At 41.4% G+C, this 278,954-nt stretch overlaps 32 protein-coding genes across 54 annotated transcripts in view; 9 read left to right on the forward strand and 23 right to left on the reverse strand.

Annotated features, from left to right (window-relative positions):
- Positions 1-21,335: 21,335 nt before the first annotated feature.
- On the reverse strand, positions 21,336-21,797 carry LOC27206215 (period clock protein). The gene has a single exon (XM_039293758.2). It carries the CDS (start codon positions 21,720-21,722, stop codon positions 21,426-21,428), a length of 297 nt encoding a protein of 98 aa, XP_039149692.1. The 5' UTR covers positions 21,723-21,797; the 3' UTR covers positions 21,336-21,425.
- A 2,102-nt stretch (positions 21,798-23,899) lies between these two features.
- Positions 23,900-29,581, reverse strand: LOC6738508 (phospholipid-transporting ATPase ABCA3). Of its 6 annotated transcripts, XM_039293604.2 has the most exons (12): positions 29,258-29,581; positions 28,963-29,191; positions 28,702-28,893; positions 27,426-28,640; positions 26,706-27,335; positions 25,813-26,647; positions 25,488-25,745; positions 25,142-25,430; positions 24,769-25,078; positions 24,382-24,707; positions 24,245-24,326; positions 23,900-24,196 (listed from the first exon to the last, which is right to left on the reverse strand). In XM_039293604.2, the coding sequence occupies exons 1-12, from the start codon at positions 29,476-29,478 to the stop codon at positions 23,981-23,983; spliced, it is 4,803 nt and encodes a 1,600-aa protein (XP_039149538.1). In that variant the 5' UTR covers positions 29,479-29,581; the 3' UTR covers positions 23,900-23,980. The 6 variants fall into 6 exon arrangements, with proteins under 6 accessions (XP_039149538.1, XP_039149536.1, XP_044778854.1 ...); XM_039293602.2 differs by having other exon boundaries at positions 28,702-29,191; positions 29,258-29,580; XM_044922919.1 differs by lacking the exon at positions 29,258-29,581 and having other exon boundaries at positions 28,702-28,904; positions 28,963-29,089.
- Positions 29,582-29,591: 10 nt separating this feature from the next.
- LOC120284776 (nucleobindin-2-like) lies at positions 29,592-32,188 on the reverse strand. Its single transcript, XM_039293613.2, is given in 3 exon segments — positions 29,592-31,262; positions 31,265-31,349; positions 31,778-32,188. Coding segments are annotated over 3 exon segments (1,674 nt in total). The 5' UTR covers positions 32,021-32,188; the 3' UTR covers positions 29,592-29,916.
- Positions 32,189-32,344: 156 nt separating this feature from the next.
- Positions 32,345-51,955, reverse strand: LOC120284775 (probable ATP-dependent RNA helicase DDX52). Of its 5 annotated transcripts, XM_039293607.2 has the most exons (11): positions 51,735-51,955; positions 51,179-51,668; positions 49,903-51,117; positions 49,192-49,812; positions 48,299-49,133; positions 47,974-48,231; positions 47,628-47,916; positions 47,255-47,564; positions 46,868-47,193; positions 46,747-46,812; positions 46,383-46,664 (listed from the first exon to the last, which is right to left on the reverse strand). In XM_039293607.2, the coding sequence occupies exons 1-11, from the start codon at positions 51,953-51,955 to the stop codon at positions 46,463-46,465; spliced, it is 4,833 nt and encodes a 1,610-aa protein (XP_039149541.1). In that variant the 3' UTR covers positions 46,383-46,462. The 5 variants fall into 5 exon arrangements, with proteins under 5 accessions (XP_039149542.1, XP_039149544.1, XP_039149543.1 ...); XM_039293608.2 differs by lacking the exons at positions 46,383-46,664; positions 46,747-46,812; positions 46,868-47,193; ... (2 more) ...; positions 47,974-48,231; positions 48,299-49,133 and adding exons at positions 32,345-32,991; positions 33,052-34,586 and having other exon boundaries at positions 49,486-49,812; XM_044922920.1 differs by lacking the exons at positions 46,383-46,664; positions 46,747-46,812; positions 46,868-47,193; ... (2 more) ...; positions 47,974-48,231; positions 48,299-49,133 and adding an exon at positions 34,419-34,586 and having other exon boundaries at positions 49,486-49,489; positions 49,669-49,812.
- LOC120284777 (period clock protein-like) lies at positions 43,823-44,280 on the reverse strand. Its single transcript, XM_039293615.2, has one exon. It carries the CDS (start codon positions 44,201-44,203, stop codon positions 43,913-43,915), a length of 291 nt encoding a protein of 96 aa, XP_039149549.1. The 5' UTR covers positions 44,204-44,280; the 3' UTR covers positions 43,823-43,912.
- Positions 51,956-52,068: 113 nt separating the features above from the next.
- LOC6738509 (nucleobindin-2-like) lies at positions 52,069-54,665 on the reverse strand. The gene is made up of 2 exons (XM_039293612.2): positions 54,257-54,665; positions 52,069-53,830 (listed from the first exon to the last, which is right to left on the reverse strand). Exons 1-2 carry the CDS (start codon positions 54,497-54,499, stop codon positions 52,394-52,396), a joined length of 1,680 nt encoding a protein of 559 aa, XP_039149546.1. The 5' UTR covers positions 54,500-54,665; the 3' UTR covers positions 52,069-52,393.
- A 158-nt stretch (positions 54,666-54,823) lies between these two features.
- LOC6738510 (probable ATP-dependent RNA helicase DDX52) lies at positions 54,824-57,111 on the reverse strand. Its single transcript, XM_002085280.4, has 3 exons — positions 56,960-57,111; positions 55,531-56,906; positions 54,824-55,470 (listed from the first exon to the last, which is right to left on the reverse strand). The coding sequence occupies exons 1-3, from the start codon at positions 57,020-57,022 to the stop codon at positions 55,131-55,133; spliced, it is 1,779 nt and encodes a 592-aa protein (XP_002085316.3). The 5' UTR covers positions 57,023-57,111; the 3' UTR covers positions 54,824-55,130.
- Positions 57,112-57,259: 148 nt separating this feature from the next.
- On the reverse strand, positions 57,260-58,896 carry LOC6738511. 2 transcript variants are annotated; one of them, XM_039293614.2, is made up of 2 exons: positions 58,303-58,896; positions 57,260-58,173 (listed from the first exon to the last, which is right to left on the reverse strand). In XM_039293614.2, exons 1-2 carry the CDS (start codon positions 58,630-58,632, stop codon positions 57,283-57,285), a joined length of 1,221 nt encoding a protein of 406 aa, XP_039149548.1. In that variant the 5' UTR covers positions 58,633-58,896; the 3' UTR covers positions 57,260-57,282. The 2 variants fall into 2 exon arrangements, with proteins under 2 accessions (XP_039149548.1, XP_002085317.2); XM_002085281.4 differs by having other exon boundaries at positions 57,260-58,182.
- Positions 58,897-59,001: 105 nt separating this feature from the next.
- On the reverse strand, positions 59,002-61,464 carry LOC6738512 (arylsulfatase B). Its single transcript, XM_016169316.3, has 5 exons — positions 61,019-61,464; positions 60,802-60,961; positions 60,216-60,704; positions 59,251-60,147; positions 59,002-59,193 (listed from the first exon to the last, which is right to left on the reverse strand). The coding sequence occupies exons 1-5, from the start codon at positions 61,127-61,129 to the stop codon at positions 59,156-59,158; spliced, it is 1,695 nt and encodes a 564-aa protein (XP_016032356.1). The 5' UTR covers positions 61,130-61,464; the 3' UTR covers positions 59,002-59,155.
- A 140-nt stretch (positions 61,465-61,604) lies between these two features.
- Positions 61,605-66,506, reverse strand: LOC27208984 (battenin). 2 transcript variants are annotated; one of them, XM_016184521.3, is made up of 6 exons: positions 66,425-66,506; positions 63,150-63,363; positions 62,949-63,079; positions 62,712-62,870; positions 62,309-62,648; positions 61,605-62,249 (listed from the first exon to the last, which is right to left on the reverse strand). In XM_016184521.3, the coding sequence occupies exons 2-6, from the start codon at positions 63,351-63,353 to the stop codon at positions 61,815-61,817; spliced, it is 1,269 nt and encodes a 422-aa protein (XP_016032358.1). In that variant the 5' UTR covers positions 63,354-63,363; positions 66,425-66,506; the 3' UTR covers positions 61,605-61,814. The 2 variants fall into 2 exon arrangements, with proteins under 2 accessions (XP_016032358.1, XP_016032357.1); XM_016184520.3 differs by lacking the exon at positions 66,425-66,506 and adding an exon at positions 65,123-65,269.
- Positions 66,507-67,943: 1,437 nt separating this feature from the next.
- LOC6738513 (ionotropic receptor 75a) lies at positions 67,944-72,149 on the reverse strand. 2 transcript variants are annotated; one of them, XM_002085283.4, is made up of 7 exons: positions 70,162-70,273; positions 69,920-70,104; positions 69,524-69,863; positions 69,325-69,472; positions 68,662-69,274; positions 68,324-68,604; positions 67,944-68,248 (listed from the first exon to the last, which is right to left on the reverse strand). In XM_002085283.4, the coding sequence occupies exons 1-7, from the start codon at positions 70,256-70,258 to the stop codon at positions 68,023-68,025; spliced, it is 1,890 nt and encodes a 629-aa protein (XP_002085319.1). In that variant the 5' UTR covers positions 70,259-70,273; the 3' UTR covers positions 67,944-68,022. The 2 variants fall into 2 exon arrangements, with proteins under 2 accessions (XP_002085319.1, XP_016032359.2); XM_016183449.2 differs by lacking the exons at positions 67,944-68,248; positions 68,324-68,604; positions 68,662-69,274; ... (1 more) ...; positions 69,920-70,104; positions 70,162-70,273 and adding exons at positions 70,409-70,620; positions 70,674-71,555; positions 71,610-71,746; positions 71,799-72,149 and having other exon boundaries at positions 69,780-69,863.
- Positions 72,150-72,763: 614 nt separating this feature from the next.
- On the reverse strand, positions 72,764-75,178 carry LOC6738514 (ionotropic receptor 75a). Its single transcript, XM_016169315.3, has 6 exons — positions 75,085-75,178; positions 74,858-75,033; positions 74,370-74,708; positions 74,167-74,303; positions 73,489-74,095; positions 72,764-73,312 (listed from the first exon to the last, which is right to left on the reverse strand). The coding sequence occupies exons 1-6, from the start codon at positions 75,176-75,178 to the stop codon at positions 72,794-72,796; spliced, it is 1,872 nt and encodes a 623-aa protein (XP_016032360.2). The 3' UTR covers positions 72,764-72,793.
- A 467-nt stretch (positions 75,179-75,645) lies between these two features.
- Positions 75,646-91,305, forward strand: LOC6738515 (gamma-aminobutyric acid receptor alpha-like). Of its 3 annotated transcripts, none has more exons than XM_016171683.3 (6): positions 75,646-76,178; positions 80,807-81,967; positions 83,355-83,422; positions 83,783-84,086; positions 88,898-89,263; positions 89,358-91,305. In XM_016171683.3, exons 2-6 carry the CDS (start codon positions 81,568-81,570, stop codon positions 90,290-90,292), a joined length of 2,073 nt encoding a protein of 690 aa, XP_016032361.1. In that variant the 5' UTR covers positions 75,646-76,178; positions 80,807-81,567; the 3' UTR covers positions 90,293-91,305. The 3 variants fall into 3 exon arrangements, with proteins under 3 accessions (XP_016032361.1, XP_016032362.1, XP_039149545.1); XM_016171684.3 differs by having other exon boundaries at positions 75,646-75,845; XM_039293611.2 differs by having other exon boundaries at positions 75,646-75,835.
- Positions 91,141-93,011, reverse strand: LOC6738517 (glycerol-3-phosphate phosphatase). Its single transcript, XM_002085287.4, has 3 exons — positions 92,880-93,011; positions 91,631-92,318; positions 91,141-91,577 (listed from the first exon to the last, which is right to left on the reverse strand). Exons 1-3 carry the CDS (start codon positions 92,974-92,976, stop codon positions 91,415-91,417), a joined length of 948 nt encoding a protein of 315 aa, XP_002085323.1. The 5' UTR covers positions 92,977-93,011; the 3' UTR covers positions 91,141-91,414.
- Positions 93,012-93,123: 112 nt separating this feature from the next.
- Positions 93,124-95,024, reverse strand: LOC6738518 (glycerol-3-phosphate phosphatase). The gene is made up of 2 exons (XM_002085288.4): positions 94,760-95,024; positions 93,124-94,147 (listed from the first exon to the last, which is right to left on the reverse strand). The coding sequence occupies exons 1-2, from the start codon at positions 94,899-94,901 to the stop codon at positions 93,297-93,299; spliced, it is 993 nt and encodes a 330-aa protein (XP_002085324.2). The 5' UTR covers positions 94,902-95,024; the 3' UTR covers positions 93,124-93,296.
- Positions 95,025-95,612: 588 nt separating this feature from the next.
- On the reverse strand, positions 95,613-98,111 carry LOC6738519 (mediator of RNA polymerase II transcription subunit 19). The gene is made up of 3 exons (XM_002085289.4): positions 97,338-98,111; positions 96,250-96,364; positions 95,613-96,184 (listed from the first exon to the last, which is right to left on the reverse strand). The coding sequence occupies exons 1-3, from the start codon at positions 97,773-97,775 to the stop codon at positions 95,730-95,732; spliced, it is 1,008 nt and encodes a 335-aa protein (XP_002085325.3). The 5' UTR covers positions 97,776-98,111; the 3' UTR covers positions 95,613-95,729.
- A 369-nt stretch (positions 98,112-98,480) lies between these two features.
- On the forward strand, positions 98,481-100,932 carry LOC6738520 (dihydrolipoyl dehydrogenase, mitochondrial). Its single transcript, XM_002085290.4, has 4 exons — positions 98,481-98,788; positions 99,098-99,625; positions 99,689-100,567; positions 100,629-100,932. The coding sequence occupies exons 1-4, from the start codon at positions 98,747-98,749 to the stop codon at positions 100,692-100,694; spliced, it is 1,515 nt and encodes a 504-aa protein (XP_002085326.2). The 5' UTR covers positions 98,481-98,746; the 3' UTR covers positions 100,695-100,932.
- A 373-nt stretch (positions 100,933-101,305) lies between these two features.
- Positions 101,306-104,047, forward strand: LOC6738521 (tryptophan--tRNA ligase). The gene is made up of 3 exons (XM_016171685.3): positions 101,306-101,685; positions 101,748-102,175; positions 102,343-104,047. The coding sequence occupies exons 1-3, from the start codon at positions 101,467-101,469 to the stop codon at positions 103,688-103,690; spliced, it is 1,995 nt and encodes a 664-aa protein (XP_016032364.1). The 5' UTR covers positions 101,306-101,466; the 3' UTR covers positions 103,691-104,047.
- LOC6738522 (cationic amino acid transporter 2) lies at positions 104,035-108,420 on the reverse strand. Of its 2 annotated transcripts, none has more exons than XM_002085292.4 (5): positions 108,259-108,420; positions 105,923-106,290; positions 105,592-105,852; positions 104,752-105,537; positions 104,035-104,687 (listed from the first exon to the last, which is right to left on the reverse strand). In XM_002085292.4, exons 1-5 carry the CDS (start codon positions 108,291-108,293, stop codon positions 104,236-104,238), a joined length of 1,902 nt encoding a protein of 633 aa, XP_002085328.2. In that variant the 5' UTR covers positions 108,294-108,420; the 3' UTR covers positions 104,035-104,235. The 2 variants fall into 2 exon arrangements, with proteins under 2 accessions (XP_002085328.2, XP_016032365.1); XM_016169313.3 differs by lacking the exon at positions 108,259-108,420 and adding an exon at positions 106,972-107,248.
- Positions 108,421-110,047: 1,627 nt separating this feature from the next.
- LOC6738524 (antigen 5 like allergen Cul n 1-like) lies at positions 110,048-111,798 on the forward strand. The gene is made up of 3 exons (XM_039293229.2): positions 110,048-110,213; positions 110,759-111,150; positions 111,215-111,798. Exons 1-3 carry the CDS (start codon positions 110,070-110,072, stop codon positions 111,726-111,728), a joined length of 1,050 nt encoding a protein of 349 aa, XP_039149163.1. The 5' UTR covers positions 110,048-110,069; the 3' UTR covers positions 111,729-111,798.
- A 1,435-nt stretch (positions 111,799-113,233) lies between these two features.
- LOC120284728 (antigen 5 like allergen Cul n 1-like) lies at positions 113,234-115,175 on the forward strand. Its single transcript, XM_039293231.2, has 3 exons — positions 113,234-113,407; positions 114,239-114,630; positions 114,695-115,175. Exons 1-3 carry the CDS (start codon positions 113,264-113,266, stop codon positions 115,092-115,094), a joined length of 936 nt encoding a protein of 311 aa, XP_039149165.1. The 5' UTR covers positions 113,234-113,263; the 3' UTR covers positions 115,095-115,175.
- Positions 115,176-117,177: 2,002 nt separating this feature from the next.
- LOC120284727 (antigen 5 like allergen Cul n 1-like) lies at positions 117,178-119,110 on the forward strand. The gene is made up of 3 exons (XM_039293230.2): positions 117,178-117,342; positions 118,174-118,565; positions 118,630-119,110. The coding sequence occupies exons 1-3, from the start codon at positions 117,199-117,201 to the stop codon at positions 119,027-119,029; spliced, it is 936 nt and encodes a 311-aa protein (XP_039149164.1). The 5' UTR covers positions 117,178-117,198; the 3' UTR covers positions 119,030-119,110.
- A 2,654-nt stretch (positions 119,111-121,764) lies between these two features.
- LOC6738525 (arylsulfatase B) lies at positions 121,765-125,315 on the forward strand. 2 transcript variants are annotated; one of them, XM_016171689.3, is made up of 7 exons: positions 121,766-121,956; positions 122,610-122,788; positions 122,850-123,017; positions 123,076-123,235; positions 123,307-123,533; positions 123,808-124,230; positions 124,413-125,315. In XM_016171689.3, the coding sequence occupies exons 3-7, from the start codon at positions 122,883-122,885 to the stop codon at positions 125,223-125,225; spliced, it is 1,758 nt and encodes a 585-aa protein (XP_016032369.1). In that variant the 5' UTR covers positions 121,766-121,956; positions 122,610-122,788; positions 122,850-122,882; the 3' UTR covers positions 125,226-125,315. The 2 variants fall into 2 exon arrangements, with proteins under 2 accessions (XP_016032367.1, XP_016032369.1); XM_016171687.3 differs by lacking the exon at positions 122,610-122,788 and having other exon boundaries at positions 121,765-121,956.
- Positions 125,316-126,155: 840 nt separating this feature from the next.
- On the reverse strand, positions 126,156-126,897 carry LOC6738526. Its single transcript, XM_002085296.4, has 2 exons — positions 126,779-126,897; positions 126,156-126,719 (listed from the first exon to the last, which is right to left on the reverse strand). The coding sequence occupies exons 1-2, from the start codon at positions 126,843-126,845 to the stop codon at positions 126,244-126,246; spliced, it is 543 nt and encodes a 180-aa protein (XP_002085332.1). The 5' UTR covers positions 126,846-126,897; the 3' UTR covers positions 126,156-126,243.
- Positions 126,898-127,562: 665 nt separating this feature from the next.
- LOC6738527 lies at positions 127,563-128,248 on the reverse strand. Its single transcript, XM_002085297.4, has one exon. The coding sequence runs from the start codon at positions 128,169-128,171 to the stop codon at positions 127,611-127,613; it is 561 nt and encodes a 186-aa protein (XP_002085333.1). The 5' UTR covers positions 128,172-128,248; the 3' UTR covers positions 127,563-127,610.
- Positions 128,249-129,122: 874 nt separating this feature from the next.
- Positions 129,123-129,780, reverse strand: LOC27206422. Its single transcript, XM_016174486.3, has one exon. It carries the CDS (start codon positions 129,733-129,735, stop codon positions 129,160-129,162), a length of 576 nt encoding a protein of 191 aa, XP_016032370.1. The 5' UTR covers positions 129,736-129,780; the 3' UTR covers positions 129,123-129,159.
- Positions 129,781-130,784: 1,004 nt separating this feature from the next.
- On the forward strand, positions 130,785-134,507 carry LOC6738529 (arylsulfatase B). Of its 2 annotated transcripts, none has more exons than XM_016171691.2 (6): positions 130,785-130,962; positions 132,426-132,572; positions 132,637-132,796; positions 132,856-133,341; positions 133,410-133,567; positions 133,635-134,507. In XM_016171691.2, the coding sequence occupies exons 2-6, from the start codon at positions 132,459-132,461 to the stop codon at positions 134,454-134,456; spliced, it is 1,740 nt and encodes a 579-aa protein (XP_016032372.1). In that variant the 5' UTR covers positions 130,785-130,962; positions 132,426-132,458; the 3' UTR covers positions 134,457-134,507. The 2 variants fall into 2 exon arrangements, with proteins under 2 accessions (XP_016032372.1, XP_016032371.1); XM_016171690.2 differs by having other exon boundaries at positions 130,785-130,887.
- A 376-nt stretch (positions 134,508-134,883) lies between these two features.
- Positions 134,884-138,956, reverse strand: LOC6738530 (CD151 antigen). Of its 2 annotated transcripts, XM_016169312.3 has the most exons (8): positions 138,839-138,956; positions 138,022-138,204; positions 136,491-136,595; positions 136,339-136,425; positions 136,070-136,261; positions 135,756-135,851; positions 135,396-135,692; positions 134,884-135,322 (listed from the first exon to the last, which is right to left on the reverse strand). In XM_016169312.3, exons 4-8 carry the CDS (start codon positions 136,414-136,416, stop codon positions 135,275-135,277), a joined length of 711 nt encoding a protein of 236 aa, XP_016032374.1. In that variant the 5' UTR covers positions 136,417-136,425; positions 136,491-136,595; positions 138,022-138,204; positions 138,839-138,956; the 3' UTR covers positions 134,884-135,274. The 2 variants fall into 2 exon arrangements, with proteins under 2 accessions (XP_016032374.1, XP_016032373.1); XM_016169311.3 differs by lacking the exon at positions 136,491-136,595.
- Positions 138,957-141,918: 2,962 nt separating this feature from the next.
- Positions 141,919-145,149, reverse strand: LOC6738531 (sulfate anion transporter 1). Its single transcript, XM_016169310.3, has 5 exons — positions 144,761-145,149; positions 143,994-144,696; positions 143,194-143,937; positions 142,979-143,127; positions 141,919-142,908 (listed from the first exon to the last, which is right to left on the reverse strand). The coding sequence occupies exons 1-5, from the start codon at positions 144,784-144,786 to the stop codon at positions 142,305-142,307; spliced, it is 2,226 nt and encodes a 741-aa protein (XP_016032375.1). The 5' UTR covers positions 144,787-145,149; the 3' UTR covers positions 141,919-142,304.
- Positions 145,150-151,282: 6,133 nt separating this feature from the next.
- LOC6738532 (dynein axonemal assembly factor 10) lies at positions 151,283-152,863 on the forward strand. Its single transcript, XM_002085302.4, has 2 exons — positions 151,283-151,694; positions 151,751-152,863. Exons 1-2 carry the CDS (start codon positions 151,420-151,422, stop codon positions 152,601-152,603), a joined length of 1,128 nt encoding a protein of 375 aa, XP_002085338.1. The 5' UTR covers positions 151,283-151,419; the 3' UTR covers positions 152,604-152,863.
- LOC6738533 (tetratricopeptide repeat protein 27) lies at positions 152,852-155,779 on the reverse strand. Its single transcript, XM_002085303.3, has 4 exons — positions 155,447-155,779; positions 155,017-155,387; positions 154,460-154,962; positions 152,852-154,398 (listed from the first exon to the last, which is right to left on the reverse strand). The coding sequence occupies exons 1-4, from the start codon at positions 155,508-155,510 to the stop codon at positions 152,940-152,942; spliced, it is 2,397 nt and encodes a 798-aa protein (XP_002085339.1). The 5' UTR covers positions 155,511-155,779; the 3' UTR covers positions 152,852-152,939.
- A 35,770-nt stretch (positions 155,780-191,549) lies between these two features.
- The window catches only part of LOC6738535 (ecdysone-induced protein 75B, isoforms C/D), a 111,165-nt gene continuing 23,760 nt past the window's right edge, over positions 191,550-278,954 (reverse strand). The window contains exons 1-6 of one of the 5 annotated variants that reach the window (XM_039293942.2): positions 275,110-275,209; positions 241,810-241,898; positions 209,686-209,830; positions 199,846-200,084; positions 195,733-196,741; positions 191,550-195,568 (exon numbers count right to left, since the gene is read on the reverse strand). In XM_039293942.2, the coding sequence (XP_039149876.1) occupies positions 194,160-195,568; positions 195,733-196,741; positions 199,846-200,084; positions 209,686-209,830; positions 241,810-241,898; positions 275,110-275,194 (2,976 nt within the window). In that variant the 5' untranslated portion in view covers positions 275,195-275,209 and the 3' untranslated portion in view covers positions 191,550-194,159. Of the gene's footprint in view, positions 195,569-195,732; positions 196,742-199,845; positions 200,085-201,490; positions 202,316-209,685; positions 209,831-209,979; positions 211,560-241,809; positions 241,899-247,329; positions 248,446-275,109; positions 275,210-278,954 lie in introns of those variants that run through there. The other 4 variants (XM_039293941.2, XM_039293940.2, XM_016169308.3 and 1 more) reach the window with 4 other exon arrangements.

The following is a 278,954-nucleotide window of genomic DNA, read 5'->3' on the forward strand; positions in this document are numbered from 1 at the left end:
AGCCAAAGTAGTGTTAATAATCCGACATGTCAGTAATGTCTTTAATTAAGCTGGCTCCTTTTCAACGACTACACACAACCATGTAATCGCATGGATTAATTAACCATAAATGAGCTCCACATTTTCATTTCCCTTCGAAGCCAAGGGAACGGGAAAAATAGGTGCAACATATGCCCCCGCGCATTGGAGTGTGAATAAAAGTAATTTGATGCTAATTAAATGCCCGCAGCAAACACTGGGATCCGAAAGTCCCTCGGCGACCAGGATTAGCCGGTATATATATGCATTTTTCGCTAATGACACTTAATTGTGCAACACTTGAACGCGCTGAATAGTTATTTGTAATAATTATTTCAATGGCCGGGGAGCCCAGACCAGACAACGGCTTGGGGGACTGACTTCATAAGCCAATTAAGTCAGATGAGAACAGCGGAAAGCCGGCAACAAAATGTTTACCTCACAGCTGGCCACACCTAAAAGTCCTGCCAGCGCAGTTGTTGCAAATTAAGTTAGGAAAACCCTCGACAGCCGTCAAGGGTCGAGTGGCAGACAGTCGGACTGGGCCGCGTTTGCAGCTGCTCTTGGCCATAGCCGCCCCTTTGGCGGCGTGGCCGTGTCTGGGCCATAAAACCCGCCGCTGGCAAGAGTCATAAAAAGCCAGTCAAGAGACGGCACACGACAAGACAATTGGCAATGAAACAAATTACATCGCGAACAAATGCACTTGCTGCGGCAGACTGTCCTTGGCGCAACTAAATGGAAGAACATTTCGTGTTCTTGCTCGTTGCTGAATTCGCAATGATGGCTCCAATGTGATGTCACAATTGTCATGCAATTACACTGGAGAAACCAAGACAGGTTACTCTTGAAATTGATTTCATTGCTGGATAAAACTGCTTTTTGATAAATATAAAAATTATAAAAGAATATATTTATCAATAAATATATTAAGTTAGGAAATGACCACCATATAATAATTTCTTTTCTACTTTACTATAATTAAAAAAATGTCTTTGTCATTTGTAACATATACGCATATTCAGAATATCATAAGGTGCAACTTGCTCCTTATCTATGTAACAATCTTAGACATCGACGTGATTTAGAAACTACTTAACCCAATTCTATTACCTGTTTGACGAATAATAATATTTCAAAAATGATTCGTAACTGCTACTAAATGTCGAATTTCTGTATTGTCCATCTAATAAGACAGATTAGCATGGTACAGTTTGTTTTCGAAATAAGATTGTCAATGAAAACATGGCCACCGCTTTTCAACGGCAACTAATCCCGCGTATTACATGCCACCTATATTCCCTCCTCGCTCCCTCGAAAACAATAAACAAATAGAAGCAGCCGCAACATGATAATAAGAAAGACAAAAGTAATTTTTTGCCGGCGAAAAGAAAGTTTGTCTTTTATTACAATGTTCTGGGGTGCCGCCCCCTTTCCAATTCTACCATGTTGTATGGCGGAGGCGTGTCCGAACGAGCCATAAGCAGTTAAAATATGCAAAGTACAGCGCCGGCAACAATGGCGAACAACACTATTTAATGAAAATGCACAAGGAACAAAACTTGTAAGGAATCAGCAGCGAAATGGGGGGTGGGCAACTTGAGAAAGTGTTGCATACTTTTAGGTGGCCAAGCGATGGCGACGACCATTGTGATGCCTTTGGCCTTCACGCCCCCATCGCCAAACGCCCTATTTATTTAAGCTGCAGCCCAGCGAAAAGTTTTCCAGACTCCTCTATTTTCTTTGCGCTTTCGGGATTGCCGAAAATATTTGCACAGGCTACAACAACGGGGAATTGCAGCCACAAGCATTTGATGAAGTTGTTTATTGTGTTTCGCTCATTTTTCGACCCTAACTGGCGAGTTGTACAACTTACCGGGCAGATTTGCTACACAAGGATTATTATAATAATTATACATTTAAAGAATATGAACTTTTCTGTATTTGTATTTTCAAGCGAATAAATGGGCACAAAAAGGGTGTAACATTGATGTATGTTTCATTTGTTTCACATTTGGTTTCGCTTTTATTATATTCATTTCAAAAGTATAATGCAAACATTCAAAACATGCATACTTTCATTCATTCATTTTTAAAAGGTATTTATTATTATTGCACTAAAATTACATTTACATCAATTTGCTTAGAAAGGGTATATCAAGTTTTGGTGCCAAGCTATTTTCAAGCTCCACGTCGCCCTGCACTTTTTTGCGGGCCAAAAAGTTTTTGATGCCGCTTTTGGTTTTTCTCGGTGTTAAGTTGCGTATGGAGCAAATGAATTTAGAAGTCTTATTTAACAAGTTTCGCCCACTTTTGGCCTGACTGCAGGACAAGACAGGGATCTACATCTTTATCGACAGCTTGGCACAGTGAAAGTTCCCATCGTGCAGTTTGGCTTCTTCAGTGTTGTTGTCCGTTTGTGCAATGTTATACCGTTTTATTCGAAAACTTACAGCCAAGAGATGGGAAATTTATAAGAATTTTGCAAAAACACATTTCCTGCTTCTAACTCTTTGTAAGTTTATTGAGCTTTAAACTTGAACTCCGTAAACAGGCGCAAACGATATTCGTAATAGTTTTATACAGTTTATTTGTTAGTTTGTTATTAAATGCATAGACCTTAGTTTAGTAAGCATTGTCTATTGATAAAGCTTTTACAAACAAAACAAATGACACTGGCTCAGAGCGTTAGTCCTATGCATTAGACTCGCTTTACCTAAGACATTTGCTGCTAACACTTTAATCAAACAAAGAGCAAGGCCACTACAACCTCAGGACATTACCGAAAGATGTTACCCAAACGTAATGCTGCCCACTGATATATAATTAACCAAATCGAAATAGACAAAGGAGCTCGGCTTGCCAACAAACATAGAGCCCAAGGACCTGCCAGACGGTTGCCATATCTCATGCCATGCCTTCGTTGTTTGGGCACGTGTTGGTGCGGTTTCCTGCCAAAACTGTGGCACTCTGTGGCTGCCAAACCAAACCAGTCAAAAGCAAACCGGAGCAGGCCAACACAGACACGCAACCTGGAAAGTGGTGACTTTTGGCAGTTACTTTGCCTTGCCAACGGCCCCAAATGAACCACTCATTAAATGTCGCGCACGTAAAAAAAAAATTGTATAAAAAATTAAATGTAAATGAATTTTATTCTATGAGTGAAATTTTATGAATATTTTAAGGTATCTAAAATATATTTTTCTTTTTAATTTAGATATATATTTTACTAAATATATATTTATTTTTTCACGTGGAAGATTACAAGTCAGGAGGCGAGACACGAATGAAATTTAAACCCGAAACTGAGCGGTAATTACATCATACATGGCTCGATAGTTTTGCAAGTGGCGTCAGCTCCACCTCATTATCCTTGTGGGCAACCGCCAAGGATGTGGTGATCCCAGTGGTCGCATCTCCACATATCAGCTTACCAATGCGATGACTCCTGCCCTTGTTTCGGGTGTCAAGTGGCATTATCGCCAGAACAGTTGTCATCCCCTTCGACAACAATTATTATGCCACTTCTTGCCATTTAATTACAATTTTCTAGGCAATTCCAGTTTGATTGGTGATCGAGGCACAGCTGCGTGAAATGAAATTGAACGGGAGCCAGCTCGAATTGGGGCATGCCTTGGAAAAACCAGCCATGGAAAACCCGACGAGCCCAACCTCTGAACTTTTGTGGTCAGCAAAATTGTTGTTCGCTTTTAATTTCCAATGTACGTGACTCGTTTTTAATTAGACAGACAGCGAAATGCTGGGAAATAAATATAGCTTTATTTATGCATGTTCAAATATATGACGGTATTATTACGTTGAAAGAGGGACTTTAATACGTATTTGTTATTTAACTAGTGGTCTTAACAATATAACATTTTCATTTGTTCGTGTACAATTCTGATATCAAAATATGCGTTATTGATTACACAACGTGCACATAACAATGGGCTCAACTAACTTCATAATAGATATAGATTTCAAAGTGAAATGACTTTGGAATTGAACACAAAGCACAAAGGAAAGGCAAATGATTTTTATTGACCAAGAAGAGCATTTTGAACTTTGAACGCCTCATGGAAATTCATTGGCTTGAAAGCACTTTCTGCTTCAGACACATGTGTGGCAGAGGGTAAAGTTTGGCGCTCTCAGTATTCATAATGGTGCAAAAGTTTAAGTCAATTAGAAAATTTCCTTTTTCCTGACTTTTCAACTTTATCAATTTTTTTCCTGTCTGCTCGAGCTTCCTTAGCCAGTCTCACTTTGTGCCCAAGTACGAAGGACAAACAAAAGCTTTGGCAACTATCTTTTATTTATTCATTGAATTCTGTACTTCAATTAAAAAGCCATTAGAAATGGCACAGAGAACACAGAAAGGCTAAGAAGGCAGACGAAGGTCGCCATGCCAATTCGTTGTCCTGGGAAAGTCGAGGCAAACAGACTGTAAACACAAAGCTCCGATATCCTTACACCGATCCCACAATCAATATGGTTATCCTTTGCTTGTCAAAAGCAACATTTGCATGCAAGGATATCGTACTTGGCTTTTGTTCTCGCCTTGTCTTTGACCTACAACCTTCACAGAAGGCACTCCCTCGTCGAACCGACCTGCCCTAATTTATATTTAATGATTGAAGGCACCAGCACTTCCTCGGGCAAAATGGATTGCAAAAATTCCCACAAAGAAAAACAGCGTGGAATCTCATAAACGTGTTTGAATTTAATAAAGTTATTCCATCTTGATTTTAGAAGTATATACAGACTAGACAATTAAGGTACACGCAGCATTAATGGAGTTAATAATAATAATATATATAAAAGCATATATATAATGCTCCTTTTTTGTATCAGTGTGGCCCAGTTTGACACTCGTAGGTGCCAGACGGGTCAATATGCTGTTATTTATATTTAATTTTCAACTCCCTCTATTCACCTTGTGCGGCAAGGACACTCTGTGCTGGCAGGACGAGCAAAATGGATTGGAAAAATCTTTCATAACTTTAATCTATATCATGTTACGCAAATCGCACTGAACAACCTGCTCACTTGGACGACAAGATTACACAACATTACGTTTAATTAGATTTTGGCTGGGCTCCGGACGCTGCTGCTCTTCTAAAGTGTTTTCAATTCAATTGGGGTTAACATGCGAAATTGAGTTTTGAAAAGTTGCTTTTTGTTTAAGGGTAATGGCTGGGATTTGCCCTGAAGGACAGAGTGAATTGAACATCTTTATTTAATTGCTGTCCGGAAATAGCAGTTAAAAATGCCATGAGAATTCGAATTATTTCGAAATGCAATTACAGTGTTCAGTGGCCACTGTCCATAGTCAAGGTTCCTAAATTGAACCCACTTTGGACAGCTGGTCTTACAAATTATTCACTGCATAATTACACACCAAGGCTTCTGGATAGTCGGCTAAAATTGAACAATTATAATGCTAGTTCTGCTGGCCAACCAAACTATTTATGGAGGTCACAGGCGGTCGCAATGGGACATGTGGCCTCAATGTCAATGACAAATACGATGGGCAGACCATATTGACCTTGCTTTATTATGTGACACGCAACCCCAATGTCCGTGTATCCCAGCCGAAAAATAGTGACAAGAAATTTACAAATTACCTTTCTTGTTAAACAGGAATTTCATTTTTAATTTTTGTGTCCTTAAATGAAATTAAATAGTCATAAGAATTACGTATGCGCCGTGTGTTCTTCATGCATCATGGGAATCGACAGCTTGCCACTTGTTGGTCGCTGCAATTTTCCCAATTGATGGACATATTTCATTTGCAAATTTTCCATGACTGCAAATGTGCATATTTATGAGTGAGGGCAGTCAAAAATTCATAAGCAGGCAATACGCCAAAAATCATTTGCAAAATCCAAATGATGCTGTGCCCCAATTGAAAGAATAAATTTAAGCAGCTCAAATCGGATTCGCACTGCCATACTATATATAAATGTGCGTTTCCTGACAAATAAATGTGCAAAAGAATGTCAAAACACATAGTTAGTATTAAAATATATAGTGCCAGAAAAATTGCGGGCTGGAAAACAAAAGATATGTGAATGAATTCGGATATTTTTTATTCATAAAGATTTGAAGGATTTGGATTAATCTAAGCGTTGAAATCTTTTAAGCATGGTTATTATTTGATATTAACAGTTGGAAAATATTTTAAAACTTATTCAGAAATATTTTATACCATTTTAAGTGTACTACTACTGTACCGGCCAAAGAAGAAGGAAAACTAATTTCCCTTCGGCCAAATCATCGTCGAACTCTCGAGTAAACTTGCCGAAAAAGTTTCTTATTAATTAAGGAAATGGCGTTAAGTAAATATAATGCGTATTTAAAATTATATCTGGGCAATAACCAAAAATTGCCAAGAGTAGTAGCTGGATGAGTTGGTGGCAGTCATGTGCGCCCAAAGCCAAGACTACAAACTGTGGAAAAAAGTTTGGCCTTAGACGTCGGTTGTTGTTGGCTGTGCCATGTTTATGTCCGTTCATTATGCAAAGAGCCAACAACTGGAGCACCGACTATACCTATATATACGTGGTTATGAGCCCCATAAAGTAAAGCGCACGCCACTTTATTCCGGGTCCCTTCCGCTTTCCGCTTTGCCTCCTCTTTTCCTTTGCCACGGCCCACAGGTCTAGGACTCTGGATGGGCCTGTGGCTGCTTCATTACCCTAATGAACTTGAAAAAAGTATCGGGTGTACGGCGAGTCAAAGGCAACTTGAAGACAATCACCAGGTGACCACCAGCACCCTGGGCCACCCAAATTTTTCCCGCCTCTCCTCACACATTTGCCTGTAATGAGGTCATAGTCACGAGTGTTGACTTTAATTAGTGAGTTTTTGAGAGGCAAGTCTGCACCTCGCCCACTTCCTTTGAATGCCAGCGAAATGAGCTTGGCCATGTGACGCCGTTGGCCGGGCCACAAATTATCCGTTAATTATGGCCAATGCCGAAGTTTTTAGCCCTGGTAATCAATATCAACTGGGAAACAAGAAACAAATTAGGGAAAATTACAATATTTCGGCCCTTACATTTACGGCTCTCTAATACTCTTTAATCAGGAAGTACTTTTTGGATATAATAATAAAGAACTAAAATTTGAATGCCATATATTTTTAGGGGAATTAAAATGTTAATTAAATGTAAATACTGAAAAACTCTCGACATAAGTGAATAATTTTGACTACAAACGAAATAATAATGTGAAATACACTTTTCTGGTTTTAACAGGAATACGAAATGAATACATTTTAATGATGTTCTGTTAATAAGCCAATGATAAAAGTAAATCAATATACCAGATTACCGCTTTAAGCGGATAAAGTACTATAATTATTTGTTAAAGAGACCGTTTTATATTTGATTAATGCAGAGGGAGTAAACGGAGATGACCAAGTAAATATCTTCGGTACTCTTAGGCAGGTAAGTAACCTCAGTGAAATGATAATTTTAAATACGACGTTGGCAAGATCTCAAACGACTTACCTGTGGATTATTGAAGGATAGAGTCAGCAGTCATGGCAGCCAGCCAAAGGGCCAAGACTTCTTCCTTTCCGGTCGCCAGTTGAAATAACAATCGAGGAAGCCCGGGAAAATGCTTATTTACATGCGGGGAAAACTCAGGGCAGGAAACAGGAAGTTGGTGGCAAGGACAGACAGCCGGGCCAAGAAGATACCAATAAACCGGCAGCGACATTTGTTGATTTTATTGACATGTTTCGCTGGCAAGGCAGCTTTCCTCTGCATTTTCTGTTTTCTGTTTTCTGCTGTTGCTGGCAGTCAAATTTCCTCCATCGCATGTCCTTTTTATTCCTGCCCAACGGCACTGCCTTGCCCTCCATTTTCTTGGCCCGTGCGTGGTCTTAAAATGCGCCATAAAATTGATAAAATCAGTTGATTGTAAAAATTGATAAATTGAAATTGATTGAGGCAGTCGGAAAATGGAGGAAAAGTCTGGGGCGCCGTGGAAAAGCCAATGAAACGTCTTTGATGCCCTGCACACACAAGCACTTGGCCCTTTGCATGCGCAATAGGTACACTGTTAAAAAAAAGGTCATTTGACTATAAATTATAAAAAGTTAAGTTAAAAATTAAAAGTGGTATGTTTATAATTTGTTAGCAGAATTATTTTTTGAGTAAATAATTTTCGTTTTGAAAAACCTTTATATTTTTGTCAGTGTCTTGGAGTGAAGCACATGTTGCCAAGTGAGTTTTGTGGTCCACAAACAACATTAGCGGCCCAAACGCAGTGGCTGCTTTTTATTCTCATTCTCGAAAATTGGCAAGGACTTTGCCTTGGAGGAAAAGAAATCGGGCAAAGAAGGCAGCATTTAATTAACAAGTTGGGTAGAAATTCTAGTCGAATTGATTTCAACCGACACTCGGAAATTGGTGAATGTTAAGAAGGAGATTAAGGGTCGGTCTCATCCATTAAATATAAATGTTTAATTCCAACACTAATTATATGCAGGATTTGGGATCGAAAATGTTATTGAATATGCAAATAAATTGAAGTCGAAGGGGGTGCTAATCTTATAGAACAGAATTATTTTAAAACGAATGTTTTTTTTTTATATTAACTTTTCTTTTCCTTATATTATTTATAAAAGCTGTATGCTTGTTATATTAAATTAACAGCAGCCCATATTGTTTTAAGAATATTTTATAAATGAAAAATACAACAATTCAAATGAAATGTAAAACTTTGACAGATTCGCAGATTATGAGATCCTTAGTTGCACTGCGGAGTCCAGATGACCTGGTGGCCTTCCATTTAAGCTGCTCGAGTATCTGTACTCTTGTTTTCTGTTCGTGTTTGAGCACTTCCTGCTGCCAATACATAGTTAATTTGAAAATACTTATTTCGGATAGCTCTTGCGCCATGTCGAACTTTCCGGGTATTTGCGAGTATCCTGCGCAATAACCATAAACCTGGTGATAATTGCAATTGCATAATTAACGTTCTTTTTACGACTGCTTTAAAGTGTTCGCTTTAAGTACTCACCTGCACTCGTGTTCCGTTGCCTTCCGCTGGTTTTTAATGCGAGATGAAATTACTTTTTATTGACGCCTGGCAAACACGATTGACATGCACTTACACGCTCGTTGAGTGTCATTTTGCCACTTGCGGTGGCAATGGCCGCCACTACGTGTCAGTGTGCGTGTGTGTGTATCCTGTCAGAATGCGTATGTGTGCGATACATGCACACATCCGAAATTGATATGTATCACATCCATTGATTTTGCATTATAGGAAGGTGTTTCACTCCGACTTTATTATTGTCCTGAATTGTAGATACTTTCACACATTTTTTGAATTATTTTGTTATGTTATCGACTTATGACAATTAACCAATAAAAAAAAGTTTACAATATTATATTCTCAAATAAAGTATCGAGTGAAAAGCCTCATTAAGAGCACCCTTTTTCTCCAGATCTACCATTTTCGGTACATCAAGGCTCTTTAAATATTGCCAACGATTATCGGTGACAGCTTACAAGTCAATCGCTGCAAGCAGGACATGGGTATACATATATATGTATATCCTATATGGTATATACCCCATTAAAAATACACATAATGATATCGTGTGCGACATTATCTTAATGCTCATTAAAAGCCCTTTTGTGTTCAAGCAATGCTTAATTGCGATTATCGGAGCTGGAGCTATTGGCTTGTGTGGCCACGGGAAAGTTTTTAATTGCTAAAGTTTGCAGCAAAGTGAAAATGGCAGTTGCAACACTTCAATATTTGCCCGATAAATTGATAGATGTGCAGCCAGCTTCTTCTGACTGCACACCAAAGGCGCTGCCCTAAGCGGCGAGCGTTAATATGTCAGGTTGAGCGACTAAACTTCAACGCCTCGTCCTCATCCTCGAACTCTGCCCCACTGCCACTGCAAATGCCTGATGCAGCATTTTGGGGCACAAATGAGCAAAAGTTAACAAGACAGAGCCGGGGCAGACGAGCTGTCTTATTACAGCTGCTGCAGCTCCTTCTTCTTAGCACTTGATGCGCCTCCATTGCCACGCCCAGCGCCCACTCTCCGCTCTCGGTTACGCCCCCACTGCGGTTCTTTTTGCCAAGCCAGGCGCCTCAAGCGCGGAGCATGTGGCTGTGGCAGTTGCACTTAAAATTAAATCCGAAAGTACCACTTTCTTTCCAGTTATAATGTGATTTAAGCCTTATGTATATTTATTGGATATAAATCTAGAAGGGGTGAAATAAATATGGTATTGAATACATTTCTACAATATATATGCTGCTAATACCATAGAATCATAATAAATTTGGAATTAGTCTCTAAGCACATGTTTAATTATTTAAATTATTTTCCTGCAATATTTCGTTGTTGCATTTCTCAGAGTGTGCTGGAATTTTAAGTGCCTGCAACGCAACTCATCTCATCTCCATCTCGTGTACGAGTGTGTGCTTAACCGCGAGTGCAATTATTACTTGCAAGTTGCAACAAACGGCAGCAGCCTGGGCAAACTTTCAAGAATGCCCTAATGGCTGCTGTTGAGAGCAAGGATTTGTGGCCCGGGCAGCCGGAAACCTGTAATGAAGATGCTTACATATTATAAACATCGGCCCATTGTTATGCCAACAGCAGCTGGGCAGCTGCACAATCCGGACGGGGAATCGCAACCGGAGTCGCAGCAAACGTTTGACCAGCAGGTTAACAATGACATTTTCAAAGGAGGCAAACACGAGTCACAATGCCCACAAAGGAGCCGAGCAAATCGAGTGCTCTTATAAATAATGAAATTTTGGTGTAGGGGAAAGTGGTGCCAGATAACTTTTATACTTTTGATTGAGCCTATCAACAACATAACACTTTTAGGTTATATATTCCATTTACACTTTTAATGGGATAACATTCATCCAATTCTTTGCTTTATAAAATAGCAATACAATAGAAGATACCATTTCTTGAAATAAACCCAATATCCATATATATTTAGAGTCCTAATTTTTTTAAATGCATTTCCGACAAAGCAGAGGACAAGTTCCGTTTCCGCTGCCAAGTCAGTTGCAACCCTGCTTCGTTTCTACGCAACTGTACCTCAATCATAATGCTGTTGGTAAACGCTCCTGGGGGAAAATCATTGCATACCTATGTACCTGTGTGAGCTGCCGGAAAAGTCGGTAGAAAGCGGAGAACAATAAAGTTTCTTGCCGCGTATCGCACTTATCAAATTACATAGCAGACTTTTCTTCGTTTTTCGCATTTGCATTTGCCCGTATTTCGACATTGCACATTGTCAACAGCGGAAAAGTTTTACCCTGTGCCTGGCAGAAAGGAACAGCGGTAAGAACAACCATAACAGCGGTATTATTAACAAAAACAATAACTTATTACCCATTGCTTTTAGTAGTTTTTATAACTTTTACGACTTTTTAATAAAGTTGCAATGCATTTGCTTGTTGCACAAGGCAAGGTAATGGGGATTTGGGGCTTCACGAACGCTGCCAACGTCAACTTCAACTCTCAAGACAAAGTTTCAGCTCCAAGGCCTGGGGGCTGGCGGTGCTCGCCCAAGTTGTAATTCACCCACTCAACCCCCTTTAGCCAGCCACTGCCATCCCTTCGGCAAAGTGAGTTATGCAATGTCACGCATCCGCCATGTGGTCGGACTGGCTTCGTTTTAAGGCTTTAAGCTGCAGCTCGCTGACAGCCTAAGCCTCGTCTTGAATGCACGGCAAACATTATTTTGAATGCATAGTATACAATAAATAAAATAAAATAAATGTTCATTTGAATTTCATATATAATATATATTCCCATATTTACAATTATTTCGTAGTTCGGTATCGGTTGCTCTTATTTCAATTAGTATGCTATTGAACCTGAATATAAACAGCCCAATATAAAATATAGAACATTTTTAAAAGTTCCATGCATCTATAGGCCAATTCAACACGAACTTTATTCAAGTACTAAACGTACGAAGTACATATTATAATTGAAATATTCTTTTCTCAGCGCACAGCATCACGTCTTCAAAGACAAACAACAAGCGATACCAGACAGTGGAGACAGTGAAGCATGCAACACAAACAACACACACGCACCCGAATTTCTGGTGGCAAGCATGCTAATTTGGCCAACACACACTCACACACACGTGTCAATGAGAGCATCTGCCATGATAGTGTTTCGGATGGGGATCCTTATGGGATGGTGGTTCCGGGGGCTCTCCGCCCAAAGTTTCCACTGTGGCAACCAGCAGCGGCATAATGCATTTAGCCATCTTGCTGTTCCGGGTCCGGCGTAACTTCTCATTCACTTTGCCACATATTAAAATCTAACCACAAAATGTCAAACCGAAAACCAAAAGTTATGCATTCGAGTCTGTGTAAATATGTGCACGGTGCTTGTGCATGTGTGTGCGATTCCGGTGAGTGTGTGCTTGACAGGTGAAACTCAAAAGAATTGTTGCATAAACTTTGATGTTTATTAGCTTCAATGCGCTCAGTAGCTGTGGGGCATTTTGGATGTTAAACATCTTAGGGTTTCTTAGCTCCAAATGGTTAGGTTGCTTTACAAAATCTTTTCTCTAAACTTTCCTTTAATATCCAAATATTTAAGTTATTTTTAAAAATTATATTTCTTTAAAGATTCGTTTTTAATAACACATTATTTGCATATCATAAAAACCCAAACAACAGAAAGTCGAACACAAACTTCCTACCAATATTTCTAAATTATAAACAAATAGAATTAAAGAGTTTACAGCCACGCACGATTAAATGCAGTGCATGCAAATCGCATTTGTACAAATCATTGGATTTTGTTGACGCAGCTAAATGAGCAAAATGCACTCATGTTCACACCACCCTTCAAGTGTTGACAGATTAATTAAGCCAAAAATAGCAAAAATCAAATTCACAAAAAATAGCAAAAAACCACAAACAACAACATGGGAGTATTGTTTATGACAGTGACGAAGCACAAAATGCAAATATGCATTATGCAAACCTAATTGCAGTCTTTGTAGTTGTTGGCGCTACAGTTGCGTAATTGTAATTGCGTTTATTGTGTGCATGTTAGCCAATAATTAGCATTGAATTAATTTTCAAACAGCAAACCAATTAGCCGCACACCTTATCCTCGACTCTTGACCAAGGCGGCGAAGATGAGCCCACACCCTTAACCCTTACAATCCCCAGAAGTGACCGCACAACATCATAATCACCTTCGACCAACGGTTGCTGCACTATAATTTCATTGAAATTCGATTACCATCTGGGCCAATCTCTCAATCAAACACTTCACATGCTCGTTGTAATTACGTGTTTCGCGTTGCCATTTGGGCCAAATGAGCTTGAGGCTCATTTACATGGAATCCTTGACTTAAGGCGGCTTAAGGCGAATTAAATTTACATCGAAAGGAAATCGGAAGATAACCATCATCCCATCTTCAAAATATATTTTAAATAAAAATGTATTGGATGGCCACTTAAATGAATATGTATACCTTGTTAATCTGAGCTTGTAGCTTGTTTAATTGTGAACTTGATATATATGAAGATAGATAAAAAGATTTACGACCTGAGAGTCAGGCCAATGGCCTTGTTGAAATTGCAGCATAGCATGCGTTTGCGAGAGGCGTTTAAAAGAGTTCCCAAAGTGCAAACGCAGCGCCCCTAGATGCGTATTTCTCAGAACCTCACACTCACAAACATTGGGGATTTTGGTAACACAAACACAACACACTGGACATAAAGCACGACACTCACACACAGCCAGATGAGTACAATGGATTGCATTTGAAATACACAGACGACGTGCCCAGATAAATTTTACCCAGTCTCGTCCTTAGTCCCATTCCCATTACGAACCACTTTTCCTGCACAACTAAAAAAATGTTAAGTTAGAAAGGTTCATTTTAAAATGTAAAGTATGAGCAATTGTATTTGTAGGGAATATTAAAATTCTTAATTTAAAAAAATATCTTAAAATTTAAATTTGAAAATATTTTAAATGATATTAATCTTATTTATTTCTTATGTGTATGAGCATTTCGTAGCAAAAGACGACGACGCTGCAAAAGTTGCAAGACAGTCGAACTGAGAGTCGGACCTTCCATGCTGACTTTGAAACTTATGCGCCAGCCGTTAAGCTCAGCTCAATGTGTTGTTTTTCCCCGCTTTCCTCGCTTTTCCTATGTGCTTGAGCATGTGTGCGTGGAAAAGCAGCTTAAGCATGCACATTCGCATAAGGAAACCGGATGAAGAAGTTGCAGAATAACTAAGCTGCAGCAGCTCATAAGACTTTCATACATGTACATACATAAACACGAAGTGCGATAAAAGTAGCGACCAACTAATTACCAATTATTACTAAAATTATTTGTCTGCCTTTTAGTGATAATACACACCCTTTTAAGATTTTATGCATATTTATTGTTTTGTATCTCAAATTAAATTGAAAGGAGGCCAATGCTTTAATTTATTACGTTTTCCAACCAATTTTCATAAATTTAAATGTGAAATTCTACCAAAATATTTTCTCCAACGTTGGCGCACCTGAGAATACCCCAGAAAAAACTGTCAAAGTCCAGGGTACGTATAAATGCTCATAAATATTCCTTTCCATAATAATAAAAAACCAAGAATAAGAAAGGAAAGCAGAATGGCTGCTGTGGTGGTAAGCAATTTTTGAGTACCGCCTGCAAATATGCAGTTCTTTTTCTGAATGATTGCAACGTGAACGTGTGTTTTCAGGCTCCAACGACAACAGAATGGAACAAATTTTGCAGCCCCTAATATGTTATATGTACGACTTGAATAATATAACTAAAAATCGATACAAAATATATTAGATCACCAAAGCTGTATAGAAAATGAGCCCTAATTTCTGAATTTTATTAAATGAAAAAATCACTAATCGCAAAATATTTGAACTTTATTTGCCCTCATTGTGTTGCGATACAAAAATTCTCTTGGTTTCGGGCTTAAATGACCAAAACATTTTTATAACTTAATTAAACACTGATTTTCCTCCACATTTTACGGACATTTTCACAAAGCCAGCGACAACACAAAACCGAACACGTCGTCCAAAAACCCAATCTCCCACCCAAAAAATGAAGAAAAGCGAGCAAAAAATTGTTGGAGAAAATGAAGTTCTATTCGATTTGTTTTATTGTCCATCGGTTTGGTTCGGCGAATGGATTGGGTGGCTGGGCGGTTGGATGTTTGGTAGGATGGCTGGTCTGTGGTCAGCTGCCAACTGGGAGTATTAGTTATATATGCTGTGTCGGCTATTTTGGGCCACTGGCAGCGGCAACAAAGTTATTTTGCGAAACTGCCAATTGTCGGACTTACTTTTTGTCCATGCCAGTGTCGCTGCCACATGGCACATGGCAATGTTCTCGTTCTGTTTCAGTTCAGTCTATATAGTACAGCAGCCCGATTTCCGCCCGATACTGACAGGCAGCCAGCTCAATAGAAAGTTGCATTTTTTTTCACGGCTTATATCGTTGGCTGTCGAGTTATGATGGAATCCTTTCGGCTTGGGCCACTTTAATTACAGCCTCGAGGTGTCAATGGCTGAGATTAATCAGTTTAATGGCTCTCTGTGTTCTGGCATATTTCAGCGGAATAAAGTCATTAAAATGCAATTAAAAATCGCGGGTATACCGCCTGGCTTCGTCCTCACTAAAACGTGTTTGTGAATTTTCTTAGCTTAATTTAATTAATTTAGCACAAAGCAATGGCAAAGGATGTGGGCCAGGGGCTCTTGTGGCCATAATACTAACTTTGTTTGGCTTAAAGTAATTAACATACATCGCTTTCCAAAGGATGCTATTTCCCGTTGCTGGTTTTTGAATCACAGGGGTAAAAGGAAACTAATTGTGTATTGGATAAACATTTATTCTCTCAGAGGTAAATTAATTCTCTATTGCTGAATTTCAATTCAAATACCAATCTGGTAATGAATTTGTTTCGCAGTGCAGCTGCGTAAACTTCAATTAAGTGGTAAGTAGAATGAATGTTATTTACAATGTAGGACTTAGTCTTGTATAACAGTTTATTAAGATAATGTATACATAGTTAGAAACTGCAGACCTCTAATAGATAATCGAACACCAAAACCTTTCGTAACCCTTGGTAACAAAGTGTTAAACGTCAAACTTTTTGGATCTAAGTATGCCCTCCGGATATTCGAAATGCATCCGATGCTCAGCTAAAAAGATGGCTTTATCCAATATAGCACTTCATTGCCACATCCAATCTTAGCAATCCAAATCCATGACAAATGTTTCGCAAGTAACGACCTTCAAGGTGATGCGGTAACGTGGCGTATGGGTGATGGCAGAGAAAGAGTCAACTCAACCAACGGAAAGACACATAAAATATGCTGCAAACATTGTCGCGCGCACTTGCACCTGCTAAAGGAAAAAGTAACAGGTAGAAAAAGAAAGCGGACAAATGACTCGCATAACGGAAGTGACACTTTCTTTTATAGGATATTTGTGCAGGGTTAATGTCTGTCCTTACGTTCAGACTGCAAATTTACATCCAAGAAATATTTATATTCTTATTGTTTCCAAATTGAAGAATAACTAACGCTAGCTCAGAAAGCCAAAAGTTAAATACCCGTCCAGTAATTATATATTAAAATAAATATCAGTAAATATGTAATTAATAATTTATAGATTAATTTACCATGTTTTATGCATTTGCAAATGCTATCAACTTTATTATATATTAAATTGTATGAACGTGCTAAGTGCAATCAATTAAAAGCTGTTTCTTAAATGAACTAAGAACAGAAGAAGCATTGCTATCGGTGGCATCAAAATGAACCTAGAGTATACCAGCAGAAAACAAACCAATTGCACCTCAATCTAAATTAAGCCCGTCGCAGGAATACCGTCGAGAATCCAAGGTATTCTACCAATCATGCCCACAATTTCTCATGCTTCTGCGAACATCGGGGAACAGTTTGCCACATTCCCATTGAGCCGGAAATGTGCAGGAAATGCGAGTAAACACAAAAGCGATTCGAGGCGAAAGTGGACATCCACAGGACAGCAGCATCAATGGCGCTGGAGGATGTCCAAGGAGAAGCCACTGGGTCAGGTCATTCGCATTCAATAATCCCCCGCAAACAGCAACAAGGAATCACAATGCAATAACAAGGCGAGGAGTACATGGCAAAAAAAAAAGGAACGAACTATTGTTACCAACATTAAAATAGGTTGTGCAATATTTTTATACTAGATGATAATTATTATTATGGTTTGATTATACAAATATAATTTGGAAAAATTATTTAGGACAGTACAACTTACAATTTGTTCCTCCAGAGCCAAAACTTTTTACATCAATCCATGTGTATTTTGGTACAATAAAACAATTTAGTTTTATGAAATACCGAAGGACTCTTAAAATTTTTGCCAGTTTAAGAAAAAACCAAGAAACATTGGAAAAATGAAGAAAACCAGAGGAAAGCACAAGTCTCGATGGCAGCTTGACTTGCTTGATGGTATTTCCCTTCACTGACATCAATTGCTCTCCGCTGTCAATACAGAAATATTGATAAAATGTTACGGTCAGTGCCATTTTTTACTGGTTATAAAGATCTCTGTGATGCACCAAAAGAGAAGATAATATTTATTTGTAGTGCACGGCTATGGACTGCATTAAAATTGTTTATTTCACCATACAATTTTTCACAGAGTACATTTTTTTTGCTTTTTGCTAATGGGATTTAAATCTGTAAATTATGAAAGGCAAAATCATTTAAGCTAACAATACATCATGAAAGCACACTGTATTTTCCCTTTTTTGTATTCCCTTGCGTTTTTCAATGAAATCCTTATCTTTTTCATTTTCATTCAACTTTGACCCGATGATTTACATATATATGTATGCTTATGAGGGTTCAGCGAAGTCAAAAATGACAAAAACTGCAGCGGACCGTCATAAATTCGTCATGCATGCGATTTCTGATCACAATGTAACTCCGTCACTAGTCCTGCATGTAGGGTATGCACTGCGAGAAACAAGGTATTCAATTTGCTTCTATATTTCTTATTATTACAAAAATATTGAAAAGGGATCTGTGTCAGCTAAGACATTTCTTAAGCTCTTAGAATATATATATATATAATTTAATATTTAGTTACCCTGACATGTCGAGGGCATATGAATTCGTTTCTGCCTAGTCTTCGTTCAACATTTGCCAAGACCAATGTGCAGTTCAGAATCGGGGGCACAAAATAGTAATCTATTTAATAAACCACGTGATCCACTCGGGGCGAGAATGTCAGCACGGTGAAACGCCGGAGGATGAGCTATGTACCCCGGGAATACCCACCTATGAACTCTTCGCAACCAAACATCACTCCACTAAAATAAATTATTCTGGGCCCTGTGAACGCTTGAATGGATAGGTATTCACAAATATCAAATGGAGGGGCCACGGATAGACTGACAAAATACCATCAACCATTCATACACCTTTCAAATATGTTTGCCGTTGGCACAAGAATTCGTTTACATTTTTGGAGTCACAGAGGTTACTACACAGTTGTTTAAATATTTAAATTTTAAAATCGATTGCATTACTAGTTTAGTTATGAAACTAGCGAATTGATAATAGAATTTTAAACAGAGTTCCCACATGATAAGAGTTTGTAATTGAATTAAAATATTTTAATACTAGAGATTACCCAAACCCAGAACAGAGATACTTTTGAATGGTTTGGTGCTGTGCGAATGTTGATTATAGAAATCACACTAACTCAATTATACGCACTCGTAAGCACACATAGTTTGGGGTTCGGAGAGTGACAAAGGAAAGGGGCGGTGGGGTAAAAGGACACGCGTAGCCGCAGGACATGATGGCATATGTGCAACCTCCCGATGATGGGCAACGCTAAGCGGTTAACCGCAGATGGCAGTCGATTGTGCCCTGTGTAGCGAGCAAGGACCCCGAAACAGGAACTAAACCCATTTCGGGGCAGAATCCTAACATTATTTTAATGAAAATGACGCTTGATTCGGGGGGCGGCACCCCCCCAAACCATATGCCCATGATTAAGCCCATAAAACGGGTGCAACTGATGCGGTCAACTTGCGATACAATTGTGAGCGTCGGAACAAGGCTTACGAAATAATAATAATGCAAACAACGGAGGGAGGAAGTTGGAGCGGCGAAGTGTATGGATGCGGAGCTCAACCCTTTGGACGCAGCTGCTCCGAGGGCATCCAAAATGTAAACAGCAGTGCCAGGAACACAAAGTGCCCTAGGTGCAAACACGTACTGCAATTCAAATAAAGAAAACAATAATAGAAAATGGAGTCGAAGCCAGAGACATGGAAGGGAAAAAGCCAGAGAAAAACGCAAACATCTACCAGCGCAGAGGACTTACAAATGGACCCATGTGGCTAACACAAAATACACTTCTCAAAAAGTACAATCACAAATATTTGTAATACACATATTATAACACTAGGTTATGTAACTAGCAGATATGTATTATGCCACTTGTTGAACATAAAAACAATTACTTATCTTGAATAAGAGATACAAATGATTAAAAGCAAGCAAGTTTGCTCTATGATTTCCGTGCAGAGCAAATGTTAAATTTTGAAAAAATATTCTTCATTACAGAGATTTAGATTTAAATCCGAAGGCAATAGGTTTTTTACATATATGTACCCTTCCGCCAATTAGAGTATTTGTGGTGTCTGCTTCACTTTCTTGGAAAGCCGTAGTGAAACGTTTGCTTTTCGCTGTTGGCTCTCAGGATAACCTTTTTCCTTCCGACCTTCCCGATTTTTTGTCCTCCCATCAACCTGCCATTCCCATCAGTAAACCGTTCTCACGTTGCACACTTTATTGTGCTTTTCAATTGTTTTTCTTGCTGTTTTTGCTCCTGCGAGTGCACTTTTCAATATTGATGATGGGGCGCCACAAAAGATATATGTGTGTAACTATATTTAACGCTTCATTGATTAAGAGCCAATCGAAAATTGAATGCATTTGCTTAATCAATGAATTGAAATAAACGTGAAGCCAGCAACAAAGAATGGGCTGGCTGTTTGTGAAATGCGCTGACAACCGACCAGTAAAAATATTTGTTAAAAAAAAAACAACTTAAATCTTAAATTTGATTAAAATTTGTATAAGAAGGATTTTGACTCCAATAAGTACATATATTTAAAAAGTATAAAGATTTTAAATGTCGTACATTTTTTTAGTAAAGAATACTTTTAGCGATGTCAAGTTGTAGTACCAAGTTGGTTAAGAGATGGATAAAATGGTATTGTTTCATATAATGTTCTGGGCTGCCCATGCAAAACTGCCCCCACATGGCCGAAGAATTTTTGGGAACAAGAATTTAACTCAACCGAATTGTTCTGGCAGGAGGATGCCAACACTTGAAACTCTTCCCGACTACGTGGGTTTTCGATTATGGCTAGTTGTTAGCCCTGGAGGAGACTAAGCTACAGCCAACATGTTATCCTCGGCAGGAGTATGAAAAGCCACCAAAGCGACTGACAGAATCGATTTGAGAGAGGGCACCTTTGTAAATCAAATTGCCAAGGCCTTCCGCTGGAGCTAAAACTCGAAAATTCTGGAATGACTGTGTACCCATGTTGCCTTCGTAATGGGTCATCGTCAAGCGAAAGTCGACGCGCCTTGTGAATATTCCCAGTCCTTTTGGGTTAGGGTCTCATGGTTTTAGGTTAGGGTTAGGTATTCATGCCTGGTCAAACGTGCGGCGGAAGCGCTACTTGACCATGTAGTGCAACTCATCATCGGCTTGCTCTGTGCACCGCATCTGCTCTGAAAAAGCATAAAAAAAGGATTACATTCGACTTTACCTCTTTCTGTTTGATAGATTAGATGTTCAAACTTTCTGAAGACATCAAGAATCCCAACAATAGCTTTATTCCGTCTTCTATAGACAATTTCTTGATCGCACTTCTTAATTTTGCAAGATTACATATAATAAAAAGGCCAAAAAGGGCGCCTTACCACATTAACCAATTGAGGATTTTCCCTTTAAGATACTTTTCCAAAGAACAAAACTAGATACATTGAATTAATTTGGGTGTTAAATAAGATGTTAGTTAATAAAGTACTCCAAGGTTTTTTAAATTTCGAATACATTTTTTTAATATTGGCAAAGTATATATGTATATATGGTGTGGTTTACTTTTATAGACTTATTTCATTACTTTTTATAGCTTTCGGCCAAAAATGCAAAGTTAATATTATATTTCTTTGTCCCTCCTTTAGTGATGGGACAATTCTTTGTATTTTTTTTTCGAAGAAACTTTATTTCGAAAAAGCGTGACTTTACATATCTGCAGAATATGAAAAATAAAGTAAAGTAAACTTTTTAGCGACTAGCCCCGTCGGCGTCTTCGCTCGGCCTCTGCGCGCCTGTGTCGGAGTCTCCTGAGGATGCGACGCCTGCGTCGATGTATCCTTCTGTGGTGCACGGGCGCTTCTGTGGTCGTGGTAGAGGTGGTTGTCGGAGCAACAGTTGTCGATGTGGCTGTGCCGGTGCCGGTGCCGGTGCCGGTGCCAGTACCAGTTCCAGTTCCAGTTGCGGTTCCTGTGTCGTCCGACGAGGCGCAATCAATAAAGGACATGCAGCTAAAGGCAATCACTGCCAAAGTCAAAGGAAGAAGTAGCCTCATCTTGAAAGACGTTAGACGTGTGAAACGTTAAGATTTGTGTGCCATTTAAAGGTGTTGTGAGGCAATTTATAGCCCTGCTGGTATAAATACTCTGGCTTTTTGCGTCGACGGTATGGAAAACTACAAGAATTGTTATTCGAACGCAAAATGTGTAAAAATAACGATTGATGTTTACTTCTTTAGTTGAAGAAAACTGTTCTGTTAAATTAAGCAAATAGTTTTCAGACTGTTTGTCTGGTACAAATTAAAGCAAATATGTACTTTTATACACGCTTTATAGAATTCAAGTCTAGTTTGGTACTTCTTTACCTTAATACTAAATCAAATCTTTGGATTATTAACATCTCAACTAAAGTTGCCAACAAAAGTTCGAACCTAATATATCAGTATGTAACAATAGTGACCTGAGCGGAAATACAGTATACACTGTGTTCAAAAAAATAGCAGTGCTTGGGACCTGCGAGTTTAAGTTAAAAAATTCCTATGATTTACAATTTTAATGGTCAAATTTTTTTATAGTATCGTTAGGTATTTAATTTCAAACAATTTAGCAAATGTTTCACTTTTATTTCTTCAATAGTTTCGAAAATATAGATTAAAACAACATAATAGGCAGAAATTCAGGTGTTCACTAAAATAGCAGAGCTATGAAAAAATAGTAAAAAAAATCAACTTGACTTAGAACGTACTTAGTTTTTCTTTTTAATATGTTAATTAGGGCCTAATACTTGGTTGGATAGCCTTTTGTTGCCAGCACAGCCTTACACCCACGCGACATGAAGTCCACCAGGTCCTGGCAACGCTTAGGGGGTATTTTTGACCATGTATCCTGCACAACTTGCCAAATCTGAGCCTTAGACGTCGGGGAGTTTTTCGACACATATTGTTTAATGTCCCCCCACAGGTTTTCAATCGGGTTTAAATCGGAAGATGATGCTGGCCACGACATTACATCTATTCTATTTTGGGTGAACCTATTCTTAGCCGATTTGCTTCTGCGTTTCGTATCATTATCCTGTTGGAATGTCTATTTTAAGGGCATATTATATTCAGAATATGACAGTAAGACATCACTAAGTATATTTGCATATGCGTTTTGGTCTATAATACCATAAATCATATGGTATGAACTCATACCATTGTAGAAAAAACAAGCCCATACCAGGATTTTAGGTCCACCATGATTGAAAGTCATCTGTGGGTGTTTTGGGTGGTACTCCGTGTTTGGAGGTCATCAGATATACTATAGTGAACCAGTTCTACCAAATAGCACTATTTTTGACCCATCAATCCAAAGGATATTATGCCATTTGGAGACTGGCCAGATTAGGTAGGTTTTAGGGAAGCTTAACCTTGGCTTAATATGCCTAGGGCTAAGTAGAGGATCCTTTTGTGGACTCCTCTCACATAAATTTTGATTCAGTAGTCATCTCTGAATAGTAACGTCGCTTATTCCCAAGTTCAGCTCAGACTTTATGTCCCCAAAGGATACAAAAGGATAGACTTTGCTGTAACGAACTATGCGCCGATCCTCTATATCTGTGGTTTTACGTATGGCACCACGGTTTTCGGGCTTCCATTCAAATTTAATGGCATTGGATACCATTTTGGCAGATTATTCAAGGGTTTTTTGAATGTCCTTATATGTTTTTCCTTCTTAAAGCTTAAAAATTAACATTCTTTTCTCCTGGGAGCAGTAGTGTCCTCTACCCACTAAAATAAAATTTTTTTTAATTTATTGCCCTTTAAAATATACGAATTAACTTAACCAAACTCACTTTTTAGAAAATATTGATCATTTCGAGACTTTACGATGGACAAAACCAGAGACTATTCTGCTATTCTTATGAACAGCCTAAAAGTGGTGAATTTGCTCAAGAATGTAAATAAAAAAAGGATAACATGAAAAACTGACCGGATTTTCTTTTTTCTATATCTATACATTCCATTTTACAAAAATAAGTGGAATAAAAAGTGGATTCCAAAAAGGGACATGGAGAAATACATTTGTGTTTCTTAGTTTCCATCGCACTGCTATTTTTTTGAACACAGCGTATATACTCTATATTTAACAACCTCGTTTTTATGACCATGCGCAAATAAAGTAAAAAAAAAAAAAAAAACTAAAAAGCTATACAGTTCCAGTTTTTCTGAAAACCACTTTCATGTTTCAAGGCTTTTTTCTCTTTCATTGCATGCATTTTTTTAATTAAATAAAACATATAACAAATTATATTTTTCAAATTTTGCAAATCTTATCAGTGGCTCTCTCTCTCTCTCTTTTTCCTTTTCTCCTCTGCGATCTCCTCAAATGTATCTTCCAAGGATGGCTGTGATAGGGAATAGTCGTCCAGCTGCCAGGAACTGCGATGGCCCTCGACAAATTCAAAAATCCCCGACCAAGTAGTGTCTACTTCGGAAATTTGAAATGTTAACCTGCCACTGAACTCGTACTTCTCTCTAAGGAAAATAATCTATGAGAATCGCGTGTAAAAATGATGATATTCTTATATTCTTTGCACTTTTTTGGACATGTACTTTAGTTCTGCGTTGGGAAAGGCCACATTGATGTCATCCTCAATCTTTGTCAGCATTGCCACCATTCTGAAAGGGGTAATACAGGCTAAAATACGCCGATCAAGTCCTAAATATAACTTACTTATCTTGCTGTACATTTACAACCAACTTGAGCATCATTCCCTTGGCTATTTTGTTTTTAACGTGCTGATTCGATCCCATGGCGTATATGCTGCCATCCACCAGGATAACGCATTTCGAGCAAAGGGCGTTTATCTCGTCCATATTGTGGGAGGTGAGCAGGACGGCCTTTCCCTGTTGGGCCATCTCGTTGATAATGGTCCAAACGTGACGTCGCGATGCGGGATCAACTCCTGCACTGGGCTCGTCCAAGCAAATAAGTGATTTTGCCCCACAGGCAACTGCAGCATTGATTTTCCGCTTCGTTCCTCCACTGTAGTAAATAATCTGAGGTGGCCATAAACACGTTGATCTATACTATTGTTAACCAAGTTGCTAGTTCACATACCTTTTTATCCAAGTGTCTCCTGAAACCGAAGTGATCGGCCAGTTCTTCACATCGCTTATTCAAGTTTTTCCTTGGATAGCCCCATAACTGAAGGAAGACTTTTAGCAACTGGCGGCCAGTGAGAAACTCGAAAAAGGCGTCATATTGAGGGCAGTAGCCGAGTTCCTTCATCGCCCTATTCCGTTTCATCCTCATGCTGTGGCCTGAGATATATATGTTTCCTTTGTCGATCGAATGCTCGCCAACAATCATTTTGAACGTGCTGGTTTTTCCAGCTCCATTGGGCCCGAGAAGTCCCACGCAATGACTCCTGTTTCAGTTTTTAAGGCCAAGAGCATGACATTGTAATCTATACTCGAATAAGTATACTCACGGTTTCAGAGCAAAGGATATGTTTTTGACGGCTAGGGGACCGCAGCCATACTTCTTTGAAACCCCATCGACGACCAATGCCCGAGATCCTATTTGATCAGCATTCATAGCTCTTATTTTCTCAGCCTCCCTGGACACTTTGGGATCCTCAATTGAGCCACTTGAGCTGTATGTACAACACTCTTTACATCTGTACCAAATACAGCTGCCGTACTCAAAAAACATTATCAACAGAAAGAATGTGATGGCAGCCGCAAGCATGACCAGCATCTCAGGCCAGGTCATGGGATCTGTTATAAATAATTTAAATTATCGTGTAAAGTAATACTAAGTTATTCTAGACTCACTTTCGCACACACATCTTGGTGTTAAGAAGGATAAGGGGTTGATGCACAACATTTTATCAGAAGTTGGATCATCAGACGTTGGCCTTTTGGTTTCCGGAATGTAGGACCCGCAACGACTCTTGTAGTTAAAGCATTTTTGTAGGCACTGATAGCCAGATACCACTGGAAGCATGTTGGCAACAAATATAGCTATATATACCAATTTATAATCCAGCGCCGCTGCTCCAAGAATCATTAAAGTGAACGATACCATAAGAGCTAAAAGGAGGTTAGAGGTTTGAATTAAGAATGGAATAATTGAATTGAGGGCGTAGACATCTCATACCAGATAGCAGGGTCAAGGACACGGCTAGAAATGAGGCCGAAAGCATCAATATCATGAAGTAGGTAAATATCAGACCCGCTAATCCGGTGAAGAAGAGCACGAACAGCAGAAGGTACCAGGGCGCATATGTGTACAGGGGAAGCAGCAGGGCCAGCACCAATATAAAATAGACCATCATGTCGAAGGCGAGGTGACTCAGCCAGTAGGTGATCATCTCCAGCCCGGATACCTCCTGCTGCATCTTCATGTGCGAGACCCTCTCTTGGATTACGCCATTCGAGAATATAATCAGGACGATGCACACATAGATTATGGTGAATAGGGTCAGATGTGTCGTATCAACAGTTACCAAGTTGTTATTATTTCTCGGCGTAAATGGAAAGCTGGTAACCTCTATGCTGATTTCCGGTCCAATGAGCTCCTGGGCGAAGACATTATAGACAAGATTAAGAATCATCGGCGCCGCATGAACGTAGTGTCTGGGTCCGACCCAACCGATCAGACCCGGCCGATCAGCAGTGTCCATAGCCATTGACACAAAGTTAATCTCACGCCTGCCCTCTCTCGACTTCCATTTCTCATCCACGTAGTCCTTAATTTGTTCCGATACGACTATTAACTGAAACCTTCCCTTGACCAATGACTCGATAGAGTCTATACGACGTTCTTCCATATATGACTTGTTTTCCGGCACTGAAAGCAAAATTGTGGACTTATCTACCCCGTAATCGATGACGTTGAACGTGCGCCTGCCCGAACGATGAGTATTCGTGGACATCATAAGCGTCGTTAGATAGTAAACAATGGGAATCAACAGCAAAATCAGGAAGTAAGCCTTTTCACAAAATTTAAGATACATTAAAGTCACAATTCATATTATATGGTCATATTACCTTGTTGTCATACAGACCCATAATCTTCTTGGTCATCATTGCTCTCCATTGCTTTGCACAGCTGCGCACATTTCCATGCTGACCCTCGCCTTCCTCATCATTCTCATGGTCATCATCTCGTTTCTCAGCACCTCCCGAGTGGCGAGTATTGAGGTCCTCCGCCCCAAAGCTCATGAAAATCTCTTCCAGACTCGCTGAGCTTAAACTGAATCCCCGAACACCTAAAGTGTTCATTTGGCTCTCCAAGTCACGAAAGAGCGAGGAAAAGGAATGTGACTTGCTAAGTGGCAGCTTGTAGCAGACATCTCTGCCCTTGATACTGAACGGTTCGATTCTACCCACATGGCGAGATATCAGGGAAGTTAGCATGTCCAGGTCACATCGCTTCCTTGCTTCGCAGGTCAGAAAGCAGCTGGCATCCACCTTTTTCTTGAGAAATGGCAGCGATCCAATGCATCGCAATTGCCCATCGCTCATGATGACCACCCGATCGCTCAGGACTTCTCCGTCATCCAACTGGTGCGTGGTCAGAAGTACGGTGCAGCCCTCCTTCGCCTCCAGTATTAGTCTCCACAGCTCCCGCCGGGCGCTGGGATCCAATCCGCTACTGGGTTCGTCGCAGATGAGAACCTACTGGACGAGTAAGAAATCTAAGATATTTATGAACCTTTTTGGACAAAAGAAGTGTTAAACTAGCAATGAATCAAATGAGTACATCACCTTGACTCCCCCACAAAGAGCACAGGCGACACTTAGACGCCGCTGGGTACCACCGGAGAGATTTCGAGCAGCCAATCTCTTCTTCTCCTGCAGATTAAGCTTCTTCAGGTAATTTTGCACCTCCGCCTTAACCTCCGCGCCCCGGACTCCTCGAAGGCGGCTAAAGAGCTTAATGTGACTAACCGAGCTAAGGTGCTTAAAGAGGACATTCTGCTGCGGGCACAGGCCAATGCATCTCTGGGCCTGTCTTCGTTCCTGCCGGATGTCAAAGCCATTTATCAGAGCCGTCCCCGAAGTGGGCGAAATGAATCCAGCCAGCATACTGATCAGTGTGGTCTTGCCCGCTCCATTGTGTCCCATTAGCACCGTGACCTGTCCCTCGAACATGTCGAAGCTAACGTTCTTCACGACCTCCATCTTGCCGAATGTCTTGCAGAGACCTCTGATCTGAACGCCGGCGATCTTGTCCACGGGATCTGGTTCGATTAATTGAAGGTCGGGACGTTCCTCATCTGGTGCCGCCCTATATATGCCGAAAAGTCTGTTAAAGAGCCGGCTATAGGGCACGAGACTTTCTGTGGAGCAGCAGTGGGTGCAGGGGAAGTGCCAGGGTCGAGAATCCCCGTAAGGACCGGGCCGGATTTGCTCGAGGTACAGGCATAGAAGAAGGGAAAGAAAGCTGACCAATATCATGACCAGAAGGATATAGCCAGCGCTCAGCGAGCTTCCCGGCCATGAGGTTTCGAATAGATTACCCCACTGTAGACCTTCACCGTAGTCCTCCCACGTGCAAATGCTGTTGGCCAACATTTTCAGTCCAGAAAACAAGAAAAAGCTAAGGAAAACGTTCAATCCTGCCGAACATCCATCGGAATACAAGACCAAAAAGGGAATTTGGGTGGCAAACAAGACTAGGAAAGTAACCAGCGAGATGCGATTTGTTCTAGAGATTAGACTGCTCACCAAGAAGCTAAAGCAGATCGCGCAGTGACTGAGCACTAGCAGAACGAACAGTGCCATCGACCAGTGGGTGAAGGGCATAAAGGATATCTCAGAATTTGGTGGAACGAGTTTCCAGAACAACGTAATTATCGATGATCCGATCAAGAAAATTATGAAGGTCTCGATGTACCACGCCGCCCACTGCAGACAGGAGCCCACACCCATCAGGTTTAGTGTCACCTTAAGCTGGAGCTCCTTTTCCTCGACGATCGACTGCAACATAGAGTATGAGAATCATTAGATAATATAACCTTCACGGCTATAATTTCGTTACCGTTGTCAATCTGATAACCACAAAAGCGAAAATGATGAAAATAATCAGCTCGGCCACAGCTCGTAAATGTCCTGAGTGGGAGTTCATAAAAATGGGCGGGGAAGGAAGGTCCTTGATTGGTGGAAACTTGATATCCCCCTGGGTCTTATTGAATTCCTTACACTTGTGCTTGATATGGACCTGGCTCAATGCCTGCTGTACGGCTAAGAAGCCGGTTTTATAAAACTTATACGATCCGACTGCTTGGTACATAATATTCACCTTTATATTAGGTATCGCGGCAGAATGAAGGGTGAAAGACAGTTTATCAGGCCATTCCGTCCAGGGGTCGGAAAATTCGATACCAATCACAAAACTTTCTTGTTGTGAAAAACTAACCAGCGCTTCATTAAGTTTGTGCGAGCTTTCAAATCCTGTGGTTTTTTTTACGTTTAGCTCTGCCACAATCGACTCGATCAACTTCGTTTGCGGAGCGAAGTAAATATATGAACTTTAAGGATAGTAACATAAAGTTATATCTCTAGAAATAGGGGAAGTACCAGCATATAGGACTTACGGTAAATTATAAAGAAACGCCGCAGTGGGTATCGGATCCGGAATTTTTGGTTTGGTTCTCAAGACCGATATAAGCCTAAAGCACATACAAAGTAAAGGCAGGAGGGCAAAGAAAATGAAAAGGGTGATCACGTAACATTTGCGGCCTTTGAGCATTAAGAAATTTTTCCACAACAGCAACAACAACTTCATAATCCAGCTTGGAGCTTTGTGGTCAGCCATAATGCCTTTTTAAAATCGCCTTTACACAAAAAATTTGTATGTGTAGAAAATATTTTGTCACTTAACTGTGGGCAACTTTGTTTAATTTTTGACTCAATAGAAACCCAGCACTGTTTCGTTTCATTTCATTTATTTTGTTTTTGATGTTCAGGTATAAACTCATATGTACACAAAATTCGTTAGAGAAATGCATCACGCAAAAGCAGAGCTACTGGAATAGCGAAAAAAAGAGTATAAAAAGAATGAAGTATAAACTGTAAAAGACAATGCGTTAGCCGTTGCGACAATCAGTTACTTCATCGTAAATTTGCTACATAACTATAGTGAGATATTGACTTTAGTGAGCTATTTCAGTCCAATCACATTGTGTTCTCGTTAACAGAAGTGTGTAATGCTTTGCTTACATGACCCAAAAGAAATGCGTTAGCAAGGGAATGCTTAGTGTTGCTGATTTAATGATTCTTGATGCTGTTTCTGTTGCTGCTGCACTGGCACCTGTTGATTCTGAACGGGCGGAGGACTCTGATTGTGGACTTGTTGTGCTACGGGTTGCTGTTGGGCAGTTTGCTGCTGCTGCTGCTGCTGCTGCACAGTTTGCTGCTGCTGCTGAACTGGTTGCTGCTGCTGTTGCACAGGCTGCTGCTGCTGTTGCACAGGCTGCTGATGCTGTTGCACAGGTTGTTGCTGCTGTTGCACCGGCTGTTGCTGCTGCTGCACTGGCTGTTGCTGCTGATAGACAGGCTGCTGTTGCTGATAAACAGGCTGATTTTGGTACACCGGTTGTTGTTGCTGCGGGATCTGTCCAGCGTGCTGGTAAACCTGGTTGGGTTGCAGCTGCACAGGCTCCTGTCCGTTTCCGTACTGCTGCTGTTGGTATTGCTGGGCATATTGCTGTTGCTGCTGTGCATATTGCTGTTGCTGCTGGGCGTGTACTTGGTCAGGATGCTGGTAGTGCAGTTGGGCGCCCTGTGGTGCCTGTTGGTAGGCCACGCCTCCTGGTGGTGGAGCAGCATAGTATCCCTGTGGCATATTCGGGTGCGGCGGCAACTGGCCCTGAGCAATCAAGCGCTGCACTTCCTCCTGCCGCCGGCGTTCGTACTCCAGATACTCCTCGTGTGTATACTGCTGCTGTCGGTCGATGGTCTCCCATTCAGGGTCCTTTTGGAATTCTTCCTTGTTGGTCTGCACCATGAACTCGTCGATGCTGATCAGTCCGTCGTGGTTCATGTCCGTCTCCTGAAAGTAGTGCTCGCGCATACGCTCCATTTCCTCTGCTCGCTCCCTCATATCGTCCTCGGGCAGATCACTCTGATAGACCTTGTCCAGTTCCTTGACAAACAGAGCTTTGACCTCAGCCTCGTCCCAGTAGCCGTTGCTGTCGACGTCGTGGATGGAGAAGAAGGTCTTCGGATCAAAGTCGTTCTTGTCCATGTGGTCCTGCTTCTCCCACACATCCTCTAGTTGGGCCTTGTTGCCGGGGTGGTGCAGCTTCTCATGGTTTTTATGCTTTTCTTCCTTCTCCTTGACCTCGGCCTCAAACTTCTTCCGCGACTCCTCATCCATCTCCTTTTTCTGCGCCTCCCGCTCAAACTCTTTCTGCATTTCGTACTCCTTGAACTCGCCACGTCGCTTGCGGTCCGCCTCGGCCAGATCGTCGGAGGTCTTCTGAATTAGCTTTCGCAGATCTTCGATCTCGAAGGTATGCTCATTATCGTGGTCCAGATGCTGAGACACCTTCAGGTGCTTCCGGTCAATGTCGTTGGACAGCTCGTATGCTTGATTCGACGCTCCACTTCGCGGCGCTTGATCTCGTCCAGCTTGGTCCGTACATGGTGGTTCACGTAGTCCAGCTCCTGTGCGATCTTGCCACTCTGAGAATTAAAATTGAGCACATTAATTATTAAGCAACTGCTTGTGTAATATGCAGTAAACAAAAAGAGATTTAGGACTATATAATTACAAACGAAAAAACGCATCTCTATGACATGTAAATTAGAAAATATATTAAAGCGAAGTCTGTGTGTATTCCTGATCTTTATAATTTCCATTTAAATATAAGTGTATACTTTACTGCAACGAATACATTTTAAAGAAAGCTCCAGAATATTAACAGAATTAATTAATCTAGAAAACACTAGAAAAAGCTTTGTGACTTTTTGTAAACGTATCTTGGTAAGATGATTCTGCTACTGCTAATGGGTGTATTACTGCAAAGGTAATGCACATTTAGCAACAATTGACTACAGCTGCGTTTCGAGATGTGGAAAACACAGTTCAGGGAAATCCCCATCCTACTCACCCGAATGTCGGCCTCGGGCGCCTTGTCCAGCTTCTTACGGAACTCGGGGTCCGCCTCAAGGGCCTCGACCACCTCCCGCAGGTAGCGCTCGTACTCCAGGGCCGTTTCCACGTCGGCGGTGGCCGGAGTGGAGGACTCCGCTGCCTCCTTGTGATCCTTCTTATTCTGCGTCACGGGCAGGGCGGCAATCGAGGCGGAAATCGCAATCAGTGCCAATCCCAGCAAGGCCACGTTCTGCGCCATGGCTGCGAGTGTGTGTTTCTGTCGTGTACTTCCCACTTGTGCCCAATGCAGGCCAACAACTGTGCAAATATCTTCACAAAAAACAATTATTCTCAAAAATATTCTGACGTGTCGAAATCGCGCGAGACCGTACTGAACTAGCCACAAAATACATGCGAGTCCACGCAAAAAACACCCAAACATATGTTAAATATACTGGGAATATACCACACTTTCAACCAAAGACATAAACCTTTGAAGGTGGGGTGTTGGACAACGTTATTGGGTGTTGCATCTAGGTACAAGATTTTTTGCATAAATTCCTTAATAAAAAAGTACCAAGCATTTAGGGTACTATCCATTTATTTAACTTTCGATAGCACATGGGTTATTTAGTAACTGCTTATAGCTTAAATAGTATATATCAGACTAAAGACTTACAGTAAATGTACCACTATAATAGTTTAGGTACTCCAAGTCTTTAATTTATATATAATTATAGTATATTATTTTTAAATCTTTTTTGTATGAAATATCTGATTCGAAACATAATCGATACCTTAAACATTTAGTCTCAACCAAATTTCTTAAAATTTTTATGTACAAACTACAAAATTTGAAAGCTCCAAACGCTGTACTTTAATTTTGCGTATCAAGTTTAAATATTTTTACTTTTTGTTTTTGTGTTTCCTTTCTTTTTGCCGGCTGGCTTAATTTCTGCTTTAATATTGCTCAGCTTCTTCTGCTTTGTCTTTAAATCCTTTTCATTGCCCTTCCGATTTTTTAAAATTTTCTCGGTCTTTTCAACTTTTTTCAGTTTGGCGGATTTGTGCTTATCGTCGCCTTTCGTCTCCGGTCGTATCTTGGTCGAAATGTCCTCGCGATCCAACGGTTTCTTGGCTCGCATCTTGGCCTCCGATTTGCGAACCTTTTTCATTTGCAGCATATATTCCGGAACGGTGCCTCCCGAATTTTTAATTATGAGCGCGATGCTGAGGGATAAAAAAGTGGTTAAATCGGGCGTACATTTTTGTTTAGTAGTTTGTTGTTACCTTCTTAAATTGGACGTGTCCTCTTGTGTGAAAAACGTTATTGCGCGTCCCGGTCGTCCAGCGCGTCCCGTTCTGCCGATCCGATGAATGTACGAGATGGTGGTGGGCGGGAAGTCGTAGTTGATCACCAGATTGACACCCTTGAAGTCAATGCCGCGGCCCATGAGCTCCGTACAGATGAGCACCCAAATGCTGCCCTCTCGGAACGCTCTCACGCAGTTGTCGCGCTGATGTTGACTCCTTTCAGCATGGATCACGTCCACGTTGATGCCGTCGTAGAGCAGCTCCTCGAACAGCTGCTTGGCACGCTCCTTGCTTTGAACGAAAACGAGCACCGGCGGCTGGAGACCCTGGCGCACAAGGTCTCGCATGGCCACCAGCTTACCGCCCTCGGAACCGACGAACAGCAGCTCCTGTTGAACCGTTTCCGTGGCGCTATTTTGCACTCCAATGGTTATGCGCACTAGGTTTTTGAGGTGACGTAGAGCCCATTTGGCCACTGGCACAGTGTAGGTTGCACTAAAAAAGGCCACGCACTTGGTTGGATGTGAGCACGCGGCATATATGTCGTCTAACTGCTCTTTGAAGTTGTTTTGTCCTTCCTCCATCAGGCGATCTGCTTCGTCCAGCACGAACCACTCGACGTGGGACAAATCCAGCAGTGGTGGCTCCTGCTGCAGGAGGAACCTCACGCGGTTTGGCGTGGAGACGAGGATGTCGTAGCGTTGCTTGCACTCGGCACCATGTTTCTGCTTGGCCTCGCTCACCTTGCTGATGAAGTGGGTGCGCAGACCCGTTTCGCGGGTGAGTTCCGCACACTCGCGGTAGATTTGCTGCGCCAACTCGCGAGTGGGAGCAAGGACCAGAGCTCTTAGTCCAGTTGTCTTGTGCACCCTCAGGCCATCGATGATGGGTGTGAGGAAGGCCAGCGTTTTGCCGGATCCAGTGGGTGCACAGGCCATTAGCGCTCGTCGCTGGAGGAGCACGGGCAGCGCCTGCATCTGGATCGGCGTGGGGCGGTCGAAGTTGCGGGACAGTAGGTTCTGCTGCAGGCGAGGCAGCATCTTAAAGTCCCTGGTCAAAGTTCCGAAACTGTCCACCGGTGGAGGAACATTCTTGCCCAGCACCCTAATGCCATACTGCTTTCGCGTCTCGTTTGCCTCTTCGGCTGCCCTTTGAAGCTCTAATTCCTTGGGGGACAGTGTCTTCTCTTTCTTCGGCTTCTTGCGTTTGGGTTGGTTGCTGGATTCCCCGTCCAAGAGACGGAACTCTGTGGTATCTTCATCATCATTATCTGACTCTTCGCTTTTCACCGGCTCCTCGTGTTTAGAAACTTCGTTGAACATCGCATCCTTGCGGAAGCACTCGGCCTCAATGGGCCGCATCAGGTAGGATTTGAGGGGAAACACCTCGTTGCCGATGAGATAGCTGCCCGCCGGCATGGTCCTCGGATTCAGGGCCAATGTCTGGCCAATGGGGGAGTCCTCGAAGCTGTACTCCATGGCCAGCTCAACGTAGCAGTCGACGATCTTCCGCTCGGCATTGCAGATTAACTGGAGCACCACCGGCACATCGGCGTGCTCCGACTCCAGAAATACTTCCAGTCGCTTCAGCGTTATGATGCCAAACAGTTCCCGAAAGCAGCGCAGTCTGTCCATTCTTTGATATCCCTGCAGGGTGCTCCGCTGGGCCGCCAGTGAGTTTGGCCACTTAATAAAGCTCTCGTAATTATCAGAGATGCAGTGCCAGAATGCCCGCACCACCTGCTGGCAGAGAGCCCAGGGCAGTCGAAATTTGCGGGCGATCTCCTCGAAGTGCTCGTCGGTGGACAGCTTCCACAGGGCCAAGGACACCATGGTCTGCGACGGCGGACTGGGATAGCCAGGCATCGTGATTCCACATAAAGTTTTCTCTAGGGCTTGCTGGATTTTCTGAAACGAATGTATCTTTTAAATATCCTAAAAATTGCGAATAGAAAACCCAACAGCCTAACAGGGTGTAGACATTCTTTGCAGATACAGGTAACTGGAGGAACAGCAGTCAATACTCACCAGGAATGTTAGCTTGCGCATGTGGATGTTGGACTCGAACTGGGCATCCGTGTAGCGGTGCAGTAGGTTGAGTTCCGGGTAGTGCCACTCCAGCTTGGGCATCTTTGCGTCCTGTTTCTGGTCCTCCGGTTCTTGGGAGATCCTGCGCTTCCGGCCGGAAGCCAACGCCCGTTTTCGCTGCATCAAAGCGAAAATCTCCGCCTCATCGTCGTCCTCGTCGAAAGACAACAGCGGATAAATTCCTGAATTGATGTCCACGGACGGCTGGTCAATCAGCAAATCCTTGGTGATTATGGACGCAATGTTGGCGAGCACAGCGCGTTCCTCCATGACGAGCCGTTTGCAATCTCCGAAGTTTAGCCTCGTTTTATAATTCACGTCCTGTCACCCGGCTTTTTAACCCCCTTTTCACGACTGGGGTGTGTGTATTACTAGTTAGCTGTTTTGGTGGTTTCCAGTGTGAAAACTGCGTTTTTTGTACGCTTCTCTGTTGTTTTCAAGGTTGAAAGCCTATGCCGGTAGTCTTGTATTTTTTATTGAATCACTAAAATTCGAAAACTCCTAAATTGTTATATTTCTAACATCTTACATTTCACAAAACAGAGCTGCCAGATGAAGTTACAATTAACAGACGTTACTGACGTTACAGACGGAACTGTTTGGCTTTAACACTACTGTTAAAAAGCAAAAGCATAATGGTTATTTTCGAAATTGTTTTAATATTCTGTAATTTTGTAAAGGTTAGGGTCTCTTTTGTTTTTTTGTTTTTTTTTTTTTTCCGCACGGGTCCCACGGCCACACCTCCCGCCCAACCGACCGAGGGGCGCTGCCGTGTATCGTAAGGCTCGATTCGCGAGAAGATATAGACGCGATATAAAAAATAGAATAGGAACGAGGAAATTAATAACTATGTTAAATATTAGTGTTAGTAGGATCTAATTATGTAATAGAAAAGATAAAATGGATTGCTTTAATAGCGGCAGAGAGTCAAGATTACAGATAATAGGATAAAGTCTATTATAGTCAGAACATAAAACTCTGTAAGGGTCATGCAACTCATAATTAGATCTACAATGATTTAAGATAAAGGGTATATAGTTTCTAGTGACTCTACTTGGAACCGAGAAGTTAAGCCGACTAATCAAGTCGGGACTCTCAACATCCCCACGAATAAGCTTACAAATAAAGACTGTTCCAAGCATAGTTCTACGGTTAGCTAGGGATGGTAAATTAATTAAAAGTAGTCTACTGGAATAAGGAGGTAATATATGGTTTGCATCCCAATTTAGGCGCCGCAAGGCAAAAAGTAAGAAGTTTTTTTGGATCGATTCAATGCGGTCCGAGTGGACTGCGTATTGTGGACTCCAAACAGGTGATCCGTACTCGAGAATCGGACGGACTAACGAAATAAATAAGGTTTTAGTCAAGTAAGGGTCATCAAATTCCTTGGACCACCTTTTTATAAAACCAAGCACAACCCTGGCCTTATTGACAATAGACGAAATATGGTCAGAAAATTTTAGTTTTGGGTCCAGAAGAACACCAAGATCATCAACTCGTGTTATTCTGTCCAGAGAGCACCCACTTAGAGTGTAAGTCGTGCGTATTGGGTTGGCACGACAAAAGGTCATAACTTTACACTTGGAGCTATTTAAGTCTAATATGTTATCACGGCACCATATTTGAAATCGGTCTAGATCGGATTGTAAGTCCAAATGGCAAGAAGTGTCCTTGTACTGGAGGCATAATTTAACATCGTCTGCGTACATAAGTACACGCGAATGTTTTATTATTAAGGGGAGGTCGTTAATGAATAAGGTAAAAAGAAGCGGACCAAGATGGCTCCCTTGTGGGACACCGGATGTGACTCGGAGAATAGAAGATAACGAATTTTTAAAGAGGACTTGTTGTGTCCTGCCATTCAGATAGCTTGAAATCCAATTTAGAAGATCAACAGGGAAACCTATAAGGTCAAGTTTTTTTATTAGAAGGTAATGATTAAGAGAGTCAAATGCTTTACTGAAGTCAGTGTAGATGACATCTGTTTGAAGATTATTTTTGAAACCCTGTATTACGAAAGAAGTTAGCTCCAAGAGGTTAGTGGTTGTAGATCTGCGTTTCATAAAACCGTGTTGACACGGTGATATGATTGATCTACAAAGGTGCTGCAAATGAGGAGTGATAACATTTTCGAAAAGTTTTGGGATAGCCGACAATTTAGAGATTCCTCTGTAATTGCTTGCATCCAGTTTGCTACCTTTTTTGTGAAGAGGAATCACAAAGGACTCCTTCCATATATGAGGGAATTGTGAAGATTCCAAAGATAAGGTAAACAGTTTCAGTAGAGGCTTGCACAAGGCTTCCGCACAGAATCTGAGCACACAGCCAGGGATTCCATCGGGACCTGGCGAATAGACCGGTTTAACACGCTGAAGATCGTTAAGCAGTGAGCTTTCGTTTATAGTGGGGCAAAATATTAGGTTCGACTTAGATACAGCATAAGAGTATGGCTGTTCGGAATGAGGTAAAGTTGAATATGTTGTTTGAAAAAACTTGGCGAATAGATCGGCTATTGCCTGATCCGATGTAACCGTAGTGTTTTCAAAAAAAAAAACGGAAAAGGGTTTAGCCTCCGAAAATTTGCCTTGCGAAAACAGGGAACTCGATTTGTTGACTTCTCTGAATTTACTTTTAATACCGTACCTAAGTCGACTTCCACCTCGAAAGTAGGATGATATTGATCTTCAGGTTGAGTAAGAGGTACTACCCTGGACAGAAACACACTTTCAGGACTTGTTACAAAACATAGATCCAAAAGTCGACCAAGAGAATTTGGAATATAATTAACTTGCGACAGGGATAAGTCGAGCAAGCCGTCAATAAAGTCATGTTGTGCTAAGGGGAGAAGGATATTCGATTGTTCTTCTGGGGACCACATTGTGCCAGGTATATTAAAATCACCTAGAACTACCAATTGGTCCCTGTCAGAAAGTTTATTCAAGATGGACTGGATAGCGGACAGATGATTCTGATATTCTGGGAATTCAGAAGATGGCGGAATATAGGAGCACGTAATATAAACTGATCTGTCGGAAAAAGACAGCTTTACACATACGAATTCCGAGTTACGGGAATCGTCCAAAAGTAACTCCTCCGACGCGAGGGTAGATCTAACCGCAATTAAGACTCCACCTCCCCGTCTGGAGGGACGGTCAAACCTATATATAGTGTACATACCTGGGAAGACTTCGGAGTTAAGTATCTCCGGCTTTAACCAAGTCTCTGTGAGCACTATAATATGGGATGCAAATGAAAGACTATCACAATACAATTTAGTTAATTTGCTACGCAAGCCTCTAACATTTTGATAGGAGATAGTAAGTTTTGTAGTTAGTTTTTTGAAGAGGAAGAAGATGAAGAGGCGGATGGTGCAGGGGTCTGGGCACGTGAGGGAAGTTTAATTCCCACGGGCACCTTTTTCTTATTTTTGATCTTAGCTTCAAACTCTTTTACCACCATACTATCCGGCCAAAAATCACCCGAACATATGGTCGAAAAGTGCTCGTTTGGGACAGTTATCTTGAAAGATGATATGTCCCTAGCATAAGAGAAGTTAAATTTTTCCACTTTTATATTATCGGCTTTTGTTTTGTCTTGTATATAAGACAATACATCCGACGATGTTTGATCAGGGGCAAGCCGAGAAACAAAAATTTGTTTCTTTAGTGGAACCACCGCGAGGGGTTTTGGCGCTGCAGATTGTATTTCTGAAGCGCCAACTTGTGCCGGTAGTCCGGACTCAATGTTCCCTTGTGGTGGTAAACTAATCGAGACAGGTGGAATCACTGGTTGAGAAACCAATGCGGACAATTCGGAATTTTTAGCAATCATAGGGTGGGGTCCATCCACAGCTGATTGATCGGATTGCTCCGAATCTTTTTTAGCTGCCGATCTTAGCAGCATATGTGGATTTGCTGCGATTGACAGCTGATCAGTTGTGGAGTCCTGTTGATCATTTGCCCGTGGTTGCGGGGCCTTAGGCAGCCTACCACCAGCGGCTTTTTTGCGCTTTGTAGATTCATCTAATAGCTTAAGGCCATTAAACTGTGAATTAAGCGCGGAAAGAAGATCATCGGCTCGACGAAAACTATCTCTAGCTACGCCAAAACTGTTGATCAGTTCTTTCAAGCCACCTTTAGTTTGGCGCATAAACGATTTCATCTCGTTCGCAACCACAAGGCAAGCATCACAACAGTAATTTAGATTTTTACCCTTTGCTAGGTCATCACTTGTACGGCCATTAAAACCAGCGCACTTAGTATGCACCATTCTATCACATAGCCAACAAGTCATTTTTGGCTGCACAGGTTTTATAACCTGGCAACAATTTTTATAAAAGCAGACAAAATTTACGGTTTCCATATTTAACTGAAATCAGACCACTGTGCGTGCACGAAAACACAAAACCAAAACTTTCAAGCCAGCTGTTAAAAGAACCGCACGAGAGCAGTCTGCACGCTGAGAAATTTAGATTTTGTGTGGGAGAGCGAAGGAGAGAGAGAGAGAGAAAAGTGCAGTTTATGTGCATGCAAAAAACAACACCAAACACCACTGCGACGCACAAAAAGGGAGAGTAAACAAAACAAAGAGACGAAAAATGCAAGCTACTTTGTATATTTGTTTAAACTACTGCACAAATCACAAAAGAATCACTCGCGAAGCGAACGGATCATTAAAAATTATGTTTATATATATGATAATTAAAGAAAATTTTTTAAAAACCGCGGCTGGTTTGACAAACACAAAGTAAAAACCGGGGAGCAAAAAAAAAACACGACCGTTCGCTTTGAAAGCTATTGACGATTGATTATGATTATGGTTTGATTATACAAATATAATTTGGAAAAATTATTAGGCCAGTACAACTTACAATTTGTTCCTCCAGAGCCAAAACTTTTTACATCAATCCATGTGTATTTTGGTACAATAAAACAATTTAGTTTTATGAAATACCGAAGGACTCTTAAAATTTTTGCCAGTTTAAGAAAAAACCAAGAAACATTGGAAAAATGAAGAAAACCAGAGGAAAGCACAAGTCTCGATGGCAGCTTGACTTGCTTGATGGTATTTCCCTTCACTGACATCAATTGCTCTCCGCTGTCAATACAGAAATATTGATAAAATGTTACGGTCAGTGCCATTTTTTACTGGTTATAAAGATCTCTGTGATGCACCAAAAGAGAAGATAATATTTATTTGTAGTGCACGGCTATGGACTGCATTAAAATTGTTTATTTCACCATACAATTTTTCACAGAGTACATTTTTTTTTGCTTTTTGCTAATGGGATTTAAATCTGTAAATTATGAAAGGCAAAATCATTTAAGCTAACAATACATCATGAAAGCACACTCCCTTTTTTGTATTCCCTTGCGTTTTTCAATGAAATCCTTATCTTTTTCATTTTCATTCAACTTTGACCCGATGATTTACATATATATGTATGCTTATGAGGGTTCAGCGAAGTCAAAAATGACAAAAACTGCAGCGGACCGTCATAAATTCGTCATGCATGCGATTTCTGATCACAATGTAACTCCGTCACTAGTCCTGCATGTAGGGTATGCACTGCGAGAAACAAGGTATTCAATTTGCTTCTATATTTCTTATTATTACAAAAATATTGAAAAGGGATCTGTGTCAGCTAAGACATTTCTTAAGCTCTTAGAATATATATATATAATTTAATATTTAGTTACCCTGACATGTCGAGGGCATATGAATTCGTTTCTGCCTAGTCTTCGTTCAACATTTGCCAAGACCAATGTGCAGTTCAGAATCGGGGGCACAAAATAGTAATCTATTTAATAAACCACGTGATCCACTCGGGGCGAGAATGTCAGCACGGTGAAACGCCGGAGGATGAGCTATGTACCCCGGGAATACCCACCTATGAAGTCTTCGCAACCAAACATCACTCCACTAAAATAAATTATTCAGGGCCCTGTGAACGCTTGAATGGATAGGTATTCACAAATATCAAATGGAGGGGCCACGGATAGACTGACAAAATACCATCAACCATTCATACACCTTTCAAATATGTTTGCCGTTGGCACAAGAATTCGTTTACATTTTTGGAGTCACAGAGGTTACTACACAGTTGTTTAAATATTTAAATTTTAAAATCGATTGCATTACTAGTTTAGTTATGAAACTAGCGAATTGATAATAGAATTTTAAACAGAGTTCCCACATGATAAGAGTTTGTAATTGAATTAAAATATTTTAATACTAGAGATTACCCAAACCCAGAACAGAGATACTTTTGAATGGTTTGGTGCTGTGCGAATGTTGATTATAGAAATCACACTAACTCAATTATACGCACTCGTAAGCACACATAGTTTGGGGTTCGGAGAGTGACAAAGGAAAGGGGCGGTGGGGTAAAAGGACACGCGTAGCCGCAGGACATGATGGCATATGTGCAACCTCCCGATGATGGGCAACGCTAAGCGGTTAACCGCAGATGGCAGTCGATTGTGCCCTGTGTAGCGAGCAAGGACCCCGAAACAGGAACTAAACCCATTTCGGGGCAGAATCCTAACATTATTTTAATGAAAATGACGCTTGATTCGGGGGGCGGCACCCCCCCAAACCATATGCCCATGATTAAGCCCATAAAACGGGTGCAACTGATGCGGTCAACTTGCGATACAATTGTGAGCGTCGGAACAAGGCTTACGAAATAATAATAATGCAAACAACGGAGGGAGGAAGTTGAAGCGGCGAAGTGTATGGATGCGGAGCTCAACCCTTTGGACGCAGCTGCTCCGAGGGCATCCAAAATGTAAACAGCAGTGCCAGGAACACAAAGTGCCCTAGGTGCAAACACGTACTGCAATTCAAATAAAGAAAACAATAATAGAAAATGGAGTCGAAGCCAGAGACATGGAAGGGCAAAAAGCCAGAGAAAAGCGCAAACATCTACCAGCGCAGAGGACTTACAAATGGACCCATGTGGCTAACACAAAATACACTTCTCAAAAAGTACAATCACAAATATTTGTAATACACATATTATAACACTAGGTTATGTAACTAGCAGATATGTATTATGCCACTTGTTGAACATAAAAACAATTACTTATCTTGAATAAGAGATACAAATGATTAAAAGCAAGCAAGTTTGCTCTATGATTTCCGTGCAGAGCAAATGTTAAATTTTGAAAAAATATTCTTCATTACAGAGATTTAGATTTAAATCCGAAGGCAATAGGCTTTTTACATATATGTACCCTTCCGCCAATTAGAGTATTTGTGGTGTCTGCTTCACTTTCTTGGAAAGCCGTAGTGAAACGTTTGCTTTTCGCTGTTGGCTCTCAGGATAACCTTTTTCCTTCCGACCTTCCCGATTTTTTGTCCTCCCATCAACCTGCCATTCCCATCAGTAAACCGTTCTCACGTTGCACACTTTATTGTGCTTTTCAATTGTTTTTCTTGCTGTTTTTGCTCCTGCGAGTGCACTTTTCAATATTGATGATGGGGCGCCACAAAAGATATATGTGTGTAACTATATTTAACGCTTCATTGATTAAGAGCCAATCGAAAATTGAATGCATTTGCTTAATCAATGAATTGAAATAAACGTGAAGCCAGCAACAAAGAATGGGCTGGCTGTTTGTGAAATGCGCTGACAACCGACCAGTAAAAATATTTGTTAAAAAAAAAAACAACTTAAATCTTAAATTTGATTAAAATTTGTAAAAGAAGGATTTTGACTCCAATAAGTACATATATTTAAAAAGTATAAAGATTTTAAATGTAGTACATTTTTTTAGTAAAGAATAATACGTGGGTTTTCGATTATGGCTAGTTGTTAGCCCTGGAGGAGACTAAGCTACAGCCAACATGTTATCCTCGGCAGGAGTATGAAAAGCCACCAAAGCGACTGACAGAATCGATTTGAGAGAGGGCACCTTTGTAAAACAAATTGCCAAGGCCTTCCGCTGGAGCTAAAACTCGAAAATTCTGGAATGACTGTGTACCCATGTTGCCTTCGTAATGGGTCATCGTCAAGCGAAAGTCGACGCGCCTTGTGAATATTCCCAGTCCTTTTGGGTTAGGGTCTCATGGTTTTAGGTTAGGGTTAGGTATTCATGCCTGGTCAAACGTGCGGCGGAAGCGCTACTTGACCATGTAGTGCAACTCATCATCGGCTTGCTCTGTGCACCGCATCTGCTCTGAAAAAGCATAAAAAAAAGTATCACATTCGACTTTACCTCTTTCTGTTTGATAGATTAGATGTTCAAACTTTCTGAAGACATCAAGAATCCCAACAATAGCTTTATTCCGTCTTCTATAGACAATTTCTTGATCGCACTTCTTAATTTTGCAAGATTACATATAATAAAAAGGCCAAAAAGGGCGCCTTACCACATTAACCAATTGAGGATTTTCCCTTTAAGATACTTTTCCAAAGAACAAAACTAGATACATTGAATTAATTTGGGTGTTAAATAAGATGTTAGTTAATAAAGTACTCCAAGGTTTTTTAAATTTCGAATACATTTTTTTAATATTGGCAAAGTATATATGTATATATGGTGTGGTTTACTTTGATAGACTTATTTCATTACTTTTTATAGCTTTCGGCCAAAAATGCACAGTTAATATTGTATTTCTTTGTCCCTCCTTTAGTGATGGGACAATTCTTTGTATTTTTTTTTCGAAGAAACTTTATTTCGAAAAAGCGTGACTTTACATATCTGCAGAATATGAAAAATAAAGTAAAGTAAACTTTTTAGCGACTAGCCCCGTCGGCGTCTTCGCTCGGCCTCTGCGCGCCTGTGTCGGAGTCTCCTGAGGATGCGACGCCTGCGCCGATGTATCCTTCTGTGGTGCACGGGCGCTTCTGTGGTCGTGGTAGAGGTGGTTGTCGGAGCAACAGTTGTCGATGTGGCTGTGCCGGTGCCGGTGCCGGTGCCAGTACCAGTTCCAGTTCCAGTTGCGGTTCCTGTGTCGTCCGACGAGGCGCAATCAATAGAGGACATGCAGCTAAAGGCAATCACTGCCAAAGTCAAAGGAAGAAGTAGCCTCATCTTGAAAGACGTTAGACGTGTGAAACGTTAAGATTTGTGTGCCATTTAAAGGTGTTGTGAGGCAATTTATAGCCCTGCTGGTATAAATACTCTGGCTTTTTGCGTCGACGGTATGGAAAACTACAAGAATTGTTATTCGAACGCAAAATGTGTAAAAATAACGATTGGTGTTTACTTCTTTAGTTGAAGAAAACTGTTCTGTTAAATTAAGCAAATAGTTTTCAGACTGTTTGTCTGGTACAAATTAAAGCAAATATGTACTTTTATACACGCTTTATAGAATTCAAGTCTAGTTTGGTACTTCTTTACCTTAATACTAAATCAAATCTTTGGATTATTAACATCTCAACTAAAGTTGCCAACAAAAGTTCGAACCTAATATATCAGTATGTAACAATAGTGACCTGAGCGGAAATACAGTATACACTGTGTTCAAAAAAATAGCAGTGCTTGGGACCTGCGAGTTTAAGTTAAAAAATTCCTATGATTTACAATTTTAATGGTCAAATTTTTTTATAGTATCGTTAGGTATTTAATTTCAAACAATTTAGCAAATGTTTCACTTTTATTTCTTCAATAGTTTCGAAAATATAGATTAAAACAACATAATAGGCAGAAATTCAGGTGTTCACTAAAATAGCAGAGCTATGAAAAAATAGTAAAAAAAATCAACTTGACTTAGAACGTACTTAGTTTTTCTTTTTAATATGTTAATTAGGGCCTAATACTTGGTTGGATAGCCTTTTGTTGCCAGCACAGCCTTACACCCACGCGACATGAAGTCCACCAGGTCCTGGCAACGCTTAGGGGGTATTTTTGACCATGTATCCTGCACAACTTGCCAAATCTGAGCCTTAGACGTCGGGGAGTTTTTCGACACATATTGTTTAATGTCCCCCCACAGGTTTTCAATCGGGTTTAAATCGAAAGATGATGCTGGCCACGACATTACATCTATTCTATTTTGGGTGAACCTATTCTTAGCCGATTTGCTTCTGCGTTTCGTATCATTATCCTGTTGGAATGTCTATTTTAAGGGCATATTATATTCAGAATATGACAGTAAGACATCACTAAGTATATTTGCATATGCGTTTTGGTCTATAATACCATAAATCATATGGTATGAACTCATACCATTGTAGAAAAAACAAGCCCATACCAGGATTTTAGGTCCACCATGATTGAAAGTCATCTGTGGGTGTTTTGGGTGGTACTCCGTGTTTGGAGGTCATCAGATATACTATAGTGAACCAGTTCTACCAAATAGCACTATTTTTGACCCATCAATCCAAAGGATATTATGCCATTTGGAGACTGGCCAGATTAGGTAGGTTTTAGGGAAGCTTAACCTTGCCTTAATATGCCTAGGGCTAAGTAGAGGATCCTTTTGTGGACTCCTCTCACATAAATTTTGATTCAGTAGTCATCTCTGAATAGTAACGTCGCTTATTCCCAAGTTCAGCTCAGACTTTATGTCCCCAAAGGATACAAAAGGATAGACTTTGCTGTAACGAACTATGCGCCGATCCTCTATATCTGTGGTTTTACGTATGGTACCACGGTTTTCGGGCTTCCATTCAAATTTAATGGCATTGGATACCATTTTGGCAGAACATTCAAGGGTTTTTTGAATGTCCTTATATGTTTTTCCTTCCTTTCTAAGCTTAAAAATTAACATTCTTTTCTCCTGGGAGCAGTGGTGTCCTCTACCCACTAAAATAAAATTTTTTTTAATTTATTGCCCTTTAAAATATACGAATTAACTTAACCAAACTCACTTTTTAGAAAATATTGATCATTTCGAGACTTTACGATGGACAAAACCAGAGACTATTCTGCTATTCTTATGAACAGCCTAAAAGTGGTGAATTTGCTCAAGAATGTAAATAAAAAAAGGATAACATGAAAAACTGACCGGATTTTCTTTTTTCTATATCTATACATTCCATTTTACAAAAATAAGTGGAATAAAAAGTGGATTCCAAAAAGAGACATGGAGAAATACATTTGTGTTTCTTAGTTTCCATCGCACTGCTATTTTTTTGAACACAGCGTATATACACTATATTTAACAACCTCGTTTTTATGACCATGCGCAAATAAAGTAAAAAAAAAAAAAAACTAAAAAGCTATACAGTTCCAGTTTTTCTGAAAACCACTTTCATGTTTCAAGGCTTTTTTCTCTTTCATTGCATGCATTTTTTTAATTAAATAAAACATATAACAAATTATATTTTTCAAATTTTGCAAATCTTATCAGTGGCTCTCTCTCTCTCTCTTTTTCCTTTTCTCCTCTGCGATCTCCTCAAATGTATCTTCCAAGGATGGCTGTGATAGGGAATAGTCGTCCAGCTGCCAGGAACTGCGATGGCCCTCGACAAATTCAAAAATCCCCGACCAAGTAGTGTCTACTTCGGAAATTTGAAATGTTAACCTGCCACTGAACTCGTACTTCTCTCTAAGGAAAATAATCTATGAGAATCGCGTGCAAAAATGATGATATTCTTATATTCTTTGCACTTTTTTGGACATGTACTTACTTTAGTTCTGCGTTGGGAAAGGCCACATTGATGTCATCCTCAATCTTTGTCAGCATTGCCACCATTCTGAAAGGGGTAATACAGGCTAAAATACGCCGATCAAGTCCTAAATATAACTTACTTATCTTGCTGTACATTTACAACCAACTTGAGCATCATTCCCTTGGCAATTTTGTTTTTAACGTGCTGATTCGATCCCATGGCGTATATGCTGCCATCCACCAGGATAACGCATTTCGAGCAAAGGGCGTTTATCTCGTCCATATTGTGGGAGGTGAGCAGGACGGCCTTTCCCTGTTGGGCCATCTCGTTGATAATGGTCCAAACGTGACGTCGCGATGCGGGATCAACTCCTGCACTGGGCTCGTCCAAGCAAATAAGTGATTTTGCCCCACAGGCAACTGCAGCATTGATTTTCCGCTTCGTTCCTCCACTGTAGTAAATAATCTGAGGTGGCCATAAACACGTTGATCTATACTATTGTTAACCAAGTTGCTAGTTCACATACCTTTTTATCCAAGTGTCTCCTGAAACCGAAGTGATCGGCCAGTTCTTCACATCGCTTATTCAAGTTTTTCCTTGGATAGCCCCATAACTGAAGGAAGACTTTTAGCAACTGGCGGCCAGTGAGAAACTCGAAAAAGGCGTCATATTGAGGGCAGTAGCCGAGTTCCTTCATCGCCCTATTCCGTTTCATCCTCATGCTGTGGCCTGAGATATATATATTTCCTTTGTCGATCGAATGCTCGCCAACAATCATTTTGAACGTGCTGGTTTTTCCAGCTCCATTGGGCCCGAGAAGTCCCACGCAATGACTCCTGTTTCAGTTTTTAAGGCCAAGAGCATGACATTGTAATCTATACTCGAATAAGTATACTCACGGTTTCAGAGCAAAGGATATGTTTTTGACGGCTAGGGGACCGCAGCCATACTTCTTTGAAACCCCATCGACGACCAATGCCCGAGATCCTATTTGATCAGCATTCATAGCTCTTATTTTCTCAGCCTCCCTGGACACTTTGGGATCCTCAATTGAGCCACTTGAGCTGTATGTACAACACCCTTTACATCTGTACCAAATACAGCTGCCGTACTCAAAAAACATTATCAACAGAAAGAATGTGATGGCAGCCGCAAGCATGACCAGCATCTCAGGCCAGGTCAAGGGATCTGTTATAAATAATTTAAATTATCGTGTAAAGTAATACTAAGTTATTCTAGACTCACTTTCGCACACACATCTTGGTGTTAAGAAGGATAAGGGGTTGATGCAATACATTTTATCAGAAGTTGGATCATCAGACGTTGGCCTTTTGGTTTCCGGAATGTAGGACCCGCAACAACTCTTGTAGTTAAAGCATTTTTGTAGGCAGTGATAGCCAGCTACCACTGGAAGCATGTTGGCAACAAATATAGCTATATATACCAATTTATAAATCAGCGCCAAGAATCCAAGAATCATAAAAATTAACGATACTACAAGAACTAAAAGGAGGTTAGAGGTTTGAATTAAGAATGGAATAATTGAATTGAGGGCGTAGACATCTCATACCAGATAGCAGGGTCAAGGACACGGCTAGAAATGAGGCCGAAAGCATCGATATCATGAAGTAGGTAAATATCAGACCAGCAAATCCGGTGAAGAAGAGCACGAACAGCAGAAGGTACCAGGGCGCATATGTGTACAGGGGAAGCAGCAGGGCCAGCACCAATATAAAATAGACCATCATGTCGAAGGCGAGGTGACTCAGCCAGTAGGTGATCATCCCCAGCCCGGATACCTCCTGCTGCATCTTCATGTGCGAGACCCTCTCTTGGATTACGCCACTCGAGAATATAATCAGGGCGATGCACACATAGAGTATGACGCATATGGACAGATCTGTCGTATCACCACTTTCAAAGTTGTTATTATTTCTCGGCGTAAATGGAAAGCTGGTAACCTCTATGCTGATTTCCGGTCCAATGAGCTCCTGGGCGAAGACATTATAGACAAGATTAAGAATCATCGGCGCCGCATGAACGTAGTGTCTGGGTCCGACCCAACCGATCAGACCCGGCCGATCAGCAGTGTCCATAGCCATTGACACAAAGTTAATCTCACGCCTGCCCTCTCTCGACTTCCATTTCTCATCCACGTAGTCCTTAATTTGTTCCGATACGACTATTAACTGAAACTTTCCCTTGACCAATGACTCGATAGAGTCTATACGACGTTCTTCCATATATGACTTGTTTTCCGGCACTGAAAGCAAAATTGTGGACCTATCTACCCCGTAATCGCTGACGTTGAACGTGCGCCTGCCCGAACGATGAGTATTCGTGGACATCATAAGCGTCGTTAGATAGTAAACAATGGGAATCAACAGCAAAATCAGGAAGTAAGCCTTTTCACAAAATTTAAGATACATTAAAGTCACAATTCATATTATATGGTCATATTACCTTGTTGTCATACAGACCCATAATCTTCTTGGTCATCATTGCTCTCCATTGCTTTGCACAGCTGCGCACATTTCCATCCTGACCCTCGCCTTCCTCATGGTCATCATCTCGTTTCTCAGCACCTCCCGAGTGGCGAGTATTGAGGTCCTCCGCCCCAAAGCTCATGAAAATCTCTTCCAGACTCACTGAGCTTAAACTGAATCCACGAACACCTAAAGTGTTCATTTGGCTCTCCAAGTCACGGAAGAGCGAGGAAAAGGAATTTGACTTGCTAAGTGGCAGCTTGTAGCAGACATCTCTGCCCTTGATACTGAACGGTTCGATTCTACCCACATGGCGAGATATCAGGGAAGTAAGCATGTCCAGGTCACATCGCTTCCTTGCTTCGCAGGTGAGAAAGCAGCTGGCATCCACCTTTTTCTTGAGAAATGGCAGCGATCCAATGCATCGCAATTGCCCATCGCTCATGATGACCACCCGATCGCTCAGGACTTCTCCGTCATCCAACTGGTGCGTGGTCAGAAGTACGGTGCAGCCCTCCTTCGCCTCCAGTATTAGTCTCCACAGCTCCCGCCGGGCGCTGGGATCCAATCCGCTACTGGGTTCGTCGCAGATGAGAACCTACTGGACGAGTAAGAAATCTAAGATATTTATGAACCTTTTTGGACAAAAGAAGTGTTAAACTAGCAATGAATCAAATGAGTACATCACCTTGACTCCCCCACAAAGAGCACAGGCGACACTTAGACGCCGCTGGGTACCACCGGAGAGATTTCGAGCAGCCAATCTCTTCTTCTCCTGCAGATTAAGCTTCTTCAGGTAATTTTGCACCTCCGCCTTAACCTCCGCGCCCCGGACTCCTCGAAGGCGGCTAAAGAGCTTAATGTGACTAACCGAGCTAAGGTGCTTAAAGAGGACATTCTGCTGCGGGCACAGGCCAATGCATCTCTGGGCCTGTCTTCGTTCCTGCCGGATGTCAAAGCCATTTATCAGAGCCGTCCCCGAAGTGGGCGAAATGAATCCAGCCAGCATACTGATCAGTGTGGTCTTGCCCGCTCCATTGTGTCCCATTAGCACCGTGACCTGTCCCTCGAACATGTCGAAGCTAACGTTCTTCACGACCTCCATCTTGCCGAAGGTCTTGCAGAGACCTCTGATCTGAACGCCGGCGATCTTGTCCACGGGATCTGGTTCAATTAATTGAGGGTCGGGACGTTCCTCATCTGGTGCCGCCCTATATATGCCGAAAAGTCTGTTAAAGAGCCGGCTATAGGGCACGAGACTTTCTGTGGAGCAGCAGTGGGTGCAGGGGAAGTGCCAGGGTCGAGAATCCCCGTAAGGACCGGGCCGGATTTGCTCGAGGTACAGGCATAGAAGAAGGGAAAGAAAGCTGACCAATATCATGACCAGAAGGATATAGCCAGCGCTCAGCGAGCCTCCCGGCCATGAGGTTTCGAATAGATTACCCCACTGTAGACCTTCACCGTAGTCCTCCCACATGCCAATGCTGTTGGCCAACACGTGCAGTCCAGAAAGCAAGAAAAAGCTAAGGAAAACGTTCAATCCTGCCGAACATCCGTCGGAATGCAAGGCCCAAAAGGGAATTAGGGTGGCAATCAAGATAAGGAAAGTAAGCAGCGAGATGCGATATGTTCTAGAGATTAGACTGCTCATCAAGAAGCTAAAGCAGATCGCGCAGTGACTGAGCACTAGCAGAACGAACAGTGCCATCGACCAGTGGGTGAAGGGCATAAAGGATATCTCAGAATTTGGTGGAACGAGTTTCCAGAACAACGTAATTATCGATGATCCGATCAAGAAAATTATGAAGGTCTCGATGTACCACGCCGCCCACTGCAGACAGGAGCCCACACCCATCAGGTTTAGTGTCACCTTAAGCTGGAGCTCCTTTTCCTCGACGATCGACTGCAACATAGAGTATGAGAATCATTAGATAATATAACCTTCACGGCTATAATTTCGTTACCGTTGTCAATCTGATAACCACAAAAATGAAAATGATTATAATCATCATCCCGGCCACACCTTGTAAAGTTCCTGAGTGGGAGTTCATAAAAATGGGCGGGGAAGGAAGGTCCTTGATTGGTGGAAACTTGATATCCCCCTGGGTCTTATTGAATTCCTTACACTTGTGCTTGATATGGACCTGGCTCAATGCCTGCTGTACGGCTAAGAAGCCGGTTTTATAAAACTTATACGATCCGACTGCTTGGTACATAATATTCACATTTATATCAGGTATCGCGGCAGAATGAAGGGTGAAAGACAGTTTATCAGGCCATTCCGTCCAGGGGTCGGAAAATTCGATACCAATCACAAAACTTTCTTCTTGTGAAAAACTAACCAACGCTTCATTAAGTTTGTGCGAGCTTTCAAATCCTGTGGTTTTTTTTACGTTTAGCTCTGCCACAATCGACTCGATCAACTTCGTTTGCGGAGCGAAGTAAATATATGAACTTTAAGGATAGTAACATAAAGTTATATCTCTAGAAATAGGGGAAGTACCAGCATATAGGACTTACGGTAAATTATAAAGAAACGCCGCAGTGGGTATCGGATCCGGAATTTTTGGTTTGGTTCTCAAGACCGATATAAGCCTAAAGCACATACAAAGTAAAGGCAGGAGGGCAAAGAAAATGAAAAGGGTGATCACGTAACATTTGCGGCCTTTGAGCATTAAGAAATTTTTCCACAACAGCAACAACAACTTCATAATCCAGCTTGGAGCTTTGTGGTCAGCCATAATGCCTTTTTAAAATCGCCTTTACACAAAAAATTTGTATGTGTAGAAAATATTTTGTCACTTAACTGTGGGCAACTTTGTTTAATTTTTGACTCAATAGAAACCCAGCACTGTTTCGTTTCATTTCATTTATTTTGTTTTTGATGTTCAGGTATAAACTCATATGTACACAAAATTCGTTAGAGAAATGCATCACGCAAATGCAGAGCTACTGGAATAGCGAAAAAAAGAGTATAAAAAGAATGAAGTATAAACTGTAAAAGACAATGCGTTAGCCGTTGCGACAATCAGTTACTTCATCGTAAATTTGCTACATAACTATAGTGAGATATTGACTTTAGTGAGCTATTTCAGTCCAATCACATTGTGTTCTCGTTAACAGAAGTGTGTAATGCTTTGCTTACATGACCCAAAAGAAATGCGTTAGCAAGGGAATGCTTAGTGTTGCTGATTTAATGATTCTTGATGCTGTTTCTGTTGCTGCTGCACTGGCACCTGTTGATTCTGAACGGGCGGAGGACTCTGATTGTGGACTTGTTGTGCTACGGGTTGCTGTTGGGCAGTTTGCTGCTGCTGCTGCACAGTTTGCTGCTGCTGCTGAACTGGTTGCTGCTGCTGTTGCACAGGCTGCTGCTGCTGTTGCACAGGCTGCTGATGCTGTTGCACAGGTTGTTGCTGCTGTTGCACCGGCTGTTGCTGCTGCTGCACTGGCTGTTGCTGCTGATAGACAGGCTGCTGTTGCTGATAAACAGGCTGATTTTGGTACACCGGTTGTTGTTGCTGCGGGATCTGTCCAGCGTGCTGGTAAACCTGGTTGGGTTGCAGCTGCACAGGCTGCTGTCCGTTTCCGTACTGCTGCTGTTGGTATTGCTGGGCATATTGCTGTTGCTGCTGTGCATATTGCTGTTGCTGCTGGGCGTGTACTTGGTCAGGATGCTGGTAGTGCAGTTGGGCGGCCTGTGGTGCCTGTTGGTAGGCCACGCCTCCTGGTGGTGGAGCAGCATAGTATCCCTGTGGCATATTCGGGTGCGGCGGCAGCTGGCCCTGAGCAATCAAGCGCTGCACTTCCTCCTGCCGCCGGCGTTCGTACTCTAGATACTCCTCGTGTGTATACTGCTGCTGTCGGTCGATGGTCTCCCATTCAGGGTCCTTTTGGAATTCTTCCTTGTTGGTCTGCACCATGAACTCGTCGATGCTGATCAGTCCGTCGTGGTTCATGTCCGTCTCCTGAAAGTAGTGCTCGCGCATACGCTCCATTTCCTCTGCTCGCTCCCTCATATCGTCCTCGGGCAGATCACTCTGATAGACCTTGTCCAGTTCCTTGACAAACAGAGCTTTGACCTCAGCCTCGTCCCAGTAGCCGTTGCTGTCGACGTCGTGGATGGAGAAGAAGGTCTTCGGATCAAAGTCGTTCTTGTCCATGTGGTCCTGCTTCTCCCACACATCCTCTAGTTGGGCCTTGTTGCCGGGGTGGTGCAGCTTCTCATGGTTTTTATGCTTTTCTTCCTTCTCCTTGACCTCGGCCTCAAACTTCTTCCGCGACTCCTCATCCATCTCCTTTTTCTGCGCCTCCCGCTCAAACTCTTTCTGCATTTCGTACTCCTTGAACTCGCCACGTCGCTTGCGGTCCGCCTCGGCCAGATCGTCGGAGGTCTTCTGAATTAGCTTTCGCAGATCTTCGATCTCGAAGGTATGCTCATTATCGTGGTCCAGATGCTGAGACACCTTCAGGTGCTTCCGGTCAATGTCGTTGGACAGCTCGTATGCTTGATTCGCCAGCTCCCGCAGACGCTCCACTTCGCGGCGCTTGATCTCGTCCAGCTTGGTCCGTACATGGTGGTTCACGTAGTCCAGCTCCTGTGCGATCTTGCCACTCTGAGAATTAAAATTGAGCACATTAATTATTAAGCAACTGCTTGTGTAATATGCAGTAAACAAAAAGAGATTTAGGACTATATAATTACAACCGAAAAAACGCATCTCTATGACATGTAAATTAGAAAATATATTAAAGCGAAGTCTGTGTGGATTCCTGATCTTTATAATTTCCATTTAAATATAAGTGTATACTTTACTGCAACGAATACATTTTAAAGAAAGCTCCAGAATATTAACAGAATATTAATCTAGAAAACACTAGAAAAAGCTTTGTGACTTTTTGTAAACGTATCTTGGTAAGATGATTCTGCTACTGCTAATGGGTGTATTACTGCAAAGGTAATGCACATTTAGCAACAATTGACTACAGCTGCGTTTCGAGATGTGGAAAACACAGTTCAGGGAAATCCCCATCCTACTCACCCGAATGTCGGCCTCGGGCGCCTTGTCCAGCTTCTTACGGAACTCGGGGTCCGCCTCAAGGGCCTCGACCACCTCCCGCAGGTAGCGCTCGTACTCCAGGGCCGTTTCCACGTCGGCGGTGGCCGGAGTGGAGGACTCCGCTGCCTCCTTGTGATCCTTCTTATTCTGCGTCACGGGCAGGGCGGCAATCGAGGCGGAAATCGCAATCAGTGCCAATCCCAGCAAGGCCACGTTCTGCGCCATGGCTGCGAGTGTGTGTTTCTGTCGTGTACTTCCCACTTGTGCCCAATGCAGGCCAACAACTGTGCAAATATCTTCACAAAAAACAATTATTCTCAAAAATATTCTGACGTGTCGAAATCGCGCGAGACCGTACTGAACTAGCCACAAAATACATGCGAGTCCACGCAAAAAACACCCAAACATATGTTAAATATACTGGGAATATACCACACTTTCAACCAAAGACATAAACCTTTGAAGGTGGGGTGTTGGACAACGTTATTGGGTGTTGCATCTAGGTACAAGATTTTTTGCATAAATTCCTTAATAAAAAAGTACCAAGCATTTAGGGTACTATCCATTTATTTAACTTTCGATAGCACATGGGTTATTTAGTAACTGCTTATAGCTTAAATAGTATATATCAGACTAAAGACTTACAGTAAATGTACCACTATAATAGTTTAGGTACTCCAAGTCTTTAATTTATATATAATTATAGTATATTATTTTTAAATCTTTTTTGTATAAAATATCTGATTCGAAACATAATCGATACCTTAAACATTTAGTCTCAACCAAATTTCTTAAAATTTTTATGTACAAACTACAAAATTTGAAAGCTCCAAACGCTGTACTTTAATTTTGCGTATCAAGTTTGAATATTTTTACTTTTTGTTTTTGTGTTTCCTTTCTTTTTGCCGGCTGGCTTAATTTCTGCTTTAATATTGCTCAGCTTCTTCTGCTTTGTCTTTAAATCCTTTTCATTGCCCTTCCGATTTTTTAAAATTTTATCGGTCTTTTCAACTTTTTTCAGTTTGGCGGATTTGTGCTTATCGTCGCCTTTCGTCTCCGGTCGTATCTTGGTCGAAATGTCCTCGCGATCCAACGGTTTCTTGGCTCGCATCTTGGCCTCCGATTTGCGAACCTTTTTCATTTGCAGCATATATTCCGGAACGGTGCCTCCCGAATTTTTAATTATGAGCGCGATGCTGAGGGATAAAAAAGTGGTTAAATCGGGCGTACATTTTTGTTTAGTAGTTTGTTGTTACCTTCTTAAATTGGACGTGTCCTCTTGTGTGAAAAACGTTATTGCGCGTCCCGGTCGTCCAGCGCGTCCCGTTCTGCCGATCCGATGAATGTACGAGATGGTGGTGGGCGGGAAGTCGTAGTTGATCACCAGATTGACACCCTTGAAGTCAATGCCGCGGCCCATGAGCTCCGTACAGATGAGCACCCAAATGCTGCCCTCTCGGAACGCTCTCACGCAGTTGTCGCGCTGATGTTGACTCCTTTCGGCATGGATCACGTCCACGTTGATGCCGTCGTAGAGCAGCTCCTCGAACAGCTGCTTGGCACGCTCTTTGCTTTGAACGAAAACGAGCACCGGCGGCTGGAGACCCTGGCGCACAAGGTCTCGCATGGCCACCAGCTTACCGCCCTCGGAACCGACGAACAGCAGCTCCTGTTGAACCGTTTCCGTGGCGCTATTTTGCACTCCAATGGTTATGCGCACTAGGTTTTTGAGGTGACGTAGAGCCCATTTGGCCACTGGCACAGTGTAGGTTGCACTAAAAAAGGCCACGCACTTGGTTGGATGTGAGCACGCGGCATATATGTCGTCTAACTGCTCTTTGAAGTTGTTTTGTCCTTCCTCCATCAGGCGATCTGCTTCGTCCAGCACGAACCACTCGACGTGGGACAAATCCAGCAGTGGTGGCTCCTGCTGCAGGAGGAACCTCACGCGGTTTGGCGTGGAGACGAGGATGTCGTAGCGTTGCTTGCACTCGGCACCATGTTTCTGCTTGGCCTCGCTCACCTTGCTGATGAAGTGGGTGCGCAGACCCGTTTCGCGGGTGAGTTCCGCACACTCGCGGTAGATTTGCTGCGCCAACTCGCGAGTGGGAGCAAGGACCAGAGCTCTTAGTCCAGTTGTCTTGTGCACCCTCAGGCCATCGATGATGGGTGTGAGGAAGGCCAGCGTTTTGCCGGATCCAGTGGGTGCACAGGCCATTAGCGCTCGTCGCTGGAGGAGCACGGGCAGCGCCTGCATCTGGATCGGCGTGGGGCGGTCGAAGTTGCGGGACAGTAGGTTCTGCTGCAGGCGAGGCAGCATCTTAAAGTCCCTGGTCAAAGTTCCGAAACTGTCCACCGGTGGAGGAACATTCTTGCCCAGCACCCTAATACCATACTGCTTTCGCGTCTCGTTTGCCTCTTCGGCTGCCCTTTGAAGCTCTAATTCCTTGGGGGACAGTGTCTTCTCTTTCTTCGGCTTCTTGCGTTTGGGTGGGTTGCTGGATTCCCCGTCCAAGAGACGGAACTCTGTGGTATCTTCATCATCATTATCTAACTCTTCGCTTTTCACCGGCTCCTCGTGTTTAGAAACCTCCGGCAGTGGCTGCGGTTGTTGTGTTGATGGAGATTCCTTCTGCAAACGATGTATTTAACATGTGAACATTGCCTTTACTGAAGTTCACTTACCTTTGACTTCTTGGTGAAGCGAACGCCTGCCGTAATCAACTTAAATATATCGTGCTCATCCATTTTCCTGAAAACAACGCACGTGCAATTGTTTTGATTTATGCGCAGTGCTGCCAGATCGGTAAAAAATGGTACGTACCAGGGCGCTGTTAACTAACCCCTTACTGACAAAACCTAAATTATTTTTTTTTTTTTTATGAAAATGGAATATAATCAAAATTATTATTATTATTATTAATCATGAAAAGGTTAAAAATAAAAAATAGACTAAAATGTACCCAATAATAATATACACCATTGTTTTTTTTAAGCGAAACGCTGCTTTATTCGCCCGGCTCGATGGCCACCAGTTCGTCAAGGAGCTCAACCCTTCGCTGCAGTCCCTTCGAGTCCTTCTCACTGCCCCTGACACCCTCCGCCACCCCGCCCCAACTAAAGGACCTATGTCCAGGGTCCTCCAGTCCATCGTCCTGGTACTCCTCGCAGATGTTGTGCATCGCGCAGATGCTCTCCACAATAAGGCGGACCTCGTTCAAATCCCGGGCCTCCAAAGCGTACAGGGTATTGAATCGTCGTGCCAAGGTGTCCATTACCTGTTCCGCCAGCTCAAAGGCGGGACGCAGCAGTTCGTTGAACATCGCATCCTTGCGGAAGCACTCGGCCTCAATGGGCCGCATCAGGTAGGATTTGAGGGGAAACACCTCGTTGCCGATGAGATAGCTGCCCGCCGGCATGGTCCTCGGATTCAGGGCCAATGTCTGGCCAATGGGGGAGTCCTCGAAGCTGTACTCCATGGCCAGCTCAACGTAGCAGTCGACGATCTTCCGCTCGGCATTGCAGATTAACTGGAGCACCACCGGCACATCGGCGTGCTCCGACTCCAGAAATACTTCCAGTCGCTTCAGCGTTATGATGCCAAACAGTTCCCGAAAGCAGCGCAGTCTGTCCATTCTTTGATATCCCTGCAGGGTGCTCCGCTGGGCCGCCAGTGAGTTTGGCCACTTAATAAAGCTCTCGTAATTATCAGAGATGCAGTGCCAGAATGCCCGCACCACCTGCTGGCAGAGAGCCCAGGGCAGTCGAAATTTGCGGGCGATCTCCTCGAAGTGCTCGTCGGTGGACAGCTTCCACAGGGCCAAGGACACCATGGTCTGCGACGGCGGACTGGGATAGCCAGGCAACGTGATTCCACATAAAGTTTTCTCTAGGGCTTGCTGGATTTTCTGAAACGAATGTATCTTTTAAATATCCTAAAAATTGCGAATAGAAAACCCAACAGCCTAACAGGGTGTAGACATTCTTTGCAGATACAGGTAACTGGAGGAACAGCAGTCAATACTCACCAGGAATGTTAGCTTGCGCATGTGGATGTTGGACTCGAACTGGGCATCCGTGTAGCGGTGCAGTAGGTTGAGTTCCGGGTAGTGCCACTCCAGCTTGGGCATCTTTACGTCCTGTTTCTGGTCCTCCGGTTCTTGGGAGATCCTGCGCTTCCGGCCGGAAGCCAACGCCCGTTTTCGCTGCATCAAAGCGAAAATCTCCGCCTCATCGTCGTCCTCGTCGAAAGACAACAGCGGATAAATTCCTGAATTGATGTCCACGGACGGCTGGTCAATCAGCAAATCCTTGGTGATTATGGACGCAATGTTGGCGAGCACAGCGCGTTCCTCCATGACGAGCCGTTTGCAATCTCCGAAGTTTAGCCTCGTTTTATAATTCACGTCCTGTCACCCGGCTTTTTAACCCCCTTTTCACGACTGGGGTGTGTGTATTACTAGTCAGCTGTTTTGGTGGTTTCCAGTGTGAAAACTGCGTTTTTTGTACGCTTCTTTGTTGTTTTCAAGGTTGAAAGCCTATGCCGGTAGTCTTGTATTTTTTATCGAATCACTAAAATTCGAAAACTCCTAAATTGTTATATTTCTAACATCTTACATTTCACAAAACAGAGCTGCCAGATGAAGTTACAATTAACAGACGTTACTGACGTTACAGACGGAACTGTTTGGCTTTAACACTACTGTTAAAAAGCAAAAGCATAATGGTTATTTTCGAAATTGTTTTAATATTCTGTAATTTTGTAAAGGTTAGGGTCTCTTTTGTTTTTATTGAACTAAAAAAACTCAAACATGATATATTTATTTACGATGTAGTCCAATGGTCTGCATAGTAGACTTAATTCCTCTATTTTTTGGCTTATTAACAAGGTACGCCTTCGTAGTCGCATTCCAAGGAAACTATAATATACTCGGTAAGAAATCTTATTACAGTACCGATTGTTAACATCTACTTACCGATTCTCGGCTTCAAAACTTCGAAGGACTCCCAGGCGCAGGTGTGCAATGTGGGATCTGCCTCCGGCATGCTGGCTCGATTTCCCGGGCGTGATGCACTTGCTCTTAGTTCTTGAACACGTCTTCGCAGGGCGGTCAAAACGTCGGAGTGCCTCTCGGAGTAAACCAGATTGTTCTGCTCACAGGGATCCGTTGAGATGTCGTACAAACACTCCTCCAACAAAGGATTACATGACCTCTGGAGGTCTCCACAACGCACTGCGGCCAATCGACGGGTGAGAGAAATCCGTTGTTGCGTCAGTCGTCGCAAATCGTAGCGAGAAAGGGCTCTTGAAGTGGCGGAGTTGCGCACCGTCACCGCATAGCGACTCTCGCGGGGATCTAGGTCGTCCAGTTCTCGGTAGGTGAGCACCGAGTCGTATCGACCGGCGGCAGTGGTGCCATTCACATACTTCCATTGTCCCATTTGAAGAGCAGAAAGTCGCCAAACATCGTCCAAGATGTGCAGAATCTCTCGAGGAACGTGGGGAGCATCTGCGGTACCGGATAACTCGGGCCACAAATCGATCCCGTCTAGTTTTAGAGAGCTATCCAGCTCTATGCCCGCAGCACGTGAAAGCGTGGGCAACCAGTCGGCGACGTATAAGGGCTGGCTGAAGATGGAGCCGCGTGCCTGAAGCTTGGAGTTCCAAATCGCACCAGCCACCCGTACTCCGCCCTCCCACGGAGTATTCTTTTGTCCGCGGAGTGGGAAATTTGAACCCGTATTAGAGAACATACCAACCGATGGAGCTCCATTGTCCGAGTAGAAGATCACAATGCTATTCTCCAGTTGATCTGTAGAAGACAGCGTGCTTATTATTCGTCCCACGCTCTGGTCCAGTTTGGAGATCATCGCTAAGGGTTAGATTAGTATGAGGTAAGTCATGTTTGGAATAAACACTTAATTTTGAAACTGTAATGACCTGCATATTTCCTTCGGTTTGAATCCTTAATGTAGGAAAACTTTTGAATCTCTTCCTCTGGAGCTTGCAGAGGATCATCCTCGTTGGCCGTGTGGGCAGCCAAGTGGCTGAGCATCAGGAATAGGGGTTGCTCCTTATCAGCATGGTCTTTGATCAACCGTTCCGCCTCGGTGGTTAGCAAATCCGTTACATAAACCCCACGATCTCGGCACTCCAAATCCATGTTCCGCCGAAAATCGTAGCCCAGACTATAGTTGGCCACCGGCATCTTGGATCGTCTCTGGAAGTAGTCTATATAAGCGCCCCAATAGCCGAAGTGGTAATCGAATCCCCGCCGAGTGGGCGTGTATTCCGGGCGCGAGAAGCCCAGATGCCATTTTCCCACCAGGTTGGTGGAGTAGCCTGCCTCCTTGAAGATCTCCGGCATCAATGTGGCATTGAGGGTCAGGGCCCAAGGCTCTTCGTTGCTGATTACAAAGTGCTGGGTGCCTGTAATGCCGGTAATCAAAATATAAATTGTGCGGGTTTAATTCAAATCATTATCAAATCTTAAAATCCGTGGTAACAAAAGATAATCGATACTAACCCGTGTGTATTGGATACCGGCCGCTGAGCAATGCTCCCCGAGATGGAGTACACATTGCCGGAGCGTAGAGCCGATCCAGTAGACGACCGTGATAGGCCAGGGCGTCGATATTGGGAGTTAGAAACTCCCGGCCGCCTCGAAAGCTCACATCATCGAAGCCCTGAGAGAGTGTTTGCTTTAGAAATGGCTTGATTTATGACGGCGAAACTAGTCCCACCATGTCGTCGGCCATAATGATGATTATGTTGGGGCGCCGTGCTGCAGCAGATTGGTCCGACTTCACCCGTTGGAGGCAGAGCAAAAGCAGAAACGCTGATAAGCCCCGCATCTTGGTTACTCAACTTACGTATTAGACAATCACGTAATATTCGACTGCCTTGCACGGCAGCTACCGATCAACTGAAACGGCGAGCGGTCCGCGTAACATCTCGCCCCGAATCGGTTTGGGTCTCGATCTCCCAATCTGTCTCAGCCGGCATCTCACTGCCAAACCGATCGTTTGGCGTCCGATTTGAAACCGATCAAACCGAATTAGAAGCCACAAGCAACAAGTTTATGTAATAACCGAGCAGCTCCGTCTAAGTAATTATAATGTAGTGTAGGTAGTGTAAATACGTACAATTTAAGAGGCTTTTTGTTGGAGACAGTTGAATAAACTCAGAGCAAGTGGGGCGCATTCTGTCTGGGATCAGTGTGCTTATCAAAGTGGTTAGCCGTGGCCGAAAAAGCCAAACTTTGTTAAGGAAATCATTTTCGGAAAAGTAATTGCATCTGGGTATGTTGAAATTAAATAAAATCTAATGTACAGCATAGTGTTAATTTTTTTATTAAACTAAACTTATAGAGTAGTCTAACCGAAGCATACTTACTATACAACGATCTATCTGGTTACCGGAAGTCCAGAGATCCAGTGTTTAATACTATAGGGACTTGCACAGACACACACTCTTAATTGTCTAAACACGCACACAGTAAAGGCATAATCTGATCCTGATTCTGATCCTAGATCCGTATCACCAAACAAGGCTTCTGGTCGCGGCCGGAAGACCACAGATGGCGTTGTGCACGGGAATGGCCAGGAATCCGGCCAGAGCAATGCCATAGGAGTCCGACTGGACCACCATCGCCATGGCGAACTGCTGGCGCTCCGGCGAAATCTCTTTGGACATCCGGTAGAAGGTGTTCACGTAGGCACCGCCGCCCAGAAGTCCTTCCCACAGGACGATGGCGAACACGATCCAGATGCTGGGCGTGTACCACCAGATGACCTCGGTGAGGAAGTAGACCACGTTGACAAACTGGAAGATGGACATCAGCCAGATCTTGTCCAGCTGGAAGAGGTTGACAGAGGAGCGCGAGATAAAGACTCCGATCTGATAGTCCACATTGAGCCAGCGGTACTGCGAGTCCTTGTCCAGGAATATATCTTCAAAGTACACCAGTTCGAACTGAAAAATGGATGATAAACATGCATTATGTTTCCTTGTATGAATTAAGGTAAGCTTACCAATCCTTGATTGATGAAGTATTCAAAGAAGTAAACCAGGCAAAGAGGCAACATATATTTGAAGAGATGCTTGATATAGGCGAGCTTTTCCTTAAACCCAACTAATGGCTTCTCATCACTAATCAGGACTTCCGTGGACTCAACCGTGGTAACCGGCAATATGTCAACTTGTGGACGACGAAGGAGCAACCAGAAGGCAAAGGCCTCAATCGCAGGGAAGATCAGCATAATCAGCATAGTATCTCTGGGACTGAAGTCTAAAGATCTCAAGCTGGCATAGCTCAAGGATCCGATGACTCCGGCGCCACCAGTTCCAGACGACCAAGTGGAGATCACATTCCTAAAAAAAAAACATATGGAATCAAAGATAACCTTTTTTAGTACTTTAACCAGACAAACTCACTTGTTGTATCGCGAAGAATAGGCCAAGAAAGTGGTTTCTCCTATTCCGCTGCTAGCCGAAGTGATGATGACACCCAAAAGAGCCATCCACTCGGCATTGGCGAAGCCAACCAGGAGGAAACCAGCTGCAGAAAAGGCCACGGCAAGAGCTATACGGAAACTAATAAAACAAATACGTTTTTTGTTTGTATCAAACTTTAATTAATAAAATCAAATTGATTTAGCAGATAGTACTCACTTGACCCAAAATGGAAAGAATGGCATTAGAATCTTGACAAATAATGAGGGCAGCACGTCAGCCAGCAAAATAGCACCCGTTGAAACCAAGTGACAATTTCTTCCCGACGAGCTTTCTTCCGATTCATCACTCTAAAACGAAAGAATTATGCAGACGAACGATTAATAAATGTCTTAAATGTGATATAATCCTTCGAATTACCGGATTAAACTGCTTGATAATATCGTGTGCAGCACTCAGCATCACCACGTATCCGTAGTTGTTGCACAGACCGAGGATCCAGTAGGAAGTCAGGTCGCGCCATAGACCCCGATCTTGGCGAGAGCTGCGAGAGGCGTCTCCAGGGGTGACCACCACTTGGGGATCATGTTCGGCCTCAGCCTCTTGCTGCTTGCTTGCCGTCATATTGAGCCGGCTAAACAAAAATTAAAAAAAAAATTTGTTAAATATTTTTAAAGCAGTTTTTAGCAAATTCGGTAAGTGAAAATCCAATAAATTTATTTGATTCCTTTTATTAGCTTTTTTTTACCATTTACTATCTATACTTAACACATCAAGGTTCTCTTAAGAAAGCAACAACTTATTTATCTCTTAAAAAATTAATGTTGCTCTTCTTAAAAGCTTTAGCATTTACGCAAATTGTTTAATTGGTCAGCCGTGAACGAAGGTGGTTTTAAGACTTCAAAAAAAAAAAAAAACGAATATCAATATCACGTTTTGATTATAACAGTTTTTTTTAAGATCTTTAGTTCAATATTTATTTGTTCCAAGAGGCAAATCAGCGCGGTACCCTTATTTCATTATCACCTAACTAAATTTACTTTAAATGGGGCAACTATTAATTGAATTCTCTTTCGCAGCTATGAGCTATTTCTACTCTTAAAATAAACTGCTATTCACTCTTCTGAGCTGAGTCGAATTTAAATAAATTGTTTAATTTCCCAAGCCGAGCATGTGCGTACGCAGTCTTGAACTTGACATAATATGGTCACTAGGGGAAGTCGCTAAAATATATGGAAAGTACGTGCAATAAATGCTTAAAAATATACAAATTGTGTTGAAGGTAGGAAAAGACAGCTGTTTAGTTCAGACTCAGGGTTTGACGGGTTAAAAGACTCGTATTTATGTATATAGTTAAGTGCCTTGCGGCATATTTTCACGGCAAGTGCACACGTATTTCCTATTTAACTAATTGAATTTGTAATAAAGTAGCCTATTACTATTACTTTACACATTTATCAGGCTCTAACTAGCTAATTTACAATGTTTGGAGGTTTTAAATAAATAAGATTGTAGATAACATTTAGCTATAGCGGGAAATGATTTTACCGGATATATAGATGTATATATATCACAGTTTTTTGGCAATGTTTTCGATGGTGCAAAGTGCACCTGAATTGATTTGTTTACATCCGACAGAACTTGTGACTGATAATAGATCGAAGAGGTAATGAGGACAACAGATGGGATAATATAATCTAGACCGTTCAATGCATATATTCCCAATTCACCGAACGGTTCTCATTAGCGCCCTTGACTGACAGCTTTTAATTATCCAGATCATTTAAGTTAACCTTGCAACCAGCCAAGCCAAATCAAATAATGTAATCAACAATTAGCACGAGCCCTGTTAGCCAACAAAGAAAAGACACGCCAACTGTAAAATAATTATAACAAATTAACTAATTTAATTAATTCAGAAGCCAGGCAAATGCTTTTTAGCCGTCCTGCACCTCGTTGGCCACTGACTCATTCAAAAGATTCACTTGATCCATTTGCGCAGTTATGAAGTTGTTGACCCAATTCGCAGTGCACTTTCCTATCCAGTTACTTTTGCTTGCTATCAAAAAATTTGATACCCGGCCAAAATTCGTTTCGAAATATCACTGGTAAATTGAGAATGCTAGATCTTGCATATATCTTGGAAAAAAATTCTACAGCAAAGAGTTCTCAAATGGATTTTCGTTTTCAAATATTACTTTTTAATCAGTTAATGGATAGGTAAATTTACTTTTTTTTCGTTAAAAATTTTAAATTATTGATTTTGCATTTTATGTAATAAATTAAGTAAAAAGTTTAATTTACAACAAATTGACTTTCTATTGCACTTCATAACTTTGCATAGCACTAATGGGTTCTTAACTGCTGTTATTCACTATAAAGTACAATCGTACATCTTGCCACTATTTTTCGGCTTGGTAGTTCTAAGGTTCCGAGAACTGTTGGATACGACGGCGACGACGATTCGCGCTTCGAGGCGATCGGTGAGTGACTGAACCTGTGCGAACCCTCCCAACGGAACGAGAACCAATAACAAGCGGCGACTACAATGGAGCCAAGCGGCTGGGAGCCGAAGTATGAGGTATCACGCGAGTTGCCAGCGGCAGCATAAAAACTAAAACAATTAAAAGATGCAGCAAGTGCCAAAGTGCCGATCAGCAGGTTGATCGTACGTAGATCGCTAGCAGGTAGCACACATTACAGATTACACATATAGTATCATTTAATTCAATTCAAATCAATTCGATTCGATTCGATTTGTTTCGATTCGACTCAATTCGAGCGGCAAAAGCGGGGGTGTTGAGGTCGGTCAGCGAACGTCACGTTTTTCGGGTTGGCAAGTGCATTCGCATTGGGTTTAGAATACCCTCTCAAGAGTGCTAAGATAACGATAAGATGTTCGAATTTCTCGATGGGGAAAATCTGCGAACCTTTTGATTGTTTATGGTGGGAAATGCTTATCGGCTAGCGGTCTTTGGCATTCAAAGATCCCAAGCAATCCGATAGTCGAACTGGCATAGATTAGATTATGAAGATATTGTGTCACCACGAAGGGTTCTTAAAGATTTTCCAATACTTTTAAACGCGTGTGCTAGCTCTTGATTGAAGTATTAAAAACGATCAGGTTAGCAACTGTATTTTGGAGGGTATTTCAAACTTCGTGTTTGTGTTAGCTTTCGTAATTAGCACCTGTTATTGAATAAGTCATAGCTATTTTAATTACGCTTAACTTTAAGTTAAGTTAAGGCAGTTTAAGTGCGCATAGCGCCGTTAGCTTTGTTTTGTGCTGCTCAATATCAAGTAAGCTCTAACGGTGGTTCCCTTCTAAGTTTATTGTTTTTCTACGGGCGCACGTGGCGTATGCGTAATCTGAAATGTGCTCTTAAGTTCAAAAACACCTGTTTTATTCATAGTACAAAAGATTTTAAAAAGTACTATCGATGAAAATAATTCACTTGTTTGAAAACTCAAACTTTTTATAGTTACACAATAAACCAAACGGAGGTTATTTAACTCGATGCCAAACGGTTCGGTTATGCAAATCACATTTACCCGTTCAACTGGAAATGCTGGCTAATTTTATAACAATTTCATTTTAAACGAAAACCTGAGGTACTTTCTATGGCCATAAATCCGGCGTAAAATGCAATAAACATTACTCCCCCGAGTGAATACCAAACACCAGCCGTACGTACACTTTCGAATTATTTCCGGCTGCCACTCAATCCGCTCGAGCAATGAAATTCTACTGAGGACTCGTCGAATACGGGCCTTGATTACAGCCGGACCAGTTGCAATCGACATTATCATTATCGTTAAGTGGCCAGCAGATTAAATTACAGATAAGACGTTCGCAGCATTGGGCCATATAAATCTTAAGATATCACTGGCAATGGCAATTCGTATATGACAGGCTCTGGGGAACAGAAAGGGTAATCAAACTGATGAGGTGATGGCCATAAGCCTGGCCCCCTTTTTATCTTTGCCCGTACACTTAAGTCTAATAATCGTACCGGCCAAGAGTTTGGCCATAATACATTTTCACGGCTATCGTTTTCCCATCCACAATAGCTCCGTTTAAATTAAATCCGTTTCGCGCTCATTTAGCACGTACGGAAACCGCCAAAACCAATTTCACACCGCAGCCGCAAAGCATGGAACACTTTTTACTTGCCGCAGGGTTATACATTGCATTTAAAAAACAGAACATGTTGTTGACAAATTGCAAAATAAAGTGGTTGAGGCTGCTAGGGATAAAAAGGGACACTCGTGTTCGCTGTTGTAAATAATAAATAATTCACAATTGCTTGTCAATTTCGAGTCACTCCAAAGTTGTCCTCCCTGCGAAACGAAAGTAGTCCTTTTATGGCACAAACTATGGCCAAAGCGATGCCCTGTTGACAGCCAGATTGAGTTGACAAATTGTTAAGGCAATTTGTTATAGTAATACGTTGGGAATTCCGGAATGCCAGTGAGTGCTGTTTGGCAAGCAGTTCATTTCAGTCAGTTGCATTTTAATGCTCGACAGGGAGTCATTTAAGAAGGATGTTCTTAATACTATTTGCTTGCAAATGTAAAATCTTGAAAAAATATAAAATTTACTGCGTATTTGATTAGCAGCCATATTATACCATTTATTTGCTCCTACACCCAGTTTAATAATATTTGTTCCAACTCAACTCACTCTTATTTATTGTACAATCAATTTCGATAAAGCTTTGACACATCCCTTTCCATAATTGTCGCCTCTGGCGATGCCATCATTAAAATACCATAAATCATCCTGGGGGCAACATGCGATGTCTGCGGTGGGAAAACTACTGATTCCGGCGAAATTCGGGGAAATGCGAAAAACACAACTGTTAACTGTTTCTAATAGGCCGTATTAGGCTCACAATCAGTTATCTAACATTCACACGTGGCATTGGGGAACAAAGTTTCAATTCGAATGTGGCCCGGCACGAAAATGCAAATAAAATGGCTCCAAGAGAATGAATAAAATCATTGCCAAAAGGGAAAATGGAGTATAAAAAGTAACCGCCAAACACGAAAAGTTTTTAATGCAAATACGAAAATCGCATGGAAACATGGCCACCACGTCCTTTGCAATCCCCTTTATCCATCCCTCCGTTTAACGAGCCGTGCTGCAATTTTCCGGCGCGAAAACAGGAAGTGAGGAAAGCGTCGCCCTGCATAATTTTGCGATGCGAAAAGTTAACGCAAAGTGTTTTTATTTTCTCCTGGGTGCAAATAGAATATAGTTGTTACAGCAGCTTAAAGCGATTTTAAAGCACTACGGGTGAAAGGTGAGAGGACGGGTGAAAAAGCGCTTCCAGGCCAGTTCCACCAGCAGGATTACCACAACCAGGATGTCGGCGCAGATCAGCATAAGGAGCAGAGGAGCCACGTACTCCATTCCCACGGTGATGACGAAATTCTGGGCCACGCAGTGGAGCTTCATGTGCACCCAGTAGCTGCGCTGCTTCCGGTAGACACCAGTTTCGAGGATTCTAAGGAATCTGAAATGAAATACCAATGGATATATAATGATTTTAATAGATTTTATCTTTTGAAAGAGTAACAGAAGAACTTACCGAAGTCTGAAGAGCTCCTTGTACGTGGAGTTGCGATGTAAGTGCGTGTAGAATAGCTGCTCGGGTCGAAATAGAACTTCGTTTAAATCGCAAATCTCTTGAGCCGTAAAATACCTCTCCACATAGGCATATCCGGAGGAGGTTTCGAACACGTAGACATAGCCAGGATTATCCCTGACCCTTAAAACACCCTGCTCAGCGGGCAACCAGAGTTCAGGATTCTGGGTCTGCGATTCGATTTTGCGTTTTATGAACAAGTGTATTTCCGGAAGTCTTGAGTACTGAAATTAAAAAATTTCTTAGCAGTTAAGAATGCTTAAGAATAGAATGAAACCAACATTTAGGTAGCTCTTGGTGAAGGGAAGTGGCTCCAAGCCCACGGTTAGGGAACTCTCCGCCAGCTGCTGCATCGTTTTGATCTTGGACTTGACGGGCGAGCTCAGTAGAGATGAAACGACTACGGAAGTGTAGTAGTTGTACATGATAAAGCTGATCAGGAACAGGGCAAAGTAAATTAGTCTGCCTCCGGCGGAGCGTGGAATCAAAGAAGAACTTTGGATGCAGGCTGCTCCAAAACTGATCAGGAAAGTGCTCAGCAGAGAGGGTAGGTAGTCCAATCGCCATCGTTTTTGCATTCGCTTGCACTCCATATAGAAGGTGATCCACAGGAGGACACCAATCAACGAAAGTACTCCCCCGAAGAGATACCAAACCAACGGACTGAAGGGCTGCAGAAACACATCTCCCCGGAGTCCCGCATTGTGGGGAGTCCGGAAAATGCAAACGGAACGGAAAAATCCCGTCTCAATAATGGCAGACAAATACTTAAGCCTGCCTTCAGTGGCCAAAGAGGGCGTGGCCGTAAGATCCGCAGTCTGGTCCACCACAGCGCCCACTGAGCCACCTACCACATCCGATTTGCTCCAGCTATCCGAGAAGATGAACTTCATTCTGCAGGAGAAACTGTGTACACTATTATTCCCAGTTTATTTAAAACTTACTTGCAGTGTAAAAGATCTCTCAGGATTAGGGTCAGGTGGAACCCGAATCTAGCTAATGAGTCAATGTGGGTATCGTTCTCCTGGCTCAAAAAGCGAATAAGTTCGTCATCCGACAAGGTGAGTGGACGTTGGGTGACCACCGTTGCCACTAAAGGATAGCTCAAACTTTAATGTTATTATATATACAACAAAGTCTTACCCCTCAGGACAACATCGGTAAGTTGTTCTCTATTTCCGTATTTGGATCGCTTCTGCAAGGAACTTAGATATCGAGTCCTGCGACATTCGAATGGATCACAAGACATTTCGTGGGATCCAGTTACATTCAGCTGACCTCCAATAATTTTTCCATTATTGTAGACATCATAGACTGCATAGGCAACCGAGTCGTTGTTATCCTGGATCTGCTCCTTCACATAACTTACATCCGCATCAATGGATATGTTAAATAATGCAAATAAATCATTAAACTCCAATTCAGACTGATTGCCAACCAAAAGCCAATGGTAATGCTGATTATAGATCTGCTCCCGACTAGCCTGAAAGTAAATAATATCTGGAAATAATGAATTTATCCCGTTGTACATAAACAAACCTCCTCCAATAAATCCTGAGCCTGATCGCACTTTCTATCTACGTAGATCGCCAGAGTTGGCTGGGTATGACCCATGTAATTGAGCTCTAAATGTGACCAATTATGCACTCCTCTCATTTGAACAAACTGATGATAGACGAGAATGGGATGTATGGGCTTCATAAACTGTTCAGCAAATTTAAGACCTTGAAAAAAAATTCGGGTTTACAATTATCAGAAGCGGGTAGAACTTCCTTTCCCACTTTCATCACTCTGCCAGCAGTGAAATAAAACAATGAATCCAATCCGCGACTGCACAAGATTGTCCAGAACAAAGTTGGCCAACTGCACCAGCTGCATTGTTGACTTTTGCGCTTTGGTTTTCCACGTTTGCACTACCCTTTTTATATAGCCAAAAAGTCCCCCAATTTGGCTGTCATCAGTGTGCGTTGTTTGTTTTTAAATTGCCCGAAATTGCTCGCCATTTACCAATGACCTTGGACTGCTCACCTCAATGAAGAGTGCAGTGGCGGTGCCAGATGACCTCCAGTCCCAATATGCCCACGCAGAGAATTATCGCTCCTAGTAGGATGATGAACAGCGGAGCAGCGTACTCCAGACCCACGGCCACCGTGTGATTATGCTGGTAGCAGTGGAGTTTTGTCTCCATCCAAGACCGCTCGTGCTTGAAGTGAACTCCCGTCTCCAGCATTCGCAGCTCACTGAAATTGGGATGGAAAATTGATCAATTGGTTCAGCTAGAACCTATGCCCACCTCAGTTTGAGGAGTTCCGCATAGGGTGACCTCTTCGCCAGGACTGAGTGGGTGTGAGAGGCATCGCGTAGAGGAATCTCGTTGAGCTCGCAGATCTGGTGGGCCAGGAAGTGCTTCCTCACGAACTCGTAGCCCGTTGCCACGCCAGTTATGTAGACGAAGCCTTCCTGATCCCTTACAGAGAGGACCCCAGCCTCGGTGGGAATCCATATTAAATCCGGGGATCGCTTGCTGGCAAGCACTTTTTTGCGGTAGAGGTCACGCACATCCGGCTCCTCGGAGGTTTCCACATAGATGCGTGTATAAATAGCTGGCTCTATGCCCACATCCAAATTGCTATCCGCCAGTTGTTGCAGTGTACGTATGTTGGACTTAATCGGCTGGCCCAGCAGCTTGGACACCACAATGGATGTGTAGTAGTTGTACATCAAAAAGGAGGTCACCATTAGGGCAAAGAAGGCCATCCTCCCACCCATTGATCTTGGCGTGAGCCACGCCCCTTGAATGCAACCAGCTCCGAAGGAAAGAAGGCAGCTGGTGAGCAGCGATGGCTTCCACTGCTTACGTCGCTCCAAGATGAAGGTGACCCAAAGAAGGCAACCTGCCAGGAGGAGTATAAGTGCGAATGTCAGCCAAACTCCTCCGCTAAAGGGCTGCAGGAACTCCGTGGCACTGAGACCCGCTGAAACGGATCGGGGATTACGGAACATGCAGATTTCACGGAAAACACTAAATTTCGTGATGGGTTGCAGAAACAAAGCGCGATCGAAGGAATAAATGAAAGGAGCTATCGCCAGGTCAGCTTTATCCAGGATGAGATCTCCAATCATGCCGCCTGTTGCATTGCCATCCGACCACCGATCCCTAAATATGTACTTAAATCTACGGGTTTTTATTAGTATATATATTCGTTTATTTTCATTTAAGAAAACTCACTTGCAGTCCAACATATCCCTTAGTGGCTGACGCGCCTGGTAACCCAATCTACCGTAGGTATCTAATTGAATCCGATATTTGGAGTTCATAAAGTCAAAGATCTCCTTTTTGGAGACATTAAGTGGTAAAGCGGTAACCTGTTCAAAAGATTAATCAATAGGGAGTAAAATCTTTTAGGTTCTGACATACCACAGCTGTGGCTCTCATGGTCAATCCAGTAAATGACTTTCTATGCTGCAAAGCACTCCGTGTGTAAAGTTTACTTAGATATCGTTCAACTCGACAATTCGTTTTATTGCAGGAAATTTCCCGATCGGCTGTTATATTTAATTGTCCCCCTAATTGTCGTCCCTTGTTGTATACATCGTAGAGTAAGAAGTTTCTAGTGATAGGATCATGAGTAACATAGGTAACATCGGCATCAACGAAGATCTGAGCCTCTTTAAAATGAGATTCCAATTCGGAAAAGTTCATTGACCTATCATAGATTAGCCAATGATATCGATGACTAAAAGATCTTTTAGCACTGGCCTGTTAAAACTAGATTATCTGAGACATTTTCAAGTCATTAAGCTCAATATTCTACTTGCCATATCCAGGACTGTACCACTTTTGTCGCAATTGATATCCAAGAAAACGCCTAGCTTAAGAATATTGTGATTAAGAAAGTCATCGTTCAGCTGAATTTCCGAGTGTAATGGTTGGAATTGAGTGAAGATATTTTTAGACTGTGCCAGCAGTGCCAGGTGCGAAAGTGCTGAAACAGGAAAATTTAATCACATATCAAAGAAATGCCATACCACAACCACTTACAGTCCATTGACCAGCAGTGCAAAATGAAGACATGACTCAATTTAGCCATGTGAATAAGGTTGTGTATGATTAAATTGTGCAATTGGAGCATAGCAAAAGCTCGAACAAAGAACTTGGCAAATGATACTGATTATGAGGCAACAGGGCTTTTTATAGGGCACACATAATGCCATCAGAGTGGAAATAATCAACATAGACGTCAATTGATGACTGAACTTGACTTGTGACAACTTAATGGGTATGCGATAAAAGTCAAGTCCTGTCAAGCTCAATCAATGTGGAAAGAAAATTGGAAGCAATTTAAATGGTTAAAGAACTTTTTGGAATGGGAAACATTTTGTCACTCACCAAGTCTATTATAAGTTTTCCATTTACTGATTTTGGGGGATAATAGTGCTAAATTTCTTCCTTGCATAACGGGCCCAGCAGATTTCCAGGATCAGGATCAGAAGGGCCAGGAAATAGGCCACCAGGAGGGATATGAACAAGGGAGCTGCATATTCCATACCCACTTGGATCACAAAACTGTTCGAGAACGTGTGCAACTTGGTCTTGCTAAAGAACCGGCTCTGCTTCGAGGTGATTCCGGTCTCCAGCATTCGCACCTGCAGTTGGGTGAGTAGCTGTCTGTAGGTGGAGTTCAGGTGAACCATTCCGTATACGGCACTCTCGGGCCTCAGGATAATCTCGTTCAGATCGGAGATCTCGCGCGGAAGATAGTGCTTCTCCACAAAGTGATACATGAACGAGGCCTCCGATGTGTACACGAATCCCGGCTGATCCCTCACCCGGATCACTCCCTCCTCCGGAGAAAGCCACACGCTATTAGGATCCCGCTTGCTTTCCACCTTTTGTTTGTAAAGACTGCGAATATCTGGGCGCGGAGAAGACTGCAAAACAAATGGTTTTTAAACAGATATATAAAGGTTTTTGAAAGAGTGTAGACCTTATAGATGGGTATCAGAATTGTAACACAATAACACTTAATTATGTATTTTAGAGAGATGCATTCCACCCCTATGGAATTATCGCTCTATCAAAAGATTAAAAGTCGGTTATTACGCACCACAAGATATGTCTTGGTAAACGGAACCGTATCGAATCCCACATCCAAGGAGCTGTCGGCCAACTGCTGAATAGTCCGGATATTAGAACGTACTGGAGATCCCAGCAGAGTGGACACCACTATGGATGTATAGTAATTATACATGAGGAACGAGGTCAGCATCACGGCGATAAAGGCCAATCTTCCTCCCGCTGACTTGGGCATCAAATAGGATCCCTGAATACAAGCTGCTCCGAAGCTAATCAGGCAACTACTGAGCAGAGACGGGATGAAGTCTAGACACCGTTGCATCCAATGCCGCTCCAGGTGAAAGATCATCCATAGCAACACTCCGGCGAAGATCAGGAGTCCGGCGAAGGCGAACCAAACGCTCGGCATGAAGGGCTCCAGAAAGACGGCAGCTTTGATTCCGGCATTGTGTGGAGTACGAAACATGCAGACAGCCCGGAATTGGGCCTGCTCCGTCATGGGATGTACGTAATGCAGGCGATTCCAGGAGGGCACAAACGGGGTAGTGCAGAGCTCAGCGGATTCGTTGGTCAACATCCCAATAGCTCCGCCAAAAGCATCCTGAACGCTCCAGGTTCCACACCAAATGTAATGAAGTCTGGATAAGAACAAACATATTAACATATGATTTAATAATACTAATATGATATAATAAAAACCATCTCTTACTTAAAACCTAGAATTTCCTGAGTGTGCATGATAAGACGATTGCCAATGCGAGAAATTGAGTCCATGTGAGAGTCGCGGTCGCTATTAAGGAACTCGAGAAGTTCCTCCTCGCTGGAATTAATTGGCAGCACAGAAACCTGAGTTAAAATGATCAATTATTGTTGAAATGATCAATGATTAAAATTTACGTTTAGAAGACCCACCAATGCGGCCAATCGAAAAGTAACGCTAGATAAATCCATTCGGTGCTGCAGTCTGGGTCTCAAATGCAGTTCACTTAGATACTCCTTCACCTGGCAGTGACTTCGATTGCACTGCAGAGTCCGGTCCACGGTAATATTGAGCTTACCTCCCAAATGACTTCCCTTATTATAGACATCATGCAGGATAAATCGCTCCTCATCCTGACGGCTGACATAAGTCACGTCCGCATTGAGGCTTAAATTGGCCACCTCAAATAGTTGTACTAGCTTGGTAAAGTTACCTGCCTCATCGTAAAGAAGCCAGTGCAAATTTTGATTATAAAGGCGAGCTCGACTGGACTGCATTATAAATAAAATATATATCGCAAAGAAAATCTAAATTTACAGAAACAATTAATAGTTTAAAATGTCTGAGGTAATGTATTTGCTGTTCACATATTAACTAATGTATACCCAATAAGTTGATAAATATAAGTGAAAGGACTCACTTGATTTGTTACTAATTCGGCTTTGTCGCAACCCAAATCCAGAAAAACTCCCAACCTGACTAAATCGCTGTCCAAGTATTCCTTGTGCACGTTGGCCAAGTTATCAGGGTTTTGCAGGTCAATGTACTGCGAAAAAATGCCGTTCTGATTCAGCATCTCAACCAAAGGAAAAGCCTCTAGAATATGTAATTATGAGTAACATCTTAACAAAGTGCAGCACATCTTACCCTTTATGGACCAGCAGTGAAATACCATGAGATTGCTCAAATTGATTTCCAGCAGATTGAAAACAATCAACCGATACAATGGCCAACTAGTCATCTTGACGGCTTTCTTCGATTTTGACCAGACGGCTAGCTCTTTTATAGCCCCAAAGCTGAGATGTCGAACGAGGCCAATTAAGTTATTATAGCCAAATTTTTGGGGCAGCCGTCAAATTGAGAACTTTGATGGACAGCTTGTTCGAAATTTTGGGAGCCATTTTAGCCCGCAGATATCCTGCTGGTGGAGCAACAAGTGTTTTGGCCAAGGCGCCTGCGCAGGTCTCGGTATCGTAAACAAAGGTGCAGGAGGGATTTATGAATGAAAAGCGGGCGGTGGGTGGGTGTTAATGGATTTCTGAGCCCGCTTGATTGTGGGTGGGATTGTGGGTCAGGAGGGCAGCGCCGCAGGCTTTAGTGATTTTGCGCCTTTTGCATGGTGCCCCTGCCCCAGCCGCTGCCCCCATCACATCCAGCCACCCAGCGAATGCTGCACAATTCAATCTTCTGGCCTGGTCTCAATATCATTTCGACTCAGTCTGCGTTGCGCGCTTGGCGCGTTTTGACGTATTTCCGAATCTCCGCATTTTTCTCTGGAAATTGCCCGGTCCCCGTTTTCCGTTCGATTTGATTTGGTTTTCGCCTCGGTTGGTTTGTTAGTTTGTTTACTTTCGCTGCTCGTTGTCGCTGTTATTGATGCTTGGCTCTGGAGATTTCAGTGCGTTTTGGTATGATAAGTGCGGTTGCACAAGCACAGTTGGCTATGAATTTTGCGGAAAGTGCGCGCTGATGTAATTTTGGATAATTTAAATTTAATCACCGAAAATAATGGCATATACATTAAATTGAAAAAAAAAATCAGAAAACTAAGCAAAGCATCGATCAAATAATGTAAAACAATGAACTGAAATCTCTTCAAAAGAAAATTAACTTATAAATTAGTGGAAAAAAATAATTGGTATCTGAACTGGGTCTTAAAAATGTAAATAATGTTGTTGTTACTTTTTTCAACTATACGTACTACACATATGTTTTATACCAATTTTGTTATGTAATTTTGTGTAAGTGTCAAACTTGTGTATACATATATGCTTAAATAACGAGTAACACGGCGTATACGTAATTTTTTTAATTACAAAAATCTTGTAACCCATAATGCTTTAAGTATTTAAATGCATTATTTCACATCTCGGAATCCTTTTCGAACAGTAGTTCCGTTTGTAAACTAAGGAAACCCCTATTAAACTTTGAATTAGGTAAACACAAATCCGTTTGATTTTGTAACCAAGTGAAGGCACAGCCTCTAATTGAACTGTCAAATAGTAATTGCATAACCATCACACACTTTCCTACACAATCTGTGTCCCCTTAATTGAGTACCAATTAAACTGTCTGAATCAACCTAATTAACAAGGGGCTTATACATTATTTAAAATACAACATTGCAAAGTAATAATGGTAATTAAGCATCAAAATCCGTACATTCCATTATGTGACTAATTGAGCATCGAGATAAAAATATTTAAAATTAAAAACACATCTTAAACGCAAAAAGAAAAAATGCCAAATGAACATATTAAGAATCAATTGAAATGTGGTCATCCGCACTGGGCCAACAAATGAAAAATTCACAATAAACCACAAATATGACAATTTCAATAGAAACAACTGAAACTAGATGGCGGAGACTGCCGACATTGAGTGCAAATAAAATGCAATTATCGCTGATTTAAACGGACATTAGAGAATCATAAATTTTCCATGAGCACCACATGGCCACAGGGACTAGGGTTGGAAAATTTACTCCAACACCCGCAAATAATCCACCAGAGGATTTTGGTAAACCAGCATAACAAAAACTATTTGCTGGGAAAATTGATTGGACGACGGCAACTGGATAGAATATAAATACTTGAAAAATTCAAAGCAGCTGTGCAAAGAAACTACCTTAGATCACTTTATGTAAAACATAAAATTTTTAGGAATTTGGAATTCTAAATTAATCTAGCACTAAAGCTCATTAATCAAGTTTCGGTTAATTAAGTGAGTTTGAAGTCAATTAAATAGCTTTAATTTATTTGGAAATTTTTATTCAAAAATAATTAAACTATGAGCTCATTTTTCTAAAAAAGTGGAATTCGTTCAAGTAAATTTATCCAGGCTTTATCTTAAAGTTAAAAATTAACTAGGGTCGGCAAATAATTCAGTTATCGTACAGTTTAAGGTTGGGATTAGACGAGATTGTATGCCACTCTCTTATGCTATTCTGGCTTTCAAAGGCTTTTATCTTTTTTGGCAGATTTTGCATTTTTTTTGTTGACGCCGCTTGAGGCTACGAAACATCTCTTAAATAGAAAAATGCAAAGCATAAAAAGCGGCAGATGGGGCATCGCACTCTTGAGATTTACATTGTAAAGTGATCCCCTCGCCTCGTCGCTATATACAGAGTATGCAGCGTACAGTACATGATGCAGGCTCACAAAAAACTGCATTTAAATTAATTGAATTTTGTTGATTTTTTTCCGTCGAAGGGGCGACCAAGGCCCCAAATCCGACCATCCTGTCCTTCGGTTCTATTGCTCTTATTGAATTGGTTTGGGGACTTGTTGGCTGACCCACAAGTCAAGATTGTGGCGTGTCTGGTGAGGCAAGTACCACAAGTTTACTTAAGCGTCGTCCGAATGCGTTTTGTGTGTCATTATTCCAAAGGGGAGCCGAGTGGAAGGCTCTTCCATTTCCATTTTTTGTATGCTCTCTTGCATTTGTGTTCATTAAATTTGCAAGTAAGTTGAAATGTTTTTGTTTACTTCCTTACATCCACAACTGCCCTTGCTAAGCCTGGCCAAATGGAATGTTCAAAAATTATAAATGAGTTTGCGTTCCCATTAGTCGGAAATTGCGGAACTGGCTTTGGAGTGGTTTCCTCACTCTTTAAGTTCTCAAATTATAAAAATTCCATTTTGTTTTAGATCTCTCCATGCACTAGAAACGCCTATAGGATATCAATAACTCGAAAATATCCCAACTAGCTGGAATCTATGCCCTCCAAATCCAACTGAGCAAGGGAACCCACTTAGCGGAGACAAGAGTAAACATTTGTGCATTATAATGCCTCGACAATAGCGATTCAGCTGCATTTCACGCTTCCCTAATCCTCGCCAGCTCCCTTCGACAAACATTTCCGCCGAACGTGAGCCAGCTGGGGAGGAATATCCGTTTCCGAGTGGGGAACAAAGCCAAGGGAAAGTGGGATCGTGAGTCCGGAGACTGGGAACAACCAGCACGTGCCTGTCGCTCGACTGTAAAATAATTAGAGCAATTGCATTGGCCTAGGGCCATAAAGTTCGTGGTCGGGCAGTCGCATCTCATTCCCGCCAAAGAACTGACCGCAGTGTTACAATTTTTGACTTTCATTAATTAAAATGCGATTTTAATGCTACTTAGTTTAAGTGGAAAACTTGCGGCACCATCCTCATTCCCATTTCAAGGCCAAAAGGGCGTAAACTAAGCGGCTCATTCATATAATATTCGAGGGCCAAATTGAAACGCTCATCTCATTTGCAGGCAGGAAAATAATAATGCCAGCAGACTGCTCCCAAAATTCCATATAAGCCACCTGCTGCTGGGACTTGCGATGAACCACAAAGTAAAGGGGGCCAACCCATAATGCACCCATAGATAGGCACCAGATGTCAGGCACATCAACAGAGTAAGGAGCTCTATAAACCCGAAGTGAATCCGACTTGTGATGTACCCTGCACGTTATTCTAAGAAGGATATTGTGATAATGGTTATATTGGCTATTCAATCCCTTGAAGATAGAAATGATAGCTAAATAATTTTTCAAAAAATTTAATTAATGTATTACTGTCATTATTATTATAATTTAAATACAGAGACACTGTGCATACCCTTTCTTCCAAGCGAACGCCTTTTAACAATGCATTTCCACCAAAAAAAAAAAGAAATATACATAGGAAAATGTTTCTCAGCAGGCAAAGGGTAGAAAAGGAGGATTGGTGACGAGGGACAGGAAAACGTCAGCAGCCTTCAAAAATTGAGTGCAATTTCGACGCTGATGAGAAAATGCGTTGAACGTGCTCAAGTTGCTCTATGCCAAACCGAGGAAAATTGTTAGCAAGGCGAAAGTGGGTATTTCCACATTTAACTTTAACCCGTTCGCACCAGTTGACAAAAGGCGTGGAAAGCGATGGCGGCTAAGCTAAGCTAGAAATTATAAACGAAAAGGGACGCCCAGACATCGGTGGGTCGTGTTTCTGGGATGCCGGCTGATGTTTGTGCTTCTGGCAGCAATTTGTTTGTTTGACGAAGCTTGGCCATCAAAAACATAAAGTGAAGTGTAATTAGCAACCAAACAAAGCCGAGTATGTGGCTCTGATTTCATGACAGACAAAAAAGAATTTATGGCACTTTTGCTTAATTTATAGGGAAATAGGATTTCTTATTTAAGAATCTCCTAAAATAATGGAAATGTTCAGTTATAAGCATAAACTTTTCTTAATTATTTGGGTTAAGTTTCTGTCGACGGATGGCACTTCTATGGATTTTGCATAATATGCAATATTTTAAAATTCAATTCAATACCATATTATCCAAAACTCGTTGCCAAATTGACCTATTAAATATTATTCAATGTCGCCAGCCAAATAAATCCATTTAAAAGTCCAAGTGGCTTGGAAAATGCTAAGTAAATCTTTTCTCTAATCTCATTGTCCCGAAGTGATGTCTTGCTTTTCCCATGTGACAAATCAACCTAAAATAATGTGAGTTTCCTTCGGACTGGGCCGTAATTAGCTAACACAAGCGTCTAATCAAGTGGCAAGTAGCATTGACGTCGAGGCTAAATATGCAGCAGATGCTTGCTGATATCAGACGGCCGACTTGAAGGCAATAGCCAAGTGGCCGAGGAGCCACTCCAAAGTATTGAAAGTAGTTATCGCAACCTGGGCCGGATGTGACAAAGTGGGCTGAGGTGGCCACACTGGCCGGATGTCGGCATTGGCCAATGGCCATGCATAAAATTAGGTTAGTGGGTGAGACATAATTAAGTTATAGGGTCGCATTGTTTTTTCCACTCTCTCGCATTATTCAATAAGATGATGTCGTGGTGCCTCGAGGACATCAGACCTGGGTACCATCATCGGCATTATTCACTCGGCGCCTTTGACATTTCCGGTGGATTTTTCATTAACAAATCGCCCGGCTGTCGAGCTGGTTACAGCAGCGTCATCGAATTCTGAGTCCCCGGCATAGTTGATCTTAATTACTTGCCATCCATTAAGACAAAGTTCAGCGCAGATTAATTTTATATTATGCATACGGTGAGAATATGAGTGCTACGACTGGCGTACAGCTTGCACTTCATTTTTTTCCAGAGTGGACTCATTAATCTTCGACTTCTCCCAAACGTGCAATTTATAAACTTCAGATTACGCATACGCAATGTGGTGTAAATAAAACATGATATTAAGAAAGGTTGCGAAATAAGTTCTCACACTAAATAAATTTAAACAGCATAAGTGGATTTTATACGGTTATATGTATTTTTCTAAACTTAAAGGAAAATTGCGCATACGCCGTGTATTATGAAAAAAAGACTCTTAAATAGAATAAGAAAAATGTCTTTGCTTAAAATTATTACAATATAAATAAATTTGTTGTGTTCCAGAAAGTAAAAATTGATCCTGGAAAGTGTTTACAAAGCTTAATCACTAATTTAAAACTGCCAAATTATTATTGTGCTCGGTAATTAACGAAGCGATCGTTCTTAAAAAGTCGATTAATCAAATAACCAACCAAGCTACGCTTGGCAAGCTACCAACCAACGCTGATGCAACAAATGCAAAGAACTGTGAACTTGGTCAAATTAGCCACAGCCTGTAATCTTAATAGTTCATAGCTGATAACTGATAGCTTAAAATGCCGCTGGCTAATTGGCCAATCAAAAACTGCCAACTGCAAGTCCAACAAGTTTCAGCAATTAAAAAAATCTAAAGAAACTTGTCGCAAAGGAGACGAGGACACGGGCCAAGACAAACGGAACTAATGCCAGCCTGAAAGGAATCTCAGAAATTAAGAAGAAAACGCTTCATGCAATTGCTCTCGACCCGAGTGCAACTTCCGGTGCATAAATGAAAATAAATACGAGCAAAGCCGAGTCAACACACAGCTCAGGAAGAAGGCACTGTCATCAGCAGCAACAGCACGACCTCCAGAATGGGAATTTTAATGGCGATGGGATTGGGAATGGGAATGGCAATGCGAATGAAAATGGGACTGGGAATGGGCATGGCAACGGGAGCCAGAGGCCAGTTGGAGTGACAAAAGTTAGACAAACGGATGTGTAGATTAGACCGGCAACAACAGCAGAAGACTTCGACTAAACAATAGTTGCAGCCAGCGAGCAAACAGCAAACAAAACAGAACAATATGTGCACAATGCCAGCAACAACAGATGCATCCGGCTCCGGCGATGCATCAACTGACCTCATCGCAGCAAGGAGCCTCTCCAGCCACCAAGGACAGCGCTCCAACTTGCGCATATTTAAACTTTTGATTAGCTGCTGCCTCTTAATGCTGTGCATTTACCCAAATGCCTGGCCCTGGTCCATCGGCCCCGGATCGGGACCCTTCTCCGTCTCGGCCGACAGCATCAAGGGCCGCGGCGATACTCATCGCCTGGGTGAGATGGGCTCCCAGTCCCACACCTCTTTATCCTCATCCCTGCCGTCCTCGTGGCTCACCCAGAGCAATAACCATGCAAATATATCCGAGTTACTGGACAATCTGCTGCGCGGCTATGACAATAGCATACGTCCGGATTTCGGTGGTAAGTAAGCGAAAAGTCAGTACTATATCCATAGAAATGTCGATTAATTAAGTTAAATCTGTTTACTGGTCAAGAGGTCAAGAACCTAATTATGATACATTTAATGATTACAGGTGTTTATGTTTATTAAGTAATAACATTAGCTGGAAGTACAATAAAATGACTCTTACATAGGCTTATTCGTTCATGCTTTCTATGACAACCAACTGATTCGGAGTACCGAACACCCCCAAATCATTCAGTCTGTTCCAATTCCTGCGTTGTTTACCCTTTTGACTCCATCCCCATTCCAAGTGTAATCAGCATAGATTCGCAGATTTTCCGCTCAACGGAAGCATTTAATGAAGCGGAAATCGCTGCGGGGCGACACATCACTCACAAACGGCACCAAGGTGATAAATCCTGCCTTGATGATTGCCTCGCAGCTTATTGGGTAAATAGTTAGTGTCAAAACCGACAAATATTTACCTACACACAAACAATTTTATTGCTTTTTCCAAGCAACCAGAGCGTTTCCTTCGAGGACATTGCCCAAAACGGATAAGCAATTCGATTCGTTTTCAATCTCGCAAATGGATGAGGCAATAAAAATTTAAATATTTTCGAAATTTAAAATGCCATCCACTCAATTGGGGAATGGATTTTGGTCAACGTGGCGAAAATTGTTTTCGCTCAACGGCTTAAGACCAAATTACATTGTTTTTAACACTTCATTAAGAATGGGCCGTGGCACGCCCCCCTTGAGCGCCCTCCGCCCGCGTCGTGTGGCGCCAGCTGGAGAGGATTCAAAGGATACGCGGCAATGCATATCCGCATCCTGCGAGCGCGACGCATGTTTGCCGAGCGAGCTCAGCAGCAAAGTCATTAAAAACTGTTCGCATAGGCAAAATACAAAAAATTCCTGGGGGCTTCGGGAGGAGGCGAATCTAGGGCCTGAAAAATTGCATATTAGTGCAGAAAAGCTAGATAAAAATGAGTGTCAGCTGGGGATGGTAACAGATTCAGAGGGTTTGGGACTGTCTGCGAAGCGGCTTAAGTGTCATTGTTCGCACAGAGGAGCATTTAACATTTTCATTTGGGGGCTGCGACTCGCATATGAATATTCATGGTTGAACAGAACCGATACGCAGAGTACGGGGATTATATAGTTGGATTGCGTGGCCTTCAGTTGAAGCAAATCCCATTTCCATAACTAAACTAGGCACAGGCTTGAATGGTAACGTGTGAGGAAGGTAATAATGTCACAATGAGCCTTGCAATTAAAGTACGCAATACACAACACATTCGTGTACAGCATAGGTTAAATTTAAATATTGCATTTCTATAATAGTACTTGGATTTTCATTTGAAAAACTTTGTTTTCTTACCAACTTGCACTTTATTTCAGGACCTCCAGCCACTATTGAAGTGGATATAATGGTTCGCAGCATGGGCCCAATATCGGAGGTTGACATGGTATGATAAGAATATATTTTGAAATATCTAATCATTTACACCTTTAAAATAGGAATCATTTTCATCGAAATATCTTTATCTTTACTCAAAACCTTAGTAACTTATACAACATTTTATTCAAAATGTATGATTACATACGTACCTCAATACATATTGATATTCCTTTTCATTTGAAATCGTATGTTAAAGATTCTTAAACATACTTTAATTAGATCTGAGTTTTTTGTTTTCCTTATAAGAATCCATAGAATCAAGCTGACAACGCAGCATTTCTGCTTCCCAATTCAATTTGCAGTGACATCTCCTGTCTGACTTTCTTGCTTTTCTGCAATTCAGACTCAGCCGATTTCTTTATTGCAGACCTACTCGATGGACTGTTATTTCCGCCAATCCTGGGTGGATAAACGTCTCGCATTCGAGGGCGCCCAGGACACGCTGGCACTGAGCGTCTCGATGTTGGCACGGATTTGGAAGCCGGATACGTACTTTTACAACGGCAAGCAGAGCTATTTGCACACGATTACCACGCCAAATAAGTTTGTGAGGATCTATCAGAACGGACGCGTGCTGTACTCCAGCCGGCTGACAATTAAAGCCGGCTGCCCGATGAATCTGGCCGATTTTCCAATGGATATACAAAAGTGTCCTCTGAAATTCGGTTCATGTGAGTACGAAGGAATTTCGAAAGAATGCCAAGTGGCATGCGAAACTCAGCGCTGTAGTATAATTATGCATAATGGCTGCTTATTGCGCTTTGATGTGATTTGTTCTTCTCGTGCCGGCAAAATGTCCACTTGTTGGGTACGAAGGACAATGGACATGGGGTGGGGATTAGGCTGAATGCCATGACATTGGATGGAATGGGACTGGATTCGAGAAACCGTTGGCGACAAGAAATGTGAAGTGAGATATGTTGTGAATTGAAGGGGAAATGAAAGAAAGCAAGAAATGGCACAAGGGCCGGAAATATTCAAGTGGTTCCATGCGTCTGAATGCTAGGAGCGGATTAGATGAGGTAATGGTTTAATGGGATATCCAAATGTGGTTTGGAATCCCTACGCAGAATGGCCAAGTTGGGCATTTAACTCCGCCTCAGATGGGGAAAAGGACTTTAACTATTTCAGATCATTCTACAGTAGCAAGATAAATAAAACTACAAATTATATTCTTTAAAAAGTATTAACCTTTTTCTTACTTTATCTAAAATGTTTTATAAGTAGTACCAAAATTTTGGGTTCTGTGATACTTTAAAGATTATTTCGTATTTAAAGTGGGGCTCCGGACTTAAGGGTGCATATTACATACAAAAGCACACGTATTCTTGAATAGTTGTGGGCATATGGAGCGTGATGCTAGGTCATGTGGGAATAATTAAAGAAGTATGCAATGTGTTGAAAGCGAGTCTTCTGGCCAGCGAAGGTGCCACGTAGGGTCTAGAGTTGGAATGGGGGAGTAACGTGCAAGGTGTCATTAGGAAATACTCTTGCAATACAATGCGCCTGGTACGGCTTAAGTAGTTTGTATGCTAAATGCGGCGCTTTTGTCCGTGTTGACTCATATGCGCCTCTTTTGAGTCCATTGTTTATAAGTATGTAAGTATTCTTGTAATTGGTCTGCAAATTCGTATATGCATTACATTAAACGCATGGCGCCGACGCGCAAGTAGCCGCCTATTAAACTTGGGTGGGTCCGAGGTGAAAATAGAGTAAGGTAATGGCCTCAGGACGCATCCTTGAGTTACGCCGGCATGTTTGGGGTCTTTGGTGGCACGGCTGCAGCTGTCCCCACAAGCACAGAAAGTATGCGGTCCGTCTAGATTTGTATAAAAGTCCTTCATGCCAAACGAGCGACACGGTTGTTCCAAGTCCTTTTGTACAGCCAAATCGGTGATGGGGGATATGTGCTCAAAAGTACACGATTAAGCACTCCTTTTAAAGGGAGGCGCCATATTTTTTTAAATTGAGACTGGTGGGATTATTTGCATTTAAGGTTGCGGACGCAAATGTGAACATCTTTGCAATTCCCACTATTGCCCACTATTCCCACGATTGCCTCCGCTGTCACTTTGTCCTTCCCTACGACGACGGGATCCTCTCTTTGGCCCGATGACCACGCGCCTGATGATGATGACACGGCGGCGTCGGCGCCTCTTCTTTCTGGAGGCTGTGGTGGCCGAGGAGGATTCGGTTGTGGTGGCCGTGGACGAAACTGTGGTTGTCGTAGCAGCAGCCGTGGTGGTTGTTGCCGAGGCACTGGTGGTAGTAGTGGTTGATGCGGAGGACACCTGGCTGCTCTGGAGGATCAGAACGACCAGGACGGCCAGGGAGAGAGCTAGGAGAATACGCATGACGATGGGGTTCGTAGAAGATCAGACACTAATGTCAATGGACCAAACGGATGGATATTTATAGTACCTTTGGGCCAGGGAATGCACGTATTAGGTTTTATGCAAACACAGATGTGCCCCTTGTGAATATTTTTGGGCATTGTTTCAATTACAGTACCGTCTATTATTTATCGGGCTTTGTTAGGGTTATTAACACCTGTTTGGACGTAAATGGTAATTTTGCTTTCATGCAATATTTATTTTATTTTCGGTACATTAATCTTGATGCGTTTTCGGCTACTTGAAATTTTTTTTAACAAGAATAAACTTTATATTGGGATTTGGGATATGCAAGTCAGTTTGAAGAAAACCGAAAAAATGTATAAAGACATAAAGACTTGATTGTCTGCTTGTCAACTTGTAAAATATTAAAAAAAAAAATTGTGACAATAATTCAAATTACAACGATTTACCAAACCCATCAAAATTCATCTGGCGATTTACCATTTCGAAGTATCGTCGGATAAGGAATAATTTGTGGTGTTTCTGTGCTCCTCCCTTAACATATTATAGATATTAATATAAAACTAGCTCTAGTCAAAGTGATCATCTCGATAGAAATTAATTTTTTAATGCTTTATTTTGACTAACGGCAACGGGCTTCGAAGAAAGTAACCATTAATGCAGGATTTCAGTTGGCTGTCCTGCGGACTCGTACGATAACCCGTCGGCGATTGCCTCCGCTCTCACTTTGTCCTTCCCTGCGACGGCGGGATCCTCCATTTCGGCGGATGACCACGCGCCTGATGATGACACGGCGGCGCCGGTGCTTCTTCTTTGTGGAAGCAGTGGTGGTCGAGGAGGATTCGGTGGTGGTGGTGGCGGACGAATCAGTTGTTGTCGTAGCAGCAGCCGTAGTGGTTGTAGCACTGGTGGTAGTAGTGGTTGAGGAGGACACCTCGCTACTGTGGAGGATCAGAACGACCAGGACGGCCAGGGAGAGAGCTAGGAGAAAGCGCATGACGATAGGGTTCGTAGAAGATCAGGAACTAATGTCAATGGAACGACCATATGGGTATTTATAGAACCTTTGCGCTACGAGTATTGGGTTCTAAGCAAACACAGATGTGCCCCTTGGGAATATTTTTGGCCATTGTTCCAATTACAGTACCGTCGAGTATTTGGCGAGCTTTGTTAAGATTGTTTACATCTGTTTGGACGTAATAGGTAAACCCAAAATAACGCAAATACAACGAGGAACACATTATTTTTACTAACATTTTATCATAAAAGGTATTTCGAGTGAAAAGAATTCTTCTCTATATTTAGACTAGTAAGAAATGCATATTTAGCTAAAGTCGGAACCTCCTTTACCAAAGTTCAATATAACGCCAGTAGTAACTTAATTTGATTTCACTAATAAAATTTAATTTGCCCGTTACTCGTTGAGTAAAAGAGAATTGTTGAAAAGTATTTAACAGCTAAAATTAAGCTCTTACAGTTGTTGCCACGCCCAATCCAACGCCCACAAGCTGCAAAAGTTTTCCGCGAAAAACATAAATATAGCGATTAGAAGAAATTTACTCTAAAAAAGCAAAAATTTAAACAATTCGCAACTTAACTTATCTTAGACGTCATACTTTAATGTTCCATTTAGCAAATTATCCAAGAGATTTCTCAGAAACTTAAGATTATCCATAGCCACCATAAATATTCCAGCAATTTACGCAGTTTTAGCAGTTTTTAACGGAGAATAAAAAATCTTAAAGAAATGAATATTTGAAATCAGCTTAATTTAAAAACAAGGTTGAATGCTATAGTTCCTGACTATCATATACCCGTTACTCAGCTAGTGTGAATGCGAACGCGAAATTTCAGTATTTTTCTGGGAAATCAATAGATATTGGGGAATAAAATGAGATAGGGCGTGGCAATAAATATCCAACAATGTGGGCGTGACAGTTTTGGGCGGCTTAAGGGAGTTAGAGTGGGCGTGGCAAAAGTTCCTTCTGTCTGTTACATACTTTTTAACAAATCTAGTATATCCTTTTACTCTACGAGTAACGGGTATAAAAATTGTTTGCCTATTAGCAATTCTCTAAGCTTTCCTGCATGCTAAAATCGCACTTAATTACCATTTCCCCAAAATGTCCTCTTTGGATGCTGAACCAGGTTTTGTGCTGGCCATGACATGTCCATTATTTTTCGTTTACAAAAAAATAAACACCTCCTGGCATTTGATGAATTTCCATCACATTTCCTCCTATTCAAATGCAAAACAGAAAGTACGCAATGTAAATGAAGGCAATGGTACTAGTTTAAAATTTGGATACATTTTCTAGAGATAGGCAAGGTGTCTCCTGCCATGTCTGCGAAACCCACTAACTGCCTTTGCAGCTTATCGCAAATGAACAAGCCGCCACCCACCAACCTAGAAATGTATTATTACTTCCGATTTGTTGTGAATAATGCTGGATGGAAGCAGTCAAGAATTCAATTACCCCTCCATCTACACCTCCGCTCCCAAGTATGTATGTACACACATTGCCACCCGCTTAATGTTGACAATTTCCCATTTGATGCGAGCGAACTGAAAATATTGCCAAAGTCAGCGATTGCCAAACAGAGCCAGCAGATCGGGCGACGGTTTGCAGGATGAGAGATGCGGATTTTGGGTGGTGGTAGGTAAACCGATTGCCGCATATGGCGCAGTGTTTGGCAATTTGTGCACTTTGGAGCAGCAGCTCCAGCAGCATCAAAATAAAATAACTGGGCACACGTGAGGCAGTCAGTGATTGAAAGGCAAACCGGCGATGGGATCTCATAGGGAGATAGGTTCCGTAAATGACTAGAGGTAAGGTGCTAAATAAACTTCAAGCTTTTGAGCTCACTTGAGAGTCATTCATGTTAGTTATTGAAACTGACTTTAATAAAAACTTAAAACTGGGCAATATCTTCTTTGTTATATTGGTTGATGGACAAATAATAAATGGGTGTTCTAAGTTCGTTTCCCTTCCCGCGTGACTTAGCCAATTCAAATATCCTGCCCAAAAGTCACAGTTCAGGACACAGCTGAGTTCCGCTTGTCACCCTTTTAATAGACATTTGTCCAGAGCGTGTTGCATTAATTTGAAAATCAATCGAAACAGTTGGCTACACAACGTCCGATGTCATCTACCGTTGGAACAAAGAAAGACCACCCGTCGCCATTGCCGAGGACATGAAGCTGTCCCAATTCGATTTGGTCGACTGTCCGGCTGGCAATTTAACGGACATTGTTTACAAGGCGGCTGCTCCAAGACCACAACGTCGCCCATTCAACAACAAGGATCCACCACGACCCACCAGCAAGGTAATGACCACTTTTGCCGGTCCGGCGGCAAAGAATCAGCATGTCCGCGGCACGGGACTCAAGCTGGACAAAGGAGCCTTCGGTACCGGACGGGATGCAACTGGTGGCTCGGGGTCGTCCACCGGTCTAAGTGGCACTATTACGCTGGAAACAAATCATCCGTGTAAGTAAGATACATTCCAGGGATTGTAATTAAATTGATAAAATATATCTTGACGTTACTATCATACTACTATATCATACCCTGCTTTTTCCAGCGGAGTACTCCATGTTGATGGTGAACTTCCACCTGCAGCGGCACATGGGCAACTTCCTGATCCAGGTGTACGGTCCCTGCTGCCTGCTTGTGGTCCTCAGCTGGGTGTCCTTCTGGCTGAACCGCGAGGCCACTGCTGATCGGGTTTCCCTCGGGATCACTACCGTGCTGACGATGACCTTCCTCGGACTGGAGGCTCGCACGGATCTGCCCAAGGTGTCCTATCCCACGGCTCTGGACTTCTTCGTGTTCCTCTCGTTCGGCTTTATCTTCGCCACAATCCTTCAGTTTGCGGTGGTGCACTACTACACCAAGTACGGATCGGGGGAGTGCTATTTTATAATCGAGGAGCTGGACTCGGAATCCGGGGAATCCGAGACGGAGCCACTGACCTCGGACTTTCGGGGCAGCACAGAGTCCAAGATTTACGAAGTCATTCCTTTGTCCATGTGCGCTATTAGCATGCCGCCGCCTCCCACTCGGCTGGGCATGCTAACCTCCAGGAATCGGAGGCCCCGGAACAGACGACATGGTCTGTGGAGCATGAAGCTTCTGGGGCTCTTCGACTGGCGGCGAAGAAGAAAGCCGCCACGTGCCGACTCCGACGAGGATGAGGATGACGAGCAGACGCAGCTGAGGGCCAACGAGGCACCGACCACGTCTGCGGCAGCTGCAGCGGCACAAGCTGCTGCACAGGCTGCTCGGATCAGTCCTCCAACTGGAGGTCGCCGCAGGATGTCCTACTATCGACGCGAGGAGATGGAGGCCCGAAGGAAGGGCAAACGAACGCCACAGTACAACTCCGTGTCGAAGATCGATCGCGCCTCGCGGATCGTCTTCCCACTGCTATTCATCCTTATCAACGTGTTCTACTGGTACGGCTACTTGTCGAGGAGCTCCAGGATTTTGGCCAACACGCCGGATGCGAGCACCTGATGTTACCTTTTAGCAATTTAGACAGGGTCCTCGAAGAAATCATTAAGCGATCGCCGGCAGCAAACTTACAACTAAAGCTAATGGAAAGCGAGGCATATGCAGAGTCGCGGAATTTCAACACTGCGATTTTATCAAATTTTTTTTGCAGATGCATCGTTTAAAATCAGCTTAAGACAAGGCGTGGGGGGAAAATCAGTTGGGGGATCGGGAAAAGCAGGGGATGGGTTTAACTTTTCAGATTCAGTTACGCTCTTATTCTGATTTGCTACCAAATGTGACAACGCTTTATGGGATTTCTTTTCGCGCTAAATTGCTAAAGTACAGAAAACAGAACTCAACTCTAACATATCAGAGGACTTGTTAAAACGGACACTCTCGAAAATGTCGTGCTTCAACAGTCAAAATATCGTAAAAAATTTTCGAAAACAGGTGTTTGATTATTTCAATTTTACAAAAATATAACTTCTGTGATACTTGCTTGCTTTGTTTTGACAATTAGCAGCTCACATCGACGGGTGTCCTGTAAATTTGTTGTACAGCTAACCAATAAGTTGAATAGTTTCGATTATGTGTGTGTCTTAAATAGTTAACGTTGATTAATAATTGATTTGCAAGTCACAGCACAAGGAATTTGCACTTAGTTGAGCAATTTGTTTAGTTCATTGCAAATTACAACTTTTATATGGGATCACCAAAAGATAGGAACGAGTTAGAAATTGCCGTCTCTGCTTTTCTGACCCGGCAAGTAATAGAGGATAAGCTAGTATTTTAATAAGTCACTCAGCCTATATTGTTAATTCAAAGAAAAGTTAGTGGGTCTAAAATTTATTTGGGGACAGACATAAAAATGAATATTCGCAAATGGTTAGTGATTTATTTGTGAAATATGCGTTGTTGTCTTTAAAAATTTATTAGCTAGATTTGTTCATGGATAACTTTCAGACCCAGCAATTTTTCACCCACTCTATATATGTAAAGAAAGTATCCATCAGAGAATGTTACTTGCCGGCAGATACAATATGTACAACTATGTGTAAACACACTAACTAAAGCCAAATAAAAGTCGAATTAAGAAGTTGATAACGAGTAGATTGCTGGACGAGAGTCGCCTGGATTTATGGCTCACAAAAGGTTCAGCAGATCGCCCAGCCGGGGCAGATAAAAGTCTGGCTGGGGCAGCCTGTTTTTTTCCCGCCGGACATCCGAGAGATTATTGTATCGACCCGTGCCCACCAGAAGCGATAGCATGCCACAATTGCTGGCGAAAACGACATCAATTTTGAGGCTACGGGAGAAACTCATTAGGAAAGCTTGAAAGGATGTGTTAATCCCGCTTACCAGTCACCAATCATAAGCGTTCGCTCGGTACGTAGTCCCTCGGCCTTGGTAAGGGGCTCAAGGACCAATGGATTTGGCTTGCCCATCTCGAGGGCTTCTCGCTCCGAACAGGCCTCGATTCCGGCCACAAAAGCTCCAGTGCCGGGAATACAGAAGGCTGGATACTTGTGCACGGCATCCCGGTTGGTGACCAAAAAGGCGGCGTCGGGATTACTGCACAGGATGTGACAGGCACGGGCCATCTTGCAGTAGCTGAAGTACTCATCCCAGCCGACCACCACGGCACCCACGTTCCTCGCCGCCTCGGGGTTCCCAAACTCGCGTGCCACAAAGTCCGGCCATTTGTCGCCCGGAGGCAGTTCTTCTGTTCCTCCGGCTCCGTAGCTGTCGATTCCGTGCTGCCTTAATTCCCGCGCGATGGCCGCATTGCCCACCACATAGACCTTGTGCCGAGTCCTGTCGAACTGCGGACTCCCAACCAGATAGTCGGCGATGGCCGCCGTGGGCGATATGATGTGTCGGTCGCTGGGTAAACGGAAGCCAAGGCGCTGGGAGCGCTCAAAGAGCTCCTGTCGCGTCTTCAGTCCATTGTTGGTAATCAGGTACACTTTTTTGTCGAAGCGATCCTGCAGGGCATTCACCACATCCGGAGCACCCGCGATGGCCGTGTCATCCTGCCAAATGGTGCCTGTGCATTTAATGGATATTTAATTTGGTGTCATTTGAGGAGGTTTGAAATTAGAGATATATTTTCTAAAGCAACTAAATTATATTTAATTTAACACAATTTTTAGCATTATTTTTAAATAATTACAAACGAAATTTCTGTTTGGTAAGCCCAATAGCACAGTACATGGGAAATATTTATAAATTAAATTTGACTGGTCTGCATAAAGATTTTCAGGTATAAACATATTCCTATTGATCAGGTATAAATATATTCCTAAAAATATAAATTGATTTCACCAGCCTTAAGCTATTACCTTTTTCTAATAACTAACGATCTTACGTTTAAAGTTATCAACTTACAAAATTAAAAATAGTAATAATCGAGGTATCATGATGGTGAAATGTAAACTTTTAGCTACCGCGATCGCCAAGCTTTTCCCCCACCCATGTAAATTACCACCGATATTTTATATATATCTGTTTTTTCAGTGAACCGACAACTCTGGCAAAAGCTCCATAGCAGCACTCACAAGCCCAACGTACCGCTCTCTGTGGCACCTTAGCCGCCCTTGAAACTCACCGTCGCCGTCGCAGAGAACCGTGTCGAAACTTTGGAGCCACTCGCTCACCTGCTCCCCGGATAGGCCGGTCAAGTCGATAGCACCGCCTCTGGACATTTTGCTTCGTAGACCGCTCCGCCAAATGCTTGCGACTCGACTAAATTGGCGACGGGCTGGCTGATTCCGATTCACGGTGATTGGGGAGAATGTGCTATCTCCCTTTCGCACAAAGCTCGCTCGGAAAAACAAATTGAGTCGGGCATATCGGTTAAGTCATCCGTCTCACAAAATGCTTTTTAATTTATTTAAATATTCTTTGTTCTCTGGTATAAATTGCACTATAAATTTGCGTTAAATATTAATAATCTGTCCTGTCTATTGAAGTTAAATGTAACATCTATACAAACACATGTCCGTACTATTTACTGATTACTGATTCATTTCAAGGCCGTCAGGCTGTTCACGATCGATGGCAACAGATCTCCCAACTTGGGCAGGTACACGTCTGGTATGAGCTTCTTCTCCTCGGGATCCTGGCTCAGCTTCCAACGCTCCACGTCCTTCAGCTGATGGATTCCGGAACCTACGAGCAGGGTCTGGAACCCGCAATTGAAGCCAAGAAGTATGTCCGTATTGGCTCGATCTCCGATCATCAGAGTTCTTGATGGATCGATCTTCTTCTCCCTGACCAGAGACTCGCAAATGGCAGGATTCGGCTTCCCGATCACTACAGGATCCCGCTCCGCACAGGTTTGAATGGCCCGCACGAAGCTCCCGCTGCCTGGTACTATCATATTGGGCATGGGGAAACGCTCATCTGTATTGGTAGCCACGAACAGACACTCCGGGTCGTTCAGGTACGAAGCGGCCTTCATCATCTTGGGAAAACTGAAGTGCTCATCGAAGCCAACAACCACGGCTCCGATGTCCGTGTCCAGTTTTAAATGCTGTGCCATGAACTCGGCCAGCGATCCCTTCATGGGTTCGGGGCCCACCTCAGTGTGCTCAATGCCCACGGCGTCCAGTTCCTTGGTGATTCCCTCGCTTCCGATCACGAATACCCGCTTGTTGAAGTTCCGTCGTTTCAGATACGCAGCTGTGGCATGGGCTGTCGATATAATGCCATTCTCCTTGATATGAAAGCCCAGCTCGACGCCTTTCTTGAGAAGTTCCGACCGGGTCTTCGTCGAGTTGTTAGTGCAAAAGTAGATCGACTTTCCCATACCCTTCAACTGGTTCATCACATCCACAGAGCCCTCCAGAGCCTGGCCATAGATCCAAAGGACACCTGAAGTGAAAAAATGGATTAATACCGTGGAAGAAGTTGCTTAAAACTAAAAAAGGAACAGAGCTAAAAAGGTTCTCACTATGTAGTTGTTAGTTTTATTGATGCCATTGATCAAATTGATAAATTGAAAGGAAATATCATTCAAGGCAAAGAGGTCAGTTTGAAATTAATGCTAATACTTCATTGGTAACTTCGCAAAGATACATAAACGAAAAGAAATAAAAGCGTTTATGATTAAGGCAGGAAATACAACATTTGATATTGCATATATAATAACAATTTTCTTAATTGATAAGCTTGACAAATATTAATAAACTTAAGGCTCATCATTATGAGCATTAGGGCATTTATCAAACTGCTTTTTACTGCCAACCCTACATCAAATGATGATTCACAAGTTATGAGGGCATCCGAAAGTCGACTTCCCGCCATGTCACGCACTTCACTCTTTGACATTGAAATACACGACGCAGCCACAATACAGAAACTATTGGCTGCTGACGTATTTGGGCAGAATGTGGTATACACATATTTTTATGTAACGCAGCTTCCTGGGGGGAATCCTGCGTGGGGGGAGGGAGTTTGGAGTATGCCACCCCACCACCCACTTACCATCGCAGTCGGTTATTACACTGTCGAAGCTTGCTAGCCACTCGGTCACCTTGGCGGAGGACAATTCCAGGAGATTGGTGCACGACTGCTTGTACATGTTGATAGCTGCCTGTCGCGAAAATCTGGCGAAGTTACAACTCATCTATGGCTTTGCAGTGACGACTATCTTATACACATCACTTTTAATTTATTAATTGACTCTCGATTGCGAGAAACTCCCTGAGAATTAAAGCAGCTGTTGGCGCCTGTTAAGGCTATGTTACTATCTGTCAGATTTCAGCGGAGCTGTTAGTGCGCCCTGTTAAAGTCAACAGAGTGCTAACAAGTGTTTGGCGCCAAATTTGAATTTAAGGGCTCCTTGGGAGCAGAACTTCTGTGCAACAAATGCTTATATCCGAAAAATGCATTTAGCCCCCTCACCCGCTGGTAAACACTCACTTTTATCATTTGTATGCTTGTTTATTGTTTTATGTGCCTAATCACTAAAATTAATTACTTATAGTACAGGCATTTTTATTTTGTTGAATCTCAGCTTTCTTTTGTGTTTATAAACTTGCTGGAAGAACAAACCATTGCAGAAATTTAATTGAAATACTGACCCTACACGTTACAAAGTTGGTAAGCAAATTAAAAAGGTTGCAAAGCAGCGTTTTTGTGGGGGCGTGGCGAGGGTGTGTTTGTGTGGAGGGAAGAGCTGGAATCGAGAGCGAAAACGTTTTGTACCATAACTTGCGTTTAAATAAATCTCATTAAGCTAGCGCGAAAACGAACGGAAAATTGTTGGCTAATTACAGAAATAAACTATTTTACATTTACGATAATCATAAATTAATAACTAGGACACGAAACGATATCGAGAAAATTGCATGTAGAGGACCGAGGCCCTCTGCGTTTTATTTTATGTTGCCATTTGGGGTGCGTCTGCTGATGAGAGGTAATGAGCCAAGTCTATTTTGCTAAAGGATCCTGCCTAGAACTGCGACATAAGCAGGCTCCCACCGCCGCCGCCGCCCCCACCTCCTCCTCCGCCGCCGCCACCTGGACCGCCGCTCGTGCCCAGCACAGATCCCAGCAGACCGCCACTTGACATCTGCTGTTGCTGCATGGGCATCTGCTGTTGCTGCTGCATCTGCATCGATGAGGAGAAGCTGTTCATGTTCCCCACAACGCCAGGCCCCATACTGGCACTAAGGCTGGACAGCCCGGGACCAGGTCCTCCTCCCAGCGATCCCAGACTAGTGGCTCCCATTACACCCGCTGCTCCGCCCAAGCCCGCTCCACCGGGCAGCATGCCCACGCCCGGTTCGGGGCTCTGGTTTTTCTTTTTACGCTTCTTCTCCTTTTTGCGCTTCTTGCGCTCCTTGTCGTCCTCATGGCGTTTCTGCTTCTTGTGCTTTTTCTCGTAAGTCTCCAGGCCGGCCGAGTCTGCAAGATGGTTATCATTGGGTGATGTGTGATCGAGTTGAGCGATAATTCAACAGATTGCTTACCGAGCAGCGTGGATTCCTGTCCCGTGGTCACGCCGTCTTTGTGTTTGTGCTTTTTGTGTTTGTTTTTGTGTTTACGCGCAGGTGTGACATATGTGGTACGATACTGTTCCGGCAGCTGAAAGGAGCACCAGAATCGGATAAATTAGCAATGTGAACGTGCAGAAGAAAAAAAAAAATAGATATTTTATGCAATTTGTTCTAGTAACGATTTATCCATTGGTTGACATATATGACATGTTAAAAATATTTCGCGAAACCTTTTAAGATGAAAAACGATCACTCTACTATAAAAGCGTATATTAAACATATATTTATTAACCCGATATTATTAGATTGCATATAGGTTAAAAAAACAAACAAGAATATTAAATACCAATAATTCAATAACAAGCAAGGAAGGTGGCTTCGTCAAGTTGGAGCTTACACAATCAAAAACAACAATGGTAGCTTTTTTTCCTTTTTTGGAATATCATATTATCAAACCATATGGCAGCAATATGATTTAGTGGCCTGATCTGGCGCGTTCCGACTTATACACCACTTGCAACAAAAATTTTAAACAGAAAGACTAGTTTACATAGAAACGGGCAAACGGGCATTGCTATACCGACTCAGCTGTTCATAATCACTGCGTTGCGAAATACTGACTCTATATACCCTTTACAAAAGTGGTTCAAAGGGAAAACCAACATTTACAATCTTAGTTATTTATGTAATTTTCGTGATTAATGATTAAAATATTTGTTTTTTAAATTTATTGTTGAACATAAAGAAAAAGAAGTACACCTGTAAAATACTACGATGATCGTGGAAATACATTACAGAAAAGACGCAACCAAATAACACTTCATAGTAGATCAGTCTGTGCCAGAACTAGGAGTACGCTTAAGGGATACCAATATTATTGCTCTTAAATCCAAATTTCATATGTAATATTTAAAAGGCGAAAATAATGAATGCAAATGTATAGAGACCCAAAGCAGTGAATAGCGTCTAAATATTTCTTGAAATGTTGAATGTGCCAAATCTAAAGATTCGTCGTTCTTAAAACAGAGCAAACGAAATAAAAGCATATTGGGAAAACCAACCGGTCCGGGATGCAGGCGGAATCCGGCCAGCTGCACGGGGGTCAGCGGAAGAAGCTCCTTTCCACCAATGGGCGGCTTTTCGATCACGCTCCGCAGCGTGCTGTTCTCCACGGGATGCGTGATGAGGTCGTTAATGCCGGGGATGTTCTGCAGAAACGAGGCCAGCGACTCCTTGAACTTCTTCTCCTTGAACTTGGTGAGTGTGTGGTGCAGTCCGTACTCGGTCATGAGATCCTTGTCGCCGGTAAGTTCTGCCTTGGCGGGCGGTTCCTTCATGGAGTAAAATGGCCCCGTGTGAATGATCGTGGGCGTCTTGCCCAGCGAAATGGTCGTTTTCAGGGTGCCGGAGGAGTCTTGACGGGCCACCACGGGTGATCGGCCGCCGCCGTGGGGCGATGACTTCGGTGAGTCCATCATGTTGCCGTAGTTGCTCATCATCTTGGAAACTCAGCGATTCTCTTCACTCTTGGCAGACCACACACACACTCGCACCGCACCGCACACGCTCACGCACACAGGGGCACAGCAACAAGGCAAGGCCAGCCGAAGGTGTCGCCTGTCGCGGCTCTCGGGCTACGCTGGCCAAGCTCACACTCTGCAAAATGCGCCGCGTCTGCCCGGCACTTCGGCGGACTCTTTTCTGGTCGAAAACTCAACTAATTATTTGCTCTTGTGGCGTTTTCTAACAGATTTCGGGGGCAAGTCTCGCCATCTTGTTGTGTCCGCGAACCAGTGTGACCGCATTGCGACAGCTAGCGAAATACTGAGGCTTCAACGAAAACGCGAGATGAACGCGCCGTAAAAATACCAAAATTGTTCTGGGAAATATCACAGATGGGAATACCACACAGGGTTGTAATGTGCGGTAAACTATCGAGCATTCATCGTATATATACATTTTCAATTACTTTTGTAAATAATATAGTCACTTACTTTTGAACTATTATTATATGTATCGTATGTATGCTCATATGTATATTTTTAAAACAGTAATTTTAAACAAATACACAAACATTAATCAATGGCTGCCGAAACTGTAAAAGCGGGCTTGCACATATAGTTTGGTTTGATTTTAGGTAGCTTTTACTATAAATGACCCATAAAGTGAATATCTTATAAACTAGCAATTGAGGGACATATCGTATTTTGAACGATCGTCAAACATATATTTTTATACACAACTTTTTCATACGAAATTGTTTTAGAATTTCAAATTCCAACATAGTGGAAAATTTCCAAAACAATCGATAGCACGCTGGCCATCATATGACCACTATCGAATGCACATCGCCAGCCCTGCGACCGCTCCGAGCCCCACAACACGAAAAACAGTCGGAAAAACACACATCAAACTAGTGTTGTGTTTGTAGTTAAATAACGATTATCCTCATAACTCGCCCGCACCAGCCATGCAGTTCACGCTCCGTCATGTTGTTTCGGCAGTAGCCAAGGTAAGGATCGGGCGACATAACCGATTCCCCAAACGCCATCGCCCCTCAAGTTATGCAATCTAACCTCACCGAGGAGGTCGAGAAATGGGCAGGAAAAGGCTGGAAAATGCACTTGGATCACCTGCAGTGCTCATATGATCCCAGTGGGTGATTCACTGGCGTTTGGGGGATTTGTTTGGCCCCGTTTTCAAGGTCGCTAATTGGGCCAATTATCAGCTGATAGTCGGCCAAAGATTAGTGCGAAATGCGTGCGACTGGCGTGATAAATGATAAGGTGCCACAACATGTAGTAATCAGCCGTCTTTACAGACTCCTCTGCGCACCAATGCCGCCATTCTGGGTGCCCTTAACGCCCGCTGCTACTCCAGCACCCACGAGGCGGACATCGTGGTGATTGGCTCCGGACCCGGTGGCTATGTCGCCGCCATCAAGGCCGCCCAGATGGGCATGAAGACGGTCAGCGTGGAGAAGGAGGCAACTCTGGGCGGCACCTGCCTGAATGTTGGCTGCATTCCCTCAAAGGCGCTGCTGAACAACTCCCACTACTACCACATGGCCCACTCTGGTGATCTGGAGAAACGTGGTATTAGCTGCGGTAGCGTTAGCCTGGATCTGGAGAAGCTTATGGGCCAAAAGTCTAACGCCGTGAAGGCTTTGACCGGTGGCATTGCCATGCTCTTCAAGAAGAACAAGGTGACACAGCTGACGGGCTTCGGCAGCATCGTCAATCCCAACGAGGTGGAGGTTAAGAAATCCGACGGCTCCACGGAGACTGTCAAGACCAAGAACATCCTCATCGCCACCGGCTCGGAGGTTACCCCCTTCCCTGGCATTGAAGTAAGTACAAAACCTCTACAGCGCGCTTGATTACTAATGCATGCCATTCAAAAACCTTCACAGATTGACGAGGAAGTTATTGTGAGCAGCACTGGCGCCCTGAAGCTGGCCAAGGTGCCCAAGCATCTGGTTGTCATCGGCGCCGGTGTCATTGGTCTGGAGCTGGGTTCGGTATGGTCGCGTCTGGGCGCTGAGGTCACTGCCATTGAGTTCATGGACACGATCGGCGGCGTGGGCATCGATAACGAAGTCTCCAAGACGTTCCAAAAGGTGCTCACAAAGCAGGGACTTAAGTTCAAGCTGGGCACCAAGGTGACGGCTGCCTCTCGCAGCGGCGACAACGTTACCGTGTCCGTGGAGAACGCCAAGTCTGGCGAGAAAGAGGAGATCCAGTGCGACGCCCTGCTGGTCAGTGTTGGACGTCGTCCCTACACCGAAGGTCTGGGTCTGGAGGCCGTGGGCATTGTTAAGGATGACCGTGGCAGGATCCCCGTCAACGCCACTTTCCAAACTGTGGTGCCCAACATTTACGCCATCGGCGACTGCATCCACGGACCCATGTTGGCGCACAAGGCTGAAGATGAGGGCCTCATCACCATTGAGGGCATCAACGGTGGCCACGTGCACATCGACTATAACTGCGTGCCCAGTGTAGTCTACACGCATCCCGAGGTCGCGTGGGTTGGCAAGAGCGAGGAGCAACTGAAGCAGGAGGGCGTTGCCTACAAGGTGGGCAAGTTCCCCTTCCTGGCCAACTCTCGTGCCAAGACCAACAACGACACCGACGGTTTCGTCAAGGTTCTGGCCGACCAGGCCACCGATAAGATCCTGGGAACCCACATTATCGGACCTGGTGCCGGCGAGCTCATTAACGAGGCTGTGCTGGCCATGGAATACGGAGCCGCTGCCGAGGACGTTGCCCGCGTTTGCCATGCGCATCCAGTAAGTGATCACCCAATCTGATTTGAACGTTTCCAGCCTAATGCACAATCCTTTCTTTCAGACATGTTCCGAGGCCCTGCGTGAGGCTAATGTGGCAGCTGCCTTTGGCAAACCCATCAACTTCTAAGCACTTCCCAATCCCTGCCAGATAGTGAAGAATTTTGCACCGCGTTTGAAATCTTTGAATAACCCCTATTCGAAAAATTATCCTGACGGCCGAAACGACAGTCTCCGCATATTTGTAACTCTCAATGTAGGAACAGAAAAGTGGAAAATATAAATAATGATAATGGCGCCAGGCGTTAATTGCAATGTAATATGTGTATTAAGCTAGAATAAATACAACACTGTTTGAAAACTCGAAACTGCAGTTCAGCAGATTAATACCTTTTCAATATCGTTAGATTTTCGGGTGTACAACTAATAAAGCTACAAGCTAAACAAGAATGGAAAAATAGGCGTCCTGTTTTAAAATTTTTTTTAATTGGTCTCTAAAATTTATTTACCAAGAAACAATTAATTTTATTAATACGTTAACAAGAAAAATGTAAATAGCTAATAACCCTGAATAGTTATAAAAGAATGATATTAAATAAAGTTATTGGTTCAATAAAAATATTCATTTCTTAGTTTTAGTTGAATAATTTCGAATGCTAAAAGTAGCTTTTTGCTCATCCTCGTTTTAGCGGAAAACTCGCCAAGCTGAGTATCACTGTTCACAGCTGTCGCACCGGCTTTTCAAAAGCCATCTGGCAACGCTCGCGAACGCTCAGTGTCAAAATTTCGTCCGTTTCGAATAAATAATTTATTTTTGGGCTTTATTCACACATTTAGCACCGCATTATTCCCAATATTTTTTACTCAAAAGTTTTGGGGTACAAAATTCATAGCTCATTGCAATGTTCCGATTTGGCAAGCTCCACCGCAGTCTGTCTAAGGTGGCCAAAAAGGGACGGACAGCTGTGTATTTCCAGAGCCGTTGCGTTCAGTCGAGGAGTTTCTTGCCGGGATTGGCTAGTAGAACGGCTGGAACGCCCTCTGCGACGGCCCAAGTAACCGGTGGGAACAAGCACCAGGTACAGACCCATGGTAATTCTGTTAACAGTGGCCACGAAGAAGTAAGTGCATTCGTAGAATTTGTTTATATAACACAAGACTCTAATATATTACCCCAATCCAGCATAACAGCCGCTGGCCCAGGAAAATCTTTAGTGGCATCCAGCCGACGGGTTCCCTGCATCTGGGTAATTATCTCGGCGCCGTGCGTAAGTGGGTGGAGCTGCAGAATGCCCGTGACGATGTCACCGTTTGTATTGTGGATTTGCACTCTATTACCATGCCCCACAATCCGCCGCTTTTGCGAGAGAATATCTTCACCATGGCTGCCACGTTGCTGGCATGTGGAATCGATCCCACCAAGAGCACCCTCTTCGTCCAGTCAGCCGTTGCCGAGCATGCCGAGTTCAACTGGATCCTTAGCTCCTTGACCACCATGCCGCGATTGGCTCAACTGCCGCAGTTCCGAGAGAAGTCCCGTCTTCTAAAGGATGTCCCTCTGGGATTGTACGTTTACCCGGTTCTTCAAGCAGCAGACATCATGCTTTACAAGTAAGTAAACATATTCCTTCCTTTGGTCGAGAATGCAAGCGTTCCAGTATCTTATCAGTCTTCAACGCTTTGGTTCAGCATTACACATTCTTAAGCCATCTTTTAATGGTTTGCCATCTGCTTACTTATTATAGTACTTATAATATTCATATTCGTTTTTCCATTAGGTCCACTCATGTTCCTGTGGGCGCTGACCAGATTCAGCACATTCAGCTGGCCCAGCATTTGTCCAGAATTTATAACGGCCGCTATGGCGAGACCTTCCCTGTTTGCACCGCCATTATTGAGGATGGGGATGCCTCCCGTGTGCTGTCCCTGCGAGATCCCTCCAAAAAGATGTCTAAGTCGGAGGCGAATCCCAAGGCCACCATCAACTTATGTGACTCGCCCGACTTGATAACGCAGAAGATAAAGAAAGCCGTCACAGACTTTACATCGGACATTACGTATAATCCTGGCAAGCGAGCTGGCGTCAGCAATCTGGTCAACATCCATGCCCAGGTCACGGGACAGAGCATTAAGACAGTGGTGAACGAGGCCGCCACTTTGGACACGGCAAAGTATAAGGACCGTGTGGCGGAGGCTGTGGTCGAGCACTTGCGTCCGATCCGTGAACAGATACACCATCACATGACGAAGCGCAACGAGATGATCTACTTGCTGGAAGTGGGTGCAGAAAAGGCACGTCAGCAGGCGCGTCAGACGTTGAACGATGTCAAACAACGCCTAGGGCTAGGCACCAGTGCCAACATTCCGGCTGCGGTGCATGTGGCTCCACTTCTGCCCGCACCCGATATTTCCAAAACCTCGGCAAGCAGGCGAATGTCCAAGGACTTCGATGGGAATGTCCACGAGCGCCACGAACGGATGTACGGATTCGGAGATCAGCCAAGCGGAGGAGCTGGTCAGTCAACCACCGGCGAGATGGCGGATATGCCACAGGCCGTTCCACCGCGTGTGATCCGTCGGGCGCCCATCGTTCCCACTCAGTCCATGCGAGTGGAGAAACAACTCGGTACCACTCGAACTCGACACGTTTTCCAGATGGACACCTGCAATGCTCCGCATATTGGGTTCAAACCGCCGCCAGGATTTTCGTCCAGCATGGTCACCGGTGGTATAGCTAAGAACAAGCGCGCGACAGTTAAACCCGTAACTGGCAATCTGGGATTCGGCCAGCAATCGCAGGGTGGCTCTTACAAGCACAGCCAGAACGTGAATCCCAGCGCGGTATCCACCATTGCACGTGAAGTAAACGCTGCCAAGAAGCAAGAGTTCACTTGCAACCCCGCTTTGTACGGCTCTGCCTTAGAATCGCTTTCCAATTCAAGTCGCTCGAGCGAGAAAACTAACTCTACGCCAGGAGACAGTGAGTTCATAATTGTCCCGAACGAGGAGGAGGAGCAGGCTTCCTCTGAGGAGCAACGCGAAGAAGCTGAAGAGGAGGAGTCCGCGGAACGTGAAAGGGAGAAAGGCGAGCGTAATGCCACAGAAGCTACCAAAGTCGAGATTTAACTCTCGGAAACATTGCAATTGTTATAAGTGTAGTTCAAGTGTACTTAGGTAACATTACTGTCAAATCTGTCGTTTTTTTGAAAATCGCGAACAGCTTTTGCAGCAGATGACGGAGTCAATACTTAGAGTGCTGCGATATCAAGATAATATAGACGTACCAAAATCAAATGGCATATGTGGATAATGGCACTACAATTATTGTTATATTTACTGTTATGTACTGAGAGTGCAGTAAGATTACATTTAAACTTGTAAAATGTTTAATCCCATGTGATTGTATTGGCCGGCTGGATTTCATCGCTAAAATTATAAGCAAATCTCGCACCCAAATAAATTTATACTGATTTAGCATAGGAATATTCGTGTTTATTGCTTTCAGCTAACTTATTGTACTCTCGTTGTTTTTGGTATCCTATTTTACGGTATGAGGTTATGTGCATGTGTAAATTACATAGGTGAGTATGTGAATGACGCGAAGCGCGTCTAAACGCGCATTTCGCTGGCAAAAAAAGTAAATGTATAGTGTGGTTAATATCAATATATATTTAAGATGTACTGTGCATCAATATCAGGGGCACCTCGTTGCCGTATTTTGAGTTCTCCTGGCCGCCCAACAACGCCGAATTGCTGCAGTCCCGCATCATGGCAATGGAATTGTTGCGCTGTTCCCGCTGCCTTAGCCGGCTGTGACGGATGCCATAGGCCAGGAAGATTGCCAAGCCTATGGCGATCCATATACTGAACCGAATCCATGTGAGTATGTCCAACTTGATCATCAGGTAAATGTTGATCAGAATGGAAATGCCGGGTAGCCAGGGAACCAAGGGCACCTTGAACGACAATTTCACTCCTGATGTTGGCTGGCGCGAGATGACCAGGAGCAGTACTGCAAGGGGTATGGTGCCCAGCACCAGCTTAATACCATCGAAGGACGTCACGTTAGCCAGATCCTCCTCGAACTTGGTCAGAATCTGCGAGAAAACCATGCACCAAATAGCTGCAACAAAATAAAGGTTATTAGGGTTATATTAATAATACTAATTTAAAACATCTGTACTCACAGAACAGCGTGACACTGTAGGTCACGATCCTTGAAGTCTGCTTTGTGGGTACTGTCTGACCACTTAGGTTAAATATCCGCTTCCAGAGGGCACACGGACGATCCTGCTCCAGACCCGTGGCACGTCCGTTGGCCACAATGCGGCTCTCACGTCGATCGTCCACTTCGTAGCGGAGCATAAGGACACAACTGGCCACCATGGAATAGGCCAACAAAGTGCCAATGGACATCATGTTCACCAGTTGGCTGAGATTGAAAACGGCCGCCAGAATGCCAGTCAGCAGACCTGTGATCATGGTTCCCTTGAACGGCGTCTTGTACTTCTCGCTAATGTCTCCGAGAAATTTGAACAGCAATCCATCGTTGGACATGGCAAATACTATCCTTGGCAGCGGGAACATGGCTCCCATCATGCTGGAGCACAGTCCAAACATCGCCCCAATACTGACAACATACTCGGCCACATGCCAGCCGTTTATCCGGAAGACATGGGGCAGCGGAGCCTTTTCGTCCTGCTCAAAATAGGGCAGCATCATGGTCAGCACTGTGGACACTCCAAAGTAGGCCAGGAAGATCATGGCCAGCGAGACAATCACAGCAAATGGAATGGACTTCTTGGGGTTCTTGGCCTCCTCTCCAGCTGTGGCAATGCAGTCGAAGCCAATGAAGCCGTAAAAACAAACTGCAGCTCCCTTGATTATGCCCGAAACTCCGTAGGGCATAAATCCACCATCGCCGTAGCCCTCGGGTACCTGAGATTTTGGAATGGACCAGTTGCTGCTGGAAACTGAAAAAAGGATTGTGTAAGTAAATAAAAATGTAAAACAATTTTAAAATTCACCTTTAAAAAGACCCGCGATAATGACGAACAACACGACTCCAAGATTAAGCATGGTGAAGACATTGTTGACCCTGGTGGACTCCTTGGCTCCAACTGCAATGGCCAGGGAAAAAAGTATGGTCACCACGAAGGCAAACAGATCCGGATAGGCACCCATTCCCTCGATATTGAGGGGCATGTGGGTGCCCAGGAAACTGCTCATCGGATTGCCGCAAAGCTGATCGAGATAGGTGCTTAACCCCTTGACGACACTGGCGGAGCCTAGAGAAAGCGAATATTGGGCAATTAAATCAAATCAATCAGACGGCGGCGTCTCCAATTGAGAACTTACCAATTGCGTATTCGAGAATGAGATTCCAGCCGATAAGGAAGGCGATAAACTCGCCAATGGTCACATAGCTGTAGATGTACGCCGATCCCGCCTTTGGAACGCGAGCTCCGAACTCCGCATAGCACAGTCCGGCGAAAATCGAGGCGATGGCAGCGATGAGGAAACTCACGACCACGGCTGGACCGGCATATTGCTTGGACACTTCGCCAGCTAGGACATAAACGCCCACACCCAACGTCGATCCGATTCCCAGGGCGGTAAGATCGAAGGCGGATAAGACCTTAGCCAATTTGGATTCATTCGAGTCCTCCAGGGGCTTCTTGCGTGTGAGCACGCGAAACGCATTCGTCACGCTCCAGCTGGGCATTCTGGAATATGTTCATTAAACAATTATTATAATGGGTAAGTGTGCAATTGGGGCTTAGGGCTTCTGCTGAGCCGTGCAATAATAACCCGCCGTATTTTCAATGTTTACAGAACCCACATATTAACACGTTCGCAATTTGTGGAAAGTGCCGGTGATGGTAGGTGGGCTAAAAAATTGTGCGGAGTTGGGTTTATGGATCGGGCCATAAGAAAATTAGTGGGCGTCCGTTAATGTGCGAATGTAGACAACGGTTTTACAGCCGCCAAGTCGCGTCGAAGCTGATCTAAATTGGAGTCTTGTGATCATCGGGGATTATTACCAATGACTCACAGGGGATATCTTCACACAAAGTTATCCCATGGTGCAGTGCCTCAGTTAAGACAACGCTCAAGAAAATGGGAGTTTGTCAAACTGTTTAGATACAAATTTGATAAGGATTCAGAAATTAGAAAAGGAAAATCCTTCAAGTTTTCGAAATCCATTTCGGCTTATGGTACATGGGTGAAAATAATTGATGTCTTTAAATATTAAACATTATTAAAAAATGAGTTTTTCCTTTGATCACACAAAATTCTCAAGAAATAAACATAAAATGACCATGAGAGCCGTTTTCAAGTTTCGATACAACTTTAAAATATGTTTGAAAATATATATTTCAGAGAATTAGTTATCGTTTTCTCACCTGCTTATTAGTGAACTAGTTCAGATCCTTTATCACAAAGATACTTTTTTTTTAGCTTGTCTCTTTTATCCCCTTTGAATCTTTATCAACTTAATATCACAAACTGCCAGCCATTCTAGGTTTCCAAGGGTGGAGTCGAGTTTCAAATACTTGAGTGGGCAAATAATAATCGAATCTGTATCTGGTCGCCACTTAATTGAGTTTGCGTATTCGAATTCGCAGTTTGGAATTGGATCGAGTTGCGTATAGCGCCGGGAAACGTTCCACTTATTTCTGAGCGTTTGTGAAGCACGCCAGTGCCATTAAATAGCGAATCGGTTCTACGGCTCCGGGGGATCGTGGTGAGTTCCAGCCGGACAGAAGCTCTCGAATCCTCAGGTCAGACACAACTGTGGTGGAATCGCGTCTCTGACGCTGATAACGCTAATTGGTAACCCGTTACCCACCTCCTTTCCCCACCTGAACATGAAGTACGAGTAGCGCATACCCGAATGCATACTACGGATGGGAATTCTCAATCCAACGGATGACTTGTCAGGTCGATGGGCAAAGTTTACCACAAGCCCTAATGAATTGTCGCGTTCGATTAGCGGTTCGAATAGTGGTTTGTCGTCATTAAATAAATAGCAGAGTAGCTACATTTTAGGATCAGTTCACATGCTTGGTAATTAAGATTTTTTGAGGCTTTAATATTTACATCTTTGACTCGCATCTTACACATTATCATCCATCTTACACATTAGAAAGTTGCTGATATCTTAAAGAACTTTCACAAGATAAGAACCACTACTTGGGAACTAAACTTTTAAAAAAAATCTTAATATATTCTTTGTATGACTAATTTTTCAAATGAAGTATATTCCAAGTACGAAATATGAGAAATACTTCATTGCGACCAGTTTAATTGGAATTTTTACGCGCCAAAACAAGCAGCTGAACTTTTCGTCCCTATGTGAAAAGGATAAACACGCTCCACAGGGCATTTTCCAGTTGGGGTGTTGATACCACTTGGATGGTTTTGCTTTCGTACGGCACTACTAATTTCGCTTTGTTTGAGTTTTTCATTCACATAGCCGCGTGGAGATGGAGATTTGGCCATTGTTTATACGCAACTCAGCTGATAGGGAATAGCCGATTCACGTCGTGTGGCCGAGAAGTGGGTGCTAAATCGTGGCTAAAATTAGCCACCGTGTTTGATTGCATTTAACGCTAATTTTAGACACTAGTTGCATGCGTGTTCTTTGAGGCCCCCACACACACACACACCTCACATCTCAAGTAACTCACCCATAGTACTCGGCGAACTCCTCCATTGCTGTCATGCGAATCGATTTGATTAAATTCAATTAATACTGTACCGCTCATCAATTTGCGGCCGCTTTCCGTTCTTCACATAACCATTCTGCCGCAAACCATGTGTTTTGGTCATAAAATCGCTTTTCCACGCAACACAGGCACATATACATTGCCAGTGCAGCTGCCGCTCTCTCCATTCTCCCATTTGCCATGGCCGCAGTCAAAAGGGGTTTGCACCTCGTTGAACGATTTTAAATAAAAGTTGCTGCAAATCCAACTTGAAGCCTCATTTTATAAATTCTAAAAATCTATTGAATTCAAAACTTTGAAAAACTTTCTATGCATTAACTTAATTTTATCTAAACGAATACGTATTTCGAATAGTTGAATATAATTTTTATAATATAATTTAATTATATTATTAGGTAGTCATTTATATCTTTCTATTCAAAAGTAAAAACTCTACACTTACATTAAAAGCGAGTTCAGTTGAAATATTTTTTAACCTTTACTATAAGAAGCTTTAAATTATATTAGGTAATAATATTGTGTTATTTGACATCCCTCGCGCTACGACCATGTTCATCTACTATTTGCGTTTGACGGTCGGGAGAGAATCCGGGTAGTCGACTTCTTCGAATATCCATGAGCTAGATATGCTGGCGTTATTAATACATTCAACGTTGTGGAATGGCAGCCCTGATTTAGCCGGTAAAAAGCACAAGACCCGCTCTCTCTGTTGGCTCTCTTTTTGGCCTTTCTTAGTGTGCTTACTACATAGCCCCTTCAATTTCATCAGCCTAGGGGCTACCCCTAACAGAGTTTCTTAGAACGTTTCAAGAAACACCGCCTAGTGTTATCTTGCTCACATAATTTAGGGCTGAAAAATGTTAGTTTTTTATATTTTTAAATAAGAACACTATATGATCAAAAGCAACAGAAGTAAATGTTGTTATACATTTATTTTTTCATTTATTTTTACATGCATTTATTATACATTTATTTTTTCATTATTTCTAATCTACATACATACATACATATGAACATACTTATAATAAAGTAATCCGATCCGGCCTGTTTCGACTTACGTATGCACCACATGCAATAGAAAGAAGACTTTTTGAAAAATTTCATGCATAAATCTATGTATATTTAAAATTGAAATTAGTTTGCCTAGACATGTCTATATACTGATCAAGTATGTACATTTCTATATATGGACTTATGTACATACATATGTATGTTTATATGTACATACATATATACAGAATAATGTATAATTACACTTTTCAAAAACTTATATTGAGTAGGAATCACTCTGTGCAGAAGAAATCACTTTCACATGAATCAACAATTAGAGTTTTATTTACAATTAAAGTCACATTTTGAGTTGCTAATCAGTTGGCGAAGAGATTCCGATGATTGAATGAATCATACATATGTATGTATGTATTTATGTGCATACATATGTATGCTTGTACAAACATAGATAAAATAAATTTGCTCAAATTTGTTTATTAAGGGACAGTGGTGTAAATATAAACTGATGAGTGCGAAGGCAAGCAATTTTAATCTGCTTCGATTGCAGTTGGTCAAAAACTAAATGACGCCCACTATGTCTACAATATTATATTTGCTAAATACTTAACGGATCTTAATGTTTCGTCATGGAAGTTTTAAATCCAACCCTTTACGCTGTTCAGTCACACTTGGTTATAATAAGGCAATCATAATTTAATAATCTAAACTAATTTTAACATCGAATAATCTCCAACACACTTAGTTTCAAAAAGATTGTGTAGATGTGGAGTTATCCTTTCGTTGCAACTGAGTTGCTGCTGTTATTCGGTCTGAATTTGGTCTTTTTGCTGGAAACCAACTATTGCCTTTTAAAAAACTGTCCAGCGGATAAAAAATTGCCACATATTGGCTGCAATAACAGTGGGGTAAGAATGATAGTTCGAAAACAACAACGTAATTTCATTCTTGTGATAAAAGGGCGTTGCTAATTATGTCGGGGTTTGGATTTTTTCAAATCTTTCTAGCAATATGGCTGTTGTTATCTTAAGATTTGACAATTTCTTGTTAACTTAAACCAATTTAAATTGGATCTACGTATTACTATGCTATTATGTAAGCAATTTTTAGTAAGCTAGCGTAAAGTTAAATTGCTACATTGCATTGAAAACATTGCTACCCATATGTACCCGAGTATGTAACAGGTAGAAGGAAGGGCTATCGACCAAATAAAGTATATATGTTCTTGATCAGGATCAATAGCCGAGTCGTTTTGACAACGCCTATTTCCCCTTCCATCTGTCGGCTTGTCCGTATGAACGCTGTATTTTTGGAACTATAAAAACTAGAAAGTTAAGTTAGACATGCAGAAAAAAAAATGAAATTTCGCCTCCGCATCCCCATTATCTGAGTTAAGGGTATCTGATAGTCAGGGAACTCGGCTATAGTATTCTCTTTTGTTTTTGTATTCCAGAGCTGGTCGCCAAAATGCGGAAAAGAACCAAAAATCATTGACGTACCCAAGCATATAAAAAAGTTCATTCTAAACTATCACAACACAAATCGCGATATTGTGGCCGGGGGACAAATGCACAGGCTACCCATTGCAGCTCGTATGCTCAAGTTGAACTGGGACCACGATTTGGCTCTTTTGGCTACAATCTTGGTAAAGCGATGCGATCTCCAACCCACAGACCACTGTACATCCACGGAAGAGTTCTCGTCTCCAAGCTACCATGCGGTATATAACAAGTTCAAGGCGAAGGAGGATACATTCAGGATAGTTCGATCTCAGCTGAATGCGTGGTATGATCAGCATAAGCACGTTTCTGCATCCAGTCTAATTGATGGACTGTCAACTGATAAGTAAGCTTTCATTGCAATTTTAGTTCTAATATAATTCATGGCAAATAATATTTATCGGTTTCAGGAAGGAGATTGGACACTTCCTAAGGATGATCGTGGGCCCCAGCAACCGATTGGGCTGTGCCATAGCCAGTATCGAAAAAGACGGATGGACCCATCAATGGCTAGCCTGTCTATACAGCTGTTCACCCCAAAAGAACTCGCTTCTTTATGAGTATTCCGGAAAACCGGCAGAATACTGCACCACTGGGGTTAATGGCAAATTCCAAAATCTATGCAATGACACTGAACCTGTGAAAGATTGCATGCACTCTAAACTATTCAACGCAATGACCGCCAACGATACTACATCACTGATCAGGGGCATGTTGAATAGACAAACGCAACCCAGATCTTTTGGGTGGCTTTCGAATTGGGCGAAAAAAGTGTGGGGCCCGGTTAAGAAAGGTTTGAAAAAAGTGTGGGGCCCGGTTAAGAAAGTTTTGAAAAAAGTGTGGGGCTCGGTTAAGAAAGTTGCGAAAAAAATTGGGAGTAGTGTTTCCGTAGGGTTTTCCGTAGAGTATTCAGATGGTGAATGAATTCGACTTATGTATCAATAAATTTATAACATGAAAATTATGGCTAAAATAAAATAAAAATCACAATCTACAGATAATACGAAGTTTTAATTATAATTTTACTCTGGGAATATGTTTTGTGTCATTTTAATATTTGCCGCTTACAAATTAAACCAAATTGTTATCTGTGCACACAATAAAAGTACATTACAATAAAACAAGAAAGCTTGTTATGGTTAGAGAGGGTTACTTTAGAGCTTTAAATTTTAGTTATAGTATAGATCGGTTCATAGTGTTTTATTTGGGCACTTTGTGATAAAAAATGGCGCGGTTAGTCAGTTTGTGGTTCTTATATTTATTTTTAGATTTGTTGTTAGCTTATACTGAATGGTTGCGGATTAAGTGCCGTGCATCTAGGAATCGGATTCTCTACGCTTTATGCAATTTTGAGTAAGCTACTACTCAGGAATACGAATAGATCTCGCTTTTGTAGTTTTTACTATTCATGAGGAACCCATTCAAGATAAGACTATTTTTATAAAAGAGTATATAGCATTTCCTAAAAAATATATGACAGGTAAAGGTATACACTATAAAATATGTATATTCTGATCAGGATCACTAGCGGAGTTTATCTTACGATGTCATCTGTCCGTCCGTCTGTCTGTCCGTCCGTATGGACGTAGATATATTAGGAAGCTAGAAAGTTGATATTTAAAATGCAGATTCCTTATTTTGGCACTGCCACTCTAACGCCCACACATTGCTATGTCCACACTATAATAAAATGTAGGTTGATTATTCTCAGTTTCATTATATTCTCTGTAAATTTGTATTGATATTGCCAAGAAAGCAGTTTTGAAAAAGATTTATATTGTTCTTTTCAAGAAGTTCTATCCATATGCCAATTTTTTTCGGTGTAAGCTGATTACAGGGCATCCGATACTCTCGAAACTCGTATTTAGCGTTCTCTATTGTTTTTTTGTAATACAGAACTGGTCGACGAAGTGCGGAGATGAGCCAACAATCATTTTACTTCCAAAGCATTTAAGAACTGTGACTGATGGAAAATTCAAAAATATTTGTAATGACACTGAACCTGTGAAAGATTGCATGCACTCTGAACTATTCAAGCCGATAACCACCAACGACACTGCATCATTGATCAGGGGCATGGTGAAAGGACAAAGCCAATCCAGAAGTATTTTGTGTGGCTTGTGTCCTCTCTGCTGCAAGTGGTGGAATTGGGCAAAGGGAGGTTGGGGATTGATAAAAAAAACTTTGAGTGCTATTACAGATGGTGGTGGTGGAAGTGAAAAACTGATAAGTGCGAAGACAAGCAATTTTAATCTGATCCGATTGCAGTAGGTCAAAAACTAAAATATATTTGCTAAATATTTAACGGATCTTAATGTTTCGTCATGGAAGTTTTAAATCCAACCCTTTACGCTGTTCAGTCACACTTGGTTATAATAAGGCAATCATAATTTAATAATCTAAACTAATTTTAACATCGAATAATCTCCAACACACTTAGTTTCAAAAAGATTGTGAAGATGTGGAGTTATCCTTTCGTTGCAACTGAGTTGCTGCTGTTATTCGGTCTGAATTTGGTCTTTTTGCTGGAAACCAACTATTGCCTTTTAAAAAACTGTCCAGCGGATAAAAAATTGCCACATATTGGCTGCAATAACAGTGGGGTAAGAATGATAGTTCGAAAACAACAACGTAATTTCATTCTTGTGATAAAAGGGCGTTGCTAATTATGTCGGGGTTTGGATTTTTTCAAATCTTTCTAGCAATATGGCTGTTGTTATCTTAAGATTTGACAATTTCTTGTTAACTTAAACCAATTTAAATTGGATCTACGTATTACTATGCTATTATGTAAGCAATTTTTAGTAAGCTAGCGTAAAGTTAAATTGCTACATTGCATTGAAAACATTGCTACCCATATGTACCCGAGTATGTAACAGGTAGAAGGAAGGGCTATCGACCAAATAAAGTATATATGTTCTTGATCAGGATCAATAGCCGAGTCGTTTTGACAACGCCTATTTCCCCTTCCGTCTGTCGGCTTGTCCGTATGAACGCTGTATTTTTGGAACTATAAAAACTAGAAAGTTAAGTTAGACATGCAGATTCTACTGACATCTACGCTGTGGAATTTTTCAAACCCATTCTATAGCCCACAAACCCATTTTGCCACACCTACTCCAACGCCCACAAGCCCACACTTTTGAATAATGTTTAGATTTTTCTTCGTCTTATTGTTTGTCTTGCCAATTTCTAGCGGTATACCAAAAACTAAACCTTTGGCCAGGCCCTCCTTACACCTACAAAACGCCCAAAATTGTCACGCCCACATTTTTAAACAATTTTTTAAGTTTTTTCTCATTTCGTTCCCCAATATCTATCGATATCCTAGAAAAAAAATGAAATTTCGCCTCCGCATCCCCATTATCTGAGTTAAGGGTATCTGATAGTCAGGGAACTCGGCTATAGTATTCTCTTTTGTTTTTGTATTGCAGAGCTGGTCGCCAAAATGCGGAAAAGAACCAAAAATCATTGACGTACCCAAGCATATAAAAAAGTTCATTCTAAACTATCACAACACAAATCGCGATATTGTGGCCGGGGGACAAATGCACAGGCTACCCATTGCAGCTCGTATGCTCAAGTTGAAGTGGCACCCCGATTTGGCTCTTTTGGCTACAATCTTGGTAAAGCGATGCGATCTCCAACCCACAGACCACTGTACATCCACGGAAGAGTTCTCGTCTCCAAGCTACCATGCGGTATATAACAAGTTCAAGGCGAAGGAGGATACATTCAGGATAGTTCGATCTCAGCTGAATGCGTGGTATGATCAGCATAAGCACGTTTCTGCATCCAGTCTAATTGATGGACTGTCAACTGATAAGTAAGCTTTCATTGCAATTTTAGTTCTAATATAATTCATGGCAAATAATATTTATCGGTTTCAGGAAGGAGATTGGACACTTCCTAAGGATGATCGTGGGCCCCAGCAACCGATTGGGCTGTGCCATAGCCAGTATCGAAAAAGACGGATGGACCCATCAATGGCTAGCCTGTCTATACAGCTGTTCACCCCAAAAGAACTCGCTTCTTTATGAGTATTCCGGAAAACCGGCAGAATACTGCACCACTGGGGTTAATGGCAAATTCCAAAATCTATGCAATGACACTGAACCTGTGAAAGATTGCATGCACTCTAAACTATTCAACGCAATGACCGCCAACGATACTACATCACTGATCAGGGGCATGTTGAATAGACAAACGCAACCCAGAACTGTAGGGTGGATTAGGCTTATTAATTGGGTTGGGAAAACATTGGGGGTTCCGATGTTTACAAAGGGTTAAGATTGTGAATGAATTCGACTTATGTATCAATAAATTTATAACATGAAAATTATGGCTAAAATAAAATAAAAGTCACAATCTACAGATAATACGAAATAAATATAATTTTGCTCTGGGATTATGTTTTGTGTCATTTTAATATTTGCAGCTTACAAATTAAACCAAATTGTTATCTGTGCAAACAATAAAAGTACATTACAATAAAACAAGAAAGCTTGATATAGTTGACTATCAGATACTGGATTCCTTAAGCTCTTTCGCTTTATAGTTTCGAAGATCACAACGCTAATACGGACAAACCGGCGGACATTGTTTAATCAAAGACACTAGAATTCTAGTTATTAGAATTATTGGTTATTATTCTAGCGTCTTTGGCTCCACTCGTGTAGGAGACGTTCCATTCAAAGCCATCTAAAACTGCAAATTTAAAAGATATGTTTATTTATCGTATTGTAACATTAACTATACTAATAATATTAGTTTTCTTGAAGATAAAATAATTACTGAGGCAACCAGTAGCATTTTGTATTCACATTTGAGCCATGAACTGAACTAATACTGAGCTTAATTTAATAATCTAAACTAATTTCCACACCGAGTAATGGTCAACACACTTAGTTTCAAAAAATTGTGAAGATGTGGAGTTGTCCTTTTGTTGCAACTGGGTTGCTGCTGTTATTCGGCCTGAATTTGGACTTTTTGCTGCCAAAAACCAACTATTGCCATTTAAAAAACTGCCCAGCGGATAAAAAACTACCCCACATTGGCTACAACAACCGTGGGGTAAGAGGCTTACTTTAGAGCTTTAAATTTTAGTTATAGTATAGATCGGTTCATAGTGTTTTATTTGGTCACTTTATGATAAAAAATGGGGCGGTTAGTCAGTTTGTGGTTCTTATATTTATTTTTAGATTTGTTGTTAGTTTATACTGAATGGTTGCGGATTAAGTGCCGTGCATCTAGGAATCGGATTCTCTACGCTTTATGCAATTTTGAGTAAGCTACCACTCAGGAATACGAATAGATCTCGCTTTTGTAGTTTTTACTATTCATGAGGAACCCATTCAAGATAAGACTATTTTTATAAAAGAGTATATAGCATTTCCTGAAAAATATATGACAGGTAAAGGTATACACTATAAAATATGTATATTCTGATCAGGATCACTAGCGGAGTTTATCTTACGATGTCATCTGTCCGTCCGTCTGTCTGTCCGTCCGTATGGACGTTGATATATTAGGAAGCTAGAAAGTTGATATTTAAAATGCAGATTCCTTATTTTGGCACTGCCACTCTAACGCCCACAAATTGCTATGTCCACACTATAATAAAATGTAGGTTGATTATTCTCAGTTTCATTATATTCTCTGTAAATTTGTATTGATATTGCCAAGCAAGCAGTGTTGAAAAAGATTTATATTGTTCTTCTTTTCAAGAAGTTCTATCCATATGCCAATTTTTTTCGGTGTAAGCTGATTACAGGGCATCCGGTACTCTCGAAACTCGTATTTAGCGTTCTCTATTGTTTTTTTGTAATACAGAACTGGTCGACGAAGTGCGGAGATGAGCCAACAATCATTTTACTTCCAAAGCATTTAAGAACTGTGACTGATGGAAAATTCAAAAATCTTTGTAATGACACTGAACCTGTGAAAGATTGCATGCACTCTGAACTATTCAAGCCGATAACCACCAACGACACTGCATCATTGATCAGGGGCATGGACAAGGACAAAGCCAATCCAGAAGTATTTTGTGTGGCTTGTGTCCTCTCTGCTGCAAGTGGTGGAATTGGGCAAAGGGAGGTTGGGGATTGATAAAAAAAACTTTGAGTGCTATTACAGATGATGGTGGTGGAAGTGAAAAACTGATAAGTGCGAAGACAAGCAATTTTAATCTGATCCGATTGCAGTAGGTCAAAAACTAAAATATATTTGCTAAATATTTAACGGATCTTAATGTTTCGTCATGGAAGTTTTAAATCCAAACCTTTACGCTGTTCAGTCACACTTGGTTATAATGAGGCAAGCTAAATTTAATAATCTAAACTATTTTTAACATCGAATAATCTCCAACACACTTAGTTTCAAAAAGATTGTGAAGATGTGGAGTTATCCTTTCGTTGCAACTGAGTTGCTGCTGTTATTCAGTCTGAATTTGGTCTTTTTGCTGGAAACCAACTATTGCCTTTTAAAAAACTGTCCAGCGGATAAAAAATTGCCACATATTGGCTGCAATAACAGTGGGGTAAGAATGATAGTTCGAAAACAACAACGTAATTTCATTCTTGTGATAAAAGGGCGTTGCTAATTATGTCGGGGTTTGGATTTTTTCAAATCTTTCTAGCAATATGGCTGTTGTTATCTTAAGATTTGACAATTTCTTGTTAACTTAAACCAATTTAAATTGGATCTACGTATTACTATGCTATTATGTAAGCAATTTTTAGTAAGCTAGCGTAAAGTTAAATTGCTACATTGCATTGAAAACATTGCTACCCATATGTACCCGAGTATGTAACAGGTAGAAGGAAGGGCTATCGACCAAATAAAGTATATATGTTCTTGATCAGGATCAATAGCCGAGTCGTTTTGACAACGCCTATTTCCCCTTCCGTCTGTCGGCTTGTCCGTATGAACGCTGTATTTTTGGAACTATAAAAACTAGAAAGTTAAGTTAGACATGCAGATTCTACTGACATCCACGCTGTGGAATTTTTCAAACCCATTCTATAGCCCACAAACCCATTTTGCCACACCTACTCCAACGCCCACAAGCCCACACTTTTGAATAATGTTTAGATTTTTCTTCGTCTTATTGTTTGTCTTGCCAATTTCTAGCGGTATACCAAAAACTAAACCTTTGGCCAGGCCCTCCTTACACCTACAAAACGCCCAAAATTGTCACGCCCACATTTTTAAACAATTTTTTAAGTTTTTTCTCATTTCGTTCCCCAATATCTATCGATATCCTAGAAAAAAAATGAAATGTCGCCTCCACATCCCCATTATCTGAGTTAAGGGTATCTGATAGTCAGGGAACTCGGCTATAGTATTCTCTTTTGTTTTTGTATTGCAGAGCTGGTCGCCAAAATGCGGAAAAGAACCAAAAATCATTGACGTACCCAAGCATATAAAAAAGTTCATTCTAAACTATCACAACACAAATCGCGATATTGTGGCCGGGGGACAAATGCACAGGCTACCCATTGCAGCTCGTATGCTCAAGTTGAAGTGGCACCCCGATTTGGCTCTTTTGGCTACAATCTTGGTAAAGCGATGCGATCTCCAACCCACAGACCACTGTACATCCACGGAAGAGTTCTCGTCCCCAAGCTACCATGCGGTATATAACAAGTTCAAGGCGAAGGAGGATACATTCAGGATAGTTCGATCTCAGCTGAATGCGTGGTATGATCAGCATAAGCACGTTTCTGCATCCAGTCTAATTGATGGACTGTCAACTGATAAGTAAGCTTTAATTGCAATTTTAGTTCTAATATAATTCATGGCAAATAATATTTATCGGTTTCAGGAAGGAGATTGGACACTTCCTAAGGATGATCGTGGGCCCCAGCAACCGATTGGGCTGTGCCATAGCCAGTATCGAAAAAGACGGATGGACCCATCAATGGCTAGCCTGTCTATACAGCTGTTCACCCCAAAAGAACTCGCTTCTTTATGAGTATTCCGGAAAACCGGCAGAATACTGCACCACTGGGGTTAATGGCAAATTCCAAAATCTATGCAATGACACTGAACCTGTGAAAGATTGCATGCACTCTAAACTATTCAACGCAATGACCGCCAACGATACTACATCACTGATCAGGGGCATGTTGAATAGACAAACGCAACCCAGAACTGTAGGGTGGATTAGGCTTATTAATTGGGTTGGGAAAACATTGGGGGTTCCGATGTTTACAAAGGGTTAAGATTGTGAATGAATTCGACTTATGTATCAATAAATTTATAACATGAAAATTATGGCTAAAATAAAATAAAAGTCACAATCTACAGATAATACGAAATAAATATAATTTTGCTCTGGGATTATGTTTTGTGTCATTTTAATATTTGCAGCTTACAAATTAAACCAAATTGTTATCTGTGCAAACAATAAAAGTACATTACAATAAAACAAGAAAGCTTGATATAGTTGACTATCAGATACTGGATTCCTTAAGCTCTTTCGCTTTATAGTTTCGAAGATCACAGCGCTAATACGGACAAACCGACGGTCTAGTGTCTTTGGCTCCACTCGTCTAGGAGACGTTCCATTCAAAGCCATCTAAAACTGCAAATTTAAAAGATATGTTTATTTATCGTATCTTAACATTAACTATACTAATAATATTAGTTTTCTTGAAGATAAAATAATTACTGAGGCAACCAGTAGCATTTTGTATTCACATTTGAGCCATGAACTGAACTAATACTGAGCTTAATTTAATAATCTAAACTAATTTCCACACCGAGTAATGGTCAACACACTTAGTTTCAAAAAATTGTGAAGATGTGGAGTTGTCCTTTTGTTGCAACTGGGTTGCTGCTGTTATTCGGCCTGAATTTGGACTTTTTGCTGCCAAAAACCAACTATTGCCATTTAAAAAACTGCCCAGCGGATAAAAAACTGCCCCACATTGGCTGCAACAACCGTGGGGTAAGAGGGTTACTTTAGAGCTTTAAATTTTAGTTATAGGATAGTGTTCATAGAGTTTTATTTGGGCACTTGGTGATAAAAAATGGCGCGGTTAGTCAGTTTGTGGTTCTTATATTTATTTTTAGATTTGTTGTTAGCTTATACTGAATGGTTGCGGATTAACTGCCGTGCATCTAGGAATCGGATTCTCTACGCTTTATGCAATTTTTAGTAAGCTACTACTCAGGTATACGAATAGATCTCGCTTTTGTAGTTTTTACTATTCATGAGGAACCCATTCAAGATAAGACTATTTTTATAAAAGAGTATATAGCATTTCCTGAAAAATATATGACAGGTAAAGGTATACACTATAAAATATGTATATTCTGATCAGGATCACTAGCGGAGTTTATCTTACGATGTCATCTGTCCGTCCGTCTGTCTGTCCGTCCGTATGGACGTAGATATATTAGGAAGCTAGAAAGTTGATATTTAAAATGCAGATTCCTTATTTTGGCACTGCCACTCTAACGCCCACACATTGCTATGTCCACACTATAATAAAATGTAGGTTGATTATTCTCAGTTTCATTATATTCTCTGTAAATTTGTATTGATATTGCCAAGCAAGCAGTTTTGAAAAAGATTTATGGTATATTGTTCTTTTCAAGAAGTTATATCCATATGCCAATTTTTTTTCGGTGTAAGCTGATTACAGGGCATCCGATACTCTCGAAATTCGTATTTAGCGTTCTCTATTGTTTTTTTTGTAATACAGAACTGGTCGATGAATTGCGGAGATGAGCCAACAATCATTTTACTTCCAAAGCATTTAAGAAAATTCAAAACCCATGTTGCCACACCTACTCCAACGCCCACAACCCCAAACTTTTAAAAAATATTTAGATTTTTCTTCGTCTTATTGTTTGTCTTGCCAATTTCTAGCGGTATACCAAAAACCAAACCTTTGGCCAGGCCCTCCTTACACCTATAAAACGCCCAAAATTGTCACGCCCACATTTTTAAACAATTTTTTAAGTTTTTTCTCATTTCGTATAATTCATGGCAAATATTATTTATCGGTTTCAGGAAGGCGATTGGACACTTCCTAAGGATGATCGTGGGCCCCAGTAACCGATTGGGCTGTGCCATAGCCAGTATCGAAAAAGACGGATGGACCCATCAATGGCTAGCCTGTCTATACAGCTGTTCACCCCAAAAGAACTCGCTTCTTTATGAGTATTCCGGAAAACCGGGAGAATATTGCACCACTGTGACTGATGGAAAATTCAAAAATCTTTGTAATGACACTGAACCTGTGAAAGATTGCATGCACTCTGAACTCTTCAAGCCGATAACCACCAACGACACTGCATCATTGATCAGGGGCATGGACAAGGACAAAGCCAATCCAGAAGTATTTTGTGTGGCTTGTGTCCTCTCTGCTGCAAGTGGTGGAATTGGGCAAAGGGAGGTTGGGGATTGATAAAAAAAACTTTGAGTGCTATTACAGATGGTGGTGGTGGAAGTGAAAAATGATTTTAAAAATTTCATAATTTTGGAAACTTATTTAAATGTAACTTAATATTAAATAATTTAATTTAATAATTATAATATATGTAACATTGTAAGGAATGTTAAGTTCAACTTATAGTTTTGGTATTATTTTGGAAAATTTGAAAAATGCAGTAATCAATAAGTAAAATGTGGATTTTTTTATTTCATTAATTGTCTTGAAAAATTCTATTGAAAAATATAAAAATTAAAAGTTTATCTTGCACATCCACTAGCGATGTTACGGGTATATGATAGTCGATAGTCGGAGATATCGACTAAAGTTTTAAATTTAAAATGCAGTCAAGTTTTTTTAAATTGCAGATCCAAAAGGTATGCAACAATTCTCTGTAGACTCGCTAAGAGGAACGAATCTCTTTTGAATCCGCTCTCTCTTCCTTTCTCTCTTGGTACCACCCACTCCAAAGCTGGTTTGATGTTATTTTGGATGGGATATATATATTAACCGGTAACTGACTATTAAGGCAGCCTCAAAATATTTTCACTGGGTTTTTAGTTGCTCTCCGCACTTCGAGTCCGGCGGATCAGAGATTAAAATTCGGGGAACGATTAACTCGATCGCGAATAGCAGTGATTGAAATTGGCATGCACGAAGCTGGCTGATAAGTCCATTGTTATTTGGATTCCTTTTATTTGATTTCGGTGAGCATTTTTTTTTTAATCTGTCTGATAATAAAGGTGTGTGAACAGAATTAAAAGATTTGGCAATAAATTTCGTGCGATCGTTAAATACAATTTAAAGGTGTATATCAATTGGTTTGGACTGGCGTTTGAAAATAAATAAGGAAAGTAAAATATGTTTGTTTCGGCGTATGCAATAAACAAGCTGAAAATGTTCATGTGTAAAAGCTAACTTATTAATGGATGTGACAATGACTTTTCATTATCTAATATTTATCTTAAACTTTTTGTGTGTGCAAGAATTATATTTGATATCTATCGCATGATAAACCAAATACCTAGCATTAAAGTTATTGTTTAATATTATATAAACATGTTTGTTTGAAGTATAAGTATTATGAGAAACGCTTGCTGAAGAGTTTAATACTTCAAAATAATTGAAACAATTGAGTTGGTAGAGAACACTTTCCCAGGCCGATATTGTAGCAGTGATCATAAACAACTTCCTACTTGAATAACTTTCAGAGTCATCTCATTTGCATTTACTCGTAGTTGTTGTGATCTTTAATTACGCCTAATTTGTTGAAAACATTTGCCTAAGTGCACATTGCCACGATGTTTGCATACTGTCTATCAGTATTTACATATATTGGTGTACTGTATTTATTTTTCAGCTAGATGTTATTTAGTTGATAAGTTGTTGAGCGGCAGAAATTTCCCAAAATTAACTATTAAAAGCCTGACCAAATTGGTTAAATTGAAAAGCATTATACCGCTAATATATCCGGAACGATCTGAAGAGCTCATCCATCATTAACAGAGTGTTACCCGCTGACTTGTTGTCGCCCATTTGGTATGTTAATTTTTTAAACGCTTATATGCACTAATTCTCGTTTATTTGTTTTTTTTACTAGCTGTCCCACATCTTCCTCACTCCATTCACGGCGATGTCAACTCATCTGGATAAATTCAGCAGTGCTACCTCGTTGTTAACTGGCTTTGTTTTATTTATTGCCTTATCAAATGGAATTATTGCCACATCCGATAAGCCCAATATCATCATTATAATGGCAGATGATCTGGTAGGCACCACGTGATAATTATTTGATCTAAATACCACTTAACGTCAGTTTCCGACAGGGTTTCGACGACGTTAGCTTTCGCGGCTCCGATAATTTCCTCACTCCCAACATTGATGCTTTGGCATATAGCGGAGTGATCCTTAATAATCTCTATGTAGCTCCGATGTGCACACCCAGTAGAGCAGCTCTTCTGACTGGAAAATATCCTATAAATACGGGCAAGTTTATGCCTAGATGATGATAGAAATATATTCCCAAGTGATCCCATAACTGTAACTATATCTTTTAGGAATGCAGCACTATGTGATTGTGAACGATCAGCCTTGGGGTCTTCCCATCAATGAGACTACAATGGCGGAGATTTTCCGGGAAAACGGATATCGAACAAGTCTCCTGGGAAAGTGGCATTTGGGGTTGTCACAACGTAATTTTACGCCCACGGAAAGGGGCTTCGATCGGCACTTTGGATACCTTGGGGCCTATGTGGACTACTACACCCAGAGTTATGAACAACAGGTAAGGATTAGCTAAGAACGGAACTTTTACGAAACGAAACCATTATTTAAAAACTCATAGCCGTTACTCGGCTAGCTGCAGTGCAAGTTTCCTTCTTTTAAATTCTTATAAAAAATAATAACACAAAAAAACTTCTACAGAGGTAAAAATTCAATATTATCTTGCTTACAAATATTGCTAATATACATCAAATTTTTTATATTTTTCCAATTTTTTTTTTAATTTTTTCTGTTGTAATTTATTCAAACCTTTAATATTGTTGTGATTTTTTCAGAATAAGGGATACAATGGTCACGATTTTCGCGACAATCTTAAATCCACCCACGATTACGTGGGGCATTATGTCACCGATGTGCTCACAGATGCTGCCGTCAAAGAAATTGAGGATCATGGCTCGAAAAATAGTAGCCAGCCCCTGTTTCTACTTCTGAATCATCTGGCTCCCCATGCTGCAAACGATGATGATCCCATGCAGGCACCAGCGGAGGAGGTGTCCCGATTTGAATACATTAGCAATAAAACCCATCGTTACTACGCCGCCATGGTTTCCAGACTGGATAAAAGTGTGGGATCTGTTATCGACGCACTAGCTCGACAGGAAATGCTGCAAAACAGCATCATACTCTTCCTGTCCGATAATGGTGGGCCAACAGAGGGACAGCACTCTACAACTGCCTCTAACTATCCACTGAGAGGGGTAAGTCGTGTTATTCGATATTTATTTATAAGCTATTTTATAAACAATTCACTTAACTAACTAACTTAACTAATTTCATTATTAGGAATTACACTGATTTTTTTTTTTTTAATTATTGAAAACACTACCCACCCAAAGATCCTTAACTATATGTTAATAATTAACTTCATTTTATATTTTAGCAAAAGAATTCCCCCTGGGAGGGTGCTCTGAGATCCTCGGCGGCCATTTGGAGCACTGAGTTCGAGCGGCTGGGAAGTGTGTGGAAGCAGCAGATCTATATTGGCGACCTGTTGCCCACGTTGGCGGCAGCAGCCGGAATATCTCCAGATCCGGCGCTCCATTTGGACGGATTGAACCTGTGGTCTGCTCTCAAGTACGGATACGAATCGGTAGAGCGGGAGATTGTCCACGTGATTGATGAGGACGTGGCAGTGCCACATTTGTCCTATACGCGTGGAAAGTGGAAGGTGATTAGCGGCACTACCAATGAGGGTCTCTACGACGGTTGGCTTGGTCACAGGGAAACCAGTGAAGTGGATCCTCGCGCCGTGGAATACGAAGAACTCATTCGGAATACCAGTGTCTGGCTGCAGTTGCAGCAGGTGTCCTCCGGAGAGCGCAACATCAGCGAACTAAGATATCAGTCCAGAATCGAATGTCCGGATCCTGCGACAGGAGTCAAACCATGCTTGCCTCTCGAGGGACCGTGTCTCTTCGATATCGAGGCTGATCCCTGCGAGCGGAGCAACCTATATGCGGAGTATCAAAACTCGACGATCTTTCTGGATCTTTGGGCGCGAATCCAGCAATTTGCCAAACAGGCACATTCTCCCAATAATAAACCGGGGGATCCCAATTGCGACCCGCGATTTTACCACAATGAGTGGACTTGGTGGCAGGACGAGAAGGCTTCCAGTTCAGGGACTATCGGGGTAATGAAAGTATTTACCCTGTTAGTGCTATTCATCTTCACAAGCTGGTGTATTCATTAAATCAAAATAGTTATGTAGGTAAAATATTTAATGATCTTGTTAGCAAAGTTGGCATGTTGGCAAATTAATAAAAACTTCATCTAAGGACAATAGACAATTTTACGATTTATTATTATTTTATTACACATTTAATTATTTCCGAAAGCAAAATTTTAATCTTAATTACAATCTTAATTTGGCTTGTGGCCGTAACTCATTGTGAGCCGATAGTTTTTGTGTAACCAATGCGATAACGTATGGCTTAAATTTTACCTATCAATATTCATTTCTGAGTACTGTCCAATTGGATCCAATGTCAAATCTCCCTTTTATCTAATCGATTACTTCTGCGAAAACTGATAGTTGCAAAACCACCTTCAAATTAAATTAAACCACAGCTAAATAGCTTTCTGCCAATCAAAGTGGCTTACATAGTATTTAACCATACTAGTTTACGACACTGAAATGAAAGAAAGATCTTTGGTTACAGATTAAATACCTTATCAATCAAATGTTCCATCTATCAATATAATATAATAAAAGAATCAAAGACTTTGTTAACTTACTTTGTATGCCAAAACGAACTTAAAGAAAAAATAAGCGAACTCAGTTACATTTTAAAGTTTTGGACTTTAAAATGTATTTCTATTTTTTCGTCATGCGGAAAATTACCACGAGTTCATAATAAAATATGAATTAGAAAAATATTTCGAGTTAAGAGAGGGTGGTCCATCAAAAAAGGAATTTTTAGAAAATTACCAATCTCAATTTTCGCCTTAGGCATAAAGTTTCATTTTAATGGCGGTAAAGTTTAGTCTCTTTAAATTTTTAAATGTCATAGAAAAATTTTTGTGTTTAAAAGTCAATCCATTTACTGAACTATTTATGTTAGTTGTTGCATTTCAAAAAATTAAATAAGTGCGATTCCGTGAATTACAAAATAAATGTAAATATTTGAAATAAATTATTTTTATTTATTTTTTAAGGGGGAGCAGGATATGAAAGGAACTTAATTCAGACAAAGATCTAGTAGAAGAACCTAGTAGAATGTTCCATTGATCTTAGGCTGGGCCACCAGAACTTCATATTTGTCGAACTTTCGCAGGGCCAAGCTCTCGTGCTTGATGATGCACACCTTCTGGCTGCTGAGGAGCAGGGTGCCGATTAGGATGCCTCCATCGGTCTTGGCACGGCAGCAGAACACCCGCTCATTTTTGACCGTTGTGCCCACGGCAACGGCTCCCTTTTCATAGAATCCATCGAAGCTCCTGACCCACTTGTACTTGACATCTCGCTCAGCCACAAGGATGTCGTAAACGAGGAGCTTTGATGACGCGGTTTCGGTATTGAAGTAAGCAGTACCAGTTTCCGCAACAACTCGAGCCGGCAGGATGCTATTGGAGTACTTAACACGACCTACATAGGTGGTAAATCCATAGGGATCGAAGCCACCCACAATGGCATTATAGGGAACAACGTAGGACAAATTACCAGCCTTCCACACGTGCTCGGTATCTGTTCGAAAATATTATGTTAATAGGATTCAGTTAACCGTCTGGATTATTGGTTCTCACCATAAGTCGAGGGAACCGCGTAGGCAACTGCGAACAGGGCCAAAACTACACAGGCAACTTTGTACATCTTGACGGACTGCTGGATTCACTTTGAGTGTCTGGCCAGTGAGTGACTTGCTTATATAGTCAGCTTCTTATCTCCCGACTCCAATTACACTTATCGCTATCAAAAGATTGGTATTGATAGCATCTGTTTCGGTGACTAACGCATCGTAGTTTTATTGCACCCTTTAAAAGTAACAGAAATTTGAAGAAAAAATCCCCCTAAGTCATTTCATAATATTGAGTTATTACTTAATTGTTAAATATAGAATGTTTAAAAATAAAAATAAATACAAATATAATTAAATATATATATTTTTTTGTTGTCTTTTGGTAATACATATATGTTATATAATATATTTGTTAATATATTTGTTAATAATATATGTTTTAAAATTAATATTAGTACAGCATAGCCATCGTAATTTGATAAAAAGTTTTTTAGCTATTCTTGATTAAAATGAAAAAAAAAATTAAAAATGGTTAGCTTTAATTTGATATATTTTTAATAAAACAATATTAGAGAACAGTTTCTTAAAATTTAAAATTTTTTTACAAGATCAAAGATCCTGTCAATAATTACGATCAATAATTTCCTAAGGAAATACCTTATTCGTTATCCTTTAATACATAATAAAATGTAAAGTTGCATTATTTTCATGTAAATTCCTTTCCTTATTAAAGTTTTCATCTTATCTAACATGATAAATCAATTAGGAACGCAAAGAACATTTTTCTGATAAAGAGTTATAGATTTTATTTGCTTGCATTCAGTATACAATGTACCCATTTACAGAGCGAATGGCATGAACGGAGCCACTTGGCGTTGCCTGACCAGTATCTCGTACTTGTCGGATTCATAGAGTTGAAGGTTATCGTATTTGACGATGCACCTTCTCTTCGAAGGATACAGGGTTCCAATGAAGACGCCCCCAGCGCATCGGATACGACAGACGAAGACGCGTTCATTGGCGACATTGGTTCCGACGGATACTGCATTTTTCTCCCGAAAACCATCGAAGCTACGGATCCATTGGTAGCTGACAGTGGCATTAGACACCAGGACCTCGTATGTTATAGTTGCAAAGTTGGCCTCGTCCGTGTTGAAGGTGGCCCTTCCCAATTCCGGGACCACTCGGGCAGGCAGAACATTATTCACGTAGTACACACGGCCAACGTAGTTTATGTAGCCATCGGAATCAAAGCCGCCCAGCACTGCTTCGTCCGGCAGATCCTGCGTCCTGTCGGCAAGGATCCATTTGTCATCAGTGCTATAGACTGCTCCTTTGATGAGGGTCACCAAATGAACTAGGACTACGGTCACAATTATTAAGCCCTTGTAGGAGTACATTCTTGAACTGTTGACTAGGAAGATGTCTTGAACATTCCCAATTGTTGACCGTCTTTATAGCTTTTTTTATTTTTTGGGTAATTTATGTTGTAAATTATTTCGGGGGTAATTTTATAGATTAGATAAAGGGTTATTTTTCTAAAAGTTCTGTTGTCAATTCATCGTGAGATTAAACTTCAGAAAAATTACCGAAGTTAAAGTTCCCCTTCACATAAGCTGTGCTAAGCCCCTTGAGGCAATAATAAATGGCCTTTTTCTAAATTAATTTTAAATTGAAAAGCCATATAACTTGTATTTTTATGCAATGCCTTAATATATAACTTTCAAGTAATACTTAACTAAAGGGCGGTTTCTAGGCGTGGCGTTCTTAAATATAATTCCACTGCGTGGAATCATTAGAATCTGGAAGCCTGATCTCAACTTTTTAGCTTAGATTCTAGCCGAGATTACCATGTTCATACAGATCGACGTACGGACAGTCGGGCATGGCTTGATTGACCCGTCTAGTGATCCTGATCGAAACTATATATGTATACTTTGTTGGGTTGAAAAAGCTTCCACCCACCTTACATAATTTACATAATTTTCTACAAATCTAGTTAATCATTTTACTCTACGAGTAACGAATTTAATTATGTAATTAATTTACTAAACGAGTAAACATTTAAAGTCATTTTTTTCTGTGCGGCTAATGCGTAAAATAATTGGAATTAGTAATTCACATACTTTCGATCTTAAAGTATTTAATTTCTTTTGCTAGAAAGTTGTCTTATGTAAAAAAATTCAACACATTTGTGCTGTTTTTCTACCTGTTTTTAATTAAGAAATTAAGAAAGAATAAAACAAGTGCATCTAAAAACTGTGCTTTTAAATAATTATTAAAAATTTGAATTGAATTCAAAGGCATTAAATAAATTGAAAGGAATTGTTTTTCTTTGATAAATATTTTTTATTTATGTTTTATTATATTTATTTTGTTGCTCGGCATTTAATGTTGGATATAACCCTCTTCAAATGGGGAGATGGCAGCTACACGACGTTCGCGGACGAGGATCTCGTACTTGTCGAATTGCCGGAGCGGGAAGTTGTCGTACTTGACGATGCACATCCGCTTGGCAAGGTACAGAGTACCGATAAAGATGGATTCATCACAGCGGACACGGCAGATGAAGACACGGTCGTTGGAGGCGTTGGTTCCCACAGATACGGCGTTCTTTTCCCGGAAACCATCGAAACTGCGGATCCAATGGTAGCCTACAGTGGCGTTGGACACCAGGACCTCGTAGGTGGTGGCTTGGTTGCCCAAGGTGTCGGTGTTGTAGGTGGCCTTTCCCAGTTCCGGAACCACTCGGGCTGGCAGAATGTTACTGCTGTATGCGACACGACCCACGTAGGTGTAGTAACCATCGGGATCGATGCCACCGAGAATCGCTTCCTCTGGAAGGTCCAGGGTCTTGTCCAGGTACACCCACTTGTCCTCATAGCTGTAGACTCCTCCCTGGATAAGGGCCACCAGCTGGACGAGGACTACGGCCACAATTGCAGAACTCTTGGCTGAGAACATGATTCGATTGTTGAGAGGCGGGGTATTGTGGACATTTCGAGCTGCTAACAGCTTTTATAGGTCTTTCTTATCTATAGATTGATAGTAAATCATTCTTCGAGGGGATACTCTGTGATTAGATTGTTAGTGACTTTTTTAGATCGGTGATTAACAATTAAAGTTCTGGGGTCAGTTACAGGGAAGATCTTCAAACCTTTTGTAAAGCCCCCTCCAAAAAATTCCCCTAAAAACAACCAATGTGACATTGTGGACATATTGTGGAAAATGAAAACGGTGATATACATTTGCAAATAGACCGAATTTGCTAGTGATCCTGACCAAGGACCCTTATCGGGCTAAAAACGATTTACTCAACCAGATTAATTATTTTAAGGGAATGAATGAGTAACTACCTAAATTTTGTATTCAAGGAAATCAGCTTTTCAGTAGCTTTTTTATAGATGAAACCTATTTAAATGACGTTTTCCACTATTATATACGTATATAGCTTAAACGGAAATCTCATGTTTTAGAATGATGATTTAATTTAATCGTATCCGAAAAATAAAGAGTTGTTTTTATTTAGCAAGTTCTTATATGTTAAATAACTATGTGAATTGGCCAACCTTCCAAACTAGGCACGCATATGGGTAAGGCCAAAATCGTACCAAATCAAAGGCAGGAATACTAATCAACTTAATTGGAGATATTCAAACCAGTTTGTGGTTTATCAACAAAGCCGTCTTATCAAAGAACGAGGTACAAGAACCCTGACCTAAGTCAACTATTAAAGTAAAGTTTAAAACCAAACTTGGCTTATATTTTTCTGGCAATCTTACTTGATCCCTTCGAAAGTTCGTTAAACTTTGATTTTTGCCTTTGCAAAAGCCACATTTTGGTTTTGCTTTCATGGCGGTTGGTTTTGCTTTTGCACGATTATTTCTGTTGCTGTTTTATAGCAGTAAGCTATAATTTTTACTACTATTTTTCGCGCACGCTTCGTGACGTCACAGTCGTCGGAGTCGGCGAAAACGTTGTCACTTTAAAAGCGCCAAAATCCAGCGAAGCGTTTAGTCGAGTGGAGAAGTCGCTGGGAGAAGGATCGCCGACGATCACTTTTCATCGCTGAGCCATTCATCTGATATCCGCTGATTTAAGTGTTTAAAATTAAGTGTAAGATGCTAAGACGGCTAAAATAGTGCGTTTGGAAAGTTCAAGTATTCTCCTTAAATAATAGGATTAAAATAAGTAAGGGTGATCACACCAAGTGCAGTGATTTATGCAGTTTTAAATAAAGCTCATGTGTCTTCCAGATCATTTTTTAAATCGATTTCCGTTATCTTAATAATAACGAATAATATTTACAATAGTTTAAAGTTTATAATATTCATTGCAAAACATCAACTAAATTATATATACGACATTTTAGTTAGCATTGAGCTCTGAACCAGTTTTTTTTCTAGTATGCTAAACACAGCTCTATCTGAATTGAAAACGCTCTTGCTTTAATGAAGTCATTATAAAAAAGCTATTATTTAAGTGAAATGAAAAGCACTCGAAAAAATCAAATTACTATATGGCTACCGAAGAGGTTCAATAAAAAATTTAAACGATTACGTTAAGAACCACTTTCCTAAAGCGCATATAAGGACCATTAAATTAAATTATACGTTTTGATTCATCTTGGTTTCAACAGTTTTTTGGGCTTTTAAAAACATTGAAGTAAAGTGTAGCGTTTCACAATTATAATTGGCTAACGAAAAATTTTATTGAATGAAAATGAATATGACTATAAGTTGGTTTTTGTATAAGATCGTCAAAATCCTTAAAGTTTTCAATCGCGAACATTTTTCCATTAAAACTTGTTTCGATCGCATCAGTCAGAGGCAGTTGTATTGTCTTTATACTTAAGAACCTTTCCAATAACGACCGATTAACTTGATCTTAATTGCATCACAAGTGTTTTACCAAGGTCACGATATTAACAACCTGTGAAGGTCATCGCCTACCCGCTGGGCGTTCCCATTCCCAATTACAATTCCACATGTCGTGACGAAAATTCCCATCTCATTCGCACGACTTTCTTGTTAATATACAAATTATGTGGCTTTATTAAAACTCGGCCAAAATGATAAAACAATTGCACAGCTCATAGATTTTATGGCTTGTCTCGCTTATCTGCCTCGATTTCATGATTGCCAGCTTTTTTATGGCCTATTGCGCGACAATTGAAACACAGTTTTAGCCATGATAAAAAGAAATTACACTCCTCACGGCGAAGGTAAGCCCAAATACAAGCTTGCAAGTGTTTCTCGTTTTATATAATGTCCCAACAATTGTTGCTAAAGCCACCAAAATAAAACGACAATGGTTGAATGAACTTTTTGGCCATATGGCACACTAAACAATGGAATAGGTCAAGAGGGAAGAAGTTTGGGGGCAGCGCCTGTGGTAGATGGCTGATTATACAATTGCCAATTATGGCGCGGAAAATTCAACAGATACTGCCTGTGCAATATTATCAAAAAGACTTTTACATGCAGGCATTTCCACATATTGCAACATTTTAAGTGTTTTTCGGCGTGCGGTAATTTTTATTGACTATTTGCCAATATGAAACATGTACAGACAAATCTTAAGATAGCGAAACATCAACGATGAAACATAGTGTTGCTAAATCTGATTAATATATAAAATACCTTTTTATACAGACTTTGATATTATTGGATTGTCAAGTATTTAAGATGACAATTGGAAAAATCCACGGTCTGCTGGTAGTGAGTACCATATTCAGCCTGGCATTTGGATCTGGATATTCCACAAAACCAAACATAGTTATAATACTAATAGATGACATGGTATGTTGTTGACAATAAACTTTAAATGATTGCCAAAAAGAACCAATTGCCATTCCAATTCCAGGGCATGAACGACGTCAGTTTTCATGGCTCGAATCAGATCCTTACACCGAATATAGATGCTCTGGCCTACAATGGCATCCTGCTGAATAAGCATTATGTTCCGAACCTGTGCACACCATCCAGAGCTACTCTGCTCACTGGAAAATATCCCATACACACAGGTAATATGCGTTTTACTGGCAAACAATCATTCGATTTCCTTACATTCGAATATTTTCAGGAATGCAGCACTTTGTGATTATCACCGATGAGCCGTGGGGTCTTCCTCAGCGAGAACGCCTTATGCCCGAAATTTTCCGGGATGCGGGCTACTCGACCCATTTGGTGGGAAAGTGGCACTTGGGCTTCTGGCGCAAGGATCTTACGCCAACAATGCGTGGATTCGACCATCACTTTGGCTACTACAATGGCTACATTGACTACTACGACCATCAGGTGCGATTGCTCGACAGGAACTACTCGGCTGGACTGGATTTCCGGCGGGATCTGGAGCCGTGTCCCGAAGCGAATGGCACTTACGCCACGGAAGCCTTTACTTCGGAAGCAAAAAGGATAATTGAACAACATGATAAGAGCAAGCCGTTGTTCATGGTGCTAAGTCATCTGGCGGTGCATACGGGCAACGAGGATAGTCCGATGCAGGCGCCAGAGGAGGAGGTTGCCAAATTTCCCCACATCAGGGATCCCAAGCGACGCACTTACGCTGGCGAGTTAACACAACACGTACATACAACAAATCAATATTTGTAATCTTGTTACTATTTTTTATCACAGGTATGGTTTCCAGTCTGGACAAAAGCGTGGCTCAGACAATTGGTGCTTTGAAGGACAATGGCATGCTGAATAACAGCATTATTCTGCTCTACTCGGACAACGGAGCACCCACGATAGGCATCCATTCCAATGCGGGTTCTAACTATCCCTATCGAGGAGTAAGTAGTCCAGGAATATAATGAAAACCATGAAAGTAGAATATTCATTCACCTATTTTACATTCAGCAAAAGGAATCGCCCTGGGAGGGTGGCATTCGATCGGCTGGTGCTCTGTGGAGTCCGCTGCTGAAGGAGCGAGGATATGTGTCCAACCAGGCAATACATGCCATCGACTGGTTGCCCACACTGGCAGGAGCTGCCGGCGTATCCTTGCCGCAGGATCTTCCGTTGGACGGGATTAATCTTTGGCCTATGCTGAGTGGCAACGAGGAACCGAAACCAAGAACAATGATTCATGTACTCGATGAGGTTTTCGGCTACTCATCGTACATGAGGGATACTCTTAAGTATGTGAACGGGAGCAGCTTCGAAGGACGATACGACCAGTGGTTGGGTGAACTGGAAACTAACGAAGACGATCCCCTGAGTGAGAGCTACGAACAGCATGTACTGGCATCGGATGTTCAAAGCCTACTGGGAAATCGGGGATTAACTGAGGATCGCATCCGACAGATGCGCAGCGAAGCCACCGAAACGTGTCCACCTGTTGAAGGACAAAATCCTCTAGAGCCCCATTTCAAATGTGAACCACTGAAAGCTCCCTGCTTTTTCGATCTGGCCAAAGATCCATGCGAGCGATACAACCTGGCCCAAATTTATCCACTCCAACTGCAGCAACTTGCCGATGAGGTGGAACAAATTCGAAAGACTGCGATTCCCAGCGCCCGAGTTCCGCATTCTGATTCAAGAGCTAACCCGACTTTCCACAACGGAAACTGGGAGTGGTGGAATAATACGGATACTCAATCAAGTTCCGGCACCTTCTCCATCAATTTATGGCTTGCGATGGGCAGTATTATAGGCTTAGTATACCGAAATCTGTTGTAGTGGTAAGTTCTTACTAGAATAATTTTTAATAAAAGTTAATTATAGAAAATAGTTTCTCCGTCAAATCTTTAAAGTCGCTTGAGTGCGAACTGGTTTTCCAGTTAAATAATAGAAAAGTGCGTATATTATCTGTTGATAATTCACTTTGTAAACAACTTGAAGTTGCAGCGTGAACTATACTTATCTATTTTCCCGCTTCAATAATGTGACTTAAAACAAAAAAAGCCCTAAAAATATGCAACAATATTGCATGTGTATTAAAGCTGTGCTCAAAAACAGCTTAATACTTTAAACTGTTTCTGAAAATACAAATTTTTACGTAACATGGACATTTTTTTTTTTTTGAGTTCATATCACAACCTATCGTTTAATGAGCTAAAGGTGGGTTTCAAATAAAAATATTAATATATAAACATTACCGAAGTGGTTTGGTTTTAACTAATTTTATTGGAAACAACAATGGACAGACATCTAAATTCTCTATAAAGAATTGAAAAGCTCACTTAAAACTAGCAATTGTAATGGTTTGTTGATAACGGTGGCTTAAGACGAAATTTACAAAACTTCATAAAAATAATACAAATTTATGCAACAGATAATAACAATAGAATCCCTACTAAGTTTAATACTCACTAGTTATGCGTATCTAAACACGTATATACATACAATACATAATACAAGCATAATACAATCATACACTCGGATAATACTCTTAATTTAACTCCAGCGAAGTAAGTTTAAAAATGGGTTTCTTCCGGACTGTGAACCTTGGTATCTGAGTTTCCTGCGTGACCATGGGATTTCCCTCCTCGTTGGCGCTATTCGATCATATTGAATAGTAGACAGGAGAATATCATGCCAAAGATCTAAAAATAAACAAAATAAAATTGAGTATTTATAATATAATAATTTTGCTACCGAAGAAAGGCTTTCACTTACCATCAGTATGGCCACCGCTATGGATGTACCTCCAATAACCGCCGCGTGATCCCTGATGAAGTTGGTCGTAACATAGAGGCATCCCTGGTTGTACAGATTGGTAATGGTCGGGAAGATGGTGCACTCCTTGCGCTGGCCACCGAAAAGCTCCTGGCAGCAGGACTCGGGCACTGGTCCGTACCTATTCCAGTCGTGCCACGTATCCACTCCGCAGCACTGTAGTCGCTCCTGGGTCAAATCCCAGGCCTGCGTGATCTCCCTCCTGCTTCCGTATAGGGCCATCGTAGATCGCATTTCCTATGGCATATTGGTAAGGGTTAATGTGCCACCCACGTGTTGTTATCGATGGATTTGCCTCACCTGCCGCATGGTCTGCTGAACTCGTTCGCGGAACACGTAACCCAAGACACCGCCAATTAGCATGGTGACGAAAACTAGGGCCACTATTATGAAATACTAAACAGGGGAAACGAGTGGTTAATTTTTTAGCTAAATGGTGTTTGCTTCATAGAAAAGAAGAAACTGACAACTTTTAGAAGATTACATTAAAATGATAATTTATTTAGGTGGTAAATAAATATGTCAATACAGATATGATTACTACAAAAATGATTATTAATATTAATTATTTAATAAAATAACATTTTTGATTTAATTGTTTGGTGTTTACTTACTGTTAGGAGGAGGCATTTGACTTCTTTTCCAGCTCCAACACAACCCAAAAAGGACACCAGGCAAATGATAATCGATGTAACCAGCAGGACGTAGACAGCACCCGAGAAAAGATTCGTACCGAGCAGCTCATTGACGAAACTGCGATCCACCAGAGTCCACAGGGTGAGACAAAACACAATGGCTCCACCCACCTGGAATATACACATAATTTAGTATAATTTATTTATTTACAATTGATTTTTAATTTAAGAGACTTATAGATACTCACGAATATCACAAAGTTGGCTATGAAAAGACTGTACTTGACGAACTGCCCGCAGCAGTCCATTCGCGAACTGAAGCCCATATCGTCTTCCTTTGAAAGGATAATACATATAAATTAACCAATTCAATGGGTTAAATAGATTTCACATTGTTTACTTTTGTTTACAGGTGAAGAGCACCCAGAGGAAATTGATGCGAGGAGAATAATGCAGGGAATTTGGGGTAGGATGAGATGCAGAGGTTCTTGATGGCGATACAACTCTATACGGTAAAGACAAATAAGAATAATATCACACTTAGCTTTAATTTAGTTAAAGTACTTAAAACTAAGTATAAATTTGTTATACTTTGTGAGGTCATTCAATCACATCCCTATGTCTTATTATTAAACCAAGTTAATAAACTCATCATTCCGATTTCAATGTTACTATTTTTGGCCTACTTTCTATTCCAATGTGATGTAATCTCCAGAATGGACTTTTTAACAAGTTTCTTCCGCGTAAGATTCACTCCACTATATTGGCTGGCTATCTATCTATTGGCTTGGCGAGTGGTGCGCATGCGCATGCGCAGCTGTGGTTTCGGCCGACTGTTCGCTGTTTCTAAGCCGGGTCCGAACCGCGAAGCGACCGAAGTACGCTTAACCATGACCCACTTTTTGGGAACTGCGACTGCGCAGCGAAGCTGCCAACGCAATGCGCCTAGACAAGCGTTCATTATCGGCGGTGGCTGCCAACGTATTGTGGATTTTGTCAGTTACGGCTCTAAAAACTTACTTACGTCGCATTAGGCCCACTTCAAGGGTTCGCCGAGCCGAATTCCCCCCGTTGAAGTTGTAGCGATCAAAACAAATAAATCAAAGTAATAGCCTGACCGAAAATTTGTCAGCTAATTGTAGTGGTTTACCTACGCGAGTGCCGCCCCAGCTCTGATTCATCTTGGCGCAGTGCGATGTTCTAAATGCTAATTAAAAGTAATTGCAGGCTGAACAGTCGCGTACCCCTCCTCCCAACTAGCTGGTAAACGACATCTCATTTCGAGCATTATTCTCCAAATTCAAATTCGAGTTCGCCAGTTAATTGGCGGGGCTATTAAAAAAATGTTCTCACACTGTCTGAATATTCACTATTTTTCATTCGGCGTTATCATGTTGCGCGAATCGTGCCTGAGATGACAGTAAGTCATCCGAAAGTCGCCATTAATGATCTGGCGTTGGAGGCGGAGCGAATCACTATATCTGCTGCTTGTAAGCTGAGACCAATTAAGTTTATGGTAATTGTTCGGCTGTACGTGCTACACATGGTAATAGATCACTTAAAGCTCGGATTCCAGGTCCTGTCACTCATGGAAAACTTTGAAAATCATCATTAAGTTCTATCCACTAAACTTTGAGCTCACTCTTTTATGCTCCTTCCATCCGCTATTATCTATCTGTTAACCTAGGTATAATAGCTTTACTAAGTCATGTGTAATCTTTATTTGTAGCTGATGTAAGCTTAAAAGTTAGTGAGCAGAATCGGTGGAGGCTATAAATATACAATATATACTATATGTTTACACTCGATGCTTGAAAATATACGAATGGATATAGGAAAATGGTCCCAATTGAAGGATTTCTGTATGAAACTGTATATATTATGATTAATTAAAACAAATGAAATATTATCTAATAAGAAAATTCACTTACAAGTTTGCCGTCCCGTAGCACAAACGAAGTTTTCGTTAGGTAACCAATTTTGGCGGTTTTCTTTCTCAGCTTCGTGTATGTAAATTGCCTTCAAATTGTTGTTTTGCAAAAAACACAAAGCAAAACAAAAGAAACGGCTACTAATTTTAGTTGCACTTGAATGCACAGAAACTTTGGGAGTGGCTATAAAAAAAGAAGGAAATTATTTTAACCCTTTTAATTAACATTTTGGCGGTAAGAAGTAGAAGAGTTTCTGATTTCACTTTTATTTATAAACAACTTTTTGGTGAATACGCGTTCATTCACTTTTTCGGTCGCTTTTATTCACTTGTTTTAGTGTTATGTCCGTTATTATATGACTAAATATTATTGACAAGATTTGTTTGCTTGTTTTTAAAATTTTTCGTTTCTCTTAACTGCTTTGCTTTACTTCATTCAGATGGAAAGAGCTCGCAAACTTTACATACGCATATATCAATTTATGCCATATTCGTTAATATTTGCTCTCGAATTTTTATGAAACTTTTTTTAATACAGGTTTCTTGCATTTGTTTTGAGCGTCACTCGCAGTTGATAATTGTTATTGAGTTTTTATTCGATTGTTGTTGCTGTTATTGTCAATTGCAGTTCTCCCATGGCAAACAACTTTTTTTTTTGCCGTCTTGCTTTTAACATTTTCAAGTTACGTCACGTTGGTCAAGGCAGCATTATCCTTAGCGGAGTTATCACTGTACTATTGGGATATTTCGTGGGGATAAAACTATACGATTCACTTGATGTCTCATGGACCTAAGTCTCGTTGTGGAGCTCGCCTTACAGGGATTGAGTGGATCCGGGGAGCTATGATACGATGGTGTTATATGTGGTACGGCGACGACTATACCGCTCGAGAGCTCGCTTGGAACTGGTTGTGGGAACAGTCGGGGCGATCGGTTTTTTATTAGTTTCGCTCACAAAGAGCTCCGTTGTCTTTTTCTGGTCCCCGTCTCTCGCTCTCGAAATTACAACAATTCCGACTTGAGCCCCTGTTTTCGGAGGCTTAGCACTGCAGGTGCGAGGAAGATGGGGAGTCTCCTCTACTCGCTTACAAACCGCAAATACTTCTGAATGTTTTCGTGCTTCTCTCTTATTTATTCATCTATTTTTCGGCTTCTTTTCACCCCCTTCCCTTTGCGGAGTCGGCATGTGAAAATGCGTTGAGCAAACAAAATATGATCCGTCTCTTCCACAGCCAGCACCTTTGTTTTATTTCGGGCAATTGCAAAATATAAATATTGATAAGCAAGCGATATTTGATATTTGTTTTAGTTTTCGGTCTGCACATGGCAATGTACGGATCAGTGACTTTGGCGGCAAATAAATATATCCGAATTGGTTACATTGTTGTTATAACAGTTCAAGTTCAAATACTTCTCGAACACGGATTATTTGTAATGAGTGTTTTCTTTCTTAAGTTGGAACATTTGCCTCCATTTGCAACCATATGTATATTCATTATACGAGTATTGATTAGACAACTTCGTTTGTCCGTTCCATTCCTCACATTCTAGAATCTTAGTTTTAAAGCATGGAACTTTCTCAAAAATCTTATTTTTATCAGTTGAAACGGGCCGGATCGGTTTAAATGTGATCCGAATTTATCTTCTGTACTACATATGTAGAAATATAGAAATTTATATGAAAATATAAGAAAATAAATAAAGCATTGTCGAGGCTAGCTTTCTTTCTTGATTTCAAGGGCTTAGGGTTCCAAGAGAGCACAAGGACAATATACTTATTATCAGTACTACTACTACTACTAATTCCGAAGGACAACCTTTGGCAATTAACAGCTTAATTTTCTTGTTAGTCGAACAAATAGTTTTGGCTGAGCTGAGTAATTTTGTAAGCAATTTCCAAGCTAAGGTCAGAAAGTTGGCTGCCAATAGACGAATAGCTCACCCTCCCTACTTACACTCCACAGCACGGTTGAAAAGCGCTCAAATTGTTGTCTTGTTTAGCACTTTTATGGCCGTGTTAACAACAACCACCCGCCACGTCCCCGTAATCACCATGCAATGTGTTAGTTGCATGGCAAAAATAAAAATAAATCATAAAAAAAAGAAATACAATTACTCTGCCTGTTGATTTTGCATCTTATAAACTCGCTGTGGGAACCTTTTGCGTTTTATAGATGCCATAAAATCCATTTCCACACACTCGTCCACTCGTGTGCCTCGTCATAAAATATTGCTCCGAAATGGAAGTTAGCGACTAGTGCTCAGTTTTTCTTTCTCAAGTGGCCAAGAACCATTAATATTATGGGGAATTCTTAATTTTAAGCCAGTCAATTTCGCCTATGAACATACACTTACTGAGATCCGATTAGTGTGAGCGAGTTGAAAGCCTCGTTGAGCTCGGCGAAGGTGACAAGCGTCAGAAGCGTTAAATTGTGGCACTTTAACTGATTGGAGTGAGTCAAAAATTGGGGAGGCAAGCAAATGAATACTGCTAGTGGAAGATATAATTAAAATGTTAACCGAACTGCGCATACAACTAAGTTAACACAGCAACATACATACATACATACATCATACATCATCAGATGCAAACTAAGGTGAAACATTGAAAAACATTTTCAATATTTTTGATTCTCACATGACTTATCATAGCTGCTATAACTCTACTTACTGATCTCGGTATAAAAGCTATCTCAATCACTCAATAATTTGCATATTCCATTAATAAATTAATGAATCTATGGGAATGTGGTGTGCTCGTGAATAATGCATTGCGAAAGTTGAAAGGTTATCAAGAGTTAATGATACAGAATTTATTTTAGCTTAGAGGAGTATTCCTTTGTACTATTTTACAGAAAATTCTGAATTAAAATGAATCGCCATAAACAACATTTTCACGCAAAGTGACCTTCCAAAATTCGAACTTGAGGGCTGGCATTTATTTTGGTGGACAACCGCAAAACGCAACTGAATCCCAGATCTTGACCAACTCAAGTCATGTAGTTTTTCCCAAGCGCTACACAAGTCCAAACAAACTCCAAGTGCATTCTGTGGCCTCGGGCCAAAGTCATTAAATGGCTAATCAGTTGGTACAATTGTATTCCCTTTTGGCCATCGCTTAGGGCATGTTCCACCTCCTCCCACGAAAACACACAGATATTCGGCAAACAAATAGCCAAAACATACATCTGAGTTTAGTCATGTGCCCGCTAATTGGTCGGTGTCAGCTCCAGTGATTGTACGTGGCGATGTGTCAGCCAAATGCTGAATATAATGTCTGCCGGATCAGGTCAGGCATTTCCGACCAATATGGCAATCTCATGAATCCTAAGTACATAAATATATGAATCATTTATTATATAGTATAGTATTTATTTTGCCCAGAAAACGGTTCGACGAAAGTCCTGAGCATGTTTTCGTTTCAAATTTTCAATTTCCAAATATTTACACGAGACTCTCTTTAAGAAAATCACCGACTCAAATTAATAATCCACACACAATTAATAGTTTTAAAGAACAGTTTAGTAACTTTAAGCGCATATTATATTTTAATCCTTTTCCTTCATGTTCAATATTAATTATGGCTACATGTCACTTTTAAGTTTCTACATATTAAATTTGTTTTTAAATATTTTGTGGCGGCACCTGTAAAGTTTGAAAAATGTAACAAAACACCGTCCCTGTTCTAAATTCTGTTCTAAATAGAATTAGAACATCCAATGATTGGTACAGGATTTCCGGTATTCAAACTTGGCTAACTTTATATGCACCACTTTGTACGGAAATTAAATACATTCGATAGTGATTTTGTTGAGAAACCCTAAAGGTAGGCTTCATAAATGTACTAGAAGTTCGAATCCGACCCGCTTAAAATCCACACCAGAATAAATGCAACAAATTCATTTAAATGTTTATGTACAGTTTATACATCTCCATACATATCAACCTTACGTACTAGTTGTGTGTGTTTGAATTGTTCATTTTGGTACAAATTGCACTAAATCAATGCACTTCATTGATCGATTGAAGTTCTTCGGTTGCCTGACTGGTGGGCTGTGTATGCTTTAAGTACAAAAATCAATATTTTGGAGGCACTTAAACAAACTTAGCCTATTCTGCTTGATTGTAGACGGCGACATTGTTTCTATTCAGTTTAAAATAGACTTTAGCAACTAGGAAGGGGTTTTGATGCTACGATTCACAAGCTATCACTTGGACATATCACAAAACGTGGTTTGGCTCTCTTCCCCAGTTAACTGGGGTGTCTGGGGCAGGGTTACCCTCTCACGCTGTTCGACAGGCATTGGCATATTCCACACAATCGTGCAGGGTGGGGAAGATCTCAAAAGGTCCTTCGCTGAGGGCCATACTATGCACCAGGGTATCGTACACCCGATCTACGGGGCTAGCCAACAACAAACGAGCTCCTCGCACCTTCAGCTCCTTGCTGAGATCCGTCAGGGTGCGACATCCCGCCACATCTATGTGTCCGAGCATGGAGAAATCCAGGACGAGCACCTTGAACGCACCTGACGTCTCTTCTAACTTGCCATTGATTGCCTTTCCTCCGTTCTGCGATACTGGGGAATAACTCGATTTGCTGCCCTTGCTGGGACTATTGCTATTGCTGCTGCTAACTTTCGTTGGAGGAATCTTGTCCAGGCCCACGGCCTCGTACAGAGCACGCCGGAAAAACAGGCTGGTGGCAAAGTTTAGCGATCCACTGTAGCGGAAGATGCGGACTTCGGGAACCTGCATGGCGTTTCGGTGCTGGTTGAGATCCATATAGATGCCTGGGGCCTCTGGCATATAGCCCAAAAGGCAGGAGTACGGCTTCAGTCCCTTGATATACAGAGCCAACAAGGAGATGCAGATGCCAATCAAAAGACTGCAAAAGAATGATAAACATATTATTGTTGGTTTCAAGTGGAAAATTCAAAATTAAATATCAAACACACCCAATATCAATATCGATGATAACGACGCAGAGGAAGGTAGATATCCATGTGAACATTTCCAACTTGCCCTGCTTGGAGAACTTTTTCAATTCCTTGGCCTGCATAAACATCGGCTTCAGTGCCACTATAATCACGCCAGCCAGAACGCACTGAATAATTGGGAATGAATGAATAAATAAAAGTTGAACAATAATTATGCAAAGTATAAGACTCACCCTTGGCAAACTGCTGAAAAAAGGGCCGATCCACATGAGGGTGACCACCACGAGCGAGGCGGAGACCAATGAAGCTATCTGTGAAACACCACCAGTCTGATCCTGGATCACCGATCTTGACAGAGAGCACGCCATGGGAATGCAGGAGAAGCAGCCGCCAACCATGTTTCCAATGCCCATCGCGAACAGCTCCTGATTTGGCCTGACCTCATATCCGTGCTTCTTAGCGAACGTTAGGCCCATGGACATGATTATGGAGTAGGTGACGATAGCAATGGCAATTGAATCTACGGCCACCTTTGGTACAAGATCCAAGCGCGGCAAAACGGGCTCCGGTAAGCCACTAGGTATTTTTCCCACTGGATTCACGTTGTAATCGACATACAGGTTGAACCATTTGGAGATCAATGTGCCACCGATCACCATGATCAGCTCCGCTGGCAGGGGAAAGCGACATTTTTTACTCAGTCGCGGCTTCAAGATCTCATTGCAGATCATCATGAACGCAATCACAGCCATACAAAAGCCAAAGTTCACAAGATTCGTTTGTGGCACTCCCTTGATCACGTCAATAACGGTGTATATGATCTTGAATGCACCTTTGTGACGCGGTACTGAGATGCCCAGCACATCCTTTAGCTGGGCGGTAACCACGTGACACGCTGCAGCAGTGGTGAATCCATTCACCAGAGGTTCGCTCAAAAGGGATGACAGGGTTCCCAGTCTTAGAAAAGCCATTAGGAGCTGAGGAAGAATTAAATATAAATCTTCAAGGCAAACCTCTTTAAAAGACAACTTACGTTTACAATTCCCACAGTAAGTGCCAAAGAGGTCGCCACCTCTATTTTAGTAATGGGATCCGCATTTAGAGTAGAATTTAAAAGCTGAAAAGGTAATATAGTGGTTGAGGAGACAGAATCCGCAACCCCTGAGGAATTTAATAGCAGGAGTGGGGACGCAGTCGCTGTTCCATTCGATTGCAAACCGAAGGCATCAGGCAATATATGATGGTGGTCATCTACGTTGGCATACGTATCCACCACCTTTGCCGTCATCATGCTGGCTACCGCAAAGGTGCCGATGGAGATATGCTTCGAGGTCCCCAGGAACATGTAGGCCAGCACCGGAAACACGGCCATATAGAGACCATTTCCAGCTGAAACTCCCGCCAAAATGCCATAAGCCATGCCGTGAGGTATGTTCATGATGGCGACGGTGAAGCCGGCGATTATATCGCCAGGAAGATCTCTCCTGGGTGAATACTGGGGTAGCCATTGCAGAATGGGAATCACGCCGGTGAAGAGTGCAAAGAAGTTCCAGCTCTGCCAGCAGTTTCGAAGCGAGGAGGGTATGCTCTTGTCCCTGGCCGCATATCCTGTTTGCTTTATCACCACCTCATGGGTCAGCACATCCCGGTGAATGCTATATTTTGGCTGGATCTTTGGCTTGCTTGGTACACTGCCACCGTTTCCATTTGAATTGTTATTGTTCAGTGGCTTGGTTCTGCAATAAGGAAGGACGTAAGTATCTCTAAAAGCGAACAAAATATCACTTTTATATTACTCACTCTGGACTCTCTTTATCACTAGGCATTTTGGCTATATCTTCCACTACTTCTATGTCTTTTGGGTTCCTCCCGCGTTCCACATTGGTGTCTGTAAAGGGATGAATGCGTAGGTCGCGTTGGAATTGCAACTGCCTGAAGCTTGAAACTGGGCAACTTGGATTCGGATAAGCGTCTTTGGGTCTCTTGGGTATTGTTCCAGTGGCTTTGTTTGATGGAACCTCTTCGGTATAGCCAATGGGTACTAATAGGGTGCCAGATTCGTTGTTGATATGTGAATCTTGGAAATTGTTGTCTATTGGTAAGTAGCGTCGTCTTTTCTGGCGATCGTGTAAGTCTTTTAATCGCTTCCAAGCTCCTTTGGGCAGGGTTTGAAGATGGTGTTTCGGTTTCTGAAAAGAAGAATGATAGAATTTTTAGTATGCCAAAAATTCGAATCCAGATTGTTAATAGACATTATAATTATGTGCTTCATATGAAGTTTAACAAAATCAATTTCTTTCAGGCAGTGCAATGTCCGTTTTAAAAGGAAAGAAACTTAGTGAAGTACGTTTGGGGAATAAATCAACTTGTATTTTTCAATTCATCTTATCTGAGAGCAATTACTTTCTTAAAGCTCTAAAGATTTTTAAGTACTTGTCTTAATTTGTTTTCTTATCACCATTGATACTTTCAAGAAAAGAGATAGGAAACGGAAAATTTTTCGGCAATCCACTTGTAGCTTATTATCTTAAACACTGAATCGCGTATTTTGCAACACCTGTTAGATAACATCGACCAACCGCAACCGATTATCATCACTTTCGATCACAGAACAACGGGCTCCCAAGCTACTAACCTTAACAAACTCGACACACGACTGAGGCATCTATCATCATCGTACGATAATTTATAACAATATCCCCGAATTCGTGGACATTTTTGGATACAATGAATCGTGATTTCGTACCAAATGCTAATTGGTTTAATGATTTGATCAACATTTGTTCTCTGGGTGACCGCAAGTGTTTGTCAAAATCAGTTGAATTCCCTGAAGAAGTTTTCGCTATCGGCCATTATTACGCATACGCAACGTTGACAAGTGCCCACCGTTGACGTATTTCCTAGAGATGTTCATCATCAATTACAGTCTGGCGAAAGCCACTTGCTAAGTGCTCAATAAAGTAACATACACCTGTGATAAAGGGGATAACAGTAGAGGGCATTTTACGCGTTTTGTCATTCGTTCCATTGGCTCAAACCATAATCACCTATAATAATCGGTTCATGGTAGATAACTTTTATGACCAACGTCTAAGTTAGAACCAACAAATATCAAATAGAGGGTTTATGACGAGCAAATAGGGGACTTAGTGGAATAACTTAAAAGCTGGAAGCAAACTCGGTTACAAAAAGTTGGATTGTACTAGGTTGTTAAGGTATTTACTCAATTTAATTATAAAGATCTAAAGTTTATGTAGTCGTAATGGTTAATGAAATACATTACAATAAAATATCATTTAATAATAGAATCAAAACGACATTAGTCATTACAAATGAAGAGTTGCACACCCGCTATTACTTATAATTCCACTCTTTAAAGCCCCGTTGCCAACTGACACAATTCCTGCTAAGTGACCACAAAAAGGCACTCCATAAACCAAAGTAAACAACTTCATAAACCGGATCTACAAAGTGGCAGCCAGACATAACAACAAATACGACAAAAAATATATTTTGAAAGCTGTGTTCGGCAACGCCACTTGCATCACAGATATAAAACTTCCCCAGTTTTTCAGTCGCGATCTGCTGAAAAACCTTGCCGTCAATGTCAAGTTCAACGATTTGCAAGGTGATTGAAAAACCAAAAGTATCGCCAGTTATATGCTAAGTATCTGGAATCGATCAGTGGATCAAAAGATCACTGGCCTACCGAGATCAACTGCCTCAATTGCATTTGCATTTTAAATTAAGGCATGTGAATTGAGTCTCACACAGATTATACTCTTAAAAATAAACCAACTCATTCGTCATCTACCAGACTTTCTTTATAAATTTATATATGCTTAAACAATATAATGAAAAAAAGTATTATTTTTATTGTGGATTTCGTTACGGTTTGATTTAGCAAAATCAGTTTATGTTCCACAACTGGAATTGCCAAATCGGCGGTAATTGTTTATTTCTCTCTCTTTTCGCTCGATTTTCAAAAGTAATGACTAACACGTTTATTCCCATAAAAACGAGCTTATTATATATAGAACAAACACCTACAATCCGGTTTAATTGTGATGCCCCTGGTTCATTGTTGTACTGCCGGCAATGGCGAGGGACCTCATTAGTTCTACCAACGAAGCGGTTACTGTGGAAACGGTGTGCAAAAAACGGTATTCCACAATTGGCCCAATCCAAATGGCTTATGCAATGGGCCCAAACGCACATGACCACAGCGAGATTAGCTCAAAAGGGAGCCGAAGGGAAGGAAGATGTCTTATATATAGATATATATAACTGGAATAGTGTAGTAAATACAAGCGCCTGGGCAAAATCGCTGCTGAATTCTTATCGAAAGTGTCCACGCGGCTTATCAGCAACACGAGCACTTCCATCAGCCTCGGTAATCAATGTTTTAACCTCGGCACAGTCACAAAAACCCCTATTCAGCCGACTAAAACATGTTTGTTCATTTATAAAAAGTTCCTAAATATTAACTTTTAATCGGAAAACAATTGAATATGTTGCGGTGCGCAATATTAAGTTGTACATACGTATAATGTTATATACAGACGGTATTTTTAAGCTTAATTTGTCAACCGTTTTAATTTTAAGTCTGTTTTGAAGAAATGACAGTTGTTAAAACTGGATTTAAGCATTTCACATTTTTTAAGTAAGACCTCAGTGTTGGCTTTTAGGGCTTTTCGTTTCCAAGTTACGAAAGGTCGAGTTCAAAATTAATTGAAAATACTCATACTACTGCAGCTGAAAGTGCTTAACTCGTTATGTTTTGCTATATAAATTTAGGGGGATTCCAGCACACAGGTGCTTGTCGATATATTGACCCGCGTCTTATCAGCAACTAATGGCCATGAAATAGTTACAGTTTGCTTTAGCGATCCCACTTTTGTGGGCACCATATGCAGTGCGTTTGATATCAAAATATTGATTGCGTAAGTGGGCAAAGCGAATGTCACAGATAACGCAGACAATTTTGAAACGAACTTAGGGTAATAAAATCGGTGGATCGGAGATACGTACTTCAATCATGTTGATTGATCCGTCGTGACTTTTGCTGACGTACTTGCAGCGACTTCTTTGTTCTGGGTAATGGAGAAAACTGAGGCAAATACTAAGATTCGGATCAGATTCGGGGTCTCCGTTTTCCACATTCAGCTGATGCTGTCTACTTAATGTGATAAAACTGACGTTGAAGTACATAAACGGGCATTTCTTGGCAAAATATTTGCCTGGGATTTGGAGAAAATTTACGGAGCACGCGAGCATTTGTATTACCTTTATTTTTTATAGAAATAATATAAAAGGTAAGCACTGGTTTATGAACTCAGTCTTTATTTATAGAAAGATGGTAGAGTACTAAATAATCGTGGCAATATTTATCTATGTACATATGTATATAGCAAGTGATTTGCCTGATTCATTCAGCCAAAAAATTATGTTTGTCCAACAAAATATTTCACAAGTAAAAAAGTGAGTCACTTTCATTAAGCCCAAAATAAATTGATAGAAAGCGTAGACATGCGCTGTTGTTTTATCATGTTCATCATAAAACAATTTGACATTTAGTGACCCCTTTTGTATACATTTTGATAACTCTTTGGAATTTAAGGTCACAGATAAAATAACATGCAACATATAAAAAACATATTAAACTCCTTATGAAAGTAGTTTACGATTTGTTTTAGTTATGATAACTCTTTGCATTGAAGATAAGAATTTTTTAAAATTTTTAATATTCAATTTGACGCCATACTTATGAGTAAAGAAATTGACTTGCGAAAGTTGAACTGCATATTTAAGATTCTTTTTCAAATATATATAATATCAAGGGAATTAATCCGCAGTAATTCGCTGTGTAATATACCAGTAAAGTCAGAGCTCAATACGCTATAAACTGGTTGCCTTTGGGGTTGGATATTAAACTATATAGGGCATTTATGCATGTGCCGCGCCCTTATCGGCAGATTAACCCTTGCTGGCGGAGTCCAGTTCCAGTTTCTTCATCGATTTGACCACAGAACTGCAAAAACAATGAGTGCTACACATTTCCCTTGATTATGTTTAGCTTCCGTTGGATATGAATTGCATTCATGTTCATCGTTTGGACTTTGAGTTTCCCTTGTTTAGCTTCTGTAGAAGTGCTGGTGCGGCAGTTGGCAGATTTTTTATATGTCTTTGTTTAGATTTCGATTGTGCGGCATTTATTTATTTCTGTGTGGCGGAGGGAGGGGGGGAGTAGGGGGAAGAATTGGGGCTGCAACATTTTCAATTTTCCCTACTGTGCGCACGCACGAACTTCGGACAACGCAGTGGAAACAAACCAAATGAAATCAATTGAAACATCGTTGATTGATCAAAAATGATGAGATAACTCGGTGCTGTAATATTTATTTCCAGAATGAATTTATTAAAAATACAGAGATTTTTAAAACACATTAGTTGTGAAAATAAATAATATGCTTAAACATTTCATTCATATATAAGCTTCTGTGTGCGCGTATACTTCCGCAAATGCAAGTTAAATATAGGCACGCGATATGTGATATTTCCCGGCACAATATGAGTGCTATCATTAATCCCTCAGTTTCCCTATTTATTACTATAGATTCTTATTGCAAATATTGTGTGCTATTAGCTGCGAAAACTTCAATCCTAAATCCAAAACAGGTGGTTTTAATCTTGAGCTCAAGGCAACCGACTATTGGCAATCTTTACAGCTCACGTATAGGTGATAATGTTTAAAAATAATCTGTGTAAATTACCGATTGATTGATAAGTAATTCACAAGTTTTATTCGCTTCATTGTGGGAAAGTAAAAGGCTACATTTTAATATTTGCCAGAAAGAAAATATAATTATAGATTATAGAAAGTATTTAAGTATTAAATCTGGTTCCTGTTATGAATATAACCAATAATTTTTACAAAAAGACCAAGTCGACTATTAAGGGGAATTTTTGCGAAATAATTGCCTTTACAATTGTGCACTTTGTGTGTTGCATAATATTTACATTTTTTTTCAGACCAAAAAACCAATTAGTTTCCATTCACTATTTGTTCTCCCCAGCGCGGTGGGCTTATCAACAAATCCCAATAAGTATAGGGTATTCCGAACGGGCGACGCGACAGGTTGGCAAAAAGTCGCCAAAACGGAAGAATGACATAAACATACTATATACATGATGTACTATAACGCTTATATACTATATATATATACACTATGAGTGTGTGTCAAGTGCAAGTGCACCGAAAACAACAGAGAGGGCCCACAGAAACAATAAAGCCAATGAAAAAGCTGAAAAGTACGCAATTAACGTGATTGTCCCCAAATTGAAGAGAAATCGAAAGGCAACGGCGGAAGTGAGGAAATGTTGGGCAATACAAATGAATGTTAAAAAAGATGTCGAGAATGGAAGAATCTTTGTGGCCTTTACCTTTGGGAAACTACATTAATTTTTAGTTGGCACTCAATTCGGTTGCCAACGAGTACAGCTGTTGCTGTTGTTGTTGTTCTTGTAGTCGTCTATACTGCCGTTTTCGATTTGTTGGCACCTTCAACTTTTGATAGCGCCTTTGTTATTGTTGTATCACTTGTTGCCAATAAAAAATTGATTAACACTTTTCTGGCGCATGCATCGCAAATATGCTGAACTTTGAGCACTGTTTAGCGACTTTTTGTTCTGCCAAAACGATTATCACTTATATAAAACCGGCTAAAAGGGCCGCAAATTAATAGCCAACACTGTAAGCTCTGCTTTGTTATTTCAATAATATTTATTTTCGCTTATTTAACCCCGCACGTTTAGTATCTCTTTCTGTTTTTAATGCCGAAAAGCGTCGCTTGCGACACACGTAAAAGTATTTCTTTGTCGTTATATATGAAGTTGTTGCTGCAGTTGTTGTTGTTGCTATTGGGGGGGGGTCGAACGCCAAAAAAAGATGCTCGCGCCAAAAACTAAATGTGTGGAAAATCCGCGACGGAAGCAAAACCGCGTCCGACTGACCCAGTAAAACTGAAGAAAAAAGTATTTCAACTCACATTGTGGCGAAAGCTTTTTAAGCTAACCATTAACAGCTGTTCCCGATGCCTCGTAATCTATCGGTATAACTATCGTACACACACATTTTCTGGTAAATAGCATACGTTTTGCTTATATGAATACAAAATGTAAACTATAGGAATGGCATATACTTTTTACAAGCGTTAAAAGTTATTATTTTTAATATATCATTTCAGTGGAGATGTTATAACTTATCTATTTCAAAATTAGATTTGGTATATTTCCATCAGCTGATTGGTATATTTGAGGCGCGCGTGTACGGCTACACTGAAAAAGAGGAAGAGGTAGCCATGACAACAAAACAAGTTGTTTTTGATAAATCCTTAGCTTTTCACCGGCCGCTTTTGGAATATTAGCATAAAGTTGAGAAAGAAAAATAGATCGTCGGAATGGACAAGCCTCAGCTTATCGAGCACCTCCACGAGTCACTCAACTACACGGTGTACGATACGAAATGGGTGCCCCTTTCGGCCAAGTTCGTGATTCTGGGCTCCAAGGCCAACGGGCACGGAATCATGGACATCTACGAATTGAACCAGGATAAGCTGGTGAAAGTAAAGTCAGTGGAGAAGAAGGTAGCCTTCAAGTGCGGCACCTTCGGAGCAGCTTCGCTCAGGAACCGCCACATGGCCATCGGAGATTTCGAGGGCAGGCTGCAAGTTCTGTAGGCATAATCCCGCTTAAGTCATTTGAAGCCTTTCTGACATGTGTTCTTTGCAGCGATATGGAGCAGCCGGACCTTCCGGTCTACAATGTAAAGGCCCACAACGGCATCATCAACACCATCGACGCGATTGGCGGCACTCAAATCGATTGCGGTGCTCCGGAAATCGTTACTGGAAGTCGTGACGGCGCCGTTAAAGTCTGGGATATCCGCCAGGGGCAGGCTCCTGTGGTAGACATGTCGCCGCCGCCGCAAATGGGCGATGGCGTTAACAACAGCAGTGGCCGCCGGGACTGCTGGGCCGTGGCCTTTGGAAATACCTACAACGCCGAGGAGCGCATCGTTGCCGCCGGCTATGATAATGGAGATCTAAAGTTATTCGATTTGCGCACCCTTTCCGTACGCTGGGAGGCCACCATGAAGAATGGTATCTGTGGCCTGGAGTTCGATCGCCGGGATATACCCATGAACAAGCTAGCGGTAACCACTTTGGAGGGCGGTCTCCTTGTCTTCGATATGAGAACCCAACATCCGACCAAGGGATTTAGTTACGTTGAGGAACGCAACGCCGGACGCAGCGTAGGAACAAACGGCGTGATTAGCGGACCCAAAGCCACCGTTTGGGTGGTTCGTCATCTGCCCCAGAACCGGGATCTCTTTCTCACGGGCGGCGGAACTGGCTCCATTCGCCTTTGGCAGTACGAGTATCCCGACAGGAGGGTCATTGATGACTCTGATGGAAACAAGTTGGGAGTGGCTGGAGCCCTTAGCATGGTTAGTGCAGCCACTTTGAGCTCTCAGCCGGTTCACTGCTTCGACTGGCATCCGGACAAACTGGGCCTAGCCGTCTGTGGAGCATTCGATCAAAGCGTGCGCGTTTTAATTACCACCAAGTTAAACACTTTTTAGATAGATGGTGGACATCAAATGAAACCTATTAAACAAATGCCTCATACTTGTGATATTGGATCATGGGTAAATGCTTAGATTTATATTTTTATGAATAGATTTTCATTGCACCTATTGCGAGACAATAAAAATAAATCCTTAATGCGCAATAGCTTTTAAAATCAAAAACACCGGATAATCTGCTTGACCTGAATTATATTACAAACCAAAACTAGCTTACAAATATATCAGCAATAAACTATTTCATGTACAATACAAAAGGAATCATTTTTTATTGGTTATGCAATTACAAAATAGTATAAAACCTAGTTAAAATAGGCCTTTTAAAGTTTATAACTAAGATCGAGACGCATTCATTCGTTCCTGAACAATTTTTGTCAGGTCTTCGATGCGCTTTTCCAGCTGCTTCACTTTTGCAGTCTGTTCTGCGGGCACATCCACATTTATGGCCCTCTTCAAAGCATTCAGACAAGATGTGCCCGCCAGTCTGGCAGAATTTAGTTGAGAAGTAATCATTACCTCACTTTCCTCTTGAATGTGCTCTGTGATGGCCGCCACTGAGAGATCGCAGACCTCTAAGCAAAGATCTAGTGCTTTTAAGGCGTGCTCCGACTTGGTTTCCCAGCCCAAATGCTTCGGTGTGTACGCACGATACGATTTCACCAGTTTCTCGGCCTTTTTCAGTGGCGTTTGGGCCACCAAGGCGGCCAGTTCCCAAACAAGAGGCTCGTTACCATGTTGAATGCTCTGCTGTCCCAGCAGCTTTATGAGTCTCTTGATCAAAGCACTTGAGCCGGCGGGATCCTCCTTGGAAACTCCGTAAACAATACGGGTGAGCACTTCCTGATCGAGGTAGTGCTGCTTTAGCTCCGCCATGCGCTGGTAAGCCCGCATGGCGTCGTCCCAGTGGGAAGTATCCACGGACACCAGCATGTAGTTCTCCCAAACCTTCCAGTTGCTGTAGTTGCACTTCAAGGCCTCACCAAGAACACGATGTGCGCGCTGTTTGTCACCCAATTTAATCAAGGCCTTGGCTAGATTGTTCCAGGACTCGAAGCCATTGGGTTCCAGGTGGGTGTAAGCCAAATAATATTTAACGGCCGGCTCCCAGCGTTCCAGTTGGATTGCGCAGTAGCCACAGCGCAAAAGAATCGCTTCCTGCAAGTTGTTGATCTCCAAAGAGATCTCGAAGTGATCCATTGCTTGGGCATAGTCCGCACTCCTGTAGAAGTGGTTGCCCCAATAGGCTTGAGCTTTTCCACTTGTCTTTTTGGAATACAACCAAGCCTGCTCGTAGAACGAAGGATCATCGATCGCATCGCCAAGGAGGCAGTACAGCAATGCCGTTGGCTTCTTTTCTAACTCCTGCCTGATGATCTCCGCTGCCTTGTGACGAAGTTCCAGGCTCGTGTAGCACTCGATCACCTGCTGCCAGGCGTGTATGCGAAGACAGATGTCCAGAGCTGTTTTGGTCATACCCAAGGATCGCAGCAAGTCCACAAGCTGCAACTGCACCTGCCACTTGGGACTCAAGTGGGCGGCGAAACCGTAGGAGAGGCGGGATCGCAGCGATAACTCCTCCTCGGAGGTGTCAAGCAGCTTGACACACTCCTCGCATTGTTTCCAGCTGCGTTCGACTGTCCTTCTTTGATTCGACTCCTGAAGGCAGTTTAGAAGAAGGGCTGACTGCCGGACTTGGAATGGTCCATGTTCCTGGTAGAGCAGGGTTTGTGTATACGGCTCCAGTTGCTCATCCGCCAGGCGATCCTTAGGCGTTGAGCGTTTCAATTGCTTTCTGTGTAAAGGAAAGAAATAAGTATATCAAAAATATAATATGGACTATTGGCCATTCTTACACTTTGGACAGCACCAAAGCTTGGAGCACACTGGGAAGTGTCATCACTTCGTTGTCCTTCAGCTCCACAAAGCGTATCCGTTCCAGTCTCGTGTCATCCTCCAAAAGAAGCAGTTTGGGCAACTTGGTCGTCTCATTTGTTTGGACGGCTGGAGGCAGAGGCTGCTGCTCACTTAGATGCTCAACCTTAAGGCAGAGCTGTGGCAGGGCCTTCTGCTGGAATTTGGTGCGTACTCCTAGTAAACCCTCAACTTTCAGCTCCACCTGGAGATGCTTGCATAGTTCATCCAGTATTTGGGAGGCAATTTCAGAGCGATGAAACTGCAGGTAGCCATTGGCCAACTCCAGTAGCAGCAGGGATTGCAGTTCCCTGCTCTCAAACTGACTGAAATGAGCCTGAAGATGTCCAGCTGCTGATTTAAACTGCTCATACAGGGAGGCCGCCAAATCATCCAGGACATGCTGATGCAGGCAGATCAGACGCAGTCGCCACCAAATCAGGACCTAGGTATATTGCTCATTAGTAAACAGCATTGCATTTCATTAAAGCCAACAAACCTTTGATTCTGGTTGGTTTTCTAAAAGTCCCTCAAGGATTTTCCTGGCAATCAGTAGTAGTTCTACAGATTTGACATTTGGATTCAGTTCCTCGCCACTGGCCTTCAGTTTCTCGAGTGCGTCGAGTTTTTCCAGCTCTAGTTCACTATGGATTTGTTGGTACTCTTCCAGTTTGTCAAAGGGCCCAGTGAAATTGTTTTGAACAAAAGCGAAGATCAGCAGCAGGAAATCCTTGAGTTGTGAAGTGGGATCATCTTTCGAGTCTGGCTTGCCTTGCTCCTGCCAGCGTTGAAGGATCTTCCGGAGATCATCTATTGTCCACAGTTTCTGGCGGGTCCACAATTGACGCAGTGTCTCATCCGCTGGCAGATCTATAGGTAGTTTTGTTATCAGATATTACGAGCAAACTATTGTGATCGTTATACTCTACCTTCAACTGCCACCTTATCGTTGAAATTGCATATATAATGTTCACTAAATATATCGGCAACCATTATAAAAGCTCTTGATGAAATTGTTGTATATTTTGGGTAAACAATCCACGTGCTTTACTTGTTTAAAAATACCAGCTTGATCTTAGGCAAAGATTCTACTTTATAAGAGAAACTATACTTGGTTGGTACTTTAACTGTTTTTCTTGAACGAATTCAACCTTAATTTAACTGCTTAACAGTCATTTAAAGCGTGTTTCTAGAATGTTTTCAAACCGTGCACATTGTTTATTAGTGATGGGAGTTCCCGAATATTCCGCAAATAATCAGCTGATCCAAAATATCGCTACTGAAGGCGGCAAATTTAAAGGGAAGTACATCGTTTCTATTGACAACCAATCCTTTACTATCATTCGTAAAAGTCTATTGCATCTTTGAAAGACTATATTATGTCGAATAGTAGCATTTATATTATGTCTATTACGCAGAATCTAAAAACTAGCAATAAATCTTGTGCGATTTCAACAAGTGAAGTTTGAACTCTTCAAGAGTATTAACACTCAGTATTAAAAATACCAAATGACCTGCACAAAGCTAACCAACACTTTGTCTTGGCGGTAATTTCAAACTCATTCATCAATCAGCTAATTAAAAGTACAGACATTATTTTTAGCCCTACGTTAGCTAAATTCGCCCTGCGCCGATTAGTGCTGCACTCAATTTCACGTAATTAGACGGATTTACATCATTGACCAAGTCGCGACGGCGCCAGTACGCAAGTTCATGTTTCATTAAATTGCTTTTCAAAATAGCTGCCCGCCTCTCTTGAATATTTACATAAGTCACATGAAGCAAACTCGTGAAATGGCCAAATTTATTTTAGAAGAATCTTTATTATTATTGGGGGAGTGCAGGGGAATTACCGTTGATAGAGCGCAGCTTTTTCTGCAATTGCCAGAACACACAATGACTAATACACTGGCGAAGATAGCTTCGAAAAGCTTGGTGGTATTTTATTTTTTACGTCTTAGCCGCCGCCGTAGCTTCTAAATTTAAATTTCACGGTCAAGGTCGTCGATTGCCGCCGCTATCGGAGAACGCGCTGAGTTGCCGAGGGGTTGGTGGTGCGGGTGGGGCATTGGCATCGAGAACAGCCCCCCCAAAAACGCAGTACAGTTGCCGGCGGAGAAACAAAAGAAATCGTATCTGGCAGATACTTTGTATATTCCGGCGAAACCCAATAGCACAAGATGCGATAAAGGGTATCAGTGCCATTTAATTGCAATGTGTGGGTCTATCTGCGAACACTTATCGTCGAACGGAATCTGATTGAGTTCAAGGTTGCCATAGCCAAACAAATCCGGTGGTCAGATAAGGATGGTATTTCCCGTTACCAACTAATTGGTCTTTAATGCGGCTGAATTATTTTAATGGAATTTTAATTAGTTCTACAAAATAGATTACACTTTGTTATTAATTTTTTAAATGTAAGATAAATTTTTGAGTTTCAAACGCTCACAGTAATATGAAATGGTTGTGGATCATTGTATCTTTGAAGTAAAACTAGCTCTAAATGTATTAAGATACATTTATGTTTAATTGGTTTCTAACCTGCGTCAATTAGTTCCTGATTTTATAATTTCATACGTATAATTGCGCTTATATTAATAAGCTTAAGAAAGTTCTAAACTAATATATTCCTATAAACATTTTCAAAGCATTTTATTAAAATTATTTAAATTTGTTTTTTTTACTCTCAACAGGTCTACCATTTAAGTTTAAAACTAAAAGACATAAGCTTTTTTAACGGCTTCCTTTCGTGTATCTCTTAAATTATTTAAAATTTGAATTCCACCACGCAATCAAAAGAGAAAAAGCTTTAATTTCTCTTCTATAAAAAAATACTCTTTTTACATGTAGTATCTCTTTGAGTTTAAAGTTTTCTGCTGAGCTTGGCTTAGTAGTCAGTATAAAAGATTTTGCCATTTTGGCGCGATTATTCCGCTCTCTCCCACTTTATTGCAGTGCACTCTCTTGCACGCCTGCCTTGCATGGCCAAGTGCACATCGCATTCAAATGCACTCGAAGCGAATCCGGTGAATTGAAGCCGGCACGCGGCTTCCAAGTGGACGTCATCATGACCCAAAACGGGCAGTTCAGTTTTATTTATTTTGTTTTTATCTCCATGTCGAGTTGCTAGGCTGCAAGTTGCACGTCAGTCATGAATAATGCAGATACAAATGCCCTCACACAGGTACAAAAAATACAGATGCAAACATTCACTGCAGATACGCAAATGACTAAAGTCTAATTTATAACAATACTGAATGAAATCCAATGAATCAATTGGGTTATTAAAAAGCAGACACAAATAAAATAAATTTTTTTAACAAAATTATGAAGAATATTATATATACCGTAAGTGCTTTATTATTACAAGTTACATACATTTTTATTTCAATCTGAGCTGATTGGACAAAAACATGAGCTCGTATCGCCTTAAAAATAAGCAAAAGTATAAGATCTTACAATAAATTTATTTCGAATTTTTATTAAATATAAAAGAACTATATTATATATTAATAAATTTATATTATTATATATATTTATATTATAAATTTATATATATTATAAATGTATTCATTTTTGCACATAAACAAAGTTAGTTTAGGATTTTTAATAATTCTTTAAGCTAAGTTTCTGTTCAAAACAAAAGAACATTTGCAACCCGTCTAGAAATAAATAATCCTTTAGTTTTTTATTTGTTTAACTGGTCCACATAAATAAATTGAAGTTCTAAGCTCAAAACATTTGTTCGCTGTCTCCATCTCTATTTATATTTATTTATATCTGTTTTGGTGGGCTTAATTGCATTGCGGTTAATTTATATTTTCTTATTTTGTTTTAGACTTTTTAATGTTTCTATTTGCCTGTTTTGCTTGCAGCCCAGCCATTCAAGGTCGTTCGGGTTTTGTTTCAATATATTCGTATTTTCCTTTTTTTTCAGACGTGTATTTGTGTGCCTTTGTTATGGCAAACAAATGCAAATAAATATAATTTGTTTAAGCGTTCATTTTTACTTGTTGCCCAGCGCTCGCCTGAAATAATTTAATTGCTGTGACATAAAAGCCAGTCCCAGTTGCTCAAACATTTGGCTACTCGATTTGTGCGCCAGCTTTATTCTCTGATTTTCTCCCCCCTCGTTTCATTCATCCGCGGAATCGATGTCAGTGGGTTTCCATGTCTCCGGCGCCGGCGCAACATTTTCAGCCTCAAATCAGTTTTCACTTTCGCGCCGCAACTTTCACGAAACTGTGTGCCCCATTCGCCGAGTGCCCCTTTTGACCAAAAAAGCACACTAAAGGCTGGCTTCGGGGTCAATAGTTTGTGCTAAATTTATTAAAATTTTTACTTTTTAAATACTCATAAAATTTGTTAAATGCCCAATTAGGTTTTGACGAAGAAATTATTTACTGCATTCCAGCGTTTCCCATTTCGTTGTAGCTTTCGCTTGATGTAAATAATTGCATTTTTAACTGCTGCACTTTGCAGTTTAGTTATCTTTTGTGTTGAAAGTGGCACCAGAGTGTTTGGCAAAAAGTCATTTTTCGGCTATTAGAAGTTATTAGTTATTGATTTTGTTAGAAAAAGATAAGAAAAGTAATTTATCCTGAGGAAAATATATATTTCAGAATCACTGGCTGTCTGTATAAACCTCAAGATCTTGGAAAGTAAATGTTGGGTCAAAAGAATTTGGAAATAATTCCATCGCACTCCGTCTAGCAAAGTAATAGGTATCTGATAGTCGAGACACTAGAGTATGGACTTTTCTGTACCCTTCAATCCATCGGAAAACTCATAACAACATACCATTCAGCTAACTCAATCGACTGCCCACGCACATTTGGCCTTGAGTCATGCTTTGATTTGACCTTGCCCGTCTATTAGGAGCTATAATTTCTTGTTTGCCATTCGAGACGGCTAAACTGCTTGATAAATTTTCATTTTTCGCTGTGTGCTGCCTGTGACTAAAATGCCACACAACGCATGCTAAAAAGTTCTACCGAAATTAATTTATTTCGCACTTAATTATTCAGCGCGAGCAGCTCGAAGACGCGGCGACCTTGAGCAGCCTCCCCTCCACCGCCTCCTAAAACCACCTCCTCACCGCCCCGCCCACTCACACTCGCAGCGGCTACTCGTTTCTGGTTGCGATCAAATAACGACTGCCAAGCAAAAAAGGCAGCGCCAAAATTTGATCATACTTGGACATCCACATCCATTGCCCAGAACCACAATCGCTGGACGGATAACAACATTGTAGCGACTTGAGTGACAGAGGAGATCTTTGAAAATAGTTTTTGTTCTCGGGATGGGACCGTTGAAATAGAAACACCACGGACTTAATGCGCAATTGGCTAAAAGGGGCTGACTGCAGGAAAATATTTGAGCATCATAACAAAATGATGAGCGAAGCACAGTTGGGGAAGTATGAAATTAATAGTCGCATAGAATCAAAAATTTTATCTTGGAAGCTATGAAAATACCATGTGACGTTTATAAAATTTATAATTTGCAGATAAAACTGGGGAGTGTGATATATACATACTTGTACACAGTGATTGTGACAAATTTGCTTGGAATTCTTAGGAACGAATTTGAACCATTTACTGGCCAAATGGATAAAATTTCCCTGTTCCCATTGTATTTAGATATACTGTGTGTGACGTTTTGCGTTTAAAGGAATAACATTTAAAGAAATAAAATATATTAATTGACCATATTAGTTATCCGGTTAGTAATACCTTCCAACACTAAACATTTGCGATCTACATTGTATTCACTTGTACAGTACTGATTACTTCCCCGATTATCCCATTTGCGACCTAAGCTTTAGTCAGAATGGATTACGCATTTCAGCCCTGTGAATCCCATTGCAGTATAACGCTGGCAAATTACCTAAGCACAATTTCCCATTAACTGTTTTAATGGCATTTTCGCTGTATTTGTATTTATTGTGAATTTCACACTTGCAGAATGCAAGCTCATTTCGTGTCATAATACGTATATCTAGATATCCACCTGCTAGTAAAACTCTTTCCCCTTCGAAGCTTGTGTTTTTTTTTTGTTGTGTTATTCTAATGCTCATGTCGACCTTGAGCAATTATTGCTTATTAATACGGTTGCCGGTTGCTATATGGTTTTTATGGCTTTTTGTCGGAATCGCTTCGTTCCTGTTTCTCGGCCACTTGTTCTATTTTCCATGTTCGATTTTACGCGCGCGTCTAAAGTCGTTCATCATAAGAACTTTTTGAATTAAAATCTATTTGTTGTTTTAATCAATTTAAGGTGCACACGTGTCGTGTTGTTTGTGTGAGTGGTCTAATTAATGTTGAAATAAAAACACGAGCTGATTGTACATTATGTATGTATGATATGAAATCGATTAATTGGAGCATTCAGTGCTGTACAACGATTTCTAGCGGATGAGCGGAAAATCCTTGAACCCATCGCAAGCATACTTTTATCGCAACGAACTTAATATGTAAATAAAATGAAATGAAATGGAACGAAAGCAACAATTACAGGAAGGTCTCTGAAATACCGTGTAATTCAGTTAGAGATTACACTTTTCATTACAAATATTTTCAGTATCTTAAACTTTTTTCAAATGAAACTTATTCAAGTACCAAGAATAATAATTTTTTAAATGAAATGTAAAGGTCTTTTACATTATCTTTTCGATAATAAAATGGAAAATAAATTTATTTTTTAGGTTTAGCTTTCTATTTAGTCTATAAATCCCAAGCCTTTGGTTAAGGGCTAAAGGGTATTAGTGCGACTGGTGCAATATGCAATTAGTTCAAATTCAAGGGTTACACGGCCGCGATTTGCATGGCATTCGAAGGCATTGTCAATGAAATGGGTGCAAAAAAAGGGTTCCTATAGATGGTTAATAAATTTGCATTGTATTCCATATAATTACTGGAAATGGAACTGCATATTAATATGTGCGCTTTCTGCATTCCAGCTGAATCATATGCAAGCTACGTCAGATCTACGCTCTCGCTCCGTTGACGTCCACCCGTCTCTATTGCTCCAATCCTGCTGTCTCTTTCTGGGCAATGTCCCTACTGCTTTTGCCCTGTGCATTTTGAGTTATTTGCGTCGCCGCTGGCGTTTTTGAGTTTAGCGGCCTGTTGCGTTTTCAAGGACGCCCCGCTTTGTTTTGTTATTGTCTGGAGTAACTCGGTACCTTATAAAATCACAAAGTAATATATATATAAATATACAAATAAAAAAAATGTAAAAAAAGTGCATTGAAATCAGAGTCAGACGGAATTTTTAATAACATTTTTTCCATCAAATGTACTCGAACTTTGGATTCAGCTGCGTTGTGCATCTGTGTGTTTATTTTCCAATTTTATTTTCACTTACTGAATTACTTGTCGTCGTTTGTTTTTGCCTCTTAGCTTATTTACTTAGAATTTTATGGGCAAACTGATTTATTTGGCAAAATATTAGCAAATAACAGCAAGGTGAAGGTCAGCATGGAAAGTCCCCCGGCCCGGTACCAAACAACACATTTCTATTTATCTAATTAACAAAATTAAAATCAACAAATGCCACACTGAATAATAAGCGATAATTTAGCAAACAGCAGTCCCCAAACAGAAACTCGCGTACAAAACCGCCTCGAAAACAGCTTTGAAAAGAAAGAAGCAAATAGGGAACAAAGTGAAGCTCAAAATTCGGGTTTATGGCCAAGGTCAAGGACGCCCCATGACAATCAGAAAAATAAGCCAGCCAGCGTACAATGAATAAGCGAACTGAACTGAAATAAAATCAAACTGATTATGGGCCAGTCTGACAGAATGTCGAAAGCGAACGATAAGTGGGGGCAATGAAAGCTGAAGGAAAGCAAAATGTGGGCAGCATTTAGGGGGAGAAGTAATGCACTGCACTTCAAAATTTTAAGATCGCAAAGTGAAAAACATATTTTGACATTCAAAGTTTACTTCTTGTCACTGAGTTCTTATCATGATCAAGCATAATGTTACACATGATAAGATATAAAATACTTTGGGGTACAGCATATTAAATGTAATAGAAAGTTTATTATTATTTATTTAATAATAATGAATACCCCTCGTTCTGTGATTTCAATATTCATTCTTTTATGACTAAAATATTTGAAACACCTCCATTTGGTCACGACTCACGGGCATTGCTCATACTTTTCGAGATGCGAACTTGACATTTTCCAGATCAGATGCCACAAGATCGCAGAATCCGCAGATTAGGCCGTGGCTCTTCTCCATTTAAGCCCGTTCATCACGGCGCCAACGTGCGGCAGATAGAGACAGCGATATGGCGTCGGAGTGAGAGGGTCGTTTCCAATCACAACGACTCATAAAATAAAAGATCTGAATAATCAGCGCTGGGGGCTCGCTCGTGCTTTTAATTAATGAGCTGAACTTGGATGGCGGTGAGTAGTTTTTGTATCTGCTTCGAGCCGGGCTTTGTTTTATTTATTTTTCCAAAGTCGTTGCAAAGCGGAAGCCGAAAACGCTTGACCAGCAGCTGTCGCTTATCGTTAATCGCTGTAGCTGCTGAGCTGATCTTTTCTCCTGCCCCTTCTCGCTCTTTGGCTTCTTGGCGCCAAAGGGAAGTGGGCGCTGCTGGGGGTGGTGGCGTGTTCTACGGGGGGCTTAATTGAAAGTGCAGACAGCGCTGGGTAAAGAGCAGATTCTAAAATAAAATCCAGCAGCCAGACACAGTAAAAAGGCATTAAAATGTATACAAAAGAAAAAGAAAAAGCAAAAAGTGAACACAAAACAAACGCAAAGCAAAGCCAGAGACAACAAAAATCAAATACACTGTTCAAGGTTAGGTTATCACATTGCCAAGATCAAGGTTACGTTTTTTCATTCCTTTTTTTTTGTGAGACGGACGTTTGTCGATAGGTGTGTGTGCGTGTGTGTGTGCCTGCGAGTCTAATTGTGCGTCTGTGGGTGTGAGTATCTGTGTGCGCAGTGGTTGCCGTGCCAGACAGAACGTCGATAAATTTGCGAACCTGCAAAAAGCTTCTGAAGTAAAAACTGGCTCAGACTCAAGTAATAATTATAAGTGACCGCTGCTCGATGATGGCCTCATTTGTGCTAGATTCTAAGATTAAGACTCTTTTAATTTACCTTGGAAAATAATTAAACGAGGGCAAAGTAGGATATTTAGTATTATATGCAATTTATTTAATTCTACATTTAGAATCTCAAATTATTATTGAAAATATCTATAATTCATTTCATAAGCAAACTCTAATATATCCAAATGCTGCAGTATGCATTTTAGTTAATTTTTTTTTGTTAATTATCATATTATATCTAGAATGAAAACTTATCATGAATAAAGTCTTTAAAGTGGGTTTTTATTTTTTATTTATTTAAAGGTTTTAGCTTTCTAACAAAAATAATAAACAAGTATTTGTAAACTGAGCTGATTTAATTTTTGCTAAATATTTCGTCATATATAAAGAAAATCAAAATATTTTCAATTTAATAACAAGGAGATAACGTATTGAACATGCGGGTTTTACCTATAAACAAATAATATATAAAAATAATATTTATTCACTTCAATGCTCAATAATGTATCTGTATTTATTGAATTGAAAATCTTTTTTCTTTAAATACCTTGTATTTTGTTATACACATGAGAGTATGATTTACTAATCCATTATATTAAAAAACCAAAAACTCTGTTTAATTCAATACAATCTTTGCAAATTACGAATTAAGGGGTTATCTGCAGCGAATTTGGCAAATCGAATCAGCGACACTAAATCACTTAGCGCTCTTTTCAGATTATGTTGGCGCTTTTCGGGGGCTAATAAATAAATAATTTCGCTGATTCGGCTGTGATTAATTGCTGGTTGAGCTGTTGAGGAAGTTGGCCACGATAGATGGGCTGTCCCCAGCGTCTGAAACTAAGGCTGTCACTTGTCATTGGGGGCCGAGGAAAAATGAAACCGAGATCGGAATCGGTATTGGAATCGAAATCGGAATCGTAAATCGCGCTGATAAGCAAATAAGCGACTCGAAATCGGAAGTGGCTGTATAACGGTGTACGGTGCATATCCATATGAATGAATGGCCCGCCAATCGAGAAACGAATCATTGAGATATGCGAAGGGAAACTGGTTCCGATCAGATCGGATCGGATTGGATCCGGGGGTCGGCCGTGATTCGCTTATGCGGGCGACTCTCCAAAGCTTCTGAGCTCGCTTTTCCAATCTCGGCCAGCCTTTTGAGCCGATCTCGCTTGCCTCAAGTTCAAGCGCCCAACCCAAATCCGTTGGATCTCCGAGGCGCCGAAAGCAATCGCATTCGGTTAGTTGGCTAGTTGGCCAGATAGTCAGATGCCAGATAGATGGACATAAAGACCGAGGGACAGACCTAAGGTCAGTCGGAATGAAGCCGAAATTGCTGCGGCTGTTTAGCAACGCCCAGATCCAAATATTGACGCTCTAAATACCCGCAGAGCCCTCGCAGTGCGGAAAAACCTTCGACGACACCTTGACTTCAATTTTCGGTGCGCCGTTGTTTGCCGTTGGTTGCTCTTGGTTGTTGGCAAAGTTGTTGCTGCAAGTATCGTTGTTGCTGCTGCCGTTGTTGTTGTAGTTGTTGTTTGTGGCAGTTCGTTTTCTTCTGCCGAACTCGTGGACCCACCAAACTTGACCCAATTCCGCAGCGCTCTTCATTGTGCGGCTTTAAGTGCCTTAAATATGTGACCCTGACCCAAGTCTGGATCGGTCCACCAGACGGAGCATATTGCCAAGTCGGGATCGGGAGAGGTTTCACGTGGATTTCGTTTGTAGTTTTTTACCTGAGTATGAAAAACACAATCTGTAGCATATGCAAACTAAGCCATCTATCTTAAAATATAATAAGTCACTATATGGTCATATGATATAAAAATGTAATCTTTGCGAATCTATTTCCTCAGTAAATCATATATAAAAGTTATTTTTTATTTCGATTTGCATGAAAATCTAAAATTTATGAGAAGAATTTTGATTGCTTGAGTTTTACTTTTACACTTCAAAGCAATTTTTTAAACTTCTTATTAATTTTAATTCAAAAACGACTTCCATTAATTCCTTAATACAATCTTAATTGTCTTTTTCTAGAATGGAAAATTAGGTTTTTGCGATCTGAAAGATAAACAACTTGCCGCCCTTAAGTAAATTTCCTGAGGGTACTGGATAATGGATAGATATCCATTTCGTTAAACAATGGATCAGATTTCAGCTCATTTCCTGTCCTCTGTCCAGGAATTGCTATCTCAGCTTGGGCTCTGCAGCCAGAGTGATCCGATTCGATCGGCTGAGATCAACAAACCGATGGCGTTCATTCCACCCAGCTGCCGTAAACAAGAGTTGACAACTCCGACCGGCAGCCGAGGGCTAACGTGTTTATTATTATTATTTTATAATTGCCGGCAAGTGGCCGATAAGGGGCCGATGAAATGGCAAAACAAAAATGTGCAGTAAACAGAAACCAGCGGGCTAACCAATAGTAAACAAAGGGTGCTCCATCTCCCCGGGGAGTCAATGGACCAAACCGAGAGGAATTAGCTTCTCGGCGGGCACAAAGAAAATAGAATCACTAGTAGTCATTTTTCTATTTATGGCAGCTGAAGGAACGGGTTCAATGCCTGCTTATATCTCCAGCTTGAGGGGAACGGCTGAAATCTGCATAAGATCGAGGAATTATGCGGCAGGATGGGGAGACCAGAATGCAGATTCCAGGTCCCATATCCCAACTGTCTGTCCCTGTAATTGCCCGAATAATTCTCATCTCTGCGCTGGAAAGAAGACGTGATGTGCATTCGCAACTTACTCAACCCAAACGCAACATGCTCAACTGCTGAAGTGCTGAGTTGTTTTCATAACTCATTGTAAAGCCGCCGTAAATCACGCCCCAAAGAAAAAAAGGAGGGACCCCCCCGGAGGACCACAAATGCAGAGTACCAAAGAAGAGGATTCGCCAAGATGGGATGTTATGATATCCTCACCGATTCGTGCCAAGGCCAAGTGCCTCATGTCTCATCGCCGAGATTTCTGACTGAAGTGCAGGAGAACCATTTCTTCTGATTTCTGATTACCTATACTAAAGGTAATATACCAAATATTTGAATAACTTCATGAAAGGCGATTTAGAGCCATCATTGTACTACTAAATATATTTATAACAATACTACATTACTTCCACACATTTTCTTTTTACAAATATTACGAACTTATGTACTTTTAACTTATTTAATTAAAAATAATTAAAACATGAGACAATTTGTATTGTGTTTCAACTTAAGTAAAGAACATTTTGATTATTTTTGGAGGCATCAGTATGTATCCGCAACAAAGACGTTACATGGTACAATACCCAAATCTGACCACATGTAGCCTACGCATTTTGGGGAAGCCAAGGACAACTTGATTGAGTCGCCAACGTATTTCCGGCCGACTTTTGTCTTTTCGCTGCACTTATTAGCCGCTTCCTCTGCACCAGCGCCAAAAAGGAAAAAAAAAATCTAAAAAAAAAGAATTGCAAACAAAAGAAAGATCTTGGAAAATCAGAGGAGAAGAGCAGCTGGCAGACCATGAACTTTGTCGCTGACGTTGGCATTGCAATTCCCCATATTTCTTTACCAGATTCCCTTTATTCTTTGTCGCCGATGCACTTGAAAGTTTGCTTCGGATCACGGAGTTGAATTTATTCTGTCTTGAAATCAGCGGGGGAATCAATGATTGTATGCATTATCAGGAATGTAAGACAGTCGTGAATTGGTTTTTTTGTGGACCTGATTATATTATAAGAAATTAGGTAGAAATAAGTAAGGTTCAATATATTTAACATATCTAAAAACTTATGACCCTCAAAATTTGAAAGAATAAATACAAGTAACGAAATCGAAATGAATCAAAATTAGTTTTCTTATGTAAATTATATATAAGTTTTTTGTTATTATCGTCAAGCCGAAGGGCATCTCGAATACCCCTTATCCATTAACGTTAACCGCAGAACTGGAGGTCCCCGGGGATGTTCCCAGATCCGCACCCTTGAACTGCCCATTGACCGCTTAATTAGGGCGAGTGAGTACTTTGTTCCGTCGTGATCGCGAGTGCCAGCTTCCTCTGTTGATCCCTCGGCTCGCTTTATAGAGGACAATGGCCGAAACGATCGGAATCTCGATGGTCTTTCCATCGGTCTATGACCTGACACGAGCGTCAACATTTTTAATTGTGCTCTGCATATCATTTGATATTAAATATATGCCCATACGTACATATATGAGTGTACATATGTACATATGCAGTACAAAGAACTCAAACAGTGATTCCTCCGGGCATTTTTTTTGCCCCTGATTATATTCAGCTCGATGATTAAACTTCCACGTATGCGCAAACTTTGCTCATTGCGCTTATTCATAAGCGGTCTACGAAGGTTTTTAAGAAGCTTTGCTGCTTAGGACAACCAGATGTGTTGAGGTTCTTCCAGGAGGTGGAATGAATGACTCACGCCCTTATCTTCCATTCATGGTTATGTGAAGTCTTTGAAAAGGCAAAGCAATTTGAATACATTGAGACATCACTTTGTTCCAACCTAATTCTTTTATAAGAGTGCATGAATTGGATGTCAAATTATAAATTGAATAGAATGTCGGCTTTATGAAATCATAAAATATTTGGTAACAAATTTGATTTTTCCTCAAAAGTTCTAAAAGCCTTAAATTCCGAAGAAGCACTGTAGAAAGTCAATTGAAATCAGGGAGCAAAGTAAAATCACTGAATTATGGTTCAAGTTGTAAAATTTAAATGTATCTTCTAGAGCTGCATTTTGCAAATACTACCATCTTCGATTTGCCCTTGCAGTTCATCGATATTCAACTGATTTTCCTTTCGTTTAATTCGCTTAGCAAAGGGAAAACACAAGCTGGCGCATAAAAACCCTATAGGCATTCCAGTGTGTTCCCAAGTGGTGCCCCCAGAAGTGGCGCTTAACTAATTTGATTCATTCTTATTACGCAGTCAGCTCTCGACTGCACTTGACCCTCGGCAATTTGCGTCAATGTCAACGCCCAACACCCTATTCACCCACCCCCTGTGCACCGATGGGCGGCTTGGGTGGGCAATTACCGTTGTGGAGCAACGATTGCGACGATTGCCGGCTGCAGCAATGACCTTGAACATCCAGAGCCAAACGAATGACCTTTCAATGCAGCGCGCACTTGCTGTCCCTTTCTGGGGTTTTTACCCAACTGAACCTGTTACTAAAAATAAGCTCGTTGGAAAAGCTCACCGGCTGAAGGTCAAAAAACCCACCCGGCTGTGGATGGCAACCCTCCCCATTTTCATTCTGTTCAAATGGGGGGCACATGCAGCGGCCGCGTGCGCAGGTTCAAGTGCAAGGACTCTTGCACCGCGCCCTCACCACCCCCTCTACCCACCCACTCGGCGAGCTGTGACCACACACCGCACACCTCGCTGCATTGACGTACCGGCCACGGTCACGGCCATGGCCACGGTCATCATAGCTGTGAGCTGTGCTGCTAACTAAAGCCACGAAAATATAGCTACAGCTAGCGTTTTGGGTATAATTGTAAATATGCTTAATACATTTAATTAATAGGCATTGATTATCGATATACTTTTACTAAATTATTAATAGTAAAGGCTTAATAAAGTAAAGCGTAAAATGTATAGCTTATAAAAATCTTAAGAATTTTGAAATATTTATCTTTCTGAATTAATATCATTTGGGGTTCTGAAATAATATGATTAATATTTTAATATATGAAGGTATTGTTCGATTAACTAAGTATCAAAATTAATTTTAAAATGATAAAGTTTATGCATGCATCTTATGTGACATCGTTTAAAAATTAAATTAAATATTAACTCAGATTTGGCTTGACAAGAGCTATGGTGGAATCACTGATTATACTAAGCTGTCCTGCCCATCCAACACCTCTTGAATCATGCCCAGCACCATTTTCTAATGGAATCCTAGGCCGGCCGGCCGCTTTCGGAAAACTTTCTCATGGTCACCGCGACCGGCTTGGAACTATTTTTAAGCATTTCCCCTGCCCATTTACCACCTCCACTCAGAGAACAGCGGTTATCAACGTCACTCGGCCAACTTGGGCAATTTATTTGATTTTAATTGAAACCCAACGGACTGTTCTGGAAAGCCCTGTTGATTAAATGGTTTGAGTTGTGTCAGAGGAGTTGGGTGCGAAGGCATGTGGGCGTGACAAATTGCTTATGATTTTCGGAACGTGGCGTATACTTGATTAATTATTTTAGGGAAATGCTGCACATAGAATGAAAAAAGATGGAAACCTAATGAAAATGTTATTAGGTTTTATAGGTACAAAAGGTTAAGGCAATGTTCATATAAGATGTTGAATATATAATTTAATGATAAACCATTAAATAACATGTTTAAATGGAAAAGTGCTTTACAGGAATTGTTTCATCATAACGACATTATGATGAAACGAAATTAAATCTGGTGAATGTATCATTCAAATAGCATTGATAAACCATTTCCTAACAAGCTTCAACTAATACCGACACTTACGCAATAAAGTCGAGAGCATTTTGGATTTTCGCTCACTACCACCTTTCCACCTTGGTCCCCAATTCTTGGCACTTATTTCCAAGAAGACAAGTTAATAAAACAAACTTTGACGACGACACGTGGCTTAATTGCATTAAAGGAATATAACTTTGATGGCATTTTCCACACCAGATTCATCGGCCTTCTCCTCCCCCGCTGACGGTGATAAAAAGCAGCCAAAGCGTCGTCCTTTTGTTGACCTTTAACGATGCCAAAACCTGGGCTAGATGGGCAAAAGAGAGTCGAGCTGCTAAAAGAATCATTTAAAAATCAAATCAAAGTCACGCGCCGCAACGTAATCAGCGGCCAGGAGGTGTGCGAGCGAGAGGGGAGCAGCGATAGAGTGCGACAGAGATGGGCAGCAGCACAAGGTCAAATGTCAGGATGGCAGCAGGTGCGTAAGAAAGGTCCAGCTGCCTTCAACAATAAGCATCTCCACGCGCCGCAAAGTATGCAAAGACATCGAGGCTTGAGGCATAGGTGTGCGTGAGTGAGTGAGTGGGTGAGTGTGTGGGTGGCATTGGCAATGTCAAAGGCAAGGCGCGAAAGAGACAACAGCCTTTAACCTTGAACTTCACCGTTGCCAAGGCAGAGCTTTCTGACGTCTCCCTCTCGCTATTCAAGCTTTTACGCTAACCTTGCGATGAAAAGTCCTTGAACGTAGTGTAATGTGAGTGGAAATTTTTTGCCTCTTATAGGGAGGGGGTAGAAGCCACCCCAGTTAAGCTCTCGAAAAGAGAGCGTTCTCCCTTAAGGGGAGTGGCTTCTGGGTAAAGCTTCGCTTGGGTTGACTGTACCTCGCTGGCATTGGGCAGCTTTTGCCTTGGCATTGCACGCTTTTGAACTTTTACCTCACCAAGGCTCTCTTTCTGAGGGGTTACTGGCTCTCTTTTGTACTCTGCGAAGGCCGAGCGGCAAGTTTGTTGCCATTTCCCGTGGGCTGTGTGGCTGGTGTGGGTGTTGTGGGTGATGGCTGGTAAAGCTCCGTTTTCTGTTGCGCATTTCCAAAGTTTGTCATTTACCTCTGCCCCTTTCTCCCAAACGTGGCACGCGCAAATTCAATTTGCATTTCGAAATAAATTGTTGGGGCCGACTTCTGTAGAAATGGAAACCCATTGTAACTATAGCCTACTAACCAGCGTTTTAACACGGTTTTAATCTACCTTCACACAATTTTGTGCGGGGTTACGGAAGTTGGCCTGATTCTTCAAGCCAAGCTAACCGATTTTTACGACTCCGCGATGGGCTGTTTTGTGAATGAACTTGGGAAAAGCTGGAAAATTTGTTGGGCAAGTCAGTGACTGGAAGTTTAAGGGCGAAAGTGGTGGCAAACCGGGCCCAGGAGTAAGAAAACTTCCGGGCAGGGACCAAAAGTCAGACTGGGCTATTTATAGTCCTTTAGCCCAACTCCCCTGTTCGTTATCTTTCCCCCCAGCTCGTTTTTATTTGCACTTGTCAACTTGTTTACTGGCCCTGCTGGAAGTTTCTAATTATTACGAAAGCCAAACCACAAAATTCTTGTCACGCGAATGGAGAAGCTCAACCTTGACCACGCATAACCTTGGGGGTTGGCTAAGTTTTTGGTGGTGTTGTAGGGGGTGAGATCCAACTGCCTCGAACTAGTTTTGTATGGTATCTTGCATGGGGTGGGAAATTCTTATGATATTATCAGGCAAGTAAATGCTTTGGGGCATATTTTTGGGGAAGATTATAATGGAATTTTCTGATTTGCTTTATTAATATGTTAATTGAGCAAGAAATTGAATTCTCCAAACGAATATGATATTTAGTCAATCATTTGTTAAAGAGTTGGTATTCTACTAAGTTTTCAAAGTATATATTATATTTATCTTATGGTACTAATTGTAAGATATAAATAAATAATGATTTATTATATACAATGTGGTAAAAGATCTTCGTGTTATTAAAGCCGAGAAGATTTATCGGAATGTAATTAGATCCGCTTTCATAAGCAATATGCCAATGAGCGCTTTGAAGAACATAAATCTGCCTTCCTGTGCTGACTCTTCAGATGGAAAACAGCTCGCCAAGGAATCATTACCAAAGCAGCAAGACAAACATTTACATAAGACAGTGCGGTGTGGCATTAGCTTTCCGCATTTCCCGCTTTTCCTTTTGCTCTTGGGCGAAAAGTTCGCCGCATTTGGCAAGTATTATTTTTGGAAATTTGAACTTATTATCGATTCAATGTCAAGTGTTTGCCCTGAACTTCTGGCGCACTTGAGTGGGTTCAGATACGGATTCCTTGCCACCGAAGTCACCCCATTTTCCAGCATCCTTCTCTCGTTCCAACACGTGTCCTGGTTTGGCGCTTCCGTATCCTGCTTTTGGTGGTGGGGCATGGAATGGAGCGAGGAGCTGGCATCGGGAACGGGAATGGGTTCGGATTCTCGGATGCTGCGCAGTTTGTTGTTGCCTCCGCTTTTTTGTGTGGCAGGGTGGTTGGCTTTCACCGGCCGCTCAACTTCAAGGTTAACTTCCGGTCCTCAACTTGCCCAATTTTCCTGGGCTTGTGCGGGCGCCACATTGTCCTGACAGCGGCATTATGTAATCCACTCCTAGGTTCCAGCTCCAACAACGCCTACTGTTTTTCCTGTTTTCCTGCTTCCTTGAGTTCGTTCAACTCGCGCTGCGGTCATAAATCTCTCGTTTTTGCCCAGCGGATGGGACATCCTGCTGGGTCAACGACTGCTGGGTCGTTGCCTTCCATACATGTCCTGTTTTTCTCCACCAGCTCCTCCTTTTTTTCCATTTCCTACTCCCTATTCACTTCACTTTTCCACTGATGATTACTTTCTGGCGTGCTGTTCCCGTCCTCATTTCTCTGCCATTAAATTGATGAATTAGCGTTTACATATTGGCCAAAAGCTCTCGAAAGCCCCTACCAACACCACTCACTCAAGTCCTTTTCCATTAACATTATCTCGGAAGTTGGAGCTATCTGTGTTATTTCTATGTAAATTTGTGGGCTAGTATTCATGCAAATTGTTGAACTCTAGACAAGTTCTGGAAACTGCTCGTGGGTTACATTTGGTTATGTTTTGACCTTTGGGGTGACAGGTTATTAACATATGGGGGCTGATAAGATTTATGAGGCAGCGAATATGATCTCATTGAACATTTACAAATTAAAATATATATTAGATTCAGAAATAATTATGTAAATGCAAATAAACTTCTGTTAATTATAATAAATATCCAAAACCATTAAGGAATAAAAAGGACATAAGGAATATTTCGGACAATTACAAACTGAAAGAAGTACAGAAAATAATGAGAGGTGTGTTTCGTGGCAGTGAAATTTCAATGTCAAAACTAGAATTGTGTAGCCATTACTGACCGATTCTAGCAGAAAGGTCAGGGTGAGCAAATGGAAATAGAATCGCATATGGAAATCGAAACAAAGTAGCGCTGAGTGTTTTCAAAAAAGAGCTGAAATCAAACCGCACAATCAATGACCACATGGGACCCAGCCCTACCATTTTCCCCTGCCCACAGCTAATTGCGACTCAATTGTTCTCCGTCCCCTCGAAATTGTTTTGGGTCATTTGCCTGACCCGTGAGCACCGCTCGGCATATTTAGCAGTTCTGGGTGCGTCATCATTAGCGCAGCAATTGTCTCAGTCGCAACTTGGGCGGACATCGGCCGCCGGTCAATGGTCATTGCTCTGCCCCCACCCAGAACCTTCCCAGAACCCCACTCGATCCCGCCCTGCAAGTGCCCGCATAATGTGTCCATATAGCCACCGGGTAATGAACGCCTTGTCAGCTATTTTCGCTGAACTTGAAACGCCGTCATGCATTGAAGGCGTGCAGTGGATTCGATACAATAATATACATAGCTCAATATTTGGCTGAAGAACTACGCTTTCAGAAGGTAGTACAGTTTTGCTATCATTTCAGAAATATAATATAATAAATATATAATATATAGAAATATATATATATAATATATAATAAAAAATTACAATTTAAATTGGAAATATACAAAAATTGGAAAATATTTATAAATAATGCTTTCATGAAATTTAAATCTATATTAATATTTCTAAATATGAACATATCTAGTATCGAGTTATTACACTAGAAAGCTGGATTTCCATAGATATACATTTATAGATATAGATAATACATACAGTATTGGTTGATGTATTTTAAAAAATGTAGATTACTTTTCACATAAGGGTGTTACAAAATGGTTCTTTTAAAAATTTGTATACAATTTTTATTTCAAGCTGGTGTTTGTTTACTTTAAATGTTCCCCATATAACATAACTTCCAGGAAACCAGTCCCGTTGACTCTGCCACATTTGGATAATTGCTGAAACCTTGAAAAATCGGCGCAGGCAAACCGAGCGCGAATTACATAAAACTTTATTATGACAAGATAAAAGCAAGCTGTGCTTAATTTAACTGAATTAAAAACACTCAAGTGGAGCAGCTTACAAAAACAGACAACGAAACTGTGAAGTAAACATTTTCGCCGGCTTCTGGTCATGTGCTCGCTGTGTGGTTCCCGATTCCAGGGAATATTACGAACTTAACACTTGGTCAGTCCATTGGCCCATGTGCAGCGTGGGAAATCTGGAAGCCATTCGTAGTCCGGAATAAAATGAAATGTGGGTCAAATTCAGTTTCATTAGAACTCGTCAGTGTCGCTAGGCGATCGGGTTAGATAAGGAGTGAAGTAGGGACGGGGTATCCAAATGAATATGACTTCCTTATCCAAGGCAAATGAAATTCCACTGAAAGTGAAACAGGTAAAACAACAGTTTATGAATGAAAGGCACACATCTTGTATCTAGATACAAGACTTTTAAAAAAGAGTTACATTACTTCTAGAACAAAATTCATAAATCGTACAAGGATTGTATAGACAAACTTAAGGTTTTACAAAGAATTTAAAGTTTTCTTTTTGATAATTTTTCACGAAAAACAATTTTGAAGTCACTTTAGACAGATTGGTTACCATTTTACAATTTTTCAAATGTTTAATGTGCGTTAAGCATAACATTCTTAACAATATTCTATCAAGAAATCATCTCCACGTTTGTTCTCAAAGTTCATGGCCATGTCGAAGTTAGTAACCAGATACTTTTTGGTCTCAAAAAACGCAAGACTAATCCCGATTCGGAGCATAACTCCTGCACCTTGATGTTTCGGGCATCTGTTGCCTCCATTGTGGTCTCAATTGGCTTGTTATCCGATATGCCCAGACCATGCCCTTTTCACCCTGCTTTTGAAATTTTCTCCGGCAAACGTTCACTGACCTCTTTCAGAGACCGGAGATCCGAAGAAAGTTTTTAGCCCGAAAATGCGTCACTGCCCAAACAGAAAACAAGCGGCAACAGAAGCAGCATGAGTGCCAAGAAACTGTGAAGAGTGTTTCATAGAAAAATTATACATCATGATCGGCGGCCGATAAAGATCTTCATTAGTCTGGAAACACGGAGTTGGGCCCCAACTCCGGAATGGAGACTGGTGACTGGGTGACCCCAATAGGCATTCAAATCTCTCGCTTCGCCTCCGCGGCCCAACTCTCACTTTTTGCCGATCGCTGCTGTCGGTGAAAATCATTCAAATTCGGAATATATGTATGTCCAAGAGTCGGGGCCAGTTCAACAAACCCCATTGAACTCAATCCGGAGCAATGACACCTCGCCGGGCCCTACAATCCGCACTCAACCTCACTTTCTTTTACGTGCATATGTCCATCCCTGTCGTCCAAACATCTCGCTGTCCCTCTCCCTCTTCCTCCCTTTCGCCTTTGAGGGGCGATTGTCTTATAGAGCTGTTGCCGTTGTTGCAACATTTTTCACTTTCTTTTCGGCGATCGCCATTTGAATGCCTTTCTTTGGCAGGGTATCAGAAAGACTACAAAGACGACGATCACCTATTTTGGCCACATATCCTAACAAAATTTCATTCTGTTGCTTTAATGCATATGGTGTAGTTTGGATTACCAAGTATTATTTGTTTTTTAACGTTTAATCAGTAATAAAACTTTGGAAAGTTAAACTTTATAATATTTTATTATGAATAGAATAGATATGATAAGCATATATACATATATAGTACCTTTCATTCGATGATTTATTCTTTGTCTCAGCTATATAAGATGTTGGATTGACATGTTATAGTTTTCTGATTTGTTTCTCTTTTCGGAACGTGTAATTGCTGGCAGCCACCTACCCAAAACGAGAGTTTGAACTTGCCACTGTTTGACAATGCCCCCAACGTCCCCGCCCCAAAGAAAGGAAAAGAAAGTGTTGAACTTTCGTTGGCTATGTCTCAATTTCTTGTCGAGTTCGGCTTCGTTTATTTGGTTCGTGCTTATTGTAGCAAACATTAAATTGCTTTTAATGGCGAGATGCAAAGATTTGGGATTCGGTTATTTTCTATTTGGGCAGCGCGGCATGGCGTGGAAAATGAAAGCGATGAAAATTGCCTTCGACAGCTGATTGGACTGTTAATCGGCATTGGATAAGTGTTGGCCTGGACAGCTGCCAGAACGCGATCTAAAAACATAATGTCGTTTTAAATGCCTTTAGTGTCTACCTGTGTGTCGGAGCCAGTGAACTTTTACTGCCGCTCATCGATGACCGCGAGGGTCATTAAGAAAGTTGCCGGCTGCTCTGGGATAATGCAGATCGGGCATCTCGGATGGTGGATCTCAGGGGCGCTAAGCGGGGAACAGGATGTCGAGACATCTTCATTTCCGTATCGTTTTCTCGGTTTTTATGGCCATCCTTTTGGGCCAACAGCAGTTGCAGTTTTTATGCGCTTGCATAAATGCCTTCTTTATTTGCGTCTTGCCTGAATGCTTGCTTATTGGCCAAGTTAAGCAACGTGTCACTGCAGTTTCTGGGTCAGCAACGAGTGAAAGTCACTGCAATCCACAAGGTGCAATGTTTTGCATAGCTAGTGAAAGGAGAGAGGGGCTGGGAAAATATGTCCAACATTTACGAGATTAAATGGCGAAGAAATGAGTACATCAATACAGAAGGATATAAGCTAATATTTTAAATAATAAATTAAAATAAATAATTTAAAGTCCAATACAAGCTATTGGTAAGTAATAATTCATTTTAAATATATACAAGTTTTAGATTGATTGAATTATTAAAAACTATAATAAGTAAAAATTACCAGCTTAAGTTGTACGATGCAAATTTGTATTCCTTAAAATGTTAATTTATGCCAGTGGAATATTTCGTGTATCCAATTCAACGCAATATATAAAGGATCCCGCTGGTATGGTTCTTACAATAATTTCTCCAAATTAGCATTTTGTACTCGGCTCTTTGCAACCCCATTCCCCAGAGTATTAATTAACCCAGGGAAAGGGCAAAATGAAGTACACTTTTACCAGGCGAATTACAAATTCTTGGTCTGCTTACTGCGCTCACAAAAAGAGAAACAAAAGCGAAATGAAAATAACTCCCCCCATGTAACACCATTCCAAGCAACCACTTCTGGCATAATTAACTCAATTAATGGCAAAGCCAAAAGTCGGCTGAAAAGAAACTCTTATTTTCTTCTCCCTTTTCCTTTTTATTCAAGAATTCTGCACCACTTTCCTTGGCTCCAAAACGCTGATTTTTAATTCGAATGTAAGAAACTCACATTGCCGTTAAACTTTTGAACTTTTGGAGCTGCCAAAAACGAGGTCAACACCAATCACTGGAAATGGAAATTTCACTCTCATTATTGAGCTGTCTATGGCTTTCATCAATTGTTGTCTAACAAATTGTCATTATTAATGATCAGACTTCTCTGCCCGGGCTGAAAAAAAGCATTCAATATGGTTAAAAGTGAAAACCGTTGACAAAACGAAAGAAATTTGAAGAATTGTGGCCGGCAAAGAAAAAAAGACAAAAATAATAGAAGAAAAAGAAAGAAATACACTTTCGCTTTTGCTTTCAATTTCATTTCAAACGGCGGCTCCACCATCTCTTTCTCTTTCCACAGCTCTATCTCTTTCCCGCTCTGATTGCCTGTCGCGCATGCGCAGCAACTTAATGCGCGGCACGAGTTGCTTACAGCAAGATGCATAAATATACAACTGTATTTATTATGTATCTTTTTAATATCCGATCGGTCTGCAATGTTATTTTTCGCTTAACTTCTTCCTTTGCCACTTGGAATAATAATATGTAATAAACGTTAATTAGGAGCAGATCGGCCAAGATGGGTCATTGAACTATTAATATACCTATGTATTAAGAGCCGACCATCAGAATAATTAAAATGAATTTATATTTAAATTTAATTAAATTGGGACTAATAACTTAAGAGTATAAAAACGGCGCTGTCCAATTGAAATCAAATCATTTGGATTTTTTAACTCAATTTAATATATTTCTCTTTATGGCAGTACTTGACATTAGTAGTACTTGATATTGATAAAGCCATATGTATATAAATCAAGAAAGTTTTCGATTTTATTGAATTGCAAGAATTAAATAAATTGAGGGCTACGACTAAAAAGATATCTTAATATAACTTTTTCTAGGCCAGCAAGCGATCTATTTTGCCAATCTTGGGAAGCTAGGCGCTTTAACCGAGACCTTTAGTCTGAACTTGCCGAAAGGCTAGCGCGGCACAGCAAATTGTTTCATGTTCATGAACAGCAAACGCTTTTCAGTACGCGTGCATTTGAGGTTAATTCGCATAATTCATTGCAAAGACCCTCGGCGGCAATTATGAGGTTATTCAAGCACACACAGATCGCCGGCTTGTCGTTGTTGGTTTGTCGCGCTCGCCGAGCATTGAGCTTGGCTCATGGGACATGGCCAATGGCCAATGGCGACGACTTGGCCCGGAGGAGCAGCCGGCGGAGTGGGGGACTGGAGGAGTGGGTGTTTGCCCGCCTCGAACGACACTTGCTAATTGTCTCTGACCTTTTTTGGCATTTTTTTCAGTGGCAAGGCACGCCGAGCGCATAAAAAATCGCTGCCAAATCAGCGAAACTAAAAGGAAATACACGTACGCAAAAATTAACAAACTAAAGAAGCCGAAAGAAACTGAAACCAAAAGTTGTACCCTCAATTGGGTTAGCAGACGGCGCTTTCGTTTCCAGCGTTCATTGACATTTTCGCCCCCCTTCGAATACAACTCTTACATACATATTTCAGCATGCAGCCTTTCGAGTGCAGCATGTGAAAAGAAAGTAAAATTTTGGTTCCGCTCCAGTTACGCGCAGGGGCTACTTATGGGCCTCGTGGATCGTGTGGATCTTGTGGATCTTGGGGGCCCTCGCCTTCTCTTGCCTCGTGAAGTTCAAAAACCCCCAAAGAGTTTCACTTTCGCTGTCGGCCGTTGCGCAGGCGCAGCTGCTGACTTATGTTGGGGCATTTATTTTCAGAGTTTCGCAGCCAAGAGAAACTTTTAGGGCTAAGCAGCGCAGGTTATTGACTTCCCCAAAGTAGCCTCACGTGAGGCTGCGAATTAAAAATCCAAACATTTATAATTGCTGTTCATTAAACGGCCGAAAAACGGCCTAAAGCACCGAGTCAATTGGAGGCCAACAGAGCGAGCCGAGGATGAGTGCACGGCAAAAAAGATTAGCAAAAACTTTTGGGGCAGCTTAAAACTAATTTTTGAATCAAGAAATGCGTTAACTTATATCTTAGTATCTATAAGTTAGTATCTATTTAGCAGTATCTTTTTAGTTAGTACAACATAGTTTCAATCAATCTGTAAACAGAGTAAAATGTTCCAAAAGTACAGCTAATTTGAATAAACACTGTATAAGCCTTTCTAAATTTCCAACAAACGAGGGGATTGTTTAACTACTGATACAATCAAATAGTTCTCCCAAAATGTGTGACTAGGAACACCTAATTTTTTGCTGTACAATAACTGATCGCCCTGAACTTCTGTCATCGATGACTACCCAAATACTTTGAGCCCCCCCTCCCCTCCTCACGACCCCATCAAAAAACAAATGTCGCCACAACTAATTCACAAATTGCTTTGCAGTTAACTGAAATAGTTTTCGCCTTGATTTAAGGTTAACAAAGCAAAAATCATTTACAGTTTCGGTCGCGATTTCAGTTGCGTTTTGTACGCTTCGATTTTTACATAAACTGCGACTAAACATGGCAGATTTTATGTGGGAAACCTCCAAAATATTTATGGCCGGCTGGCTCGCAATTTTTTGTTTTATTTTTTTTATTTCGCTTTCAATGTTTGCGATATGGAAATGGGGTCAGTTGCAAAAAGTCGCGTGCTCAGTGCGTTTTTCAGGGGCGCTAAAAATGCGCGCGATTTTCAGGGCTGACAAATTTCTCCATCATTTCACTGGTGGTGCTTCGGTTTGCTTGCAAAGTCCGTTGACTTTCGTTTTCATAAGCGAAAGTGTACTCCATTTATTTAAAAGTTGCCTTGTTTTTGTTGCATTTCTTTTGGCCCAAACGGGTTTGGCTCTTTCTGGGTCAGCGAAGAGTCTTTTTTGTGCGCTCGAGTGGCGTGGAAAGTGTTTTTGTGGGGGAAATGGAAGCGAATGTCAATTATTTGATATTTGGACATTTAAATTATCGCTAGAGGAAAGGGAGTTGGAGTTGAGTGAACTCTGGGCGAGAGAAACTCCGGCTCGAATGCAAAGAAAGTGAATTTCAGTGTTGCGGTCTGCACACAGAAATTGGGTCGTACCAACCTGGTTGCTACCCCTTTTTATTGGTGTAACAAATTGATGGCGCTTAGAGCCGGTTAATGTCGTTTATTTTTGGCCTTTTCTTTTTGTCTTGCAGTGTGTTTGTTGCCGGTGTGTTGGTCGTGGCACAGCAAAAAGTGAAATTATCTTATTTATGAGCGTTCAATTTGATATTCATGCATTTGCGCTTAAATTATTGTAAGCTTTTTTGTGTATTTATTGGCCTGCCCGCGATAGTTAATAGCCAAATTTGACGCCCCCTAACCCCCTGCTAATCATAAAAGTTGGTTGTATGATGTTGGTTTGTTTATGTTGGGCAGGAGATCATTTGATATGTTTTCTCTTTTGAGCTGATAAGGAGGCTAAGCTGAGTAGTTATTAAAAATATTTAAAATATATATATATTTTATTTGAAAAACAACCAATTAAAGATTTGTTTTAACCTTCAGAACTTTACTTTATCTTCCATATATCTTTTCTTGGAAGTTACAACATTATTAGCTTTTCGATTTATGTAGCTTAGGGATTCATTTTCTCACCTCTGTCAAACTTAAGACGAATTCTTTTATATTTGTTCGAACCTTTTTTTTTATTATTTTATGATGACAAGTACAGGGATATCTCGATGCACTCGTGCTTGATAAATTGTAAGCTTTATGCGATGAGCGATGGCTACCATTTACTGCCAAAATCCGGGTCGGGTTACCACTCCACCCACCCCAGAAGGCGACCTCAATTCACGCATAAAATCTGCAATCAAATGTAAATAGGAAAAGCTTATAAGCTCGCCGGGCTCCAAAATGGGGATATAAAAACGGCGAGCTTTGCTCAGGACCCCAAAAGAATGTATTTGCGGCAGGCTCACATCATCGGGGGTGGTTTCACTCGGACAAAATGGTGCCAAGGATGGGGAGTGTTGAAGACATTGTCACGTATACGCCGCGTATGCCAGCAATTATGTATGTAAACGAGGGCATTTTGGCCGATGTGAGGTGGGTGTATTCGAGTTAAACAAAATAAACCGAAGGTTACAGGGCCTAATAACATAAAGAGCTCTTTGTGGAAGGAGCCGGAGGGACACTGGAGTTGCCCAATGCGCAATTTCATCAGTTGATGGGACTGAGGCCTTCTTATGTTGGGTGGTTTGGGCGTTGCCCTTCACAGAACCCCGCCCATTGCTTATGTTCGCGTGGGCTAAAATATGCAGCCTAATATCAGGTAAAGAAAGGTTAATATTTTGGTGCGGCCAGCCACCCACCCATCAATCAATTTTCTGGCTACCCAGAACTCACCCATCCACATCTATCCATTGTCTGTCTGACTCTTTCTCCCCACTCGTTGGCAGTTCAAGGTCGTCGGTATCCTCATTACCCTGAAAATTAGTTGGGCTGGGCCCATTGCCTTTCCCTAAATGCGTCGTATTCCAGAGTGCTTCAATTCGGCTTGGGTCAATTTTCCATCACCACCCGCTCGTTCACATTTGTCCACACACACAAAAAAGGTTGTATTTTGCATAAATACATATAAATACATTGCACTGGCACATACATATTAATATTCACATTGTAGAGGCCATCTCAAACAATTTATGTACTTGCGAGTCCCTCAAAAACTTATGTTATGATTTGTGCTGTAGTAATTTTATTTAAATGGTTTACTATGTGGCTGAATGACCATTATACATATTTTTATATTTTCTCTCTGTGCACTTTTCGACTAGCTGATAGTCTGTAATTATCTAGCGTAGGCGTTTACAATGTTTACGGCGCCATCATATTGTTGTGGGTGTTTCAGTTTCTGTTCGGTTCTTTTCGGTTTTGGACTGTCATTATGGAGGTCCCATTAAAATTCCTGTACGCCAATTGCCACTTCTGCGTCTGATGCATTTTTAAGGCGAAACGGGCTGGGCTGGCCACGCCCCACCAAGGGAAGATGCCGGCGACACACTTGAAAATGGGTTTATGTTGACAAGCAATGCAATTTTCACTTTCCATGAGACGACGGCGAACAACGTGCTCTCAGTTTGCTTTATATGCTTTGGTTTATTGCTTGTTTAAATAATAGATTATGATGTGTTTCGGTTTAAATGGCAGCTTAGACCCTGATCTTTATGATCCTTATTCTAAAATACACTGACAGGAAAAGTCATTTTCTTCACAACAATGGTATTTGTTGACTTCATATCGATTATTAATTGAACTTATTAAATGAACTTTCCTCCCTATAATCAAGACCAACTCCTTTCATGTTTATTTTGGTTATGTGCAGGTAATAATTTGGCCAAAGCATAGCAGGCAAAGGAAATCTGAAGGATGTCAGAGCCCAGTTAACTCCTCTGACGGGTTATGGCCTTATAAATAAACCCATTTGCAGTCGTCCTTGAGGTTCGAGAGCTTAGGGCGCCGCCCTCTTTTATGGCTGCTCCTACTTCTCTACCTTCGCTCTTTTTAGAGAGGCATTAGAGAATAGAGGATGGCAACCAACCAACTGTTGCCACCGATAAATGACTGGCGACAGGCGACACTAGGGGCTGCTTTTTGGGGGTGGGCAGATAAGGAAGAGGTTTGGAGGTTGGCATACGGATACGGCGCCGCCTGTCTCCGAACTGCTCTACTTGCCAAGGACATCGGAGCAATAAAAAATGCGCATACTATTTGACAGACTGAGGCATCAAATATAAAAATCGAAAGGGAAAAGAGGCTTGAGTAGAAAGAATGGAAAAAATAGGGGAGAAATATAGTAAGTAGGTGGGTGTTTGGCCCAACGCTTCTATTAGCAATGCAAAGCTACGGCAAACATTTTCAATGTCATGGGTCTTCCATGTCTTAACCATTCAGGAAGTGCTGTTCAATATGCCAACGTCAGCTTGTACCGCCCCCTCCATCCATAATCCATCGCAGCAACATTGAATAAAATGAATATAGCGATCACTTGATCCCCCAGAAGTGTTTAATGCATTCGAAGATCGAGTGCGACAGGAAACAGTCAATGAAATAAATAAAAAAAAACAGTTACGTATAATAGAGTTTAATTTATACCCCCCGTCAACAGGGCAGTGCGGAATAATGTGGAATTTATTGTACAGCCGAGGGCTGATTTGCAATTGATTGAATGTAGCTGAAAGTAAAATATTCGATTTTATGAAGGACCTGAGGCAATTGTCCTAGGTACGATGAAAATGTATAAAATTAATAAGTTTTCTTCTGACAAATTCTGACCAATTTAACACATAGACTGTTTTACTAATTTTTGCTAGAACAGAATAGTGATTCAACACCTTTCCTTAGTTCCCTAGAATTAAATCTAGTTACCTGAGAGATTCGTATATTTCCTCCAGAACAGATTTCCCATTAGTTGTTCAGTTGCTAGCTGATTTTCCCATATAATTGATCTTACGCACAAGCTGGAAGGCAACTTGGCATATAACTCACGTCGTCAGACGATCATAAAGTGTCTTCATTTATCAAGGCAACAAAAGCAAACAAAATCCCCCACCTTCGGAACGAATCAATGATCGCCATCAAAGTATCGGACGTAATAAGAGACTGAGTGTCCGAGCAGTGAATTTAAATATTTATCCCAGCGCACAGTCAGATGAAATGTATCTGATCCCCCACCACTCGGTACTTTGTTCGTTCGCTCATGAACTGAGATTTTATGCGTAATTTGATTTATTTTACATAGCCGGAATATAGAACTATAATTTCGCATTTTGCCATGTGCCAGTTCAAAACCGAGACATAAGTGGCCTTCGCGTTGCATAAGTTGCATCGAAGGTCTCGCACTGGAAGTTACAAAAATACATTTTAAAACACATTTTGCATGGGAAAGGCCTGATCTGATTTCTGCCTCCAATGCCATATTACATGCAGATGATGTAGTGAGTTCATAAAATTTTACAAATAAATTTTCTCATATCTCCTTGTGGCAATGTCACTTTATCCTTGTTTAAGCCTTATCATTAAATGTGTCCCTTTTTATAATATACATCTGTTGTCGACTTTCTATTGTTTTTTAATTTTCAAAGAGCCCATTTTCAAATTGTGTTGAGTGCCTTTGTAAGTGCCTGAAATACCCATTTCGTGAAAGTGATACAGCTTTTATGGGTTTTTCATTTTTTGAATAGCCCTGATGTCCTAATTTTATTTCCTAATAAGTACTTTGAAGTAAAACGTCAGCAGATTCTGCTCTGTTTCGTTATTTTGACATAAGTGATACAATACTCTAGGATGTAAAGAGATTCCACAAGTCCAGGCTATAAATCTTTCAAGTTTCTCAAATTAAAAAAAAGTAACAAAAATATTGGTAAATTTTTATATTGCTTAGTATGATTTAAAAGATCTTAGGTAGCTAAAAGTTATTTTCCCGCTCTTTGGTTAAGAACTTCATAGTTTCATCAGCCGCCTTTGTTTTTATGGCCAGCTCTCAACGTTGACCTTGAGTCCTCGAATAAAAACGGAGCTTAGAGGCGATGGATTCGAACCGACCGGGATTCCTCGTCGAAATGCGACTCTCGTAAAATTTCCTCCACAGAATTCCCGACGCAATTTTATATCTATGGTGGAGGAGAGGGCAAACGGCGGAACACTTCGTTGCTGTAATTGTGTAAATAGCAAAACGCTCTGGGTTATTGGCTTGTGTGGGTTTCCGTGGGGCTGGAGCGCGTGCGTTTTGTTGCTTTTCCATGCGGTTATTTGCCTTGGCAGCCGACCCCACAACAAACCGAAAGGCAGGCGGAGCGTGGCCTCAAAGGGGGCGGAGCTGGGTGTTTGGATGTTTGCGCGCGGCGCCCATGTTTGCTTAATATTTGTAAAATTAACTGGAACCGCCGCAAGGGGCCTCCGACAGGACTGGCCACTTGGTGTGGAATTCTTATTAACTGGACTCCTCCGGCAGGCAGCTGGGATGAAGGAAACTTCATGTGGGTCTTGGCCAACAATCGCTCGTCAATTTGAGTTGACTCCATGCTGTATTTCCAGCACTGATGCATAATAGTTAATTCAAGAAATCCATTTAACAATTAGTTAGAATAATTGTTGACATTCGAACAGGTACTTCAATACAATTAGTTGCGTTGCTTGAATATTTAAATTTAAGCTCCTCTTGTTCTTATTATAATAAAATTAGATATTTATTTAATCACCATTATCAACCGATTGCAGTTATATATTCAGATAATTACATACTATCTTATTGAGTTAAGCCCAATCACATAACTACTTGCTTCTCTTCTAGACAGGACCAATTTACAACCAAGCTATTCACTGCGCCATTGTCCACGCTTTGGAACTCCAGGACGGGTATTGTTGAATGAGCGTAGGAGTCGCACCCACCGAAAACCCAAGAACCCAGAAAGCGGAAGGGGCCGAGTTGGTGTCTCGAATTCCCGAATGAGCGCCACGTGTAAATAAGCAATCAAGCAAGTCGAGCACCACCGCCCACCTATCCTGCGCCCACGTGCCACGTGGCAGATAACGGGACAGGAACGGAAATGGGGATGGGCAGGAGAGGGGTGTGAATGGGTCCGGGCTCGAATCCCGGTCTGGGGACTGCCAGAGGGTCCCAGCTGAAACCACCAGGCATGCAATGTTATTGCCAAGGACATTTCAATACAAACCACGCGTCGTATCTCGTCGTCGCTGTCGTCGAACCCCGAAAGTCCTCCACTCAATTTGTTTGCTAAGCTTTGGGCGTCCTTTGCTCCTCGCTTCTGCTCTCCCAGGATGCTGCGGCATTGCCTTTGACCTTTCTGAAGGAGATTTCCAGAGCACTCGATGTGGCTGCTCTGCTGATTGCACAAGGATGAATGGAATATCCACAGGGGATAAATTGGGCTAATCTCTGGAAATAGAAACTTAACATCTAGAACTTGAAAAACTTTTGAACGAATTCAGTTAGTTAGCAAAGCAAAAGTTTTAAATTGTGGCTGTTTCATTTATAAATCGTAGAACTGAAGCTCCAATATATGATTTGATTAGAATAAAAATTAAGTAAATAGCAAAAATTAAATAAAAGAAATTCTATTTTGCTGCTTTCAATTTTATCAGTGATGCTTACTAATATATATTGCATTCTTTTGTGGGAATTTAGCTGTAAATAAGGAAACTCTGGGCCAGAACACGTTTCGATTCAGTGGATATTGCCATTCGGCTGACACAGAGGCGCAAACATTTTTAAAAAGCCAAGAAACATCGGGAGGATTCCTAATTCTGTTTACACTACTCAGCAAGCAAACCAAACAAATCGAGGGAAGTGTCTCAAAATAAATTTGCTTAGAATCAGAAATCACTTAGCCACCACACACGCCACCCAACGGATAAATGGGGGGCATATAAAAAGGAGCGCGTGTCGGTAATCAAGTGCGAAGCAGAATAAGATGAAAAACCGGGGATGGAAATGAGGGACCGGGGCATGAAAAGTAAATGGAAAACTCGGCCCAGGGAGGGAGGACCTTTGACCCCGTGGGCAGGCGCGTGCAACACTTGTCAGCGTGACCTTGGCAGCTGTCAATGCCATTCGGGCTCCACTCGTGCTCCAACCACCGTGATCCTGTTGTGTGTAATTTGCGCGCTTAGCATATTTTAAAGCAGTCCAAAGTTTTTGGCACATTTATTGTGTTTGCAGTGTCTCCACCCCTTCAACCCCTTGATTTTATAACCATCCCCAACGGAGCCCATCAAATGCTTATGCGGGCAACAAAGGGTTAACATGGCCTGCTGTCGATGGCAGGCAGGATTTGGGATCAAGTGGTTGTGATGGTCGAGCAGCTTTTCCAGAGGTTTTTCAAAGCAACCTGTAACGTTATTTTCAAATACAACAGTGGTACTCAAGGTGAATAAAACCCCTTATGGTTTTCTCCATTATACATATTGCCTACTTTTGTGTTATCACATGTCTTTAAATTAAATAAAGTTCAAATGAATCGGGGTTTTAGTAAAATATTAAACAAATTTTAACAAATTAAGGTGAAATTGCATGTTTGTCAAGATGTTCTTTTAGGCGTGCCATAAGTGCAATGGTATAATTTTAAAATAAACACAATTTCCCATAAACTAACACGCTCGTCTATCTCTTCCTGTCATATATTAGTTCGCTTTAAAAAATCACATCACATCTAAGGTCAACTGAATATATTTCATACTTTTAATTCAGTCCCTGTGAATCAGTTTATAAAGAAAGCAAATTACTCATACGCCACCGATATCGCTGCTTTATCGCTGCGCTCCTCACTCTCTCTGCCTCTCGCTCTGTTCGGCCATCCTCTGTCCCGCTCTCCTGGTAATATGTATTTGTAATTTCCATTATGGTTTACACGGGTGGCATTGTTGTTGCGGCCGTCGGTGACGCTGCTCTCCAACCCTCCTCATCTCATAATATTAAGTATACGCCCGGGTTCGTTCGCCAGCTGCATTTGGCATTGGCGCCCGTTCCGCCCCTCTCGCGTCGTCTGTCTCCCTCCCACCCACTGGTAGCCGACTGCTATCAGCTCGGCCGACTGCGACGTCGACTGCAGGCCGTCGACTGCAGTTCAAGTTCAATGTCAAGCGCATTTCGCGTTGTGTTTATATTTGCCTTCGTATTTCCATCCGTGTTGTTGTACTCGCTCTATAAACGTATATTTTTGTTTATTTTTTCCCCTATATTTTACCATTGTTGGTAGTTTACTAGATTTAGTTTATTGTAAATTTAGTTAGTTACTGCTAACAGTACAATTATTGGCCACAACAAATATTTTTGCAATACTGAATAGAAAGGTTTTTGTTAGATACTAGTTTTAAAGGTAGGTTTATCTAGCTCCAATCTGTATTACTGTTTGTTCGATGTTAAGTTATAAACTATTAGGGTGTGAAGATCAAGTAGATACTATGATATGGACATCCAACGGACTGTAAAAAGTGAATGAACTCTGTAACTTAAACTGCTAATAGCATTAGTTGTGGTTTCACGCCATTAAGTGTGGCTGCCTGCCTACGGAACTATTAAATTACCCCACTTCCCGGATCGATTCCACGCACCGTAATCTATGGAACCTTTCGCAGCGAAAAAAAGTACTGTCGCCAGGCTGGGGAATACATAAATCGCCATATTTACGGACCCAGAACCCAGTAGAATCGGGCACGAGCAGAAGTCCCCTGGCAAGTTCACAGGCTGGCCCCTCAAGGACAACTCGCGCATAATTCCAAATAAAATGTATAACCATTAGGGCGATCTGTGGTGGGGCGGTGTAGGGGGGTAGGGGGAGCGGTTGGTGCTGAGCACGCGGCACATAAATGAAATTTATTATATGCTGCGCAAAAATGCTCTATACATTTGCCATCGAAATTTCGCTGCCTTCTATTCACGGCTCTTGTTGTTTTTGCTATTTGCTATTTAGTCTATTTATTTGGTGCGAGTGTGTCGCCGTCTCTGTCTCACGCACGCTGCTCCCAAATGCCCCCACGGGAATATATCAGCAAAGGCTTAGCACAAAAAAAAAAAAAAAAAAAGGCGAAAATCCAATAAGAGTGCGTAGACTAAGCTTTACCAACTGAAACCTATAATACCCTGTATGTTTACTTAATACTTTACTTTTTTGATGGTCAATGAACAAAGTACCATCTCTACATATTTTACCGCAGCTTTACTTATTTATTTTCAAAATTTTTAAGGAAATGTTCTACTTGAAACAGTAAGTATAAAATAAAAATACCTTACCGAAAAAAAAATTTTCAAAGAAAGCTCTTTATTTAATGCAATCCAAAATAAAATGTATGTTTAATTCCAGTGTGTTACAAATTTCTAAAAAGAGTCCTAAATGAAATCGAATAATTTAAAAAGAAACCTTTTTTTTAGTTATTTAATTAAAAAAATATAATAATCGAACACTTCGATTAAAAATGTATTTATAATTCATTCAGATTGTATATACCCGAAAATATAGAATACTTGCGAAAAATGCCTAAAACCAAAGGCCTACGCTGACGACAATGGTTATATGGAGTGCTATAGGGAGTGAGACAGAGAGAGTGTGTGAGAGAGAGGTGCGGGTGGTGTGAGCGAGAGGGGCCAGCAATCACATGCGTACGCACGCGTGCAGTTCGTAGGGGAAGGGGCTGCGTGTGGGAACAGCTAGAGGGGGCGGAAACGCGTTGCGTGAGTTTTTTATTTCAGCGCGTGCTCTCATCAAGCGGTGCCCCCCTCCGCCGCCCCCTGCAAAGCCGTCATCCCCTTGCCCATTCAATCATCTGCTAGAACTTTGCTAATTTCGTCTAATCAGCTAACCTTGAATATTTGTTTTATTCCCCCCGTCGATCCCTCGGGTGTATTTATTCTCGTTTTATTCTTTTATTTTTTTGCTCTTTCTGCTTTGCCTTTGTTGGAATTTGCTCTCTGGCGCTGCTTCTTCTACGCGCGAGTTGTTATGGCCGCTGTTGTTTGTGCCTTAATTTATTTGAGGCTTGTTTTATTTCAAGGTGAAATATGCGCAAATAAAAATTGCCGAACAATATATCGAAAGAAAATGGCCAAAAATATCAGGTGGATGGATCTTATTGAACTGCAACGAACACAATACACCCTATAACTTTCGTATGAATACGTACCCTAACGGAATTTTAAGGATGTAGCACTAATTTAAATTTTACCTTATTTAGCTAAAATATTTTTTATTTATGTATAATAAGTACTTAAATAATTAGTCTTAGTTCATTTAATTTATGGATATACTTTAGAAGATCCTTATTTTGTATGCATGGCGGTGCCTAATTAACTTTTGCACACAAAAACCTGATAAAGAGAATATCAAGGAGTGTATTGCTAGATCACAGAAGATGAGGCGGATCTATTGATTGACCCTCTGGTGTCACACACACCCCCAGAAACCTCCCTTCCGCTTTTAACCCCCCGAAATGCAGTGCATTGCAGTGTTTCCTGCTTGTCACTTGTCGTCTGTCACTCGTTACTCATACGCCACCGAACCCACACTAAGTAAATTTGTTGTGCTCTTTCAGTTTCTTGTTCTTCTTCTTTTCTGAATCCAATTCCGCCCGCTCTCTCTCCCTTCCCTGCCTCCCATCGGTTGGCTTTGACATTGACTTTGAAGATAACGAACCGTGTGAATGTGTGTGTGTGCACAAGTGGCTCTCTCTCACACGCTTAAAATTAGACTACACTCATACTTTTTAGTTGCTCTTATCGGCGATTTGGGGTGGTGGGCGGTGGAGGGCGTGTGGGTTTGGGTGTCTGCCTATCGCTGGCATCGACCACTGTTATCTACACGCGGCACTCACGCTGCCCAGACGCCTTAACCAGCTAGAACCCCACCCTGCCAACCCCTTTGGCTACAACAGCGCTGATTTGATTATTTCGGCAAATTCATTTCGCGACTCTTATCGCCAAGGTCACGGGCAAAATTCCAAAACACGCCAACAAAAGCCTAGGACAGACAGCCGCGACATTGAAAATAATCGCTATTCTCGGCAACCGCAAAAAACGTGCCTGTGTGCGTGATAAGCTATTGGCGCCTACGGATATAGTAATGAACGATCGCCTGAAGGGGAGGGCACCAAGCGATGAGTGTTTCCAAGGGTTATTAAGAATGGCTGACATTGTACTTAGCCCTAGGTGATAGCATTAAACAGCACCACAAGTTGCGTTCATTCTTCATTTTTCAAAATAAATGACATTTAAAGGATCCAAGGTATTTATATCCAACTTACGCTTCTGAAAATCATTACCAAAATCAAATAACAACACAAACGATTTGTTTTTCATAATTTTTGTTGATATATTTTAAATACTTATTTTCAATATTTTATTCACATATTCCATTCTGGGGGGTTTTCATTGTGTTTCCATTTAAAACAAACTGTAATATTATGTTATTTCACAAATACAAATTTTCTGTTAATTTTTATTTTTATGGAGATTCAATCAATTTTCGGAACATTTGCTTTTCCTCCCGTCTCATTCTTCACATATTTTTTTTTCGATTTTTGCCAAATTCTCATGTTTAAAAACTCTTTTTTGCCGCAATTTGATTTGTGACTGTCCTTGAAAATATATTCATGTGTATATATATATTAATAGATATTATTCATACGGTATTTCATATGCCTCAGCTGGAGTTGCCTCAAAGTTGCATTATTCCTTTCAATGTTTTAGTTTCTATTACTTTACTTTAAACTCTTACGGCTGTTTACGGATACGTTTTACATATACTTTACGTTACGTTACGCTTAATTGTCGCAATTTCATTGTTTCAGTTGTCGCTGCCGTCGTTCGGTTGGATTTCCCTATCAGAATCCATCACCATTATCATCATCTTGACCACCATAAACACCCATCTGCATCATCGCCCAATGCTGAGATAGTTTTTACATAAAATATTCACTTTTAGTTACACAATTACAATTTTCTGCTGTCGTTTTTCTGGCTAAAAGTTACGGACAATGTTACATACACCTACATACATACACTCAGACACCAAAATCGTTTCATCTACGTACATATGCTGGCGTGTATATATAGAGTCAATTATTGAAGTGTGATATCTTTGTTAATTTCGTGGTTTTGGTGGAACCATCGCTTCCTTACGCTGCATAAATTTTAAAAGAATATAATATTTCTTGTAGATTTCCCCTTCTCTTTGCATTTTTTTGCCACCGCTGACGGTTTTTGTTTTTACACATTTTCCTTGTGGCTCATTTATACACATAAAATTGTTGTTTATTTAATTATGATATAAATACTTTCGATATAATTTAGTAAATATTTTTACAGCACGATAGTCAAAACGAAAATGAAATCAAGTGAAACCCAAAATCTTACCATTCCAAAGCAAAGTAACGTAAAACTGAACAGTTTAAGAAAAAGTGTTCAACTGAAAAGGAAATAGAAATGAAAAAACTTAAGAGGCTTTCTTTTGAAATTTTTAAACAAATTTTTTATTGATTTGACAATACAAATTTCTGCGCCAGTGTAATTTTTTGCTTGTTTTTTGTTTTTTTTTAATTGTTTTTGCATCTTTGTTTTTTGTTGGTTTGTCTAAGCATAAAAATCGTAATTAATTAATCATAATAATTAATAATCATAATAGTACAGCATAATTAAAATGTAATTAATATAATAGTTTTGTTGCTACCGCAAGTTTTCTCTTTTGTTTTTCTGTAATATAAATGTATACTTTACTTTTAAATAATATATCATAATTTTTGTTTGTTGTTTTTTTTTTTTGTATTTTTCGCTTGGTTTTCTATGATGCCAATCAAACATTGAATCTTTTAAGCATAGGTTTCTTCATTAATAATTATGTGTATTTATATGTACTTTAAATATGTTTTTGTGTTTAATTTAACATTTAACTATGTACACAACAGATATATTTAACGTTGGGTTTCTCTTCTTCATCGTCGTTTTACTGCTTGCTGCTGAAACTTTAAGCATTTTGTTTGATTTTCAATTACTTCGTGTATATTTTAATCGTATTTTTGTGGTAGTTTTAAAATTAGAAAACAATATTTATTCCACTTGATTCTTTAGCATAGAGAAGAGCTTTGTGCCAAAGGAGAAATCAGGAATACGGGTAGCTAGATGGTCAGATAGAAAGATCGATAGAAGGGTGGAAAACTATAACAAATTCATAAAATTAGTTAAATTCATAAAAAATGAATCGTTATCAACTTAATCGTAGTTAAAATTTGTTGCAAACTGCACTTCAATTCTGCTTGGAGATCGCACAATAAAAAATTTCACACACATTGTTTTGTTTTTAGGTATTTAAAAATTTAATAATAATAATTTGCAGTTTTTTCAAAAAACATCCAAAAAAGCAAAGTAGTTTTGCTCCAACTACAACTAAAGCGCTAAACATAGTTACCAATAAACGTAATTAATATGTACAACAAGAGCTTAAAACTTATAAAACAATCAGGGGTCGAAAGACGGGTAGGTGTGAGAGGGGGGGCTTTTCGGTAGCAGCTGAAGAAAAGTTAATGCGAAATCAAAGCGCTGCCTTGGGTTTGTTGGTTTCTTGCTACGTTAAAGTTTAACTGCTAAAATATATTTATATTTTTTCTGTTTTTCTTTTTCTTTTGTAATACCATTCAAGCTTGGGTTTTTTGTTGTTTGTTTGTTTGTTTTTAAATTAATAACTTGTAGTTGTTTTGTTTGTTGTTGCTTTAAATATTAGTTTTAAATTGCATGCATGTTGGTTTTGCTTTCAAACTTTGTACACGGCTCAATTAAAAGGTAAAATAATTTAATTCAACTCCTGCCGATCCAAGTGATCCTGCTTCCTGCTTCGCTGAACTGCCACTCCCAGTCTCTGTCTCTCCAACTTCTCCGCGTAAAACCACCTACCTCCTCCCGCTCTTACGCCTCCAGCATTACCTTGTGCACGGCGGCGCTCAGGCCCGGATTGGGGGAGCCCACACTCGCCGGCGGACTGCTGCTGGGCGCCGGACTCGCCGCCGCCGACGGAGGACCGCCATTGGAGGCTGTCACTGTGACGTCGGCGGACAACGTGGGATACCTTTGAACGGCATTGGCGGCGGCCACCAGAGCGTGCAGCTTGCTGGGCGGCGGCGTGGGCGATTTCTTGGACAAATTGAGCGGCTGCGCCGAGTCAGCAATGTCCACCTGCAGTTCCAGCAGGGGCGTGGCGCTGTTCGATCCCGAACTGGAGCTCGCCGGTGCACTGGTGCCGTTGCTGGTGGAGTGCGGCGACTGGAAATACTGGCAGCTGCTGGCCGAGCTGGAGCTGCAGTTGGAGGATGTGGAGGAGGAGGACGAACTGGAGCTGGAGCTAGAGCTCGAACTGGAGCTGGAACCGTTGCTGTGCGGCGACACGGACTGCTGGCGCTGCTGGCAGGTGGTGGTGATCACCGAGCTGCTGCCCCAACGCTGCTGATTCTGGGACGCCGACGGCGGCGGTGTGGAGCTGCTGCTGGGACTGCGGTTGCCCACGCCGTTGGTGGTGCTGCTGGCTGCTGTGCTGTTCTCGCGCTTCAAGTAGTTTTGGATAATGTCGCTGCGCTTCATCTGCTCGGGCGTCATGCGCGGCTCGGCCATGAGAGACTTGGCCAGCACCGAGTGCGAGCTGGCCATCGAGGCCTTGGGGCTGCTGCGGGTCAGGTGCATGTGCAGCTGGCTCTGGGCGGGATTACCTGCGGCGGCGCTGGCCGCCGATGGCGGGGGCGTGGCCACACTGTTCGGGACTGGGCTCTGCCGCGGACTGCCGGCACTCAGGCTGTTCGAGCCGGAAGTGGAACTGCTGGCATCCGCCTCGGCGGTCTCGAACTCGCGATGCCGCAGGGCCCGGAATTTCTTGTGCGGCTTGTAGGCCTCGTCCATCAGCGAGTTGGTATCGTACAGAGGGGGAGCCTGCAGGACGCGCTTCAGCACGGGCATGTCCTCCACAATCTGTCGCTTCAGATGGCTGCTGGTGGAGGGCTGGGGCGAGCGAACTGGCGACACGGCCACCACACTCAGCTGCGGATGCTGCACCACCTGGTTGTGATTGGCGGCGGCATCGCTGCAGTCCAGCGCATCGTCCACACTGGAACGCGGACTGGAGCACGAGGAACTGCCCCCCGAACTCACCGCCTTGCACTCGTTCTTCTCGTTGCCCGACTCGATGCCCGAATCCGTGGGCGAGTCTAGCTTCCTGTAGCGGGCAGCTCCGGCTGTCAAGTGGTGGTGCAGTTGTGGGTGCTGCTGCTGTTGCTGGCACATCGCGTGTCCCCCATTCAAGTTGCGGGAATGCGCATTATTGAGTATTCCTGCAAGAAAGAAAGAAAAAGAATTTCAAATTATGAGGGGAATAATAAGAGAGTATGCTTTTAATTAAACACTGCGAAATCGTATCTCTACTACCGATTGCAAAACTTTTCAATTATGACGTGCTTAAAATACTATAACTATATTCCAATAAAAGATTACTCACCGATCTGCTGCTGCTGTTGTTGCTGCTGCTGGTGTCGCACAATCGGCGTGATTGTCAGCCCGTTCTGGGTGAGATGCGCATGCGAGCCAACGATGTCCATCTCAGCTGCTCCGGAATCGCCGCTGGAGCCGGAATTGGCCCGGTTGCGCAGGGGACATCCTCCGGAGAGGGTGGCCGCCAGCAGAGGAGCCGAGCTGGCCAGAGCCGAGGGCTGTTGCTGCGGCGGCGAGGGCAGGGACACGCCCTGTGGCTGCGAACTGCTCGGACTGCCGTAGTCCAGGTCGGCGGACTCACTGCTCGATACCGAGCCCAGCGGACTCTTGGCCGCCTCCACGTCCATGGCATCCGCCCAGCTGCCCGAGGGCGACTTGTTCTGCTGGCCATCGCTGTTGTTGCCGTCCTCCATGGACCACATCTGCTGACGCAGCAGCTCCTTGTGCTCGGTGCGGAAAACGACCAGTTTCTCGGTGTGCAGGGTGCTCAGGGTGCGCAGATCGGGCATCGTCTCCAGCAACTTGGCCAGGAACTCGGGCTGATCGGGCCTATTCTGGGCCACAATGTACTGCAGGCAGCCCTTGAGCCGCGAGTACATCTTCTCGATCAGCTCCAGGTTGCGCAGACCGGGGCGATCCGGCGTGATCAGAACGATGGCGCAGAACAGGCCAATCTCGGCATCTGTCAGGTTCATCGAGTTCATGCGCTCCGCAAAATTGAAGGTGGAGTCCACCAGGAAGCGGGCATTGGCTCCGTTCTGGATCGCATCCCGTCGCATCACCTGGCCATTCAGACAGATAATTGAGTTTATCGACGAGTCAAACATGCAGATCAGGCGCACAAACAGGGCGTCGAAGAGTCCCGCCTTCAGGAGCGTGAACTTGTCGTCCTGGGTGAGCAGCTGGAAGCCGGGAATCATGCCGGCAAAGTCGATTACGCCGCGAATTACGTGGGCGAAACGCTGCGAGAACTCCTGCTCCGATTGCAGTTCAGGGGCGGGGTTCAGCGGACAGGCCTAAAAAAATAGGAAAAAAAGAGGGTAATGTGTTAAAGAGATGTGCCAAGATAGTAGAGGGCTTAAAACTAATACCTGACTGGTGATAAATTGATTTAAAGTATCAAAAACAACTGCAGTAACTGTCGTATAAGTTGTTTATAGTTCGAACTGACACTGCTCAACTTTTCCTATAACTGTTGCTTGGCCGTGTACTTTTCCCCGCACCCCATCACGTCATCGCTTATTTCACACGCGAAGGTCAGCGAACCTCCCCTCCCGCCCACTCATTTAAATCAATAATAATAACTATTTGTACTTCCGCACGCCCACCACGCCAGCTATCTGCCGTCTCTCTCTTTCTCTCTCTGCGAATGTCGCATTTCCTTAAACGCCGCTGGAAGCTTTCGACACAATGTGCGCAAAAAGAAAATAGAAAATAGAGGGAAAGCTTCGCCTACGTCAGCTGGCCGGGTTAGTTTTGTGGTTTTAGTTTCTAGGGGCTGCTCTCTCGCTTTTCCCACCCCACCCCAACCGTAGGCTACATCCCCCTCATAGTCGAGAGCTTTTGCCGCTGACATTAGCAGCCAAGGTCGACGAACTAGAGTTCAAGGTTCCGTATTGTGTGCTGTTACTCTATGGTTGTTTTTCTTTTTCCTGCTTTCGGCGCGTGTTTTTGTATTTCGCCAGCAGAGTGAGGAGTAAAAAAAGGGGGGTGGGAATTGCTCAGCGTCTAAGCCGAGCGAATGTTCATGTTATTTCGCCATTTGGCTTTCCGGGTTTTGAGTTACACGAACATGCGCCAAGTGCCCCAGACAGCGAACGTGCCACCCCACGCCCAACCACCCCCCGTGGCAGCCATCATCATCTGCCCACCATTGTTTTCAGCGACTTGGATTTTAATTTACGTTTGATTTCATGTGTGCTTCTCGCCTTTTTATTTGCTACGTTCTGTTTCAATAAGCACACGTTGTGCTGTCTGCCGCCGAATCTCTTTTCTGATTCGATTTTCGTTTGATTAACCTTGAAAATGTGTTTTCTTCGCGCAGAAACATACAAAAAAGAATGCCATAGAAACGGGCTCGCACGAAAGAGAGAGGGAAAATAGCAGCCGGCAACCGGCAAGCCGATTTTCGCCACATTTTCTTTTTGCCGGCGCTTTGACGTCGTCGTATCATTTGATTTTCCGCCACGAAAATATTTCTCATCTGCGCAAAAGCGGAAATAGTTTGCGAAAAATACTAATGAGTGTGTGTGGGGGGCTATTTATGACTCGACTCCCGCTACCCGAATTTCCTTTCCTGACATATCACAAGATCCCATAACATCCCATCCGATTCGACTCGACCTTCAAATGGCGTTAGTGTGTGGCCTTGAGTTTTTGCCAAAAATAATTCGCAGAACTCTTGTACCGGCTGATATGGACTGCCAGATTGAATAATCTCTAGGGCTAATCGTTTCGCTAGAGGAATTTCTATTTCGGTTCCGAATTCCCAATTTCGCCGAGATCGTAGCGCCTTAGCCTCACCTTGCACCGCCGGCGAATCTTCCGCCTTCCGTCATAAACTGAATTGCTGACATTTTGCATATTACGACGCTGTCTAATGAACCACCTGACAATTTTACAGATTGCCCTCGCTGTATCTGTATCTGTATCTATGCATGCATACATACATATGTGTATTGCAGTTTTGTGACGCCGTTTGTCTGGCATTCGCTTCCTCATACTCATGACATTTTATGCATATTTTTTGTGCCATTATTGTTTACTCATATATAGTGGAAAATATGAACTGCAAACAGAGAAAGAGAGGGAAGCGGATCCGCTCATTTCGTTCACTCCAAGGTTGAAAAATAACTTGCTCCAAGGTCGCTGTTCTATACTACACACAGTACTTCTTAAACTGTCGATCGCATTTGATTTCTTTCCTTTCTTCGCCAAACACCAAATCAAATTTTAACTTTTTTAGCCTTGCACTTTACTCTGACTTTGTGCCAATGTTTTTCCCATTTTTCGTTGTGCTCGTGTCGCTTTTAAATATTTTAATAATAATTTATTTAAATGGACAACGCATGTGTCTGGCCCGCTCTCGCCGTCTCCCTCTAATCCTGTGCTATCCCTCTCTTTCCCGCCGTGATAGCAGCCCCTGTTTGTGTGTGTGCTTTCATTAATAATGACGCTACGCTTGACCTTGAGCTTTAGAACTTTGTTTGTGTACTTTGTTGTTGCCGAGAGCCGGGACACGTTTTTTTATATAGCACTTTTCTTTATCGCTTTTGGTTATGGTATGTGAAATGATTTTTTCGGGCTATTATTTACAGCGCCGAATCTGTACTTCCTCTATTCTCCACCTCGATCTATTTGCCCCCAAAATAAAACCAAGTGACGTCGATTGTAAAATAAACATTCTGTGGAATTTACAAAGTTATCACGCAAATAAACGATAGCTAGCATTCATAGCATTCATCATTCAGCTGTCAGGGGAAACGTCATAAATCTGACATTGACAAGCTTTTCGTCAAGAACTTGACCCCAAACTTGCCACTTCAATGGCCACGTTTGGAGGCCCCGCAAGAATCGCCGAAGAGCGAAGACTCTGAAAAGAGTGGCTCGTAGACGCGTCTACGTGTGGCGCGCGATTTCCTGGTTTAGAATCGTGCAAACAGGTTCACCTTGGCGCATGACTAACGCCGGCAGTAGGCAGTAACCAGTAAGCCAAGTTGCCAGTTGCCAGTTGCCAGTGAGCAAAAGGCAAAAAGCAGTTACTAGCTAGCTAGTTGATATTGTTTTGCTGATCTATGCATGTCAACAGAAGTCGGCGGCCCGGAAATGTGACTTCGCCTACGCCGTAACCTTTGGCGGTCAATTAATAACGTACTGATAGTCTACATAGGGCAGAGCTGCTAGACATTTTCATAATTTTATGGCCAATGGTTATTTATGATTGTCTCTGTAAATGGAGTTGTAAAATCTCCACAATATATGCTTGTTTGTTCTACTTGGCCGGATGGTAATAAATTACAAAAAAACCATAGACCATATTGTAATGATTTGCTTGACTTGCTGCTCACGCTAAATATCTGGCAATATCCTATTATAGTTTCTATCTTAGGGTGAGACTTACCAGAAGTGTGGGCATGGAGTAGGAGGGGCAATCCCGCGCCCGCTGCCGCATCGCCGAGACCTTCTCCTTGGTGAACTCGCAGGTCTCGAGGTGGGCGCGCAGCACGGCGGCGAGGAGGCGTGGCTGGTCATCCAGCTCGGTGGCGAGGGCTCGCTGCTGGCCGCGATTCTGGGTGCTCTGTTGCATGGCCGCCAGGATACGCGCCTTTTCGCGCTTCGGCACGCGTCCAAAACGCACAGCTGCAATTGAAAAAAGGACACATTCGGTTAGTTTTCGGCCTTGTAAGCGGTGCTTAAACCTAAACGTGAGCATAAAATTATGGGCCCCATCAATTACACACTTCACTGCACTGCGGAGCAGGTGCAACGGACAGCTGTTGTCCTGTTGTCACGCAGGAAGTGCCCCGTCTTCCCCTGCCATTTACAGCCCTTCGAAGTGGGTCAATGCCTCAGCTGCCTCTGCGTTTCTGTGTTTCTTCAGTCTGTCAGTCTTCGGTGCTCAGTCTTCAGTCTGCTCGGTCGTCAGTCTTCTCTCCCCTGTTACACTTTCTCTTTTTTTAGATTTTTAATTTCTGCCTTTGGCTGCAACCGAAAAATTTGTATGTGGGTGAACTTTCACATTTCACCAACGAGAGGAGAAGAAAAAACCAGGCACATTTGCGGTCACGTTTTTCGCACTAGGAATAAATCAAAGGGGAGTGCAGATGACAGGCATCGATAAAGTCGCTGGATCTGTGGGCTGGCTAATTGGGTTTGCAGCCGATCAAGGGAGACTAAGACCTACTTAACTTATGATGTATTCATTTATAAGCCCATTTAGAGCACTTCTACTACATTAATTTCCTGGAGTGCCACTTTAGCCGCTGGCCATTTTGGAAGCACCAGCACCAAACAAAATCTGACAAATGTTTGGCCAACTTTTCAATGTCAAAAGAAATTTCTACTCGCACAGTTTCACTCCGGCTCGGTCGCAAAAGTGAAACAGCGGCTCTTTAACTGATTTTTCACCGCTTTTTCCAGCAGCCAGCGAGAGAGTGTGACCCACTTGCCGTGCAGCGAAATCCAGGTCAAACGAAATGGAAAATGAAGTCTGCGCAGGCGCAGCGACGAACTGCGCGTAGAAATTAGAGCGACGCGCCGCAACGTCCAACTTTCCCATGCGGAGAGACTGAAAAAGTTGGTCAAACATGCGATATTGTTGCTCCGCTCTTTCGGCTCTTTTGCTTGTTGTTTTTTCCTATTTTTTTTTTCGTTTAGAAAATAGCAACGCAACGCTGCCTTCGCCGCTGTTTCGATTCAAGTTTAAAGCTCTTCCGCGGCAAAGAAAAAATTATTGTATGTTTTTAAACGAGGTCAACACTTCAATGGCGCTCGCTTTTGGGTTGATGCTATTTGTTTGGAGGCATCGGACAAGAAAAAAAAGGTAAACAAAAAGCGAATCAAAAGTGGAGAATCTCAGAACGCCTGCATTTCTCTGCGAGTTGGTTCGACTTGACTTTTTTGAAAACCGAAAGCTGGGTGTTATTTTAATCTTGTTCAACTCTTTTTCTGGCCAAATCTGTGTCAGTTGGCTTAGGGAAATTGCTGTTTGGCTCTTTCACTTTCTAACTTCAACTTTTGTGCGACTTTCGGATCGGATAACTTACGCGCATTGTGATAGTTGACGTTGCCTTTAAGTATGCCCTTCAATATCGGGAGTTCTTCGCCCATTTTTGTGTTTTCTGTGTTCGATTTGACAAAATATCTTGACTTGGTCACTTTTCCCTTGGGGGGCACATCAACCACTCAGTTGAGCTTGCTCATTAAATATTTTTGGATAATTCCTCTTGGGTTTTTGGCACACACACAGCTTTTTGGTTGGTACTCAGGTACATATGGATGTTTGCTTGAGAAACTTGTTATCTTCTTTGCACTTTATCTCGGTTAAATATTTTAATTAACTGCTGTTTTGTTGTGAGAGGAACTTTGTTTGCTTGCTTTTCACATTGATTGAATTTTTGGAATATTTAGCAAATAAATTAGTTGTTGGTTTGGTTAAATTTTTAATTTTTGTTTTGGGCGCGTAATCCAGAAAGACGAGTGTGTAGTGGATGTTGAATAAGTGTTGTTTTTTGGGGAGACTTGGTCGACTTTTCTTCACATTAACAATTGCATTTAACATTCATTGGCATTAATCAGCATGTTGTTTCATTTAATTTATTTTAATTAATATAAATATGTGTTTAGTTACTGCTGGCAACTGCCGCACTCGCGTTGTGATTCTTGGCTTATTTCGGATCCCGCGGATCGCTGGCTAACATGACAAAACTCGACAAGGTCTCGAACGCGACTAACTGTAAAAGCCAAAGCGCGTTACGAATATACCCAGAGTGCGGTACGCTATGCTATATGGTATCGGATTTGCCCGAAATCGAGGAGAGCGAACCTCAACTGCGGCGACTGCGACGGCGACTGAGCTTCGGTCTCAAAACAGAAACGGAAAACTGAAAACGCCGCACAAAACACAAAAGCCGCAGAGGCAACGACCAACGGAGCACTCAAAAGAGAGCCGAAGAGAGGACTTAAGAGTGGAAAAAGCTCTTTGTCAGTCTTTGTGTTTTTTGCTGTTGATAAGAGGTGAAGTTCTTCAAATATCTAAAGTTAATTTTAAATTTATAGCAATAAATTCTTTAAAATAACGTACATTGTTTTAATATTTTTTTTTTTGTACTTATTTATGTCACATCTCTTTTGCTCAACGTTTAAATTAAAAACAATTGTTGTAATATAATATGACTTTCTCAATTCTTATTTTTTTATATGCACATTTCCTAATGGCTCTTTAATATATAGAAACAATGACCCACCCCACACACAAAGCAAGTTCAAGCGCTGATAAGCTTTATGTGATAAGCTTGCAACAACAGCTCTTCTTCATGTTTTTTATCGGCGCATATATCTCTTTTGCTGCGGCAGGAAAGTTCAACAAACTCGGAGAGAAAATTTAAGAGCAACACTGACTCTCTTTACAGCTCTTAAGCTTCGCAAAGCTTTTCACCACGCGGGAGCATATGCAAGCTTTCGGCAAGCTTTTTTCGCACTTGTAATTTGAATATTTTGCACACTGCCATCATACACACTGCGTATGAGTGATGTGAGTGGAACATTGCGCATACGTCTCGTTGGCAGGTGGAAAATCGAGGATGGAGGCTGAGGCCAGTAATGAGATTGTTAAATCAAGCTTGATGACTTAGCGCCTGAGTGGATAATTTACGACGCCACTGGCCCCGTCGGCTAGCTGAGGGTTAAGCATTGAGTTTGCATTTAAATGCAGATATTTTGTCTGCTTTCATAGCTGACTCATTGGGGCGATCATCGCCAACTGACGTGAGTGTTCCAGATTGTTTGTTTATTCAAACTCTGGCTTTGTCATCGAGTCGGTTCGGTTTACCCCAGCACACTGGTCAATGAACTGAGCGGCCCGAATGAGGCCACAAAAACGTAACGAACAACGAGCAACATTTAATAATCATTCCGGCGATGCGACGAAAGTAAAAGTGAAAGTTGTTTGGCTCTTTTTCGGGTAGAAATTTTCGTGCGTGCCGTGGAAATGCAAGCAACTGGATTGGTCAACACTTTTAGGTAGGCCTATAATGGTTGCATAACGCCCCGAAGATTGGGGCTAAGCACCGAATACACCAGAAGGCGGAAGGGCGGAGAGACAACTGGATTCCACTGGGGCGAAGGTGGCCCAAAAAACGAAACGATTGCGATGTGATAACAGGCTGGTAATTTAATGGGCTTATTTATAATTACATCCAATGTTTCGCCATGCGCAAACTGGGACTTTGTTGTTTGAAACATAATTAGCTTATCATATTTAGTTCGAGTAGATAGGAATATAGTAAGCTCTCAATTTCTTAATTTCTCATCTTTCATTTACAATGCAAAACTTATATAAGAGTCTTCTGCGTCTCGAACTGAAACCAGTTCGATAGCGTCGCTGTGTTCATAATTGACATTCACAATAATGTCGGCAATTAAAAGCCAATTAACAAGTTTCACTTTCACTGCGACAAGTCGCGACGTCAGCCCCATTTAGCGCCGTGCCATCCCAAGTGCCTTGTATCAAGTTGCTTTCTAAACTCGAGTTGTTTATGCTTTTGTTACTGTTTGGGCATTTGCGCGGCTGACTTCCTGAATTACGGGGAAATAATAAACGAAAGCCGAAAACCAAACTTGTTGTTTACGAGACACTCGAGTTCATTGCACCCACCGAGCGGAGAAAGACGAAAAGAGTGCGGAGGGTTAGGCCTACTTTCGGTTGGGGGCTGTTGGCTGTGTGGGGCAAGGGGAAGGGGAAGGGGAATGGGAATGGGGAAGAAGGTGATTCACAGACACCTCTGGATGGCTTTACGTAAAGTCACATAAGCGACACAATTGTTGTTGCTTTGGTTTCTTGGCTTTTGGTTTGCTTGCGTAAGTTGTTTACAACGCGATCGAAGCGTGTGGAAAGAGCCGCACGGACAAACAAAGGGGGGCACTCACAAAAGAAATGATATGCCAAAGAAAGGGGCCGAAGTGAACCCCAAATAATAAAATTAATAATAATAACGAAGCCATCATGCGTTTGTTTTGAAGTTTCTTGAAATTTCTCAAGACAAAGAAAGCCCCCGCATAAGCAAGCATTTTAGTTTTATTTTCGGTTTGGAGCCTTCGTTGTCGTCGTCGCTTTTTGTGGGTCATGAAAAATGCCTCAATGAAAATCGCCGGGGAGGTCGCCGCCTATAGCGCATAGCATATGGCGCATAGCACTTGACATCGCTCGGATTGCTCAGGGTAGAGTAGACCCTGTGCCATATTATTAATTTTACATGAAAAGGTCGTGCCTGGTTTCATTTCTCATCGATGACGCGCCGCGCGAACAGCAGGCGAAAATCAAACAAAAGGCATACAAAGGCAGGCGCATTTAAATGTTTTTGTTTTTTGCATTATGAGGCTACTTATTCCATATAAAATATATTAAAAAATATAAAAAAAGGTCAAAAAAAAATATAATATTTTCCAATTAAAATACCTTTCCTTTCCATTCCCCTGACCTTTACAATTTCGCCCCGAAAAACGCCCAGTAAACACAGCCAACTTGTTTACAAGTTCAGAAATTATACCCCTCCCCTCGCGCGCGCGTAATTGAAATTGGGTCAAGCTGATCTGCATCTACGCGCATTTCAAGCGAACGGACTTCAAACGCATACGCAAAAATAATTCCATTTCGTGTCTAATCATTTTCGAATAAATGCGCGCCAATGCCGTCGCAGTCGGCGCTGCGGCAGAGGCGAATGACCGTGCCTGACCCAAATAGAAGTCGCTGCACTCGGCGACAAACTGCAAGCCCCCTGCTGCTCGGTGCCCCAAGCAGCGGCAGTTTGAAACATTCGCGTTTCGCTCAGCCTCTGACGTCGTGCAAAAATTGCAGCCGAACGAAACGAAACGAGGCCGAGTGCAATGAACAGCATTCAGCGCACATGCGAAAGAGAGGGCCACACTCGTATGCTGGCAGAGAGAGAGAGAGGCATGCAAATGCAGCTCCGACTTCGAACAAGTTGCGACTGCTCGCCGCTGGATGTTGCAATGCGAAACCTTCGAGAAATTTTACAAGAGTCGTTGAACTCTGCGGCTCGGTCGCTCACTTAACTGTGGCCCAAAACCAGCAACAGCAGCAGCAGCGGCAGCAACACCAAGAGCAGCAGCAGCAGCAGCAGCAACTGCAACAGCAGCAGCAGCAACTGCAGCAGCAGCAATATTGCTGCAACGCTGCTCTCTCGGAGCAACTCTCCGGATTTGAGAGCTGGCAAACTAGTTTTTGGCGCCGAGGCATTGAAAAAAGCGAAAGTACATTTTTTATTTCGCCCGCTCCTCCCCGGGAAAAAATATATAATACAGATGCAGATACATAGATGTGTGCATGCACAAAGCTCGGCTCGTTCGCCAGACGAACGCTCTTCGTGGCGAGAGGTAAATGAACCTTTTGAAGGTTCAGCTTGCGTAGTAGGCGACGCCAGCGTCTCGTGTAAAACAAGTTTGTTACGTTCGCCGTTGGCAGCCAACTCTTTTGGCTCTTGCCTTGTTTTCTCAGCGTTTCGTTGCGTTTCGTTTCTTTCTTCGATTCGCTGCTTTTGGCGCTCTTTTCTTCGCAATTTCACCGTTAACAACTTTTTGTGGCTGCCTTTTGTGAGGCAGGTGAAGGCAGGCAGGCAGACAGGCAGGCAGGCAGCGACTTTATGTAACCAAAGCCAAGAAAAAAGCAAGCAAAAGAAGCGCCAGCAGGCGGCTAAAACGCAAGTTGTCAAGCAGCTGCCGTTGCTGAAGCATTTCGCTCGCTGCTCTCTTTCTGCCGCTTGTATCCTCCCTTTTTTCGGCGATGGATGACACGCGTGAAATGATTTCACTTATGGATAGTAGGTAATTGTATAAGCAGTGTAGTAATTGGACCCAAAGAAAGTACCAGAAAGTACTGCCTTGATTAAAAACACACCAAATACATTACGCTTTTAGATGATCCTCTATTTCGGCATAGTTCTTAAGCTTTGCCCAGTCTGCTCAACCTTTTCGATTGCCTCACATAAACCTTCACCGCCTTAATAGTGCAGTCAAAGTACCCGACCCCACCACCTCACTGTAGAACCTCACCCACATCGTCATCATTAGCATTTTGTACTTGAAGCTGTGAGCTATTTCCAGCGCCGCCCACTCACGCGCCCACTCTCATGAGCCGAGTCGAAGGCTCCTTGAACTGCTCCAAGTGTTCAACTCCTACCAAAGGCCCAACCCCAAAAGCCCCAACCCCTTGCCGTTCGTTCTCTGGTCTCTAGTATCTGGTCTCTGGTCTCCTTGTCCGCCTTGTTCTCGTTGTTATTGTAAATTTTGTGTAGCCTCCAATATTATTTTAGTCAACAGCTTGCCATGAGTATCTGTGTGTAGCACTGGCACTTTAATGTATTTGTAATTGACCTGAATAAAGTTCAAAACACTCGCAGCGGCGAGGCAAGGCGAAATCTACATGCATGCTGTTGCCATTGCTGCTGTGTGTGTGTGTGTGTAGCCTCAAAATAATAATGATTGCGACAACAACAGCAACAACGAGCGTGTCGTAGTTGCTCGTTTATATATATTTATGTGTGTCTATATGGAAAAAATGCTATGCCTTCGATAATTGACAATTGTTTGATTATTTTATGTGCCTTTGGGACGACTAATTGCTGCTGTGCATGTTGGTAGCTGGTAGGTGCGGTTATCTATGTGCTTCACGCTTAGTTGCCAGGCAGCGATTTGATCGGAAGATATACAAAGATACATAATGCAGTAGCATAGCTAGTTAGTTATATTTGCTATTCGAACGACTACCAATTCGGCTAATCTCCAAGCATATTTCGATCGACCTCCACCCCTCTTTTTTTCGCGGGCTTTATCGCGATTCTCGTTCGTGTCGCATATTTACTTTCAATTTGCCTAACCTCGCGCTAATTTAAGTTCATTTCAATTAAAAGCCAGCATGTGTGCATGTGCATGTGCCTCTGCTAGTAAGGAAAAGCACGGCGACCACAAATAAATATGCATGGAATATGGCGAGAAAAATCCAACGATTTATTGTTTCCACTTTTTTTCTTTTTTTTTTTGGCCAGCCCACGGCGAACTAATAAATTTCGATGCAAATCCGCCAAATCAAATGCAAAATGAGCAGCGAAATTGAGCGACGACGAGTGTTGTGTTGTGCACATTGTTCGCTGTTTACTATCGCCGCTCACACAGATGCGAGTCACTCACACAGACGCAACCACCTTCACTGCCGAGCGCGGCGACTGCGCTGCCGCTGCGCTGCCAATGGTGACCCAGTTTCGCTGCACGTCAGCGGCGGTCAATGAACTGAGCTGAGTTGGGACGTATTTTATTTGACTTTTTCGAGGGGGGCGCTTGTGTGCGCTAAATTTCGGTTTCGTTTTCATTTCTTGCGTTATTTTCGTGTCTTTGCAATACAAAAAAGAAAAACAGAAAACAACAGCAACACCAACAAAATGGCGCCTATTACTGGCGAAGAAATTATGAAAGCAGGCGAAATGTAACGAAATGAAAAAGAAAGTGTTTCGAAATGGCCACCAATTATATTCCATTTCTTTTTTTTGGTTTGGTTTTTTCCAAAAAGTGAAAGTATGCAATGTCTTCTTCGTGATTTTTAATAAACAAAAAATAAATTATTACTTCGTGGCGTTTTCTAGGTCACTCGCTCTTGTTTTATAACTGTAAATTGTTCATCAGCGGCCCTCGATGTTTTTTTTTGTGTTTTGGGTTTTTGGTGTGTGCGTTTTATTTTAATTTTCCTTGAAAGATAAGGCAACCGGCAGCGCAGTCGCCGTCGCTTAAATAGCACACGGTCATTTTTATTATAAACAATTCGAAATTTGTTGCTTTGCCTTTTCTCTTTGTTTTTCTTTCATTTTTTCGATTTCATTTCATTTCATTGCTGTTGCCGAGTTCGAGTTTGCTGTTTATTTGGTTGACGGTCGAATTTTTGCTCGGTTCACATGGCTTATTTTTGGCAGCAGCTTTGGGTTGCTCTAGGCGCAGAACTAGTTCAAGGATTTGCTAAAAAATTATTGCGCTCTGCTCTAGGTTAGTGGCTAATTAACGATGGCATTTAAATGGTGACAGCATAGAGATCCCATTAATGTTTGGTGGTGGTAAACAAAAGCATAAAACTAGTAGTCAAAATTAATGGGGGGATGATTTGGGTAAAATATGGACATGATTTCTTTATAAGCAGGCGTTGTAGCTCCTTATAGACAATAAGCTCTGCTGATTAATACAACCTGACAAACATACATATACTAAGCACAATGATGTAAATAGCTTATTATTTTGTGTCTGCCTATTTTTTACTTTCCCATTGCCTCACACGCGCGCTCCACATTCGAAAAATATCAAAATCTAATCCATCAATTACAACATCGAAGGCAACAACAAATACTACATATTTTACACAAAGGCCGCGTCTGCGTGCTGCCTACAAAACAGCGTATCCCCGTCTCCCTTCGCCGCTCTAGCCCCATCTTTCTCCCTCACACACACACACACGCATGAACCACTTTCGTTTTCGTTTTCACTGCAAACAGCAAACATGGCCGCCCAGCGAGAAGTCAATGAACGTGGAAAAGAGAGTGCGAGAGAGTTTGAGTGTGTGTGTGTGTCGTGTGTGTGTGATGTGCTTTCATAATCGCTGGCTATTTCCTGTAAATATTTTCCGGGCTGTGAGCTTAATTTAAACAAATTATTACAAAACTCAATAATAACAAATGCAGTCAGCGTAACGAAAAGAGCGAAAGAGCGAGGAGAGCCCAGAAGGAAAGAGATGGCGATAGCGCGAGATACACGATGGCCTCACTCTGCTGTCTCCATTATGGATTTGGGTTAAGTGCGTTCATTCAACTTTTAACACCATTTCGAAATGGCGCACACTTCTCGCCGACAGCCTGCTCTCAATTTATCATGCGGGTGGTTTTTGTTGTTGCTCGGGGAAATTGTTTAAACAAAATAGACAACTTTTACTTTGCCATGAAATCGCGCCAAGCGAAATGTTGCAATACAGCCACATTCATACCCCGACTCACACTCACACTCACACTCACACTCATTTCGTTCACGGCTGGTCATTGAACTCCGAGCAGCCGAAGGCACTTCGTGTGCCAGTCGGCTCCCCTCGTGCAAATGTGGCTGCTAGCATGGGTTTGAGCTTGATTTAATTTGGCCCGTTCTAACAGTCCGCCTCCCTTATTTGATATTTGCATAGAAAAGAACCCAAGGTACTCACCATCGCGACTCATGCCCACGGCAATGCACTTTTTCAGGCGGCAGTATTGACAACGATTGCGATTGATGCGCAGAATGCTGCACTGCTGATTCTTGGTGCACGGGCGATACTGGATCTTTTGCTGGATGGAGCGGCGGAAGAATCCCTGTAACGATGACAAAAAATGAAACAAATTAGCCACTTATAATAATCAATAGTTGCTAAATAAGGGTAAATGAGAGGATATATCTTTCAGGGTATTAGATGTCTAAAAGTAAGCCAAGCTAAGCTATATTCCCCAGGCTCTAAACCTACATCGGCATCTTCGTTGGCTGTTACTGCTGGCGTGTTCCTCCCCGTGTTGGCACTGCTGTTGCTCAGCGCCGTGTCCAGTTTCTCATCGAACTTCTGGCACAGGTAGTTCAGCTGGGAGGAGTCCAGTCGCTGGTGATGCTGCTCGCACAGTTCATCGTCGCAGCCCGAGTCCTGGGCCTCGTCCATCTCCTCCAGCTGCTGGTCGTCGCCAGCGTTGCAGGTGCAACAATTGCCCGCACTGGAGTTGCTCGAGTTGCTCATCAGCGAGCAGTTGCTGTCGGAGCTATCCCTTCGTTGTTGCTGGTGCTGCTGCTGCTGTTGCTGCTGCTGCTGCGTGGCCACAACCTGTTGTTGCTGGGACTGTTGGCGCAGGAGATTGGCGATTTCCTTGTGGGTCTGCGCCGAAAAGGGACTATCACAGTGCAGCTGCTTGATGTTGCTGGTGGGTATTGCAGCTGGCTTCGCCTCGACTTGCTGCTGCGCGTTGCTGCCGCCGGTGGTCTGCTGCTGCTCCAACTCGCGCTGCTTGAGCTCACGCGCATAGCGTATCTTCTTCCAGGGGCACTGATACTGCTCGTAGCTGCTGTCCTCGAGCGATGTGCCCGCCGGGTTGGCATTGGGGCAATCCTCATCGCTGTTGGGGCAGTCCTCGTCGATGCCCGACTCGCTGTCATTTTTGGCGCTCAGATCGGCACATGGCTTTGGTGTTGCTGCTGCGGCTGGCTGCTGGTGCTGCAACACAATCTGATGCTGCTGCTGCTGTTGCTGCTGTTGCTGCTGACTAATACTATTTGTTGTCTGGGTGTTGTTGTTGCTGTTGCTGGTGGTTGTTGTCTTTACTAGTGTTGCAGGTGTTTGTTGTTGCTGTTGTACGATTGCTGCTTCGTTTTTCAGTCTTTTGCGTTGCGGTTGCTGCTGCTGCTGCTGCAGGTAAACAATTTGCTTGGGCGTCTGCTGTTGCTGCTTGATGGGCGCCGACTCCAGCAACTTGACCAGCGCCGAGTGTTGTTGCTTCAGCTGTTGGCTCTTGGCCTGCTGCTGGTGCTGGTGCTGATGCTGCTGGTGGAGCTGATGCATCGGCTGATGCTGCTGCGGTGTGGCGACAATGTGCAGATTACCGCCGCCATTGCCCGTCAGCAGCACTATCGTTGTTGCATGTTGCTGCTGTGTCTGCTGCTGCTGCTGTTGCTGCTGGGGCAACTGGAGTTGCTGTTGCTGCTGCTGCTGCTGCACGGCAGCAACCTCTTGCATTGCACAAACCATATTTGAATTAGAGATTTTGCTTTTTGGCTTCGAAATGACACTTGAACTCTCGATTGTTGGTTGCTCTACGATTTGCTAATAAGGAACATTGCACACTTCACTTTGATCTCACTTCACTGGCACCAACAAAAATATGCGATATCATTTGCTATTGAACATTTGTTGCTGTTGGCTCTGCTCTCTATCTCTTTCGCTTGATCCAGCTGTATTAATTTTTTGCTTGGTTTTTCGCGCGCTTTTCTTGCTCTGCACAACCGCTGCCAACGACGAGCAATTTGCGAATGAAAGCAGCGTCCACCAGCAACACAAAACGACCCAGAGCAACACAAGCTGAAGCCAGCCGAAGTGTCTTTTTGGGCCTCGTGCTGGTGTTGTGTTGCTTCGGGTCGCTCTCTCGCTCTCCCGCTCTCTCGGCCTCCACTCCCCCAGTGCCCCACAGCCCCGTCCCGCTCCTACTCCCCACTGATGTTGCTGCTGTCGTTTTGTGTTTTTGTTTTTGTGTGCCAACTGAGGACGTTCACTCCAAAGCGTCGACAGCGACGCCAGCGTCTAACAATAGATGTTGCTGCGGGGATTGTCGCTGCTGTTGCTGCTGCTGCTGTTGTTGCTGCTGCTGCAGTGGGGGCGCCTGGTAAACAATTCTTCGAACACCCACGCGACACTCTGATTTCTCAGGTAGCTCAGGTATCTCAGGTAGTTGTGCTGCCACTGCCACCTGACTGATCAGCTTTGTTTGATAACAAAACAGAACAGGCGGGCTGTTCGATTGTGCCCCATAGATTCCGAGCGCGCGTATTGTGTTTGCTCATGTTTTGATAAATGAGTGACAAATAAGATTAATTGATATGGGGGCTGGCTGAGCCATCAAAGCGAGTATGACAGGCCTAAGAGGATCTCAGATGTGGAACGATGTTCCCGAACGCTTTTTGGGGTCAGCTAAACCCGAGGGGATGGGGTGGGGTGTGTTTCCAGAACAGTTCGAAATATTTGAGATAAAGCTGTGCGATAGTTTTCAGACTCTTTAGACGATATAGCATGGTAGCTAAGCTCCCAATTTTCGAAATGTGCAAAGAGTTATAATGCAGTAAATTTGTGATATTTTTAGATGGCGATTACAAACGCCTGGCAAAGGAAAGTGTATGAATATATTTACAGATTATTTAGAAATTTGCTAATTAAAATAAGGGTAAACAATTATTATTGTTTTGTACAAAATAAATGTCTGAGCAGCTGTTTCTCCAACTTCTTAGGTACTCTGAAAATATGACCCAATTTGGGCGGCACTCCCCGCCTAATTAACGAAGTGCAAACAATTTGCTTGAGTAAATATTTTTGCCGCATTGAAAATCGCATTTGTCAATCGCTGGCAGTTCGATGAACTCGACACCTTCCAGCCAGATGATTAAACAATTATGTGATGTATTAAATAATATTTTGTGCCCATTGTGATTTTTTGGGGCCAAAAAATGCACACAACTTTGTGTGTCGCAGTCCCTCTAGTAGACCCTCTCGCTCGCACACGAGCTACGTAACCGAAAGCCCCAAAACGTTAACGACGTCAGCAGAGGCAGAGCAGCGAGCACGGCAGCGACTGCGACAGCGACTGCGGCGGTGGTTCAGTTCAACGAACCCCGCCATTGTCGTGACCCACATTTCGGTCAGCCACCTTCGAATGTGGAGCTGCGAGAGAGAGGCCAATGTGTGCGGGAGCGGGATGGCGAGAGAGCCGAACGGAGAGGCCGACGCCGAACGAACTCGAAACGAAGTAAAGAGCGAGCTGTGCTCTCAATGCATTTTGCATGCAAATTCGCTGCAGTTCAGGCAGATATATATACGTATGTATTTGGGTATATGTTTATATGTATATTTGTGCGATTTTTGAGCTCTGGCGGTCGGTCAACGACACAGAAACCTCAGGTGGGCCTGGCTTTGAGGGGGAGGGTGTGGGGAGCTTGTTCAGTATGCACAAATGCATATAAAACTGTCGAAATGCGTTCAAGGAAGTCTTTGGCAATTAAAAATTTGCACACATTTTTCGCAAATTTCTGAACAGAGCCTGCAATCTAAGCTGCCAAATCGGGGGTCATTGCACCTTGGTTGGGGGTGCTAAGAGATTTGCGCTCATTTTCGAACGCGGCTACTGGGGAACTTTCGAGAACAGCTGTGCCGTGCCATTTCCCCTCTCTTTCGGCCACTCCAACTCCCTCTGCTTTCCTCTCTCTCTCATGGCGTGGCCAAATGTGAATGAACTCTGCTCGCAAAGCGAATAACAAGTTTCAAAAGAAAGTGAGAGCACTTCGACAAGCACACATAGCCATACCCATAGCCTCTCTCTTCCCACTGTGCTCTCTGTCGTGCTCCCCGTCCCGTCGCACCATCTCTTTCTGGCCTCCCCCTTTTTTTGATCCGCAACGTCACTTTATAATTCACTCTTTGTTTGTTTGTTAAATAATTTCTTTTCGGCTCTGCTTTCGCACATATTTTCGGCTGTAATTTGTTGTTAATTTTTGTTTTTAATTTTTTTTCGGTGGGCTCGAGTTGCTTTCATGAATGGTTCTATGCCGCGGGGGGTTTCTTGCCGTTTTTGTTTATTTTGCTGCCAGTGTTTTTTGCTGAAACCGCCTACCTGTTGGCACGATCGCCGCCTCAAAAACTGCTTGACCAAGATTTCTGTTCTGTTTCGGTTCTTTGTTTTGCTTGGGGTGTATTTCTTCTCTTTGCGGAGGGTGCTACCGTCGGAACTTGACATCAATTCGATCGATCGATCGCCCCAGAAGAGCTGTTGAGCAGGTCCAAAAATGTTTGGCAATTTAATGGTTGCCAGGAGAAAACGAAGGAAAATGGAACGATATCGTGGCTGAATGGTTGTCGAAATTAGCTCAAGATACTTTCGTATCTATGTGGAGATTGAATGATCAAGGGATCTGAAGTGTTTCATAGGAAAATTTAAACTATCGCCTCAATTCCACACTGATCTCTACTAAAATAGGTTTCCCTAATCAATATCTGAATATCTGAAACATAAACAAGACATTCCACAAACTTCCCCGAAGCCATTTGGAAACTTCCCGACCGATCTCCACTTCCCCTGTTCTTTCTTCCCCATTTTTATGTTCTGAGCTGCGTCAGCCGCCCCCACACATATTAAAAAACAACTCACACTGCCACATAAACAGACAATACCTAATCTCCTGTCATAACGTCGATCGTTTGTTGGGCTTTCAGAACTCCGTCGACCGCTTTTCTCCCAGCCCGTTTCTTCCGCCCCCTCCCCTTTGCTTCCTCCCTTTTGGGAGCTCATGCGATGCGTCAGCAATTAGCACGTGCCTGGGTCTTCAGACTTCAGACTGGCACTTCAAATCCGATCCGGAACTTTATGGCGCTTTGCAGTTCATTCAACGCTCGTTCGTCAAGCTCGTCTTGAAGTTTATTCGACAGTGGCTCATAATTCAAAGAAAGATTAACAGGCAAACATTGTTAATGCGAACTATTTGGAGAATTCGAGGGGGCATTTCAGTTTTGAGAATGGACAGAAGTATTAGCTGTACAAAAGCCAAATATCAATAGACTTTTCATGGTCATTTCAAGCGTTACTATTAAGTATAACTAAAAATTCCAAAATCAAGCGATTTAATCTATATTCTTAGAATATTTTCCTCTTTAAGAATTACTACTGTGAAATGAGACAGGTGCCAAAAATGTGCCAAAAATGTTAAATGATGTGTAAATAAATTATGTTCGAATTACAACTGTGCGACCTGCGCCTGGCCAGCCATTCAGGTCAGAGGTCAACGCTCCCAGCCACCAAGGATAATGCCGCCTCTCACTGTGCCTCTCTTCCTCGCGTTATCCTTATGTTCTAGTAGTAAAAGCAACACGAGGTCAGCCGCACGTAGGCAAAAAGGGAGTACTCTCACCCTCTCGCTTGCACTTGCAATCCTCCCCCACAGAACACACCAACACACGCACACTGTGGCAATGTGGCCTCGCGCTCATTGACGTCACTTCTGCAGTCGCTGGCTCTGCTGCTGCGCTGCTGGCGCTCAGTTCGTTCAACCCGCTGCCTTCATGGTCGCCTTGCAATAGTTGTTATTGTGGGGCACGTTGCTGTTGCTGCTGCTTTTGCTGCCTGTCTTTGTGTTTGTATTTGTTCTTGTATTTGGGGCGGCATGTAGGGGTGGCTGGGCGGCAGTCTTTGGGGGTGGGGTTGCGTGGTCAGGAACATGTTTAGTTAATTCTAGAACAACCATAGCCAATCAAATACATGTGCTGATTTATTGAACTAACAGGGGGACATTATAAATGCCAGAAAGACATACAATATGATGATTTAACTTAAATCATAATATGGCAATACTACACGGCATACGTGTAATTATTTTTAAAGTTTTCCCTTCGAATAACATATGACTGGCTATAAGATCAATAAATTCTCATTAGGTCGTAATCCCTGCGCGTAAATCAACATAATTAAGGCAATTCGTGTGACCAAAAGTAATCCAGATTACCTTTGATTTCCAGCTAACCATATTTAATGTGTTCCCACACTGGCAAATAAACCACAAATGATGACAAATCAGAAGTCAACAAAATAAACCAATATTGAACTCCGGAATCGGAGCCACGACAATAAAACGGAAATACCTTTCACATTTCACATTTTGTGCCAGCGAAGGGCAACTGCCGCCGAAAGAGAGGCACATAGAGGAGCAGAAAGAGACGGGGAAAGAACGAGTGCAAGGGACATTGCGACAGCATCTGGGCTCCCGAAAAAGGCAATGAGAAAAGCAAAACACCAAGGCGACCGACAATTGAGGACATTGCACTGCAATAACCTTAAAGAAAATGGTATCAACAGAGCGGCAGAGAGCGAGAGAGGTGGGGAATCGGAGAAAGAGAGCGCTCTCCTGACTTGGCGCTCAGCAAAATGGTTCTTTTTTGCATAAGCAATCTATGTGGGGGAGGGGGTTTCTATTTGTGTGCCTAGGAACAGTTGCCCGCTGAGAAGAGCGCTCTGCGAAGAAGAAGAAGAAGAAGAAGCGGAGAGGAAGTGACCTCAGGAAGGAAATGCATTGCATTTAATTGGTCAAAATGGCCAGGTGCTTATGCGACCACCTGGTTGCCATAGAAATTGGCCAAAAGCAAGATGAGTCAGAACCTTTTCCGGGGGTTATGAGAACCATATAAGTTCTGAGACGTAAGATCGTCATATTTTTTACATAAATGTAAATATTTAAGGTTAAAGAGGTACCTCTTAAAACCAAAAACCTGGCCAAACCATTTATCCCGAAACTGAAAGCACTCTAGAGGTGCCCATACCAAAGGGCTCGGTGATCCTGCGACTCACTGATTAAAATCTCGTCAAAGGACTCCCATTACAACTCAAAGGGAATGCAGCCCCTAACCCACGCGTACTCTTTCCGTTTTTGCAGTTTGCAGTGATTAGTTTTCCACTCAAACACTTTCGTTGCGATAGTGAAGAGGAAGAAGTGGAGCTCTGTCCTTTAACCAGGCCAATGAACTCAAGGCGAAAAATTGGCGCGCACTCTCCGCAGAGGGAAATGCTGTTGTGGAATGAAATGGGATGGCATGGAATGAAATGGAAGACACCTGTGCCCTGTCAGACGACAGAATGCTGCCCACAGACCCAGCCCACTTTTCACTTTTCCCGTGTTTTCGGGGGTGGTGGGTGGTTGGGCGTGCGGGTGATTTCAGCGTTGTCTCGGTTTTGCTTTGACCCACTTTCAGTGCGTTCAACTGTCGTAGCTGGGGCCAAGAATCGAAGCGAGAACCGAGCAAAAAACCGAACCGGATGCACGAGTTCGGGGGTTGATTGTGGAAATACACGAAAATTTTTAGGGGTTACGCTCTGGGTGCAACGAAAGTGTTTGCCTCCCACCCAACCCGCCTTTCTACCCGAAGGTGGTCATGTGACTCCGTTTCTCTGGCTGCTCCGCTAGCTCTGGGGCCTCCGGACTCCAGAGCTGGAGCAATGACCGCAGCTGGCCAAAGTTGAAGGATAAATTCCGCAGAGGAAGAAAGCACGAGTGGCAGGACAGGAAGTGTCCCCTGTTCATCTCTCCATCTTTTGTTAAATAAGTTTCGGGCATCGGTGCTCCACATACGGTGCTTCTCATATTTATATCCGAATATTTATAACCAACCACACATTTCCCGCTTCTCCCGCGGCTAGTTCTGTGTTTTTTCTCGCTACTTGTTATTTTTTTCGGTACTGTCTCCCATCTATTTGCCTGTTCCCCTTCAGACGTGCGTCACGGCGTGCGAAAGAGACGGCGAGTGGCGAGCAGTTCAATGAACTCGCCGCAATTATTTTGCAATTACTTTTGTGTGGTTTGGCCTTTGATCCGATCTATCGATAGCTAAGCTCTAAGCATTAGAACACGCCTGGTTAAGCTTGAATTCAATTTTGCTCGGGGGAGGTGTCGAATTTGGGATACCACGGCTGCTGATGTATTTATGAGGTGGCGAAATCAAGTTATTTTCTTTACAATTTTCACATTGAATGAATTTATTCATTATTATGTAACTTTTTATCAACGTACTGTTCAAAAATACAGAATATCATTCTGTATTTTCTTTGTTGTAGAGACCGAAAGGAAATGGTTTACTCAATTCTTTTAGAAGTCAGTCATAGAAATGAATTAGTAGCTGTGATGATTACTTTGATTACTTTTGAACGACAGCATTATTAAGCATTTTGTTTAGCAAAATGAATTTAAAGCTACCCCATCAAAACTCCCTCATTACCCAATTTTTGGCCAACCCGTTCGCAATTGACGCAAGTGGAAACACTTTTCGGCGCTCAAAACAATTATCTAGCATTATTGCGCGATTGTTATTTGGGTCTGGTAGCAGAGCAGGCAAACAAAGGTAATCATATATACACAAAAATAGAGAAACAATAATGCCAAACAGCTCAAATCTAATCCAAGACAAGTCAGGCAATTGCGGCAAATATTAAAACAGTTGACCAAACACTCGCACATGGGGCATGAAACCCGTTTCGGAGACCCACGAAAAAAAAGAGAGAGGCAAGGTCTTTTGCGTGCGACTGCAACAGCAGCAGCAGCAGCAGCAGTGCGAATCTAACTGCAGTTCTGCGCAGGTCGTTGGCATTTGGCAGAGCGCGAAAGAGACGGGGCTAGGCTGGCTGAGAGAGATGGGGATATCAGGTGATGACGGCCTCAAGCTGACCAAAAGTGCACTGAACTCTGAACGAAGTCGAAGTCGAAGCCGAAGCCCCTGATTCTACCCGTCCCTGTCGCCCACTCTTTCGTCCCACTCCCACTCACGCCCCGTCTCATTCTGGTTTCTTTAATGGCCGGTATTAATGTAATTTCAATCATTGTTTTCGCCTTTTTCGGCTGTCTTTGCTGTCATATAAATTCTTCATTGCTGTTGGCGGATCTTTTAATGACTCACCCGAAATCCAGGCTTCCAAAAATGATCAAAACCAGCCAAAATGTAAGCTCACGTGCTGTATTTGGGCGTGCGTCGCTTTTTTGTGATTTTTTCGAGTGTGATTTGATTCTGTTTCAGTTGCAACGCATTGAGATCACTATCGCCATCTCACTCGGCTAAGTGGGCGCTTTAAATGCTTACACTTGGAGAAAAATACAACTCAAAGTGTATTTTTCGTTGATAGCATATACAAAAAACTTTTGATTACCACTTCATGTATAAAGAAATTTATAAGACAACTCCAAATTTAATTTATTTAATTTTTAGAACATAAAATGGATAGTAGATCATAAATTACGTTAATAATGAATTTCAATTGATAATATTTTTTTCCTTTTCTATAGGAACACTTTAAATCCTAGTTACGGTTTCTTTCATTTAATAAGGTCACTTATAAAAAAGTCCTTATATTTTTCTCCATGTGTTCGAGCGCACAGCTGCAGCTCTGACTTGGATTATGCAACAGCTTTGAACAATTTATGACAAAAGTCATTGCAAATTATTTTCAATATTGAGTCATATATGTGAGAGACTGCCGCTGCCGATGCAAAAAGCAAATTCTCACTGCAGGAAGTGGGCGTGGCTTGAGTTGATTACGGTCTATAATTGAAATATTGAGTTCAGAGTTCTAGGCAGTTGGGAATATAGTAATTTTAGCTGCATAGCCGTTCATCGAGATTCGATCTTTATCGACGAGATTTCGGTGTCTGAGCAAATTATATGAAATTAATCAAATTCGATCGGTCCACCAAAAATTTCGGTTGAGAAACAATGGGTAACTGATTGTGATTTGTTAGGAAATATTGCAATATTTTATGGTCACATAAGATGGATATAATAATTAAGAAATATTAAATTTTATGATCACTTTAATGGAAAATTTACTTGTCCAAAATTATTTTGGTCAAACAATTTGGACTTGAGCGTCCAGACGGCGCCTGTAGATTTTTCCAAAGTGTTGCTTATAAGTTGCTTATTTTTAACCAAATACTTGTAAGTGCCCCTTAACCAGTCTACTTTTCGGCCCAAACTCAAAACCGCTCATAATCGCGTTACAAGTGGGCGAAATGCAAAGTTTTCCAAAAATTTCGAGAACGTTGCGCCACATTATCGAAGTGAACCGAAATGCTTTGTGGCCAACAAGATTATCACAAGCGCGGACAGTGCTTGTCCAATGGCAATAATTTATTTGATTAATTTATAAATTGCGTTTGCCCGACAAGAGCAACAAGAAAATTGCCCAGCAATCTAATGTGTGTTGCGGTGCTTGCATGTGTGTGTGTGTGTGTGGACATGTGTCTCGATGTGAGTGCGATGCAAAGTGAGGTCGCTGCCGTTCAATAACCTCGAGTGTCTGCGGAGAGCCTCTCTACGCAATTGCAATTGCAGCCAACGAAGTCAACGAGCATGGCAACAACTCTACACATAGCTCACTATAGTGCCCCATAGAACAGAGTGTGGCACACGCACACAGGCGCACTCGAGGCGCTTGCCAACACACAGATACGCACGCACACTCTCGAAGGAACACTAATCGGTCGAGTCCGTTCGTCTGTTTTTTGGTCGCTCGCTTGTGCGTGGTAATTGCTATCGGGGGATATTTGGGGGAATTCGTATCTGCGAGGGTGGTATCCCAAGAATGCATTCTACGCAATCCCATTTCAATAACTTACTCAGGTGGAGGTAAATGCCTATATAAAAAGGGAGTGTAGAACATACCTGAAAATACAAGAGGAGAGCACACAATTAGATTCAATCGATTAAGTTAAAAAATTAAAAGATTTAAAATATTATTGGTAATAAAATTTACATTTTTAATTCGTTAATAGAGTATAGAGTACGTGCTCTCGCTCTCTAAGCTCAAAGCCCCTAGAAACAACCAGAATAACCAAAAAGAAATACCGTGTCTTCACCAATTAAATTAAATGAAACTGAATACAAATAAATCCAACTCAAGCAATCCCAGCCAATCCGCAGCTAAACTGACTTCATATGCAACTAGCCTAGTTAGGATCTTTAGAAATAAAAAACCACAGAAAACACAGAGCCCAATTAACAGCGGGCAATCTTATCCGCACCATCTCGAGCCATTTCCACCATTTGAGGTACTCAATCATAGAGACCCCGCCACTTATCAGAACTCCCATCAAAAGCGAGAAGCCACTGGAACTCCGCACGGAACCCTGCATAAGTGCATAGCCATAGAACTTTGATTCCGAGCAGCACTGGGAACCCTCTCGACAGGCTGGCTCCACTTCACCTGCCCATTTGCAACCCGAACTGCTTGGCTTGCCTGCTTGCCTCCTACCCCACCCCGCGATTCCTTGGGCAATTAAACCAAATCAAAGCCCACAAAAGCAACAAGAACTGCGGCAGCAACTTCATATGTACTACGCTCGTTCGTATGGTGTTAGTCAGCGTTAGTCGTTATCGCATTTCACAATTTTAGAACAAGCACACTCGCTCACAGATACGCGCGCACTCGCACACAGATACAAAAACGCAGCAGGCGGCGAGTAACTAACCTAACCCAAGCTAACCTACGCTAACCCAATTCGGCGAGTTCAATAAACCCAACCGCAAACGAGGAGGCAGCCAGAGGGGCGGGGCGCAACGGGTTTGCTTGGGAAGAGGTTTGCTAGCAGAGGGGCATGGTTCTTGGATTAGGGTACTCCCCGCGGCCAACACCCCCTTCACGAATACAATTCTAAAATATAGATTAGCTGTAAATCTTCAAGCCTAATCAGTGGGCATACAAATAGAAATGCACCGAAAGAATCGTGTGTTCAAGTTGTGGAAGCTTTGTAAAGCAACTGTTCATCTACTCTTTATCTAATAGATTAGTTAGTTCAGCTAATAATATTCCGTTTATCAGCATTTGATTTGTTTAATGCATATCAAAAGGCTTTTGCATTTATAAATTCATACAATTTTATAATTTAAGAGCCATATGTATAATAATTTGTATAGCTTTATATAGACTGTATATTTAAGTTTAATATATTTTTTCCAGTGTCCAAACGATATTTCTAGACTTTTATAATGACATGCATGCTCTGTTTTTGGTCTGGGCCCGAGTTCTCCGCAGTTCTTCGGTCTTTTGGTGGCCTGCCTCAACTAGAACTTGCTTGACTTCGTTGCTTTTGCTTTTGCTGTGCTTTTGCTTTGCTTGGCTTTTCAGTTGAGTTCTGTGCTGTGCTGTTCTGTCGTTTTTCCATCGCTGTTTTGTCGTCGTTTTTGAGCGGCAGCAGAGTTTTCCGCTGGCAGCGGCGCCCACCCAAAGTTCATTGCACTTGGTATAGCGGCATATTTTGCATTCGTCTCTCTCTCTCGCCGAGTTTTCCTTTGCTTTTCTTGCGACTGCCTTTTACTTGGCAGCCGTTTTCTTATCTACTTCGGATGTTCTGTGTGACCCACAACACAGGCGAAAATGCCTTTGCCGAAAAAAGACTCCTTTGCATTTTGCTCGTCTTACCTCTTTTTTCGGCGTTTTTTCTGGCACATTTGTGCTGTCGAAATAATTGCATTAATGACACACACACACACACTCACTGCCAAGCACACTCGTGCACGCACACTTGCAGCAAGAATTATTATGCTTGTCACTTAAAATTTTGTAGGTTCTGTTAATTAAAAGCAATTAAAAATAGTCTTCGCCTCTCAAGTGAATTCCTGACAACGTCGCGTCGTTCTGCTCTTTTATTTTTAATTTTTTGGGACTTATTCTGACAGCTCTCTGACGGAAACACGAATTTTAGGCATTTGAAAAACGATTTGTCGCCGCACTCGGACTCGAACAATTTTATTCTTAGATGAAATTCATGTTGGAAAACTAGGGAAAAGCAGAAAAAACTTTTTTGGCGGAGTATTTCTGTGCGCCTTTAAAAAAAAATGGGTTAGCCGGCAAATTGATTGTTATGCGACTGTCTGAGGAAAATGAGGGATTAGGAATTTTTGAAATTTTATAGCGTCGTATTGTTTTTATGAAGCCACAAATATGAGATCATGTCATGTCTAAGAACATAAATTGAAATTAACTTCAGTTTATTGGCGATTCTTAAGAACAATTAGGCACTCAAATGTAAAAAAACAAACAAAACGCCCATTCAATAGCTAAAACACCTTGGTAACTCAACTAGAAGCCGAGTTGCTAGAGTCAATCAAATGATTGAAGTGCTTTGATATGTTGTTTCTGCATCGATTTCAATGAATTAATTGCGCTCAAGTTGAATGACTCGTTGCATGTGTCACCCACTTGAGAGCGCCGCTTGATTTTTCAATTTGTTGTCGAAAAATACAAATTTTCTTGGACCTAATGCCTATGGATTGGTGTCGGCTCGAAATTCAAATATCAAACGTAACAGACGAAGCCCCAGCGAAATCAATTGCGATTTTGAATTTGAATTGTAAAGAGCGGCGCAGCGGAGAACAGCGAGATCTTAATGCCTGGGCAAAATCGGCGCGGCTCGGTTCGGTTCAGTTCGGTTAGGCTTGGGCCCATTAAATGCAATTCCATCTACTTGACTGGGGTCCGCCATCGAGTCACGTTTTCCCATTTCCACGGGGGCTGTGTGTGGGGGGCTTTTGGACAACTCTGTTGAGGTGATTGTACGGGCTGGCTAACAAGGTACGTGCTGCGGATTTCTGAAGGCTGCCGAACGAGTTTCGCACAACGCGGAGTACCGAAAAAAAATCTATCTCAAATTGTCTTACATTCGATTTTTTTCAGAGTCAACATAAATTACCAGCGGCTTGATCTTATTCTGCTGAAAACTGCAAAACTCCACTCGGCTTGACATTTTCGCTAGGATTTTTTGTTGTCTTCAGACGTCTGTTGCATGTTTGAGGTTATGACAACAGGCCCTGACTGACATGAGGCGACTTCAATTCGATTCGATTCGACACGACACGGCACGACACCATTAAATAAGGCAAGGTGTTGTTTTCAGATCGGGCCTTAAGGGTCTCCATGTTAGGAGCTATTTAACGGACTGGTGAGACAACCAGGAAAAAATGCCAAACGTCGCTCAATGACATAATCGTGTGTAAGGACAATAGGGCCTCTTTAAAAATAATGGGCCAAAATATGGCTTTTTAATGATTGGGCAACAGCACGAACTTTCCAAAACAAAGGATGGATTTTCGGGTAAATCTCTCGAGTTAACTAACAAAAACATTTCTGCTGTAGTTAATAAATGCACGAAAGCTACGACAAATATTATTTGCAGCTAACAATAAGTATTGAAAAGCAATAAATAATGTGTAATTCCATGCCTATTTGATACTGCTTGCCCGCTCCACTCCATTCGGAACCCAATTATATGCCTCTATCTACAATATTACCCATACGCACTGTGTGCGTTAGCACTGCCCGCCTCCGCTTGACACCCCCATATGGAGGCATCCGTAGAGCCAACGAAAGCCACATTATGAGCAATGCGAGAGTGCAGAAACGGCAAAAGCTAAAATTCTATACGGGGCAGGGCAAATATTAGATTACTCATACGCAGCGTTGACCAGGCCAAAACTGCCTGTTCCACATTAATTGCCATAAAAATAGTGGCACCCGAGGGGCGGGCCAGCTACACATTCATAGAATTTGTGACGGAAATGAGTTAGTGCCATTTGGCATGCCCCCAACCACGAGAGGGGGTAAAAGGGGCGGGGGAATAGGGGTTTGCAGTGCACACGCATGCAATGAAAGCGCGTGCAACGACTACGAAAATCAGATGCAGAGGGTGATGAGGGGAGGAGGGAATGGTTCGAGGAGGTTCGAGGAGGCGGGGCCACTCTGCTGGCCCGTTGCTGATCTTTTTTGGCCTGCAGCGCACAGCCGGGTTGCATAATTATCATGCAACATGCGGCAGTCGGCATGGAGTGTCTGAGATTTGTGGCCAAAACAAAACGTTGTTTAACGCCTGAGAGGGTTTTGGCCTCAGCGCCCCCCACTTTTCCACCGGGAAAACGGGAACGGGGCTCGGCGATAGGCTTAGTCACGCACTTTACGCACAATTTTCCACGGGTTGGAGTCAAGAGTTTTCAATGAAATTCATGCGGGCTTAGGTTGTGGAAGTGAGATGTAATAAAAACCATTTTGGGTAGTTAAATCTGATCATAAATCAGAGAATATGTCAAATATATTATTGAGCAGATGCGTAGTCGATATAATGGGTATATAAATCAAATATTTATTATGAAAATATCACATATTGGAATATTTTTTTTATAGATAGCAGTTAAAAAGGACGAGGATGTACAAATAACTCAAGGAGCAAGTAGAACTTCAAAGAACGTCGTGCTCTTATAAAAATATTTGAATTTAGTCCTCTCAGCATTCTGATATTTAATTACAAATTTACCAAATTATTTTAATCATGTTTTCCTTGATGCATAGCTTGATCATAGCTTAATTATTGGAAATATTATTACCTAAGTACTTCAGCACACGATAACTCCTCGATCCGCCCTCCATCTCCTTAACTGATTGCCCATTTCGTGCTCCCCCTTGCATTCCCAGGCTACTTTGTGGTCTGCCCGTGGGCCTTTGCTGCCTGGCAACTGGAAACTAACAGCGAAACGTGCGTGGCATGACCATTGCTATCAAAACCTGGCCAAAACAGTGAGTGGGAAGGGGCACTTCACGGTGGGAAAAGGTGGGGAAACCCAGGGCAGCAGCTGCGCTACTGGGAGGCAGTTGGAGCGGTCTTTGACCGCGGCCAGTAACCGTTAGGTAGCCAGAAGGATTACGAGCTGCGCCGCAACGTTTGGCCGCTTGTCCGAGGTTAGTACACAAGCGGCGGCATGAAATAAAATAAAAACCAGAAAAGAAAAAAGAGGCAGCAGCGAAATCAGTTAAAGCTGGCCTGCCGGCCAGTTGCAAGGTTTTTCTTTGTGGTTCTTTTTCGACTACCAAACCGTTCCGAACTTCATTCCCCATTCGCTTCGCGTGCTCAACAAACTTGCATTGTTACTACCGCGGATTCCGATTCGGGTTCGGATTGAATTGGATTGGACTGCTTGACTGGAGGTTGGCTTTTGGCTCTGGGGCATACTTCGTGCTGCTTATCGCGCCTCAAAATGCGCCGGCCACATAAATCAATTAGTCGGGGAGGAAGGGCGCACATTTTGTTTTAGGGATAATTGAAGGCCTGTTCACAGCGGTACTTACAATGAAAATTGGCGGGTGGGCTAGGGAATCGAGCAGAGCGAATCAAAATCAAAAGCTTACCTGCAATGGAAAGAGGAAATTCGTTAGGAAAAAGGTTGAACTGCTTGGAAGGCTACTTAATTTATGATACTCCTACTGTTTAAAGTAACTATCTTGGGAGCTATACATTTTTCATTTACCAATAAGATTAGGAGTATTCTATTCTCCGTATTCTGCCTTCTATTTAGTTAATTAGCAACACCTGACATACACGGGTAACATGGGAAATGCTCAGCCCTATTAGGCCCAACCCTAAAACTTAAATACCAATCATTTTCAGCCGAATTTCCCATGCCAAAAGTTCAATTAAACAAGCAAATTAACTCGTACCAACAATCTTAGCTCCCTTAAACTTAATTGCGGCCCAAAGAACGATTCCCTTGGCAGGCAATTAACGAATCGTGAGCCATTCCCACGCCAAGCTATCCGCCGACCACCGACAATCCTGGCCAAGATGGCACGCCCCGACACACACAGGCCAAATAAATAATTCGCTCTTAATTATTGGCCAAGTCAAGGCGAAAACGGAGCGCGCAGAAACGACATAAAACTGTCAACGGCAAAATGTCAGATGGATTTTTGACTTATGACATAAGACAATTATAGCCAAGGTGCAGCCGGCAAGCATCGCCAGCGCATTGAACCCTCTAGCCGCCGATGTTGCAGTTGCAGTAGCAACATCTAGACCTGCCACTTGCCACTTGCAACATGTGATCGGGCCAGCCGTGGGGTTCGCGTCTCGGCTGGCTCGGGTTTTTCCGCGCGAAAAGTGCATTCAACCCGGGCTGACGTCAACGTTTTGGCTTGGCAAAGAAAGCAGAGTCAATGCACTTCGTTGCAACTATTCAGCCTTTCTCCCTCTCTCTTCTCACCGGCCATCCATCTCGCTCGCTCTGTGAGTTGCGGTACTTTCATTGCTCACACAGCTAGCAAAAATAAAGCAATGCTGCAGAAAAACTCGTTGCGTTTGTTGCAAGTTCGTTGACGTTCTGTTCTTCTGCCCCTCTGGCTGTGCGAGTGTTCTAGAATGTTGCCAACCAACTGGGAAATTTCCAGCTAGATTGCAGCGGAGAAAGAGAAAGCAACAGCTAGTGCATGTGCAACATGTAGAGCGGGCTGGGGAGAACCCAAACAAAAGGCGGGCCAAATGTGACATCTAATGGAAAGAGATTACGCAACAGAAGTTCATTCCTTCACAGAGTGTGGGATAATCGTAAAGCACATTTTTGAACGAGTAAAATATATTTAATATTTAACTTTAAATATTTTATTTAAAAACTGAAGAGCAGCATAAATCTTATGTTATTTATTGCCTGAAATCCTTAGTGACAAGAACGTGACATTATTCATCTGGGTTACATTTGTTTGCAAAAGTTATAATTTGCCAAATATTTCAGCCTAATATTTCATCTTTTCAATTAGTCGTAAAATGAGACAACCCTTGAATATTGAAAGCAACCTGTTCACACATGAACACGAATATATTTAAAGACTTACAATTTTGGGCTCCGTTCATATCTTATGTAAATGAATCGAGAGCGATAAATTATATTTAGGATTTTGTTATCTAAGGCGACATGGGTGCATTGCTCAAAAACATGTAATTTAAGTGCACACTACATGAGTCAGTCACTTGAGATCGTTCCCCGCCTCCTAAAATAGTCCCTTAGTGGGAGACCACAGATAAGGTCCTCGCCGCTCAAGATAGGCAGATGTGCCCGAGCGTGGGACCTCGATAAGGCGGGGACTATTTACTTAGGCCTCTGCGTAGGCCATTTACTTTAAGATGCGATTCTCATGTCACCTATTTAAACCGAAGATATTTCCAAATAAAACGAGTTTCTTACAAAAACTCAACGAGTAAAGTCTTTTTATTTGGGATTTTACATTTGGTCAATCGAGCCTTTAATCGACTCTGCAGTTTCCCCCTACCAAAGGTAAGGAACTCAGAGAAAGGCCAGCTCCTTTAAGCATCTTACAGCTAAAGGTAGCAAAAATAAGTGACTCTTGTTTCCCCCTACCAAAGGTAAGGAACAGAGTATAAATATAAAAAGCAAAAAGATACAAAAGAATCTTTTATGTTTTAAAAACAAGCACCTTATAGTCTATAGCTAAAGGTTGCTTTGTGTACCATTATAAATTGTGGTAAGGCGTGCTTGAGGCCATACATCAGCAATTGTGAAATTAAAAAAGTGCATAACAAAAGTGCCTTATAAATGCTCTAATAGCATTAAATCAGCTCATAAATAGAGTGCAGTGTATATGCCATAAGAGCATAAATTAAATAAAAAGTGCCTGAAAACAGTGCCTTATAAATGCTCTAATAGCATTAAATCAGCTCATAAATAGAGTGCAGTGTATATGCCAAAAGAGCATAAATGCCGAAATAAATGGCTAAAAAACAAAAAATCTGACTGGACTACAAAAATAATAAAACGTGCCAAATAAAAAAAAAATCATCTTTAAACATCAAAGGAGCCTCTACCAGCAGCAGAAGCAGCAACAACAGCAGCAGCAGAAGCAGCAACAGCAGTAGCAACAGCAGCAACAACAGCAGCAACAGCAGCAGCAACAACAACGACATCAGCTAAGTCAAAACAAGAATTTTCTGTTTATCCAAACACACATATATATATAAATACATATAAAATACATATACACGTACTATATATATTAAGAAATTACAAAAAATTTTCAAAATGATGTCAGAAAAGACTATTCAATTCCTTAAGAAGCAGTCCGAAATTATTTTGGAAATTAGAAAGTTGGAAGTAAAACCAACATTAACAGATGTAGAAATTCTAAAATTAAATGAGCTTCAAAAATGTTTCATTGCTAATCATAGCAATTTGTTAAAGATCGGCGTTGTCGATCATGAATATTTTAACGCGAAGCAGTATGATTTAATAATGATGGTGTTAGAAAAAATTAAAAATAAAAATGAAAAAATTAAGGGCGAGTCGGTAGAAAACACTTTCCCTAAATCAAACACTGTCCCTAAATCAAACCCTCCCCCTACATTAAACCTTGAAATGTGTGGTCACCCTGAAAAAGAGGGTATAGCACAAAACAACGCTCTAAAAGTAGAGCAGGCATTTCGAAATAATGTTGGCCAATTTCGAGTATATCTAGAAGATACGTCTAAACTAATAGACAGTAGTCCAGATTTCCTTAAAATAAGGAAAAATAAAATTGAATTTTTATGGCATAAAATAGATAACCTGATTGAACAGGTGAATAGTCATTTTGAGAGCTCGCTATTCGAAGAAGAAATTAGCGAACTTGAATTTGACAAACAAAATATTCTTACAGCCATTAATAGTCGACTCAGTGGCACAATAAATAAAGCTGAAATGTCGACGGTTGTTAAGGCGGAGGAGTTACCAACCCTGCCTAAAATACAGATTCCCACTTTCTTTGGTGATTCCAAAGAATGGGATCTTTTTAATGAACTCTTTACAGAGCTCATACATGTGAGAGAGGATCTCAGTCCTTCTCTCAAATTTAATTATCTAAAGTCAGCATTAAAAGGAGAAGCCAGAAATGTGGTTACTCATTTACTGCTCGGCTCTGGAGAAAATTATGAAGCCACTTGGGAGTTTTTGACCAAGCGATATGAGAATAAAAGAAACATATTCTCAGATCATATGAATAGGCTTATGGATATGCCAAATTTAAATTTAGAATCCAATAAGCAAATAAAGACATTTATTGACACGATTAACGAGTCAATTTATATTATAAAATTAAAGGCACAATTACCAGAAGATGTGGATGCAATTTTCGCTCACATAATTCTTCGGAAATTCAATAAAGAATCACTCAATTTATATGAAAGCCATGTTAAAAAGACAAAAGAAATACAGGCACTTTCTGATGTCATGGACTTTTTAGAGCAAAGGCTCAATTCTATATCATCATTCTCACAGGAAGTAAAACCTGTAAAGAAAATGATTAATAATAACAAGAATAAAAATTATAGTGACAATTGTGCATATTGCAAACTACCAGGGCATTATTTAATTCAATGCCATAAATTTAAAATAATGAATCCAGCAGAACGGTCTGACTGGGTAAGAAAAAATGGGATTTGCCTAAGATGTCTGAGGCATCCGTTTGGTAAAAAATGTATAAGCGAGCAGCTTTGTTCGACTTGTCGTAAACCTCACCACACGTTACTTCACTTTGCAGGTCATAATCCAGAAAAAGTGAATACGTGTAGAACAACAGGTCAAGCCTTGTTGGCCACGGCCTTGATTCAAGTAAAGTCGAGGTATGGAGGCTTTGAACAATTAAGAGCATTGATTGATAGTGGCTCTCAAAGCACAATTATTTCAGAAGAGTCTGCACAGATTCTAAAATTGAAAAAATTTCGGTCTCATACTGAAATAAGTGGAGTATCTTCCACAGGAACGTGCATCTCCAAGCACAAAGCGGTTATTTCGATAAGAAATTCTCCGAAAAATTTAGAAATTGAAGCAATTATTCTCCCAAAACTTATGAAGGCACTTCCAGTCAACACGATTAATGTTGATCAGAAAAAATGGAAGAACTTTAAATTAGCCGACCCCGATTTTAATAAACCGGGTCGCATTGATCTAATCATTGGAGCAGACGTATATACTCACATTCTGCAAAATGGAGTTATAAAAATAGACGGTCTCCTTGGGCAAAAAACTGATTTCGGGTGGATAGTTTCTGGATGTAAAAAATCCAAAGGAAAAGAAACCATTGTAGCCACAACAATAGAAATAAAAGAGTTAGATCGCTACTGGGAAGTGGAAGAAGAAGAAAAAGATGATATCGAGTCTGAAATCTGTGAAAATAAATTTATCAAAACGACAAAAAAAGATTCAGATGGGCGATACATTGTGTCAATTCCATTCAAGGAGGATGTCACCTTAGGAGATTCAAAGAAACAAGCGATAGCTCGTTACATGAATCTGGAGAAAAAACTAAAAAGAAATGAAAAACTTAAGGTTGACTACACTAAATTCATGAATGAATACATGGATTTAGGACACATGATTGAAGTGAGTGATGAAGGCAAATATTTTTTACCGCACCAGGCAGTGATTAGAGATTCAAGCCTTACGACCAAATTGAGAGTAGTTTTTGATGCTTCAGCAAAAACTACGAATAACAAAAGTTTAAACGACATAATGTGGGTTGGGCCACGAGTTCAAAAAGATATTTTTGACATTATTATTAAATGGAGAAAATGGGAATTTGTTGTTTCGGCAGACATTGAAAAGATGGACCGACAAATTAAAATAGATAATAATGATCAAAAATATCAATATATTTTATGGAGAAATTCTCCAAAAGAAAAAATTAAAACATATAAATTAACCACAGTCACTTACGGAACTGCATCTGCACCATATTTGGCTACCAGGGTTCTGGTAGATATTGCAGATAAATGTAAAAACCAAGTTATTAGTGCAATAATTAGGAATGATTTCTATATGGATGACCTAATGACTGGAGCTGATTCGGTAGAAGAAGCTAATAAATTAATAACATTAATTCTCCATGAATTGCAGAAAGTTGGATTCAACTTAAGGAAATGGATTTCCAACAATTCCAAAATATTAACCACTGTGGAGGACACAGGGGACAATAAGGTTCTCAATATTATCGAAAATGAATGTGTTAAAACTTTAGGACTAAAATGGGAACCTCAAAATGATTTATTTAAGTTCAGCGTAAATTGTAATGATGAATCAAAAAATATAAATAAGCGCGTGGTGTTATCAACGCTAGCAAAAATATTTGATCCGTTAGGATGGTTGGCACCAGTCACGGTTTCAGGAAAACTTTTTATTCAAAAACTTTGGATAAATAAAAGTGAATGGGATCAGGAATTATCCATAGAAGATAAAAATTATTGGGAAAAATATAAAGAAAATTTATTATTGTTAGAGAATATTCGAATCCCAAGATGGATTAATTCAAACAGTTCTTCAGTCATTCAGATTCACGGATTTGCGGACGCCTCCGAAAAAGCATATGCTGCAGTAGTCTATGCTAAAGTAGGACCTCATGTTAATATAATAGCTAGCAAAAGTAGAGTCAACCCTATAAAAAATAGGAAGACAATTCCCAAACTCGAGCTGTGTGCAGCTCACCTGCTTAGTGAATTAATCCAAAGACTAAAAGGATCAATTGACAATATAATGGAGATCTATGCTTGGAGTGATTCCACGATTACCTTAGCATGGATTAACAGTGGTCAAAGTAAGATCAAATTTATAAAAAGAAGAACGGATGACATTCGGAAATTAAAAAATACTGAATGGAATCATGTTAAGTCAGAGGATAATCCAGCAGATTTAGCATCCAGGGGAGTGGATTCTAACCAGTTGATCAACTGTGATTTTTGGTGGAAAGGTCCGAAATGGCTAGCAGACCCAAAAGAACTTTGGCCTCGGCAGCAGTCTGTAGAAGAACCTGTCTTAATAAATACGGTATTAAATGACAAAATAGATGATCCTATTTACGAATTAATAGAAAGGTATTCCAGTATAGAAAAACTTATACGTATAATAGCATACATAAATAGATTCGTGCAGATGAAAACAAGAAATAAAGCCTATTCATCAATTATTTCAGTAAAGGAGATAAGAATAGCGGAAACAGTTGTTATTAAGAAACAACAAGAATACCAGTTTAGGCAAGAGATAAAGTGCCTTAAAATCAAAAAGGAAATCAAGACAAATAATAAAATATTGTCATTGAATCCATTTTTGGACAAGGATGGGGTTCTAAGAGTTGGAGGAAGATTGCAAAATTCCAATGCAGAATTTAATGTTAAACATCCAATCATTTTAGAAAAATGCCACCTAACAAGCTTATTAATAAAAAATGCTCATAAGGAAACATTGCATGGAGGGATAAACCTAATGCGAAACTATATCCAAAGAAAGTATTGGATTTTCGGGTTGAAAAATTCGTTGAAAAAGTATTTAAGAGAATGTGTAACGTGTGCAAGGTATAAACAAAATACAGCTCAGCAAATAATGGGTAACTTGCCAAAATATAGAGTGACGATGACATTCCCGTTTCTTAATACTGGAATAGATTACGCAGGTCCTTATTATGTTAAATGTTCAAGAAATCGTGGCCAAAAAACATTTAAAGGATACGTTGCTGTATTCGTTTGCATGGCCACCAAAGCCATACACTTAGAAATGGTAAGCGATCTAACTTCAGACGCATTTTTAGCAGCACTCAGAAGATTTATTGCTAGACGGGGAAAATGTTCCAATATCTATTCAGACAACGGAACAAATTTTGTAGGAGCTGCAAGAAAATTAGATCAAGAGTTATTTAATGCAATACAAGAAAATATAACGATTGCAGCGCAGCTTGAAAAGGACAGGATTGATTGGCATTTTATTCCCCCGGCAGGACCTCACTTCGGAGGTATTTGGGAAGCTGGAGTTAAGTCAATGAAATACCATTTAAAGCGTATAATCGGCGACACTATTTTGACTTACGAAGAAATGTCAACTCTTTTATGTCAAATAGAAGCATGCTTAAATTCAAGGCCATTATACACTATAGTTAGTGAGAAGGACCAACAAGAAGTTTTAACACCAGGTCATTTTTTAATTGGAAGACCACCTTTAGAAATAGTCGAACCAATGGAAGATGAAAAAATCGGAAATTTGGATAGGTGGAGACTTATCCAAAAAATGAAGAAAGATTTCTGGGTTAAGTGGAAAAGTGAATATTTGCATACGCTCCAGCAAAGGAATAAATGGAAAAAGGAAATTCCTAATATAGAAGAAGGGCAAATAGTTTTATTAAAGGATGAGAATTGTCATCCTGCAAGATGGCCTTTAGGAAAGGTGGAAAAGGTGCATAAGGGGAATGATGATAAGGTCCGAGTGGCTAAAGTAAAGATGCAGGAAGGATATATCACTAGACCCATTACTAAAATTTGTCCCTTGGAAGGAATAAAGTCTGTTGACAAAAATGAGGCTGACCAAGAGCCAAAAAGACGAACTAGAGCGACATCGGGAATGTCCAAGATCGGAATCATTATGGCAATGTTGTTGTTTGTGTTAAGTTGTCAAGTTTCTAGCGCATTACCTAAAGATATAACACCAAGATATTCTATAGACAAAATAAATAAAACCTCAGCAATATATCTAGACCCGCTAGGAGATGTTGAGATTGTGAGTACTTCTTGGAATTTGGTTATCTATTATAAAATGGATCCATATTTTAAAATGTTAACAAAGGGTAATGCGCTTATACAAAGTATGAGGAAAGTTTGCGAAAGACTTCATAGCTTTGAAGAGCAATGTAGTCTAGTCTTAGATAATATGCAAAGTCAGTTATCGGAACTTGAAGAAAACAATAAATTGTTTATGATGCAGTCTAGATCTAGAAGCAAGCGTGCTCCTTTCGAATTTATGGGTTCCTTGTATCATATTTTATTTGGTATAATGGATGAAGATGATAGAGAGCAATTAGAAGAAAATATGAAGAATTTGTTAGATAACCAGAACAACCTTGATAAACTAATTCAAAAACAAACATCTGTGGTTGATTCAACTTCTAATCTATTAAAGAGAACAACAGAAGATGTTAACTCCAATTTTAGAAGTATGCAAATAAGAATTGAGAACATGACAGAAGTTCTTGAAGAAAATTATTATGTTTATAAGGAATCAATAAAATTCTTTATGATTACGAAACAGCTACACTCATTGATTGAAGAAGGCGAAAAAATTCAAGCAGGCATTATAAGCCTGTTGATTGATATTAATCACGGTAGGCTAAATACAAATATTCTCAGGCCAAATCAGCTTAAAAAAGAAATTGCCAAAATTCAGCAGAGTCTTTCGGAGAACCTAGTAATTCCAGGAAAACGGTCAGGTACGGAACTTAAGGAGGTGTATACTGGGTAGAGTTAGAAAAGAAAAGTAGTTGGTTGTTTAAGGTTCCTGCGAATTCAAAAGTCCGTCTGCAATGTACTGGCTCTCAAATTGAATTGTTTGATTTGCCTCAGCAAGGAGTTTTAAGCATTGCGCCATATTGTACGGCAAGAACCGACGATAAAATTCTAGTTGCCCACCATAACATTCAGTCCGAAAGTGAAGAATTATTATCAACACCTTATATAGGAGAAGTTAGTGAAGTGCCGAAGATTATTTGGGATCCGCTGAAACTATCAATATTAAATCATACTGAGGAATTTGAACGATTGAATAATGAAATTAAATTTATGAAAGAGAACCATCAAAAATTGAAAGATTTACATTTCCATCATATTTCCGGACATGCTGGATTAATTATTGCTTTAATACTAATGATAGTATTAATAATATATTTCATACGGAAATGTGCTGTGCAACAAAGAATGCAAGCAATAACCTTTGCAGGTCCGTTGCCAGTACTATAAATATCAATAGTAAATAAACAATAAAATAATATAACAAATAAAAATATACAGTCCACTATATCGTTGTTTAATAGAAAATGTACTTCTACATAGAAAAAGCAAAATGTTTAAAATAAGTTAATTGAGTACAAATTGTTGAATTAAAAATAATGTAAACCATAATTGTAATCCAATAAAATTAAAAGCCAGAAAAACTAGGCCCATTGAAATCTTAGTTGCAAAATAAATGAACATATATCAAATAAATACAGTCCACTACTGTTATAAATGCAACTAATATACTAATGTACATCTCAGCTTTGCTGGCCCTTTGGCAGAATGTTCACACATGAACACGAATATATTTAAAGACTTACAATTTTGGGCTCCGTTCATATCTTATGTAAATGAATCGAGAGCGATAAATTATATTTAGGATTTTGTTATCTAAGGCGACATGGGTGCATTGCTCAAAAACATGTAATTTAAGTGCACACTACATGAGTCAGTCACTTGAGATCGTTCCCCGCCTCCTAAAATAGTCCCTTAGTGGGAGACCACAGATAAGGTCCTCGCCGCTCAAGATAGGCAGATGTGCCCGAGCGTGGGACCTCGATAAGGCGGGGACTATTTACTTAGGCCTCTGCGTAGGCCATTTACTTTAAGATGCGATTCTCATGTCACCTATTTAAACCGAAGATATTTCCAAATAAAACGAGTTTCTTACAAAAACTCAACGAGTAAAGTCTTTTTATTTGGGATTTTACACAACCCTTTCCACAACTCCCTCCTTTGGCCCCACAAATGCCAGTCTAAACAAACACAATATTTTTGGCCTCAGCAGCAACAGTAGAAGCAGCAGCAGCAGCTGTGGAAAAGTGAAACAAGCTAAGCCGCAAGCCAAACACCACCCCCGAAAAAGGGGTAAGTAACCTCGAATGAAAGCAAAGTCTTGTGCGAGCTGGAGCCAAGAACTCAAGGCGGGTGAAAAACGTGGCACGTGGCACCAAAGTCGGGGCGAACGACTTTTAACTGGGTCAGCAAAAGTGGCTGCTGCCCTCAGCTTCGGGGGTGGTTCAGGTATATGTGGTACATATATGTATGTATATATATCCATCCACATATATCTGTGTTTGCTCAGCCACTCAACCAAACACTCACACACACTCGTTTCACATTTTACTATCGCTCGTAACAGAAAGGAAAAAAATTGCATTTAGCACAGCTCGTAGTAGAGTTGCTGCTGCAGTTGCAGTTGCAGCTGCTGTTGCAGTTGCACGTTCTCTTTGCCAACAGATAAGGCCAAAACCCAAAGGCCGCATTAGTGGGCGTGGCAGCGGCATTAATTTGCTCGCCATTTGATTCTGCTTTCAGCACTAATTACTCATTCGCTGGAGCAAGTAAACGAATTCGATTTGGCCTTGGCTGAGCGGCAAAGCATATTTACTAGTCGAATAATTAGTCATTTGCATTTTAATGGCTGTTTTAAGTGCGCCTCTGTGTTCTTGGGAGCTTTATGGCTGTTTTGCATTGCACAATATATTCGGAAGGAAATGTTGTATGCTTATTTGTTTTTAAAACTGTGCAAAACCTTGCACTAAAATCTTTAAAATAGCCATTTGCACAACCATGCATAAAAATCTTTTAAATAGCTTTGTAATACTTTTAGCTGACCTAGATCCTTTCGCTGTTGTTATTTTTGCTTACTAAATACTTCTAATTAGAATTTCTTACTAATAAAATTTTTGTATTTTAACTTGTCATTTTAGCCAAAATATGTTCGCTTTGTCGCGTTCAAAATCGCACTCTCGAAAGCTAGCTGCTACAAGTCCACCAATCTTAAATATTTTGTTGCATACTTTCGAGCTTGAAAAGCGCACAACTCGATCGTAAGGTAGACACCTAACGCTAGATGGCGCCAGTATGTTATGTAGACACAGATGTAGAATTATGTACATACTTGCACAATGTAAAATAATCGTATGATCTGGCTGCGCAAATTTAATGGTAATCCAAACGAATCCTTTTTATTATGACAATGAAAATGATTTTCGTGCAATACCAAAATCCTTTAAATTTCAAGACTAAATCATTGTGCTAAACATGTTATCTTTAAAAGGGGGTTATTTTAAAGTTTTTGCCAGAAATTTAATAGGCCAGGATTATTGTTCGCTAAGATGATTTCATATGTATGCACGCACATATCTTTCTATCTAGCACACGGAATTGTTGTCGTTGTGCTGGACTGTAACCCAAATAGGCTGAGGTTGTTGACCCAATTTTTGCAAGGTGCATTGAACTGTTTGTGGGCAGAAATGCGGAGCACAAAACGTCACTAGCGATGCGTAAGCCGAAAGAGAACGAAAAAGAGAGTGGGAGAGTGTTTTTGCATCGTTAATTTTGTGCTAGTGTTGGTTTGAATAGTTGTAAAGTGGAAATAGAGCTTGGTATTAGCACAGTTATGCGGTTGAAAAGGAAACAAAATGACTTAAGAAATTGTCCATATACCCTCTAATAATGCATTTTCATTAAATAAATAATATTGTTAGTGTGCAAACTAAAGTTGTTTCTAAACAATAACACAAACGTTACTTTTAGAGGTTTAATCCAATTAAATACAATGTTACTCTTTTCACGCACTTGGTAAGTGAAACACTTTTAAAAATTCGAAAAAAGAAAAATTTCTGTGTTGCTGTATCAAATCTAAGGCCCATTCGAAAAGGAAATGCATTTTCTAGAATTTTCCCTGGAGAGGCACAACCTAAATACGAATAAATAGCGCCTCCCACCCCAACTCCTCCTCCTACTCCCCATCCTCTCTTTTTAGTTTTTTCACCCTCGCCACACCTCGTGCTCACTCACACTCACATACATGCACACAAACTCACGCCTAGACAATTTCATGCAACGCTGCGTCGCTGTCGGCGTCTCTGCCGACGACGACTGCGACTGCAGTCAGTCGTTCAAGTGCATTTCAGAGCATTAACCTTTGTGTCTCTGTGTGAGTGCTGTGAGTCCTAGCCCAACAATCAGAATCGGAATCACCGCTCTCTTCTCTCTCTCTCGCTCGTTTTCCCTGGCTTTTCCTTTTGGTTTTCCAATTTGAAGTGCAGGCAAGTGGAAAACCTCGAAAGCCGAATGAGAATTGAGGTCTCCGTGATAAAATCAAGGGAATGGCGAAAATATGGGTATATGGCCCCGCTGATAAGACCATCAAAATTAAATATCTTCTGTTTGTTTTGGGAGTTTATTTTCTTCCCATTTTCTTTGCTTTTCTTTCTTCGAGATTATCAAGTGCATTTGGTGTTTGTTCATATAACAAATATTATCTGATGAGTGCTCTGAAATTGGTGCAGGTTAGGGTCTATGAAAAATTAGAATGATAGGTAGAGTGGGAAAAGAAAGGGGGTGGGGAAGGAGTCATGGCAATGGCTTATGAGCCCTTTCGCATTTAAATAGTTTAAGCAGAGCAATAACACTATTGCTATATCCAACACACATACTGATTATTTCTCTCTTGATTAAATGCAATGAAAAACCAAAACCAAAAAGCAATACAAAAGAGCGAGAGAGTAGTGCTCTCTTCTTTCTCCGCCTCTCTCTCCGCTGCTTTCTCGTGGCCTATGCTGCGTACGCTGCTTCTGTTTCTGCTTTGACATTGAACGAGTTCATTCACATTTGCTGCACGCACACAACTGCAGCGCCACTCACACAGATACTCGCCCCCGTCCCTGCCCAAGCACGAAAAACTACACGAAGCATACACAACAACTGCCGAAGCGAAATGGAAACAGAAAAATAAAACGAGAGCCTCAACCAGCGGCAGCAAAAAAAAGAAAACACAAAATTGTATGCCTGAGTGTGGGTAAATAAATAAATATGCTAAATAATGTGGAAGGAATAACAAACAAGTTAGATAATAGGCCCAGAATCAGAAATAAAGAAAGCTGACCACCACGAAAAGTCCCCCGGCATTTTATTGAAAATTAACATCCATTTGACTATTCCTCTTCGCACGCTCCTTCGTCGTGGTCCCTCACAAAAAATATAAATAATATCACCTGCCCTCTACTATTTTTTTTATGTAGTTACGAAATCGGGAATTGGGTCATTAAGGCAGCAGGCAACAAATGTGTGAAACTAGTCGGGCCAAGGATAATGGAGTGGGAAAAAAGATGTGAGTCACGGTACCAATTTTCGGTTCTTACCTAGAAAATATTTTTTTTTCCTAGCTGCCAAAAATGTCGAGCTACAGATACATATGTATAACTATCAACCGATGTCTTTTAATTTGAGGTGTGATATGGAACATTTCGATCATAGCTCACAAGGTAAAAATGATGTTTGAGATATGCATATCATGAAATTACAATGATGGGATGTCAATTGAATGGTTATGGAATACCACAATTGTATTTCTCACCTTCAAGGCGAAAATAGCATAGGCCTAAGAAATCTATAAATATACAACACGTTTTTTGTCAAACCTTTTCCGCAATAATTAATCAGCGCGTAGAACCCTTAAGCGGCTCTAAAACTATAAAATACGACCAAGAACAAACGAGTTCCAAATAGTTAGTTGCCAGGTCTCAAAATGAGTCAGTTGGCAACGAATGAAGTCATTCGTCAAGCTCAAAACGCAAAAAAGATCTAAAACAAAAAATAAAACATGAAATCCAAGAATCTGTCTCTGAAATAGAGGTCAATAGACAAGACGAAGGTCCACCGAGCAGATCAGGTAGGCACACAAGTCTGAAATCGCAGCCACAAATGGACGGGGCGGAAATATCAGCACCACGCGGCGTATGAGCAATACGCGAAACTGGCTTCCTCAAAGGTAGCGAGCGAGACGGGAACAAACGTGTGAGCCGGAGGGAGCGAGAGGGCTTCTTTTTGGCTAACCTTGAACTTCAAAAATGCGCGAGGGAAACACAAATTCGTAGGCCTACCTAATCAGTTAAACATATATTTACATTCACATAATAAACATATAAATTAGCACACAACAAAAGAAGTTCCAAGAAATTTGAAAGGCCGAAAAAACTGGTCCAAAGTCAACGAACTTCTGCAGCTTCCTTTGCAGAACAACTCGAGGTGGACATACATACAGGGGGTATTATAAAATAAAACTTAAACTTAAGTACATTTCTTTGTAGAGTTTCAGGTAAAACAGAGTGCAACATATTTTTGTTCCTTAAAAATAAAATAACAGCGTGCTTAAGAATGTTTTTCCTGCAACATTGATCTAGTTTCCACAATTTTCCTACCAGTTTTGACTTCTTTTTAAACGTGTCAATTTCGGAGGGATCACTGTGCGAGTATTTTAGCAACGTTTGAAATTTCAGACGCGCAGACAGTTTAAACTTTAGAGGCAAAAACAAATACAAGGACCGCCAAGGGCCAGACGTAAAAAAAGAGATGGCAAATGGAAGAGGGAGCGAGAACGAGAACGAACCTCGGCTGGCTGTTAACCCAATTCAAGGACGTCATTGAGACATTAAACCCGACTCGCTTGCCGAACCCCGAGTGCCGGCGAATATAAGGGAATAGGGCAAACTACTTTGCCAAGGTTGTGCAGAGTGGATATAGTGATGATCGCGTGACACGATCCCCGGGAGCAGCTCGGCCCGATTAAGATTCTTTCATGCGAGACACTCATCTCTGGGCAGGGAACAATCACTGGAACGATCGCTGGACTCTGTCCAGAGGCAGAGGCTCAGCTCTTTGGGCGAATGAACTTGCCGGCATTTTCAATGTCACAGACGACAAAGGGCGGCAACGCAGGCTTTAAAAGCAGCAGGAGCCCAAGGAAAACACTGCACAAAATATTACAAATATTTTAAAATATTCCCCTATCCTTAAAATGGGTTTGTAGTAGGACTTTACTGCTTAGCTATTTCGCATTTGAAATTAAAACATTGCAAAAAAACATTACAAATGTGAAAATGCGGTTAGCATTCCTTTCTTTATCTAAATCCAATTTAATTCAATCCAATTTGAAAGAAAGCCTGATCTCTAAAACTCAATAATCATCGTATTGCATTGATCGCTAATTTGATTTTCCAGTGCAGAATGAAAAGAATCGCTCACAAAAGCAGATTTGAAGGTTTCGTTCTGGTTTGGTGGTTGCTTTATTTTATTTTTTATACTTTCTGTGTCTCATTTGTTGTGCCCAGGACCGCGTTGTTGTACATTTTGATTTATTTTATTGCGACGCAATTTAATGCAAGGACAATTCGCCAGACGACGCAGGTTTTTGTGAAGGGCAAGAGCCTGTTGCTGGCAGAAAAACAACCCTGCCAACGTAATTCCTGATCCCTTTTTTCCCTGCCAAGGAGGTCAACCGAGTTCAATGTCAGACCCGTAGTTTGGTGGTTGGGCATCAAGTTGCACGTGGCGAGCACACTTTTGAATTGCCACCCCCGCGGTACCGACCACCCCGCTGTTCCTACATCTAAGTCTGTGTTGTGCACGAACTTACCTTGCAACCCTCGCAGGAATGCACGCCGTAATGGAAACCGGAGGCCTTATCCCCGCAAACGCGGCACAGCACTGTGGTGCCATCGAATTCTGCAAAGAAAAGATGGCAATTTGCGATTAATAACCAGAAAATAGCATTAAAGATACTGATGAAATTGTGGAGTAATGATGGGGTGATTTAGATTGAGGAAGCAGTACCTTGTGGTGGAAAATTTATTTCACAATATTGAAAATATAAAAAAAGGAATGACAGAATCTGTATCTAAAAGAATCGCAACAAATTAAGTTAGGCCACACACTATAAATTTATACAAAACTGGGAGGCAACAACTTTCATTGTCACTTCCATTTCATTATCGCACACCTTAAACAATCAGAAGAAAGTCCCCGCCAAGGGGACGTAATACTTTCTTCAAATAAAGAGACGCAATGCCACTGCCAAGGCGAAGAAAGCAGCAAAACGAAATGGGCGAGACAACAAAAACTTGTTGCTGAACTTGAGCTCGTTCTTGGCCAAAGAAATGTTACGTAACTTTCACCGGCACGCCAGGTAAACAAGAAAGAAAAACAGGCGATCGAACCAGAAGAAAGTAAACAAGAGAGAGCACAAGAACCAGAGAAAGAGCGCCGGAGAAAGACTTTCTTTTGGGCGGAAACAAGTTCTTGCAGCCGAGAGAAAGACTTTCTTTAAACAGGTTTCGTTTGTTTTGTTCTTCATGTTGAGGAAGCTCCAAAGAAAGTCTTTCTCTCGTCAGTAGGATAACTCCCTCTCTGTCTCGTTCATATCTCTCTGTCTTCTTCAGTACTTCCTCTTTTTCTCTAGCAATCAGACGCGCCACGCTTTGTAAACAATTGTAAATGGCAAACAATGTTCATGATCTTCACGCTGCCATGGCCATCATCATCACGATCACGATCATGAGCAACTTGTATCTGTATCTGCGTTTTGCTATTTCTGTGCCAGACTCACACACAACCAGCATCTATACGGCTGCAATGCCGACAAGTTCACTGACATTTCGCTCTGCAGATCGTTGCACTTTTGCATCGGGCAGCCACAACAAAAAACAAGCTGCGAGGAGGAAAGGGGTTGCGTGTTGCACTGATCTCAGGCACGCCACTGACTGAATTCGCTTCAAGTTTCCAGACTGAAAGATCGCTGCATGCTGATACATTTGCGTTCAACAAAGAGCGCAGATGCGTGGTGGTCTACATTTATGTTTGCCAACTAATTAACCTGCACATGATAAGGTCTGTAAATTACACCATACGAATTCTATGATCAAATGAGATCCATTGTTAAACCAAGATAATTATAATACCGAATTGGTTTTGATTTTTAGCATTTATTTTTAAATATCATTAGTCAATCCGTCGATACTGCTAGGGTCTCAGATAGGAAGCAAAACACCAAAACATCTCATTCATAAGCGCGTGTTTTTCTTATAGATAAAGATACAAAACTATCTGTAAGACAAGCAGCCGCAATTGAAGTTCTTATCAGAGAAGAAAGCTAAAAAACGTGAAAAACAATCACAGCTGGCATGTTTATTTGAACTTGAAAAAAACCATCCCACATTTTGTCTTTATTAAATATAATATTGTGGTTGTTTACGGACTTCCTTTGTGAAGATTGTTTTTGTGTTTTTTTTTTGGGGATTTCGTGGCACACATTTAAAAATAATTCATTGCGGGCGTTAAGAGAATAAAGAATGCCACGTACTATTCCTATCTCCCTCGGACTCTGTCTGTGTTTCTGTTTTTTTCCTAATTCGGAACCCATTTGAAATCAGAATCGCTGGGCTTACGTCATTGGCACATTGTGATTTATATAAATTTAGGTTTTTTTGGGAAGAACTTGCATTTGTAATGGATTCGCTCACGGATTACCAAAATGTGTTCTATAAACAATAGCAGCAAGGTCAGTTCTCCTCCCTATCTCTGTCTCTTTTCTCGCCCCCCTGGCCCTCTCTTTCTCCTCCTCTATCGCTGTCTCATTGCCTTGGGAACTTTGAGTGAGTGGTTGGCATTCGCTAATCGGCGACACGTGTAATGCCTGATAAATATTATTCTGTTTTTTCGGTGTAATATTAACCCATATGAGGAAGGGAATTGGGAATTGTTTCCTATGATTAAGGTACTGTGGTCCAGGTTTTCTACGAAGTGAGTCAGAAGAATGTAGTTTTTAAATGCTCTTATTAATAGCTTTTTGTAAGTTCTTTACTGTCTCATAGGATTTTTTATTTTTCCATCAAGCTGAACTGTGTGACTCAGGCGGATAAGAATTTGATATAATTATTTAAATTTGAAATATTATATTATTTTATAATTCTTTGGTATTGTGATAAATTGAATACAAATGTTTTTCCGATCCGGCCTGTGAAATTCTAGCGAACTGAATAATCAGACTGCCAAATCCATGGGAATTATCTAATACGCACTGCTCACACGCACACTAGTGCGCACAGGCGACCTTGAAAGTTTCATTCACTCCACACGCACACAGATGCGGCAAGGGGCGGGGGTTTTGGGGGGTGTCTGCGAAGAGGTGGAACGGGCACTATCAGAGAAATACTAGAAATAAGCCAAACAAATGGCAGCTCCCCTCACAAAAACACACCCCAGAAAAAAGCACACACACTCACAGTCAAATTTTCGACTACTCAAAATATTTATTAATACAAGCGAGAGCGAGAGGGAGGATCGCGGTCTATAGAGAGAGAGATATTGCCATATTGCCAATGTTCTGTTTCTGTGTGGGTAAAAAAAAAAACTACTAAATTAAAATTTGACATTGAAATTTTTGCCGCTCTCATTCGCTCTCTTTCCCGCTCAATCAATAAAAGTTTTGCGCGTGCAGGAGGAAAAGAGAGGGGGCGAGAGAAGCGTTCTCGCTCTGCCCACAAACTTCAATGCGGAAATGTTCGGACAGGTTTTTTTTCAGTTGCTTTATTTTAGCGCCAGTTCAATGTATCGTTTAATCAAGTCAAGAATAAAAAATTTTATTCAACATTTTCGTCAAGTTCAAAAAACGCAACTGAGGTCAGCTCAAAATGAGGGATACACCTTGTAAAGTGGGCGCGTTTTTAGTCACCTTCGCTGGGAGCTCATTGAATTAACAACTGCCGCCTAAAATTCCGATTATGCAATGGGATATATTTTGTTTTTGGCGGGAATGGGAATTAATGACCCCTCAATGAAACAGAATTTTTTTGAAAAATGCGCTGAGTGCATTGATCTTCGGGCTTGTTTTCCTTTCGAGTGCCTTGTACTTTTTGAGGAATTCATTAATTTATTGAACTTTTTGGGGTTACTGATCGCTGGCGTGGGAACGTTTGCTTGTTGCCAAATAAAAGTATGTGGTTGGGACTTTAAAAATTCTTATAAACCTTCAAAAACACTTCCATCTCCACCTGTTCGAACCAATTAGCCAAAAGTAAAAGTGCCCAAAAATGGACAATCAAATCTTTAGCCCACAAATAAATTGCAATAAGAAACACAAAATTCGTTACTTTCGATTTGTCGATGGTTTTCACTTTCAGGTCTTTGGCCGCTTAATAAATTTCTAAAATGCACAAATAATTGTGCCAATAAAAATAAACACGATCGGACGAAAATCAAATAAAATGAAAATGAAATAAAAATCGAATAGAGTAAACTTTCCAAGTGAGCAAAAGTTCAAGAGCCGCCTACGATATTTGAAAAGCGCCTGCGAAAAGCGAAGAAAAAAAAATAAAGCAAAAGACAAATAAATTGCGGAGAGCAATGGTGGCAAGGCGAACTTTTCTTTTGGACAATTGTAGCGTTGCAGCTTGACTTTCACCGACATTTGAAAGGGGTGTAGAGGGGTGGCACCGAGGAGTCATTAACCCGCTGCTGCTATGTAAAAATGTCAAAGAGGCTTAGACCCGGTTTTGTATTTATTTTTTCTTTCTGTTTGCCCGTAAATTGGCCGCGCATGCTCAGTCGCCTCGGTGAAAAGTGAATTTGGCTCTGGCTTTGGCCAAGTCAAGCTGCAGTTGGCTTTTCACTTTCGTTTGGCTGCAATTGAAACGCGAAACTTGGCAAGCGGATGCACATCGACCCGGCCGAAACCGAGCAAAAACAGCAAGAAATCCATTGGCGAACGCGAAAAGAAATCCACCGATCCAGCGATCCGCGATCCACAGGGTAGCAATGAACTTGGAAACCGACTTTGTCATCGCGCCATCTCTTTCGCCCAGTTTTTCACTTAGTGAAATGCAATGCCAACACACAAACGCATAAATAAATATCGGAGGCATGGGGAAAAACACACTTTTGCTAAGTAAAGCAAATAATTGCAACGGGAGTGGGTGAGAAATGGTGGGGGATTGGAAATTGGAGACATAATCGAGACACACATATAAATATTGTTTCGGTTTTCACTTTCGGCTCGACTGTCATGCTAGTAAGTGCGAATTTCAATTTATTTGAGGCGTGTTTCGGTTTAGGACGTGGATGTGGCGATACTGTATCTATTGGACCTAAATGTATGTTAAAAAATCTATACGTTTGAACCTCAAGATCCCAACATATTTCAATTTTTATAAATACAATTAGGCAGCATATATGGTCATAGTTCCCCATTTCATTCATTACCTTAAACACCTTGGGATCCCCTAGCCCCAGACCTCAAATAATACCCCCGTCTAGTTTAGTTGGAATCCATGCAAAAAGCTTAAACGACAATCAACCAGTTCCCCTCTATAGAAAGAACTACCTTGACTCATCGCTTGAACTGCAATTGCCCCTAACCGATTCGATCTTTATGCGAACTTGAACCGGTTGCTCATAAGTGCATTAACTTCCTTTAGTCATAAAACAAAAGCCTGACATTGGTACTGTTATAATATCGGTGGAACAAGATATAATAAATAAATAAAACGAGAAAACCCGATGGCGAGCGCTCAAGTTAATTGAACTTACTTGAACTCGGTGCTTAAACAGAAAATGATTTCGGATGCGGAACGACCTTGATGACTGAACTAACTGACTGACTGACTAAACGGCGATCATCGCGCACTGATATAGATAATTACGTTGATAATGATGGTCACACGATTGCTGGACGTGTGACGTCACGGTAATTTGATCGGGCGCCACCTCGCAAAATTTCCGCCTTTGCCAGGCCAATATTCCAAATGCTAATTGGCGGGGGAAGGTCAAAATCGAATCAGATCGGCAAACACGAGATCAGATTTTCTCTCTCAATCCGGTCATATATACTTTATTTTTCAGATACACACTATGCCGGCGTTTTATGGTTTGCATACTTTTGGTTTTCAAGGTTTCTCATTCTGTCAAAACGGAAGCCAAGCATAAGAGTGTTTTATTTTATGAGATCGATACGGGTTTCTTATTGGATTCGGATTTAGATAAATTTAAATGCGTTCAAGAAATGTCACGCATTGATTTCTGTTTTTCTCCCTAACTTTAATCTATATCCCATTTCTCCTCATCTATTTAGTATTTCCGTAATTGCCTTTCTCACACAACTCACCTATGTTGAGTTCTGGTTCCCCCTTTACCGAACTAGCGACAGTTGTATCCATAACTGGGTAGGACTTGATGTACTCGGGAGTCTGGGGACGCGAATCCGCCGGAACCACCGCAATACCACCCGGGTGGTGCAGATTGGCCTGCGGATATCCGTGCGGATACATCACATGTGGATGTGGGTGGTGCTGAAGGTGATGTTGCTGCTGCTGCTGCTGTGACTGGTGTTCCTGCTGTGGGTGGTGGTGGGGCAGGGACTCGAAGTGCTGGGGCATTTGCTGCTGCGACTGCTGCTGTTGCACCACTACAGTGGGACCATCGGTGGTGCTGACGGCACTCGATTTGCTGACAAAGATCACGCCGCTGTGCGGCAGCTTGACGGAGGAGTTGGGAGAATTCGAAGAACTCGCCATGGTCACACCTGTGGGTGGCACAGTATCCAGATCTGTGACAGGTGCTACCAGGCTCCTGAATTCCGGATTGAAATTCTGGCCCATGCCCAGCTTGCTGTTGTGCTGGTAGTAAGCCGAAACACTTGTGTTTGGCGGTAGTTTCAGGGCATTTTCCAGGTGCGATCGACCTGTTACCCCCAAAATGGATGGTGCTGTGGTGCTGGGCTGTTCTGGAGCTGGTGGTGCTAGCATGCTGGCACTCACCGTGCTGCAGATCACAGAAGTCTTGGCGCTATCTGAACTGTCCGCGGACATTAACATTTTGCTTGGTTGTGGTTTTATCAACACTTTTCAGGGGCAATATTTTTTTGAATATTTATTTTAAAAATTTTAATTTAAATTTCCAGCCTTAGGCATAGTTTTGGTTTTTGAAGCACTGGTGCGATATTATTTTATCCTTTGCATTGAAGCTTTGTATCTTTTAAAGCCCTTTTTGAGCCAAGTTTACATGTTTTATTCACACTGATAAAAACTATTGGAAAATAGTAGAAATCACTCTTTGGGTTATCCTTTTCAAGGTGCACTCACTACACTGCTAAAAACTCGCGACTCGAAGTAGATCGAACGAAACGAAACGAACGGAACGAAGCAAGCGGAGCCGACGATCTGCGCGCTGCGAGTGGCAGTTAGTCAATGAAAGGAAAATCAACATTCGCGGCGGATCTTGTTCAGTTTTTTCGGCGTCGACGTCGGCGCTCTCCGCTTCGCACTCTCTCGCACGTCGAACATGTGCTGCCATCCACCCAGCGAGTGCGAGCAGGAGCGCGCGATCCCACAGATACGGCGATTATGGAGAGACCTGCTCACGAAATCAGTTCATGAACTTGCTTCGTGCTTCGTAAGCGTACTTCAACGGTTACATTCTCACCGATTTATTTAACATAGATGTCAATTTCATTGGGACTTTTTTTGGCAAATTGTTTAATATCGGGGTACTCACTAGTGAGAGATTTTATAAAGAGTGTGGTGTTTAGGAACAAGCAATTTTAGACACTTCATGAATTGATTTCACCAAGCGGGCCCCGCATAAACGCACAATCAGCAGTGGTAAGAGCCAGTGAGGGTGAAAAACAGCTGTGAGAGAAACACATGTCGCTCCAGAGAGAGGCCAATCCACCCCCTCCCCCTCGATGGAGTTCAATAAAACTTCGACGGAGTGAAAATTTATGAAATTACATGCAATTAAAAATTATATCACTCACAGTAATGAAGACTTCAGATCCGCGGATAGGATCGTTGACTCTCAGTCGTTGACACTGGGCGGAAAACATGTAAATCAAATATTTACACGGCCAAAAGGCAATAAACCCCGCTGAATGCTGAAAAAACTTCGCCTAGGTCAATGCTAAATTTATTTCCTGGATCGTTGAGCCACGTGTGGCTGAATTAGGAGGCCCCCGATAACCCCTCCCTGCCCAACACCTTCCCCCCACATTTGACCCATTCAAGGCTAGACGCTCGCCGTCTCACTCGTGTGTTCCAAAAATAATCTTTGACTGAGTTTTCCTTGTTTCCAATTTTCTACTTTTCGGCACATTTGTCGGCGGGGGAAAATTTAACACATTTTCCTCGGCAGGCGGGAGGGTTTTTGTTTTTCTTTTTGGAATACGACATGTTTTTCTCCAAACAAATACCGAAAGATATTCTTTTTTTCTTAGTCTTTATGGGGGTATTTTTGTGGGAATGTGGAAGCTGTTTAGGATAAATTAGCTGTTAATACTACTGTTTATTGAATGAAATTGACAATGCGTCGAACACACATAGGGGAGGAAGTAATATTAAGACGATCTTTAGCTCTCTTCAATTGCCATCTTGATAATAAGAAGATTGTTTGAGAACAGTTTGCTTAATTTTGCTCAGAAATGCTATTGCCTTCATATCCGATACATGAGCTACAAATACGGATCGTTTTTTTCAGATTACCACCCAACTCCGGTACCCTTGAATCAAATCTCTAATTACCTTTATTCCTCTGCTCTTCGATCACTTTCACATCGAATTGCTGACGTTGATCGGCCACCGGACTCCGTAATCAGAGACTCGAACGGCATAATAACAACAAAAGCACATTTTCCTTCAGCCGCCAGACCCAAACAAAAATAAACATTGAACTTCCTTATTAATGCAATTTCAATAATGAGAACAGTCCAAGGCAACTCAAGAGTCAAGTCCCCGGAGCGGCGAGTTCGAGTCTGGAGAATGCATACGTATAAACGAGCAGACAAAACGAAAGTGGAACCTCCGAGGAGATCAGATCCCCATCCAGGGGTTCAAGTGGGGGTCAAGTTCAATGAGGGTGAACTCTCCAAAAAATAAAAAATGTATTATTATCAATATTCGGGAGATGGTATTCGCTTTTATTAGTCTTCAAGGGACTCTGAAGTATGTCTGCGTTGTATGAAATATGTACATATATATTTTCTTATCAGTAATATGGGGAATGCCCGACTGACTGAATTTAGATTTTCGTCTAAATGCAAAAGGGACAAGCCCTCTCTTATTTAAATATGACTATTTATAGTGTCTTAAATGAATAGTCATAGTTTATGTGTGTTGGAAAATTCCATCTTTTAACGATGTATCTATGGTAGTACTGGGGTTTTTAAATGATACACCACCATTCAGACCTGACCACGTTTCTAATGACTACATTTTTTCTGCCAATTCCCAATGAGTTTCGCCATGTCATGATCTGGCCCGCGATCACTGTTCGCGATCATGGGGCGAGTGAACTCCTTGGAAATGTCATTGGCTTTCTCCCCCAACCCATCCCATCCCATCCACATCCCCCGCATCCACAACCCAAGTTGTATCTCGTCGCTCTCCCGTTTTATGTTGCGAATTTCAGTCCGTTTATCAGTATGGTATATGAGGCCTGGCTGGCTGTTACTTAGTCACTTAGTCACGACAGCTGGATCAAAGTACTCCGATAAAGAAGTGTCCCTGACGCAAAACTCGCCTTCAACTCTCCGGCGAACGGCGTACGGCGTACAATTGACCGATAAATTGAGAATGAGGGCCGCACGCACATGCCAGAGAAATGGATCAGTGTGTGGCATCAAATTTATATTATTTTACTTATTTTATTGTGTTATAATCATTGACAACTGTTAATCGGTTGGCGAGCGGTTGAAGGCTTCCGTGCTACTCTGATACGAACTCTCCTGATCAAGTTGAACGACTCTTTTATAAATTTTTCCTTGTGAATTTTGTCGCTGGAGATTTAATTTGCCAAAAAATCAAGCTGACCATCGCGGGGGTAAGGTAAATGCGATAAGAAAAAAATAAAAAATAAAAAGAAACTTCCCCGATTAGTTGTTAACAATTTGGGCAAGTAGATTTCAGAACTCCGAAACCAGTTTCGCATTGCGTAACTCCCCATTCTGTCTGTCTCTATTCGTCTATCGCTCTTTGGTTTATCTATGTGTTTGAGTATCTGTATCTATATAATTAACGCACAATGAGAAGGTGCGTGAGCCCGCCGGTCTATCCGTCCGTCCGCGTTCATGAACTCGGTCAATTTGAAGGCCAACCATTTTGCGGCTTACGCATTGAAAATGTGTGTATTCCGCCTGTGTTGTTTTTTCTGTCTTTTTTTCGTTTTAGCTGTGCCGAATTTTTTTATAGTGATTTTTCGTACTCGAGCAATTTAATTTTTTTGCGTGGCTTCTTTTTTCGGGCACTGTTGTTCTGGTAGGATTGTGTCGTTGATTACGCATAATTTTTGGGCCCGTTCATGATGTCATGGCGAAGGGGCGATGGGTACAAGAACGATCCGAATGTACATATGCATGATATGTATTCTGAAGGTTGCCCCCAGTGGAGACAAGGGACCCTATCGCGGTTGAAATCGGCGGGAAAATTAGGCTGGCAAAAATATCAGATTCGATAAATGATGTGAACTCTACACACTTTAGTAAGAGTATCTTAATAATTCAGATTAGATTTGTCATTTAAACTTATACAATTTAAGTTTATATGTATAGATATGCACTTTATGATTCAGATTATACATTCCTATCAAGGTTCTTCACAGTATCTAATCGCACGGTTCACGTAATATTTCACTATTGTTTCGCTTTCTCAGACAGTTTCCAGTCTGGAAATCCCTTCGATTACCAGGTAAGTCCCATTAACACCTGTAAGTACAGTACTACCCCCAGAAGTTCCTCACCCACGTGTAAGACTGATAAAAGCCGTAATACATAATAGTTTTGGGGCCACTAATCGGACATGTGTGTGAGAACTACGGGTACAGTGGAACAACATGCGCCTTATCGACGTAACCAGCCAGCAAACTTAAATAATAATAATAATAATAAACCCTCACACACACACTAATGGGGAAGCAGTGACAGTTAGTCTCTTATCGGTGAGTCTTTGTTATCAGCGTCGAAACCGAAATGAAGGTCAGCAGCACAAATTCCTCGGCCCAGAGTTCTCTTATCTTTGTTCCTATATGCCCGTCTCTTTTCCACTGTCTATCTCTGTCTCCCTCTGTGCGCTTTGTTCCACCGCGTCACTTTTTCCAATACCCTTTATAAGGAGGGTACCAACTTATATATGGTTGTTTTCTAAATTATAAAGAATTTTTGTTTTTCTTAAATATTTAATATTTAACTTAATCCTACTTCGATTTTAACAAAAAGCATAGCTTTAGTAATTTTTTTTTTTTTTTTTGAGTTCGAGCATATGAAAATAAATATTCTTTTTAATAACAATTTAAGGGTATATTTCATATTTGAAATGCTTTTCTCTCAGTGCCATATTTGTTGCTCCTCTTGTTTCTGATAAAAATAGCTAATAGAACAAGTCAGAGTGTGTGGGTGGAAAAGGGGCAGCGGGTGCACAGGTGTGCTTATCAGCAGTTGATTTCTATTTATTCCGGACTCGCTGTATTTTCGTAGTTTTTGCAAGAGGTTAAGATTCGATAAGGGTTTTCAAGGTCCACGACAGCTGATAGTTCGGGTACAGTTACATAATCTATGCAAAGCTTTCCCTGCCCACGCTTTTTATTAGCCAAGGTCGGCAGAATTTTTGCTCATGCGTGTGTGGTGTTGTTTTTATCGCCTGTTAGGAACTGCAAAAATTCTAAATAATATAGCCACATCTTGACCATGGCCTGGTCTCAGTTTGTTGAACTGCTTTCCTCCATTTCGCGACCACTTCCTTTTGTTTGCACAGCAATAGTTATTAGTTTTTGTTTGCTGCATAAACAATTAGAGCCAAGTGCCAAAAATTATCAAAGAACCGATATGTGTTTAGACTTGCAAAAATTTCCGTGGACTATGAAGAGTTCACAAAGGCTAAGCAGAAGGTCGAGAGTTCAAGTGTTTTAGTTTATACAATTCTTTAAACAGTCTTTAAAAATTTCTTTAAGCCAAAAATAAATGAAATTAAATCGTGTGTTTTTGGTACACATCAGCCAGCACTAACTCGAATTTTCCATTTAGCCTGATCAGTGGGTTTCCTGGTTGCCGCTTCAAGGAAATTTCCAGAAAATGCTCCACGGCCTGATGCTCCACAGCATTTTCCATTTCCCCATTAAATCCTGTATACATTTTTCACTCCCTCTTGGATCTTTTCTGGTTCTGGGATTGTACTTGAACTCGTTTCTAGACCTCGTCTTCTGCTGCTTCTTGTGGTTTATCTGCTTCGTGAGGCGATTCGAGTCGGTTCTTTTCGGTGGTTTTTCTATTGCCGCCTCGCCTGGCCCCAGCTTTTCCCATTTTCCACTTCCCATTGTTATTATCTGCTGACATGCAAGGGCAGGAAACGCATTGCCTTATCGGCGCTGGGCGGGGTGCAGTGGGAATTAATCAAAAGTGCCTTGGAGCAGACGCCTCCACTTGAGCGATCCGATCCGACGCGATGCGATGATCACTCAACTCAAACTCAAACCTCGACTCGCTTCAATCAAGGCGCATTGAACGTTCAATGATCTATCCCAATAGCAACGCTCATGCCCCGCTTAAAAAGTGAACTCGACATTGAAAAAAAATATAAAACCGACACACACACACACACAAAGCAGGCCACATCGATTGTTACATGGACCCACCATCATGACAGGAAAATTGCACCACAAGGATGGACATTTGAATTACCCTTTAAGATGTTATAGAAATTGACTCAATATTGAATGTCTATTTAACATTAGTTTGTTAATATTATGGTAACATTTTGCAGTCTTAAACGGAATAAAAGTTTATTTATGTGGGATTTGCATCAAAATAGTTTGCACGTCTTTCGAAATTTTTAATTAACTTTTAACCAACACAATTTTATTTAAAATGTACATATTTTTCCCTAAAGTTGGCAACATAAATTGCAATGTTCTACTTAAAATGGTACAAGCCAAGAGGAAAAACAATATTACTGCATATGTATAGGGTATAACAGGCATTGGCGTAGAAAAAGAGAGCCATGGAAAGAGATAGAGCGTGCGCCGAGCGAAAGAGAGAGCTGAATCTGTGTGAAGTTCAAAGCCACTGCACTGAGGCTGAGATTGCTACGATCCCCCTGCCCCGTGCCCCCCATGCTTTCCACTTTCCAGCGATGTTGATGTAGGTTCGTTTCGGTTTGGTATTGTTTTTCTTCTTTCCTCTTTTAATGTCTTGCCGTGGGGAGGCTGCACTTTTGCTTTCCCGCTGCACAGATTTTCGCTGGTGTGTGTGGATCCTCGGATTTTTCCACTCGCAGCGGATCGCTCATTGAGGGTCTTTAACCCTTCGGGCAGTGCAATGCACTCTCCCTCCGACCGTCTCGCTCTCCTATCCCCTATCTCTTTTCCGACCGTTCGTCTTGTGTGCAATTTTTTCTTGCACATTCTTCTCTGGTCGCCGTGGCTTTCGGATTCGCATTCGTATCTATGCCTAGTTGCGTGCATTGACTCTACACACAGATACGCACGCACACAACCAAATGCAGCGGGGTGGGTGGGGGAATGGTTTTACGACTGCTTACAGTTTTGTAACTGTTATTGAGGGTTACTCGCACTCCAGTAATGCCAAACTATAGAGTTGCACATTCGAATATTAGAAATATTTAATAATTATATATTAAAGCTTTTAATGGAATAAGGTTATTTACATCTTTAATATTCGAATTTAATTAGTTAAGTTTACCGCTTTTAGATAATGATATGTAGAGTGCAAAATATTTCTTGTAATAATCATCCTTACGTTCCTAATTTATTTACAGGAATTTGTAAATTTTAATATTCATATTTCGAAGTATATTTTTAAAAGTTTTTATCAATAAAATCGTTACTCTATCTTAAGATCTCGGTACGACTAAAGTGCTTAAAATTTTAAGATACATTTAGCTAATCTTGCTAACCATCAAAGCGCCTTTTATCAGCCCTGTTTTGGTGGGAAAATAGCCAGGCTAACAACTCCGAATTCGCACCCTGCAGCTGCAGTTTTAGTTCTGCCCCACTCCCCCCCTCCGATCGTGCTTAGTTTGTCTGATAAGCTGCGCAGTTTATTGACTTGTCTCGTGGCCTCTCACTCTAACGCGGGCCACGCATGCGCGCAGTTGGCCAAGTTGAATGCACTTTTGGCCATGTTGTGCGAAAATTGGTAATTGCCGCACGTGCTTTCTAGGATTACGCCAAAGACACAAAACCTTAACCCGGGCTATCTTTCTTTTTCCCCATCAATCTCGATCTCTCCATATATTCGCATTTTCCAGTACTCATGTTTAATTGGCAATTTGCACTTGGTCGGGTTGGTAATAAGCACTTGAACGGGCCTTGAATTATGGCTTTGCATTCGATAGATAGATTCGAACGGTAGTTGATTGGAATAGATACTTGGACACTTAGTAACAGAGACACACAGATGCCTAATGACCCATCGGAGGGATAAATTATGGCGTTAAGCGATGATTTATGAATGACTGGGAACTAAATATGGTTGAAGAACAGCTAAGCAGTTTATATTTTGTCTAAAGGAAAAAAATTAGTCTAGGATTGGCCGGGGTAAGTAAAGAAAAAAAATTATTTAATTCATACAAATTCATTTTACATACATTAAAATGAAACACTAATTAGTTTAACTGATAGAAGTTAAATTGAAAGATAGAATATAGTAAATTAATTTATCTTGGTCTGTGCTGAAATAAGACTTTATATTTCTGGCACCAGTTCTTAATGTGAACTTTAGAACCCAGAAAGAAAGATCTCGACTTAGGAACCATATTAGCCTCTCCCCTTTCTCTGTAACGATTCTCTTTTCTTTGGGCGCTTAGCCTTCCCCACTTGACCAAATCGAATCGTGGGGAGCCAACGAGCCGAAAGGAAACCGATCAAACCACATTATTTGATCAAACCACTTTTTGGTCAATAGGCTGGCAGCTGCCGCAGACCATGGCATAAAAACAGCACACACAGATTGATATCTCAGTCGGTAATAAGTGCAGAAAAGCCATAAAAATAATATACAAACAAAAAAAAAAGCGAAAAGAAAACAAACCCGAGAACAACGAAAATCAAAAGTCAGGCACAGAATGTATATAAACCGATGTATATTTGGGAACGTAATAAGATTATGCGATATATATGGCGGGTAAGATGAAACTTGGACTTGGACTTGACTCCAGTGGAGAAACAATTCGTGCGAAAGTGAATGACCTCCATTAACCGAAGTCTTGTCTTCTGTAGAATTGTGCGTTCTTCGCCGCCGCGTCTTTTCACTTCTCGTTTCTTTCGAAAATTCGCAACCCTTTTGGCTGTCTTTTTGGCCACAGCATAATAATTAGTGAGACAAAAAGAATATATAAAAAGAAACTGGGGCCTGGAAGAGAGTACGCATAAGACCCGAAATTGGTCTGTGGTTCGTCGGGGAATTTGAAACCTGTTTGAGCCAAGCACATACGCCTCAAACGTGTTTAGCATAATTTTTTCGTATCGTTTTTTTCTGCGCCTGCTGACTGATAATTTATGAATGCGAAGCGATGAGCGCCAGTGCCCCCTTCCCTCGTAAACACAAGGAAGTGGAGTTTAATGTACTATCTGGCGGTCATAGAACACGCCTGAAAGGTATTGCCGTGGAGCCGTGGATAGAATCAGGTGGCAAATCGATCGCCTAGCGCTTCTGGTTTCTGATTAGATTATAGCCAAGCAGGAAGAGTCGAGAGGTCGAGAGACCCTTGGGGCTTTTGAGGTCAAGTGGTTGGAAATCTGACGATTATCACAAGCAGTCAAGGCAGTTCAGGGGGTTCGCTGATCGCTAAAGGAGAAGGGTGACAAGTTGCTCATCAGGCGATTAGTGAGGCAGTGGGTTTAGATCAGCAGTGCGAAAAATGCCAACTGACCGCATATTTCGCTTGGCCAGAAGAATGCTCTAGAAACCTTGATGCTTCATCCGGTACGCAAAACTAGATTGGTTGAGGGGCATTCGAAAAATTCTACTCAAAATGTTCTAAAATAAATCTGGAAAAGTTTAAGTAATTATACTCAGATTAAAGTGTCGTTAATCTGCTATAACTAACTGAAATGGTTCAACTGAATCACAAATGCAAGGCGATCTCTTCAATTTACCCAGCAATATATGAACACTTGAACCGTTCATGTTGTTGCCCTATGATATCTTCTATCCACTAACTGTTCGCATGAACGGGTGATCTTCCCCCAATTACCTGGTTAGTGCCCAGGTCGCATTCCCCGATGGCCCATGTTCCCCTGGACTTTCGATCGGTGGTGCGGTGCCAGGCACAGAAGTCAAACACCCCGACGACCAGTGTCGAGATTGTTCAGAGAGTTCGTTATACTATGGCATGGCAGTCGGCAGTGCATTGGCGCTTTCTACCACATGGGGCCCTCCCTGCCCCGTTTACCACGAGTCGGTTTCCCCTTTTCATCCAGCGCTCGCATGCAAAATAGCGCGAAAAAACTGGTATGCAACTGCAATTTGTTGGAAGAAGGGGGCACAAGAGGGGTAGACGTCAGCTGATGACGTTGCCAAGTCAAAGAGAAACCCCCGGCCACGATCGCCCCACCTGCACCCCCTTTGGCAATTCCCATCCATGATTCAGTATGCGGTGAGTGTTGTTGACTCGGTCGACGATCGCAGGTCGCTGCACTCCCTTCCTCTCTCACTTCGATATAACATACCCCTCTCGTTCTGCCCTACACTGTGCAAAAATATATTTGATTTATTTAAGGACTACATATTGCCTAGCCCATGGAAAGTTAATAGTTAGTGCACAAGAATTTATTTCATATATCAACTATGGACTATGCACTTGTTAAACTAAAAGTCTAAACGTGTTTTGTTATGTTTTCAGTGTACTAAAACTCATTGGAGCATTCGAGTGAGTTTGGTGGGCAACTATGCTAGTGATACACAGCAGCAAATTGGAACTGGGAACTGGCAACTTGCAACTTGCAACGGGCGACTAGCAACTAGCAACATGCAGCATGCAACGACTGCCATGAAAGTTGACTGACACCTCGATGGCAGGACTTTAACCCACAGCAACCCAAACAAAGTGAAAATGTTGCTCGGAGTCGAAGTTGAAACTATGGGGAAAAGGGGGAGAGGTGCATTTTCCACGTGTTGCACGAACATCGGCGCAAAATTGGCTCAGCTGCATTTTTTGTGAAAGTTTTTTTTCGGCATTTTCTTCGATGGTTTTTTGATAGTAATTTATAGTTTATTAACTTTATGGACCGAGTGCATTGACTGGAAATTCGTGGGGGCGCAGGAAAATCTGCGGCACTCTCTTGCGTTTTTCTTCTTTTGGAGGTCATTCAAATGCCGTGGGTGGCAGTGAAAGTCGGCTAACGCTGGAAATGAATTGATGGGTTGACTGACTTGTGGGCAGATGGAAAGAGTAGAGCCGGGTGATATCCTAAAAGGGAGAGGAAATGGGTGGAATTCCATGTAGGTGGTTGCCGAGTGGCTGTGGAAAGGAAAGCGAGATCTGCACTTCCAGATAAACAGGGAAGTTTGCATATTTCAGGTACAAGTTGGGTTAAATCAAATTTACAACAAAATTGATAAAATATCGAGAGAGGATTGCAGGTTTTTCAAATTGGTCTGGTTATTAACAACACGTTAACAACAATGTTAAGATATCTACAAAATACGTATACTATATTATTAGACTTTAAAGCCTGCCTTCGTACATTGTAACATTTATGACAATCTTTGGAAGAATTTGAACTATAAAGTTTGTCTCTCTCTTTTTCCAACATTTTCACGATCACTTAATGCGGGTTATATTTTATTGGGTACTTCACATTATGAGCGTTCTCTGGTCAAGTGACTCAATCTGGTCAAAGAACTTTCTGAACTACAAGATTCCAGGAAAAATCATATGACAATAGCATAAACTTGGTCTCCAAAGACCCCCAAAAGCACACCACTACCCCTCACTTTTAAGCCATTCCCATTGACATCGACACCTTTTTGGCGTAGAAAACAACGTGAATAACAAAGAAATGAGAACTACGCAATACGAATATACGGGGGAGCGGAGAAAGGTTGATACAGAGCGGTAAGAGGTGGAAAGGGGAAGAAAGGTGGGTAAAAAGAGAGAAACAAACATGGTTGCCCAACCAAGTTTGGACCGTTTGGAATTTTGTTTATTTGGGACAAGTTCACTGTCGGCCAGAAGAATCCAGAAGAATTTAGAAGACTGGGGGCCGGGAAGATGGGCGGGGTGCAGTACCCCTTTTACATCAGCTCCCGTCCCGATTTTCGTTTTCCTTTACGCTCATATTTGTTTACAACTTTTGATTTTTTTCGTTCTTTCTTTTTTCCGGTTTCTGTTTCTCTTTTCGCGGCACTTTGCTTACTTAATGACTTTCTACTTTTTTTTGGGAATAGTTTGGGAATGGGGCTTATGTAATGGTCTATTCTTTTATTGTTGTTTTGACGGCCGCTGTCTTCGGCATTTTGGAATTACTATGCCTGTTGGTTCTTCTGACTGTTGACTGTGTTTTCGTTCCACACTCGATTTTTTCGTAAACAAAATTTGGCCAGAAAAGGGGAGTATGAAAAGAAATTGTCTATTAACGGTATTTAGCTAGAGAGGCTTCAAAAACTGCGCAAAATATTTAGAGGGAAATTTTAGCCTTAGGTGGCCAATTAAGATTATATTTTACCTGCAAATCATGTCAGGGTGTTCAATTCAAAGTGGAGAATGAATATAGCGGAACAGCTAGGTGTTCAAATCACATGTAAAAGTAGTCCTACTTATCTACTTATAATGGTTTTAAATGAGTAAGGACGTGCATATCGTATAGAAATACATCTTAGAGCCAGAATGACAACCAATAAGCTATTAAAATATGATCTAAAAGTCGTAGGATTGATTTAAAAATAATTTAGAAAATTTAAAATTTCATCTGTAAGGCTTGAGTTTCAGAGGGACAGCTGCAGTTTCTGGATAAAATATATAAGCGGATGCAATTTCGATCTTATCGCCGGGACACCGCTTTTGGCAACCCAATTAAGTACGCGTGTGTGCCCCTCCCCAGAAAAAGAAGCTTCTTTAAAAACAAACGAGGCCAGGAGTAACAAACAAACAAAAAGCCCAAGCTAACTCCCAAAATATTGCTTCCTTTATATGCTTTATATATCATTATCATCAACGCGAAAAAAAAACGCAATAACAATGATCTCCAAAGGCAACGCAACAAGTTCAAAGGAATCGTTTGTTTCTTTTTTCGGACACTTATTTTGTATCTCTCTACTGCTCGCTTTTTGCATTCAGAACAACACGGAAAGCGTTTAAGTAACCGACAAAATTTGTGTTGCAAAACGTCACCGCAGAAAAAGTGACGAATACACCAGATAAACCGTAAGAGTCGGGAATATGCAATCTTCTCTCGTTCGTTTGAAAAAGGGGTCTCTAAAAGAGTTTTTTTTATAATACTTGTATAATTTGGGAGTTAATTTTTCGGGGAAGTTCACCAGTTGCAATCAAAATAATTGTTTTCGGGATGCAACCCCTCCAAAAATCGCCGCCTATGCACTTTCTCTGTTTGTTTTCGCGTTGCACTCGGCATTTGTTGTTTGCTTTTTAGCACTGCTCTCTTTCGCCTGCTTTGCACATGTTGCGGATTCGTAAACGGGGTGAATGTCATCAGGATTGTGATTGTATATTTTCCCGGCCCGGGTCAATTGCCTCTTGGGTAACTCACGGAATTTCATTCGGCAGTTGGCGGGCCTGGAACTGCTGACGAATGCCGATCCAAATTCAGACATTTAGTAGTGGGTAATGACATATCGCTGATTGTACAATCGTGACGGGCCACAATTCGCATCGAGAACGAATGTAAGCCAATGCGATAATTATTACGATTGTGGGGGATATTTCGCTCTGATTAATATCCCTGCCCCACGCCGATTGAATTGAATTCGCGTTTCGATTTCTGGAAATAATCTTATGAAATGTGTGGAGAGTTCAGTGACAACATAAGGGAACAAAATGAATCGATCGACACAGTTAATGTCTGGAGAAGTTCACGAACCGATCTCGATCTCGACTGAGTCACAATGGGAAGTCAGGTTGTTGACATTGTTGGAGTTCAGTTTTAACTGAAAGTGACTGCCGGAGATGAGTACGTGTATTTTTAAATTTAAGTGCAATATGCATGAATAGGATTATATAAACAACTGAAATGATTTTCCTTACGAAAAATCAACCCACTTCAAACGTTGAATTTGTTAATAAGATTGCTTTTCATCCATCAGCAGTTTCCATTTATTGCAATTGAATAAATACTAGTGAAAATTGTTAGTCCACGCAGGATATTAGCATATAGAAAATAATAAACATCCAAATTAAAAACCAAATCCAATTTGGATTTTCCTCTTCGCTTTTCCAATTTTCCAAATTTCCCTTGAGGCTCGAACTGTGTTTTCTCTACGGCGAACAAAAACACAAACAGCTAACTGCAATCAACAGCTCACAAGCCACAGCAACAACAACAGCAACTCGATGGGACGGACAGCCATTTGTAAGTCAACGAACCAAGAGGATAGGCTATAACAACAACTCGAACAACTCCAACAGCAAAAGTATTTATCTATCGTTTAGTCATCTCATTTTATTTGATTTTCTTTTCGCACATGGGCGATTGTGCGAGTGAATGGCCCAGCGGCATACTACTACAGTACGGCACACGAAGATCATCTGTAAGAGCCATACATTTCCACACAACACCCATACATTTTCACCGAAGACAACGTCCTTGCTTCAGTTAACAACATGCCAGCCGAGCCGAGCGACAACGACAACGACAACTACAACGTTGTTGGCAAAATGACGCTGCAAAACTTGTTGTCGTCGTGCTTTTTGTTTTTTCAACGATATTGTATGGTACTCGTATACGGTGTAGTGTGGTATGCCTCGATTGCTGGGTTAGTTACCCCCAGCGCAATGGCAATGAACCAGAGAACCATTGACCGACCGGAGAAAGACAGACGATGCCGATCCGCTGCGCTGCAACTTGCAACACGAAGTCCGCGCCGCGATCGTTTCCAGTTTGGCGAGTTCGGAGCTGCAGAGAAACTGGTTCTTTCGCAGTCAACACACAATTTGCAACACGACGACCGCAGACGCAAAGTGCAATGATCGCAACGAGGCTGCAGATCGAGTGGCTTTGCCAAGTGGAGGCGGCCATCTGGGGGTCCCAGGGGTGCTCCAAAGTGAATGCCGGATTCAGTGGGCAGTGGCGATGACGTTGGTGGGACAATCAAACAAACAAACCAACAACAAAAAAGCGAGGGGGGGGATATAAAATGCGTCACTCTTGGCGTGGGATTCTGTGTGTTTTTACAGTCAGACAAGCCTTTAAGTAGTCAAATATGGGAAAAGGAGATCGCCGCAGGCAATTGAAAAAGGTTGGAAGGAGAAAGGAAATGGCCAGTCTTTGGTGGAAAGTGTGGGAGATATTCGAAATCAATTTCTAATCAATTTACAGTACGTGTACATATATATGAATTTTTACTATATTACTGTCACACTAAGCTTAACAAACTTCGAAATAGAAGAAACTTCCACTTTTATACAATTTGTAATATTTTCTGGCTAAAATGAGAATTTGAACTTGCTTCTCGTATCTAAATATTCGACTTACAAATATTATTGCCTAACCCAATCGCTTTTGGCTTGGAGTTGCGACCACTTCCAAATCTTCATAAGCCAACTGATGTTGAAATACAAATATGGATATCTTCTGGCCAGATCAGCAGTTTGCTAGCTCGGTCAGTCAGTCACTCAGTCCCGGGGAGCAGAAATAATGCTTTTGGCCAACTCAGCTCGACGGAATCATAAGCCAAAACCAGAAAAGCGAAAACCGGGCAGAAAAGAAACCGCCAACAGAAAAGTCTGTACCAAGTGCTATACATCCCACTCTATACTTCACATTGTGGCCGTCTCTTTCTGGACGGTTGTGGTCGTGCCGAAATTTGGCAATGAACTTGAAGCACGTGTAAGAGGTATGAATAATTTGGCCAAGACAAAGAAACGAAGCAGTCAAGGAGAAGAGTGGGCCCAAAAGTCGCGGAGAGCCGCAGGGGAAAGAACGTCTTTTGTAACAATTTTGCATGATTTACGAAATTTCAGGGAGTCTCTTTCGGCCCCTTTTCGTTCTTTTTTCTCTGCTCGAGGTTTATTGTATTTTTAATTATTTTCGGCGTAATAACCTAGATTCGTGGCATCGACCGCCACCAAGTCCGAGTCCGAGTCCAATTGCGAGTCACTTGGTCATATAATTTCTACCTCCATAATGGTTGTTTTTCTTCGGTTCGCCTTTTCTTTTTCTGGTAGATTCTTTCTTTTTTTTGCGTTTTGCATTTTCACCAACGCCAAAATGTTCTTCATTTTCTACTTTGATTTTTTCTTTTTATTTTTTACTTCCCAGGGAATGGAATATTTAAGTGTTGAAGATCTCTATATAGGCAAAAAATCATGCTGGTGTTTGTAAAATTATGCTAATATCTACCAATAATTTAATTTGTACTTCATACTCTCAAAATAGATGAAAATGAAAGACTGATCCAACTCTATTTCAAACCAAATTCAACTACAAACTCTCTGTATAATGTTTTGAAGCAATAAGACTTGCTTCAATCATACAACAGGTACCAATAAAAATATAAACGTAGAAAGCGGGGTAAATTACGGCAATGCTATCGACTGACAGTTCATTCATCAACCAAGCCCACAAAGAACCTTTTGAGGGCTACGCCTACTGTCTTCTACCTGCCTCAAGACCCAGAGAACTGGGCAACCATAACCTAGCGCACTTAGAAAAACAGGCTCGCACAGATCCCAGAAACTTCCAATCAGAATAGAACGGTACCTGGCCCACAGGCACCTGTGGCAAAAGAAATTAATGATTCCACCGACCACTCCTTGGATTCGTTGGCATACCAAATGAGTTCCTCGATTTACCACTAAAGGTTAGCACTTAGTTTCGGGGTTCGTATCACTCACCTGGAAAGGGAAGAAGCGGAGAATATATGATCAGCCAAATTGGTCAACAAATATCGAATACTACAATGGAAGGGTAATCAAACACACGCTCTTATCAAACTTATTCCAAGGGCTAACCCCCACTCCCGATTTTTGATCATTTCCGCGTTTTTTGTATGTCTGGATGTACATATGTACATACATAGATATATACATACATATTTGTTACTTCTGATTCGGTATAGGCGTATGACCGCTCCAGGGGCAAAATAATATTGCCAAGTGCGCAAAAAGCCCTTGCTAGAGTTCAGCGAGCCCAGCTCCATATGTATGTTTTTATTTAGTACATATGTATATGTATGTACATATGTAGAACAGGTAAAATATAACTAAACTTATCTTATCATTGAAATACACGTGAACGAAATAGATAAACATAATCGTTTGCATAGGGGTTAATATCGGGTAGTATTTGGGGGCATGGGTGGGTAAGTCGTAAATAGCTTACTATACTGTTGAAATTGACATTAATAATACTTCAGTTGAAAATTACTTTACATATAAGATTTGGCCAATTTATAAGATTTTATCGTGGATTATGTGTTTTATCTGATGAAATGAAAATATTATTATAATTAGCTAGAATAGTTAAATGGGTATCTTGTCAAAAGTGTTGGTGCCCCAAATGGACACGTTTCCGACAGGAGGACAAATCGCCAGCATCGAAGGTTAAATCGAATTGACTCCGACAGATGGCGCTGCGGTGGCAAATGGCTAATCGTGTGTCCATGAGATACAATTCCTTATTTTTAGCCACTCAGATACAAATTGCGTTTGTGCGTTTGCCGAGTTCACTCCACTAGAAAAACAATGAAAATATTCAGACGGACAAAGTTCTGCTTCCAAGTGCGAGTACAACAATTGTTTCGGGCAGCCCAAATAACATTTATGTAGCTCTCTATTTTAAAATGCGTGTGCGGGTATTTTTCTGTGCATATGTATGCATGCGTGATGGTCTCATTTTCGGTGTACATACACAGAAAATTATTTCGAAGTTCAAGGTCAGTAAACTTGCTACGCACACGCACAATGGGAAACGAAACGAAATAAAATAAAATAAAATGAAACGAAAACACGAAGTGCGGGCAGCACCCGAACACTAATACAATCGCCAAATTATCTCTCTCCTCACTAACACACTCAAATAGCGCTCTCGATCGCTCTCTTTGCGGTTTAATAAAACTAGAACGATTTTCGAATGAGCTGCTCCGAGGAAGCGAGATGGAAATGGAAAGGAAGACAGAGAGCGAAAGAGACCGAGAGTCCAAAATGGGGATCAAATGGAAAGGAAGGTAAGAAATCCAAGCTCCACATCCCAAAAAAAGATATTTGTAGAATGTATCTAAGTACGAAACTTTATCACCCTTTCATAGAAATTGTATAACAGAAATTAAAGCATTAAATATTCTCAATATCTATTGTTTATTATTAAAATAAATAATATGGACAGTATTTAACATAAAATTCGTTTGAGTATATTATTGGTCTACATTTATCCTTTTTGTGTGTCCTTTACAAGCGTGGCACCTAAGCTGATAGGCCTCTGCAAGAGTATTGCGATCACTTGAGCATAGGAAATAGTTTGAAACGATTTGAAACTTGTGCGGGTGTTAAAAACGATATCAACTTGATTTGTTTGAGGCCCGAAATTATCTCCGATGATCTTATGCGCGAAGAACCAGTTTCGACACTCGTTAATTAACGAAATAATCTGCTGGAAACTTGTTCAAACAAAACTTCTGTCGATGATCGAAGAGTAGAGGCAAAGGCCAAATAATAATTTGGCAACGGCAAGGGTCAAAACTCGCTGGGAAGGTCAGATTTAAATGCTGGCTGGAATCATTTCCTATCACGATCTCTTTCGCATTCTTTTCCAATTCCAATTTGAATTATTGTTATGTATGTATAATGTTTACTGGCACAAAAAAACGGAAAGTTGTTCAACGACTTTTTCTTTTTTCAGTTCGGTTACTTCAATCCATTACTGATAGCATCTCTGCTCTCCAGAAAATAAGAAGTAACACTTGAAAACTACATAAATAACAAACCGAATAAACTATGCGTTCTTCTTAGGTGATGCTGAAATCAAAAGTTGAGATCGCAGTAAGAGCTCACATCCTCTTTTCTTTCTTTCTCCAAATGTTGCTATCTTCGTTCTTTCTCTTTGCTACTTTCTTCGTCTTTCATTCAGTTATGTAACGTGGCCATGGCCTGCTTTCTTTATTTGGCCAGCGTCTTGGGCAAGTGAAATAGGTTAATGGGCATCGGCATTTCACTGGGATTGTTTGTTTTGGTTTTTGAGGGAAGTAAGATGGGAAAGTATGATTTCAAGTGCATTTCGGGCGCATTTATTCTGGATACGTATTCAGCTCTTAGAGTGTAGAGTGTTCTACAAGTAGTATGGGATCGAATATGGCTCAAGTGAACCCCCTTCATCAAAGTTCCTTTAAAAATGTAGGCAAAATGCTGGCGGATCTTGTTTTAGAATTTGTTAGGCTTTCAGTTCTAATGATAGTTGTTAGATGTTTTATTGCTAATTATGCGAGTGCGTGTGCTTTGCCATGATTAATACGATTAGGAGAGTCTGAACTGATGACTGGTGATGTCATTTCGCCAGCCGCTTTGGAGTTAAAAGGTTCCAACTGCCAAAAGCCTATTAAAAATTATGAGAATTTTCGCAGAGTCATTTTTGAGGCTCGGTTCGGTCGAAGTTAGACAATCGTAATTCGCGTAATTAGTCGAGTTCAAGTAACTTTTGCTTGGTGCTTAGTTTTGGCCATGTCATGGCTCAGTTGCCAAGGGGCCAAAAGCGCCCCACCACCCCTCTTTCACGCTCAGCTGTGCGTTTGGCATATTCAAGTGTCAATTACAATTGCCTCAGGGGCGCAAACGAAAAAAGATCGGAGAATTTAAATGATTATACACGGCGCGAACGCAGGCAGCATTTAAAATGCGTAGAACGAACTTGAACTTCAGCACAAAAGAAGGAGGAAGTCGGCCCGAAATATCTACGAATTATCTACCTAGCGCGAAACCGAGAACATAAACTCTAAACCCAAAACCCAAGCAGAACCCAACCCAACCCAACTCGATTTCAAAGTCAAGGGCTAAGGGGCGAACGTGTCCAAAATGCTAAAATACCCTGCGTGCATAGGTAACCAACGAAATAGTGCCCTAGAAATCAGGTAGGGGGCTTTTGGGGGAGTTACGTGGCTCGTGGCACGTTGTTCGCCATTTTGTTGGAAGCTCAGAAAAAAACCAAAGAGAAATGAAAGACTACTGAGCAAACTGCTTTGGATCAACTCAAAATTTTATGCGGGCAACATTAACAAAATAAAAAAAATATACAAAAAAACACAAAGAACCATAAGAAAAAGCATAGGGAGAAGAATACGCACCAAAAAACGAACAAGAGGAAGACACTGCAAAACCGAAAACCAAACTTTTTTGGCATAAAAAGAGAACTCACCAAATAATGAAAATGTCAATGTCCGAACAACCTTGAAAGAAGCCAAAGGAGAAAAGCTGCCACACGAAAAAGAGAGATATATCCGCGGGGGGAAAAGAGGGCGGAAGGAGAAAAGAGAAGGGTGGAAGGAGCGTATCGCATTGAGAATCACTTAAGTGTAAGGGCCCAAACTGAATTTGCAATGCGCATAAAGTTCCCAGCCAACCCTAAAAAAATTTAAAAAATCCAATCCAAGTAAAGGGTTTATTCGATCGAGGCAATTAGAATTTGAGATCACTTTGACGGATCGCTACGCAATTGAATAGAAAAGTCTAGCATATCTAAAAGAGATTGTGAAGTTCAACAGGTCTCTAGAGATCTATAAGGAAACCTAAACTATTTTCAAACCATTAAAAAAACCAAATTTTTTCGGTAGTTATCGGTAGTAGAAGTTAATAAAAGTTTTTGTACCTTATAAAAAATCAAACGCAGCCATATAATCATACAAATTGACCAAGAATTTATATTTTGCGGCATGTGTTTTATATTGTTTTATATTTAGTGAGATATTAATTAGCCCTTCGTAAATTTTGTTTATATCCAACAAATTATTTTTATTTAAGATGCATTAATGTACGAAATCTAATTAACGAATATTTGAAAAAGCTTTCTGAAATCAGTGCTGGCGCCCCCAGTGGACGGTATCAGCAACTTAGAGCTTTCTGAAGAAGGCAAGTGCGCCAACCACCGCCAGATGGCGCCCACGCTAAACATCCACATTCGTTGTATTAATATAGAAATTCGTTTTACCATATAACTTGGATTTCAATTTGGATTTTTGAATATAAATATGTTTGTTTGATTAACAGAAAAATAATATCAGCAACATTGTCAGGCCTGTTGTTAATTCAGCTAAGAAGCTTGGGAAAATATATTTACAGTTGCTCTTTGACGTCACTGCAGATTTGAAGGAAACCCGAAATTGAGTTCATGAACGTTTGTCGACTTCAATTTGTGTGCTAGGCTGGGCGAACAAAAAAATATATATAATATGCACATGGTGGGGGAGGGAAAGAGAGGGGTAACAGTCGCCACATGCAACGAGGTCACGTGCAGTTGGCTTGGCAATATGGCGCTCTACACTCACAACCTTACGACGCGATAGCGAGCGGCTCTATGAAAATGCACTGCAAGGTTGCACCCCCTCTCTGGCCCACCGAAAAACCCCCCAGCCCCCACGTCATCCCCTCTAGCCACCTAATTGTGAGACAGGGCGAATGAACTGAACTGACCCGCTTCGAAGTAACCTCTAAAAATGCTCTCTGCGTATTTGTGCGACTTTTTGTCTACTATTTTTGAGATTCTATTGAAAAATACGGTCAGCTTGTGTGGGCGGTTGGCTTTTGTTAGCTGAGTTTGGTTTGTAATAATTAAAAGTATTTATGGATTATGATTAGGGCGTATTGAAAAATGGAAACTTTTTAATTGAATTATGCTATTGATTTCATACATCTGATTCGCTTTGCCAACAAATTAAATGTAATTTTTAAAAATAATATGTTATTCACATATCGATAACAAGTAGTTTTAATGAGAATATAGATAGATAAAGGTTTCTTTTAAATTTAGAAATACATATGTATAATAATAATGTTATAAAATATATAAATTATATATTATATTATAAATAAAATTGTTTAAAAGTCCATAGCATATTAATAGTTCCATTTGAGTCAGATTTTAAATAACAGTATTTGACAGTATTTTGTTAATAGAGAAGCTCCTAGTCTAGCAAATATAACATTGAAAATAATTCGTTTGTATATTAAAATAGAGTATTCAATTATTTTAAAAATAATTCGTTGATATAGGGTTAGTGAATTTGGATCAAGGGATCTGGCTGCTTTAATCCTTCAGTTTTAGGTGTAAGAAAGAGAGAGAGAGGTATACCTCTTGCTCCCTCTTTCGCTGCCATTTCCGTTCGCCATCGCCAAAAAAGCTTCTCGCTCTAAGCTTTTCCCTCTTGAGAGTGTGTGTGTGAGCGACACACAAATTGAGTGCAAGTTCAACACACAGACGCACGCACACTCGCATATCCATGACAAAATCCGTAGCTGCAGTTCGCTGCCTGAGTGTGCGTGTGTATCTGTGTGTAAATTTAGATCGAGGCTATTGCTTCACAATGCTGCTGGTGCATTCAACTCGGTGCTCAGCTCGGACAAAGCAAAAGGGGCAGAGAGCACAACATTAAGAAAAATTATGTTGAATTTATTTATTGCATAGAGCGCAGCGCTGGCCTCTCTCTCGATTCAATTGCAAAATGCAAATCGTGTGGGTCTGAGGCTCCAATGTACATAACACATCGGACATGACACCGTATTCCGCAGCCGCGCACATTTATTTTTATGAGTTATTTGACTCAGTTTCAGCGGTGGCAAGGTTGTGGCCCACTAGAAACACTGGGGACAGGTGAAGAACCCCTGATGACATTCGATTCGATCGAGCGATTGATATTGTGAGCTGTGACTCGTTTTCGCTTAGCTAATTTGTTACAACTTACATACATACGCGGCAGGAATCAAGGGATTAGAAGCGTGATTGATCGATCGCAGTTGACTTACCTGAAAGTAGAATAAATATTTGATAAGTAATTGGAAATTATTTAAGTATTTCAAGGGCTCTTTGTATATTTATAAATTATAATTCAAAATCCTCGGTAAGGACTTAATTTAAAACGAGTTCTTAAATAACTCTAAAGATATCGCTAGCACCCGAAGTACATTTACTTATTTTTAAACTTTTCCAATTCAATTAATCTTTGATCTTCAATGCAACCGCCTCATAAATCAAGCATTTCCCAACACGCTTAGCCTTCGCTACGGCAAGCTGAAAACATTTAAGCCATCCGCTCACTCTTGGCCAGCGATGAAAACAGTGAAGCAAATTTTCATTCAGGGGCATTTGTACACTGGCACAATGGGAGCACAGCAGCAACGACTGCAGTTCGAACAGGAGCGGATCAAGGTGCAGCGGTGGCAGCATCAAAGCTGCGGTGGAGCCCCAACTGGGCGCCAGAACCGGGCCAATTTGAAGGCCGGACATTGGCCCAATGCGACCAATGCATTTACCCCAGAAAACTGCTGCCGGAGAGCGAGAATCGAGGTGCTTACACTCTCTCTCTCTCTCTCTTAGTAGTGTCCACGTTGCGTATGAGTAATGCCAGTTTTTATCCCACTCTCTCATAGCTGTCAGCATCAAATGTACTTCTATCTGCTGCAGCTGACAAGCAAATGTGATTTCTCAGAAAAATATTCACATGCATTTCAAAAGGATGTGGAACAGACATTTTTATGAAAACAATAGTTTAAATTATTTTACAATTTTGCGACAATCGTAGAATTTATGAAAATACCATCAAGTATACGCAGTGTTTACAAACGAACTCATATGAAACCATATTGAAGCGTGCCCCAAAAAAAGAAATTGGACCCGCCTTACGCCCTTGACATACCTACCCCTCCCCACCATCCCTGTGATCCCCCCAGCAAACGCAAATGTTAGCTGAGTGAAAAATAAAGCAAAACAAAAAAAATTATTAGGTCATTTGGCTGGCATCATATCGCCGCGTACATCGGCCGTAGCGATAATAGAACTAAACACACACGCGCACCGCAATCACACACTCACACAAACACATACAAAACATAGTTACAGATAGGGGCAGCAATGAAAAAACAAACCCGAGCTGAGGCAGGTCAATGAACGCGATGGCAGTTCCAAGGCCAAAGCCACAATCAGAGAACTGCAAGGGTGGCACTTTTTTACCACTCGACTCACACCCTACAATTTTGTGTGCGGGTGCTACCCGCCACGCACATCGCGGGTACTTACAAACACACAGTATAAATCTGAACATGCAGACAAGACACCCCGTTGTGCGCGCACCCGAATAAATACGGTGCTCTGCGTCGCGGGTGCCGATCACACACTGCCTAAAAAGGGATGAGTGACAAAAACACTTGTGGGTATACCGTTAAACACATGGGTGTTTCCAAAAATACTCGGGTGTTTCCAAAAATACTCGAGTGGTCTCGTAGGTAGTCGAGTCACAGACAAGATGCGTAACTCCATGCGTTTTACACTCCATACGTTTACACACTATTCTTTCGGCGTGGCTCTAGACTTTGTCGAATACTTTGTAAAATATGCCCTTCATCTTATTATTATATATTATTATAATTATATATATTATATTATATTTTATTATATTATATATTATTAATATAATATATATATATATATATATATTATATTATATATTATTATATATTATATATATTATTAACGTTATTATTATTTAAATATAGATTATAGTCATAATGTCACAAAATTCATTTCAAAAATAACTTTATATAAGAATATTTGTCATTAGAGTATTCAGGTAGCGACGTGTGAAAAATTAATAACGGAATGATTCGAAACGGGTGGCACCCATTGAGTCCATCAAAGACGTGAGCACGAAATTTTTCTTGGGTATTCCCTTTTACCCTTCATTTCTTATACCCGTCACGCTTCCACCCATACAAATTTTAGGCGTACAAAAAATGACCAGAGAACTGCAGCCCGCATACAAAAAATGACGTGCGGCCGATCGTTGACTGTGCGTCCACTCACCCAAACGGCTCTTGCGCAGCAGGCCTCGGGTGGTTTTTTTACTCGTAACAAAAACACAACGTCGGTAAAACACTCGAGTATTTTGTGTTGCCGCAAGTAGGGTGTCAAAAAAAACGGGGTGCCTAGAGTACCGAGTGTTTATCGGGTGGACGTAGAGTGCGAGTGGCGGGCTGCAGTTCTCTGGCCACAATGCCTAGTAGCCCAGACCGAAAAAATAGAGAGGGAGTGCGATAAGAGCGAAAACAGAGAGAGGCATGGAGGAAATGAGAGAGCAAGTACGGAGTGAAGCGGAGGGGAAAGAAGGAAAATGCCTATGGGTTTTCCCCACATTAATTGATTAGAGTATGTATTTAGAACTAGCAAAAAATAGGCAATAAACTTATTAAGAAAATGTAGTTATCCCAATGTTTAGAATCGTTTGAAATAGTTTGGAGAGCGGGGCCAGTTTTGAAAAGAGGGCGAATAAACTGCGTTGCTATCACACGTTCTTTTATTATGCCGGCTGTCGGTCCGCTTATCTAATCTCCAGTTAAAACTTAGACAAATTGCAAAAAATAAATAAAAAATGTTAAACTCTAGTTTCAAGAACGGAAAAGCCTAGAATTTAATAATCAAACAATACTGTGAGATATGAGGAAGGTTATTGCCATAGATAGTTTGAACAGATTAACTTGTAACTGATATATACTGTGTTTAAATGGTGTTCAGTTTTAAATATAAGAAACCAATTAAAGTAGTGGTAAAATTCTCAAAAATCTTTCGTGTGCTTCCAACATATTAACAAATATCAGAAGTCACAAGACAATCCCATTTATTCACAAAAAAATTGTCACCCAAGCGTTTTGTTCAAACGCAAAAACCTAATATTGTCAGTCATAAATCTCCAACTGGCAACCGACAAAAAAAAGGAACGGAAAAAAATATAAATTCAACAGAATAAATGCCACAAAATGTCAACAAATGCCCCAAATACTTGTGGCACGTGCATGTGCCTGTGTAAGACACCGTAGCCATTCACTTGCACCAGTTAGTTGCAAATAAAATAAGCAACATTCAAGAGGTTCAAAACTAAGTGCCAGACGCAATCTTTGTGCTTTCCATGAGCGCTATCAATTGAAAGCGAAATTCACTTTCATGGCTCCAGGTTCCCTCCCCCCCCTCCCTCAGCGCAATGTGCCCCCACATTTGGCCAAGTTCAACGACCGCACGAGTCCCTGGCCTAGATTTTCCAACATCAACGACAGCAACAGACATTGCTGATATAGCTAGTGTGCTTTTACTTTCGTTCAACATCGGATTCGTTCGGGTTTTTGCGCTGCTTTCGGCTTGAGTTTGATTGGTGCTCATGGAATAGACTCTCTCACGTATAGCGTTCATGCTTTGGAATTTGCGATAATAGAAACAGCTCCAAAATGGAACTAAGTAATTCGAAAACTTAGGGAAATAATAAAATATTAAGAAAAGATTAACTATTAAGAAAACATACTGATGCGGCGTTACGATACCATCCAATCGCAGTTATATACAAAATGTAGCCTACTTTTAAGGGTATAATAAAGAGATTTCAAGGGTAATGCGCAATAGTTTTGCAAATACTATATAAGCTAAATTTATAAACTAAGAATTAATGCGTTTAATATAAATTATTATGGTTAAACCCATATTTGATTCCGTCAGCTCCTTTATTAAATTAATGAAGAAATATAAATATATATTTATATAGATTTTTTGAATATACCATTTTGAACATTTATTTTTTGTGTATTATTGAAAAACGAGAACTATTTATTGTTTTCTTGTTTTGGTAAATTTAAACATAATATAGCTTTTCTTTCTTTTAAATTTCTTAATAGTTCATATTTTCTACGTTTTTCAAAATTATTTATGTATTTTCCTATCAAAATATTACGATAATCTAAGCATCGCATAAACGCTAATTCATTAATCAAGATTCTCTGCTACGCATTTTGAGGCCGAACATGAATATGTAATTTAATTATGCGGCAAGTATTAATCATAATTTGAAAATGCATAAAATAATCAGCTCATGTTGCGGCCAGCCAATATGCCAATAAAATTCTTATTGCCCAAAGCCTGCAGAAATATCCCCTCGGCAAAGATAATAAAAAGACAGCCAGCAAATGCGATTTGCTATCGTCACGACGGACCTGCCTCTTATCCCCCTCACTCAGATTGCTGCGTTTGGTTTTTGTTTTTGCACAAAAGGAAAATTTAGGTTAATGAGTTCAACGACCGCCGAGGAAGCGCCAAAAATACTCGCAGTACATGGAGCCAATAGAAAGATAGACAGAAAGTGAAATCATTTTTTTCGAGACTGGGAAATTCGCTGCCGCTTGTGGATGAGAATGAAGTGGGAAGAGATTTTCGACATAAAAGACGTCGTTTTTTATGTAATTCTAAATAAATAAACTTAGTTTTTATGTAAGTTAAGCTAAACTTATATTTCTTATACCCATAAGAATGGCTTAAAAGATACATATACATATTTAATCTATAATGACAGATATATTTGATATTCAAAATTTATGTAAGATCGAACATCTTTTCTCCAAAAAATTCAAATTTGCGAACTAATTTTGAAAACAAAAGACCCAATATCTACATAAACCTATGAAAATCGACTACTCTCGATTGCAATATATATTAATATACAGATACAATCTCTATACTTTAGGCTGATTCATTCACTCACCAGCTAAGACTCGTCCAATGAGGCGTTCGGTATCGTCTATGTGTTTTGCCTGGGCAAAGAGATCCTCCCGACTGCCCACTGTCATTATGTTTGATTGCCGTTTAAAAGGGGCTTGGCTCGATGTATTTAATTATTCAGATGTGGTATTACCAAGTCTCTCAAATTAGTTTGATTTAAGTATGTTTGATTGGAATTGTTTGATTGATCTATAAATTTGCTAGGATTTGTACTAGTTATTTTATTTCTTGTTAATCTATTTAAGGCTTTTTATGGCACCTTTGTGAGTGTTCAATTCGTTTAGCTAACTAGTCTAGTTTTGGCTATCAACTTGTTTTTAACTTTAAAAAACTTTGATTAAATTTCCTATGGAATAATTGTGTGCACAGATTTATCACAAGGTAGCAACCAGAGCGGTGATGATGTAGGATTTTTTACGTGTTTTATTTTTGGCCAAGTCTTTATGCATTTTCATCTAATAAATGCCACCATTTGTTTATGCATTCTCTAACTATTTAACATTTAGAAAGACTTATCACTCTCTCTTTATGACACTCGGGGAATTCTCAAAAAAATATATTTTTGATTTGTGCTTTGGCCGTTCGAATTCACGTGGAAATGCCGAAAAGTTTGGGAAAGATTTTTGAGCGCCGGGCACAGTCTCAGTGTTCAGAATTTCGGTATTCGCGCAGCGAGCGAAGAACGCAGAATAATAAGCAAAACAACAAACGCGGGGCGCCAAAGCCGAAATGCAGAAGCAGAAAATCGCAAGTTTCAGTCAGCTGTTCGGTTTGTTTTTCGCTTTTTTCGGGGCCGGCCATGTGGCTACAGTTTGTCGCACTGCTTGGAGCTTTGCACTGCTTGCATGAAGTGATGGTGAAGCTTTGGCGCGCGGATTTGAATCTCAGTGCCATTAGTTCGTCACTTTAAGTAAAGAAAGTAAAATCGAACTTGGTACACGTTGTAAACAGCGTAAGTACAGGAAATTAGTACATTTTCTGTGTATTTTTCTGCATTATTTTGGCTTTTAGAAATTTTGATTTGTAGTTATTTACTAGTGCGAGTGAAATTCCTTTCTACCTGTTTGTAGAAAATTTTGTATTTAAACAATTTAGTTTAAACATTATCAGTAGTTTAATCAAGTCAAAGAGTTATATATTTCTTTGCATAAGCTTGTGTATATTTCAGCTTCAATAAAATTAAATAGCCTAACCATTTCTGCTGAACCCCATTTGGCGGCCCAGACAAAAGTGATTGGCTGATGACGAACATTTAACCAAATGCGAAACTATCAGATTGTGGCCGCCAAAACCAACAACCGATTTGGGGAATGCAGCGGATAAAATCCTCGGCCGAAGTCCGATTACCGCCCCGGTTGGCAACAGAAGCATCAAAATCCTAGTCCTGCCTTACGAAGGCCCAAAAAGCAGAAGCAGCAGCAAAAGCAGAGCGGGCCAAAGTTAAATGAACTGTGAAAATGCCAATGACAGAAGAATTATTCAAGGCCGGGCTGACGAACAGCGATACGAGCCAAAAACGAGGCGTGAGAAAGGCTTCGGCGTTGGCCAGTAGCAATAGCAATAACACCAATACCAGCAACAATGGCAACAAAGGCAACTAGGGCTACAGCAGAAACCACTCAAAAAGTTTCCTGAGAGCCGCAGCACAAATGCCTGAAACAAAACTTGCGCCTTCAAAGGGACCCCAATTAAAAATAAAACTTTAATTATTCCTTTGTCAGCAAACAAACAAAAATAAAACTTTTAATCAATTTCATAGACCAAATTCTATGTAGATATGTTCATTATAATTTATTATTGCAGTAGCAATAAAAAAATACTCCTTAGAATCTGATAAAAAGCGTAATGCCTCGGGATGCATTTAATTGTTATTTGAACTCTCATTGAAAAAAGCGACAATATAATGACATAAAAAGTTAGAGCTTCGATTAAAATTGCTTACCAAGAGCGAGCAGCAATAGAAAGTAATAAATATATGAGGCACGCTAGCGACATAAGCTGCATTTAAGACAAATAGAAGACCAGAGACTCGATGTTTGGGTTAGGTAAGTAAACGTCTGTGTCTTGTGCAACGCGAATGCGACCGAATCCTTGAGCTACATAGGGATTGTCCTAGCCAGCAGCTAAGCCACCTCCGTTTTCCGCAATCCCCGTTCTGCCTTGGACTTTCCAGCCACCGAAGAGTGGCATTGGGAACTGTAGCAAAATGTCAGCGAACGCATTTGAACTTTTCATTGCAACCGAAGCACCCCACGTAAGTCGAGGGAGCGAACGGGGGCCATTATATCCGCCCACTGAGGCCGTGCCTCTGGGTCTGCCCTCAATTTGGATTCGGCTGCCATGTTGCACAATCCCGGCCAGCAGCCGCAGCCAGCGATTCTGTGTCGTTGCACGGGTTCAGGGTCACTTCGCGTTGCACTCAGCGCCCAGCAGCAGAATCTGGGTGTGGGTTGAACCACTTGGGCTGCTGCGCACTGAGAAAAATATTTGAAGGTAACCGGTTCAATTTATCTACAATCTGCTCAAGCTGGCACAAACTTTGCGCTAGTGCTTGGTGCTATTTTGTATTAATTCATTAGAAAAATTGCTTTCGGAGATTTTTAAACAATCCAATTTAGTAAAATTATCAGGTGTTTTGGAAACAATTAAAATTAGTATGCCAAAAGTATGCTATAAATATGTTGTGAAGTATTCCATACTCTTGAAATAGATTATTGCTATTATTACTCATCAATAAGTTGAAAAACAATTCAAAAATACGAATTGTATATTTTTGGTTTTGAAAAGGCAGGCATTGCTTAAACTATATAAATTTGTATCTGTGTAAATTGTCTGCCGCTAGTGCTCCATTAAACGTGTTAGGCGCCAAACGGTGTGAAAATAAAAAGCACTTAACCCACCAGCAATTCGCTGCTGATTCGATTAGGCCAACACCGTTGAGAACTGAGAATTGATAGGAGAAGGGGCTCAACTTAATGGAGAAACACACTTTTCTTAGAGAATGGAAGGTTGCAAGCTGTGCAACGCAAAGCAGGAGAATTGGAACTTTTAATTAAATATAAAAGTTTAGGCTTGCCAAATTAGTTTAGGAGACGCAACATGTAAATGATATGATTTTAAGAGTGCAAAATCATACACTGAATTTAAGACAGGATAATTGCCTTCCTTCAGAACTTTCCCCTGTGCGGACTCAAAAACTTAACCGCAACCGCACATAAGTCTCTTGATCCGCTGACGTAGTTTCCCATGCATTCATCCTCTCACGAAACTCACTTAGTCATGCATATACATTTATAGAGCGCATAACCTTCAGTGTCTATTCAACTCTCGGGGAAATTCGTCCAAGGACATGAACTGTGCTCACCCCCAAAGCAATTCGACTTCATGCAAATGGGACAGAAGGCGCCGATAAATGGTGACCCACCGTTTTATCACCGAAAACCCCCTTTCCCAACCCTCGGCACCCACTAAACGATGTCAAAGACAAAAAACGAAGGAGAGACAATTTTAAAATTTTAATTAAAACCGAAAATAACTGCAATGCAATTCAAATGGCCAGCCGACGGTGCTTTCAAAATGTGTGTAAGGATTTTGTGCTGCTTCGGTTGTGTGTGTGTGTGTGTGTGTGGGTCATGTCATTGTCCTGGATAAAGTGCAACGACTTTGGCCCTTCAAAACGTCACGAAAATGCGTGAAAGCTCAGAAAAGCTTTGAGGTGACTATAAAGCTAACTGTTTTTCTTTGTTTAACAGGATTTTTGATATATTGCAATAAAATCAATAATATACTATTTAAGCTAAAATAGTGTTTATTAAATACTAATAAGAA

This window comes from Drosophila simulans, chromosome 3L, assembly GCF_016746395.2.
Source record: "Drosophila simulans strain w501 chromosome 3L, Prin_Dsim_3.1, whole genome shotgun sequence".
Lineage (NCBI taxonomy): Eukaryota > Metazoa > Arthropoda > Insecta > Diptera > Drosophilidae > Drosophila > Drosophila simulans.

Bases quoted from the DNA above. Each gene is read 5' to 3' on its own strand.
- LOC27206215 (XM_039293758.2), bottom strand. From the start codon at position 21,722: ATGAGGCTACTTCTTCCTTTGACTTTGGCAGTGATTGCCTTTAGCTGC.
- LOC6738508 (XM_039293602.2), bottom strand. From the start codon at position 29,478: ATGGCTGACCACAAAGCTCCAAGCTGGATTATGAAGTTGTTGTTGCTG. The intron at 28,641-28,701 runs GTAACGAAATTA...TCTATGTTGCAG, and splicing joins TGGTTATCAGATTGACAACG to TCGATCGTCGAGGAAAAGGA. The intron at 25,746-25,812 runs GTATGAGATGTC...ACCTCCTTTTAG, and splicing joins GTCCTTGACCCTGCTATCTG to CTCTTATGGTATCGTTCACT.
- LOC120284777 (XM_039293615.2), bottom strand. From the start codon at position 44,203: ATGAGGCTACTTCTTCCTTTGACTTTGGCAGTGATTGCCTTTAGCTGC.
- LOC120284775 (XM_039293607.2), bottom strand. From the start codon at position 51,955: ATGGCTGACCACAAAGCTCCAAGCTGGATTATGAAGTTGTTGTTGCTG. The intron at 48,232-48,298 runs GTATGAGATGTC...ACCTCCTTTTAG, and splicing joins GTCCTTGACCCTGCTATCTG to TTCTTGTAGTATCGTTAATT. The intron at 46,665-46,746 runs GTAAGTACATGT...TATTTTCCTTAG, and splicing joins TTTCCCAACGCAGAACTAAA to AGAGAAGTACGAGTTCAGTG.
- LOC6738509 (XM_039293612.2), bottom strand. From the start codon at position 54,499: ATGGCGCAGAACGTGGCCTTGCTGGGATTGGCACTGATTGCGATTTCC. The intron at 53,831-54,256 runs GTGAGTAGGATG...TTTAATTCTCAG, and splicing joins CGCCCGAGGCCGACATTCGG to AGTGGCAAGATCGCACAGGA.
- LOC6738510 (XM_002085280.4), bottom strand. From the start codon at position 57,022: ATGGATGAGCACGATATATTTAAGTTGATTACGGCAGGCGTTCGCTTC. The intron at 56,907-56,959 runs GTAAGTGAACTT...CATCGTTTGCAG, and splicing joins GCTTCACCAAGAAGTCAAAG to AAGGAATCTCCATCAACACA. The intron at 55,471-55,530 runs GTAACAACAAAC...TTTATCCCTCAG, and splicing joins GACACGTCCAATTTAAGAAG to CATCGCGCTCATAATTAAAA.
- LOC6738511 (XM_002085281.4), bottom strand. From the start codon at position 58,632: ATGGAGGAACGCGCTGTGCTCGCCAACATTGCGTCCATAATCACCAAG. The intron at 58,183-58,302 runs GTGAGTATTGAC...CATTCGTTTCAG, and splicing joins TGCGCAAGCTAACATTCCTG to AAAATCCAGCAAGCCCTAGA.
- LOC6738512 (XM_016169316.3), bottom strand. From the start codon at position 61,129: ATGCGGGGCTTATCAGCGTTTCTGCTTTTGCTCTGCCTCCAACGGGTG. The intron at 60,148-60,215 runs GTCATTACAGTT...TCTAACCCTTAG, and splicing joins AAACCGAAGGAAATATGCAG to CGATGATCTCCAAACTGGAC. The intron at 59,194-59,250 runs GTAAGTAGATGT...AGTATATTATAG, and splicing joins AGTTTTGAAGCCGAGAATCG to TTTCCTTGGAATGCGACTAC.
- LOC27208984 (XM_016184521.3), bottom strand. From the start codon at position 63,353: ATGACGGCAAGCAAGCAGCAAGAGGCTGAGGCCGAACATGATCCCCAA. The intron at 62,871-62,948 runs GTGAGTACTATC...TTGTTTTATTAG, and splicing joins TTCTTTCCATTTTGGGTCAA to TTTCCGTATAGCTCTTGCCG. The intron at 62,649-62,711 runs GTGAGTTTGTCT...TTTTTTTTTTAG, and splicing joins TATTCTTCGCGATACAACAA to GAATGTGATCTCCACTTGGT.
- LOC6738513 (XM_002085283.4), bottom strand. From the start codon at position 70,258: ATGCAGCTGGTGCAGTTGGCCAACTTTGTTCTGGACAATCTTGTGCAG. The intron at 69,275-69,324 runs GTAAGTTTTAAA...TTTCTCCTGCAG, and splicing joins AGAGATCTTTTACACTGCAA to AATGAAGTTCATCTTCTCGG. The intron at 68,605-68,661 runs GTTGGTTTCATT...TTTTAATTTCAG, and splicing joins TCACCAAGAGCTACCTAAAT to TACTCAAGACTTCCGGAAAT.
- LOC6738514 (XM_016169315.3), bottom strand. From the start codon at position 75,178: ATGACTAGTTGGCCATTGTATCGGTTGATTGTTTTCAATCTGCTGGAA. The intron at 75,034-75,084 runs GTAAGATGTGCT...TACATATTCTAG, and splicing joins TCACTGCTGGTCCATAAAGG to AGGCTTTTCCTTTGGTTGAG. The intron at 74,709-74,857 runs GTGAGTCCTTTC...TTTATAATGCAG, and splicing joins CCGAATTAGTAACAAATCAA to TCCAGTCGAGCTCGCCTTTA.
- LOC6738515 (XM_016171683.3), top strand. From the start codon at position 81,568: ATGTGCACAATGCCAGCAACAACAGATGCATCCGGCTCCGGCGATGCA. The intron at 84,087-88,897 runs GTGAGTACGAAG...CAATCGAAACAG, and splicing joins TCCTCTGAAATTCGGTTCAT to TTGGCTACACAACGTCCGAT. The intron at 89,264-89,357 runs GTAAGTAAGATA...TGCTTTTTCCAG, and splicing joins GCTGGAAACAAATCATCCGT to CGGAGTACTCCATGTTGATG.
- LOC6738517 (XM_002085287.4), bottom strand. From the start codon at position 92,976: ATGTCCAGAGGCGGTGCTATCGACTTGACCGGCCTATCCGGGGAGCAG. The intron at 92,319-92,879 runs GTGAGTTTCAAG...TTAAATGCACAG, and splicing joins GGTTCTCTGCGACGGCGACG to GCACCATTTGGCAGGATGAC. The intron at 91,578-91,630 runs GTAAGCGGGATT...TTTCTCCCGTAG, and splicing joins ACGCTTATGATTGGTGACTG to CCTCAAAATTGATGTCGTTT.
- LOC6738518 (XM_002085288.4), bottom strand. From the start codon at position 94,901: ATGAGTTGTAACTTCGCCAGATTTTCGCGACAGGCAGCTATCAACATG. The intron at 94,148-94,759 runs GTAAGTGGGTGG...TTTTCACTTCAG, and splicing joins TGTAATAACCGACTGCGATG to GTGTCCTTTGGATCTATGGC.
- LOC6738519 (XM_002085289.4), bottom strand. From the start codon at position 97,775: ATGATGAGCAACTACGGCAACATGATGGACTCACCGAAGTCATCGCCC. The intron at 96,365-97,337 runs GTTGGTTTTCCC...TGCTCCTTTCAG, and splicing joins TCCGCCTGCATCCCGGACCG to CTGCCGGAACAGTATCGTAC. The intron at 96,185-96,249 runs GTAAGCAATCTG...ACCATCTTGCAG, and splicing joins ACAGGAATCCACGCTGCTCG to ACTCGGCCGGCCTGGAGACT.
- LOC6738520 (XM_002085290.4), top strand. From the start codon at position 98,747: ATGCAGTTCACGCTCCGTCATGTTGTTTCGGCAGTAGCCAAG. The intron at 98,789-99,097 runs GTAAGGATCGGG...CCGTCTTTACAG, and splicing joins TTGTTTCGGCAGTAGCCAAG to ACTCCTCTGCGCACCAATGC. The intron at 99,626-99,688 runs GTAAGTACAAAA...AAACCTTCACAG, and splicing joins CCCCCTTCCCTGGCATTGAA to ATTGACGAGGAAGTTATTGT.
- LOC6738521 (XM_016171685.3), top strand. From the start codon at position 101,467: ATGTTCCGATTTGGCAAGCTCCACCGCAGTCTGTCTAAGGTGGCCAAA. The intron at 101,686-101,747 runs GTAAGTGCATTC...ACCCCAATCCAG, and splicing joins TTAACAGTGGCCACGAAGAA to CATAACAGCCGCTGGCCCAG. The intron at 102,176-102,342 runs GTAAGTAAACAT...TTTTTCCATTAG, and splicing joins GCAGACATCATGCTTTACAA to GTCCACTCATGTTCCTGTGG.
- LOC6738522 (XM_002085292.4), bottom strand. From the start codon at position 108,293: ATGACAGCAATGGAGGAGTTCGCCGAGTACTATGG. The intron at 105,853-105,922 runs GTAAGTTCTCAA...CGCTTTCTCTAG, and splicing joins CATTCTCGAATACGCAATTG to GCTCCGCCAGTGTCGTCAAG. The intron at 105,538-105,591 runs GTGAATTTTAAA...TCCTTTTTTCAG, and splicing joins TATCGCGGGTCTTTTTAAAG to TTTCCAGCAGCAACTGGTCC.
- LOC6738524 (XM_039293229.2), top strand. From the start codon at position 110,070: ATGTGGAGTTATCCTTTCGTTGCAACTGAGTTGCTGCTGTTATTCGGT. The intron at 110,214-110,758 runs GTAAGAATGATA...TTTGTATTCCAG, and splicing joins TTGGCTGCAATAACAGTGGG to AGCTGGTCGCCAAAATGCGG. The intron at 111,151-111,214 runs GTAAGCTTTCAT...TATCGGTTTCAG, and splicing joins GATGGACTGTCAACTGATAA to GAAGGAGATTGGACACTTCC.
- LOC120284728 (XM_039293231.2), top strand. From the start codon at position 113,264: ATGTGGAGTTATCCTTTCGTTGCAACTGAGTTGCTGCTGTTATTCGGT. The intron at 113,408-114,238 runs GTAAGAATGATA...TTTGTATTGCAG, and splicing joins TTGGCTGCAATAACAGTGGG to AGCTGGTCGCCAAAATGCGG. The intron at 114,631-114,694 runs GTAAGCTTTCAT...TATCGGTTTCAG, and splicing joins GATGGACTGTCAACTGATAA to GAAGGAGATTGGACACTTCC.
- LOC120284727 (XM_039293230.2), top strand. From the start codon at position 117,199: ATGTGGAGTTATCCTTTCGTTGCAACTGAGTTGCTGCTGTTATTCAGT. The intron at 117,343-118,173 runs GTAAGAATGATA...TTTGTATTGCAG, and splicing joins TTGGCTGCAATAACAGTGGG to AGCTGGTCGCCAAAATGCGG. The intron at 118,566-118,629 runs GTAAGCTTTAAT...TATCGGTTTCAG, and splicing joins GATGGACTGTCAACTGATAA to GAAGGAGATTGGACACTTCC.
- LOC6738525 (XM_016171687.3), top strand. From the start codon at position 122,883: ATGTCAACTCATCTGGATAAATTCAGCAGTGCTACCTCGTTGTTAACT. The intron at 123,236-123,306 runs GCAAGTTTATGC...TATATCTTTTAG, and splicing joins AAAATATCCTATAAATACGG to GAATGCAGCACTATGTGATT. The intron at 124,231-124,412 runs GTAAGTCGTGTT...TTTATATTTTAG, and splicing joins CTAACTATCCACTGAGAGGG to CAAAAGAATTCCCCCTGGGA.
- LOC6738526 (XM_002085296.4), bottom strand. From the start codon at position 126,845: ATGTACAAAGTTGCCTGTGTAGTTTTGGCCCTGTTCGCAGTTGCCTAC. The intron at 126,720-126,778 runs GTGAGAACCAAT...ATTTTCGAACAG, and splicing joins CGCGGTTCCCTCGACTTATG to ATACCGAGCACGTGTGGAAG.
- LOC6738527 (XM_002085297.4), bottom strand. From the start codon at position 128,171: ATGTACTCCTACAAGGGCTTAATAATTGTGACCGTAGTCCTAGTTCAT.
- LOC27206422 (XM_016174486.3), bottom strand. From the start codon at position 129,735: ATGTTCTCAGCCAAGAGTTCTGCAATTGTGGCCGTAGTCCTCGTCCAG.
- LOC6738529 (XM_016171691.2), top strand. From the start codon at position 132,459: ATGACAATTGGAAAAATCCACGGTCTGCTGGTAGTGAGTACCATATTC. The intron at 132,573-132,636 runs GTATGTTGTTGA...TTCCAATTCCAG, and splicing joins TAATACTAATAGATGACATG to GGCATGAACGACGTCAGTTT. The intron at 132,797-132,855 runs GTAATATGCGTT...GAATATTTTCAG, and splicing joins AAAATATCCCATACACACAG to GAATGCAGCACTTTGTGATT.
- LOC6738530 (XM_016169311.3), bottom strand. From the start codon at position 136,416: ATGGGCTTCAGTTCGCGAATGGACTGCTGCGGGCAGTTCGTCAAGTAC. The intron at 136,262-136,338 runs GTGAGTATCTAT...TGTATATTCCAG, and splicing joins TAGCCAACTTTGTGATATTC to GTGGGTGGAGCCATTGTGTT. The intron at 135,323-135,395 runs GTAAGTGAAAGC...GTTTATTTTTAG, and splicing joins TAGCGGTGGCCATACTGATG to ATCTTTGGCATGATATTCTC.
- LOC6738531 (XM_016169310.3), bottom strand. From the start codon at position 144,786: ATGCCTAGTGATAAAGAGAGTCCAGA. The intron at 144,697-144,760 runs GTGAGTAATATA...TCCTTATTGCAG, and splicing joins AGTGATAAAGAGAGTCCAGA to AACCAAGCCACTGAACAATA. The intron at 143,938-143,993 runs GTAAGTTGTCTT...ATTCTTCCTCAG, and splicing joins TTACTGTGGGAATTGTAAAC to CTCCTAATGGCTTTTCTAAG.
- LOC6738532 (XM_002085302.4), top strand. From the start codon at position 151,420: ATGGACAAGCCTCAGCTTATCGAGCACCTCCACGAGTCACTCAACTAC. The intron at 151,695-151,750 runs GTAGGCATAATC...TGTTCTTTGCAG, and splicing joins GAGGGCAGGCTGCAAGTTCT to CGATATGGAGCAGCCGGACC.
- LOC6738533 (XM_002085303.3), bottom strand. From the start codon at position 155,510: ATGGTTGCCGATATATTTAGTGAACATTATATATGCAATTTCAACGAT. The intron at 155,388-155,446 runs GTAGAGTATAAC...AACTACCTATAG, and splicing joins CGATAAGGTGGCAGTTGAAG to ATCTGCCAGCGGATGAGACA. The intron at 154,963-155,016 runs GTTTGTTGGCTT...CAATATACCTAG, and splicing joins AAAACCAACCAGAATCAAAG to GTCCTGATTTGGTGGCGACT.